We start from the raw sequence: 288,358 nt of genomic DNA on the forward strand, positions 1-288,358 counted from the left end.
TTGTAACGGGTTACTGTAACTCGCTTGTGACTACTTCTAACTATTTCATATAACTTCCGCCTTGTTCTACATGATTTCCTTACCCCACTAGTCAGCCATCCAGACCGCCTTTTACCGTTAGTACCCCATTTAGAACGTTCTACTGGAAAGAAATAGTGAAAGAGCATGAGAAATGTGTTAAGGAAAGCATTATATTTATCATCTATGTTATCTGCACTACAAACATCCTGCGACTCTTGTTCCTTTACGAGGGTTAAGAAACTCTCTATTTCTGTAGGATAAACTTTCCTACATTGTTTGTAATTATATATGACATTTGTTTGAATACAGAAGCCTTCTAGTGTAAAAATCTTTGCCTCGTGGTCTGAAAGGACATTCACCCTTTTACTAACAGTATGCCCATCTATCTCGTATCGATCACTACTGGCGTCTTTACTTGTATGTTGGCAACAGAATTATAAGTTTCCATCAGAGGCCGATATCGGTTGCGCGGGATCCGGCAGACCTAATGGAGTATGTCCACTCACCCATACCTCCAGCAGCTGTGACCCACAAACGCCCTGTACTGCTGCAACATAGGATGGCTGGTGGCAGTCGCCCAGCCCACTCGCACTTAGAGCTTCTTCGCTACGCTCCATCCTTTTTGACACTGAGAGCTGGACTCTACTCCTTGCCGTATTATTTGTAATTAGTCTTCGTGTGCTTGGAGAAATACAAGTTAACCTTCTGTTTAATGTGTTAACTTGTTCACTAATCATTTCTGCTCCTGTCCACCTTTTCTATGACGACAGTTGCCACCTCACTCTGAAGCCCACCTCTGCTTATCCTTGAGTGCACAGTAGCCTGGTTGGGTCAATGTTAATTTATTTCTCTTTGTAGCACTCTTTTAGGCCAGTGCGGTTTTCCCAGTGAATTGATAGCATACACGAAATGAACGTAAGGAAGTTCGGCCAAATCCTTATCTACGACTGCTCATAACCTCTTGAATGGTCTCAAAACGATTTTGCAGTAACAATTTCTTTTAACTGTAAGAATAGGGGCAAGTCACACAGTACCGAATCCTGTACCAATACCAAAACATCTCGGATAGCAAGTGTGTTCTCCTGATTAATGAATTTCTCTTTTTTCTTTTGTAATCTAAACCTCTTCTCCCAATTTTTCGTCAGCTCCGTCTAAAACACTTGTGTAATATTTATCAGTTAATTCTTCATCTTTTGCAAGATAACCAATAAGAAGATTTCCTTTTTTACCCTGTAAACACCAACCATTAAATAACTTGACCATTCATTTACAAACATAGTTTTGATTACAGTTAAGTTTCTGGAATGAAATTAGTGGGCACAGGTATATCTTAGAGTTCACACACTAGCAAAACACACTTGATTCTTTTTGAGATGGATAGGATAATGCGAAGAAACTGGTTTCCATGTTTGTTTTCGACGGAGATACGAAATGGTATATTACTAGGAGCACCAGAAGTACTGAGGATCAGGTCTGTCACTTGATTTTAAGTCCTGACTTTGACTTTCCCCCTTCCCTCCCCCACCACCCATCCCATCTTTTCCCCACCCCATCCTTTCGCTATCCCCTTCCCCCTCCAGACGTTCGATGGCAGGAGGAACAGAGCTTCTGGTCAGGTGATTAGAGCGTCATAAGTACAAAATCAAATAGGGATAATGCAGGAATAGGGTCAGTACTGAATAAGAAAGGAGGAATGCAGCTAAGCTACTGTGAACAGCATAGAGAACACATTATTGTTGCCAAGATAGTCACGGAGCCGACATTCGCCACAGCAATACAAATTTATATGCCAGTTAGCTCTCCAGATCAATAAGAAATTGAAGAAATATATGATGAGATTAAAGAAATTATTCAGATACTGGAGGAAGACGAATATTTAGTTGTGTTGTGGGACTGGCATTCGACAGGACGAGAAAGAGAGAAGAAAAAAATAGTAGGGGAAATAAATGAGAGAGGAAGCAGCCTGGTAGAATTCTGTGCGGAGCATACTTTGATCATTGCTTACAATTGGTTTAAGAATCATGAAGCAAGGTTGTATATGTGGAGGAAAAATGGAGACACCAGAAGGTTTCAGATAAATTATATAATGGTAAGGCAGAGAATTCGGAACCAGATTTTAAGTCTAAAATCTGGTTCCTAATTCTTTTACTTCTGATGTATAATGCTGTCTGTAGATTAATTCTTCGACGTAGAAATGTTCCTGTTGTTACAATCGAAATAATCTTGTCACGTCACAGATCATTCCCTTTCTGCATTTCACATGATTTTTTTTATTTCGTACGGGTCTGTGAACATACTTCAAGACCGAAGCGCTCGGAATAAAATATAAATGAAGTCAGCATTTACGTGCCATGTATTTTATAAAATACAAACACACTCACACGTCTCTCATTATTATGAGTTTTGACACACACAATGGAGCAACTTTTAACTCCCCTTCGCTTGTATTCTTTTTGCCTTTCTATAACAGTACATTTGTGAACAGAACACTGAATACTGTACACATTAAAAATATTTTCGTTATTTTTCTCAAATATTTTCACATGCTTCGGCTTTCTAGGAAATGAAATGTTTCCAAGGGTTAATCTGTCTAGTTAAGGAAGTTACTTAGACACACAGCTCATATTGTCATTCCCTGAGTACAAGCGAACTATAATTGATGCAATAATTATCATTGTTTGACTGAATATTTATCATGGTATGTTTGTTTGCAATCACTTTCAGTAACTTTCCGTGCGCTCCTACATACAGGGTGGCGCAAAATAAGACATATAGAGCGTTTGTCGATGAGGTTTAATTATAAGCCATAACTGAGTCTCCTTGCGATACTGTTGTACTGTACTCTGACAGTTCTATAGTTCACTCAGCAAAGTCTCAATTCACTTTTCTGAATGGAAACACGAACACTGGAACAGCATTTGTTTATCGTAAAGACATTTCACACAAGATCTGGACGAATTGTCACGGTGAGATGCCCATTGAATAGCACATTTGATCCAAAAATAGCATCATCCAGATGTTGCAGTATAGGAAAGAAGTCCAACTTTGATGACAGAATTCAGGCCTTCTCTATTGTTTCCGGTCAGCTGAAACCATGGAGAATGTGGAACGAGTATGAACCCTAGTCAGTGAGGAACCAAATACATCAAAATGACATGCAGTATAGCAATTCAGGGTGCCACGACTGCCTCTGCTGAGGATAATGATACAGAAATTAAGCTATTCCCCCTACAAAATTCAACTGTGCCAAGCTACGTAAAACAGTGATGTGGAGCATCGATATTATTTTGAAAATAAGATGACTGAGGCCTTTGAAAACGGAAAAGTCATTAGGAGGTGATTTAGTGACGAGAAACGCATTCATCTCGAAGGGGACGTCAACAAACGGAACTGGTTCTAAAGGAATACTGTGAATCCACACGTTCAAGCTGCTGGACATGGTGTGGAATGGATCCCTTATGATCTCGGTCCCAAATGTTATGTTTATTTCTTTGGGGAATATCCAAAAGACAGAGTCGTCGAAGATGCACCTATGACACTCCACGATCTTCGTCCTACAAATTCTTGAAAGACAGGTATAGTCGAAAATTGTGATCTTCAGTAATTCATCACAGAATTCAGTTCAAGGCTCAGCACACTGGTTGCTGTGGAAGGAAAGCACTTTGAAAACTGTTTCTATTTCACTTCAGATTGATAACAAGAATCTGTCACAGCACATTATGTCATAGTAGACAAAAGATTTGTAACACCTGTTCTAGGCCACCTTGTAAAAGTTTTTACTTACATTCACGTTAACGCAGAGTTTCAAAACTTATTTTAACGGCCAACTGGAACTGCGAATTTGGAAAGTTTGATGAGTAATTCTCTGATATCAAATATACATCTGGTACATAAGTAACCACAGAGTCATTGCTCTTCAAATGCTATGAGGTGCGACAATAAAGTAATGAGAGTGATTTACTTTGCAAGATATGGCAACCCTGCAGGCTTGTGTAGGCACAATATCTTTGAACTTGGTCTATAAGCTCCTTCTAGTCCAAGCGGCACATCAATGCAACTGCTCAGTCATGAGTTGTGCTGTAATAAGTGATTGTGTCTCCCATTACAGAAATGGAACGGCATAATTTTGTGCAACGGTATGCCATTTCTTTTTGCCTTAAATAGGCTGAAAACGCGACGACAACTTATGGTGTGCTTCAGAAGGCTTTTGGAGAGGAGGTTATGTCAAGTATTCAAGTTTTTTGTTGGCATAAATTGTTTAGTAAAGGCAGAACGAAAGTGGACATCCATCAAACTCACGGACGGATGTCAGCATGTCCAGGGTGCGTGAACTCGCTCGATCTGATCGAAGATTATCCATGAAAATGATTTCAAAAGAACGAGAAACGGTTTGTCTAACAATAGCTGAAGATCTTGGTATGAGAAAGATTTGTGCTAAGATGGTCCCCAAAAATCTCACAACACAACAGCGAGAAACACGGAGAAATTTGGCTGCCGATCTAAACAGAAATCATTCCAGAATTGTTGAACCACGTTATCAATGGTGATTAAAGTTGGTTTTTTCAGTACAATCCAGAGACAAAATTCGCAATGGTGCTCAAAGGGATCACCCAGACCAAAAAAGTCTCGCATGTCAAAGTCAAAAATGAAATGCATTCTTGTGTGCTTCTTTGATTTCAAAGGAATTGTTCATAAAGAGTGGGTGCCTCCTGGACAAACAGTTAACCAATATTACTACAAAGACATTTTAGTAAGACTTCATGAAAGTGTTGTTTGTGTCCGTGCCAGCATTGCTGATAATTGGATTCTGCATCACGATAATGCCCCACCCCATACTGCTCTGTCAGTACAGCAATCTTTAACATCAAAACAAATTTCAGTACTACCACAGCCACCTTAATCACCAGATATCGCTCCATAGGACTTTTTTCTATTTCCAAGAGTCAAAACGGCGGTCAAAGGACACCATTTTCAAACAACACAAGATGTCCAAAATATGTGACGAGGGTCTTGTAGGATATTACAGAAGATGAGTTCCAGAAATGTTACCATCAATAGTAGAAGCGCTGGAAAACGTTTGTGCAATGAGAAGGGAGCTACATTGAAGGAGACAACAGTAAACTTCACTAGAACGGTAAGCAACATTTTTTTCTCACATCAGTCTCATTACTTTATTGTCATACCTCGTATATCTGACCTGCTGATGATCTTGGACTGTGAAACTAAACGAAAATAAAAAAGTTTTTAGCAGCTATTAGCATTTTTAGATGCCATAAAAATTATTCATACAGCAGGAATTTGCTATTTGAAGATGTCATTCCTTCATAGTCGAGATCAGTTTCAATTCTGTAACTACACTGCTTAACCACGCAAACCTGCCTTTTTGATTAACATCAGTAAATCGTATTCCACTGTATCAAACAGCTTCAAGCATATGATTACTTAACGAATGAGTGAGAGTGTTAAATATTGCAGTTTAAGCATGTAAGCGAGAAAAGTTTACAAATGTTTGAAATTACGCTTAAAGTTTGTTGCAACTCGAGAAGTGCTGTAATTTGCACTCTATTCTAAGCAAAAGTCAGTTTTTCTTGCATGTCAATGCTTATGACGTCATATCTCCTGAACCATGTATGTCGTACATATTGCAGGCATGTACAGTAATATGTGTAGATACCGTCTACAATGTGTGTTACGAATATAGCTAGAAGCAAAGAAGTAATAAATTAAAATCAAATGCCCGATGTTGAAGTTAACTGCGTGCCATTTTAAGCAACAGTTAGTTTTTCACGCATCTAAATGTCGTAGGAGGAGGCGCAGTTAAATGAGACTGCAGACATCCTATCGCGCAGCTGAGAGAGGGAGGCTCGTATTGGAATACAGTTGACCTTGGATCTTCAAGAGCAACAACCATTTGTTTCTTCGCTCTATCTGTCATAGTTTGGCTCAAATGGTTCAAATGGTTCTCAGCACTATGGGACTTAACTTCTGAGGTCATCAGTCCCCTATAACTTAGAACTACTCAAACCTAACTAACGTAAGGACATCACACACATCCATGCCCGAGGCAGGATTCGTACCTGCGACTGTAGCGGTCGCGCGGTTCCAAGCTGTAGAGCCTAGAAACGCTCTGCCACCACGGCCGGCTGTCACAGTTTGCTTTGGAGTTTTGGTTGTAGATGACGTTAGTCTGTACTAGTGCCGCGACCATGGTGGACTCCAAAAATCGATTAGCTCCTTAACCTCAAATTCCTTGCGAAATTAAAAAAAAGTCTTCAACAGAATGTTCAAACAAATTTCGGGCTTGCAGCCTGTCGTCGTTCAATACTTCGCACGGTATTTCAACTGGGCACCTGCCAGTCATCTTCAGGTAAGCCGTCGCAGACTGGCGAAAACGTTTTTTTTTTTTCTTTATTGTATTTCAATTCCCCATCGGGGCGGGCTGGCAGCAAGATATGCGCTGCTCTTCAGCTGAAAGACATATAACAAAACAATAGAAGACATTTAAAAACAGCAAAGGAGAGAATAAGGTGAACATAGATATAAAAAAGGGGGAAGGCAATAGACAAAAAACGGGGTGATTGTAAAATGGAGATAAAAACTGTTTAAAAGTAGCACACACAAAAAGCCACACACTGCGACGATTAAAAGAACACAAGGCACAGTATGACTGGAGCATAAAGGTATCGACGGATGGCGTAGCACATAACGTAACACTGACGGCGAACCTCAAGGCAGTACACAATTAAAATCACACCTCTTGACGCACAGGAGAAACAGCACTAAACACAACACTGATGTGGCACACCGATGATGATCAATACAGAGGATCTTCCAGGCGCTAGGAGATGAGTGAGACCTGAAGAAGGGAGGGAGGGGAAGAGATGGGGGGAGAGGAGCGGGGGGTGCGCTGAAGAGGGCCAGGTAGGGAGGGATGTGGGAAGGAAAGAGGCAAGTATGGGGTGCAGGGTCTCAGGGGAGGGGGGGATGGAGGAAAATCCGCTCTAGGAGAAGGAGGGAAGAGGAAAAAGGGGGCCCTGGGGAGGGGGGGGGAACAAGGCCAGGTTACAGTTGGAAGGAAGGGTAGATGTCACGGCGAAGTACATCATCCGGGAGGGGGAGGCGTTGGAAATTGCCCTGATGAAGGAGATGCAGGGTGCGGAGGTGGAGAGATAGAGGCGCAGCAATGGGCGGGGGGTGGAGAGGAAGGAGGAAACCTGCGAACAATGTAAAGAATGTGGAGATGTTGGAGGAACAGGAGGAGGTGAGAGAAGGGGATCAGGTCATACAGGAGCCATGTGGGGGAAGGAAGGCGGATACAGAAGGCAAGGCGGAGCGCATGGCGTTCAAGGATTTGGAGGGTCTCGTAAAAGCAGGTGGGGGCGGAGATCTAGGCAATGCTGGCATAACAGAGGATAGGACGGATGAGTGATTTGTAGGTGTGGAGGATGGTAGAAGGATGCAATCCCCATGTCCGGCCAGACAGGAGTTTCAGAAGGCGGAGGTGGGAATGGGCTTTCTGCTGGATGGTCTGGAGATGAGGGGTCCAGGTGAGGTGTCGGTCGATGGTGAGGCCAAGGTATTTAAGGGGGGGGTGAGCTGGATAGGACGACCATAAAGGGTGAGATAGAAATCATGGAGGCGAAAGGAGCGAGTGGTGCGGCCTATGATGATTGCCTGGGTTTTGGAGGGGTTGAGACGGAGGAACCACTGGTCACACCAAGTGGTGAACTGGTTAAGGTGGATTTGGAGGGTGTGTTGAGACCGTTGAAGGGTAGGATAGAGAGCCAGGAAGGCAGTGTCATCAGCATACTGGAGAAGGTGGACTGGTGGGGGTGGCTTGGGCATATCAGCTGTATACAAGAGATAAAGGAGAGGGGAGAGGACAGAACCCTGGGAGACGCCTGCCGTGGGATTAAAGTTGGTGTTGTGGAGGGTGACATAGGAAGGACAGTGCGAGAGGAAGGAAGCGACCAGACGGACAAAATTGATAGGCAGGGCGTAGGTTTGGAGTTTAAAGAGGAGACCAGGATGCTATACACGGTCATAGGAATTTTGGAGGTCAAGGGAAACAAAAACGGCGGAGCGACGGGAGTTGAGCTGGAGGGACAGAAGGTAAACAAGGTTGAGGAGTTGGTCTTCAGCAGAGAAGGAGGGTCGGAAGCCACACTGGGTAAGGGGGAGGAGGTGGTGTTGAGCAAGGTGCTGATGGATACGGTGGGAGAGGATGGATTCAAAGACCTTACTAAAGATGGAGGTGAGGCAGATGGGACGATAGGAAGAGGCGGCAGAAGGGGGTTGGTTGGGTTTGAGGAATAAGAGGTCGCGGGAGGTCTTCCACAGGTCAGGGTAGAAGCCAGCAGAGAGGACGACATTATAGAGATGGGCGAGGACAGTCAGGAAGGAATAGGGGCTTTCTTGAAGGTGACGGTAGGTGACACAGTCGTGACCAGGGGCCGTGTTGCGTTTGGACTGGAGGATAAGTTTAATGTCTTGTGCTGTGATGGGAGTGTTGACGTCGGAGGGGGGCGCGAAAACGTCCTCCGTTCCGCAATATATAGCGTACTGTAACTATTCTGCGCATGCGTCGAAAACTTGATAGTTGAACCACACTGCCCGCCGGCAGCGCCCTCGCTGGTGGAATAGCGGAACTCAGTCGCCCTCTGTGTTGCTGTTTGCCACGGCCGTTGACGCACTCTGTCGTCTTCGATTTGAGCAAATCGTGGAGATGATGGGATTCCATGCACTGTCCAGCTGGTAGCCGCTGTCACGGTTTAACAGATTTTCCGCCAGTCTTATTTCTACGGATTCTTTAATAATGGAGTCCCAGAAAGACGTTGCTGTGGACAAAATCATTGTTTTTTCATACTCCATTGAATGTCTAGTAGAAATACAATGTTCAGCAATAGCATACATCAAAAGATGTATGGTCTGCTAAGTGACTCTACCTATAGGAGGATTGATTACGATTCTACAGGACGTCTGCAACGAAAAACTTCAGCACAATGAAATTCCTCCTCCTTACCGCAAGAGACCATCAAGAGGTTAAGACCACATAGTTGTGTACCTCCAAGACTGTATCGCCTTCCAAAGATTCATAAAGTCATAAAGAGGGTCTTCCTCTGCGTCCAATAGTGAGCAACACTGGAGCTCCTACATATGATTTAGCTAAACATCTCGCTTCCTTACTGAGACCTTTCGTAGGCAAGTGCTCACATCACATACGAAACTCAGCTGATTTTATCAATAGACTGGTGGCTCTTCGTCTTAGCAGTGTAGACCTTCTAGTAAGTATTAATGTGGTCTCACTTTTTACAAAAGTTCCTCTTGCAGATTCTTTGACACTGATTGGTAACATGTTTCCTGTTGATATCACTGCTTTGTTCAGGCACGCTCTTTCTTCAACTTATTTTATGTTTAATCAAGAATATTTTGAACAGACTGACGGTGTCTCCTTTGGTGGCCAACCTTTTCATGGAGGATTTTGAAGAGAGAGAGTTTGAATCAGCTGCCCTGAAGCCAACAGTTTTTTGGCGGTATGTGGATGACACTTTCATAGTGTGGACTCATGGAGAAGATAAATTAATGGAGTTTCTACATGAGTTTGCTTAAAACACTTGTTCATAGAGCTCATACTGTCTCAGATCCATTCATAGCAACATCTTGTTCACCATGGAAATAGAGAAAGATGGTTGTTTGCCTTTCTTGGATATCCTGGTTCGAAGGAAGAATGATGGTTCTCTAGGGCATTCAGTTTACCGGAAACCCACTCATACTGATTTGTACCTGCAAGCATCGAGTTGCCATCACCCATCGCAAACCATGAGTTTGCTTAAAACACTTGTGCATAGAGCTCATACTGTCTCAGATCTAGATAGCTTACCTCAACAACTCGCCAATCTAAAGACAGTATTCAGCGAAAATGGGTATTCCATTGGGCAGATTAACAGGGCACTAACAGTAAAACTTAGAAGCAGGAAGTGAATAAAGAGGAGAACATGCCGGAACGATCTTTAGCTTTTCTTCCTTTCGTTGGCCACACTTCGTTTAAAATAGCAAGAATCTTCCGAAGATTTCAGGTAAAAGTGGTTTTCCTTCCACCATAGAAGATTGCGGACCTTGTGGGATCAGTTAAGGACAATCTGTTACTACGAAAGGCCGGAATTTACAAGATACCGTGCCAATGTGGTATGGCTTACATAGGTCAAACTACACGCACCGTGAAAGAACGCTGCACTGAACATCAACGTTACACCCGCCTTTTGCAGCCAAGCAAGTCCGCTATTGCTGAACATTGTATTTCAGTGGACATTCAATGGAGTATGAGAAAACAATGATTTTGTCCACAGAAACATCTTTCTGGGACTCCATTATTAAAGAATCCGTAGAAATAAGACTGGCGGAAAATCTGTTAAACCGTGACAGCGGCTACCAGCTGGACAGTGCATGGAATCCCATCATCTCCACGATTTGCTCAAATCGAAGACGACAGAGTGCGTCGCCGGCCGTAGCAAACAGCAACACAGAGGGCGACTGAGTTCCGCTATTCCACCAGCGAGGGCGCTGCCGGCGGGCAGTGTGGTTCAACTATCAAGTTTTCGACGCAAGCGCAGAATAGTTACAGTACGCTGTATATTGCGGAACGGAGGACGTTTTCGCCAGTCTGCGACGGCTCACCTGAAGATGACTGGCAGGTGCCCAGTTGAAATATCGTGCGAAGTATTGAACGACGACCGACTGCAAGCCTGAAATATGTTTGAACAGTCAATTCCCCGGGAAAATTGTAAAATTCACATTCTTCAAGAGAATGTTTTCATATGTCAAAGGAGGTGTTTTAGTGATAATGCTACGCCACGTGCACGAGCTTTTGAATGACTGAAATGGTTTTCAGACGGTTGTGAAGAGGTTGAAGGTGATGAACGTCCCAGTCGATCTGTCAGTTAAAGTGCTGAAGAATACACTCAGAAAAACAATGGAATTGTGCTGAACGACTGACGCCTGATCATTCGGATGACTGTAGACATGGTGAACATGACCAAAGAGACAGTGAGACAAATTTTGCACAATGAATTAAACACTGCAAAAGTTTGTGTGAGAATGCTTCCGAAAAATCTCTCAGGAACAAATGAGCCATCGAAAGAATATTTGCTCTGATGCTATGGAACGACTCAGCGAAGAAACGGACTTGATCACAGACGCCACGACATATGATAAAATATGAATCTTCCAGTACAGCCTAGAAACAAAGTGTGAATCGATGCACAGGAAGACTCCCATACAGACAAGAAAGAAGAAAGCATGAATTAAAAAGTCAAAACTGAAGACAATGCTGATCTTTTTTTTGTCCCACATCATAGTTGTCATCAAGAGTGTGCCTGGAGCCATCATGCAGCAATTCTAGACGTGTGGGGTGTCGCATTGTCCTTCTGCATTCGCCCAAGTTCGTCGGAATGAACAATGGACACGAATGGTTACAGATGATCAGACAGGATGCTTAAATACGTGTTACCTGTCAGAGTCGTATCTAAACGTATCAGGGGTCCATATCACTCCAACTGCACACGTCCCACACCATTTCAAAGCTTCCACCACCTTGAACAGTCCCCTTCTAACAGGCAGGATACATGGATTCCTGATGTTGTCTTCATACGCTTACACCTCCATCCGCTCGATAAAATTTAAAACGTCCGACTAGGCAACATTTTTCCAGGCATCGACAGTGCAACGTCGGTGTTGAGGGGCCCAGCGAGGCGTAAAGCTTAATGTCGTGCAGTCATCAAGGGTACAAGAGTGGCCTTAGGCTCCGAAAGCCAATATGGATGATGTTTCGTTGAATGGTTCGCACGCTGGCACTTGCTGACAGCCCAGCATTGAAATGTGCAGCCATTTGTGGAAGGATTGCACTTCCGTCACATTGGACCATTCTTTTCAGTCGTCGTTGACCCCGTTGTTGCAGTATCTCTTTCCGTCCGCAGCGATGTCGGAGATTTGATGTTTTACCGGATTCCTGATATTCACGTTGCACTTGTGAAATGGTGGTACGGACAAATACCCACTTCATCGCTATCTCGGATGCCGACTGTAACACCACATTCCGACTCAGTTAAATCATGACAACCTGCCATCGTAGCAGCAGTAACCGATCTAACAACTGCGCCCGTCACTTGTCTCATATAAGCGTTACCGACAGCAGCGCCTGTTTATGTATCTCTGCATTTGAATACGAATCCCCATACCAGTTTCTTTGGCACTTCAGTGTACCTCTTAATGAGTATATTACGACAGAATTTTAAATTATTAAATTAGGTCATAAATCACGTTAAGTATTGAAAATCAGTTTATGCTGCCGTCGGAAGAAGGTAGATTGACAACCTGCCATTGGTATAGGGGTCCGGAATAGCGGTTTAGTAATACAAAGTTTTACACTCCGTACAATTCGATGGCGTAAAGTATGTGCAGCGAACAACCCGCAGCGGCGTGGAGCGGCCAGCTGACTGTGGTTCTTTCCCTTTGCAACGAGACAGCCGCGTTTTCTTCAGCGTAGCAGCAGCGCGAGGAGCACAAGGAGAGCGGCAGTCCGCAGGTCGTGCCCCGCGGAGTGCAGTCACGGCGCACTAATTCGACCACAAAGGTCAGGGCTGGGCGCCGCCCTGTGGCCTCAGCGGTACCACCGCACCATCCGGCAGCCGCCGCAGCCGCAGCTCCCCGCAATTTGCGAGAGGACAAAGCCAGCCGAGCTGCCTGCTGTTCCGGCTAAGGCGGTTTCACAGCCCTCACAGTTCCGCCAGTAGCTTCCATAAATCATTCCAGGCCAAAGTTGTGATTGTCCATCAGCAACGTCTGTGCTCTGCAAATCACTGTGACGTGCAAGGCGGAGGGCACTATTCATCCTAAACACTGTAAGTTCCAGTTCGTTCCATTCACTGGCAACTTGTGAAGAATCACTCCTTCTACACTACTGGCCATTAAAATTGCTACACCACGAAGACGACGTGCTACAGACGCGAAATTTAACCGACAGGAAGAAGATGCTGTGATATGCAAGTGATTAGCTTTTCAGAGCATTCACACAAGGTTGGCACCGGTGGCGACACCTACAACGTGCTGACATGAGGAAAGTTTCCATCCGATTTCTCATACACAAACAGCAGTTGACTGGCGTTGCCTGGTGAATCGTTGTTGTGATGCCTCGTGTAAGGAGCAGAAATGCGTACCATCACGTTTCCGACTTTGATAAAGGTCGGATTGTAGCCTATCGCGGTTGCGGTTTATCGTATCGCGACATTGCTGCTCACGTTGGTCGAGATCCAATGACTGTTAGCAGAATATGGAATCGGTGGGTTCAGGAGAGTAATACGGAACGCCGTACTGGATCCCAACGGCCTCGTATCACTAGCAGTCGGGATGACAGGCATCTTATCTTCATGGCTGTATCGGATCGTGCAGCCACGTTTCGATCCCTGAGTCAACAGATGGGGACGTTTGCAAGACAACAACCGACTCCACGAACAGTTTGACGAAATTTGTAGCAGCATAATCAGCTCGGAGACCATGACTGCGGTTACCCTTGACGCTCCATCCCAAACAGGAGCGCCTGCGATGGTGTACTCAACGACGAACCTGGGTGCACGAATGGCAAAACGTCATTTTTTCGGATGATCCAGGTTCTGTTTACAGCATAATGATGGTCGCATCCGTGTTTGGCGACATCGCGTTGAACGCACATTGCCCGCATCTCGTGGTCGTGCGGTAGCGTTCTCGCTTCCCACGCCCGGATTCCCGGGTTCGATTCCCGGCGGGGTCAGGGATTTTCTCTGCCTCGTGATGGATGGGTGTTGTGTGCTGTTCTTAGGTTAGTTAGGTTTAAGTAGTTCTAGGGGACTTATGACCACAGCAGTTGAGTCCCGTAGTGCTCAGAGCCATTTTTTTGAACGCACATTGGAAGCGTGTATTCGTCATCGCCATACTGGCGTATCACCCGGCGTGATGGTATGTGGTGCCATTGGTTACACGTCTGGGTCACCTTTTGTTCTCATTGATGGCACTTTGAACAGTGGACGTTACATTTAAGATGTGTTACGACCCGTGGCTCTACCCTTCATTCGATCCCTGCGAAACCCTACATTTCAGCCGAATAATGCACGACCGCATGTTGCAGGTCCTATACAGGTCCTTCTGGATACAGAAAATGTTCGACTGCTGCCCTGGCCAGCACATTCTCCTGATCTCTCCCCAATTGAAAACGTCTGGTCAATGGTGACTGAGCAACTGGCTCGTCACAATACTCCAGTCACTATTCGTGATGAATTGTGGTATCGTGTTGAAGCTGCATGGGCAGCTGTAGCCGTACACGCCATCCAAGCACAGTTTGATTCATCGCCCAAGCGTATCAAGGCCGTTATTACGGGCAGAGGTGGTTGTTCTGGGTACTGATTTCTCAGGATCTATGCACCCAAATTGCGTGAAAATGTAATCGCATGTCAGTTCTAATATAACATATTTGTCCAGTGAATACCCGTTTATCATGTGCATTTCTTCCTGTTGTAGCATTTTAATGACCAGTAGTGTACACTTGCGTCTACATCTGCATCTTCATACATACGTCGCAAGCCACTGTGTGGTAACTTGTACCTCTATCAGTAATTTCCATACCTATTGCACTAACAAACAGAGCGAGGGAGAAACGACTGTCTGTATGGCTCCACTCAAGCCCTAATTTCTCTTAACTTATCTTCGAGATCCTTATACGAAATGTGTTTGGCGGCTGTAGAACCGGTCTACCGTCAGCTTGAATCGCCGGTTTTCTAAATTTTCTGAACAGTGTTTTGCGAAATGAACGTCCTTTTCCCTCCAGGGATTTGCATTTGAGTTCACGACCGTCTCCGTGATATTCGCGTTTCGATATACTGTAACTGCCGGTAACAAATCCAACAGCCGAACTCTTAATTTCGTCGATATTTTGCCATAGTTGGCACTGTTGCGACGTATGGCTTAAGTTGGCAAGACTTTCACCGTCTGCCATTTACGAGCTCACTGCCAGAAAGAGTGTTTATCTGTGGAACAGGCAGGAGGGAGTGGATTGTGACGGTACGACGCGAAAAGAGGAGGCGGGTTGTTGTGATGGTTCTCCAAGTAAACAGACGTCCGCACTGGTTTGGCGTAAGACTGTATAGCGGACGTCAGTATCCTGCTAGGTCCGTATTATGAAAGAGTGTATGTAGCGAGCTTGGGCTGCGGTTGCTCTTCGCGCTGGGAGGTGCTGTCATATTTGCTGAGCTGCGTCTTGGATGCAGCTGTATTGAGTCCAAGGACAGAGAGTGTTCCTGTATTAAAGCCTACAGAGCGTTGCTTTCGGTCCTGACATTTCTGCTTGCTATTTTCTGAATCCGAGTATCACGCACGTGATTACCTATCAGTTATGGGTTGTATAGTGATATTTACGCCAGGCAGCAAATGGTGAAGGGAAGACGAATGAGCAGCCTTGACGTTAAAAACAGAGTTTATTGGCTAATAACTATTATGTTGCAGTTTCGATTCCATTTATATTTATTACTTGAAAGAATCGCTGTGCTAAATGCCTGTAGCATGCAATGAACAAAGGAAGCTAATGTTGTTTGTGTCGTATGTCATCATGAATGTACTACAAGTATTATAATAGCATTTTCTAATCTTAATTGGACGTGTTGAAAGATAGTTCTCCTTATGACTGCTATAACATGTTTTAAACAGCTTCATTCCCTAGGTTTGCGAGGTAATGTACCGAAGAGAACCGTATATTCAAGAATTTACCTTGGTAGTTAGGGTTGTATGTGTGTATCGCCTGGTTTAATCTTTTACAATGAAGTCGCACTTGCCGGTCTGTCTTAAATAAAGTATATTAACCTCAAGGACATTAATTCTTTCTTCAGTTAAGAATGTTTGACTTTCGCTTTAGGTACCAGCTTTTCTTTTTTCTAATATGATAAGTACTTTTTGAAGTACACAGTTGCTGGCGAACCAGTTTGAACAACTGAAAGACATTGTGGCTAAATCTGTCGTAATGATAAGTTCTTTGATGAACTGTTTTGTTAAGTGATTCATATAGGTGAAGGCTTAAGTCTTTTTAGTAATTTTGACTTGTTCTTCAATTCATATTTCTTTGAGGAGTGAGTCCATGTAAGTTGGCTGTGGAATGTTGAAGTGGATTAATGTTAAATTTGATAAAAGTTTCAATAAATGTTTTATGTAAAATGTGTGACTTAGGCTCCAGCCATTTAGTCCAGATGGCCCAGTACTCTGTTAGTCTTCCTTTAATCAGACCTGGTAAGGATCCCAAACACTCAAACAGTACTAGTGTTGTATATGCGGCTTCCTTTCTAGATAAGCTACTCTTTCCTAATATTCTCCCAATGAGACGGACTCTTCGCCTTCCCTACTACCGTCCTTACGTACTCGCTCCATTTCATACCACTTTGCAACATCACACCAAGATATTTAATCGAAGTGACTGTGTCGAGCATCACACTACTAATGCCGTGTTTGAACATTACGGGATTGGTTTTCCTACTCATGTGCATTCACTTACATTTTTCTACGTCTGGAACAAGACGCCTTTCATCATACCAACTAGAAACTTTGTCTATATCATCTTGTAACCTCCTAAAGTCAGTCAACGACTACACTTCCCTGTACACCACAGTCATTAGTAAACAGCCGCAGGCTTTTGCTCACGTTGCTTGTCACATGATTTATGTACACAAAGAATAAGAGCGGGCCTATTACACTTCCCTGGGGCACTCTGACGATACTCCTGGCTCTCATGAACATTCACCGTCGAGGATGCCGTACTGGCTTCTATCACTTCAGAAGTCTTCCAGGCACTCACATAACTGGGAACCTAGTCCGTAAGCTCTGACATTCTGTAACAGTCTGCAGTGGGGCAGCGTGTCGAACGCTTGCCGGAAATCTAGGAACATGGAAACTGTTTGTTGTCCTTCATCCACGGTTCACAGGGTATCATGTGAAAAGAGGGCAATCTGAATTTCGAACGATCGGTGCTTTCCGAATCCTTGCTGGTTTGTGGACGGAAGCTCTTTCGCTTTTACCCTTTGTGCGAGCTCTGTGGTGGGATAGAAAGAGAGATGAAGAACTTTCTTACACTAACATAGCCAGCCGTTGCGGCCGAGCGCTTCTAGGCGCTTCGGTCTGGAATCGCGCAGCTGCTACGGTATCAGGGGCGAATCCTGCTGCAAGCATGGATGTGTGTGATGTCCTTAGGTTAGTTAGGTTTAAGTAGTTCTAACTCTAGAGGACTGATGATCTCAGATGTTGTAAGGAGTATGCTTCGCCGGCGATGGGCGAAGCATGACAGAATCTCTGACCAGAGAGTAGTTTATTGTTAGTTGTTGCTTGTCGCGAGTCTGCGCTTGACTGCGCGAGTGAACAGTGCTAGTCTTCGCGAGTCGTCAGTAGTAGTCAGTCGGATACAGTAGTAGTCAGTCGAATACGGTAGTAGTCGGTCGGCTTTAGTATCGAGTGGACGGTTGTAGTGTGCGGGAGTCGGCATGCGTCGGCTGTGTGCTCTGCTCGCGACTCTGGTCAGGACTCTGGACGATGAGTATTGTTGTAGAAGGTAAAGAAGCAGCATTGCGCATATCTAATAATGTAAGTTAATTGTAATTAATTTGTTCAAAAAATCCCTCAATAATAATTTTTTTATAAAGTAACTCTTTTAAAGAAAAACATTCATTTCAATTTAAAGAATATTTCCTATGCATTCCCTCCAAGAATAATAAATATATATATATATATATATATATATATATACGGCAGCATTGCACGAAGCTGTGTCGAAGAATGTATAATTAAGAGCAGATATAGATGCAGTAAGAATTTTTGCTTTTTTTATTCAGAATACAGGGCCGAAGGTCAGCGCTGCTGCCCTTATAAAATTTACCAGATATTATTATTTCTGTTGAGATGTTACATTCAGTTCATGGTTCATTATTTAATCAATATTATTGTGAGGTTTATGGTCAATTATCTTTTTTTTAAATTTTTGTGGGGAGGTTACGCTTGGCTCCATTTTGCATTTTTATTTAACAATATTTCGTGCGGAGAGGTTACACTTGGGTCCATTTCCATTTAATCAATTTTTGCGGGGAGGTTACAATGTAAATCCCATAGTGCTTAGAGCCACTTGAACCATTTTTGAACACTAACAAAACTGAAAAGTAACACATCATTAAACACTATGGTTACCTAATTTTTGCGGAAATGATAGTCACAAAACAGCTATTAAATGACTATCCTTTCATTTCATTTGGTGATGTCCATCATCAGTATCAGCGTGAGATCCGCCGCACGAATACGCTCTGGAATTAGTCGTAGTGTGGCAGCAAACAGCATCTGAATTTCGTCTTTGTGAATTTCTTGTTATGTCTGCAAGACATGAAGATTGCTCCCTTGAGGTATGTATTAAAGTGTCCATCTTCATATCATATCTCACACATATTCTATGGGTGTCAAATCAGTCGCTCAGGTAGGCCAATCAAGGATTCGTAGTTTCCTCAAGGAGTTTTTAGCATGAACTACTACGTGGCGATCTTTGTATACTGGTCATCAAGGCTAAGAAAGCAGACTATACAATTCTTGCCGCAAACTGACGAGCATTTAACTTCCTTTAAAAAACGACCAAAGTCCTGTCGCAACGTCCGACAGTCTCCTCATGTAATCATCGAGTAGCTGGAGAGGTATCGGTCTCGAGAATCATGGCTTCTTATGATCTTTCACCAGCCCGTCTATGGACACGTCGCAGTCGATCTACCTACCAGAAACAGAAGCGAGACACGTCGTTGGACACCATAGAATGCCATTCAGTGTTCCAATTGATTCTGATTCTACACCATTCAGTTGCCATCGGTAAGATGTCTGAAGTAAGTGACGTGTGGCAAATTGCGATGTGAACCCTGCTACCAGTAATCTGTTCCCGCTGATTCGTGACGATCTACCTGTAACCTCTTCGCGAACTCCATCCGTTGTCATCAGTCTGTTGTTCAGAACCAGTCGAACAACCCTACGATCTTCCCACAGCGTTGTTCCTCTGGAACAATCCGTTTCTACTCTTCTTCTCATACTGTGGTCCTGTGTCCTCACCACTCATTCTGCATCATCGCACTGCAGCCAACTGTTCACGCTATCAGTTGGCACGCTGTTCCCATGTTCTCATACCAGTGTTTCGACCCCATGCACAGTGAGAAACATGACTGTAGCCATCATGTAGCTACACCATTCTTCATCTGTATGAATAATGTTTGTGTTTTTGTGTGTCTGTGTGTGTGCGTGTATGTGTGCATATTGATCAAACTTCATTCTAATGCGAGCTTATTCTGAAAGTGGACCAGCATAAGGATAAAATATTTTTCAAAATTTCCCATACCCATGGAAATTCTCGAGCACCAGTTAGGGAGTGTCGGTCAGAATGGTCATCGTGTAACACTTTTCGTTTGCATCAGTGTACACTGGTGTGCAAAACGTTGGGTCGAAAGTAATGTTCTCGTGATGTGTCACTACCAAGTAACATAGCTCGATAAAACTCCGACCACACGTAGAAAGAACTGCTATAGTATAGTATGCAAGTGAAAGAAATACGCAATGAGACAAACAGAAATGACTCTTTTGTTCAAAGAGAATAATTCGTTTGATGTTGCGGTGATTCATAACGGTTCTCTGATCATCAAAAAGGTGGGAAGCTGGCCGGTGGATGCACATAGATTTAAGATGGTGCTAAGAGAATAGGGACTGGATTCACGAGGGGTCGTGTTCCCTTCTCGGATGAGAGCAGATTCAGTTTGCGTAGTGATTCTGGACGTACCCGCATATGGCTAGATATGGGAACACGTAATGGTATGAGAAGATGGCTAGATATGGGAACACGTAATGGTATGAGAAGGCGCAGTGTTGCAAGTGCGTACTGACCTCTAAATCTCTGAAGACGGTACACTCATCGGTCACTATCATAGTGACTCTGTACTGATTCTCCACATGCTCTTTTCAAGGGTGCATTCACCATTGACTTTATATTTAGTGTTCCGTACCTTTTCGAGAAAAATGGAACCGTTATAGGATAACTTTGTTGTCCGTCGGTCAGTCTGTCTGTCCGTCCGTCTGTTAGGACATCCTTTTCCTCAGAGGCGGGCAGAGGTATCAAGTTGAAATTTATCTCAAGTACTGAAGTCAGTTGTTCCACAGCGGAGTAAAAAATTTAGGCTTTTAAGTTATCCAATCAAAAGATACTGCCATTTACACAACATGTTTTAATATTTGCAAACTCATTCATCACAACCTATAGGATACTTCTCGTACCCCTAGAATCATGAAACTTGTCAAGAAGCTAGGTTTCACGGTACAAGTACAGGGAGAAATCACAATCTGTTAATTTTTAATAACGTAAGTTAAAGAAATTCTTTCTGGTATCTTTTATCTGTCTGTCTCGGTTAAGATCCATTTTCCTGAGGAACGGGTAGGGGGATCAAGCTGAAATTTATGTCAACCACTGAAGTCTACAGTCCCATGGCGGTGCAATAATTTAAGTTTCTAAGTCAGTGCGATCAAAAGATACGGTCATTTATGTCACAAATTTTGATACTCGCAATCTCACTCATCGGAAACTATAGTTCTTTTTCTTTATTGTGTTTAGATTCCCCCCCCCCCCCCTCCCGAGAGGTAGGGCGGGCTGTCAGCAGCGTAATACGCTGCTCTGCAGCCTACCACCGAGCGAGGTGGCGCAGTGGTTAGCACACTGGACTCGCATTCGGGAGGACGACGGTTCAATCCCGTCTCCGGCCATCCTGATTTAGGTTTTCCGTGATTTCTCTAAATCGTTTCAAGTAAATGCCGGGATGGTTCCTCTGAAAGGCCACGGCCGATTTCCTTCCACGTCCTTCCGTACCCCGAGCTTGCGCTCCGTCTCTAATCACCTCGTTGTCGACGGGACGTTAAACACTAATCTCCTCCTCCTCCTCCTGCAGCCTACAGATAGAGTTAAAAAACATAATGAGGAGATACAACAATAAAAAGAGGTGATAAAACGGTGACTGGTTAAAACTGGTAGATGGCGAAAAAGGTGTGAAGCAAACATAAAAAGAAAAGAGGTCAGTGATGCTGATTAAAAACACAGTTAAAAAACACTGCGACAGTCTGGTTTCTGTTCGCAAGCCTTTAAATAGAGGACGCACAACACTCAACACTCACGGAAAGCACTGCACTATAGAGTATGAAGGCATATGGGTATGGGGGGGGGGGAGGGGGGAGAGGCGGGTAGCCGATGGAGGGAGAGGGCACAGGAAACGGGGAGAGCAGGGCGGAAGCGAGAAAGGATTGGGGAAGTCAGTGGAGGAGAGAGAAAAAGGACTTGGGGGAACAGAATGGAGTCAACGAGTGGGTAGGTGGAGAAAAAACAAGATGGAAGGGGGGGGGGAGAGGGAGCCCGGGAAAAGGACAGAGGGAGGGAGGGGGAGGTGAGAAACTGTAGTTGAAGTATCTATATAGATAAGTTTGTACAAAAACAACAGAACACAAGTCCTACTCGCAGGCGTCCGGCTTTTACGGTTGACACTGTGTGAGTGCATCGAACAGAGCACGTGGAGAAGCTCTTGGGTCGAGAGGATATTCGGCGAATGGACAGGCCTGCCCGTTCTCCCGACTCAAATTCCAAGGAGCACGTGTGGGATGCGTTGTGGAGACGTTTAGCAGGGCATCCACACGCACCAAAGCCCATCCAGCAGTTGTGAAGCGTGCTGGTGGAGGAATGGAACGCCGTATCACAAGAATTCGTTACCACCTTGAGGCGTAGGAGCATCTTGCAGAGCATGCATTGTGTTATGCAACCGTTCTTTGACAAACTGTTGGGTCGCAGAGGTAAGACCCGAATGAATACGTCAAATCAAATCGGAACAAGTTAATCTCGAATGACAAATGAAATGTGGATCAGTACCATTGATTGCCAGTACTTAACTATGTAGATAACTGTTTCCTATAATGAACTGCAAGTATACCTAAAGATGAACCGTCTATCAATCCAAACTGTACCTGGTTGTAGTCGGAGAGATGCGGCGTGGGTCATAAAACCAGCAGAAGAAACAGCCCCCAGCGGAATTCGTGGAAGACTCGCCTCACACGCGTGCGTGGGATCACAAAGTACTTTGAAAGAAACCGGCTTTAGCGCCAGACGTGGCAAATTCACAAAACAGTTTATATCTCCAAGCTGTGCAAGAAGAACAGAGACTGCCTTTAGGGAAATGTTTCTGGTCAGGGAGCGTGTGCCAGTTTTGACAGTCACAGAAGAGCGCCTGTTGTGCACAGAACTTCATGCAGTTAGGATACCATCACTGCGATCGGCTTCTGCACCATACAGTCTTTAACAAATGTAAAAAGAGCAACCGAAACAATTTAGAAGTGCTAGTAAGAAACAGGTTTGTGCCTACAAAGGTCCACCCTTATTGAAATGTAGGCAGATGGAGGGAGACAGCCGGCCGAAGTGGCCGTGCGGTTAAAGGCGCTGCAGTCTGGAACCGCAAGACCGCTACGGTCGCAGGTTCGAATCCTGCCTCGGGCATGGATGTTTGTGATGTCCTTAGGTTAGTTAGGTTTAACTAGTTCTAAGTTCTAGGGGACTAATGACCTCAGCAGTTGAGTCCCATAGTGCTCAGAGCCATTTGCACCATTTTTGGAGGGAGACAGTGGTACACAGCTCTGGAGTGCCAAAGTGCAAAGAATTTTGTAAGACGGTTAACCACCATGAATGAGCATAAGAGCGGGAGTCCAGCGTTTTTCAATACACGTTCTTACACGGCAAAAGAATGATTCATGAGGAAAGAGAAATTACTTTGTGGACCACTAAACAAATATCTGAGGAACAGACTTGCCAAATGTTACATCTGGACTGTATGGTGTGGAGACCTGCACATTGAGGAAGGAAGATGAAAGATTGGAGGCACTAGAGATGTGGTTATGGAGAAGAATGGAAAAAGTGAAATGGGAAGACCGAGTAAGGAATGAAGAAGTATTAAGACGAGTTCTAGAAGAAAGAAACATGTGGAAAGTTATCAGAAAAAGAAACCGGGATTAGATTGGACATTGTTTGTGGAGGGACTGTTTATTGAAGGAAGGAATAGAAAGAACGGTGGAGGGAAAAGGGAAAGAGGAAAAAGAAGATATCAAATGCTGGACAACATAAAAGAAGACAAATATTCAGAAATGAAAAGACTGGCTATGGACAGACATAGGGGAGAGAGGCTTAACCCATGACAAGACCTGCCGTACGGCAGAATACCATATTACTACTACTACTGGTTAGAACCCTCAGTGTTCATCACTTAGCTAATCAAAATTACGCGACGCTAGAAAAATGCGGAGTACCGAGTCTTTCTTGTCGGAAACACACTGTGGAAAGTTACTTGTGATTTCAGCATCTCGACGGACAAACTTCTCAGTTAGGCGACTTGATGGTCGTACTTTACTTCATAATGAGGTGGCTGTCATCTGGCTGAGTTGAAAATGGCATACGCCAGTTGTTGGTACATAGCCAATGATTAATTCAGCAACCGCTTCATTCGGCGCTTGCAGATTATGAGTACGAGAGAACCGGAACAGAAGAGAATCGAAGCATTTGAGATGTGGTGCTATAGACGAATGCTGAAAATTAGGTGGACTGATAAGGTAAGGAATGAGGAGGTTCTACGCAGAATCGGAGAGGAAAGGAATATGTGGAAAACACTGATAAGGAGAAGGGACAGGATGATAGGACATCTGCTAAGACATGAGGGAATGACTTCCATGGTACTAGAGGGAGCTGTAGAGGGCAAAAACTGTAGAGGAAGACAGAGATTGGAATACGTCAAGTAAATAATTGAGGACGTAGGTTGCAAGTGCTCCTCTGAAATGAAGAGGTTAGCACAGGAAAGGAATTCGTGGTGGGCCGCATCAAACCAGTCAGTAGACTGATGACCAAAAAAAAAAAAAAAAAGAGATCCAGTCGCAACTGTATATCGATGCACCCTGGCCGGTCTGTAAAGACGTTATTGTACCAATTTTATTTTTTTGTGTCGGAAATATCAAAGAAATAACGAGAGAGAGGAGATGGTTGACGTCGTTGCTAGCTGAAAGCCGGTGCCGTAGAGAGACCTCCGTCTGCATCGGAAGCTCCAGCAGCAGCAAGCAGCGATCGCGTGGCTTTTCTCCTATGCTCCCTACTGACTACTCTCAGAGGTGCATAGTGGCTTGTTTGTCAGCGCGTCCCAAAGGAACAGACAGTCCTTGCTAAGGCGACTACCCTATTTGACACGTTGGCCGCAGTGAATTATATTTGAATGTTGCAAAGTCTAGTTTCCCAGTATCCAATCAACGGACCGCATACTGCCCTTTATTTCAACTGAACCTATACGCACATTCATCCTCTGTAGTGTAAATTTGATATGTTTGTTAATTTCACAGCCGAGCGGTCAAAGGCGCTGCACTCATGGACTGTGCGGCTGGTCCCGGCGGAGGTTCGAGTCCTCCCTCGTGCATGGGTGTGTGTGTTTATCCTTAGGACAATTTCGGTTAAGTAGTGTGTAAGCTTAGGGAGTGATGACCTTAGCAGTTAAGTCCCATAAGATTTCACACACATTTGAACATTTTTTTTAATTTCACATTTTTTGTGTTACAGAATCTATAAACACACACGAATCTCTGCAAAGGAGAAGTTACTATGACGTTGGTTCCAACATTTGCGTTTTTACTTTTGTCTTGCAATAAATCATACATATTAAAATGTATTAAGTTAAGATATTCTTTTTCATATAATTACCTTAATTTAATGATGACAGAATCGTCTTCATGCTGTATCAATGTACTGATCACTGACGTGAGGACGCTGTTTTATGCGCCCAGCAGTAACTATCGATGTAAGAGGGGTGCTGAAAATAATGCCTCCGAATTTTTTTTAATGATAACCTTTTAAAGAAAAACAGGAAGGAAACGGACGTTATTAACAGCCCCCATCTACATTCTTAATGTCTACATATCTATTTCTCAACACAGGCACTATGGCGACGAACGTATTTGTCCCAACGACGGACAGTTTGTTGAAACTGTCACACTAGGAAGTTTGATTACGTTGACGGAGCGACAACGTCATCTCTGATTGCACCGCTTCATCAGTATCAAAGTGAAGCCCTCGAAGCTGTTCGTGAAGTTCTGAAAACAGATGAAAATCTAATTTTGCCAAATCGGGACAGTATGAAGGATGACGAATGACACTAAAACCAAGACATTGGGTTGCTGCAGATATAGTAGTGCTCGTGGGTGGCCTTGAATTATCAGGATGAAGGAGAGGGTTCTCCGTGTGTTGACGAACTCTTCCAATTCGAAACTTGATTACAGCTCGCTGTTTCTCATGCGCCGACATACGGTGAGTTCCACAAGAAAGTGTATGCTGTTATCTGTATGAAGTAAAAGACGCTATTATAAATAAATGTTTACGTGAAAATATGTGATATTACTACTCGCACAATTACCTAATACTTATTCCAACTGCCGCTATCGATTGTAGCTTGGCATCATAGACGTCTCTACAGTCAATCATCCACGTTTCCAACCTCTACACATAGTTTCACCCACTTAGCAACTAATGTCTCTGACTTTCTAAGAATTTTAGCAGCAAATCAGTATGAAAGCTATGGTTCCCTTGCATGATTTACAAGGCACGCTGTCTCGTAACGCTTCACATATTTTGCTCTCATATTAAACTGCAACCGACAAAACAAAACATTCAACTCTCACACTGTGCAAAAGCACATTGATTACAGATTCGAGAACACTACTAGAGATGTCGCTGTGGACGTTACATTTGAAATTATGGCGTGCACTTTCTTGTGGAACTGATTGTAGTTACGTTACACACCGCCATATTACACACTGCAATCCGGTGTCCTCTAGCGGCAAAGAGCTGCAGCTTGAGCCAGCGAAGCAGGAAAGTCGACACAGTAAGCTGCGTGACACGTAATATCTCTACTAATACTGAGAACACAACAAAAAATTCAGAGATTTCACTTTTCAGTACGCCCTCGTTTCTTCTCTATTGCATTATCTGTACCGATTAACGTAGTTTTATGCTTTATTCTTGTCACTACTAACGAACTGCATCTTGCAGCACTACATATGTAAAAGTTCATGAGGTATGATGTTATTCGTAGTACAATTGTCGATATTATTTACGATGTTACTCTTACGTAATTTCTATATTGTCACGTCTCATTCTTCCTCTACCCAACTTAGAGTTGAGGATCATCTGGTTGTCAGATGCAAACCGGTCACATGAATAAAGAAAAGTAGAGATCCAGACGGTGCTTTTCTGTGGTTATACATGAATGACTCTAGAAGTGACAGTGAACCTAGACAGGGTACAGCACGATGTCACGTTTCGTGAAGCACACGACTTTGCTTTTCTCTACACTAAGAGACCTTCCCAGTTGTTGCACCTGGCTGATATTCAGTCAAGACATCACTAGATGTTAGTGGATCTCATACGAGATACAATTTAGTCCAAAATAACTGCACCATCTGTGAAGAGGTTTAGATAAGAACTAATAATTTTCGGTACACTATTAATGTAAAATACTGCCACGTGCTGCGCGTCGTCCACCTGGGTGAACTAATTTGCTCGAAAATTCTAGGTCTGTAAAAATATGAGCTTTCTCTATTGAGGCAAGCAGCTTTATTTTGGTGTGCTCAGTACATGTGCTTCCCTGTTGATGCCCTGCAAAAACACCTGGTAACTGATTACGGATACTACGTGACAATAAGAATATGGATCTTATCAAACCTTCCCTAGAGTACACTAATTACTTCAGTGTCTATATATGGCACTCCACCCAGGTCATGCGTTATTTCTGTCTACGAAGAACTTTTCGATCTTGTAAACTTGCTTAGATTTACTGTAGAGCACGTCTACATGGTATTGAATAAAACGTTTTCGGAAGTGCAGTGACACCGAATCAGCTGTATTACCTTCACCCTACTCAATGAGGGTATCATTTTTCAGGTAAGAGAGATGATTTTCGAATAGTCTATATTTTTGATTACAAGCTGATTTCCGTGGTAAATATTTTCTACATTGCTCACATGGTCAACTCTAGGATTCTGCTACAAAAGGACGCAAGCGACGTAGGGTGGTAGTTCTGTGGGTCAGTTCTATTTTGTTTCCTGGAGATATTTCCCAGAGCAAAATAGTGGCGGACTCTTTCCCTCAAGACGTTTATCGACTGCTCCGCCTGTTGCAACTTATTCGTCGATTGGAATTTAAGCTATTATTTCTTCTTAGACTAAGGAGCGAGAAGTTTTCACTCTATCTTAATCTTGTCTTATCAGCTACCACTTTTCCCTTTCTTTATCAGTTTCGACACGTTCTCAGTGTTATGTGCCTATGTATATATCTCGAAAACAACACAAGAACAAGAATGTCAATATTGACAATAATTGTAAGAAATTACCTTTCTACTTCACTGCGTAGTCCATATTTATAAGTCCACAATCTCAATATCTGTAAGTTACTGCTCTTTTATTACAACTCATTAATTAAAATATACATCGTTAAGTCATCACGATCCTATCACACGTTGCCAACGTAGTAGACCTGAATAACTTTGTGGTATAGCAGGGTAACAAATCGAAATCTAACTGCCGTAAGATATAATAAGTGCTTCACACTGCTGTTTTAAGTAATTCAGTGTCAGTTAAAGTATAACATTTACTAGCACTCGACTGTCTAGCGCCTGGCGACATATCCAATAGCATTTTCATTTCGACATATGCTGTAGTCAAAATGGTGCAGAACGACCAATGTTAATCACAACATACCAGATGTGATGAATCAGTTTAATGAAGCCGTCCCATACAAGCCCTGTTACGTATCTCTATAAACGCCCTTTCAATAATTTAAAGCATGGTTTGCACATAAAACACATAACTGGCAGCCTACAATACATTCATTCGAATATATTCAGACGAGTAACAGTATTCTCATACAATTAAGCTGTTGTCTGACTGTAAGTCACGTACAGTAAAATATTAATTGAAATACTGCGTACATCTAACTTATAACGCAAATATATCAAAAATGTAGTAAATAAGTTATCGACCCTGTTCGTGTAATAGATCTCCCGTACGTGAATTTAGCGCAAAATTGGAATTACATAACAATGATTGAAATTCGTCGATGGAGCAATACGTAAAATGAAGGATGGATGCGTGGGGCATAGAAAAACATAATAGAAAACAGCTTTCACAATAACTTTCTAGCACGAGCTCTTTTTCTAGCACACCCACTCATACACACAACCACACAGACGCCTAAACGTACGAAAGACTCTTGCCATGGGCACGAAAATGTGCGTCTGTGTGCCTGTGAGGTCTTTTGTGTGTGTGTGTGTGTGTGTGTGTGTGTGTGTGTGTGTGTGTTGTGTGTGTGCGTTTGCTGCTGCTAGAAAAATAGCTTGTGTTCGAAAGCTAGCTTGAACGCTGTTTTCTGCTACGTGCTTCTGAGCTTCATGAATCGATCCACTATAGGTGAACGGTTGTTTGTCCCTTATTTTACGAATTATATAACATATTGACACTGCCAGAATTTATTATTCTATATTTACAATTATGTTTCAGGAGTTACTGTTCTGTGCGCGGTGGTATCATCAAACATCAAGGTATACTTAGGTGACGATTCCAGATATGTGGACAAATCACTATAATTCATGTAAAGAAGTTCATTTAAAACTTTTGTTTCGATCGTATGCCAGAACGTTTCAGATATTGCTGGTATCTAGAAGTCCCCTTAGAGACTCATGGAGTATTCGCCGTAATCTAGATCTAAATAGTCTGTTACCGCAACATATGTTACAAATAATACGTTTGATTATCGGTTTCCGAATGATTTACTGTAACGAAATTTGCAGATATTTCTCTGTATTGTTTCAACCTCGGTTACATGAAACTTGCACATCATTTACTAATTTAATGTGTGTAAACCATCACTCTACGTTAATTGTACCATGCACCACATCTCTTTGACTACGGTGTTCATAAAGAGACACCCTTAAACCACTAACAATATCACACATCAAACCAGAATTCCACGTTGTCGAAAGTAGCACGCCCTTGAGACTTATCTGTAATACGTTCGACAGTACGTACAATGTTCGTTCCGCCCTAAGCACCGCCATACCCTCCCCAGCCCCGCATCATCCCTTGCCCCTTCCACCCTCCTCCCCCCGACATACACCCACACTTTCATAGTACTGATGGTTCGATGAACCCTCTGCCAGGCACCTGAATGTCATTTGCAAAGTATCCATGTAGATGAATCATTTTCGCTGCACATTACGCAGAATGTAGCACAATCTTTGAGGTGACTTACATGATACGACGATGAAATAGCAAGCCAGTCTGACTAAAGATGATAGATGGAGCTTAATACTGATAATCTGACACAAGGTATTAGAAAATACTTAATGGATACTCGATTGCATCCTTTCAATTGCAGGATTCTTCAACAGCGAAACAAATTACTCCGTTTCAGGGCATTAATCAGTCTCGAGAAAGGTCAGTAAAATGTCAACAGTCGACTCCGTTCTCGTACTACTCACTTGTATGAGGCAACATCTTCGATACATGTCTGACGTACATCTACGTGAGGTTATCATTTGTCGAGTGGCTGAAATTTGATTTCGTTCGAGTCCTATAAAGAATTGTGTTTATGGCGAGAACAAACCGACAGTACTTCAAATAGCTGCAAGAAAAAGAGAAGATGTTTATACAAATTAACATCGAAACGTTTCAGAATACAATATGTGGCAGACGGGACCGAGTGATAACCGGTCGAATTACCGTTCATTTGGGATCTAATTCTGCGTATAGCAACAAAGGATTGTGCTCAGTTTGGAGCAGAGGCTAAATAAAGCAATTTAATTTTGAAGAAAAATTTTTAATAAAGTTGTAAAAACAATACGACAAATTATATTACAGTACACTGTTATGCATCGCAACAATGTGAACTGAAGTTATTGTAAGATAAAAGGGTTCATAAAATCTGACAGTGCCGTCTGATGGTCAATTTTTTTCTTCTCATACAAAATTTCCCCGAAACACCTTCATAATTTTTATTCCCCGTTTTGGAGCAGAAATACGCTGTACGGTGGAGTCTGTTTTTCCTCTAATTTGTAACACTTTTTCAACTGAACTGCGGACTTCGGCAAAGCTTGCAACCATCGTTTGATCTTCGGGTGAACTGGGTCTAAAAAATCCGGTTGATCGATGTAGTGCTCTTCCTCCGCTACGGTTACCAACTCTTTCTACTATGCTGGAACTCCCGTATTATTCTGAATTTATCAGCTAAAACCCGTGTCCCATGTTTATTTAATCCGGGAGTTTATATTTTCTGTATTTGAGAAAATGTCACAACTTAACGGTTAATTCTGACGCATCTTTTTCAAATCTCGTTCTTGGTTGATAGTTACGACACTGATTAATCGATATGATGAAGTAATATTGATAGAATGTCTACATAGATATTTAGTTAATACAAAACAATGTTTAACACGGCGTCACGTAGTGAGTCACGTTCTCATTTTCTTGTCTTGTCATGTTAGAATGCGCGCGCCTTAGTTTCCGTTCCACCTAATCAGAATAACGCTACATGAACGAATCCAAACTCTGCCTAGAAGAGAGGAAAGTGATTATGGTACTTATGTACGTATTTACAAAAAGAAAAGAAATGTAAACATTTCTGACAACGCTACAATTCAGTCCTTCCTCCCACTGTCCTTAAAGAATTCTGTTAATTTTAATGATTTTCTCAACATGCTTACTCTTATTCAGCCAGATATAAACGAGCATAACCTATAACATGGGTTTTGTACTATGAAAGATAAAATAAGTAAAAAATTTTCATGGCGGTAGTACAGTGGAAAAGTGGGTATATATGATAATTGAGAGAGGGGCTAAAAGTATTAACAGTCCAGGAGATAAGAAAGATTCTTGGCTTTTTTCTCAGTATACCGGTATCTAACGATCACATAGAAGGAAATTTGTCTTTGATGGACAGTAAATGTTTTGATGAGAGGATACGTTGTAATGTAGATTTAATGGAAGCTGAATTACCAATAAGTGTTAATTTTGATTACACACTCGAAGAATTTGTTAGATTTATGAAGAATAATCGCGGACTTCAGGCTGCTGCCAAAAATGTAAGTACTATAGACTTTTAAGTAATAAAAGCAATAGACCTTAACTTTTTAGTACTTATGAAAAAGTTTTTTCGGTTGGATGATGCAATAAACCTGTTTTAATATCTTAAAAATATACATTAGGTCTATTCATTCTGTCGGGTCAAAGTCTCCTTTATTTGACAGAAAAGTTGGCAGCCCTAGCTCATGCATATCTATAAGGTTATCAAACGTCAGCTCGTGATTGTGCGTATCTAGCAATTCTCCAATGTCATCACCATCCTAAACTTGTCTGATAATATGGACCACTTCTTCAAAACATTATCAATTTGAGCAGGATTCCTCCCCCTCCCCCTGGAGTTAAGCAAGGGAAAGAAAGGACACTATTTTTCCAAAGAGCGTTAACGTTTTTATGAAATATCATTCCTAGATTGTCTTATAATTCTCATATCATCTAAAACATTTAGTTGTTTCCAGAAGTCTTTAGCAGAAATCTCATTGTTTTGTCTCATAGCCTTATGAAGATGGGCAAACGACTGTCTCATATGATAATCTTTGTATGTTTTAATGACTCCTTGGTTCTCCGGTTGAGGCAAGCTGGTAGAATTCACTGGAAAAATTACAGGTTCCACACCTGAGTCGAAATCAGTCAGAATAACAGGAGAATAACCTGGTACCTTGGCGATTAACAGCATCACTTTAAATGCAACTCGTTTTAATTGGTAATAACGTTCGACTTCTAGTATGAAATAATGAGCAAACTAGTCCTGATAAAGGGAAGTTGCTACCAAAGCAATTAGACTTCCAAACCAAAGGCAACCAAACTTAAGATGTCTTTTTTTAAAACTCGTGGATTTTCTGAGTGATACACTAAAAAAGGTATTAATTAACAATTACCAGCTGCGTGCGTGCCAGCCATCATTGTCTATCGATTTTTGGCGGCCTCAAAACCTGGAAAGATTTTCTCTTCACTTGCGGTAAGCGTTCTTTTAGGCGTCTCCTTCCAGAACAGACCAGTTGCATCTGCGTTGAATATGGATGGTTGGTCTATCCACGTTCTATCACTGCCTTGGGTTTCTCTGAATAGAGCGACGCAGTATCTTTATCCTCGCGTGCCGTCTCACTACTTCCTGCGATGCTATGCCAATTATCTACGTCTACATCTACATGGTTACTCTGCAATTCACACTTAAGGGCCTGGCAGAGGGTTCATCGAACCATTTTCATACTACTTCTCTATCATTCCGCTCTTGAATGGCGCATGGGAAAAGGGAACAACTAAATCTTTCCGTTCGAGCTCTGATTTCTCTTATATTATTGGCTCTGAGCACTATGGGACTTAACATCTCTGGTCATCAGTCCCCTAGAACTTAGAACTACTTAAACCTAACTAACCTAAGGACATCACACACATCCATGCCCGAGGCAGGATTCGAACCTGCGACCGTAGCAGTCGCGCGGTTCGGGACTGAGCGCCTAAACCGCTAGACCACAGCGGCCGGCTCTTATATCATTATGATGATCATTTCTCCCTACGTAGATGGGTGTCAACAAAATATTTTCGCACCCGGAAGAGAAAGTTGATGATCGAAATTTCGTAAATACATCTCGCCGCAAAGAAAACCGCCTTTGTTTCAGTGACTGCCACCCCAACTCGCTTATCATATTAGTCACAATCTCACTGCTACTGCACGATAACACGATACAAGCTGCCCTTCTTTGCACTTTTTCGATGTCCTCCGTCAATCCTATCTGCTAAGCATCCCATACTGCGCAGCAATATTCCAGCAGAGGAGGAACAAGTGTAATGGAGGCTGTCTCTTTAGTGGGTTTGTCGCATCTTCTAAGTGTTCTGCCAACAAAGCGCAGTCTTTCTTTCACCTTCCTCATAATATTATCTATGTGGTCTTTCCTCTTTCCTATTTAAGTTGTTCGTAATTGTAATTCCTATGTATTTAGTCGAATTGATAGCCCCTAGATTTGTGCAATTTTTCGTATACCCTAAATTTATCGGATTCCTTTAGTACCCATGTGGATGACTTGTCTTTGTTTAGTGCCAATTGCAACTTTTCGCACCATACAGAAATTCTCTCTAGATCGCCGGCCGAAGTGGCCGCGTGGTTCTGGCGCTGCAGTCTGGAACCGCGAGACCGCTACGGTCGCAGGTTCGAATCCTGCCTCGGGCATGGATGTGTGTGATGTCTTTAGGTTAGTTAGGTTTAACTAGTTCTAAGTTCTAGGGGACTAATGACCTCAGCAGTTGAGTCCCATAGTGCTCAGAGCCATTTGAACCATTTTAGCCATTCTCTCTAGATCATTTTGTAATTGGAATTGATTTTCTGATGATTTTACTAGACGGTGAATTACAGCGTCATCTGCAAACAGTCTTAGAGGGCTGCTCAGATTATCACCTAGATTATTTATGTAAATCAGGAACAGCAGAGGGCCTATGGCACTACCTTGCGGAACGCCAGATATCACTTCTGTTCTACTCCATGATTTACCGTCTATCTCTAAGAACCGTGACCTCTCTGAGAGGAAATCACGAATCCAGTCACACAACTGAGACGATACTCCATATACACGCAATCTGATAAATAGACGTTTGTGAGGAACGGTAGCAAAAGCCTTCTGTAAGTCTAGGAATATGGAGTCATTTCTACCATACCTTGTCGACAGCACTCATTACTTCATGGGAATAAAGATCTAGCTGTGTTCCACAACAAAGATATTTTCTGAATCCGTGATGGTTATGTATCAATAAGTCATTTTCTTCAAGGTAATTCATAATGATCGAGTACAGTATATGCTCCAAAATCCTACTGCAAATTGAGTTCACTGATATGGGTCTGTAATTCAATGGGCTACTCCTATTTCCTTTCTTGAATATTATAACGACTTTTGAATCGGCTAAACCATCCCTTACTAGTTTTAAACATATCATCTTTGGACACGTACAAGCTGTCAATCTCTCAAAAATCGACTCAGCTTCAGAGTACACAGGACAATTATTTACTCTCACTTGGTTTTCGCACCATAATTTTGACCTTACTGCCATCTGAGCGATAGTAACATTACGTTTTCGAATGATACTTGAATTCAACGATTTAGCATGTTTTACGGCTTCGAGAATTTTTTCTTTACCTTTTACATTCGTTCTGACTGTTGATTCCGATAGATCAAAATTCTTAGCCGACTCACAAATTTTAATTTTTGCATCCAAATCTTCGGTAATATTGAATTTACATTCCAAAGATAATTATTTTCTTTTCTTGTTTGATGCTAATGTTCATTCTGCTTCATTAGGATGGCGTAGTAAAAATCAATTAATCAAGCCCGTTCCATGGATAAAACGATTCCTCATGAAATTCGTCCGAACCCGTTGTAAGCCGAACATTTTATGGGCAGATTGTGGAAAAGAGGCATACAGCGCTCAGACAGTGGAATAGCATAACCCCGGATTTTAGCAAAGGGTGATACCGTAAGTATGGATATTACTGTACGTTACTCTGATGTGCTTGTTGCCAATGACAGTGTCGCAGAGCTGCTGATAAGGAAGGCTTAAGATTGTCGCAGAAGTTTCACTTACGTAAGCGAGAACCATGCACGTGTTTTGAACTGAAAAATTTACTATTGCTGCAGTCATCATGTAATCTTCCCCCAGCCACTGGTAAACGCTGTAATCGACCGTAATTATGTGTACCTAAATTATTGTAGGCGCACCTATTACGTGGAAGATAAACTGAGTTAGTATCGTAAAGTGTATAACTACTGTAACAGGTTGATACACTTTCTAGTTACGAGTGAATGCAAATATATTCTAAGACAATAAATACAAAAATAAAAAGCATACCACGAAAGAATTGTCTGAAATGGGGTAGGAAAGCTGTTGATGTGATGTACATGTTCAGAGGAACAAGTGATAACAATTTAAGAGAAACTGGATGATTTATTCAAAAGAAAGAGCTTCACGAGTTGAGCAAGTCAATAACGCATTGGTCCACCTCTGGTCCTATGAAAGCTGTTGTTCGGTTTGGCATTGAGTAGTATGATTATTGGATGTCCTCGTGAGGGATATCGTGCCAAATTCTGTCCAATTGGAAAGTTAGACTTCAAAATTCCGAGCTGGTATCAAAGCTCTGCCCATAATGATAGACACGTTTTCAGCTGGGGAGAGAACAGGCGACCTTCCGGACCAAGGTATGGTTTGCAAGCATGAAGACAAGAGACAAGAAGAAAAACTGTGATCAGGTTACCTTCCATTCAGAAAGCTGTTGCACTCGGCGACTGTTACATTGACTTGTAAATTATAGATTGCAGCGATCAATCGTCCTTTTTAAATTTTATTGTGCAGATCTAGGTTTCAGCTAGAAGCTAGCCATTCTCAATGCACTATTTTTTTTGCTGAATGTGTGTAATGGCTCTTGGTCGGGCGTGGTTCATTAAATACTGCAATCTATAATTTACTAGAAAAACTCTCGCCTTTTGTGGGAGGGCATTAACTTGCCGAAATGTAAGTCCAGGATGACTTGCTATTGAGAGCCACAAAACGGGACTTCGAAAATCGTCGTGTAATAAGGCTGCAGCGGATGGCAACTAAGGGAGTCGTGCTGTGAAATGAAATGGTAAGTCAGACAATCACACCTGGTTGTCAGGCCGTATGGCGGGTAATCTCCAGACGCATTTTCGCTGGTCGTCGGGGCTCAGTGTGTCCGACATCACTGCAAATGTGCTTCTTGGTCTACAGAGCTCAATGGTAGTCCGAGCAAGAGTCACCATGAACTCATCCCCGTTTCTATGAGCTGCCTATTAATGGTCATTGTAATCACTAAACACCAGTTGCACGGCGGATCGATGACAGTGATGAATCCGGAGCTCTGAATGCGTCTTTCACAACTTCTTGTTTCTCGCGTTCTGTCGTCTCTCTAGGTCGACCGCTTCCCTCTTGACGCTGTGTTCGGCCGTGGTTCACCGATTCCTGCCAGCATTGTCGAATAGTGGCATCGCTCGAATTTAAATGTCTAGTGATTCCCCGATTATTGCAACCGACTTTTTTTACACGTCCTTTCTCAATTACTGACATCTGCGTATTCTGTTCAGGCGCCTGTCTCTGAGGCACAGTTACTGCTCAATTGAGTACATGAGATGAAATGCTCGAAGAAGTTGTGCCTTGGCATCGACGTTTTCTTTGTTTACCTATTTACTAACTTTGGCGGCTGCCCGGTGAAATTGCTCTGCAGCATCACAAATTATAACGTTGCATTTTCCGTTTATAGTACGAATAAAAGTTTGTGTCCACTTTGCATAACTCCTTCGTGATGCGTCCTCTTCTATTATCTTTGACCGTTTATTTAAATATGAAAATAAAATTTGAATGGATAGTCTAATTTGTCATTATTGGAAAAACTGATATTTGATGAAATTTTAATTTCTGTAGAAATAAGACTGTCGCCATCCGAAAGAGGACAATTTATTCCAGGGTCCAATTGGGAGCGATTGAATTTAGCCTTAGGTAACGATTAGTTATACTTGCATGCATGACAACGGTTGCTGCTCATGCGGGGATTAATTTGTACAGGCAAATGATCACAAAATTAGTTAGTAAATCCAAGGATATATTGATAACTTTAGAATTCCTTGAAGATATGGTAGCAAAAATCAAAACTAAACGAGTTATCGCATTATGTGACATGGTAATAACTACGTAGCGTAACCTCACGTCAATATTTACTGTTACAAGTGCTACTTAACCAAGCCTTCCAGACATTTATAATTCTGTCTTAATAATAATAACAGTTAATACGAATGACTGCAAAAATACAAAGTTCCAAGGCAATGCTGAAATACGGTAGGCAATACATCGATGCATAAATATACCAGCACACATAAAAGTTATTAGTTGAAATGCATCAGAGTCTAACAGTTAATAGCAAATACTCATTTTTATTTCTCGGCTATACCTGATGCTCCTGTGGCTGTAAACGAATTTTGGAATATCTGCTCGAAACTTGCTGAGTTCTTGATAGTCTGGCCCAGAGAAATTTCAAAAAATTCAGGTTGACACAATGTTTCCCCTTTCAGAATTACATGTTTCTTACATAATATGTTTACAAAACTACAAAAAACTGACTCACAGAAACCGTCGAAAAACTGAGACCGTGATTGCTGATATACCACTGCTAGTATATTCTTTTAACAATCATTGTTATGTCATCTGTTATTACAAACGGAAAATATATGGATTGCAATAAAAATCTTGTTGGTGCACACAGACTAACACGCTATTACATATTAATTCGTTCCTCTCACACTGAAACATAGAGTTTTACATGGTTTTTAACTTTTAGCATTGAAATCCGTATTTCATAAAATCAGTTCTTCAAGAATGGCTTTTGTAAAGTTGCTTATATCATGATGATTATTAGTTGGAAAATGTTCCCAACATTTACATGTGTATTTTATATAAACACTAACGAAAGGCTAATTTCACTGCTAGTGAAAGCTATTCTGGGATTACAAAATAAGAATTGTTTATGCTTTACATTCAAATATCGATTACTAATAGTCAAACGAAAGCACAACTATAATGAAATTAAGGGCAATATTATAAATTGAAGTTTAGACTCATCAGATAAATAGAATAATGTAACAACATCTATATGTGCCTGTAAATGTGGTATCCTCAATACCTGAGGTGAACATTTCATGTCATACTTATCTTAGTGATCATATACCGATATGTTTCAACACCCCCTGCCCTAAATGTGACAGAGAGCGTAATAGATCAATTACGCAATAACTGTGATTACTTGCTCAAAGCATACATTAGCAAAATGATTGAGATTTAAAAATGGTCTATTGCCACTTAATTTGAAAAAGAAACAAATGAGTCAGTTACACAGAGTTATGAAAGATGTATACAGTCTTCGTTGTTATATGCTTGTCTCAGTGCTTGAGAATATTCCAGTCCATGTGTGCTAACACCTCCTTCCACTCTATGTTCCTCTGGTCTTCCCAGGCACACAGTCTCTGTGTTCAGTAATTCCTGCAAATCCATGCGGGTGACGTTTAGTCAGTATTCACCACTCCAATATAAACAACATAGTCTGCAAAGAAACAGAACAGGAAACAATTTATGCACAGTTGATGCCCAGATACCCAGATATTATGTTGATATCAAATAGTTTCTTGTTTCATTATCATCAAACAAATATGGTTTCATAACCAGTAGCTCTCTAGCAAGATACGTTTGTCAGTTCTACCAATCCGGGTTCATGACTTCAGTAAACGGCATTCGTGGGTGATATGTAAATGCCCTCCTCCAGGAAAGTGCAAAAGTTAAACCAGATTTTGATATCATGATAATTAGTTTGTGCTCCGGCTGACATAAGTTATTTTCAATTTTTTGCATGTTTGTATACTTATTAAGAGATTACAGTTTCTGTCTCTTCAAAGTTGATCATAACACATAAAACCTCAAAATATTAAGTAATAAATTTTGTTAATGAGTAGGAAACTTCCTGTAGGCATATGCTCTTGTGCTAGTGTCCCTCTCAAGTCAGTAAAGTAATGAGTATACTCACAAAGTGATAAAATTAGCAATTAATAAGTTCCTTCCTTCACTTTTTCAGTACTATAAAACTGTGATCACTTAAGGTAACGAGCATTGTGCAGGCACATGCTTTTCTGCTAGTATTCCTCACATTGTTATCTAATAAAACTTTATATAATGACAAATCTGTATATTCAGTGTACAGATTATGTGACTAACAATTATTAATACAGTCAAATTTATTATGTCCCATCAACTCCTTTTCTGATCCAAGAAAGTTACATTACAGTAAAGCAACAACTATCTGTGGCCACAGTTCATCCAAATAGCCCCCTGTCAAATTACTTTAATGTAATGTGTTAATAATATTCATTGTGCCTGTAATGCAAATAGTTTTTAGATGTAACATAGTGAAATTGCACACAATGTGGCTCAACAGTAAACTTGCATTTCAACATATATCTGATCTCCCACATATTATTCACGCACATTTTACAATTGTACACCTGCTAAAATGGTATAATGTGTGTGTCTAAATGGCTTCACAAACTGCTGTGACTGATATCACTCAGAATTTTTTTCTGCATATTATTCAATATGTCTTTGCATATATTCTGTTCGTTTAATGTAAAACATAGATAGTTCCCGTTTTGTGAGTATATTTCCAGTAACAGAACAGATTATGTATATTCAGATCAGTTAAAATAACTTTTTATAAGTGCGTGTAGCATAAACAATGCACAGCACTTACAAGTAACGTGTTTGAGACATTTTATTGATATACCTCAGTGACTTCTTCCTAATAGTCTGCCGGGCACTCAGTGTGATGGCACAAACAACAGTGTAAAGCAATATTGATCATACTCAGTGTGTATCACAAACTGCATTTTCAATTTACTAGTAGTATAGAAATTAGGTGAAATAGTGTATTAAGACAATATATATCTATAAAGTAGCTACAAGTGAGAAATATGTGTCTTGGTCCAAAATATTACTCGTCTCCTCCTTACTTATTGCAAGTGAACCACAAAATTATCCACAATATACCTGTGAACTATATAACATGAATTTGCACCAATATTTTCATTATGAAATAGTTCTTTGTACCAGAGTGATTATTACACAACAATTATTTGAACAAAGGAGCTCTTTCATCTATCAACAATCTAAAGAGATATATCTTTCAATATCAATAGTAATTCATATGTATCGCTTTTCTCTTAAGATTGCTAGTACAACTGGTTTATTTAAAGTACAAAGTTTTGTGTGCAAAGTTAAGTATTCACTTCAAACCAACTCATAAAGTTACTTAGAATGTACATTGCAATCCTTCAACAACCCCATCCAGTACCATGCAAACGGTGCCTCACATACATACTATTACCTATGACATTGACTTTCAGTATACAGTTGTGTAGTTACAAACTCACAGAATACAACTAAGATGAAATCAATACAGAAAGAAGATGAAGTTTCAGTACACCGACTGATATTCCTTGTAAGGTTAACATTTCATCTTTTGTTACTGCATAACTCTTCTATGTAACTTAAAACCTTTTTTCAAATATGTAAAATGACTGTAATTAGACAATAATTGTTAAATAAAAAGTGGCACTCACAGCAATAGGAAGAATAGAATAAAAGAGCAGTCATAGAATAATTGCACAATCAAAAGGCTAAATTACAGAATCAAATGGTACAAAATTAGGTCACTGGAGGTTGCCGTGCTCTTAATGTTCAAATGAAACATATTTCGTGAGGGAATATTGACACTGTTGTAAAATAAAATCGTATATCATACTTTACATATCCATAAAATACTATGTAAGGTATTTCTGACTTCTCCACTTCACATCACATGACAATTTGCTGTCTGTCTCCTTGTGTGTAAGGTTTTAGTTGTACTACATTTCAGTTGTACTGCGAGATGAAGAAGCATGCACAGGATAGAGTAACATGGAGAACTGCTTCAAACCAGTCTCAGGACTGAAGACAACAACAACAACAACAACAACAACAACATTTCTTAACCCTAATTTTTTTCAAGTTTCAGGATAAACTAATCTGCAAGCATTTGTTTGAGGATTTGGTATCACTTCAAGTGTCCTAGTGCGTATGTTAAAAAACTTTTTGAGTCCTTTACTAATTGTTCTGGATCTTTCATTGGTCTTTAGAAGAACGTGCTCACCAATTCTCACATGAGTAACTTTTACTTTTCTGTCATGTCTCTCTTTTCTTAAATTTTATTGTTATTTTGTAGACCTCCTAACAATTTCTTCCCTTTCCTTATTAAAGTCCCTTTTATGATCACCCTCCCTCCCCCACACTCAATTTTCTTTGGAGTTTCCTCTCAACAACTTTCCTTATGAGCAGCAGATTATTCTATTCACTACTCTCCTTTTGTATAATCTCCCAGCTCTTCATTTTCTGTAATTCCCTCTCATTGACTGCTCTTTTTTAAATAGGAATACGGTAAGGTTTTATGAAAACTTTCTTACTAGGTTTCAATTTTAATTATACTGATGCTTCCTCACTCTTCCAGGTATGTCACTAAACATTTCTTGATATTAAAAAGATCTTTCAATTGATTTTTTGTTCTTGGTTAAGCTTACTAGCCCCAATAACTTGTAAGATTACCATTTCATAATACTCAACCTCACCTTGTTCCTCATCACAGCTGTATTCTTCAACAAGTCCATAGCCCGTATGCTCATTACAAACATTTCTTTTTATCTGATCGGCTTCACCACTGTAATTTAACATTAACAACTTCGTTTTCCCAATTATCCTACTCTTTGGTTCTGTGAAAATGAGTTCCTTAGTTCTTCAACTAAAACATAACTTTACTTTAACAATCCAATCAATCCCTAAAACGAATTACTTATTAAGCTCAGAAATGACAAGACATCCTTGTTCAAAGAGTAAACCATCCATTTCAAACTCCAGTCTTACTATAAATTTTACTGTTTTACTGTGTGTTCCAGGAACTTCCTTAATCTTGGCACCAATAACAAGTCACTGAATAAAATGCTTACTATAAGGTAAGTCAGTTATTATCTGCAGAGTAGTTATAAAATTTTATTGTAATCAAGTAAGATACTTACAAGAACATCGTTCCTCGACATAGTATCCTTGCGTTTCAACGCACTTGGTCCATCGTTGCACAAGTTTCCTGATGCCCTCATGAAAGAGTGTTCTCAATTGAGCTACGAGCGAGGAATGCACCGCTTCTTTCACTGCTTCGTCCTAGGCAAATCGACGGCCCCTTATTGCCTGTTTGAGTGGACCGAACAAGTCGGAAGGGGCAATATCTAGGCCTTATGGAGGATGATCCAGTACTTCAAATTTGCGTTTCTGGAGCGTTTCAGCAGTGTGGGCAGCAGTATGCGGACAGGCATTGTCGTGAACCAAAACACAACACCTTTTGACAGCAATCCTCGGCGTTTGCTTCGAATTGCAGGCTTTAGCCTGTGCAGTAAGCATCTCACTGCAACGTACACTGTTTATTGTTGTGCCCCTTTCCTCATAATGTTCCAGTACTGGACGCTGTACTTCCCAAAAAAACCGTAAGCATCAGTTTTCCTGAGGACGGTTGGATCTTGAACTTTTTCTTGCACGGCGAATTTGGATGTTTCCATTTCATACACAGCCGTTTACTCTCAGGCTCGTAATGATGGATCCATGTTTCGTCACCAGTAATGATCCTGTCTAAGAAGTTGTCCCCTTCGTTACCATAGCGATCCAAATGTTTTTTTGCAGATGTCCAAGCGCTTTTGTTTATGGAACTGTGAGTTGTTTTGGGATCAATCTTACACAAACTTTATGAAATCCAAGTCTGTTGTGGATGATTTAGTAGGCAGAACCGTGACTAATTTGCAGACGATGTGCCACTTCGTCAATAGTTAACCGTCTGTCTAAGAGAATCATTTAACATGAACGCTCAATGGTTTCTTCATTTGTAGCGGTGAACGGTAGTTCGGCTCTTTCATCGTGGGTAACGCTTGTGAAACCATTTCGGAGTTTTTCAGTCTATTCGTTTACAATCTGTTCTGAAAAATACTGTTCCCGTACTGTACCGAAAGTGTTCTATGAATTTCGGCCCCTAATACGCCTTCGGACCACAAAAATACGGATCCCTGAACGTTGCTCTTCTTTGGTGCAAATAGACAGCGGAGCAGCCATGATTACAGTACGGCAGCGCTAACGAAACTAACCTAGCCGCTTGAAAATTGCAAAGATATAACAACAAATAAACAAAGCATCCGTCACCAACGTGAAACGACAGTACTACCAAAATAAACAAAAATATAACTAAATTGCTGATAATAATTGACTTACCCTCGTATATTTAATACTGTCTTTCAATTTCTCAAAAATTCCACATATTTGGACTTGCACTGTTTACCAAGCAGTTCACTTCCCAGTTATCAGTTTTAACAAAGATGCAAGGACTTCCCTGTGAGTTCCGATCATCTATACCTTCTTTCTCATTTAAGAGATCATTTTTCCCTCTTCATAGCTAATGCCACCTTCATGATCATAAACTGGTTACAAAGCTCCTACAGGAATATTAGGTTTCACTAAATTACTGTCATTTTTCTCTTTCCACCAGACTGGAAGTAATTCATTGCATATCCCCTCTATTTTCTCAACAACATTAACATTATTATCCATATTTCTGTAATGATCCAAAGCAATCTCTAAAATCTCATCATCAATCCAAGTTAATCTCTCTTCATCTTTACTATCAGTGCTCCCTGCTTTTCTGACTTCCATCTACAACATTTTGCGTAAACCAACCTAAAATTAATAATTCTTTTAGCAACACCTCATTAGTAGGACAGCTGTAATCCCAGGATCCTCCACCAAAACTGAAATGGATCAGGGTGTAACAGTTACAACAAATGTTCATCTTCGTTTCTCAGCAATCTCCGTTGCTGCAGCGGATGTAAGACAATTCCCAAGTATTGTGCCATCCTTCAAATGAATCACTCCCCAGTGAATTAACATGTCGTCTCTCTCCAAAACATCATCTTCAGTCTCAACATAAATCACTCCCTCTGACCTATCATTAAGAATAATCTCACAAATCATTATCAATACCATCTATGACATAATCAGTGGCAACATCATACAATCTGATAGTATCACTTTCAGAAATCAATGAATCAACATCAGTCTCCTCAGACTAACAAATTATAGAATCACTGTCAACCTTCTCAGCCTCAGCAATGCAATGCAATTAACACTCTCTGTTTCCCCTTTTGGGACAAGATTACCAGACTCACTAGTTTGAACATCAGAACAAACAGATTCCCCTTTTTGGCACTAAATCACCAGGTCAACTAGTTTCAACATCAGAACAAACAGGGTCACCCACACTTCCCACACCAACATTACTCATCAAACTATTTATACCATAAACCTCAAAGATGTCATCTTCATTAACACTTTAACCCCCAAATTCATAATATTCTGTTGACTACATAAAAAAATTAAAAGTTTCTGCATTCTGACTACATTCATATGTTTCTTCAATTTTTAAAACACTTCCATTGTGTTTATGAAAATTCATTGCTCTCCAAAATTTTCTATCAATGTGTAACCTGTCCACCAGGTGAGCCCACTTACTACTGAAACTGCAGAATTTTGTACTGCTTCTGTAGCCCTATAAAGTTTTGCCAATGATCTCCTTTTACTCCAAACTGACAGGCAACAGATGAGGCGACCTTCAGTTTTCCTGATCATTGCCTCCGTTGTTTTGTCCCAAGTTATCATATACCCTACTCTCTCTCCCCTAGTCTATTCCTGTTATCTGTTTCTGTTTCTATCCCTATCCTTATTACTTCTTGATTATCCCTTCTATTTCCTCCCCCATAGTAGTCATTTCTGAAGGTACTCCAATCCCTCCTCATAATGTTATCCCAATTATTACTCTGATTTCACCCATTTGGTTGATGTCTGTTGTTCTTACTAAAGTTACTGTCTTCATTTGCATCTCATTTCAAGGCTCTGTCGAATTTGTCCATGTATTTCAGGAATTCATCTACAAATTCATCTGGTCCATCAACAGATCCCCACTGCACTCTACTCGAAAGTCTCCTATTCTATGTGTCATTCTCAGCGAGTTAATAAAATGGTTTGTTTAACCCTTGCATGAAGTCTGGGGTCTTTTTACACCCTAAGGCTCGTTGAACTGCAAATAAACAATTGTAATGTGGGTGTAGAGTACCCATCCTCCAGATGTGCTATTCACAGATTTTTTATTATAACTGGGTAAAATATTTACGATTGTATCACAGCTTGTAGTACAACAATTTGAAATTTTTGCAGTGGGGATCATAAAATACCCAAGGTACACAATTTGTCATTTCCGGCGTTACATGTAAGTTTTGTTACGAAAATAAATATTGGCAACAATGTACCTTATAAACTGATGTTCATTTGTACATTGTTGTAAACAATGAATAAAAGAGACATCCATATGGATTGTTAAGACAGATTCACAGTCTGGAACAGAGTTTTCTGGAATGAAGATGAGGTGTTATAGTTTATTCGTCATGTATGGTGATATGTGTTTTGCAAGAGGCTACAGTCTCGAGCAGGCTTTGGCAGATTTACGGAAGACTGATAGTCATAATAAATCAATTTGTGGGAACGAGGATGACAGTGATGCTGATGGAGATATGATAGAGGTCGGAGATGAAGATAATAAGAGTGACTGTGAAAATGATAATGGTATTCAGGTAACGAGTGTTTCTACTTATGTGGCTAATACTGGACAGATAACATGTAACACAGTACAACCTGATGTGCGCAAGCAGGTATCAAGGAATGTAATTCATGAAACTACGCGGTTTCCACGTCACGTTAGACCACAATTACAGGGAAGTGCAGATTGTTTCAGCCGTTTTATCAGCAATCACATGCAGAGTGCAATAATAATGCATACCAATAATCATGCAAAACATAATAAAATTCATTACTCAACTCTTGAACACTGGATTGAACTTGATTCTATAGAGCTGCAAGTATTCTTTGGTCTACTTATAATAGCTGTCTTGCATAAGGCACATGGGAGGCCTTTGAGTGAATTTTGGTCAGAGAATTTGAGCCACAATGAGCTTTTCAAGATTTCGTGATTTTTTATGAGCCTCCAAACCGATGATAAACTTACAATGGAAGAAAGAAAAGCTGCTTCTGGATCAAAGGCTGAACCTATAAGGGATGTGTTTGAAAGGTACTTTCAGGGGTCGGTGTCTATTCAAGGTGTACACTGCTTCGTAACCTGGGAACTTTGGGATAAAAGTGTGGGCTGCTACAGATTGTGAGAGTAGTTATGTCATAAATGCATAAGTGTATATGGGGAAATGTGGTGAAGGAATCAAAATAAATCAAGGGAATAAGTGGCACATGATTAAGTTGATAACCTGAAGGGAAGTGGTATGAGCATTACCAATGGTAACTCTTTTACAAATTTTGATTTGGGACAAGATCTTCCTACTAATAAATTGACACATGTGGGGACCCTTTGGGCCAGCTAAGAAGAGATACCAAAAGAAATGTTGCCATCAAAACAGAGGCGTCTATTATCGACCACTTACGGGTGTGCACAAAACACTGTTTTAGCTTCTTATGTTACTACAGAAAATAAATCAGTCATTTTGTTGTCTACTCTACACCAATCATTTGATGTTAGTGAGCATGATCACAGCAGAATTATAGACTTCTAATGAAATTTCTACTACACAGAAAAAAACTAATAAACAATCACAGTACGTATGTCAACAGCCCACAGCGACGCAGTTCTGTCACACACTTTTTTCTTTTTTTTCGTAAATTTTCAAGCTGTTTCTACATTTTCGTTTTGCGTCAATATGTGGTCCATTTCAGTATCCACGCCAGTGATTTCTTTTAAATTTACTATTGTATCAGCATCCATTTTGTGTAAACCAATCTGAAATTCAAAATTCTGTTAGCAAAACTTCATTAGCAGGACAGCTGTAACCCCAGGATCCTCCACCAAAACTGAAATGGATCAGGGCGTAACAGTTAACAGCAAATATTCATCTTCGTTTCTAAGCGATCTCCAATGCTGCAGCGCCTGTAAGACAATTTGCGAGTATCTGCTTAGTTCTTGACAGCGTAACTAATGATCTCCTAGTGCCGAGAAAAATTTCAAGGAATTCAGGTTGATACATGCTTCTCTTTCAGAATTACATGTTTATTGTCTAGTCCGGTTACAAAACTGTAACAAAACTGGCTCACAAAAACTATTGGTAAACTGAGACCCTGAGAGCTGATTCGTCAATGCTTGTATGTTTTAACATTTACTGGTTTTGTCATCCGTTATGCCAAACAGAAAATTTATGAATTATAATCAAAAACTTGCTTGCTGGTGCACACAAACTAAGAACACGATATTACCTATTAATTCGTTCCTCTCACACTGAAACATAGTTTCACGCGGCTTTTAGTACCGAAATTTGTAAAATCAGTTCTTCAACAATGTTTTTTATGAAGTTTCTTATACCATGAAGAATATTAGTTAAAAATATTCCTATGATGTACATGTGCTCTTTATACAGATACTAACAAAAGCTGGTTTCGTTCCTTCTGAAAGGTATTCTAGAATTACAAAATGAGAATTGTTTATGTTTCATGTTCTAGTATCGATTAAACGATCGAATGAGAACAGAGATGAAATGAAATTAATGACAGTATAATGGAGTGAACTCTAGAAAGATCAGATAAATGAAATAATGTTCCAAAATTTATTTAAGTCTGTAAATATGGCAGTCTGATACTTGACGTGAACACTTCATGTCATACATATTATATCGATCATATATTGGTAGGTTTTATAGAGTACATAATAAAAATTAAAATTCACTACCTTTTGCCAAGGAGGATATAAGATGAACATCAACAGAAGCAAAACGAGGATAATGGAATGTAGTCGAATTAAGTCGGGTGATACTGAGGGAATTAGATTAGGAAATGAGACACTTAAAGTAGTAAAGGAGTTTTGCTATTTGGGGAGCAAAGTAACTGATGATGGTTGAAGTAGAGAGGACATAAAATGTAGACTGGCAATGGCAAGGAAAGCGTTTCTGAAGAAGAGAAATTTGTTAACATAGAATATGGATTTAAGTGTCAGGAAGTCATTTCTGAAAGTATTTGTGTGGAGTGTGGCCATGTATGGAAGTGAAACATGGACGATAAATAGTTTGGACAAGAAGAGAACAGAAGCTCTCGAAATGTTGTGCTACAGAAGAATGCTGAAGATTAGATGGGTAGATCACATTACTAATGAGGGGGTATTGAATAGAATTGGGGAGAAGAGAAATTTGTGGCACAACTTGACTAGAAGAAGGGATCGGTTGGTAGGACATGTTCTGAGGCATCAAGGGATCACCAATTTAGTACTGGAAGGCAGCGGGAGGGTAAAAATCGTAGAGGGAGACCAAGAGATGAATACACTAAGCAGATTCAGAAGTACGTAGGTTGCAGTAGGTACTGGGAGATGAAGAAGTTTGCACAGGATAGAGTAGCATGGAGAGCTGCATCAAACCAGTCTCAGGACTGAAGGCCACAACAACACAAAACCTTTTGCCAGTTACAGTAATTTTGAGAACTAAAAAACATTTCTTTGAAAATTTAATTAACATTTTTATAATACAAAAATTTTGCGACGGCTTCAAGCAACCTCCAAGAAATAACTTTTCAGCTTATCGTGGAGAACACCAGGCCCTATCATTGTAAGTTGGCGAAGTGACTATAGCGTTCGTGAATTGTAGCACAGTGTGATACAAATCTCCGGTGTACATAATTATGTGGTTATCTAGATTTTTGTGCACTAGAAATTTCTTAACAGCGCATGTGGGTCTATTAAATATTCTATGAGTATTCCAGTAAAAATATTTTGTGTATTAAAATCCATGGGACGATACCACTGACGTAGAGTTATATCTCGCGTGGTACTATTCGACAGAGATGCAGAGGTTGTTTAAGGATGCCTTCTGAGTATTTTGATGTAAGGGGTCAACGGTCTCTGGCTGCTCGTTACAGACTTATTACATCTCGTTTGAGAAACAATGGAATGGTCGCGGTGGTTCTGTTCCATCACCAGCTCTGTCACCATACACGACACCAACGGACTAGTTCCTCTGGAGACATATGAAGAGCCTAGTTAACAAGACTCCGCTCGAATCTCACATGTCCCTTGTTGGTAGGACTATCGCAGTCACAAAATTGGTAGGTGGTTCCTGAACATGTGGCGCGCCATCATACGCTCTGCCGTGATAATGGTGATCTGAATTTTCAAGAATATCCGTAAGGTAACAGTTCAGCATTTGTAACGCGCCCTATTGTACGCAGGCAGACCATACTGATTACAGCGTGACAAAAGTGTACACGTTTCGACTGAGTGTTGTTGCATTATTCTGTGTAGTATGTTGTATGTTGTGGTTCTTGCGTACTAGTGGAGAAACCCAGGTATTTATTTGTAGCTTGGCGACCACGCTCGTACCAGGCAGTGTCTGGCCTTGTGCTTAACGATGACGACATCGTATGTCCTGAATTGCGTGTAGTAAAAAGATATAATTTTCTATATACACTCAGTGCTACTGTTTATGACGTCATATCTCTTGATTTACGTCTCGTAAAATGATATAACTCTGTAGGTACATTAAGCGGCATATGTGGATATTGTCTGCGAAGTGTATTGCGAATGGTTATTAGCAAAGAAATAATAAATTTAAACGTCATGCGTGATGCGGCAATTTTTCACGGATCTCGTTGCTTTGACGTCAGTCTCCTGAAGTATGTGTTGTACAATGACATAATTTTGCAGTTACATTATGTGTCGTATGTGCGTATTGTCTGTAAAATATATCGCGTACGCAGTTACCAGTAAAGAAGTAAAAGGTTATAACATCACGTCTCTTGCGGAATTATCACTACATGGACAACGGAAAAGTAGTAAGCGATAAACCTTTTTCCTCTTACGGTGTTGTTGGTGTTGTCAAGTAAGGAAAAAATCAAAAAATTGAAGAGATTTGAAATTATGTGTCTTGCAAATCGCCAAGTGCTCTGATCGCAAATAGTGGATGAATAATGTTAGAGAACGCACGAGTGGCGGGCTTTGCTTCTTTATCAGTCCCAACCCTTTGATGGGTAGGTGGTTTTTACCTGCACAGCGGCTGTCGCCCGACACTAAGTGACACGTGTGCCAAGTTTGATTGAAATCGGTCCAGTGATTTAGGAGGAGATGGGGAACACACATACAAACATACATCCATTTTTATATTATGAATGGACTACAGACTTCTTCACTCATGAGAGGTATTTTCACAGAAACTAGGGTGTCTGCTGCAACAAACGGGAAAAAGTGGTATTACGTTATTATTTTGTAACGAGCTGCCCGAGACCGTGAGTAAGTTAAAGCAAAATACTCAGATGGTCTCCCCGAACAACCTATGTAAGTTTGTCGGTGTTCTCGTTCACCCTGTATATAAAGATATGTTTCACGTACGTATTTTGTTTTTAGGGGCCCAGACGGCTGGCGTTTCCGTTTTTTAACTAATCTCTGAAACTATTCAGGTCCCTTGGAGGCTACTTCTCTAACATAGAGATTAATTGATAGTGTATTTTTATGTAGAATGGAAATATGAGGTTTGTACAGCCTCATGTGATGATTTTCTTACGCTACTTAATTTCACTTATTTATGTATTAAAATGAGTCAAATACACTGTAACGGCTACCATTGCTAGACGTAAGCTTATTTCGTGATGTGTAAGCTAAGAGTAGGCTGTAGGCTGCGAGTAGTTCAGCATTGATAGGTCATCCTTACGATTCTTTCAAGGTCTCCACGGAAAAATTATCACGGGGCGGAGGTGTCCCATCTGATGAGTGAGCTTCGTGACTGTCGAACGCTGTAACAGCGGCTGCTTAATCTGAACCTACGGCGCCATAGTTAACCATCGCCTCCCAACTTACGTAAATGGAACATGATTGCGTCCTACGTATCGCTTTTGTAGCTATATATTCTGCTATTGTTTCCTTTTGAGTCACCTGTCTTCTGTGTGGCTGGATGCCACCTTTCACGAAATCCTCTCCTGTGCCAACCTCTTCATCTCAGAGTAGCTCTTGCAATCTACGTCCTCAATTATTTGCTGAATGAATTCCAGTCTCTGTCTCCCTCTACACTTTTTGCCTTCTATAGCTTCATCCAGTGCCATGGAAGTCGTTTCCTGATGTCTTAACAGATGTCCTAACATCCCGTGCCTTCTCCTCGTCAGAGTTTTCCACATGTTCCTTTCCTCTCCGATTCAGCACCTAGATCGTGGTAGACGCCCCTTGCAGTGATGAAGTTGTGGCCTGAAAAATCACAAACTGCTTTATTTCACGAAAACAATTCAGGCTTTCATCACGGAAGTTACGTTTTTTACATCGGTATCAACAGTTTCAGTATCAGTGAGTAGCTACGGCTTAATTTGTGGAACGGTATATTTATCCCTCTGGCCCCATCTCCACTATCGGATGGACGATGTTTCTCGTAATTCAGGATTATCCTCTAGAACTCGAAAATCACCTAATTTTCAGCATTATCCTGTAGCACCACATCCGAAATGCTTCGATTCTTTTCTTTTCCGGTTTTCCCAGAGTCCACGAATCACCACCACACAACGCTGTGCTCCAAACGTACATCGGCAGAAACTCTTCCTCAAATGAAGGCGTATGTTTGATACTAGTAGACTTCTCTTGGTCACTAATGCCCTTTTTGCCAGTGCTAGTCTGCTTTTGATGTCCTCTTTGCTCTGTCCGCTATTGGTTATTTTTCTGCCTGGGTAGTAGAATTTCTTAGCTTCATATACTTCGTGATCATAAATCCTGATTTTAAGTTTCTCGCTATTGTCATTTCTACTACTTTTCATTACTTTCGTCTTTCTTCGTTTTACCCTCAATCAATATCCTGTGCTCATTAGACTGTTCATTTCATTCAGCAGATCATGTAATTCTTCTTCACTTTCATTCAGGATAGCAATATCATCAGCGAATCGTATCATTGATATCCTTTCATCTTGAATTTTTATCTCTATCGCTGAACCTCTCTTTTGTATCCATCATTGCTTCTTTTGTATGTAGATAGAACAATAGGGCTGAAAGACTACATCCCTGTCTTACACCATTTTTAATCCTAGCACTTCGTTTTTGGTCGTCCACTCTTATTACTCCCTGTTGGTTGTTGTACATATTGTATATGACCCCAGCAATATTTACAATGGCGCAGTAGAGAACCATTGGCTATCGACGAGCTCTACTGACAGAATAGTTTGCACGTTTCACATCAAGACTATTGACAGCACCTTTTGCGGAATTATAAATGGTTATAATTTCAGGTTTACCTAAGTGAGGATAAATACCTTGTGAAGAGGGCTCGCTCGAAATCAGAACAATGTTCTTTTTTAGGAACATGACATATCGAAGTAATTTTTTTGGTAAATTCGTACAGTGTTGAATTTACTTCTTCTGATCTCTGAGGAAGAAACTGAGGATAGATATTTTGCATTTGTCCTTTCTCATGGTGCCAAAGTATGTCAGGTCGCTTTTCACATCTTCCACCGCTGTAATGTTCCTATTTGACTTTTCGATAGGTCTTATAACCCTTTACTTGGTTTTGGTGTTTTCAGCAGATGAACACTCAATCCTTGTCCATCAGTATCTTTTCCTATGTAGACATAATTACTACAGAAATAGCCAGTTTTCACATTGACCATGATTATTAATTTTGGTCCATATTTTGTGGGTTTGCTCAACATACTCATTCTCATTCTCAAACAGTATCTTCCCCAGACCCCAACCAACATATCGTCAGTGCATTTGTCTGTGTCTGGAATGTATGAAGCCTAGTTGTTTTCCGCTAGTTTATTGAATATATGAAACAGCAGCAAGAAGACCTCCCTTTTTCTCATCACGGCCATGCACATTGTCAAATCTAAGATAGGTGAATAAAACACGGGGCGCTTCAGAGTCATCGAGTATCTAAATATACAGCCACAATTTCCATCGCAGACAAAGAGAGGATTCAGACCTTCGTGTCAGGATCTGAATGCACCACCAAAATACAGCAGACCTAGAAACGCTCTCACTTCAGCCATGTCTCCTTCATGAGCTACTTTTCTGCTGTTCTCCGTTTGCAAAATAAACTTCTTCGTTAGCGTATTTTATAGGTTCATTCTTCATACTATCAGAGAAAAGACAGGACCAGAATTTGGTTTCATTTGTATCATTGTCAGTATTCCTTGCAGTGCTTCGCAAGCTTGAAAGTTTCCTGACCAAATTATGCGCCAGTGTTCTCACATTGCGGGCTGTAGACTGTGATGACCACGTGAAATTATTTCCTTTGCCAAAGAAACAAAAACGAGTGTTACCTGTACCTGGCTCTTCATCTTCACTAGGATATAATTCAGAGCCCGTTCATGAGTTGTCTCATCAGCTTCACTTTCTTGTCCTCTACTAAAACTGCTTCGTTCAGTCTCAGACATTTTTTGTTATAAATATAACTTGAATAAACTTGCCTCTGCTAAACTTTTATTGCACTTCAGGTAATCAAAGACATCAGTCATCTTTCGTGTCAACAATTCTGTGCCAACTGGTATACTTTGGGCATGGTGACCAATCGGGTTTAACCCCCCTTTCTTTCAGTAATGGAATTGTGCTTATAGTTGATTTGTGAAACTTGGAGATATTCAGAAAGGCACTATAATCAAGAGATTTAGATCATAAAACGCAATTCATTATTTCACGTCGTTCCGTTCATTTTTAAAGATGTTTTTTCTTCATTCCCACAACTACCCTTTTCCCGACGGTTACACTTATTCCGAATACTGTCATTATTTAAAACTAGAAATACAGAAGTTTCGCACAGATCCCTGGTCATTAAAATAATAATCATTTTATTGTTTCAGATTTTAATTTAAGCTGAAAAGATATTAGTTGTTTTGACTTGATACTCTCACAGATAGATATTGAGTAAATTTGTAGAATGAATTACATGTGTTGAAGGGAAACGAATCAATAATGATGAACCTGCATATAATGAATAATTTGTGACTTTTGAAATTCTGGACGACTTCCCCACTGACCAGTCATTTAATTTCAGGGAATTTCATATATTTCATACACATATACACAGCTTATGACAGGATAAGTATCTACCATTGATCTAGTCTGGTACTTCTGTGGTACAGTTGTGATATTCCTGACTGTGAGCGCCAGTATTTTCTTTCGCTAGAAGATCTCCTTGTTGCTGCTTGATACGTGTGAAATACGATATTGTACGGAAGTGGTGTACCGTACAAGCGACAGATGGTACAGTATGTACCAGTCCCGTGGGAGAGTTCGTCAATTGTAGCGAACTTGCAACTGATTGGTCGGCACGTTCGGGATCTAGGCGCTAAGACGCCTAACTTCTCTTGTTAAATATTTATATACTTTTCATTGCTTTTAACCCAGTTTGTAGTATTACAATCTCTCATGGTATGTTTATTAATTTCACTAGTTTTGAGAAACATAAGAGTACGATATTGCAACCGAAGTGCTTCGGACACCTTCCCGTCGCTTTGGCGCTCCTGGGAGACGAAGCACTTGGGCTGCGCTAGTCACTCTGTTTCGAGTGTTCTGGAGGATCGGAAACGTATGTTTCGGGCGTTGTGAAGGGCAACACAAAGATGTGAATATGTAATAGTCACTCCGTTTCGGGCGTTCTTCAGAGCCGGACATGTTGTACACTATATCGGGCGTAACTTAGCTGTGAATATGTAATACTCACTGTATCTAGTGTGTACAGGAGAGCCGGACATGTGTATCATATTTCGGAAGTTGGATGGATAAGTTACCTTTCAATTAAGAAAGCTATGCCGAGTGTTGTAAAAGAGTGTAAATGTGTCAATATTTGAATAACAACCAAACAGGACAAATTAATGAGAAGTGTCACCTACCATCATAGTCAGTACTACAGATCTTGCCCTCTGTAGATCAAGAGACTAACCTGGGCTAGTGGCATCCAGCATCACAGTTTCGAATTGACAGCGTAGCAGCCTCCGTCGAAGAAGATCCCACGACCGAGGAGCTGTGTTCTGCGATGCGGACACAACTTCAGAAGACGACAGGTTGGTGGAAAGAATGGCCAGAGACCCCTTCTTCAGTCTCTCCAGATGTCTCCAGCTTCCATATCTGACTTCCAAAGGAGCACGTAATTGTACAGTTCTCACAAGCCTCGTCGGAGAGACTCTGGCGGTAATGTTCATGTAGTTTTCTAGCTGGTGACTGTTATCGAAGTATATGCACTTCCGTCGTATCTCAGACATGCTCTATCGGTGAGATATCATGAGGCAAGGCAGGCAAGTTAGGGGTTCGTACATGCCTCAAGGCATTTGTATCATGACCTATCATTATCTCGATGGAATATGCTATTTGGAACACTGGTCATGATAGGCTTACCATTCTTGACACATATTGGCGCGTATTCAGTTTCCGTTGAACACTTACCGAATCAGTTTTGTCGCCATATCCAGTAGTGTTTCCAAGAGTTGGAAAGACATGTGTCACAACAACTACAGCTACGTGTGACCATTCACTACGTTGCCTACGGAGACGTTGACGTCGAGCTGGGCGCCATAAACATAAGAAAATCCATCACGAAATTTCACAAAATGTCACCTAATGTGCCAGGTAACTCTCTCTCCACACACTGTGGTGTGGTGCCAGCAATAAATGACGTATGGGAACTTGAGATCTCAATCCTGCTACCAGTAACCTGTTCGCGACGATTCGTACTGACCTGACTGTAACCTGTTCTGGGATTCCAGCAGTTGTCATACGTTTATTGAGCAGAGCCTTTTGAATAATCCTATTATCCCTTCGTGGTGCAGTCCTATGGCAAGGACGTCTGTCTGCTCCTCGCATCACTACTCAGCATCACACAACAGACACGTGTCTGTAAGATTCTCTGGCATGATTTTCTCACGTCTTTGATGCCACTGATTCAGCCTTCCTTGAAGGCCGACTGACGGCAATAAGGTGGGAGTGCTTTGTTCGGGTCTCCGCCTGCAAATACCGCTGAAGTTAGACAAACGTAATGTGGTACAGATGCTCACAGTACTCCATATTGACTTCAGGGAGGGGTTTCCACCGTCCAGAACTTCTGGCTAGTGAAAAGAAAAAAAAAAAAAAAAAGAGCTTACCGAGTATCAAACCATTATTCCGACTGGATTCGTGACATCCTTGTAGACAGAACTCAACTCGTCGCTCTTAAAGAAACAAAACCTACTGATGTGGAGGTAAATGATGGAGTGTCCTAAGGAAGTACGATAGAACCGTTACTATTTACAACGACTAAACATGATGTAGCAGAAAGCGTCAGAAGGTCTTTTAGGCTGTTCGTATATGGTGCGGCTGTCTATAACAAACTAACAACGCCTCAAGACAGTATTGATTTGCAAAGTGATTTGAGGAAAATTGATGAATATTCAGATTTTTGCAGTTGAATCAGTGTGTAAATAAATGCAATACGTTGCACGTACATAGGAAAAGAGATCAACTACTGTACAACTACAATATCGATGACAAATGGCTGGAAACAATATCCACCGGAACATATCTAGGAGTGGCAATGCAGAGCGATCTTCAGTGGAATGACCACAGAAAACAAACAGTGGGAAAACCTGACGCCTGACAGATTCGTAATAGAATGTTAAAGAAATGTAAGTCAACGAGGAAAGAAGTGTATTGCAAGGCTCTTGTTCAACCGATTCTTGATTGTTGTTCATAAATTACGAACGCTTGCCAGGTAGCACTGACAGAAGAGACAGAGGAGGTCCAACCAAGAATGGTGCGATGGTTCAACTGCGCGAGAGAGTTACAGAGATGCTGAACCAACTCCATTTGTAGACGCTACAAGAGAGCCATTGCGCGTCACGGAGAGGTGTGCTACTGGAATTTCGAGAGAGCACTTTCCGGGAAGAGTTGTACAACATATTACTTTCTCCCACATACATCCCGCGAAATGACACGAATGAAAAAATTCCAAAAATTAGAACTAATAAAGAGGCTTACAGACAGTCATTCATGCCACGTGCCATTCGGTAGTTGAGTAGGGAAGCGGGTATCGATTAGGGGGTTCTACAAATAGCCTCCACCACACATTGTATGGTGACTTGTGGACTACTGATGTAGATCTACATGTAAGAACGGCCTTTTTTCTGTTCTGAAATGCTGGAAATAAGTTCGCATAAAGATTAAATTCAGTCGCCCAGCAGGAATATAAAGCCTGACGTATCAGTTTGGTTTCGGTCAAACTGTTCATGGCATAACACCTGTTTCCGTTAGTGTGTTATGCACTTGTTAATCGACCGCCGGCTTTTGTGACCGAGCGGCTCTAGGCGCTTCAGTCTGGAACCGCGCGACAGCTATTGTCGCAGGTTCGAATCCTGCCTCGGGCATGGATGTGTGTGATGTCCTTAGGTCAATTAGGTTAAGAGTTCTAAGTTCTTAAGGGACTGATGACCTCAGATGTTAAGTCCCATGGTGCTCAGAGCCATTTGAACCATTTTTGTTAATCGACAACAATGTTATAGTACATGGGACTGAGGGAGATTCGGGCCGCTTATAATGAGTCAGCGAGTAATCGGGTTTCATCTGAATACACTGACAGTGCGATACGTTTTCCTGGACTTCACTGTAATGTCACCGTATGTTTCCGTTAGAGGCCAAGTGCAATAAAATCGTGGCTAAGTAGTGCACACGTGCAACTGGCGCATCAAAACCTATTTTATTTGTGTCACATGTCAAACAAATGCGAATAGTTTTTGAGCCGTGGTAAAATTTGCTGTTTTGAAGAGCGCTCCGCATCGCGTTGTGTGAAGCAGTCGCCCTCCGTTTCTTGCGGTGGCGCCGCTGTGGCAATCGCAGCTTGGGTGTCTCCCTCTGGTGGGAAAGGGGGAAGGTAGCCTGTTCACGTGCATTAAGGGCCGCTATGAGTATGTCGGTCTCGGCGAGTCTGGTCAGTTAGTCAGCCGCATCAATGTGGGGCTGTCAGTGTCTGTCGTCCGCAGTGCTAGTATGTGTTAGGCCGCCAGTCTGCTCGAGTTCAGGCAATGGTCATTAGTGGTTGGATCGAGCGGTTGGTTGGTCGGCGTGAGGCTGGGTCAGCCTCGCGTCACCAGTTGCTGGTCTGTCTCCCGTTCGCATTTGTGCGGCAGTTAGTGTCTGTCTGTCGTCGGAGTGCTAGTATGTCTGTCATTTGGATCAAACTTTAAAGCCATAAAATGAGAGCCTTGCCACTTCGCCAGTAACAGAACTCAGCTAGTGGTCGCCCAGATGGGGGCTTAGTTCCTGCATATGAGTCTGCGCGTTAGGGCACCAGTCTGCTCGAGTTTGTTCAGGCAATGGTAATTGGCGGTTGGATCGATCGGTTGGTCGGTCGCGCACTGAAACACAAGATGACTTGTCCGCCTTGAGAGTCGCCGCATGTGAGGTCCCCACGTGAGTCCAGTGGGTCGCGCCGTATAGAAAGTGGTAGTGGCTTCGCGGTCGGCACGAGACATCGGTCTGGCCGGTGCGAGCGGCGACGCCGTGAGACGGGAGATCGGCGCGCCTTCCTGCGTCCGTTGAAGCGGCAGGCAGCGGACGGTTCGGGAAAGCGTTGGGGGTGCTGCGCCAGGTCTTCGCTAGACATCGCAGTTTATTAGAAGTTAAGTGATTCGTGGTATGTTGTTCAATTTACTTGTTAAATTCTACTTGTTTTCTTGGTCAGTCTCTCGTCCCCAGCTTGCTCGTCTGTCACCCGTCCACGTTTGTTAGGTAGTTAGTGTCTGTCTTTTTTTTTTTTAAAGGAAAGGGTTTTTAGGTATAAATTTTCCATTTGTTGAAAGAAATTTGTTTTCATCAGTTACCCACTGGCAACTGCTTCCACGGTCACATAGTGTGATTAAATGTGTTAACGTTCTTGATGAATCGCTAGTAAATAAAGTAAATTCTTTAAGAAAAGATTTTGAAAGTAAATCTACGGTTCAGTTTTAAATGCTCTGATAGGTTGATCAGAATTTGACGCATATAATGGTATTACTTATTATCTTAGATTGTAATTACCGTCAGTTAGTTTTACAAGCTGGGTAACAACGAATAATTCGTCTTTAAACAAAGTAGCATCAGACTGTTCACCACGAAATATATGTTGTGGCAGAAACGAGTCATTGACGTGGAGCTGTGGTGCGTCGGCGCGGTGGTCCTTGGCCGCGGCCCTCAGCTTGTCGTCTGCGGCGGCGCCACGCGGCCAGCAGCAGCTCCGCGGCAAAGACGGCGCCAGCGGCGCTGAGCCCGGCGGCAGCCAGCAGGAAGGCGCTCTGCAGGCCCAGCAGCGTCTGACGCCGCGGCGCCGCCGTCGTCTCGGGGCCCCTCAGCGCATGCGCCGTCGCTCTGCTCTGCCACAGCTCCACCAGCCCGGAGGACAGCATGCGCAGCACCAGCGAGCTGTCACAAATCGACACACACCCGCATTACTCGCCGGCGGCGGCAGAAACACAACGCACAGACTGCTCGCGTATTTGCCAGACTACACTACTGTGCCTTAAAACTGCAACAACCAGAAGGGTAGCATATAATGGAGTTTTGTTGGATGTGAGGTCCGACAGTTATGGAAAACATCGTTTTTCTCAGACTCAAACATGTTTCAGCACCACTGTGCCATCATCAGTGGGTGTTGTTTTTATTTATTCTGCAATGTGAACATTTTTGTTAAATGATAATAAAATTATGTGAATTTTTAGTTCGAGTAACAGATCGTTTCTTTTTGTAAATACCTTTAGGTTTGGTGTGCATGTATTTTCTGGGTCACTTGTGTGTTAATTACTACAGGTAGCTCGCCATCTGCAACCTAATGATGTTGTTGAGATTTTTTTTTTCTGGGAGTTAACCTATCTTCTAGAATGTAATTAAGTTTTTAGCGATGTTTTCGTGCCTATATTCGTTTTTACTTACGTTTTCGTGTGGCAAGTACTTCCATTCTCTGCATAATGCTGAGGTGTTGTGATGTACACGTAACTATGACAAGTATTATTCGCAAATAACGTAGTAAAACACTTCTCACTTCACCAGAACACAGTGTGATTGTGATTTGTTATGTGTCCCGACCCAGTCAGTGTTCATTTGTTCACCAGAGAGTTCGGCGCCTAAATTTGAAGTTTGTACAAAAAAAAAGAAAAAAATTCTCATCATTTGGTTGCAGATGACGACCTACATGTAGTAATTAACACACAAGTGATCCAGAAAATTCATGCACACCAAATCTAAAGGTATTTACAAAAAGAAACGATCTGTTGCTCGAACTAAAAGTTCACATAATTTTATAATCATTTAACAAAAATGTTCACATTGCAGAATAAATAAAAACGAAAACCCTCTGATGATGGCACAGGGGTGTCGAAACATGTTTGGGTACTGAGAAAAACGGTGTTTTGCATAACTGGTGGACCTCACATCCAACAATTTTAACTGCAAACACGGCCAATACAAGGAGCTGCAAATCAAAATGATGGATAATGGAATTTTTTCTGATGGGTGAGGGGCGTAATGAAACGCAGCAAGGAATGAGCCCCATCATGAAAATTAGACGCTTTCCGTCCAGACGCAAGTGAGTGTAGTGACGTCTAGTGACAGCTTCCGCAAGCTAGCCGTGGCTAAGTCTTGAGCTGCTTCGGTGAGAGAGATTTTCCCACTTAATAAAACAGTCAAGATCGCAAATAGTCGTTTATTTAAGAAGGAAGACCTGTTTCGGCCTTTGTGCTGGTCATCGTCACATGTACAGCACCATAAGGCCGAACTGGGCTCTGAACAGAGCACGTGCGTGATGACACGATCGCTTACTACTCGCAAGGGACACTCCGCATCGCACTCTCCTCAGATTTAGTATTAAATTGGCCCAGTGGACGGCGCCTCAAAAACTGAACACAGATCGAGCATGAAAACAGGAAGAAGGTGTAGTGAACAGTGAGCAAAGCAAAATAGAAACACAGAACGATCCACGCTCAACATGTGAAACATCGAACACCGTGCAAGAACCACGCCCTCGTGGCTGTGTGGTCACGGCGTTGGACTGCAAAATCAAGAATGTGTGTTTCAGTCTCCCTCTTGCCCCCTTTTTTCATCAGATTATGAACTTTCCGTCCGGTCATTGATGTGTCTCTTCTCCTTCTGTATTACTGCCAATTATGATACTGCACATCGGTTGTAGAACGTGAGTCACGTTGTAAGAACATATTACTACCACGAGTAAATGTGATGAACAGAGAGTGCAGGCGAGACCCGGCCGCTGTGGCCGAGCGGTTCTAGGCGTTTCAGTCCGGAACCGCGATGCTGCTACCGTCGCAGGTTCGAATCCTGCCTCGGGCATGGGTGTGTCCTTAGGTTAGTTAGGTTTAAGTAGTTCTAAGTTCTAGGGGACTGGCGTGACAGGAGAAGTACACAGCCGTTTTTATTTTAAAAGATAAAATATATGTACATGCCTTTAGCATCTTAGAATGCGTAAACTAATCTCTGCATTACAATTTCTCTACATGTTTTTCAATGATTCATGAAATAAAGAAAAATTTAAACTTATACACTCCAAGCCATCCCGACACCCCATCACATTAATTTTGAGCTGTAAATTGAGAGAAGGAGAACAAGGGAAGGAGGAAGATGAGGAGGAAGAGGAGGACGAAGAGAAGGAGGAGAAGCAGAAGGTGGAAGAGGAAGACGACGATGGCGTCGAAGAAGAGAAATAGGAAGAGAGGATGAGTAGGAAGAGAAGAAAGAGAAGGAAAAGGAGAAGAAGAAGGAGAAGGAGAAGGAAATGGAGAAGTAGAAGGAGAAGAAGAAGAAGGAGAAAAAATAGGAGAAAGAGAAAGAGAAAATGCCTGAAGAACGTTACCTGCTATCATCCGTAGTGCCAACAGTGTACAGAGGGGCAGTGTTATGGTACTAGGTTGTTTTTCGTATTTGTGGTGTCGTTCCATTTTTGCCTTTAAGGAAACTCTAAATGCGGAAAGATATGAACACTTTTTACAGCTCAGTGTACTGCGTATAGTGCAAGAACAGTCCGGAGATGATAACTGTATCAGCACAACGTACCCTTTCATAAAGCATCATCGATGCTTTTCCGTCTGACGTCTCTGTCGACAAAGCTAACGTTCAACGAATGAAGCTGTTAAAACAGCTTAGTTAAAATATCATGAGTAAGTGAATCAGAAACTAAGCTGACAGATTCTAGGGAACAGTAACCATTTACTGTTACCAACATTTATGGATTCCAACACTGGTTTCGAGCGTAAAAGATAATTTAGAGATGTTGAACCATTTTTTGCGGACGAGATGCCGCATAGGCCTCTCACACAAATGAAAACAATAAAGGGTGTGAACTATGTTACAACAAAGGAATTCAGCAGTCAAAATCTGTAGAACAAATAGGAGATACATACGTCTGGAGGCTCCTACGTTAAACATCGCTGGTCGGCTGGGTTGTCCGAGCGGTTCTAGGCGCTACACTCTGGAACCGGGCGACCGCTACGGTCGCAGGTTCGGATCCTGCCTCGGGCATGGATGTTTATAATGTCCTTTGGTTAGTTACGTTTGAGCAGTTCTAAATTCTAGGGGGTCTGATGACCTCAGTAGTTAAGTCCCATAGTGCTCAGAGCTCTTTCGACCATTTATTGAACACCTCGGTGTTGCAATCGGACGTTACATCACGATATAGACGCAAATTTGAATACAGCGAACGGACATGTTGTAAGAGGTCCATGATTAAGGAATTTGTTGCTAGCGCACTCGAGCAGATGTAATTTTGATGGATTGCTCACGCGCTGCCTGCGACATGTAAGCTATAAGAGAATCTGAGACCAAAGAGCAGTGTTGACGGCAGTAGGAACTGTGTGTTAGTAGCAGTAAGTTGTTGCTAGCGAGCAGTCGTGTGTGTGGAGTTGGCTGGACCGGTCGTGGGAGCGATGGCGGTGCCTGAGCGGTATAATATAAGGTAAAAGCAGCCTCGCGCATATGTAGTATTATTATCTCAAGTTCCATGTTTTTGTTTAAAAAAAAATCTCTTAATAATAGTCTTTCTCATAAAAAGTAACTTTTGACGATCATTCATTTCAGTTTAAAGAATTTACTAATTTCTCCAACCCTTGGTCATCCCGATTATTGAAAAGAAAAATCAGTTGTTTCCTTTTATAAATAACAAATCTATCGGCCAGCATTGCACAGGGCTGTGCCAGAATAATTTGTTATAGGAGCAGATATATATGCGTTACCCGGCGACCTAATTGAGGTAAGATTTTTTAATTTATTCAGAATGAATTTTCAGGACCATGACGCAGCACTGCTGACGTTCTAAATTTACCGGTTTAAATTCACAGTCATTATTGAAAGGTTATAAGTGAGCGACAATTTTTTATTGAGAGATTGGTCACATTGTATTATTGGTAGGTTACGGAAGTTTTCTGTTGGGAGGTTACGCTAAATGTCAACGATGTAACTAATTGTATTTTTTACTGTTGGGAGGTTTATGAATGGATATTGTGGGAAGGCTACACTTGTCGACAACCGGCCAGGATCGTATTTTTGTGAATTTCTGAGAAGTAGTCAGTTATATATCTGCTCTTATTTACCTAATATTAAATGTAGTTTACATCTGGCACACCGCATTTACTAACTTGTCACTCTTTCTTTCACAGATCATCGGCAATTTATTGCTCTTTATTGTTATTGTATTTGTTCCAATTTTGCTTTGTCTTTGTTTCATTTTGTGTTTAACTTTGATTTAGGATAATGCCGCCAAAAAGTGCTAACAGTACATCGCGATGGGCAATGAGTGAAAGAGCTGACTCGAATAATTTGACCGATCATACTAGCGACAGTCAGTGTAATAGTGATAATCCTCTAATTACAGATAATCAGTGCGTGGCGATCACTAGTAATGATTTTAATGCTAATGATGAGCAAACAAATTCAATTGTGTCCTCTGTTAATTTAACGACAACTGATGACGCGGCACGTTCCGTTACAATGAACGTTGCCCAGTTTAACACACCTGATTTGCAAAATTTACACAGTGAACAGACAAATGTTTCTAACGAAGGTGAACAATATACACAAAACGCGTCAGATTTATTTGATACCAATGTAGTGACCTACAGAGCACATCCGATTTGCAAACTTTTTCGTGAATCAGACAATGACCAAATGGTTATTCAAAACGTGTCACATGCAGATACAGCAACACACAGAGTAGAAAATAGAGTCGCTAATTTTGGCATGGATCAAGTTATGGCAGTATTGCTACAATTTAATGAAAATCTCGAACAGTCGAAGAAAGAACAAGGCGACAATTTCAAACGCCTTAATGAATCGTACAAACAACGTAATGAAAATCTCAAACAATGGAATGAAAAACTAAACAGCAGTTTCAAACAATTTAATGATAAACAAGACAACAATTTCAAACAACTTAATGAACAGATTGCAGCCGTTGCCGTGCAATGTCATGATACTAAAGAACATTTACGTGAGGAAATTAAGGCTTGTGCTAGGAATAGTAGTGAAGAAATTAGATCTGTTGCACAAGAATTAAGTAATACACATGCAGCCACAACGAAATTACTTAGAGATGAAATTAGTGCAGTCGCTAAACAATGTCCTGAAAATGCAACACAGTTACGCGACGAGTTTAAATTAATGTCAGCAGAACTTTCACGCACTCTGGAAGCGAAAGTCGATAAGAAATGTGAACAACAGAACAGCCAAATTGACGAACGTTTTAAAGTGGCAGAATTGAAAAATGTTTCAGCCTCTAACACGTCACAGCATACGCCACATTGTGAACATTTTTCACATTCACACAGCCAGAGTAATTTAGGTAATTTACAGAGTGTACGTGACTTAGATTCCGAACAGTCACAGATAAACAGATTATCATACAATGATGAACCAGTTCACACATTCAGAGACGATAACGTTGATTATAAGCAATTTTTATCCGTGAAAAAATCTAAGGTACTTAATAATGGCAGAACACAGATACACTCTTTGGACTGGATACAACGATTTACTTTCGAATTTTCACTGGCATTGCCTGTAATGCAGAAACTAAAATTTATTTGCAGCGTGTAAGTGACTTCAGGGGATTCATTGCACTTCGATGAATATGTGCCGTAGCGTGCACAGGGCCCCGAGCCGTAGTGGTGCTATTTCACCTTTAGTTTTCTGCACTGCTGCCTTCTCTTTTACCATCCTTTATATCTATCAAAACAACTCTTCAACTATCGATCTATCTAGGATTAGAAACGTATAAAGAAAACCAGATAAGACAAGTTTTAACGAAAGTGAGTTTTCAGTAGACACTCGCGAAATAAAAAGAAATACCAGCATAATTTTAATAAAAGACAAAATTTTAATCATCAGTATGTACAAAATTTTCAACAATCGCAGACACATTTTGGCTACAATAGAGGGTTTTCTCCGCAACAGTATCAAAACCAGCTGGTAGCATACCTAACCAACAATGTAGTCTGCAAGGTCAACCAAGCTTTAATGTTTCGCCGCCTACACGTATAGAGTCAGCTCCACCAAATAGTAAAGCACAGCAACAGGGAAATCACTGCGTACAGAAGACACATCATTTCAACTCGTATTGCAACGCGCCGTATAGCAATGATTATTGTGACAGACGTAAAAGTGATGAGCACAGTTTTCAGCGTAACAGTCGGTCCTATCAGCAGCAGAATCATCCGCAACAACAGATTATCATGAATGAACCAGACTGTCGGTATCATCCCGTACCTAATACGTCAGGAAGAAATAACAGAACAGTACAAATAGTTGAAATGCCACAGCATCCTCCCGCAAATAACAGCACGTCAGAAATAATTTGACTAGATATAGTACAGGTTGCATCTTCTAGCAACGTAAGCAATGCTTTTGACACACAGAATCTTGTTCACGAAAATTTTATTACTTTTGACGACATCCGAGACACACTTTTGCATGAAAAACCAGTAATTCAAAAAACCATTTCGCACCCTGTCATTGAAGTAAAGATTGGATCATCCACATTTTCAGCAGTAATTGATTCTGGATCACCTATGTCAGTTATAAATGAAGAAACCTTCAACGAATGCAACAAAGAGAACACCTATCTTACGTTACCATTAGGCAAAACTAAAGTAAAAGGAGCAGTATCTGGTAAAGGAGTAGATGTAAAATTACAGACACACTTATCATTTTGTATTGCAGGTCATACGTTTCACTCAAATTTTTGGATTGTTCCCTTATTGACAACAGACGTTATTTTAGGTACGAATTTTCTGGTACAACACGACGCAATTATTGACTTTCAAAATTCGTATTTAATGTTAAAGGATGAAAATGTACAACTGGCATTAGAATTTCAGCACGCTTTATCTGCAGACGAACAGAAAATTAATCGAACAGAGGTCATTCCTACATCGCGTAACATAGATTGTCATTCGACATTGTTCACCGATACGTACGTACACAATTATAATACACCAGATGAAGCCGACTATGACGTTATACAGACAATTTCTGATAAAGTAAAACAAAGCAGTGCAAATACAGACGACGAACGAACTCAACTACGCAATATTCTTTTACAGCAAGCTTCAGTTTTTGACAACGTCTCTGGTACTATGTCCGGTTTCATGTATGAATTGCAAGTTAAACAGCACGACACATTTAAAGCCAAACATTATCCAATTCCGTATATTCACAGAGAACAAGTTAAGAAGGAATTGCAAGCTATGCTTGACCAAGGAATTATTGAACCGGCAGTTAGTCCGTACATAAACCCGCTCCATATTGTTAAGAAAAACGATGGCTCACTTCGCCTCGTACTTGATTCGCGTCATGTCAACGACATTATTATTAATGAAACAGATCGCTTACAGACACTAGAAGAAGTTTCATGGTACTGCTGTTTATTCCACATTAGATTTGAAATCGGGATTTTGGCAAATTCAGCTCCATCCGAACTGCAGAAAGTACGCAGCATTTCTCTGTTTTGGTGACTGTTATCAATTTTGTAAATTACCGTAAGGTTTAACAATTTCTTCAGCAGCGTTTATTCGCGGTCTGAATACTATACTTCCGACAGAATTAAAAGACAGAATCACAACGTATGTAGACGACATTCTTATTGTAGAAGCTAACTGGTCTGAACACAATCTGATTCTTTAACAACTGTTGCAAACTTTTCGTGCACAAGGACTCACAATTAATCTTAGCAAATCACACTTTGGCAAGACTTCTATAAGATTTCTTGGACATGTAATTTCAGCAGAAGGCATTGCGCCTGACCCGGAAAAACTTCAAGCTTTACGTGACATTATTGTTCCAATGACAAAGAAACAACTACGCAGCTTTCTGGGATTAATTAACTTTTTCCGTAAATTTATTCATTACTCTGCTTTCGATATACCTAGATTATGCCAGTTGACGGGTAAAAACACTATTTGGTCGTGAGATAGCCAAGCACAGTCTGAATTTGCCAATCTAAAACAAGCTTTGTTGAACGCAGCACTTTTATCACACCTTGATCCTACCAGAAATTTTTCAATTGCCACCGACAGTTCTAACACAGCTTTAGGCGTACACATTTTTCAGCAAATTGAAGAAGACGGTAATACAGTATTTAAAAACATCGCCTTTGCAAGTCGCATTCTGTCGCCTGCTGAACGCAATTATTCTGTTACAGAACTTGAAACATTATGTGTTTTATGGGCATTTACCAGATTTAAGCATTTTCTTTATGGAAGACATACTACCCTTTACACACACCATAGAGCTATACAGTTTTTACTTTCCGCTAAATTTACACATGACAGATTAAGCAGATGGAAACTTTATTTACAGGAATTTAATTTTACAATTGTTCACATTCCCGGTACACAAAATATTGTAGCAGACGCACTATCCCGTTCTCTCAGCAACAATCAGCAAGACATTGCAATCAACTTCTGCCAAGCAAATTTTAGCGTCATGTATATCCAACAAGTTGCATTTGAAAATTTCATTTCGTCGTCATTACGAGACATAGCACAGGAGCAGTGAAAAGACAACGTTTGGAAAGAAATTAAACACCTTTGGCAAGATAAGAATAACGTTACCATTAGAAACCATTACACTCTACGCAATAACATTCTGTTTCGCCGCTCTCACCCTGACAGCAACAGTTGGTTATTATGCATTCCTGACGAACTTGTTAACAAATTAATTTGGTATACTCATTTAAGTTACGCACATTATGGAGCCAGAAAATTATTTCTTATACTGAGACAGAACTGTTATTTTGCTAACATGGAGAAACGTATTCGACGAATTTTAGCGTCATGTAAAATCTGCCAGAAAGCTAAATCAGACACGATTTCACATATTCCTCCGTTCCATCGCATTGTACCCATTAAATTGAGACACATGGCCGCAGTAGACATTTTTGGTCCGATTCCCAGATCTAATAGAGGTTTTTGCTACATCTTTGTCGCTGTTGAACTCACTTCGAAATTTGTTACCTTCACTCCGTTATGCAAAGCTACTGCTAAATCTATTTCGAATGCATTTGTAAAACATTTTTTATTTCATGTAGGGGATGTATTGGAAGTAATTTCTGACAATGAACCACAATTTCGATCTGCTATATGGGCACGTATGTTACGAGCAAGAAACATTTCTCCGATCTATATATCCAGGTATCACGCTTCTTCGAATCCTTGTGAACGAAGAATGAAAGAAATTGGTAAACTATGTAGAGTATACTGCCATAAAAAACATATTGATTGGGATACATACATACTCTCATTCCAGGATGTAATTTACTCCATACCAAATGAATCTACTATGCTATCTCCGTCTGTTATATTGAAAAATTTTGAACCACCTAACAAAATTAAAGAATTAGTATCCTTTCCTACATCTCGTCGACTACGCCACCATGAAATAATTGACATTGCGCTCAACAACATCACACGTGCCGCAGAGTGCCGGAGACGACAGCAGAAATAGGTTTGTACACGCCGTGACTTTCACACTGGACAGAAGATATTAGTACGCACGCATTATTTATCCAACAGAGGAAAGAGTAGATGCAGTAAATTTGAGCTTATATACGTAGGTCCATATAGAATACGAAGCATTCCTCACCCTAATGTAGTACATGTCGAAACTTTGAGAACCAGAAAAAGCAAAGGCGATCACCATATTTCCAATATTAAACCCTTTATTGAATGAACTTATTTTATTATTTATCACACTGTAATGCCATTTCCAGATATTTATATGACCACTTACTGATAATGATCGTGTTTTTTCTTGCAAGTGCCCGGCAAGGTAAGGTTAGCAGGTCGCTTTTCTTGTCGTTAGACATCAGACCGTGCACATTTTTCATTTTTTGTGTATGTATGATTGTTTTCCTGTTTTGTCTGTATGTACTACGAAATCTTTAAGATATAACAAACACCAGATGACTTTGACATTTTTCCTTCTATCTCAATATCTTGACTATTCTACATTTTTTGCTACTGCATTATGAGACTGTGTGTGCATTTTTTGCACCTGAACACTATGTTTTTGACCTAATACGTTTTCTGTCATGCTGTGCTGTATGCTTAATTATATCACTAGAAACAAGTTTTTATTTAATGAGTATATGATTTAGATACCATTTTCTTATTCACCATTTTCTGAAAGCAATACCGTGAAAAAGAAATAAATTTAACAACCACAGTAGTTTACTATGAAATGGAAATTTCACCATCGGAATGAACGAAAGAAAATGCAATACCTTGTCATGAAGAGTAAATGGATCAGAATTAACAAGCATTAACCAGAATATACTATACACATCTTATGATAGCAGTCTTGACTAATTATTTTTCTTTCAGAATACGAGGCGATTGATGCAAGCTGTCAGACAGAACTACACATGTTAATTTTAGTGATGAAATATGCTAGAAGTAAGAAACTCTATACTATGAATAGTTGTATGAAGTAAATGGTAATATGAATATGAATAATGAGGTGTCTATTTTTTTGCAGACGATAATAAATGATGGTGAATGGTTGTATGAAGAATATGGTAATGTGAATAATGAAGTTTTTCTTTGCAGATGATGATAATGATGAATTTTATATATTTTCTATTAGTTAAGGAATGCTATGTAGTTATTTAAGTATTTGTTGCAGTTCCTTTTGACAGTCTTTCTTATGTCGCATAGTATAATGACTGAATGTTTTGGGAATGACAGCTAGAGTACATACATATTAAGTACACGTTTCATTACCTGTTAATTCGAAGTTTACTACTTTTCAGAATAATATACATTTTTTCTTTCAGGGCAATAATCCACTTTGTATTTTTTCCAGGAGAAGCTTTTCATGATACTAATATGCTATAAGCACTTAATTATTAAATCTGTTCTAGTACTTGCATTTTCTTTACCCAGTCGTGTCTATCATTTATGAATGTGATCACATATACTGCCTTTGTTTCATGACCTTGCTACAGCTGAGTCATGACGAATGACGTTATTAATCCTTATTTGCAGCAATAAGTCAAAAGCATATATTTTCATGCCCCAGCAACTATCGATCCCAACGCAATGCATTGCTAGCACAAAAAAAAAAACTTATTGCCAGTCCCAGCTACTACTAGTATACAACCAAATAATGCTACCAGTTTAAGATATATTTCTAGTCCTAAATGTAACGCAAATTTTTCTGAAGTATTGATTCGCTTATGTCTATGTATTATTGGACTACAGACCTTGACTAATAGTTCCAATGGCTTATATTATATATATGTCTCATGTCATTTACAGGATATCATATATAGTCACTAGCAGCTTGTTGCTACACTCAAAAACTCCTGTTTTGAATGATGACTTGTGAATAATACTGAATAATGTTTTGTAAAACTATATGAATACTTTGTAAATGGCCAATGACTGCCAATAATTACTGCGATCAGATGAGTTATGAATAGTGTTTTGTAATGCTCAATACTTGCTACATGTTTAGTAACTGGCCTATGAATACCACTGTTTACTGTAATATGATGACGTATGCATAAATGCTATGCCATTAATTAATTCTTGCTTTGAATGATGACTTCTGAATAATGCATAAAAATGGTTTGTAATTGGCCAATGAGTGCCAATAATTATTGTAATTAGATGACTTATGAATAATGTTTGTAATAATTATTGTAACGAGATGACTTACGAATAATGTTCTGTAATACTCCATACATAGTACAGAAATGTTTAGTAACTAACCAATGAGTGCCAATAATTATTCGAATCGGTTGATTGACTAGTGTAATTCTGAATGATGACTAGCATAAGACTTAATGTCCTTCACCTTCTGACCTAATTATCAGAAATTACTGCAATATCCGTTAGTCCTGTCCATCCTCATGATCATGGAGCACTATATTTGGTTTTTGCACTAATTCTACGTTGATGTAAGAGTATGGATTCTACAAGAATGTGGTGTTGACGTACCAAGCTGTCCACCACCTTGCACGATGGAGATGTTATTATGGTCCTACTGTTTCGTGTACCTAATGTACTACCAAAATGATAACATTAAATATTAATACAATATTTCAGTGTCTTGGCTACACTGATAAATACTTCAGGGAAGAGAACTTCAGGTTGTCTCACTTGGTGTTGTGCTTCTGTAGAAAGATATGGACTTTCAGTGCAGCTAGGTGCAACCTACTGTGCTACAACCATGATGCAACCTTCCCATTCCTTTCCTAGTGCTTATAAAATGGTAAAGACTTATACAGTGCGTTTAAATTCTTGTAAAATTATAAAGACATATACAGTGCGCGTGCACTTCATTTCATTTGTTAATAAGATCAGTTGTCCCAAATATGCTAAAGACTTCTACAGTGCGTGTGCACTTTATTTCACTCCCTGATATATTTAATTGTTGTAAAAATGCTAAAGACTTTTACAGTGCGTGTGCACTTTATGTCATTTGTTAATATATTTTGTACTCACTGCATATACATTTTGTCAAGGTCTGAGCAGTGCTTGTGCATTCTATTTCATTTTTTATTATGTTCCACACTTATCAATAATGTATATATTCTGTGACTGTAGACTTAGTTAACGAAATACATTATAGAAAAATTTGTTGCTCATGGCAAGTCCAATTGACTCACCATCGCTATCTGGGTGGTCAAACCATTCGCTAGAACTGTCCAGAATGTTCTTCAAACCAAACACGAGCAACTGTGGTTCTGTGACATAGCGCATTATCAGCCACAAAAGTTCCGTCGTTGTCTGGGAACATGAAGTCGATGAACGACTTCAAATGGTCAATGATCTGTTCATTTGGACGAGAGGACCCGGTAGATTCCATGTAAACACTGCCCACATCATTGTGGATTCACCACCAGCTTGCAGAGTGGAGTTGTTGATATCTTGGACCCATGGCTTTGAGGGGTCTGCGCCATACTTGAACCCAACTTAAGCTCTTACCAGTTGATTTTGAGACTCATTTGACAAGGCCACGGCTTTTCAGTCGTCTAACGTCCAGAATATATGGTCACTAGTCGAGGAGAGGCGCTGCAGGCGATGTTGTGCTGACAGATAAAACATTTCTGGTGGTATCTGCTGCCACAGCTCTTAATGCCAAATTTCGCCACACTGTCCTAAACGATACTTTCATTGTAAGTCCCATAGTGATGCTTGTCTTTTAGCACTGACAACTCTACATAAACACCTCTGATTTCTGTCGTTAAGTGGAGGCCATCGGCCACTGTGTTGTCCGTGGTACGAGGTAATGCCTGAAATTTGGTATTATAGATACAGTCTTGACACTGTGGATCTCGGAATATTAAATTCCCTAACGATTGGCCAAATGGAATGTCCCTTGCAACCAGCTCCGACCATCAAGAGGGTTAATTCCAGTCGTGCGGCCATAATTACTTCCTAAACCTTTTCACATGAATCACTTGAGTGCAAATGACAGCTCCGACAATGCATTGTCCCTCATACCTTCTGTACGCGACACTACCGCTATTTGTGTGTGTGCATGTCGCTATCCCATGACTTGTCACCTCATTATATATACAAGTAGATAGCGATAGTGCAGCCTACATACAACTGGTGCGCCGGAATGCTATCTTCTCCATTTCCCTGCATCTTGTGTTCTTCATCCCAAATGTACTTTTGTTGCATACACTCGAGACTGTGTTGTCTGGCGTATCAGTAAACGATTGATTCTCGACCTTGAAGTGTGTACTTACTCTGTGACTAGTTTTACCAAAATAGAATAACTTTGTCGTTTCTGTGGTTGCGAGGGCGACCTGCTTGCTACATATCGTCGTGAGCTCTACTGGAATGCTCTCATCTCCTCCTCATTCCTCCCCAAAAATATTTGTTACTACAGATCATAATTTTACCTCGGGTATGTATGTTATAAGAGTCGAGGGGCATGAAAGGGAAGCAGTGGTTGGGAAAGGAGTGAGACAGAGTTGTAGCCTCTCCCCGATGTTATTCAATCTGTATATTGTGCAAGCAGTAAAGGAAACAAAAGAAAAATTCGGAGTAGGTATTAAAATTCATGGAGAAGAAGTAAAAACTTTGAGGTTCGCCGATGACATTGTAATTCTGTCAGAGACAGCAAAGGACTTGGAAGAGCAGTTAAACGGAATGGACAGTGTCTTGAAAGGAGGATATAAGATGAACATCAACAAAAGCAAAACGAGGATAATGGAATGTAGTCAAATTAAATCGGGTGATGCTGAGGGGATTAGATTAGGAAATGAGACACTTAAAGTAGTAAAGGAGTTTTGCTATTTAGGGAGTAAAATAACTGATGATGGTCGAAGTAGAGAGGATATAAAATGTAGACTGGCAATGGCAAGGAAATCGTTTCTGAAGAAGAGAAATTTGTTAACATCGAGTATAGATTTAAGTGTCAGGAAGTCGTTTCTGAAAGTATTTGTATGGAGTGTAGTCATGTATGGAAGTGAAACATGGACGATAACCAGTTTGGACAAGAAGAGAATAGAAGCTTTCGAAATGTGGTGCTACAGAAGAATGCTGAAGATAAGGTGGGTAGATCACGTAACTAATGAGGAGGTATAGAATAGGATTGGGGAGAAGAGAAGTTTGTGGCACAACTTGACTAGAAGAAGGGATCGGTTGGGACATGTTTTGAGGCTTCAAGGGATCACAAATTTAGCATTGGAGGGCAGCGTGGAGGGTAAAAATCGTAGAGGGAGACCAAGAGATGAATACACTAAGCAGATTCAGAAGGATGTAGGTTGCAGTAGGTACTGGGAGATGAAGAAGCTTGCACAGGATAGAGTAGCATGGAGAGCTGCATCAAACCAGTCTCAGGACTGAAGACCACAACAACAACAACATGTAATTTGCTTTTGTTTGGGCTTTTTGTAAGTACTTGACTTATGCGCAAACCATCACCATTATATTAATGGCTATTATGTATCCGCCGTATAGCGGTAACTTGTCTTTGCCTATACTTCAGACACCACTCCATGCTGCCGGCCCCGGTGGTCTCGCGGTTCTAGGCGCTCAGTCCGGAACCGCGCGACTGCTACGGTCGCAGGTTCGAATCCTGCCTCGGGCATGGCTGTGTGTGATGTAATTAGGTTAGTTAGGTTTAATTAGTTCTAAGTTCTAGGAGACTGATGACCACAGATGTTTAGTCCCATAGTGCTCAGAGCCATTTGAACCATTTTTTTGAACCACTCCATGCTAGTGTGCACTTAGTCTACATCATCTCACGTATTCAATTAATTTGGACTTTCTGTAATTGTTAGATTTTAGGGATGTAATTACACTCCTGGAAATTGAAATAAGAACACCGTGAATTCATTGTCCCAGGAAGGGGAAACTTTATTGACACATTCCTGGGGTCAGATACATCACATGATCACACTGACAGAACCACAGGCACATAGACACAGGCAACAGAGCATGCACAATGTCGGCACTAGTACAGTGTATATCCACCTTTCGCAGCAATGCAGGCTGCTTTTCTCCCATGGAGACGATCGTAGAGATGCTGGATGTAGTCCTGTGGAACGGCTTGCCATGCCATTTCCACCTGGCGCCTCAGTTGGACCAGCGTTCGTGCTGGACGTGCAGACCGCGTGAGACGACGCTTCATCCAGTCCCAAACACGCTCAATGGGGGACAGATCCGGAGATCTTGCTGGCCAGGGTAGTTGACTTACACCTTCTAGAGCACGTTGGGTGGCACGGGATACATGCGGACGTGCATTGTCCTGTTGGAACAGCAAGTTCCCTTGCCGGTCTAGGAATGGTAGAACGTTGGGTTCGATGACGGTTTGGATGTACCGTGCACTATTCAGTGTCCCCTCGACGATCACCAGTGGTGTACGGCCAGTGTAGGAGATCGCTCCCCACACCATGATGCCGGGTGTTGGCCCTGTGTGCCTCGGTCGTATGCAGTCCTGATTGTGGCGCTCACCTGCACGGCGCCAAACACGCATACGACCATCATTGGCACCAAGGCAGAAGCGACTCTCATCGCTGAAGACGACACGTCTCCATTCGTCCCTCCATTCACGCCTGTCGCGACACCACTGGAGGCGGGCTGCACGATGTTGGGGCGTGAGCGGAAGACGGCCTAACGGTGTGCAGGACCGTAGCCCAGCTTCATGGAGACGGTTGCGAATGGTCCTCGCCGATACCCCAGGAGCAATAGTGTCCCTAATTTGGTGGGAAGTGGCGGTGCGGTGCCCTACGGCACTGCGTAGGATCCTACGGTCTTGGCGTGCATCCGTGGATCGCTGCGGTCCGGTCCCAGGTCGACGGGCACGTGCACCTTCCGCCGACCACTGGCGACAACATCGATGTACTGTGGAGACCTCACGCCCCACGTGTTGAGCAATTCGGCGGTACGTCCACCCGGCCTCCCGCATGCCCACTATACGCCCTCGCTCAAAGTCCGTCAACTGCACATACGGTTCACGTCCACGCTGTCGCGGCATGCTACCAGTGTTAAAGACTGCGATGGAGCTCCGTATGCCACGGCAAACTGGCTGACACTGACGGCGGCGGTGCACAAATGCTGCGCAGCTAGCGCCATTCGACGGCCAACACCGCGGTTCCTGGTGTGTCCGCTGTGCCGTGCGTGTGATCATTGCTTGTACAGCCCTCTCACAGTGTCCGGAGCAAGTATGGTGGGTCTGACACACCGGTGTCAATGTGTTCTTTTTTCCATTTCCAGGAGTGTTTTTTTCTGTGTCATGTATTCATCTCTTACTAAATTTCGTATTGTATAGGACATAGTGACGCCAACGGCCTTGACACAGTCATAACCCACCGAAGTTAAACGCCGTTATGCTTCGCTAGCACTTAAATGTGTGACCGTCCAAGCCTGTTGGCAAGCGGGCTGCACTCAGCCCTTCTGAGGTCAAGTGAGGATCTATTTGACTGAGAAGTAGCGGCTCCGGTCATGAAAGCTGACAACGGCTAGGAGTGCGGTGTGCTGACCACATGCCCCTTCATGTCCGCAACCAGTGACGCGTTTCGATGAGGATGATACGGCGGTCGGTCGGTAACGTTGGGCCTTCCGAGGCATGTTCGGACGGAGTTTAGTTTAGTATTAGAATATAGTGGTGATTCATATCCTTTGATTGCACCAAGAACCTGAACTTTGTTACTAGACCACGTGAAATCTATAAAAAATAAACCATTTCTTTCAAGACATTTCTGAGTAGTATTGAGTGTTGAATGAAAGCTTTTTTGCCAGATCTCCTATAGATTTTGCAATGCAACACAAGTAAATTTCTGTAGGAAACTGCTTGTCTACTGAATTGATGGATTGGGATTAAACTGGTCATTTCATAATTTTTAGGTAGTAGGGTGACAGTGTGCTCATTTTTATTTGTTACTTTCTGATGTTTTCCTTTCTTAAATGTCAGACACGTGTTTCAGGTGTACGGTGGCGTTGACAAATCCATTTTCATGCATTCTATGTAGAAAGTGGCTCCGTTTTCTTCATTTGCTCCCGTTAAGTTTGCTTCGATTCCAATGTGCTCTCATAAGAACACATCTCACCGAATCTAACGAAGACAATTAGGACTGACGTCGAAATCTGGTGCAGGTAAGGAAGACAAACTAGAGAGACATCAGAAATCATATGATCCATCATTACTATTAGTAATGAATCCGATCCTATGGACCTATTTTGAGTCAACAGTCTTCTGATTAGTTTGATGCGGCTCGCTTTGAATTCCTCTGCTGTACCGACCTCTTCACCTCATTTAGCACTTGCACCCAAGGTCCTCGACAGTTTACTGGATATATTGCAGTCTCTATATTCGTCTACAATTTTATTCTCTACAGCTCCCCACAGCACCATGACCTTTATTCCCTGATGTCTTAACACATTTTCTATCATTTGTTCTCTTTTTTTTTTTCAATGTGTTCCACACTTTTGTCTCCTCGTTGAGTCTGCGGAAAAGCTTCACATTTCTTGTCATATCACTCCATTCTCCACAATCATTTTCACACAATGCTTTATTCCAAACACACATTCACAGAAATGTCTTCCTCAAATTTATTGACAATAGTAGACATATTTCGGCCATGAACGCCTTCTACGCCTGTACTGGTCTGCTTTTTATGTCCTCCTAGATTCGTCCATCATGTGTTATTTCGCTGCCAAGGTACCAGAATTCCTTCATTTCGATTATTTCGTTATCCCAAATTTGATGATAATTTTCTCTATAATCCCGTTATGCTACTACTCATTAGGTTCACGTTTCTTTGATTTACTGAGAACCCGTATTCTGTGCTCATCAGACTTCTCTTTCCATTCATTATGTCCTGTAATTCTTCATTTTAACTGAGGATAGCAATGTCGTCAGCGAATCTTATGATCGATATCTTTTCATCCCGAATTTTAATCCTCTTCAACATTTATTTTTTCCGTCATTGTTTTCTCCATGTGTAGACTGAAGAGTAGAAACAGAGGATTGCATCCCTGTGGTACAAACTTTTTAATCCGAGTACTTCGTTCTTGGTCATTCATTCATATTGTTCAGTCTCGGTTGTTTGGTTGTGATACATATTGCATATGATCCGTCTCTTCATATGATATGTTCATTTTTTTCTCAGAATTTAGAACATCTTACACAAGTTTACATACCGAAAGCTTCTTACAGGTCGACAGAACATATCGAGGTACCTGGTGTTTCGTAACTCTTGACACCACTGACGAGTTTTGCATCAGAACTGCGTCTCCGGTGCATTCATCTTCCCTAAAGCCAAACTGTATGTCATCTAAAAGATCCACAACTTTTTCCATTCTTCTGTACAGCACTATTCAAGACGATCCAGACTTCTTCTAGTGACTGTAAAAAATGGTTGTGTTGGGGTAACGGGTTATATGATTATATGTATGGATATAAACAAGAAGTCAAGAAGTCATTTTCTCTTTTTTTTACAGTGGTCAGCAGCTCAGCCGCATGGCTGCTAGACCAACAGAAATGCGTTTTAAGTTACAGAGTTCCGCGAGTCCGCTGCTGCAGTGTGTCGGAACTTCAGGACTATATTTAACGAGGTTCCACCCGCTACACAGTCCATTTAAAGTGAGTACAGAAGTTTAAAGAAACAGGATCTCTCCGTAAAGGCGCACGTATGAGGGCAGCAGTGACTGACGTCAGTGCGAACACTTTAGGGCGAGTGCGGGCCGAATCTAGCTTCAGACTTGACGCGTGACATGTGACAAACGGTTCACACCTTGAACATTTGTGAACATGACGCAAAAAATTAGTTGTTTCATATAATAATCATATAATACCTCACCTCAATATAAACATTTTGACAATCACTTGAAAGTATCTAAATCATTGTAAATAACCCCGCATATTGTTCTTGCCACCAACTTGTACGTATGGTATGTTAAGTTGATTGTGCGGCAAATGTCGCCCTCGTCTGCCCATGCTATCTGCTGGACTGTTTGGATGATATTTTTCTGAAAGTCTGATGACATGTCTCCAACCTCCCAGATTCTACATACGAACTTGAATAGTCGTTTGTCTGCCACTTTTGCCAACGTTTTAGGAATTTCGCCTGTGCAGCCCCGCCTTGTTTTATCGTAATTCTTCCAAAGCTACTACTGACTCTAATATTAGATCTCCGAAGTCTTCCATTACGTCTTCCATTTCGACCCCATTTACTCTAGTGCCACTTTATCAGACAGTCCTCACACTCGCGGAATCTCTCAATGCACTTTTTCCACCTATCCGCTCTCTTCTGGGGGTTTAACAGTGGAGTTTAGCTCTTGATATTGGCGGCCTTTGCTTTTAATTTCACCGAAGGTTGTTCTGACTTTTCTATATGCCTAATCGTGTCTTCCGACAGCCACTTGTTTTTCGATATCGTTACATTTTTCTCTCCAAAATTTCACCTTGGCTTCCTATTTATTTCATTCCTAAATGACTTGTATTGTTACATACCTCGCTTTTCCTGACTTTTTTTGGACATCTGCAGCTACATCTACATGTATATGGATACACTGCAAATCACATTTAAGTGCCTGGCAGAGAGTTTATCGAATCACCTTCACAATTCTCTATTATTCCAATCTCGTATAGAGCGTGCAAAGAATGAACACCTATATCTTTCCGTACGAGCTCTGATTTCCCTTATTTTATCTTGGTGGTCGTTCCTCCCTATGTAAGTCGGTGTCAAAAAAATATTTTCGCATTCGGAGGAGAAAGTTGGTGATTGGAATTTCGTGAGAAGATTCCGTCGCAACGAAAAACGCTTTTCTTTTAATGACGTCCATCCCAAATCCTGTATCATTTCTGTGACACTCTCTCCCATATTTCGCGATAATACAAAATGTGCTGCCCATCTTTGAACTTTTTCGATGTACTCCGTCAGTCCTACCTGGTAAGGCTCCCACACCGCGCAGCAGTATTCTAGAAGAGGACGGACAAGCGTAGTGTAGGCAGTCTCCGTAGTAGGTCTGTTACATTTTCTAAGTGTCCTGCCAATGAAACGCAGTCTTTGGTTAGCCTTCCCCTTAACATTTTCTATGTGTTACTTCCAATTTTGTTCGTAATTGTAATACCTACGTACTTAGTTGAATTTACGGCTTTTAGATTAGACTGATTTATTGTGTAACCGAAGTTTAACGAATTCCTTTTAGAACTCATGTGGTTGACCTCACACTTTTCGTTACTTAAGGTCAACTGCCACTTTTCTCACCATTCCGATATTTCTTCTAAGTCGTTTTGCAGTCTGTTTTGATCTTCTGATGACTTTATTAGTCGATAAACGACAGTGTCATCTGCAAACAATCGAAGACGGCTGCTCAGATTGTCTCCCAAATCGTTTATGTAGATAAGGAACAGCAAAGGGCCTATAACACTACCTTGTGGAACGCCAGAAATCATTTCTGTTTTGCTCGATGACTTTCCGTCAATTATTACGAACTGTGACCTCTCTGACAGGAAATTACTTCTTTCATATACTATGCTGTAGTTGATTTACTTGACAAGGTTCAAGGAAATAAAGGTGCTATCACGATTAATTCAAGAGCGTCATGGAAGCAGGCGAGACCAGGGCCTGCCAGGTGAAGTTACATCAGGAGCGATCTCCTGATACAAAAGTACTGTCTCAGTGGCGTCGGGCAGCTGCCATATCACCGTGCCCGCCTGGGCACCAGAGTAATGATATCATCGACGCAACAGAAAGTCCGAGCTGCTGTGGCGTTGGTGAACAATTTGCTTCACGTCCGAACATTGATTCTGTTGTGGCCTACTTGAGGGGTACCCAGACAGGGAGGAACAAAGCCCATATAAATACTGCACATTTCTATATTTAGTATGCAATCCGACAGTCACTAGCTCCAAGGAGGCGGCTCTTGTGCTGGCTTACGAATCTTCATGGGTCAACTAGCTACCACTGCTAGCTGCAGCCCTCTATAGCCACTTCATACTCTGAACATCATCGGTTGGAATAGTTGTGCAGAGTGTATATGCAATACTATGAGATCCAGTATTTCGACAAATTTTATCACATTTGATCTCGGTATTACTGCGTATAAGAAGACATGAACGATTCAAATGGTGGAGGATGGAATTCGGTCTAAAGGCAGTCGGTTGTGTGCGGTGTTATCGTGCGAGTACGTAGCTTTACTGCAGATAGGAAACAGACACCATTAGTGGCAGAGCATATTGTGTATTTCAACCACAACTCTGATATAGCCACGTGGAAAACAGTTATCATGTCATGATAAAGCAAAAAGCGGTGAGTAGATGTAAATGGGACTCTCTTATCATCAAATTGCTAATAAACTGAACTGTTCAGGTACAGTGATTTATAATTTCGTTTGATTCGGAGCACGATATGGACACAACGAAAGATATGGGCAAAACCGAAAATTATCTGAGACAACGAAATCATTACTTTTGAGCAAAGGAAGATAACAACCTGTTATTCTTTTCAACTCGTTGCTGGTACACAGTTTCCAGTAACTGCCAGATATGTACGACAAATTTTGCAAATGACAACATCTTGCACTCAAGAAACGACTGCAGAAACCTGTTCTAACAGACCAATTGTTGTTTGCTGGAAAACGTGTATTAAAGATTTGACAATGGGATAAAGTGATCTTCAGTGATGATAAGAATTTTAATTTGGATGGTTCGGATGGTTTTCAATATGATTGGCGTGATCCGAGAACAGAGCAGCAGGTAGGAATGAGCAGAAATTTCGGTGGTGGAAGTGCTACGATTTGGACAGCATTTTGCACTAAAACTGTACCACGCATTGCTTCGGTGAACACTAGATTGAATTCAGATATAGATACTGAGATGCTAGAGACAGTATGCATTAGAATGTAGGAGGACCCAGGAGACGAAACATTAAGTTTTCAACAAGATAATGCATCTCTGCAGGTATCCGCACAACAAGAAAGTGGATTAAAGATATAGTTACCGACGTATTGGCCTGGCCCGCGCGTAGCCTAGATCTGAACACCGCAGAAGACTTTTGGGGTATACCTGCGAGGCGTGTTTATTGACATGGAAGACAATCTGAGGTACTAACTACGCAATAACACAAAGGACAGTGAGTGCCTTTACACCATTGTCTATCCACGAAATGCAAACACCTTATTTTGCTACTCGTGTTATGAAGGAAACAATGTAAACCCGTCATAACTGTTTCTGTGACACGCATCTACCAGTTTCGTAATAAATTCGATGCCTGTATGCTTCAGACAATATAGGAGTGTATTATTTCAGTGGGAACCATGCCCTTATACTGATTTCGAGGAGCCTTGAAGAAAGACATCAGTGACCTTTGATTTGCTGTCGACGAAGAGTTGTACACCTGGAACGATCGTGGTTCCTTAGACAGTCGCCAACGCTGCAGATAATAGTATTAGGAAACGTTTTGTGACCAAGAATTATAACGGTTTTGAAAAATGAAAATTGTAGTGTCGGTAGCTGGACCGACACCGTGATGTGGATTGCTGAAAAGGAATGCTAAACTAACGCTGTGGCCGATAGTGCACGCACGGCAATAAGCATACGGGCGTGAAGTCTGGAACATAAAAACTTATGAATGAATAAGAAGAAAAGTATGTAGATGCTTTTTACTTAACTTTTATTGATTCCTTGGAATACATCTCTCTTGAATACTCGAAGCTATAGGCACTGATACAAATGGCTCCTTGCTAGTTCGTAGCCATTAACTTAGCTGATGGCTATTATGTCTCTCGGCTAATGAGAGAGAAAGGCTTCGTACAACTGGGCGATAGCTAGGTTCGCGTACAACTGGGCGGTAGCTTGGTTCTCGTACAACTGGGGCCGAGTCCACTCTCGTATCACGAGACCTGCCTTGGTGGTGGCGCTAGGTCTGCGATCACAGTGGCGACACGCGGGTCCGACATGTACTACATGGACCGCGGCCGATTTAAACTACCACCTAGCAAGTGTGGTGTCTGGCGGTGACACCACATTCCTCCCCCGCAAATCGGCGAACGGTCGTGTAATAAGGCTTCCGCCCGCCGTGGGGAGGACCACATGTTGACGTATGCGATGAGGTGGGGAGCCTAACAACAGGCGAGGCTGTGCCACCCGCACCCGGCCATCCGGTCCGAGGGGAGCTAGGAAACGCCTGCAAAACTAGTCCAGGGTGCACGTCAACATGCGGTGTATGCGCCCGTAAAGAGACAGGAGGTACTGAAGGGTCGACGTCCATGGCGTCGGGGTAGCCGACGCGCGATGACGGCATGTGGTCCGGAGCGGGCGGGCGTTCCATGGCGGAGGACAGCTGGTCACGGGAAGCGATCGGCGGCGCGTGACCCTGGGAGGCGCTTGGCGGCTGCAACGAAGCGTCGAATGCGGTCGGCGGCGGCGGCGGCTGCTGCAGCTGCTGCTGCTGCGGCGGCGGCGGCGCGTCGCCATGGGGCAAAATGGAAGGCATCGTCGGTAACACCTGGGGATGAGGCGAGCCAGTAGATGGGTCCCCAGGGCGCTGACCGGACGGCACCGTCGCTGAAAGCAGACGGGGAGCGGCAGAACCCGAGCGACGACAGAGGCGCAGCTGATTGAGATGCCGACGCACCTCACCAGAGGCCCCCAAAACCAAATACATCGCGCGGCCGAGGCAGCGAAGAATGCGCCCTGCGAGCCAACGCCGTGAACCTCGATAGTTGCGATAAAATACAACGTCGCCTGGAGCAAAAGCAGGAGTCTGCCGCTGCACAGGAACCTGATGCGGCGGATGCAGCAAAGACATCAAGGTGCGATGAGGACGACCGTGGAGCAACTCAGCCGGCGAGCGACCATCTCGGGGCTGAGAGCGATACGAAGACAAAAAGAGCAACAATGCGTCCTCCCGAGAATGCGACTCTTTCAATTTCAACATCTGTGACTTGAAAGTCCGGACCAATCGTTCAGCGGCACCGTTGGACTGAGGCGAAAACGGCGCGGATGTCAGATGTTGAATACCATTGGCCTGGCAGAATGACTGAAATTCTGCGGACATGAATTGTGGGCCATTGTCGGAAACAATAGTCTGCGGAAGACCTTCAATGCAAAAGATAGCAGACAACGCTTGGATGGTGGCGGAGGACGTCGTGGAAGACATCCGGACAACAAAAGGAAAATTACTGAAGGCGTCGACCAGAACCAACCATCGAGCATTCCAGAATGGACCAGCAAAATCAATGTGCAAGCGTTGCCAAGGGGAAGTGGCTTTTGGCCACGCAAAGACTTTCCGCGGCGGTGCGGACTGTTGTTCGGCACACGCCGGGCACGAAGAACACATATTCGTAATCGCAGCATCGATTCCGAACCAAGTACAGTGCTGACGAGCAAGTTGTTTCGTTCGCACTATACCCCAATGTCCTTGGTGAAGAAGCCGTAAAACAGAGGACTGTAACGAACGTGGGACCACGACTCTGGACTGATCATTATCAGAACGCAACAACAAAACACCACGTCGAACAAAAAGTCTCTCCTTGTGAGCAAAAAATCGGCGAACCAACGGATCCTCGATCCGAGACTTTGACAAAGGCCATTGCGTAGCAACAAAACGTAAAACAGTAGCAAGGACAGGGTCAGCAGCTGTGGCTGTAGCGACACGACGAAAATCAATCGGAAACGATTCGACCACTTCATCGGTTTCCGAATCAATGAACATGCAAGCAAGTTCGGAAGAATCGAATGCTTTATCCTCAGCAACAGGCAAACGGGACAACGCATCGGCGTTTCCGTGCTTAGCAGTGGACCGATACAAGATATCGTAGCGGTACTGCGAGAGGAAAATAGACCAGCGAATGAATTTCTGCGCTGTACGTGGAGGTACAGGCTTGGACGGATGAAAAAGCGATGTCAAAGGTTTGTGGTCTGTGATGATGGTAAAGTGACGACCATACAAGAAATCATGGAACTTAGTAACACCAAACACGAGAGCCAAAGCTTCTTTCTCTATCTGTGAATAATTTCTTTGCGCAGACGAGAGCAATTTGGACGCAAAGGCAATAGGGCGATCATGGGAGCCAACTTTGTGCGCAAGTACAGCACCGATCCCGAAATCCGATGCATCTACCATCAACAAAAGGGGTGTCTGGGGATCGAATGGCGTAAGGCAAGTATTAGAAAACAACGCCGATTTCAACTGGCGAAAGGCGCGGTCACATTCCGTCGTCCAGACGAACGGAACACCTGTACGGCGTACGCGATGAAGCGGAGCTGAAAGAGAATAGGCATTGCGCACATTCACTCACACCTTGTGACTCGAGATCGTGTAACGTTCTTGCGACCTCATCACGCAATGCGTGGGGAACATCGCGCGCCCTGAAAAATTTCGGTTGCGCGTTTACCTTCAGTTCTAAATGTGCTTCATAGTTTTTAGCGCAACCTAAGCCCGGTGCAAAAATGTCTGCAAATTCGTCACACAGCCGAGAAACACTGTCTGTAGGCACAGTCTGATTCACTGATAGGACCTGATTTACAATAGACATGTTAAACAACTTAAACAAGTCTAGCCCAAACAAGTTCACTGCAGAAGAAGAACGAAGAACGTAAAATGACACAAGTTTTGTTTGTCCCTTGAATGTTGCAAGAAGGCTGCACTGTCCTAACACAGGAATTTTCTGTCCGGAATATGTAGTTAGCTTAACATTTGCGGCACGCAACGGAGGTGCGCCCAGTTGTTTGTATGTGTCGTGATTGAGCAATGAAACTGCCGCTCCGGTATCGAGCTGGAATGGTATCACTTTGCCTTCAAAGTCTAAGTCCACAAAAAGTTTATTGTCCTGCTGACGACAAGAGCGACTGTTTTGTGCAATGGGAACAGACACTGGTACAGAATCACTTGCTAATTGACGTGATTTCCGGCGACGTCGACGCACAGTTTTTGTGGGACGATCACAGTCACTGTTAGAGAAAGTGTCACTGGACGAAGCGGAATTAACGACATGAATGTCCATAGGCGAAGGTCCACGAGCCTGAGCGTCCTGGGTTCGATTCCGGCGCGAAGCAAAGGGCCTGGAATGATTGTGATTGTCTGATCTGAGCTTTTTCTGGCAAACACTTTGAACATGTCCTTTCTTATTGCAGAAAAAGCAAATAGCTTGGCGTGACGGGCAATGTTCACGCGAATGTCTAGTAGCACACCGCGGGCATGATTTCACCGCATTTGTGGGCTGGCGCGGCACACCTGGCTTAGCACGCGGCGGTCGCTGTGCGGACGGCCGCGAGGGCAGTTGACCGGGCCGCGTTGCGCGAGCGCGCCCGGCGGGCCGGTTAATGTTACACACAGCTGGCGAAGTTTCAAAAGATTCCTGAGCACAGTCAAGTGTGTCCTGTCTATCCAATATGTCTATCACTTGTTGAAGGGAGGGATTAACTAGTTTCAAAATTTGCTCACGTATGCGAACATCAGAAACGTTCTGTGCAATTGCATCACGCACCATTGTATCTGAATAAGAAAGACCACAGTCACATTCAAAGGCACAGTCCCTAGTAAGTCCTTGCAATGTTGCTACCCACTCCCTATTAGTTTGACCGGCCGTACGTTTTGTACGAAAGAACGTATACCGTTTTGCAACCACATTAACCGTTTCTTTGAAATAGGCATCTAATGCAGACAAAATTTCCTCGTATGACAGAGTTGCTACGTCTCGTCGGGGAAACAATTTCACTATCACACGGTATGTGGACACACCGACACAAGAAAGCAAAAACGGCTGCCGCTCATTACCTTGAATTCTGTAGGCAGCGAGATGGAAGGCAAACTGGCGGGACCACTCTTGCCAGGTCTCTTGGTTCGGGTCGTAGTGCCTAAAAGGCGGTGCAACGGCAGGTTGTGGCTGCGGTAGCGGTGAAGCGGCTGCGGCCGCATCGGTGTGCAGCGCACGTTGACCCTGGACGAGCTGTCCAAGGGCATCCAGTAACGCCTGCGTCTGCTGATTCTGCAAGCGATAAAATTCGGACAGTACATCTGGAGAATGTGGCGAAGCCATGACACAAGTAAATGTAAGCAATCAGAACACTTGAAATCGGCCAATGGTGCAAATGAATTAATACAAACTCTTTATCTCGTCGCCAATAATTGTAGTGTCGGTAGCTGGACCGACACCGTGATGTGGATTGCTGAAAAGGAATGCTAAACTAACGCTGTGGCCGATAGTGCACGCACGGCAATAAGCATACGGGCGTGAAGTCTGGAACATAAAAACTTATGAATGAATAAGAAGAAAAGTATGTAGATGCTTTTTACTTAACTTTTATTGATTCCTTGGAATACATCTCTCTTGAATACTCGAAGCTATAGGCACTGATACAAATGGCTCCTTGCTAGTTCGTAGCCATTAACTTAGCTGATGGCTATTATGTCTCTCGGCTAATGAGAGAGAAAGGCTTCGTACAACTGGGCGATAGCTAGGTTCGCGTACAACTGGGCGGTAGCTTGGTTCTCGTACAACTGGGGCCGAGTCCACTCTCGTATCACGAGACCTGCCTTGGTGGTGGCGCTAGGTCTGCGATCACAGTGGCGACACGCGGGTCCGACATGTACTACATGGACCGCGGCCGATTTAAACTACCACCTAGCAAGTGTGGTGTCTGGCGGTGACACCACAAAAATCTCCTCTATAAAAATCAACATGGATTCCGCAAGCAGAGAACCTGCGAAACTCAGCTCGCTCTGTCCGTCCATGAGATCCACGACGCAGTGGACAACGGTGGTCAGGTTGACGCCATGTTCCTTGGTTTCGGTAAGGCATTTGACGCCGTCCCGCACTGCCGTTTAATGAAAAAAATTTACGAGCTTACGGAGTATTGGAGCACATCCGTGATTGTATTAAAAAATTTCTTGCAGGTAGATCTCAATACGCCGCTCTTAACGGATCAAAATTGACAGATGTAAAGGTAACATCCAGAGCACCACAGGAATGTGTGATAGGACCGTTGCTGTTTACAATATACATAAATGATTTAGTAGAAAACGTCGGATGCTCTTTAAGGCTATTCACTGATGATGCAGTTGTGTATACCAAAGTAGCAACGACAGAAGAAAGTAAGAACTTGCAGAACAACCTGCAGAGAATTGATGAATGGTGCAGACTGGCATCTTGACACTGAACATAAATAAATGTAACATATTGCGCATACATACGAAAAGAAATCCGCTACTGTACAGCTACACTATTGATGTCAAACAGCTGGAGACAGCGTCTACCGTATAATATCTAGGCGTAAATATCCAGAGCGACATTAAGTGGAATGACCACATGAAACATAGTGGGAAATGCACACACAGACTCACATTCATCGGAAGAATCTTAAGGGAATGTAACTCATCCACGAAAGAAGATGCTTATAAGGCGCTTGTTGGCCCGACTCTTGAGTATTATTCATCTATTTGGGATCCCTTTCAGCTAGGACTGATAAAGGAGATAGAGAAGATCCAACGAAGAGCAGCGCGTTTCATCACGGGATCGTTTAGCTGGCGAAAGAGCGTTACGGAGATGCTAAACAAACTGGAAGACGTTACAAGAGAGGCGCCGTGCATTACGGAAACATTTACTATTGAAATTTCGGGACAGCACTTTTCAGGAGGAGTCGGACAACATATTACTTCCCCCCCCCCCCCCCCCCCCACATACATCTCGCGTATTGACCACGAGGAGAAAATTCCAGAAATTGGAGCCAATACAGAGGCTTACCAACAATCATTCTTCCCACGCACTATTGGCAAGGGGAACGGGGTTGGAGGGATCAGATAGTGATACCGAAAGTACTCTCCGCCACACAGCATTAGGTGGCTTGCAGAGTATGATGTAGACGTAGATGTAGATCATAATGCGTAGAATCCAACAAATACCTGTACATCGATTAAATTTCTTTCATTCCTCCTATTTTTCAATTTATTGGAGATTAGGTGAGTCTGGGGTTCCGGGCTTTCAGCTTGCCACGTGTATCAAGTCCTGTCATTTTGGGTTGTGTCTCCAGTCAACTTACAAGGCACTTCATTACGATCAAAATGGCTACTTATTTGTACGGAAAGGTCCTTCCAGTTGCCGATTTATGTGTTTTTATCCCCTTCTTTTTTTGGTAACTGGAATAGCTCCCCAAGCCGGTGCGCACCTCAGACACTCTCAATTGCTCTCTGGTCCCTCGAATAATAGTTGATTACAGACGTTGCTGGGTTTCTACATGTGTTCATATGTGAGTGGTCTGAGTGTTATCCATTTTCTTTGCTATGCAGTTCTTATTTTCTAAAGTCGGGATGAAATAGTTTACATGTCGTCATTTGCTTTATCAATTCACTTTAGCCAAGTGGTTGATAAGGGAACATCTGTGAGAAGTTTGACCATATAATTCAGACAACTTTTAATCAATGAACTTTTCAGTCCAGTCAGTGCAAGATGGTAATGATACATAGAGGTGCTTCTAGTTTTACCATGTAGAGAAATTCGTATTCTGATTATCAAAGCTTGTTCTATTCATAACGTACACCAAGTTGCACCGCCCCACTATCTAATCCTCGTCCTATGATGCCCCAAAATATTAATATGCACGCTGTCCAATTGAGATTTCGAAACTGAGAAAGAGACAGTGATTAGGCAGCGACTGAGTATTTGAAAGCCACTCATCGCTCTTGTTCCTGCCTGTAGCAGAAAAAGTCAGTTCAGTTCTTGTTATCCGTTGCATGCAGCAGTAACAGAATTGCTTAAATTACAAAGCTGGTTCTATAAATAGAACCTAACTGATCGTGATGGACATGCAGAGGAATGAACGTGACTTAGACTAATGCGAATGCAATCCTAGACGACCCAACAGTCTAAGTATAGTCCAGGAAATAACCGCTATCAATGAAAGATTTTTGAAAGAAAGATATAGAAGACACATTCATTTTTAAGAACAAAACACCTCCTATCAACCTGTCTGCTTACTTAATATGCTTAAGGATTAATTTTGCATTAAACTCATGGACATTAAAGCAACAGCACGCGATCGCCGCCTCTGACAACAACGAGTTAAGCCTACAAATTAGGTCATGCATTGTCCACTCAGAGAGTGGCCTGAAACACTGCCGGTGCACTCGTAAGAGATTTCATCGGAAGCGAAAGTAGCGTTCAGCTTGTCTGAACACAATCATAAAAGGCAGGTAATGTATACGTTATATACAAAGAATAGCGTTGAAAACATCTGTAACCTTATGAGGCTGTTCGCAAAAGACGCAGATGTGTGCAAGAAGGTGAAATTATTACGAAGTGCAAAGACACTTGCTGATTATTAGCAGTTAATATAAAAGATTGGAGCTGACTGTCAACAAAAATAAAGTTTAATGAAACGCAAGTACATAAATGAAGATATCTCATCTCGTTGGATTTCGGCATTAGTGATCAGTCACTAACCCGAGTCCCAATCCGTTAAGTATCAAGGAATATCTATTCGGAGCCATCCGAGGCGAAACTGTAACCTTTGTGTAGCTTGTGGAAGGCAGACGCGGGGTTCTGGTATGCTGGAAAAATCCTAAGCCAGAGCAGCCTAAAAAAGATTCGTTCGGTCAGTTCTTGTGTACTGTTCATCAGGGTGAAGCCGTTGCCAGTTTGGATTAACGGGAGGAGAGAAAATATTCAAACGAGAGCAGCTGAACTCGTCACTGCTCTTTCTGTTCAGCGCGAGAGTTTCACAGAGACGTTGAGCAAACTGAGAAGGGAGACGCTCCAATAAAGGTGTTTTTCACAATCATTTGCAAGAATGAAGTTTGGTCTTCTGCGCTTCTATGTAGAATCCTTACGTTTTAGGTTGATTACGCTGCCAAAAACACATGTTGTTTGTTTATCTCCGCTTCTTTCATTGCTACGGTTGGCAGGTATCACGTACAAGAGAAGCTTTGTTACAAAATGCTTTAAAAATTGGGAAAAGACAGATCTTGTGAAAGAGGTTTTTTAAGAGAGTTAACGATGCACGGTTATGGAGCAATTTTAACAAAGAAATGCTCAAAGTAAGGAATGTAATTTTCTGTATTTGCAAATCCAACTGTGGCCGAGCAATTCTAGGCGCTTCAGTCCGGAACCGCACTGCTGCTACGGTCGCAGGTTCGAATCCTGACTCGGGCATGGATGTGTGTGATGTCCTTAGGCTTAAGTGGTTCGAAGTCTAGGGGACTGATGACCTCAGATGTTAAGTCCAATAGTGCTCAGAGCCATTTGTATTTGCAAGTGGACCACAGATGCTCACTGGCGAGCATTGTCGTCGCTCGAGGGATGTTGGAATGACTGCGGCCGCAGGCGATAAGCGGGAAAATCCGTGTTCTTGTCCCGGTCCGGCACAAATTTTCATTATCATCCCATTATACGGCTGATGGTTGTCCGTATTCATGTACAGAAATGAGACCTGTCCACAGTTACGATTACATCCATCCGTGACCGTTATGTACACTGGTGTGAGAAATTAAAGGGCGAAAGTAACTTTCGCATGATGTGTCACAACCAAATAACGTAGCTCCCTATGACTTCATGAACAGACGGTTTCCTGATGTAGCCACTTAAAACTGAAGATAATCCAGGTGATCAAAACATGTCATTTAATTACAACATTAAAAGCTAAACAATGAGCAACTGGGAACAATAAGTGAGTGTTATTTTAAATATCAATAAAGTTGCTGATTCTCTCGAGACAAATATGTCGGCTGTAGTCAACTCGATATAACCTGGACGAAACATAGAAAGAACTGCTGTAGCGTAGTACAATAGGTAACAAAGAAATATGCAGTGAGACGAACTGAAATGACACTTTCATGGTGGTCCCCTGGACATTACATGTTTCTTAATAGAGTGTGAGATTCAACATGGACAGCAGTGCATGCTCTGCAACGCGCTCAGACGCTGACCACAAGGTTGGTAAGAAGTTCCTGTAGCAGGGTGTTCCCTTCCTCCACCAGCGCACTTCACGACTACTGGCTGGTCGTTGGTTCATAAGGACGTGCTGCAATACGCCTCCCCAACGCATCTCACACGTGCTCCATGGGATTTAAATCAGGAGGAAATGGCAGACCAGTATATTTACTGAATAATCTCTCGTTGCAGGAGCTTCTCCTCCTGCACAGTTTTAGTGCTGGTTGCTCGTCGTCATTCATGAAAATGAAATGAGTGAAACATGCATCCCTAAAAAATTGGACATGGGGAAGCAGTAAAGTGCCACAACGCTGACGGTGAGCGTACAGCGTTCAGAGATCTGGAGCTCAGTTCAACCATGCAACCTTATGCCTCCCCACACCACAACCCCAGGACAACAAAAACGATCGTGTGCGAGAATGTTCCTGGGTGCATTACGTTTTCACACCTTTCGCAATATGAAGGTACATCTAGCATGGTCGAACATATTCGTTTTGGTGGTGCAGGTGTTATGGTTTGAGGAGGAATAACGTTGTAAGGATATGTTGAGCTCGAAATCGTTCAGCACGGTACTCTCACCACTCAACGTTGTTGGGACACTACTATTTCTCCGTGTGGCTCTTTTCAGAGGTGCAATCGGGCCTTACTACATTTTTATGGATCGCAATGCGTGACTGCATCGAAATGCCCAGATGGAGCGGCACTTGGACCGAGAGGATATTCGGCAAATGCACCTGTCTACCCGTTCCCTCGACTTAAATACCACAGACCTCGTGTGAGGTCCGTTGGGGTGACCCGACAATCCAGCAGTCTCCAACCTCATTGGTAGAGGAATGTAACGCCTTACTACAAGAGCTCCTTACCAACAGCGTCGCCACTTTTGGAGCACATTGCAGACAACCCACTGCAATCTGCGGTTATCACACACCTTGTTAAGAACCATGCCCAGCTTTTATAATGTTCAGGGCAACATCATGAATCACGGTGATTTTAGTGCAGTTATTGTCTTTGAATAAAAGTGTCGTTTCTGTTGGTCTCGCTGTATATTTCTTTCAGTTGCCTTCTCCAATATACTGTACCAGTTCTTTCTGTATATGGACCAAGTTATATCGGGCTGTGTTACTTGGTAGTTACACATCATGCGAAAGTTACTTTCGTCATTATGTTTGTACACCAGTGCATTTTTGACCGCAACTCTATACGAGGAGATTCTTACTCTCATAATTCTAAGAGTCAATACGTGTAAGCAGTATACAGTACTTTAATTTTCCAACATACCTATCGCGTAAGGGATACAACGCTAAGATTAAAGATACTGACTGAGGCTCATAAAGAACGAAACCGACTGACCCTCGTCCTACGTACCATCCTGGAAGGGGACAGAGAAGTGGGAGAACTATAGTTGCATTGGATACTACGAGGGCTATTCGGAAAGTAAGGAACGATACGTCGCGAAATGGAAACCACAGTGAAAATCAAAACTGTTTTATTTGCAACAGTTAGCTACAACTTCCAGCTACTTATCTCCATAGTCGCAGATCCGACTTAGTCGTTTGTCGTAGCGTTGTACCAACTTTACAATTGCCTCGTTATAGAAGACAGCCTCCAGCGCTTTCCGCTAATTTTCTACGATGGCCTACAGATCGTTGTCTGCGCCAAAATGTTGTCTTCATAGCCAGCGGTTCATGTGAGCAGAGACGGAATTCATAGGGAGAAAATTACGGGTTGTATTGTGGATAATCAAACATTTAAACATTTCCAACCGAAAACGCTGCAGGAGCATCTTCATTGCCCCTGCAGAATACGGCTGAGAATTCTCTTGAAGAAGGAAACGCACGACCGTTATGTAACGTTTGCTGCGTAGCTTCAGGCGAAAAATCTCACCAGGTCCTCGTACTTGGCTGGAGACACTATTGTTCTAGGTATCTTTACGTGCTCCCTGTGTGCCCAGAACTAAAAAGAACGACGTAACGCGATCGACGGGCATACTAGAGACACTGCCCAACACACCTGTGCGAAAGTTCATCGGATTTTCACTATGGTTTCCATTTCGCCACCGATCGTTCCTTTCTTTCCAAATAACCGTCGTACATACCTGATATGCACAGTTCAGGTATTCGTGCAGCTGTACAGTAAAACTGTCAAAATATGATACGAATTATGGAAAGGTAGGCGAAGAGCGATGTGGTCCGAGACCAAGAAACGAATTTTTAGACGACCCTACCACAGTCAACCAGATAACTAACAACAAGAGTTCAACATCAAACGCATCTGGCTATCATGGGTTATTCACAGTGTAAGAAGGAAACATGTGTAGAGAATATTAAAGGCAATGATACATCTCAGACCGAGTCATATTTTTAGAAGCCTAATCACCTTACCCGAATTTGTACAAAAATATAATGGATCAGGATACACGACGAGGCTGTAAACTGACAGCACTTTGATATCGACTACATCATAGGATAATCACAGGATAAATATGATGTTTTTCAAATTGGGCTTAAGTGAAATTTATCTGCCCTTTTCTTTTTGCGGACGACGAAAAAGCAAAAAAATGGCTCTGAGCACTATGGGACTCAACTGCTGAGGTCATTAGTCCCCTAGAACTTAGAACTAGTTAAACCTAATTAACCTAAGGACATCACACACATCCATGCCCGAGGCAGGATTCGAACCTGCGACCGTAGCGGTCTCGCGGTTCCACACTGCAGCGCCAGAACCGCGCGGCCACTTCGGCCGGCGACGAAAAAGCATTGGCAATATAGAACTCAAATAATGCTTTCTTGTCTTCCGTTTGAAACCCTCTATATATAATAATCACATTTAGAGGCCAAGAATCTATTAGTAACAGATTGGTATGGACGGAAATTTTATAGGACAAGTAGCCTTTAACGTTTCAGTTACCAGGGGAAGGAAACAGTTATGACAGATGCAATATAGCTAAAAATAAAGTACAGAAATAAAAAATACTTCTCGAAACAATAAGAAAACTTCTGTGTAAAAAATTAGAAATAGAAACATGTTTGAAGTTCTATAGAATAACGTCAGTACCAGTGATGCTATGTGTCAGTGAAGGTTAGCAATTAGTAAAGAAGGGAAAGCCATGAAAGCAAACGGCAGAAGTTTGGGTTTTCGAAAAGTCTGCTGTTGAAGAAACGTGATAAGGATCGAAAACATTCAAGAGTTGAATGGTCATACTATTAATAACAAACAACTACGATGTAAATTGCATACAGGAGTTAAATCTGCTGGAGTATTGCCGAATGTCATAGATAATGCACAACGCAGGCCACAGCAAGGAGAAAAGTTCGATAATGGCAAAGAGTAGATTAGAACTGGAACAGGTGGAATGGATAGGATCTGCAATAATACATTTCTGGGTACCTGACCAGGCCACCATGTTCTTATACAGACCAAAGTGTTGGCCTTCATCAGAGTGGAATAATAACGCGAAATACTCCATAGTAATACAGAGTACTTGCAACATTATTCAAAACGTGTTTGTTAACGTTGTCAACGTTGGAGACAAGTGATCTGTCGTAATTTTTACATTAAGGGTTCAAAATCTTCGAACGAAATATAGCAAATATTATATTTATTTTCAATATTAGTTTCCGCTACACACGAGCCATCTTTAGATCATAAAAAACATGATTGATTAGTGTAATTGCCATGACGGCTCTACACACCGTTAAAATGTGTTTTTTCTTCCTTTTTTAAACTGACAACAAATGGTTCAAATGGCTCTGAGCACTATGGGACTTAACAGCTGTGGTCACCAGTCCCCTAGAACTTAGAACTACTTAAACCTAACTAACCTAAGGACATCACACACATCCATGCCCGAGGCAGGATTCGAACCTGCGACCGTAGCAGTCGCGCGGTTCCGGACTGCGCGCCTAGAGCCGCGAGACCACCGCGGCCGGCAAACTGACAACATCCATACAGAATGCAGTGTAGGTAAAATGACTGTACATCGTTCATAACCAATCGAGTAGAGCGAAGGGCATAAAACGAAGGCGTTACGCCCTAAATCCTAGTAATTGACAGTCCCCTCTTCACTGCAGTACTGCCGAACATGTTTACGACGAGCAAGTCACATGTTCTGTTTCTCGATGGTTGTAATGGTCATCAACTGCAATACGGAGCTATACTCATATACCACGTTTAAATAACGTACTCATAATTATCTCTGCTATGAGATAATACAAATACTAATTAAGTTGGATCAGTTTCTATGTTTTGACGGCAAAACATCTCAATTTTCTGACCTGTGTTCTACTTGACTGGCTATGAACGATGTAAAGTTATTTTACGTACACGTTCTGTATGGCTGTTGTCGATTTTAAAAAAGATTTCAGCGAAGTTCTGAGCCAGCATGGCATTTACTCATTTACTCTAATCAACAATATTTTTACGATCTGAAGCCGGCTCGAGTGTAACAGAAACTAGCAATCAAAAATAAATTAATAAATACAAAAAAAGAAGAAAACTGAAAAGATTCCAGTTGAATGGAAAAAAGCATTAATCCACCCGCTACATAAAAAGGGAGACAAACAAAATATCAGTAATTACAGAGGAGTGTCACTTCTGCCAGTGGCATACAAAATATTATCAAAAATTCTCCTCAACAGAGTGGTAGATACTTTAGACAAACAATTAGGAGAATATCAGGGTGGTTTTCCAAAGGGAAGATCCTGTGCAAAACAAATTTTTAACTTCAAGTCAATAATTCGCCATAGAATGTTAACTAGCAAACCAATACTAGTGTCATTTATAGATTTCAAGAAAGCATTTGATTGTATAGACAGAGAAACGATAGATAAGGTCATTAGAAAATTTGGTGTAAAATCAAAACTAGCAAACTTAATTCGTGAAACACTAACACGTACAGTATCTAAAGTCAAATTTATGGGAGAAGTATTTCAGCCTTTTGAAATAAAAACTGGTGTTAGACAAGGTGATGGTTTATCACCTTTATTGTTTAACTGTGTTCTAGAAAAATTGTAAGGATCTGGAATTCGGAGGAAAAAATCACAAAATTGAACCAATAACTCTGGGAAGGAAAACAAATGGAATAAAGGCAAAGCGCTTGGCTTTTGCGGATGATTTTGCAATACTTTCAGAAAACCTGACAGAAGCAGTTACTCAAATAAACATTCTGGAAAAATTAGCAAACAGAACTGGTCTCAAAATTTCAGCTGAAAAAACATTTCATGACAAATATAAAAAATGCACCAAAATACACAGAAACACAAATAAGTAAAATAGAGCGAGTAAATAAATTTAAATATCTTGGAGAAAGTATACAAGAAAATGGACTAGAAAAATCTGCAATAAATGTAAGAATTAACAAAATGGAAAGAGCATATGGTTTGACCAAAAATATTTGCAACAAGAAATGTATATCTAGAAAAACAAAACTAAAACACTACACCACAGCGGTACGACCAGATTGTTTATATGGATCTGAATGCCTAACGATGAACTATAAGATGGACAAACTAGAGGTACTGGAAAGAAGGATTATTAGAAAAATTATGGGTGCAATGAAAACTGCAGATGGTTGGAAAATAAGAAGTAATGAGGAGAGTTACAAAAATATAGAGAAAATGTCTCCAGTAATGGCCAAATGAAGATTAACCTTTCTTGGACATCTCTACTGAATGGATGGAAATAGACTAACAAAACAAATACTCCTATATTTCTGGAAGAAGAAATCGACAATATCATGGATTACAGAAGTAAGAAAAGATCTTGAAAGCATCAGAGAAACAGAAATAGCAGAAAGGAACAGTTTTAAAAACAAAATACTAAATTTGCAAGGCTTTCAAAGCGGAAGAAATAAAAAATCCGGAACAACATGGACAGAAGAAAGGAAGAGAGTTCATGGGGAGAAAATGAGGGAATACTGGAAAATAGGAAACAAAAACAAAGGAAGAAGATGAACTGAAGTTGTTAGCGTGATACTTGTTGGTCAATACGACTGAAAAAAAAAAAAAAAAGCTTGCGATCTTGACTTCGCGTTGGTCAGTACAACATGCCGGCGCAGTTAATTTAGGATGTTAATAGTGCCGGATGCCTGCGCTCGCCTGAGGAGTGGAGCCGTTGCCTGCTGACCTACCTGAAGGACGCGAGCAGCGGCGAGTCCCTGGGGAAGACGTGCGCCACGTATGCGGTGCAGGTGCACTCGCGAATGCGGCGCAGGCCGGCGACAGTGGCTGCCTCCACGGACTCGCCCTCCACGAAGACGAGTGCGCCCAGCGCGCCGGCCGGCACGGCGTACCGACCTGTCTCCACCAAGCGGGCGCGCGCGCCGCGCCGCTCCTGGCGCCAGCGAGAGGCCCACTGCGCGTGCGCCGGCTTCTGCACAGTTAAACAATTGTCGTCTCGATGGTTATAATGGTCAGTTTGTAAGGGCGGGTGCCAGGTTGAGATTCAATGGGAGAGTCCTGAGAAAATGTAGTTCATCAACAAAAGGAGGTAGCTTACAAAACACTTGTTCGACCTATACTTGAGTATTGCTCATCAGTGTGGGATCCGTGCCAGGTCGGGTTGACAGAGCAGATAAGATCCAAAGAAGAGCGGCGCGTTTCGTCACAGCCGGCCGGTGTGGCCGAGTGGTTCTAGGCGCTTCAGTCTCGAACCGCGCGACCTCTACGGTCGCAGGTTCGACTCCTGCCTCGGGCATGACTGCGTGTGATGTCCTTAGGTTAGTTAGGTTTAAGTAGTTCTAAGTTCTAGGGGACTCATGACGTAAGATGTTAACTCCCATAGTGATAGTGCTCAGAGCCATTTTTTTTGTTTTTTTTTTTTTTTTTTTGTTTCGCCACAGGGTTATTTGGGAAGCGTGATAGTGTTACGGAGATGTTTAGCAAACTCAAGTGGCAGATACTGCAAGAGAGGCGCCATGTCCATATGAGAACGATGTCCATATCTATAACAGTAGAGGGAAAGATGACCTTTATTATCCATTGTTAAAGCTGTCAGTGGCTGAGAAACGAGTTCAATATGCAACAAAAATTTTTTTTCATTATTTGCCCAAAACATAAAATGTCTGATAGACAGCGAAGCAGGTTTTAAATCTGGCTTCAAATCACTTTTGCTGGATTACTACTTCTATTCTATTGACGAATTTCTACTTAAAGACTGGTAGCTAATAAAAAAACTTGTAGTGACATGACGAGGACTAAACATAATTATGTGTTTATTACTGTTAACACTAATTATGTATACATGTCTTGTAAGCTGACTTGTTCCACATTATTTGGCGAAAAGAATTGTTCAAATGACCTTGGAACTTATAACTAACTAATTCGCCATAGTGACAATGAATTGAAAGACTTGTAGCAGGCCATTGAACCCCATGGGAATTATTCTCTTAGCAGAGAAAGGTAAATTCCATCAAACGCCATATTCAACCACCTAATTCCATCAAACGTTATGTTCTCCCACCTATTTACAAATTTCTTCAATTGGACGTCATTTCGGAGACATCCACACTTCACCCATACCAGTAATCCTCCTGGGAAACAGTGGCCTACGGTTTAAAATGGAATCCGGATCACGCATCAATCGTGCGTACAGTAGCTGATCAACATCATCCGGACACCTGTTAGTGAACAATAATGTGTGGTGTGTCCAGCCGTCGCCTTCGTGCTGTCTTGACCTCTGCTGGGGACATTTTCACTGAGATATCTAAATACCTGTGGGCGAGTAGCAGCGCATGCTTCCTCAAGAGCAGAGACCAGAGAGAGTAATGACGTTGAACCCAGTGGTATGAAGCGTAGTCGACGTTCAAACCCATCCCGAAGGTGTTCCATTGGGTTCAGGTCACGGCTGGGCAGGCCAGTCCATTTCAGGAACATTACTGTCCACAAATCCACAAGCCATTGCCTCACGTATGCTGCTTTACGGAAGGGTGCACCGTCAGGCTGATACGAACAGACATCATCAGTGAACTATTTCTCTACTGTACACGGAACACAATGCCTGAAAATGTGTTCGTATTCTTCCACACCTAGCGTTTTCTAGGGTGGAAGAAGAGACGACACTCAATCACCTTACAGCAACATCTCTTCCTATGTACACCACTGTTGACATTACAAGTGGTTCAAATGGCTCTGAGCACTATGGGACTAAACAGCTGCGGTCATCAGTCCCCTAGAACTACTTAAACCTAACTAACCTAAGGACATCACACACATCCATGCCCGAGGCAGGATTCGAACCTGCGACCGTAGCAGTCGCGCGGTTCCGGACTGCGCGCCTAGAACCGCGAGACCACCGCGGCCGGCTGTTGACATTACAAATTACGGAACTTTCTACAGGCATTCGCCAAACCCACGCCCTTCCATCAAGTGTGTAACGTGATTCATCATTGCAAATCACTAGGTAAGCGGAGAAGTGGACGACGCGCACTTAACCCATGCCGTAATAAAGGGCGACGGATTGTCAACGCTAATCGTGTACGATGTGTTACACTGTTCCACTGTTGCGCCAGAGTCAAGGACGACGCAGATCTGTCCTGCAATGCCATCCGGATGAGGTGTCGATCTTCTCGGGGAGTGGTCTGGGTGGTGCGACCTGACCCATCCCGTCGTGTTCTATGACCTTCCATGAACCATCTGAACACACCCGTTGCACTGCCGAAACACGAGCAGCAATTTCCCGGGTAGTTGTATCACATTCTCTCGTGCCAATAATGCGCCCGCTTTCAGACTCACTTGTTTGACGGTACGGTTCGCGCGTGTATCTGCAAGGCATTCCGTACGTCTGCTCAAGTCACACCAATCCATTATCTTCGGCTTATAGCGGCAACAAGAGCCGCAGTCACATTTTACCGAAAGGTGGTGTCGTTATCTATTATTGCCAGTTTGTTTACGCAATATTTCGAGAAATGTGCCTTCGAGTCGGCGGCTTGAAACCTGTGTTTTGTCTCAGATACGTAGCCGATACTTGTTAGGCCTCATGGCAGTGAGAAACTGAAAGACTTTTTAGAACACCTGATTTCGTTCCAACCGAATATTCGTTGACGATGGGGATGGAAAAGGATGGCCGTCTTCCCTTCTTTGATGGTTGGTCAGGAGGAAGTTGGATGGTACGTTGGCACAAGCTGTTTATAGGAAGACAACTCAGACTGACTTGTATCTGCAGGCTGACTCAACATTAAGGGGTGATTCGTACCTTTGTTCGCAGGGTCCATATCATCTCGAACACTGAGAGTTTCTCAGCTGAGTTAGCCCATCTTGAAGTCACCTTTCATCAGAATGGTTATAGTGAAAGGAAGATTAGATGTGCGTTGCGCTGACGACCAGCTGTGCACCGGGTGAGTGGTTATAATTACCGAGGTGACACCAAAGTCTGCGGCCTTTTTGACCAATGCCCACCACGACATTGGATGCCGTCTGGTGGCGTTCCGGGCACGTGAAGCGGTAACTAAAGTATGTGTGTGAGCGGAGCAGACATGGACGGGGGGAAGGGGTTACCCTAGAGAGTGGAAGGGGGGGAAATGGGGTAATCCATTGAGATAAGCAACTTTGACAAAGGTTAGATCATTATTACGCAGTGCCTGTAAGCGAGAATCTCGAAAACGGCGGAGCTGGTAGAGTGTTCACGTGCTACTGTCGTGAGCATCTACGAAAACAGGTAGAACCGTGAAACTACCACTAGGCTTTTAATAGTTGGACGTTCTTCACAGAACGTGGTGTTCAGAGGCTTGTCTGCTCTGTAAAGTACACTCCTGGAAATTGAAATAAGAACCCCGTGAATTCATTGTCCCAGGAAGGGGAAACTTTATTGACACATTCCTGGGGTCAGATACATCACATGATCACACTGACAGAACCACAGGCACATAGACACAGGCAACAGAGCATGCACAATGTCGGCACTAGTACAATGTATATCCACCTTTCGCAGCAATGCAAGCTGCTATTCTCCCATGGAGACGATCGTAGAGATGCTGGATGTAGTCCTGTGGAACGGCTTGCCATGCCATTTCCACCTGGCGCCTCAGTTGGACCAGCGTTCGTGCTGGACGTGCTGACCGCGTGAGACGACGCTTCATCCAGTCCCAAACATGCTCAATGGGGGACAGATCCGGAGATCTTGCTAGCCAGGGTAGTTGACTTACACCTTCTAGAGCACGTTGGGTGGCACGGGATACATGCGGACGTGCATTGTCCTGTTGGAACAGCAAGTTCCCTTGCCGGTCTAGGAATGGTAGAACGATGGGTTCGATGAGGGTTTGGATGTACCGTGCACTATTCAGTGTCCCCTCGACGATCACCAGTGGTGTACGGCCAGTGTAGGAGATCGCTCCCCACACCATGATGCCGGGTGTTGGCCCTGTGTGCCTCGGTCGTATGCAGTCCTGATTGTGGCGCTCACCTGCACGGCGCCAAACACGCATACGACCATCATTGGCACCAAGGCAGAAGCGACTCTCATCGCTGAAGACGACACGTCTCCATTCGTCCCTCCATTCGCGCCTGTCGCGACACCACTGGAGGCGGGCTGCACGATGTTGGGGCGTGAGCGGAAGACGGCCTAACGGTGTGCGGGACCGTAGCCCAGCTTCATGGAGACGGTTGCGAATGGTCCTCGCCGATACCCCAGGAGCAACAGTGTCCCTAATTTGCTGGGAAGTGGCGGTGCGGTCCCCTACGGCACTGCGTAGGATCCTACGGTCTTGGCATGCATCCGTGCGTCGCTGCGGTCCGGTCCCAGGTCGACGGGCACGTGCACCTTCCGCCGACCACTGGCGACAATATCGATGTACTGTGGAGACGTCACGCCCCACGTGTTGAGCAATTCGGCGGTACGTCCACCCGGCCTCCTGCATGCCCACTATACGCCCTCGCTCAAAGTCCGTCAACTGCACATACGGTTCACGTCCACGCTGTCGCGGCATGCTACCAGTGTTACAGACTGCGATGAAGCTCCGTATGCCACGGCAAACTGGCTGACACTGACGGCGGCGGTGCACAAATGCTGCGCAGCTAGCGCCATTCGACGGCCAACACCGCGGTTCCTGGTGTGTCCGCTGTGCCGTGCGTGTGATCATTGCTTGTACAGCCCTCTCGCAGTGTCCGGAGCAAGTATGGTGGGTCTGACACACCGGTGTCAATGTGTTCTTTTTTCCACTTCCAGGAGTGTAGATTACATGATGATCTTTGGCTTCTCTGCAAAAAGAGCCCAATGCTCTTTTACGGACAAGTGTTTTGGAGCACACCGTCCATCGTACATTCTTGAACATCGAGCTCTGCAGCAAACCTCCACTAAGTTTGCACATGTTAACGTAACGACAGAGTTAATTACCATTGAAATGAGCACGGAACCATCGAGATTCGATGGTCGATCAATGGAAACGTGTCGGCTCTTTGATTGAATTACATTTTTTTCCCTAGGTCGAATGTTATCTCCACAAACACCGTCATCGAGGTGAGCGGCGGCTCTAAAACGGGCAGCGCGCCACGGTCGCAGGCTGGTGAGAGCCGTATTATGCTATGGGAGACATTCTCCTGCGCTTGCATGGGACCTGTGGTAGTAATCGAAGACACGCTGCCAACCTCGAACCACCTGCTTCCATTCATGCTTGATGTCCTCCCTGACGACACTGTCAGGGTCTAGCAGTATATGCGTCAGTGTCTCGGACCCAGAACCGTGCTACATTGATTCGAGAGCATTATAGCGAAATCACGTTGAGGTCTCGCCGACCAGATTCACCTGACGTAAATCCTATGGAGCCCATCTGGGTCGCTGTCGAGCGTCATCACCGAGTACGCAAAGAAGAGGCCAACTATTTACGCCAATTACATGACATGTGTGTAGACATTTAATGCTACATAGCTCCACAGAGGTACCAACAAACTGTAGGATCAACGATACGCAGAATCAGTGATGTATTTGGTTCCAAAGTCGATTAGACAAGCTATTAAGCAGGTGGTCTTAATGATTAGGTTCATCAGTTTACGTTCCGTAAAGGATGATCATGGTTTGCGTAAAGCGAGTGTCTTACCCCATTCCTTGCAGCTGTGGCATGTCATACATTGGTCAGACTATCAGGAGTGAGGAGTTCCAAGGTCCTGAGCATAAGCAGCACACGGGCTTAGAACAGCATAGCAAATCCGCCATTGCAGAACATACCCTACGGTATGTAACAACACGGAGATTATAGCAGCTCATGAGATAGTGTTATTAAGGAAGCTGTTGAAATTAAATTAGCAAGTATCCTTGTAACTAGCGATGTTTCAACTTCTGCATGGAATCCTTCTCTCTCACTCGTGAAAAGACCGAGGGACAGAATTTATGCAGTTTATTGTCCCCCACACCCCCCACCCTCCCAATTAATTTTTAATTTCACTGTCGACAACTTGTGACGTCGGTCATCTTCGGTTTGTGATGGCTCTAGTGTTTACAGTGCTCGTGCAAGTGTGTGTTTCTCTCTCTCTCTCTCTCTCTCTCTCTCTCTCTCTCTCTCTATGTGTGTGTGTGTGTGTGTGTGTGTGTGTGTGTGTGTGTTTTAGCGTTTATGTTTGTGTTTGTATTATCTTTACTTGAAACTGGCAGGGTGTGCTCCTTTCGAAATATCGGCGGTTGTAGACGTCGTAACCTGGTTGCAAAAAATGGTTCAAATGGCTCTGAGCACTATGGGACTCAACTGCTGAGGTCATTAGTCCCCTAGAACTTAGAACTAGTTAAACCTAACTAACCTAAGGACATCACAAACATCCATGCCCGAGGCAGGATTCGAAGCTGCGACCGTAGCGGTCTTGCGGTTCCAGACTGCAGCGCCTTTAACCGCACGGCCATTTCGGCCGGCCCTGGTTGCACTCCCGTAAATTATTTGAACATTGGATACGCCGGGAGAAACTAAGGTCTCACAGGAACAACGTTATATCAGTATACACTGGAAAACATTGGTGTAGTAATCCTCTACGGGCATGGGTAGATAAATGAGAAGCAAAAATAGACATAACAATCGAGCTTCGAACACGTACGCAGAAGTGTAAAGATCGGTACGTCAGCCACTGTGCAACCTGTTCCGCTTAACTGCTTACTCACTAAAAGGTACATGGAGTATCTCGAAAACTTCATCATTTTTGCAGAAACGGTCGAACAGCTACGAGTAATCGAGACACAGTGCTCGCCTGTGAGTATATTAGTCCCTCTTCTACTGAGCGAAGTTTCTGGGAAATCGGCTTTTGGCACTTCTCGTGTTCTCTTCGTCAGCTAAAACGGGCCAGATATCTCAAGCACAAAAACATGCAATTAATGGGAAATATTATCTTATAGGGAATATGTAACCTCTGGAGTCACCCTGTAAGATCAATTTGCATATCAAAACAAGGGCGTACCCAGGATCTGAAATAGGGGGGGGGGGGGCAGGTCATACTAGTCTCAGGAAACAAGGACTCGAGACAACATACAGTACTTCTTATTAAATAAAACAGTAAACAAGTGAAAAACTGCTTTTAATAAGCATTTTAAATACAAGAATGCACTTCTACAATCCGAGAAAACATGCAGCATTTCTTATTAAATAAAACAGTAAACTAGAGAAAAACTGTGAATATCTTCTAGGGGTGGGGTGGGGGGGCAGCTGCCCCCCCCCCTACCCCTCGCTGGGTACGCATATGTATCAAAACCTACATTGCGCTAACACAAAAACAGGGAAAAACATATCTTGACCGAGTAACTAGCACTCTCAAGATACATCAAACCGAAGCGGAGGCTCCAGCCTGATGCATTTCAGCATTTAGCTGTATTTTTAATGGGGATATGTATTATACTCGTGAATCTGATGACACATTCAGTATCATAATGAGATACTGCATACGCGATCCATGGGTAGTCAAGTAACTAGATTAAATTAAACTAATTAAAGGTGTGTATTTAAAATACACGTTAATTCCTACCATGGTGCTCAGTATTCATTCATCGGAATGATGTATTACGGCGTACAGTGCGCCGTAAATTGAGAGATTCATCCTCAGGTTATGTCATGTCTGTCAGGGGCTAAGTCTGCCTTAGCTGCATGTACGTGGCATTGGGTGATTTATGGTCGGTGTAGCGTGTCTTTATGGTTCGGAGTCTGTGTAGGCACCGCCCTTGCTAGATCTTCTGGTTTTGGGTAGCTCGGGGAGGTGGTGGCTTGTAATGGAAGTTTTGGGGCTGATCTGCTGTGGCCCTGTAGACCACCAATAACTATTTCGCCTATTGTGATTTGGGCCCCTTTACACGTGTCACTCCCTCATCGAGCTAAGGAATTTTTTTTTTGGGAACTGCCTCAATGTGAAGGTTTGTGTGCTGGCTTATTCACATTTATCTAGTAACAACTGACAGGTGTAATATAAGTTATTTAACTGGCGAGAGACAACTATTGTAGCTCTAGCACAAACAAACTACTTAAAAGGTTTTTTTTTTGGGGAATTGTTCTCTTACAGATATAACAAGTTATATATATATATATATATATATATATATATACCTGGCAATCTCCTGTTGATAAAGAAAATTTGTCAGCTATTCGAAATTATTTTTTTAAATTTTTCCTATCAAATGCCAGACTTAAAAATTTATTATTGAGAAAGCCGTTTAAAATAAAAAGATAACATTATTTCACAAGCACCTCCTGGCCTCTACTTCCACGATAACGTTTTTGGAATAACACGTGTACTTGTTGTTTGTGAATCGCCCTAATTGACGGTTCATCCATGAACATTCTGCCAGACACTTGCGTGTGATTTGCGGATTATACATACAGATGTAGATGTAGCTGTAGATCAACTCATGGCGTACAAAGAAAGTACTGACTGCACAAAAGCGAGCAGTAAGTGTGGGGTGTTCACCTTACAGACGTAGACTCCGTAGAAAAGCGTTATACAACTCAAAGTGAATTATTTCAACATGATAAATCGTGTGTAATTTTTTCTATACAACAGGTAACTCACTTATTAGGAGCCAGTGGTGTGGATAGTTTAAAGGCAGCTCAGATTACCGCTACATGTACAACGTGTTACGGTCGTGACCGAGTGCACGTACCTGCAGGTCCAGGAAGACGTCTAGCGGCTGTCGGTACACGTTGCCCCAGGAGAGGCCGTGCCGCAGCATGTCGGCCACGGAGTCGAGGGGCGCCTCGTAGGCGGGCGCGGCCAGCGACCCCACGAGGGCGCTGCAGAAGGCGGTGGACAGCAGCAACGCCGGCAGCCGCCACGCCGCCGTCAGCGCGCGCCGCGCCGCGCCCCGAGCGTGCGCCGTGGGCTGCCCCAGCAGGGCCGCCACCGACCCCAGCAGCGCCGCAGCCAGCGCCCCCGGTGAGCGCCGCACTGCGGCGTCGACCAGCCGTCTGCACTTCTCTCGCCTGGGCCGTCGCTCGTCTCCTCTCCAGCTCACAACGGGACCTTGCAGACCAGACAAGCCCTCATCGATTTCTTCAGACTTACAGCATTTGAAGGTCAGTAATCGAAAATCTCCTTCAGGACGCAGTACGACGTAATAATATACACAGACTGTCTGTAGAAAACAACGAAAATAAATATAGTGAAATGGGGTCTAAAATGCCTACTTTATAAGAGCTATGAGTACTTGTTCGCCTTTGCTTGCATGCGACACATCTCTTCTACTAAATAAGTGCTCACAGATTTTATGGTATGCATTTTAAAGCCCATGTTTACTACTTTTTTTCCCTTCCTCTTCCCAAAATATGGAACGCGCAGTACTTGCAGTATGTATGTGTGTGTGTGTGTGTGTGTGTGTGTGTGTGTGTGTGTGTGTTTCTGTGTGTGTGTGTGCTTGTGCATTTGTGTGCTGCTCTAAAATTCCAAAATATGGAACGCGCAGTCCTTGCAGTATGTGTGTGTGTGTGTGTGTGTGTGTGTGTGTGTGTGTGTGCTTGTGCATTTGTGTGCTGCTCTAAAATTCCCCCTAGTCACTTCTAGGAGTTGTTGAGTCGACTACGTAGACAATATTTTGAATAGAAAAGCATGTCTGGAAATGTACTGTGCTACTGCCGTTTGGAAACATGTTTGCTAGGTAGGTATCCAACACGATACTCATACCCGGGGGTGTTCACGTGGATTGGCTCATGTCATTTGATGTCTGTCCTACCTCTCTTGTGTGGTTCGAGTCTCATTCGTGTACCTGTGAGTGATACAGCAACATGATCGAGTACACGTTAGCACAATATATCGACATAATCCTCTGTAAAAGTTGAAACGGTACAGTAGTTTCCGCTCTATAAGCAGCAGGTTTCGCTGCTCGCTCGCACCGGGAAATACAAACAGAGGCGGCTCCGCCGCCAGTTTTATTGCACGACGCGGCCGGCCGCCGGTGTAACAGAACCCATGTGGACGAGTGGAAAGAAATGTGTCGGGCTTCATAATACGTATTTATATGTGTCGTGTATTATGCATTTCTTGTACGTGAAAGTGAATCTGCTCATGAACTTTCCTAATCCTCCTCACACCTTTCCGTAAAGCGTGGCCAAATCCAAGTTGGGAATTAGTTCTGTACTATAGTAGTGCCAACCTTACTCCTGGGCAAGGGAGCAAGAGACAGCACAGGCAGGTAAAAGTCAAAGACTTTCCAGTGTCACAAGGTTTGGGGTAGAGAGGTTGGTCACGGCCAGTTGGTTCGACCACCCCCTCCACCGGGGCCCAGGAAGACCTCCGGGTGCCCGCCATATGCTGGGAGTGTTACAGAAGACCTGTAAGTGAGCAGACGTGCCCTCAGTGCGTCTGTCTCAATATTCACGCACGGAAGAGACATATTTGAATATTTGTACTAATTCTTTAATTTCAAGCTTCGGATTGTGTAAGGAAATGAATGTGCTCGCTTAATTTCGGAAATTTCACCCACTGTGTTAATGTATCTGGTCCCCAGTTTGACTGTTATCCTCCTCACATGGTGAATGTCTTATGTAAAATATTGGGACAGTTTGGTGGTATACATTTGGGCAACGCAATTCAATCTTACCCGTAGAAATGTGCGTACAGATTAATATATAATATACCCGAGCTATAAGTTGTAAAATTGTAATATCTGTAAACTTAAACATTGCTGCAATCGCTGTAAAGTCGAGTAATAATGTTTAAAATAAATAGGTAATCAACTGCCCTCAATCTTTAATATACCTTAAAATCCACAAAGAAATCAAGTTAAGGGAATTTATTTAAAATAGAAGATGTAGAATGGAGGGACCCACACATCAGCGTGTGAGCCCTCCAGCCCCTTGCCTAGTATCGTACAAAAAGGGCACGCTCTCTAGGTAGCGCTCTCAAGCTCCCCTCCCCAGTTATCCGTTGTGCAACTTTCATTCAGGGCTTGACGACATCAACTTACATCTGGCGTCCCTAGGCAAGGAGGTTTGACGGTAATCTTTCAAAGTAGTCGCGTTAACAAGATGTTGTCAAATGGTTATAGTGCGGAAACAGCACGTTTCCCGACTTGGGTTCCAGTTCAAAAAGTAAGGCCCGACGGGGTGTGAAATAGAAACCAGACTGAAAATCGGATAAAGCTTTACACAGATGCGTTGGGCGGTAACCCCGCCGACAGCGTCACGTCGCTCCTATCAGTTTTGAGCACTCAGTGAGTACATAAAGAAGCTTAGAACAATTCTCCCGCCAGGTATGAAAGCGTGGTGTGACATTTCGCCTGATGTCATGCAGCCCACATAACAAAGCTGTCATGTGTTTCCTTCTGCATAACAATGCTCGCCGCGCTCTGCTAAGGCAATGAAAATGCTCCTGCATCGCTTTCAATGGGAAGTGTTTGATCACCCACAACATAACCCGTAATTGTCTCTCCCTGAGTTTTATTTCTGCTCACATGAACCGCTGGCTATGAAGACAATGTTCTGGTACTGACAACGACCTGTAAACGACCGTACAGAACTGGCAAGAAGCACAGGGGGCTGCCTTCTATGACGAGGGTACTGGGAAGTTGGTGTAACGCTCCGATAAATCTCTAAATCGGAGCCGCGACTATGTAGAGAAGTGGCTGGAAGGTGTAGCTCACTGTTGCAAATAAATCATTTTTGATTTTCGCAATGGTTTCCATCTTATGACCGATCGGACCTTACTTTCTGAATAGGCCTCGTAGCTACTCAGTCCTCTTCGAAGTCCTAGAAGTTTGTAAGGGGAGTTTTAGAGCACCCTAGATGTACACTGAAACGCCAAAGACACTGGTATACTGGCATATCTAAGTACAGAGATATGTAAACAGGCAGAGTACTGTGAAGCGGTCGGCAACGCCTATTTGAGACAAATAGTCTCTGGCGCAGTCGTTAGATCGATGACTACTGCTAGAGTGGCACGTTATCAAGATTTAAGTGAGTTTGAACGTGATGTTATAGCTGATGAACGAGCGATGGGACATAGCACCTCTTAGGTAGCGATGAAGTGGGGATTTTCCCATACGACCATTTCAAGTATGTACCATGAGTAACATCAATTCTCCGACATCGCTGCTGCCGGGAAAAGATCCTGCAAGAACGGGACCAACGTGATAGAAGTGTAACTCTTCCGAAAATTGCTACAGATTTCCGAGCTGGAAAATCAACAAGTGTCAGCTTGCAAACCATTCAACGAATCAGCGATATGGACTGTCTGAGCCGAAGGCCCACTTGTGTACCCTTTATGAGTGCACGACACAAGGCTTTAAGCTTTGCCTGTGCAACTCCGACATTGGACTGTTGATGACTGTAAACATGTAGCCTAGTCCGACGAGTCTCGTTTCAAATTGTATCGAGTGGATGGACGGTTAAGAAGACAACCTCATGAATCCATGGATCCCGCATTTCAGAATGGGACTGTTCAAGCTGGTGGAGGCTCTTTAGTGATGTGGGGCTTGTGCAGTTGGATTGTTATAGGAATCTTGATTCGTCCAGATACGACTCAGACGTGTGACACGTACTTGAGCATCATGTCTGATCACCTGGATCCATTCGTGTCCATTGTGAATTCCGACGGACTTGGACAATTCCAGCAGAACAAGGAGACAGCCCACACGTCCAGGATTGCCCTGAGTGGCTCCATAAACAATCTTCTGAGTTTAAACATTTCCGCTGGTCACCAAACTCTCCAGACATGAACATTATCGAACATATGTGGGATACCATGCAATGTGCTGTTAAGAAGAGATCTCCACCCCTTCGTACTCCTACGGATTTATAACAGCCCAGCAGGATTCAAGGTGTCATTACCTCCAGCATTACTTCAGACATTAATAGGGTAAATGCCAATTCGTGTTGCAGCATTCTTCATGCTCACGGGGACTCTACACGATATTAGGCAGGTGTACGAGTTTCTTTGGCTCTCCAGTGTGTATAACCTTAAGGGTTATAACCTCGTAAATAGCCGTCTTTGAGGATTAGGAGATTCCCGAGTACTGTTAAACTCAAAGCATGAACTCGGTATAGCGAAATCACTGATAGATGAATCATTAGTTTATTGGTCTAAGACCAGTAAACACTAGATTCTTTAAAGAATCAAACTCTCATGTACCAAACAGCTGTAAACGTCTGATTACGTTATGTGAGGGCTATTCAGAAAGTAAGGTCCGATCGAGCGTCAAATGGAAACCACAGTGAAAATCCGATGAAGCTTCATAGTGATGTGTTGGACAGTGTCTCTAGTGTGACCATCGACCGCATCACGTGGCTCTTTTGAATTCTGATCGCCCAGTGAGCGCCCTAGACGCCTGGAAAACTTGTGTACCGCCATGTATGAGCGCCTGTGGGAGATTTCGCCTGATTTCATGAAGCTCACACAATGTAACAGTCATGCATTTCCTTCTTCATGAAAATTCTCGGCCCCACACTGCAGGGGCAATGAGGTGGCTCCTACAGCGTTTTCAATGGGAAGTGTTTCGTCTCCCACTATCCAGACCTGACTTGGTACTCTCAGAGTTCCTATCTGCTCACATAAACTACTGTATATGAAGGCAACATTTTGGCATAGACAACAAGCTGTAGACCAACTAGACAGTTGAGGGCAAGTATGGGCGGTTACATTCTGTGACTAGGTTACTGGAAAGTTTGTACAATGCTATGACAAATGTCTCAGTCAGAGATGAGACTATGTATAAAAGTAGTTGGAAGGTGTAGCTATTGTATTGTGTGGAACTGGGGAACTAGAAACGATGGAGAGGCTTCGTCCCTGCCGTAGCCCGCAGTAGTTCACAACCTTACTACAGGCTACAGCAATCCACTCACCTCACCACCGCCTCACACTGAACCTAGGGTTATTGTGCGGTTCGCCCCAAGTGGACTCCCCGGGAACGTCTAACACCAGACGAGTCTAACCCCAATGTTTGAGTGGTAGAATAATCATGGTGTACGCGTACGTCGAGATAGTGTTTGCGCAGCAATCGCCGACGTAGTGTAGCTGAGGCGGAGTAAGGGGAACCAGCCAGCATTCGCCGAGGCAGATGGAAAACCGCCTTAAAAACCATCCACAGACTGACCGACACACCGGACCTCGACACTAATCCTCCGGGCGGATTCGTACCGGGGACCGGCACGCCTTCCCGCCCGGAAAGCAGTGCGTTAGACCGCACGGCTAACCGGGCGGGCAACGTGCAGGTAACTCTAGCAAATAAAACATTTTTGATTTTCACTGTGATTTCCATTTCGCGATCAATCGGACCTTACTTTCCTAACAGCCCTCGTAAATAAGTTATTGTTTGTAATACGCTGTCCAATCAGATTAATGTTTGACTGTTGAAAGCGAATAGGTTATCTACTATTGGCTTGCTTGGCGTATCGCGGCTCCACCAGAGACCTTGCACCTTCACTTTCCAGGGTTTCTGTAGGGCCTTTTCGGGGTTTCTGTAGGCCTTCACAGCTACCGCAGAGGTCCCTGGGCACAGATAGTCCACACTGTACTTCGCCGTTCTCCCACGACGTAGACGAGGGTTTGGACTCGCAGCAGTTAACCTAAATTGTTTTGCCACATCGGAGATCCCTACAGAGGGGGGCGGCAACCAGTGAGGTACTTCGGGCACATGTGCAATCTACATGGGACATGCGTGCCTCAGTATCGCGAGTTCTTCATGCCTCACACACGGCCTGACACCAAGCAACAGTATCAGCGTTGGCAGAGGTCGTCACTTCCGAGGGACCTATTCGTTTCCGCACACCACGTGACATTAGAATAGTATTACAAGTATTCCGCCGCTGGCAGCTATAAAGACCGGTGCAAGAACTACACTGACCTTTTCTTCCAGCCTCGAGAGGCTCTCCTGGCATCTGAGCGGGTGCTACTCACCTCATAGTCTCAGAAGCCCATCGTAGGGAACGACGCCGATGTTCTCAGAGTGCATCGTTGCTTCGGTTATGGACTTAGGCACAGAAAAGTCTGTCGTTAATGCAGTCTATGTTGGGATTAATCGGGACGGCATTTTCGAACTTCGATTGTTTCCTTGCATTTTCCTACGAAGCTCCTAGTGGTGTTACTACGTGCTAGAAACCACCGGGCAATGTTAGATAGTAGCTCTGTCGAGCCACTGCACCAGAACCCAGTGAGACGCTGTATTTTGTGCCTTTTGTTCTGCTGTCGAAGCAGACGTGTTTCATTGTCAATAAACTTGTTAAAAGTTGGTCACTGTGTTCCCTGTGTCCCCGTGAAGGACACTTCAGATCTGGTCACATTAAAAGAATGGCAACACAAAGATTCCGAACAGAATCCTAGATTGGACCGAATCTGGATGAAGACCTATTGGAAGACAACGAGCAAGATGGAGAGACCAGATGAAGGATAATGTGAACTGAAGAGGACTGTTCTGCGAGAAGATGCCAAATGATAGACTGTGGTGCAACAGAGAAGCTTGTAAGAGGCTCTGTGAACAACCTGCTTAAGGAGAAACGTTTCAGGAATAAGAAGAATGTCACCACATATGAAAACCCTGAATAACCACCTTTGGCAGTGCGGACCACATCGTGTTCTCGAATGTATAGGCAGAGATATGGAGCCATGCCGATTATAGCCCCATCGATGTGGTCCCGCAGATTCTCGATTGAGCTTAAATCCGGGAAGTATGATGGCCAAGGAAGTATGAGAAATTCATTCTGGTGCTCTTAGAACCTCGAACATACACTGTGTGCTGTGTGATACGTTGCGCTATCCTGCTCGTAGATGCGACCATACCTAGGAACAATAAATTGCGTGTAGGGATAGACATGGTCCCCGAGGACAGATTTATACTTTACTTGTCCATTGTGCCTTCCGGAATGACAAAATCACCCACGGAATGCCACGAGAATGTTACCCAGAGTGTAATGCACTCTCCTCGGACCGGGACCCTTCCGAAATTTGTTGCAGGTTATTTTCTTTCTGTTAGATGGAGCACATAGCGTAATACATCCAAAAACGCCACCTGTCGGCACTCAGCGACCTTACTCATAGCATGTTGCAACGTCTGTGTGTCCACAAAAAGTCTTACAGTGTGACTAACCATCTAAGAGGGCAGCAACCGCAGCATGCAGCAACAAACATACGGCAACGGCGGCCCAGACGGCGGGCTGCAGCGGCCTCCAGAGGGCGGAAAGCTGACCCACCAGTGGACGGGGACGCGGCACCAGGAACGTGACACACACCTGCGCCCACACCGGCGCTGGATCCGTCACATTCATCGTCATCTGAAGACAACACCAACACGAGCACATTCTACTTCAAAAATGGTTCAAATGGCTCTGAGTGCTACGGGACTTAACTTCTTAGGTCATCAGTCCCCTAGAACTTAAAACTACTTAAACTTAACTAACCTAAGGACATCAAAAACATCCATGCCCGAGGTAGGATTCGAACCCGCGACCGTAGCTGTCGCGCGGTTCCACACTGTAGCGCCTAGAACCGCAAAGCCACTCCGGCCGGCACCTGCTACTTACTGCAGTGGATGGGAACATTACTTGAAAAAAGTTTTTGCATTCCGCAGCCTTCCATCATCACAAAATCAAATGCCGAATATAGCTTCACGTCAGATGCATCCTTGAAAGTGAAGAGTGTGTTTTATTTCAGCTAGCCTTCATTTCGACCATGTATTCTTTCTACATCGATTGTGGGAGAGCTTTTTGCTTTTACTTTCTGATCGCATTTTCATCGGTTTCAATATTTTTCTCTGCTACGTGGGACGTACTTTACTTATGCACGGGACGAGAACAGTTAACGTTGACATGCATGCAGACGGGATATCAAGCGTCACGTGACACAGCGCCGTCAGCACATGGGGAACGTCATTTTGGGCCTTCAGAGCTCTCCACTGGTAACTGTCGACTTATTTGTTCACGAAAATGGACGCGCTAGATGTCCCATGTTTAAGTCTATTAAAACACAGATTTCCCCTATTGAATATAAGATAGTCGTGTTGTTCTGTCTGAGATATACATAAATAAAAACTTCAGCATCCGTGAACACATAATTAAGTGGAAAGAAAAAATTCATGCCACTTCAGCTTATAAAAGTTGGAAAAATCTAACAAACTCACTTCTGACGGGGAGCACACTTGTATTTACGTGACATGAGATGTTACAGAAATTATTCCTATTAATTTCGTAATAAAGTCCCACAAAGTTTTAGAAAAAGCGAAGGTGAAAAAAAAAAAACCAATGGTATAGAGCGGGCAGCGAAAACATTGAAAACTCATTCGTCGGTTTGGTACGTGGCGCTTCAACCAACTATGCTATGTTGGAACTCTTGTGTTAAACTAGGTTAAACTCCGTCCGAACAAGCCTTGGAACGCCCCAGGGTACCGATCGGCTGCCGTGTCACCCTCAGACCACCGGAGTCACTGCATGCGGATATGGAGGGGCACGTGGTCAGTACGCCGCTCTCCCGGCCGTATCAGCTTACGAGACCAGAGCCACTAATTCTCAGTCAAGTTGAAAGGTCTCTTTTCGATTCCTTTCATGTTAATGTCTTAAATCTGCTGTCATTTACGGCATAAATTCCTCTTGTAAATTTACTGTGGTGTTTCTGACTATCTGGGAGGAGACTGAGCAGTGAAACGTGTTACTTTTACACATAAACAAGAACGATCTGTCACACTACTACACTTTAAAACACAGTTTATATGTAATTCATGTCACACAGTCTCATACGGAACCTTGTAACCTCCCAACAAAATAAATTCCGTAACCTTCCAACAGCCAAAAACAATATAATTATTTATTTCATTCACATTCAGCGTAACCTCCCTCAGATAAATTCCGTAATCTTGCAATAATACAATGTGACTAATCTCTCAATAATAAATGTGACTCAGTTACAACCTTTGAATAATTGACTGTTAATTTAACCTGGTAAATTGTGGACGTCAGCAGTGCTGCGTCATGGCCCTGAAAGATCATTCTGAATAAAAAAGAAAAATTCTTACCTCAAAGAAGTCGCCGGATAACACACATATATCTGCTCTTACAATAAATTTTTCGGGCACAGCCCTGTGCAATGCTGGCCGATAGATTTGTCATTTATAAAAAGAAACAACTGATTTTTCTTTTGCAATAATCGGGATGATCATGGATTGGAGAAATTAGTAAATTCTTTAAATTGAAATGAATGGTTGTTAAAAGTTACTTTTTATGAGAAAGATTATTATTAGGACATTTTTAAAACATTTACATGGGACTTGAGATAACAATACTGCATATGCGCGAGGCTTCTTTTACCTTATACAATAATGCTCAGGCTCCGGCATCGCTGCACCACGACCGGCCCAGCCAACACGATACACCAGACCAGACCACACTGCTCACTAGCAACAACTTACTGCTACTGCTACACAGTTCCTACTGCAGTCAACACTGCTCTCTGGTCAGAGATTCTCTTATACCTTACATATCGAAGCAGTGCGTGAGCAATACATCAAAATTACATCTACCCGGACCTCTTACATAACCCTCCACTGGGCGGGCAAATGGTGAGTCCATTGGACTTGCCATGAGCAACAAATGTTTCTAAAATCTATTTAGTTACTAAGTCTACAGTCACAGAGTATATACATTATTGATAAGAGCAGAACATAATAAAAATGAAATAGAGTGCACACGTACTGAGTACAGAATATGTCAAGAAATGACAGAAAGTATACGCAATGAGTACAAAAGATATGAACAAGTGGCAAAGAGCACACGCACTGTGTAAGTCTTTAGCATTTTTACGTAACATATCATGAAGTGAAATAAAGTGCACACGCACTGAATACAAAATATATTAACAAATTACATAAAGTGCACACGCACTATAGAATTCTATAGCATATTTAGGAACTGGGAAAGGAATCGGAAGGATTGGAGCCGTGTGGAGGGTCTAAACCAGAGGCTCAGACGACTCTGCGACTATAATGGTTGCAAATTCATCGACCTCCGTTATTGGGTGGAGAACTGTAGGGCCCCCCTAGACAGGTCAGGCGTGCACTACACACCGGAAGCAGCTACTAGGGTAGCAGAGTACGTGTGGCGTGCACACGGGGGTTTTTTAGGTTAGAAGGACCCCCCCCCCCCCTTGGGCGAAACGATAAAATACCTGACGGCTTACCAGAGAGGACATTATCATCGTTGATAAAGAACGTCCGTCCTCAGAGACCAAAAACAGGAAAAGTTAACGTAATATTGGTAAACTGCAGGAGTATCCAGGGCAAGGTTCCTGAATTAGTATCTCTTATTGAAGGAAATAGTGCGCATATAGTATTAGGAACGGAAAGTTGGTTAAAACCGGAAGTGAACAGTAACGAAATCCTAGACACAGAATGGAATATATACCGCAAGGATAGGATAAACGCCAATGGTGGAGGAGTATTTATAGCAGTAAAGAATTCAATAACATCCTGTGAAGTTATTAGCGAATGCGAATGTGAAATAATCTGGGTTAAGTTAAGTATCAAAGGTGGGTCAGATATGATAGTCGGATGCTTCTATAGACCACCTGCATCAGCAACCGTAGTAGTTGAGCGCCTCAGAGAGAACCTGCAGAACGTCGTGAAGAAGTTTCGTGATCATACTATTGTAATAGGGGGAGACTTCAATCTACCAGGTATAGAATGGGATAGTCACACAATCAGAACTGGAGCCAGGGACAGAGACTCTTGTGACATTATCCTGACTGCCTTGTCCGAGAATTACTTCGAGCAGATAGTTAGAGAACCAACTCGTGAAGCTAACGTTTTAGACCTCATAGCAACAAATAGACCGGAACTTTTCGACTCCGTGAATGTAGAAGAGGGTATCAGCGATCATAAGTCAGTGGTTGCATCAATGACTACAAGTGTAATAAGAAATGCCAAGAAAGGAAGGAAAATATATTTGCTTAACAAGAGTGATAGGGCACAAATCGCAGAATATCTGAGTGACCACCATCAAACGTTCATTTCTGAGGAAGAGGATGTGGAACAAAAATGGAAAAAATTCAGAAACATCGTCCACTACGCCTTAGATAAGTTCGTACCGACTAAGGTCCAAAGCGAGGGGAAAGATCCACCGTGGTATAACAATCATGTACGAAAGGTACTATGGAAACAAAGAAAGCTTCATCATAGGTTTAAGAGTAGTCGAATCATAGCTGATAAGGAAAAGCTGAACGAAGCGAAAAAGAGCGTAAAGAGAGCAATGAGAGAAGCATTCAACGAATTCGAACATAAAACATTGGCAAACAATCTAAACAAGAACCCTAAAAAGTTTTGGTCATATGTAAAATCGGTAAGCGGATCTAAATCCCCTATTCTGTCACTCGTTGACCACGATGGCACCGAAACAGAGGACGACCGAAGAAAGGCAGAAATACTGAATTCAGTGTTCCGAAACTGTTTCACTGCGGAAAATCGTAACACGGTCCCTGACTTCAGCCGTCGCACGGACGCCAAAATGGAAAATATTGAAATAAACGATATCGGAATTGAAAAACAACTGCTATCACTTAGTAGCGGAAAAGCATCCGGACCAGACGAGATACCCTTAAGATTCTACAGTGATTATGCTAAAGAACTTGCCCCCTTTCTATCAGCAATTTATCGTAGATCGCTGGAAGAACGTAAAGTACCTAGCGACTGGAAGAAAGCGCAGGTCGTTCCCATTTTCAAGAAGGGTCATAAATCAGATGCGAATAATTATAGGCCTATTTCGCTTACGTCAATCTGTTGTAGAATAATGGAACATGTTTTGTGTTCTCGTATTATGACGTTCTTAGATAATACAAATCTCCTTCATCATAACCAACATGGATTCCGTAAACAGAGATCATGTGAAACTCAGCTCGCCCTATTTGCCCAAGAAATTCACAGTGCCGTAGACACTGGCGAGCAGATTGATGCCGTATTCCTGGACTTCAGGAAGGCATTTGATACGGTTCCGCACTTACGTTTAGTGAAAAAAATACGAGCTTACGGAATATCGGACCAGGTTTGTGATTGGATTCAGGATTTCCTAGAAGAAAGAACACAACATGTCATTCTTAACGGTTCAAAATCTGCAGATGTAGAGGTAATTTCGGGAGTACCGCAGGGAAGCGTGATAGGACCTTTATTGTTTACAATATACATAAATGACTTAGTTGACAACATCGGTAGCTCCGTGAGGCTATTTGCAGATGACACGGTTGTCTACAAGAAAGTAGCAACATCAGAAGACTCGTACGTACTCCAGGAGGACCTGCAGAGGATTAATGCACGGTGCAACAGCTGGCAGCTTTCCCTAAACGTAGATAAATGTAATATAATGCGCATACATAGGGGCAGAAATCCATTCCAGTACGATTATGCCATAGGTGGTAAATCATTGGAAGCGGTAACGACCGTAAAATACTTAGGAGTTACTATCCGGAGCGATCTGAAGTGGAATGATCACATAAAACAAATAGTGGGAAAAGCAGGCGCCAGGTTGAGATTCACAGGAAGAATTCTAAGAAAATGTGACTCATCGACGAAAGAAGTAGCTTACAAAACGCTTGTTCGTCCGATTCTTGAGTATTGCTCATCAGTATTGGACCCTTACCAGGTTGGATTAATAGAAGAGATAGACATGATCCAGCGAAAAGCAGCGCGATTCGTCATGGGGACATTTAGTCAGCGCGAGAGCGTTACGGAGATGCTGAACAAGCTCCAGTGGCGGACACTTCAAGAAAGGCGTTACGCAATACGGAGAGGTTTATTATCGAAATTACGAGAGAGCACATTCCGGGAAGAGATGGGCAACGTATTACTACCGCCCACATATATCTCGCGTAATGATCACAACGAAAAGATCCGAGAAATTAGAGCAAATACGGAGACTTACAAGCAGTCGTTCTTCCCACGCACAATTCGTGAATGGAACAGGGAAGGGGGGATCAGATAGTGGTACAATAAGTACCCTCCGCCACACACCGTAAGGTGGCTCGCGGAGTATAGATGTAGATGTAGATGGTTATAGCACAGTAGGTTGCACGAAGTTGCACCGAAAGTCCATATCTTTTACAGAAGCACAACACCAAGTGAGACAATCTGAAATTCTCTTCCCTGAAGTATTTATCAGTGTAGCCAGGACACTGAAATGTTGTATTAATATTGTATGTTATCATTTTGGTAGTACATTAGGTACATCAAACAGTAGGACCATAATAACATCTCCATCGTTCAAGGTGGTGGACAGCTTGATATGTCAACACCACATTCTTGTAGAATCCATACTCTCACATCAACAGAGAATTAGTGCAAAAACCAAAAATAGTACTCCATGATCATGGTATGGACAGGACAAAAGGATATTGAAGTAATTTCTGGTAATTAGGTCAGAAGGTGAAGAACATTACGTCTTATGCTAGTCATCATTGAGAATTACACTAGTCTATCAACCGATTTGAGTAATTATTGGCATTCATTGGCTATTTACACAGCATTTAAGTAGTATGTATGGAGTATTACAGAATATTATTCATAAGTCGTCTCAATATAGTAATTATTGGCACTCATTGGCCAGTTACAAAGCATTGTTTTATGCATTATTCAGAAGTCATCATTCAAAATGAGTTAGTTATTGGCATAGCATTTATACATAATTCATCTAATTATAGTAATCATTGGCATTCATTGGCCAGTTACTAAACATGTAGCAAGTATTGAATATTACAAAACACTATTCATAACTCAGCTGATTGCGGTAATTATTGGCACTCATTGGCCAGTTACAAACTATTCATATAGTTTTACAAAACATTATTCAGTATTATTCAGAAGTCATCATTCAAAACAAGAGTTAATTATTGGATTAGCATTTATAGAGTATACCAAAAATATTATTTACAGAAATTATTGGCATAGCATTTATGCATTATTACAAAACATCATTCAGTATTACTCAGAACTCATCATTCAAGTGACATAGGACATATTTAAAATGTAACACAATGTAACTATTATTCAAGGTCTGTGGTCCAATAATACATAGATATAATGGATTCAATACATATGAGAAATTTGCATTATTTAGGACTAGAAATATATCCTAAACTGGTACCATTATTTGGATGTATACTGTTAATAGTTGGGACTGGTAATATTTTTTTTTGTTAGCAATGCATTGCGTTGGGATCGATAATTGCTGTGGCATGAAAATACATGCTTTTAACTTATTGCTGGAAATAAGGATTAATAACGTCATTCGTCATGAGTCAGCTGTAGCAAGGTTATGAAACAAGTAGAGTATATGTGATCACATTCATGAATGATACACACAAATGGATTAAAAAAATGCAAGTACTAGAACAGGTTTAATGACTAACTGCTTATAGCACATTAATTTCATGGGATAGCTTGTCATGGAAAAAATACAAAATGGATTAGTGAGCTGAAAGAAGAAACGCATATTATGCTGAAAAGTAGTGAACTTCGAATTAACAGGTAATGAAACAAGTACTCAATATGTATGTACTCTAGCTGTCTTTTCCAAAACATTCAGTCATTATACCATGTGACATATGACATACTGTCAAAAGGAACTGCAACAAACACTTAAATAACTACATAGCATTTCTTAACTAATGGTAAATATATAAACATCACTATTCTCATCTGCAAAGAAAAACTTCATTATTCACATTACCATATTCTTCATATAACTATTCATCATCATTTATTATCATCTGCAAAAAAGGACACTTCATTATTCATTTTTCCATTTACTTCATACGACTATTCATACTACAGAGTTTATTTCTAGCATATTTCATCACTAAAACTAAGATGTGTAGTTCTGTCTGACAGCTTGCACCAATCGCCTCGTCTTCTGAAAGAAAAATACACTCCTGGAAATTGAAATAAGAACACCGTGAATTCATTGTCCCAGGAAGGGGAAACTTTATTGACACATTCCTGGGGTCAGATACAACACATGATCACACTGACAGAACCACAGGCACATAGACACAGGCAACAGAGCATGCACAATGTCGGCACTAGTACAGTGTATATCCACCTTTCGCAGCAATGCAGGCTGCTATTCTCCCATGGAGACGATCGTAGAGATGCTGGATGTAGTCCTGTGGAACGGCTTGCCATGCCATTTCCACCTGGCGCCTCAGTTGGACCAGCGTTCCTGCTGGACGTGCAGACCGCGTGAGACGACGCTTCATCCAGTCCCAAACATGCTCAATGGGGGACAGATCCGGAGATCTTGCTGGCCAGGGTAGTTGACTTACACCTTCTAGAGCACGTTGGGTGGCACGGGATACATGCGGACGTGCATTCTCCTGTTGAAACAGCAAGTTCCCTTGCCGGTCTAGGAATGGTAGAACGATGGGTTCGATGACGGTTTGGATGTACCGTGCACTATTCAGTGTCCCCTCGACGATCACCAGTGGTGTACGGCCAGTGTAGGAGATCGCTCCCCACACCATGATGCCGGGTGTTGGCCCTGTGTGCCTCGGTCGTATGCAGTCCTGATTGTGGCGCTCACCTGTACGGCGACAAACACGCATACGACCATCATTGGCACCAAGGCAGAAGCGACTCTCATCGTTGAAGACGACACGTCTCCATTCGTCCCTCCATTCACGCCTGTCGCGACACCACTGGAGGCGGGCTGCACGATGTTGGGGCGTGAGCGGAAGACGGCCTAACGGTGTGCGGGACCGTAGCCCAGCTTCATGGAGACGGTTGCGAATGGTCCTCGCCGATACCCCAGGAGCAACAGTGTCCCTAATTTGCTGGGAAGTGGCGGTGCGGTCCCCTACGGCACTGCGTAGGATCCTACAGTCTTGGCGTGCATCCGTGCGTCGCTGCGGTCCGGTCCCAGGTCGACGGGCACGTGCACCTTCCGCCGACCACTGGCGACAACATCGATGTACTGTGGAGACCTCACGCCCCACGTGTTGAGCAATTCGGCGGTACGTCCACCCGGCCTCCCGCATGCCCGCTATACGCCCTCGCTCAAAGTCCGTCAACTGCACATACGGTTCACGTCCACGCTGTCGCGGCATGCTACCAGTGTTAAAGACTGCGATGGAGCTCCGTATGCCACGGCAAACTGTCTGACACTGACGGCGGCGGTGCACAAATGCTGCGCAGCTAGCGCCATTCGACGGCCAACACCGCGGTTCCTGGTGTGTCCGCTGTGCCGTGCTTGTGATCATTGCTTGTACAGCCCTCTCGCAATGTCCGGAGCAAGTATGGTGGGTCTGACACACCGGTGTCAATGTGTTCTTGTCTCCATTTCCAGGAGTGTATTTAGTCAAGACTGCTATCATACGATGTGTATAGTATATTCTGGTTAATGCTTGTTAATTCTGATCCATTTACTCTTCATGACAAGTTATTGCATTTTCTTTTGTTCAATCCGAAGGTGAAATTCCCATTTCATAGTAAACCACTCTGGTTTGTTTAATTTACTTCTTTTACACGTCATTGTTTTCTGAAAATGATATATATGGATTAATATTTTGCATTTAATTCATATACCCATTAGATAAAAACATGTTTCTAGTGATACAACTAAGCATACAGCATAGAATGACAGAAAACGGATTATGTCAAAAACATACAGTTTTCAAGTGCAAAAAATGTATACACAGTATCATAATGCAGTAGCAAAAAATGTAGAATAGTCAAGATATTGAGATATCTTAAGAAAAAGATGTCGAAGTCAACTGGTGTTTGTTATATCTTAAAGATTACATACTGCATACAGACAAAAATTCTACTTTCGATAGGAAAACAATCATACATACACAAAAAATGGAGAATGTGCACGGTCTGATATATAACGACAAGAAAAGCAACCTGCTAACCTTACCTTGCCAGGCGCTTGCCAAGAAAAAATACGATAATCATCAGTAAGTGTTCATATAAATATAATTGCGTAAGTGGTCATATAAAATTCAGGAAATGGCATTACAGTGTGATAAATCATAAAGTATATTCATTCAATAAAGGGTTTAATAATGGAGACATGGTGATTGCCTTTGCTTTTTCTGGTTCTCAAAGTTTCGACGTGTACTCATTGGGATGAGGAATGCTGCGAATTCCGTATGAACCTGCGTATAGAAGCTCAAATTTACTGCATCTACTCTTTCCTCTGTTGGATAAATGGTGCGTGCGTACTAATATCTTCTGTCCTATTTGAAAGTCACGGCGTGTACAAACCTGTCTTTGCTGTCTTCTCCGGCGCTCTGCAGCACGTTTGGTGTTGTTGAGCGCAATGTCAATTACTTCATGGTGGCGTAGTCGACGAGATGTAGAAAACGATACTAAATCTTTAATTTTGTTAGGTGGTTCAACATTTTTCAATATCACAGTCGGAGATAGCATAGTAGATTCATTTGGTATGGAGTTAATTACATCCTGGAATGAGAGTATGTGTGTATCCCAATCAATATGTCTTTCATGGCAGTATATTCCACATACTTTACCAATTTCTTTCATTAGTCGTTCACAAGGGTTCGAAGAAGCGTGATACTTCGATATATAGATCGGAGAAATGTTTCTAGCTCGTAACAAACGTGTCCATATAACAGATCGAAATTGCGGTCCATTGTCGGAAATTACTTTCAATACATGCCCTACATGAAATAAAAAATCTTTTACAAATGCATTCGAAATAGTTTTAGCAGTAGCTTTGCGTAACGGAGTGAAGGTAACAAATTTCGAAGTGAGTTCAACAGCGACAAAGATGTAACAAAAACCTCTATTAGTTCTGGGAATCGGACCAAAAATGTCTACAGCGGCCATGTGTCTCAATTTAACGGGTACAATGGGATGTAACGGAGGAATATGTGAAGTCGTGTCTGATTTAACTTTCTGGCAGATTTTACATGACGCTAAAACTCGTGGAATACGTTTCTACATGTTAGCAAAATAACAGTTCTGTCTCAGTATAAGAAAACATTTTCTGGCTCCATAATGTGCGTAACTTAAATGAGTATACCAAATTAATTTGTTAACGAGCTCGTCAGGAATACATAATAACCAATTGTTGCTGTCAGGGTGAGAGTGGCGAAACAGAATGTTATTGCGTACAGTGTAGTGGTTTCTAATGGTAACATTATTCTTATCTTGCCAAAGGCGTTTAATTTCTTTACACACGTTGTCTTTGCTCTGCTCCTGTGCTATGTCTCGTAATGGTGACGAAATGAAATTTTCATATGCAACTTCTTGAATGTACATAACGCTAAAATTTGCTTGGCAGAAGTTGGTTGCGATGTCCTGCTGATTGTTGCTGAGACAACGGGATAGTGCATCTGCTACAATATTTTGTGTACCGGGAATGTGAACAATTGTAAAATTAAATTACTGTAAACAAAGTTTCCATCTGCTTAACCTGTCATGTGTAAATTTTGCGAAAAGTAAAAACTGTATCGCTCTATGATCTGTGTAAACAGTAGTATGTCTTCCATAAAGAATGTGCCTAAATCTCGTAAATGCCCAGACAACACATAATGTTTCAAGTTCTGTAACATAATAATTGCGTTCGGCAGGTGACAGAATGCGACTCGCAAAGGCAATGTTTTTAATTACTGTAATACCGTCTTTTTCAATTTCCTGAAAAATGTGTACGCCTAAAGCGGTGTTAGAACTGTCGGTGGCAATGGAAAAATTTCTAGTAAGATCTGGGTGCGATAAAAGTGGTGCATTCAACAAAGCATGTTTCAGATTGACTAATTCAGACTGTGCTTGGCTATCCCAGGACCAAATAGTGTTTTTACACGTCAACTGCCATAATCTAGGGGTGTCTAAAGCAGCGTAATAAATAAATTTACGGAAAAAGTTAATTAATCCCAGAAAGCTGCGTAGTTGTTTCTTCGTCGTTGGAACAGTAATGTCAGGTAAAGCTTGAAGTTTTTCCGGGTCAGGCGCAATACCTTCTGCTGAAATTACATGTCCAAGAAATTTTTATGGAAGTTTTACCAAAGTGCGATTTGCTAAGATTAACTGTGAGTCCTTGTGCACGAAAAGTTTGTAACAGTTGTTCAAGAATCAGATTGTGTTCAGACTAGTTAGCTTCTGCAATAAGTATGTCGTCTACATACGTTGTGATTCTGTCTTTCATGCAAAAGTGTGTATCGAATGTCGTCAAAACTAATAACATTTTTGTGAACAAGATTCTGTGTGTCAAAAGTATGGCTTACGTTGCTGGAAGATGCAACCTGTACTGTATCTAGTCAAATTCTTTCTAACGCGCTATTATTTGCGGGAGGATGCTGTGGCATTTCAACTATTTGTACTGTTCTGGTATTTCTTCCTGACGTATTACGTTCGGAATGATACCTACTGTCTGGTTCATTCATGATAATCTGTTGTTGCGGATGTTTCTGCTGTTGGGGAGACCGACTGTTACGCTGAAAACTGTGCTCATTACTCTTACGTCAGTCACGATAATCATTGCCATACAGCGCGTTGCATTAGGAATTGAAATGATGTGTTTTCTGTACGTAGTGATATCCTTTTTGCGGTGCGTTACTATTTGGTGGGGCTGACGCTATACGTGTGGGCGGCGAAACATTAAAGCTTGGTTGACCTTTCACATTACATTGTTGGTCGCCAAGTGTAACTTCCCAACAAAATAAATTCCGTAACCTTCCAACAGTAAAGAACAATATAATTATTTACTTCATTCACATTCAGCGTAACCTCCCTTAGATAAATTCCGTAATCTTGCAATAATACAATGTGACTAATCTCTCAATAATAAATGTGACTCAGTTACAACCTTTGAATAATTGACTGTTAATTTAACCTGGTAAATTGTGGACGTCAGCAGTGCTGCGTCATGGTCCTGAAAGAGCATTCTGAATAAAAAAGAAAAATTCTTACCTCAAAGAAGTCGCCGGATAACACACATATATCTTCTCTTACAATAAATTTTTCTGGCACAGCCCTGTGCAATGCTGGCCGATAGATTTGTCATTTATAAAAAGAAACAACTGATTTTTCTTTTGCAATAATCGGGATGATCATGGATTGGAGAAATTAGTAAATTCTTTAAATTGAAATGAATGGTTGTTAAAAGTTACTTTTTATGAGAAAGATTATTATTAGGACATTTTTAAAACATTTACATGGGACTTGAGATAACAATACTGCATATGCGCGAGGCTGCTTTTACCTTATACAATAATGCTCAGGCTCCGGCATCGCTGCACCACGACCGTCCCAGCAAACACGATACACCAGACCAGACCACACTGCTCGCTAGCAACAACTTACTGCTACTGCTACACAGTTCCTATTGCAGTCAACACTGCTCTCTGGTCTGAGATTCTCTTATACCTTACATATCGCTGGCAGCGCGTGAGCAATACATCGAAATTACATCTACTCGGACCTCTTACAACCTACATCCGCTTTCTTTTATATACTCTATATGATAAGATACTGTCAACCCCCTTCCCTTCTGTGTGAGAGGACGAATGAGCGAATGTATTTCTAGTTGCATGCTTGATGGTAGCAGACAAGCCTGTCTGCTAGAGAACAGTAGGACCAACGTCGGAACAGGTAGCTACGCTTTCTAGAAGCAAAGAGGTTTCTGTTCTTAGTATGGTCCTGTCCATCCCTTATGTTGGTACAGGATGCTGCCTCTCTGGTCACTTCCGTTTGTATTTGGGAGGCACCCCTCAGGTCGGACCCACGGCAGTCTGTCCGCGGCGAGCGTCTGAAGTGGTAAGATCTCCGGCTAAGCGCGTGTCTGCTAAGTCCGTAGGACAATGGATTTCTTAAGTTCAGCCTAACTGAAAATTTAATTACCTTTATTTCAGGTTTAGCTCTAAAATATCTAATGTTATCTTAAATTGCAACGCAGTGTAATTCGAGTGTGAGGTTCAGAATATCTTCCGGTAGTTGCTTTGTCACTACTTTGTGAGTAAAGTGGAACCACTTGTTGATCAGTAACTCTAGCTAAGATCATCAATCTTAAATGCGAATGTGCGTGAGATTATAATGTCTCGTCTTGACAATATTTTTCAATATAGCAACTTCTCTTTATGTTCAACCCACGTGGGGTGTACTTTATGAGACCAGTTCCACGTGCTTATACAATTGTTTGATCCATCAGGTTAATAGTAAGACGATAATAACCAGTTCGAGGTTTTTCTTTTGTAAATTGCGTTTCGATGTAATTTATTTTAATTATCAAAATTATTGTGGAGTTACACTCTTTGTGTAAACCAAGTTGACCACGTGAAGCATGTGGTGTAAGCATCAAAGTAGCCCTCAGCTATTATTTTCGGGAAGATTTGACAGACAGTTAGTATGAATTTAGTATACCAGTATGTGGTAATTACATGACAGACAGGATTGCGTTACGAACGCAACTTCTTTGGATGACAATTGAATCGGTTGGTTGTGGTTAATTTGCTCTTGCATATGTTTCAACGTTCTTCGTGTGTTTTTTATGAATGCATTGTTGTATGCAGTCTCCCAATCTTGGCTCCATATTTGATGTGTTCTGTAAGATTATAATCTCACATTTTCACAGTCCTAAATAAGGCACCAGTTTAGTTATGAATCAAGTTTAATATGCTGAAATTTCAATGATCAATGTTAAAATAAATTTCCAAATATAAACTGATTTATTTTTATTTAAATTCTCTTTATATATATATATATATATATATATCACCGGTTGTCGTATGATTATTAAAAGATTATAATTAATGTTAGTCTGGTTGGGAATTTGGTAAGCTAGACTGGATACCTGGCGAAACAATTGCTCAGTAATGCAAGGTAAACTTCCCCAGACAGCTCACAGCTTTTAACCCACTGTTATGGTCTTGAATATCAGCACCGCTTACACATCAAATTACTGCAACAACATTACAAAGTACATCCTCAGTTTGCCTCACAAGAGCTGAGTGCAACCCGCTTGCCAACAGCGCTCTACACACCAGATGGTCACCTGTCCAAGTGCTAGTCCAGCTCGACAGCGCTTAACTTTTGTGATCTGACGGGAACCGGTGTTACTACTGCACCAAGGCCCTTGACTGAACTCTGTTACTAGCCTATATTTTACGCTATAGTCTTTGAAGACTTTAATCGCCGAAATGTTATTAACTATCATTTAATTACACTCCTGGAAATTGAAATAAGAACACCGTGAATTCATTGTCCCAGGAAGGTGAAACTTTATTGACACATTCCTGGGGTCAGATACATCACATTATCAAACTGACAGAACCACAGGCACATAGACACAGGCAACAGAGCATGCACAATGTCGGCACTAGTACAGTGTATATCCACCTTTCGCAGCAATGCAGGCTGCTATTCTCCCATGGAGACGATCGTAGAGATCCTGGATGTAGTCCTGTGGAACGGCTTGCCATGCCATTTCCACCTGGCGCCTCAGTTGGACCAGCGTTCGTGCTGGACGTGCAGACCGCGTGAGACGACGCTTCATCCAGTCCCAAACATGCTCAATGGGGGACAGATCCGGAGATCTTGCTGGCCAGGGTAGTTGACTTACACCTTCTAGAGCACGTTGGGTGGCACGGGATACATGCGGACGTGCATTGTCCTGTTGAAACAGCAAGTTCCCTTGCCGGTCTCGGAATGGTAGAACGATGGGTTCGATGACGGTTTGGATGTACCGTGCACTATTCAGTGTCCCCTCGACGATCACCAGTGGTGTACGGCCAGTGTAGGAGATCGCTCCCCACACCATGATGCCGGGTGTTGGCCCTGTGTGCCTCGGTCGTATGCAGTCCTGATTGCGGCGCTCACCTGCATGGCGCCAAACACGCATACGACCATCATTGGCACCAAGGCAGAAGCGACTCTCATCGCTGAAGACGACACGTCTCCATTCGTCCCTCCATTCACGCCTGTCGCGACACCACTGGAGGCGGGCTGCACGATGTTGGGGCGTGAGCGGAAGACGGCCTAACGGTGTGCGGGACCGTAGCCCAGCTTCATGGAGACGGTTGCGAATGGTCCTCGCCGATACCCCAGGAGCAACAGTGTCCCTAATTTGCTGGGAAGTGGCGGTGCGGTCCCCTACGGCACTGCGTAGGATCCTACGGTCTTGGCATGCATCCTTGCGTCGCTGCGGTCCGGTCCCAGGTCGACGGGCACGTGCACCTTCCGCCGACCACTGGCGACAACATCGATGTACTGTGGAGACGTCACGCCCCACGTGTTGAGCAATTCGGCGGTACGTCCACACGGCCTCCCGCATGCCCACTATACGCCCTCGCTCAAAGTCCGTCAGCTGCACATACGGTTCACGTCCACGCTGTCGCGGCATGCTACCAGTGTTAAAGACTGCGATGGAGCTCCGTATGCCACGGCAAACTGGCTGACACTGACGGCGGCGGTGCACAAATGCTGCACAGCTAGCGCCATTCGACGGCCAACACCGCGGTTCCTGGTGTGTCCGCTGTGCCGTGCGTGTTATCATTGCTTGTACAGCCCTCTCGCAGTGTCCGGAGCAAGTATGGTGGGTCTGACACACCGGTGTCAATGTGTTCTTTTTTCCATTTCCAGGAGTGTATAATAAATCCTAATAAGTACGGCACGTTTTTCATTGATTTTCAACGGGCCGTTGCCTCAAAACGGCATGCTCGGCTGACTATCATAACACGCGAGTTCATAAAGTAAAAATAAATAAATACGAAATTTATTTAACCACTAATATGACGTTTCTCGTCACTTTATTACAACAAATCGTACCAATAACGATTCGTTCTCGATACACTCAATGTGCTGGTTGCTGGTGCTTAGAAACATCATGTATTCACATAGCGTGTAACGTATAACATCAGAGCTGTCGAATATGGACTTCTACTGAACACGACAAATACAATACGGCGTCTTGGTTTCTGCCTGTGACGTAGGGAGCATTCTTGGTTTCTATTGGTTCTACCTTACTGTGCTCGTTCCCGAAATATCGCAGAACCTAGTTTACGTTTTACGTGACGAAAGGGCTCCTCAACGTTAAATAGCAGGAAGCGAAGTCACAGAACTCGTAGAGAGTGAATGTTAGCTAACTCGTCCCGTGTGCCGACGGTTTAAGACGTCGTTGCGCAGTGGCAGAAGGTAGAATTTAAAAGGATGAAGGAGAGGCGGTTTGACAGCATCAGTGAGTCTGTTGTGGTCAGGCGTGGGCAGCCCCAAGTCGTTTCGCCATGTAATGCAGTATATGTTATTGAGTGTTAGTCGGCGCTGATTGGTTCAAATGGCTCTGAGCACTATGGGACTTAACAGCTGTGGTCATAAGTCCCCTAGAACTTACAACTACTTGAACCTAACTAACCTAAGGACATTACACACATCCATGCCCGAGGCAGGATTCGAACCTGCGACCGTAGCAGTCGCGTGGTTCCGGCGCTGAGAATTTTTACGTATGTAGTGCCTGTTTTTGTGAGCTTGTGCAGGCAGATCACTGACCCAAGCCGGCCGGAGTGGCCGAGCGATTCTAGGCGCTACAGTCTGGAACCGCGCGACCGCTGCGGTCGCAGGTTCGAATCCTGCCTCGGGCATGGATGTGTGTGATGTCCTTAGGTTAGTTAGGTTTAAGTAGTTCTAAGTTCTAGGGGACTGATGACCACAGCAGTTAAGTCCCATAGTGCTCAGAGACATTAGATCACTGACCCGAAAGAGGCCGTTTGAAAGATGTTTGTATAAGGCAAACAGTGGTCTGATAGTTCTGCCGTCACTCAGGTGAAGAGGAGTGCACAATACTGGAATTGGCATTGCGAGTGGCACCACTGTGATATCTTTAGAGAGCGAGCTACATTTTTTGACAAACACATGTCACTCACGTATTTTTATTGTTCTCAGCGCAAGGCGTTATTGTTTTCTTCACGGTTTGGTGCGTTATATAGAAGCAGTGTGACCGATTAGACTTTCCTACGACCCGTGTAGCAGAGATCAAAATACAGCACTTTTATTACGTTCACGTCTCATGTTTAAACCGTGATCGACAATTCGTAAGACTTTTCATTCACCAAACAGACTGGTAATGTTTCTGTCCTTTTTTTAATGATGCCCATTAGTAATAGAGGAGAATGTGACAGAAATTAACGGTAACAGATGGTCTGAGTTGTATTAATCTACGTGAAATTATAACATAGTAATTATACTAATAAACCACAACTTCATTTGAAATTTCCGTTTTTCATTATCTTAGTCACACGGATGTTCCCATCTCATGCCTTTCTGAGGTAATAACAAACAAACAATTTATAACTGACGGTAGTCCACGTTTTTAACTTTTTTCTGTCTAAGCAAAATGTCTATGACATTGTATAAGAAGATCAATTTTGAAAATGTGTGGTAAGTCACTCTGCAAAACAACAAACCTGTGCCTACCGAGCTCTTATGTTATTCTTTTCAGGAGGTGTGGCGTTGTCAGTCCCGGTCTGAGTAAACGTATCTATGATTCAGTTTCTTTATTTTGTATGTAAGGATAGGAACTGCGCGTTAGTGGGTTGCGGTGGTTGTGTATTGGTTGACCCACAGTAGAATATTTTAAAAGTTTATTATATCCTTGCGCCATAGTATCTGTTTAAACGTGCTTGGATATAGTCAAATGCGTATCGAATTGATTACTAGACGAGTGCCGGCCGGGGTGGCGGAGCGGTTCTAGGCGCTACTTGTAACGTGCGCGTGGGGCACACAATACTCATTAAAGCCTGTACTATGGTAAGTGAGCGGGGTTCACTTTACGAGACAGGATTTTCGTATAGATATTGACCGCGTGTACCTGAATGGTGGCAAATCAGACTTACACCCACTCTGTAATAACAATGATCCGTCAAGTGAGTTCAAAATGCAATTACACGTAAGTATGTACCAAAAGCAACACTGAAGATGCTACCAATTTGATAATAATACGGTCGCCAGCCTAATTAGGCATTAACTGAGTTTCTTCACTGTACAAGTTGATGTATATGCATGCAAAACAACACGTAGTAACACTGCATAGCCGGCCGAAGTGGCCGTGCGGTTAAAGGCGCTGCAGTCTGGAACCGCAAGACCGCTACGGTCGCAGCTTCGAATCCTGCCTCGGGCATGGATGTTTGTGATGTCCTTAAGTTAGTTAGGTTTAACTAGTTCTAAGTTCTAGGGGATTAATGACCTCAGCAGTTGAGTCCCATAGTGCTCAGAACCATTTGAACCATTTTTTTTTAACACTGCATAATATAGTAAAATTTTAGAACCAGAAAATCTATTGAACTGATCGTTTCACGTTCTGTACTGATATGGAAAAACCATGAATACATAACACTACACTATAATGTATACTACAAAGCTTCGTACTGTCTATTGATCTGATTAAAATCGGGCATAGGTTACCCTAGAAATAGCACTTTCGAGCCACACACAAAATGTCAATTTTGATAAAGATAGAACACTGATAAATTTTGACTTATATATTGACTTTAACTTTTGCTGGTCAAACCAATGTGGAACACTTCAGAATTCAAATGAATAAAGGGGGGGGGGGGACCTGAAACTGTTATGATCACTATATTAAAAATTTGATTACTGAAATTATCATGCGTTCAAGATTTCCAGTATATAAGTTACTACTCTTTTTATCTTATTTACTTCTCATTTAAATACCTTTATATCTGTCTAGAAATAATTAAACTTCATTACTATATCAATATTAAAGTTACCTTTCAACTTCGTTAGACCTTCGTTATTCATTTACTGGTTCATTAACAAAACAGTTCTTTAAACACCATTCTAACATAACTAGGTCTACAAGTAATTATTATTAACACAAAATTTAATTTTTCATTTCGGGATACTCGGATTGCACAATATTTGGAAAGGACCCTGTCTAGGTTAGTCGTGAGGATAATTAAATGAAGGGAAATTTCTGGTAAAATTTAGGTTATTATTGAACAGTTCACTCTATGGTCCATACGAATACAGTACTAAAAGTTTCAACCTGCTTGTATCGATGCGGCGGTTGGCAGGCGGCGAGATGGCGAGGCACAGAGCACACATACAACCACAGCTATGGCTCTTGACGTATCGGAACTTTAATTCTTCTTAGCGTCGCAATACTTTTCCATTTAGTGCCTATGGAATTTTGCCATGATGTGTGGGCGTTGGAACAGCATTCCCGAGGCTCAGTGAAACTACGTCTTCCAGGAGAACTTCCTCGCTACAGAATGTGTTGATTAGGCCAATGCCAAACTCCAACTACACTCCTGGAAATGGAAAAAAGAACACATTGACACCGGTGTGTCAGACCCACCATACTTGCTCCGGACACTGCGAGAGGGCTGTGCAAGCAATGATCGCCGGCCGGTGTGGCCGTGCGGTTAAAGGCGCTTCAGTCTGGAACCGCGTGACCGCTACGGTCGCAGGTTCGAATCCTGCCTCGGGCATGGTTGTGTGTGATGTCCTTAGGTTAGTTAGGTTTAATTAGTTCTAAGTTCTAGGCGACTGATGACCTCAGAAGTTAAGTCGCATAGTGCTCAGAGCCAGCCAAGCAATGATCACACGCACGGCACAGCGGACACACCAGGAACCGCGGTGTTGGCCGTCGAATGGCGCTAGCTGCGCAGCATTTGTGCACCGCCGCCGTCAGTGTCAGCCAGTTTGCCGTGGCTTACGGAGCTCCATCGCAGTCTTTAACACTGGTAGCATGCCGCGACAGCGTGGACGTGAACCGTATGTGCAGTTGACGGACTTTGAGCGAGGGCGTATAGTGGGCATGCGGGAGGCCGGGTGGACGTACCGCCGAATTGCTCAACACGTGGGGCGTGAGGTCTCCACAGTACATCGATGTTGTCGCCAGTGGTCGGCGGAGGTGCACGTGCCCGTCGACCTGGGACCGGACCGCAGCGACGCACGGATGCACGCCAAGACCGTAGGATCCTACGCAGTGCCGTAGGGGGCCGCACCGCCACTTCCCAGCAAATTAGGGACACTGTTGCTCCTGGGGTATCGGCGAGGACCATTCGCAACCGTCTCCATGAAGCTGGGCTACGGTCCCGCACACCGTTAGGCCGTCTTCCGCTCACGCCCCAACATCGTGCAGCCCGCCTCCAGTGGTGTCGCGACAGGCGTGAATGGAGGGACGAATGGAGACGTGTCGTCTTCAGCGATGAGAGTCGCTTCTGTCTTGGTGCCAATGATGGTCGTATGCGTGTTTGGCGCCGTGCAGGTGAGCGCCACAATCAGTACTGCATACGACCGAGGCACACAGGGCCAACACCCGGCATCATGGTGTGGGGAGCGATCTCCTACACTGGCCGTACACCACTGGTGATCGTCGAGGGGACACTGAATAGTGCACGGTACATCCAAACCGTCATCGAACCCATCGTTCTACCATTCCGAGACCGGCAAGGGAACTTGCTGTTCCAACAGGACAATGCACGTCCGCGTGTATCCCGTGCCACCCAACGTGCTCTAGAAGGTGTAAGTCAACTACCCTGGCCAGCAAGATCTCCGGATCTGTCCCCCATTGAGCATGTTTGGGACTGGATGAAGCGTCGTCTCACGCGGTCTGCACGTCCAGCACGAACGCTGGTCCAACTGAGGCGCCAGGTGGAAATGGCATGGCAAGCCGTTCCACAGGACTACATCCAGCATCTCTACGATCGTCTCCATGGGAGAATAGCAGCCTGCATTGCTGCAAAAGGTGGATATACACTGTACTAGTGCCGACATTGTGCATGCTCTGTTGCCTGTGTCTATGTGCCTGTGGTTCTGTCAGTGTGATCATGTGATGTATCTGACCCCAGGAATGTGTCAATAAAGTTTCCCCTTCCTGGGACAATGAATTCACAGTGTTCTTATTTCAATTTCCAGGAGTGTATAACTGCTGAGCCCATTGTGCCGTACAGTGCCCGTGCGCATTTTCCAGCGCTCGCCTGCCATCCACCTTTTACCGCTCCCTTACAGACAGGGTATTCACCCGAGGTTTTGCATTCTACATATCGTAACACATTTCCTACGTATGGACCAGACGCACAGTTACAATTTTCAACATCTTACAATAGTTTCAACATTTGTTACATTTCAATTCTATTACAATATTGCTTGACATTTGGCATAAACATTAATATTCACATTGAAACTTGTTTACAATTTTCTTAACACAATGGCATGAAGCAAAAACCAAAGGAAATCAGAACATCAATTACACTAGTTTATCGAAAAATCAGAAAAAAATTTAGTACAGCGTCGTTGTTCTTACATACTGTGTGGAACCGCACGACCGCTACGGTCGCAGGTTCGAATCCTGCCTCGGGCTTCAATGTGTGTGATGTCCTTAGGTTAGTTAGGTTTAAGTAGCTCTACGTTCTAGGGGACTGATGACCTCAGAAGTTAAGTCCCGTAGTCCTCAGAGCCATTTGAACCATTTTGAACTAGACGAGTACACTTGACGAATAACAGCGCCACACATGTCGATACCCAACCTTCTAGTCACCGAGTGAGGTGTCGCAATGATTAGCACACTGGACTCTCATTCGGGAAGACAACAGTTCAATCCCGCGTCCGGCCATTCTGATTTAGCTTTTCCGTGATTTCCGTAGATCACTTCAGGCAAATGCCGGAGTGGTTCCTTTGAAAGGGCACGGCCGATATCCTCCCCCGTCCTTCCCTAATCCGAGCTTGTGCTCCGTCTCTAATGTCCTCGTTGTCGACGGGACGTTAAACGTTGGGAGTATTAATACCTGTTTACAGTACTCAAAATTGCCTTTTGCAGCTTTACGTACTGCAAAAGTTGTTGACTGATATACCTTGTTATAAGTTATAGATTTCTGAGATAATTAGGAGATGATTACTTGTTTGCTTTTTGGTGAGATTTTTAATCAGTTTAAGATGAAACAAATCAAAAGTTCATCTGAATGAGACAACTGAGTTCAGTTTCAAGAACGCAGAGGAGGTTATAGATCACTCTCAGGCTTTTCCAGGAATTAACGATCAGTCAGGTGCGTTGCGACTAATGGTCATTCCAGTGAGTCACAGGCACCAGTAGCGTAGAAGAAGATAATAATCTAAGTAGTGGTGAAGTGTTTCTACCTCTGGAAATTAGAAAAAAAACTGCATTGCGATCAGTCTATATCTCATAGAGCAACTAAAAGAAGAATACAGCGCAATGACAGTCATTTTGAAAAGGTTATAGGGAACAGTTAAAAGTAATGGAAGCTTTGAGCCAGAGTAGTAGTAGAGTTTTAAGACATTGGATGAGAAACTAGGAGAGAAAATTAAGGACATGGAAATAGACTTCAGCGTAGTACACAAATGTAGAGAGTAAAATTTGATATACGTCCTACTTTTACTGTGAATAATTTTAATTACATGGAACAAAAAATGGTTCAAATGGCTCTAAGCACTATGGGACTTAACATCTGAGGTCATCAGTGCCCTAAACTTAGAACTTCTTAAACCTAATTAACCTAAGGACATCACACATATCCATGCCCGAGGCAGGATTCGAACCTGCGACCGTAGCAGTAGCGCGGATCAGGCTTGAAGCACCTAGAAACACTCGGCCACAGAGGCCGGCACGTGGAACACAAACCATATCCAGTTCGAGAAGATATACGCAAGTTTCAGTTGATGAGTTGTTAATCTAACTTTACTTCACTCCTAAAGAAACGATAATTATCTGAGTAGTGATAAACATTGTCCAAAATATTTTTACATTTCAATATACAATAATGTGCAAAACTTAAGGTCGAAAGTAACATAGCTCGATGAAAACTGGATCATGCGTAGAAAGAACTTCAGTATAACACAATGGGTAACTGAAACAAACCCACAAAGCAACAGAAATAATATTTTATTCAAAGACAATAATTGCACAGAATTCACCGTAATTTACTGCGGTTCACTGGTCATTTAAAAAGGCGGGACGTGGTTCTAAATAAGGTGTGCGATCACCATGGACTGTAATGCATACTCTGCAAGGTGTTCCCATGCTAGTCACAAGGTCCACGTGCACCAGTGATCACCCAGCAATTGTCAACTGCTGGTGTAGGACGGAACCCTCTACCACATGAACTCTTGACCAACGTTGTGGTCAGGACGGGATCACGTTGCAGAACATGGGTTACCGTCCGAGGTGACCACACACCCTGTTGATAGTCAAGTCTCTCCTTTTGTAATGTTCAAGGGGACGTTATAAATCGTGGTGACTTCAGTGTAGTTATTGGCTTTGAATAAAAGAGTCAGTGCGCATTTCTTTCAGTTACCTTCCATACTTTATTCTTAGCAGTTCCTTCTGTGTAAGGTCCAAGATGCATCGCGCTAATTCTAAAATTGTTACTTAAGCCCTTAATTTCCACAGTAGTGTACTATAGAAACACTGAAATTTCAAGTGAAACTTTACTGTTTTTGAAAGTTGTCCATGACTGTTTATTAGTCCTCATAAAGCACCAGTACTAGCTCTTAGTTTCTCAGAACCAAAAAAACTGGCACACCTGCCTAACGTAGTGTAGGGCCCCTGTGAGCAAGGAGAAGTACTGCAACATGAAGTGACATGGACTCGACTAATGTCTGAAGTAGTGCTGGAAGGAACTGACACAATGAATCCAGCAGGGCTGTCCATAAATCCGTAAGATTACGAGGAGGTGGAGATCTCTCCTGAACAGCACGTTGCAAGGCATCCCAGGTATGCTCAATAAAGTTCATGTCTGGGAGTTTGGTGGCCAGCGGGAGTGTTTAAATTCAGAAGTTTCTGGAGCCACTCTGTATCAATTCTGGACATGTGAGGTGTCGTTTTGTCGTGCTGCAATGGTCCAATCCTTCGGAATGCACAATGGACGTGAATTGATGCAGGGTTTGGCCAGGACGAGGACAAGCTTTAGAAACCCTAGCCATGTGCGGGGCGGACATTATCTCGCTGAAAATGTAAGCCTGGGATGGCTTGCCATGAATGATAAAAAGGCGGGTGCAGAATACATCGACGTATCACTTGCTGTGACAGTGCGGCAGATGACAACCAATGGGTCCTGCTATGAAATGAAATGTCATCCCACGCCGGCGGTCCTGGTGGTGAGGCTGTATGGCGGGCGGCAGTGAAGTTGGTGTCCCACCGCAGTCTTTGGCGTCGCCAGACGCGTCTTCGCTGGTCATCGAGACTCAATTCGAAGGTTCGCTGAAGACAATTCTACTTCAGTCAATGAGATTCCAGCATGAATGTGCCCGACACCACTGCAAATGGGTTTCGGCGTTCAGAGATCAATAGCAGTCGGCGCAAGAGGCGCTATGAACTCAGCCTCTTTCTCTGAACCACCTATTAATGGTTCTTGTGATCACTGAAGCACCAATTGCACGTAATATCGATGACAATGATGAATCCGGCATTCTGAGTGCCTCTGACGATTGCTCGCTGCTCGCATTCTGTCGTCTCTTTAGGTCGACTGCTCCCTTCTTAATGCTGTGTTGATACATGGTTGACCCATTCCAGCCAACATCCATCGAATAATGGCATCGCTCCTTTTCAAATGTCGAGTGATCCGCCGATTAGTCCAGCCACTTTCTAGGCGCTTCAGTCTGGAACCGCGCTACCGCTGTGGTCGCAGGTTCGAATCCTGCCTCGGGCATGTATGTGTGTGATGTCCTTAGGTTAGTTAAGTTTAAGTAGTTCTTAGTTCTAGGGGACTGATAACCTCAGATGTTAAGTCCCAAAGTGCTCAGAGCCATTTTAGTCAGCCACTTTCTTTGAGCCAACTACACGACCTGTCTCGAATACTGACATCTGCATATATTGTTCACGTGCTTGTCTGCGAAGCATAGCTACTGTCCAGCTGAGTACACGGAATGAAGATTTTGTTCCCTAATATCGACATCTCCCCTGTTTGCTATCCTTGCCACCTGCAGGGTAAAACCGCTTAGGTGCGTCACACGTTCATCCACAGGCTTTCAGAGCCTACAGTTTTGCAATTTCCGCCGATAGTTGTATGAATATCAATTTTTGATGTCCTTAGGTTAGTTAGGATTAAGTAGTTCTAAGTTCTAGGGGACTGATGACCATTGATGTTAAGTCCCATAGTGCTCAGAGCCATTTGAACCATCAATTTTTGACCATTTCTCGTAGCTCCTTCGTGGCGCGTCTGTAATTTGTTTCGTGCAGTGTATACTAAGTGTAAGGTGCTGTGAGTTTCAGCGAAGGTTCGGTACTATCGTCCGCAACTAAAAAGGCAGATGACGAATCGACAGACACAGTTGAGGATGACAGCACTATCTGCGTGTAAGATATTTAAATCCTTGGCATTTGTAGACATTTGTGTCCGAGCTACATTTGTAGGACCACTGAATTGTAAGTTATTACCACTATCCCCATGCCAGGCGAAGTCTTAACAACTTATAAGTACAAATACCTTAAGGGTACGTCGTCGAAAACCGCCGATATTTCTACGGGCGCAAGCTCTTTCATTTTCAAGAACAAAACAGTTCCTCAGCGCAAAAGGTAGTTTTGCCTATAAAATGGCGAGGTGTGCACCAGTCGAAATATCGCAGGTAATCAACGACGTCACACTGCAGCACTCCCGTATAGTATTTGAATGTTGTATACGCCGGAACAAATACGAGTCTCTGCTCATATGTATACCAACTGGCAATGGCACTGCAGCCTGCACACCTATATTCCCCAGTTACCACTCTAAATATGAGTCGGCTGATGGTTACCACTAGGTCTTCCCTAATTGAGTTGTGCTTACTTACAAGGTACTTTGAATTATTTAGTTAGTTGGTTACATGTTCCGTAGATCATTTGAATGATTCTGAGCAGTGCTCCGGCTCGCCTTCGAGCCATTGACAGGTTGGCGTCGTGTATTGGGATTGTCACCTCTCGTTTTCTTAGTCTGTTCACTGGCACCACTACGTTTGCTCGCTTTCTCTGTCTGTGAGTGGCAGCAGCGGCGTTTATCGATAGCGAGCACTGTGGTACTATCTTTGGAGCGACCTCTAGTTTTCCGTGTCGTGGTGGGTCAGGGCAGTTCAGTTGGGACGAAGCAACAGTGAGGTCTCCAGAGCGCCAGTACTCGAAGAGACAGCTGGCGATACATGCACTGCCCGATGGAAGGATGTGGTCGCGAGAGTTCACGACGACGTCCAGGTCCGGAGTCAGCGAGTTTAAGTTGAATGGATCGTTATATTCGAGTAGTGCAACCTCCACTGGTGTGTGCGTGCGTGTGTGTGTGTGTGTGTGTGTGTGTGTGTGTGTGTGTGTGTGTGTCCGTCCGTCGAATTGACCTCATGCAATAAGCTGTCAGTCGACGATTCATACTGGGACGTTTGCCTTGCCTGACTTCATCGAGAGCGACCGTTGGTTGGTCGCTCGGTCGGTCGTCTCAATGGACGACGTTTATTTGGTCTTTCGACCGCTTCTGGGTTCTCCGTGTATGTGTCGACTTGTAACTCGTCGTTGTTGCTCCACAGTGACTGGGTTTAGTACTGTTTGAGCTTTTTGTGGTATTGTTTCCGCGGATCCGTGTGTATCTAGTGCAGTTTTGAACGAACAGTCGTTTTAACGCTGTCTGCGTACTGGATTCGTGGAGGCAACTTGTTGTGATTACCTCGGATTACTCTTGCGTTTGATCATGTTCTCTTGTATAATGTTTGTCGTTTTACTATGTCAAGAGTCTGGTTCTCCGTCTGCCTGGCATGGGTTATTCCAGCATTGTATTGGGCATTGGACGTTAGGTAGATTTTGCGACGGTGTTGGTCTTGCGTTTAGTTGTGATTGCATTGAGTTGGCATCCTGTTAAGTGAATATAACACTGGGCTGCTTGTCTCACCTTACTTATACGTTTGAGGAACTTTCCCAGGTCGATCCTTGGAGCACTGTCTGTGGATCACTCCCTTCTTTATTTGGTCTGAGTGTGTGAGTTGTTTAAAAATAATATTTTGCTTAAATTATTCCTATTGCTTGTGGCCTTTAGCCGACAAATAATTTGGATTCTTCTTAATAAGGCCTTCGGCCATCATTTTACTTTGTGTTACAATCTTTTTTAAATGATTGTTTTAAAAATTGATCTTGGTATTTCCAACGTGTAATTGTCTTCCTCATTTGTAATTTAGGTTCAAATGGTTCTGAGCACTATGGGACTTAACAGCTGTGGTCATCAGTCCCCTAGAACTTAGAACTATTTAAACCTAACTAACCTAAAGACATCACACACATCCATGCCTGAGGCAGGATTCGAACCTGCGACCGTAGCAGTCGCGCGGTTCCGGACTGTGCGCCTAGAACCGCGAGACCACCGCGGCCGTCTGTAATTTAGGCCTTCAGCCGTTAATTGTTCTGAAGTACTGCTCTTGACCTTCAGCCGACAAATAATTTGAATTCTTTCTTAATAAGGCTTTCAGCCGTGAGTGTAGCTTGTGTTAGTCAATTTTTTTTAAATGGTTGTTTTTAAAAAATTATTTTCTTGAAGTGTACGTGTTTACTGCCAACCAACGGTAACTGATTAAGCGCCGTCCACACCTTTTCTTGCTTTCCCTAAGTCCCATGTCTCAGATTCTTTTATCGAAATGATATGAAAAGAGTCATGTTACAGGCTGTGTATACATGATCAATGTTAATATTAATGAACCGATTATCATTTTATTCCTACCTATGCAAATACGCGTTACAAAGCTTTTTTCTCGCTAACAGAAGTTGTCAATGGAAGGAATTGTCCAAGTCAAATGATTGAAAGTTAGATTTAAAACCTGCTTCGCTATCTATCAGACATTTTATGTTATTGGGCAAATGATCAAAACCTTGCTGCACATTGAACTCTTCCCCGAGACACTGACAGACTTAACAGTGTGTAAAAAAGGTAATTTTTCTCTCTAGTGTTGCAGGTACATCACTGTACTTCTCAAATTGCAATGGACCACTTATAAGAGCGGTTCTAGGCGCTACAGTCTGGAACCGCGCGACCGCTACGGTCGCAGGTTCGAATCCTGCCTCGGGCATGGATGTGTGTTCTGTTCTTAGGTTAGTTACGTTTAAGTACCTCTAAGTTCCAGGGGACTGATGACCTCAAAAGTTAAGTCCCATAGTGCTCAGAGCCATTTGAACCATTCTGAAATTACAAGATCGCAAAAAATACCAACAGGCGATAAATTATTTAAGGCTTGTGCTATTTGATGAGTGAATGTGTAAATAGCATTCTCAGTCGAGCAACCATTTTGTAATCCAAACTGTGCTTTGCTAAGTAAATTGTTCCCAATTGCCTATGTGACTACACTTTCACAGACACACACACACACACACACACACACACACACACACACACACACACACAAAAGAAAAAATAATCACTATCAGCTCTGAAAGATTGAAAACAACCGCCAGGAACACCTTCAACTGTTCCACTGTCAGCCATCTTGTTTTTACACCTTCAATTGTTCCACTGCCCGCCATGTTTGCTTTTACAGCTGGTAAAGCAGTGAAACAGTTACAGTGACAGTGACAACTGAATATATAGTGTTCAACAGCGATGAAGATGATAAAAAGGAAAACTTAAGTGAAACATTATGTAAATAGACACACACATAATTAAATAATTTCAGACATAGAAATAACAAGTTTTCATATCGTAATTTTGGCTTAAACAATTTGCCTACTTTAAGGTATAAGTGGTTTCAGATGACAAACTGTGCAAATAAACGGTCACTGTAGAAACCAAACACATGAGAAAAACCACACAGTGTGGTAAAAAGGTATGAATTCGTAATTTATGTTTTTTTTTCAAATATCTGTAACTGCGATTTAAATACTAATAGCTACATGTATACAAACGGTAAAGAACAGTCTTTATCTTTAACAGATGGAAAATAAAAGCCCACTGAATATGCTGCAACTGCAGTGAAACATGTTTGGGTTAAAAAACAAAAATGTGTTTTGCTAAAGGCGGACCTTATCCAAAAACATACATATTTACCTCGTCTTTTACACCTGTTATGTCAGCTGTAACGTAATGTGACAACAGTACCTCATCTTGTATGCGGTGCGTTAACACGACAGAGCTGCTACTCCGGCCGGGTCACTTTCTCGGCTAATGATGTTGTGGAACGGTAGGGCGGTACCGGTACTTACGGTGCTGAGCCAGACAGAGGCGAAGCCCACGTCGGCGGTACCGTCCATGAGGAACTGGAAGACGCCGCCGCTGACGCTGCCGTTGCCGGAGAAGTTGCCGTAGCGGTTGTCGACGTCGGGCTCCCGCACGCTAAACGTGCAGTGCAGCCTGCGCGCCGCCTCCAGCCAGATCAGCATCTCGACGCCGCCCAGCTGGCCCGTTGCTGCCATTCAGACAGAAACAAACGCCTGTAGATCAGGAACCTCCGAGGGCGTCTTCGGAGACTACACAGTCTCCAGTAAGGGAAGTGTCTCTCGAGAGCCTAGAGGGAGCAGTAAGAATGAAACACCAACAGAGAAATATTTCTTGATGCAATAATTTACCAACAGCCTTATGTATCGCTATACACGGAGTCGATTTTACGACTATGACCTGTGGGGCCTGAATATGGCATCAGTGTAATGCCGAAACAGGTAGCACATAAGAAGTTCATAAAATAAATTTCTACAATATATACGGCTGTTGGGAAATTATTGTATCAAGACATACTTGCCAGCCGTTGTCCCATGGTCCATAATGGATCAACGAAGAGCAGAGAAATAGTCGGATTAAAAAGGGAGTCCGGCGGGAATGCAGCCTTCAACCTGTGCCACAATGTAACATTGACAGAAACGGAAGAAAGGTCCTCGAGTGGGACTAAAGTTCAAGGTGAAATGATATGCGTGACATGATTCGCTGATGACACTGGATTCCTCAGTGAAACCGAGGAATTGTTGCAGGAGCTGTCGAATGGAATCAGTAGTATAATGAGTACAGAATATCGACTGAGTGTAAACCAAAAAAAGACGAAACTGATGAAGAGGATCATAAATAAGAGTAGCGATAAAATAACGTTATGGCTGTTGACTAGGTAGTAGACGAAGAGAAGAAATTCCCATATCTTGAAAGCAAAATAACGTATTGCCAGTGGAGCAAAGGCGATATAGGAAGCAGACCAATACATAGAGAACATTTCTTGCTAAAAGAAGGCTATTAGTGTCTAATACACGCTATAATTTGAGGAAGAAGTTTATGAGAATCTACGTCAGGAATTGTGACGTGTGGCAAAAACGGGAAAGAATAGAATCTAAGCACCTGAGATGCAATGTTGTAGAGAAACGTTGAAAATTAAGTTGGCTGATAGAATTCTAAATGCAGACATTCTCCACAGACTCTTCGAAGAGCGAAGTATGTGGAGAACATTGATTTGGAGAAGAGACAGGATAATAAGACATGTGGTAAAACATCAAGGAAAAACTTTCATGGTACTGAAGGAAGCAGCAGAATGTAATAACTGTAGGGAGAGACAAAGACTGGCGTACGTCCAATCAATAATTAAGGTTGTAGGATGTATATGTTACTGAGATGTGCGGGTCGCATCAAGCCACAGAATTCATGCATAAATGAAGCCTATCCCATTTGTCATTCAGGCATACAAAATCCTAAATTAGTGACAACTAGTTGTGATGTGGAGCGTGTCAGCAGGTTTATAGAATTTCTGAGCGAAAACGTGGCTACGTGCCAGAAATTTGCATTACTGTGCTCTCTATTGTTAATCTACATTAAACCTCCATAAATACTTCTATTTTCATACTGATAAGATCTACATCTATCTCTATATCTTAATTCTACAAATCACTTCTCTGTGTGTGGCGGAGTGCACATCTGAAAGTAAAATTACTTCCCCATTTCCTTTTTCAGTCGTGGGTGGTGTGTGGGAAGAATGGCTGTTGCTAAGCGTGTATGTAAGCTCGATTCTCTCTGACTCTCGTCGTGGTGATTTCGAGTGGTGTATATTGGAGGAAGTAGTATGTTGCCTGAATCTTTCTGTAGCGTTCACTCTATGATTGTTCACAGTAAATTTCTCCATAAAGCATACAACACCTCTCTTGTAGCGTATGCACTGGAGTTTGATTAGTTGCTCTGAAACGCTTTCACTGATAGCAAGCGAATTTATGACGAAACACATCGCTCTTCATTCGATCCTCTCTATTTCTTCTGTTAATTATACCTGGTAAGAATACGAGGTCTTGTGTATTCACTTAGGGTGTAGGTGAAGCTCTCAAGCAGAGATGATTTCAATTGGTGTTTGCCAAAGCTTTTGTGTAGTCAGTTGTTATGATGCCTACGCACTTCGTGCCCCTCTGTACAACAATAAAGTTAACTAGTGAAAAATAGTGGCAATTTTCGTACGTAATGTTATGGTCTGATTGCTAATATTATTTACTAGTAGTTCTTCGAACCTAACTGGAGGCTGCCAGTGGTATTACTGGCTTTTCTAGCAGTTGAACAAAGTTGAGGACTGACTCCGCACATCATCCTTGCAGCACGCTTCTCTGCAGTGATTACTCTGGATTTGGTTGTTAAGCTGAGACATCAAATTATTCAGTATGACAACTGAAGAATGAAAGTATCAAAAGTAAGACACTCTCTGATGCAGTCACACTTTGGGCAAAAATTGTTGAACTCTAAAGTTTAAGAAGATCTACAATATAAAACTTCAAGTTAAAGTTTTGATCAATACTGAAAGTTCCCTGTTTGATTAGATATAACCTAATTCTGAAATGTAGCATTATTCTTGTGGTGTCACCGCCAGACACCACACTTGCTAGGTGGTAGCCTTTAAATCGGCCGCGGTCCGTTAGTATACGTCGGACCCGCGTGTCGCCACTATCAGTGATTGCAGACCGAGCGCCGCCACACGGCAGGTCTAGAGAGACTTCGTAGCACTCGCCCCAGTTGTACAACCGACTTTGCTAGCGATGGTTCACTGCCTACTTACGTCCTCATTTGTCGAGGCGATAGTTTAGCCTAGCCTTTAGCTACGTCATTTGCTACGACCTAGCAAGGCGCCATTATCAGTTACTATTGATATTGTGAACAATGTACCGTCAAGACCGACATTCATCATTAATGGATTAAAGTTAAGTATTCCACCAGCTACGTCCGTTCTTCTAAAGTCTAATTTCCTTGTCCTGTTCCAGACCTCACGCCAGCCCAAGTGAGCTAAAACGCGTGCCTTCGGCCTCCTTTAGTAAAACGGTGTGGGCTCTCCTGCCAACCACAACAATTCTAAATACGGGATGCGCATTTTGCGATGTGTAATGGACTTGGTGGATCTATTGTGTTTCCTATCATGAGAAGGTAATGGCTCCCCATTCGTGAAAACGAAGCGGACGTTCCAACGCTTCCACAACAGACAACATCACTAAGCGAACCGTGATTAGGTTACGGGTAAAGATAACATAGGATGCTGATACGAGATAAAATGAAATAAAATCAATTAAAGTTGGTTTCTTCTGACAGGCATTGTTATATGACAAGCGAATAGCAGGAAAGCAGCCCGCTGGATTAGGTAGAGTCAAGTTAAACTTCTGTAATAATGATTTCAAGAAAGATGATGAGACAGGACACTCACAGTATGAACACCTATACATTTTAATGCATTGTTTCTCTTGTGTATGCTGGAAGAAAGGTTCATTACGAATATCAGCTGAAATAGACACTCGCTGCCAAAGAAATGTGACTGCTTGTAGCACACTGATTTATACACAGCATCAAAATGAGTAGGAACTTTTACCAAAATATGGATTATGCACTGAGGTGACAAAAGGAACGGGATAGCGATATGCACATATAAAAGCGTAGGGCATTGGCAGAGCTGCCTTTTGTAGTCGGGTGATTGATGTGAAAAGATTTCCAACGTGATTATGGCCGCACGAGAGACTCTGAACGCGGAATGGTAGTTGGAGCTAGACGCATGGGGCATTTCATTTCGGAAACCGTTAGGGAATTCAATTTTCAGAGACCCACTGTGTCGAGAATACCAAATTTCGGGCACTAGCCCTCACCATGGACAACGCAGTGGCCGATGGCCTTCACTTAACGACCGAGAGCAGCGGCGTTAGCGTAGAGCTGTCGGCGCTAACAGACAAGCAACATGGCTTGCAATAACAGCAGGAATCAGTGTGGGGTTTACGTATAATGTATGCGTTAGGACAGTGCGACTAACTTTGGCGTTAATGGGCTATGGCAGCAGAGGACCGATGCGAGTGCCTTTGCTGACACACGACATCGCCTGCAGCGCCTCTGATGGCCTCGTGGCCATATCTGTTGGACCCTAGACGACTGGCTTGATCACATCAGTCCCAATTTCAGTTGGTAAGGGCTTGGTGGAAGGGTTCTAGTGTAGCGCACACCCCATAAAGCCATGAACTCTAGTGATAAAAAAGGCACTGTGCAAGCTGGTGATGGATCGACAATGGTGTGTGTTGTATCCTTCCTACTTGTCGAGTATGGGATGCCTACGAAACCTGCTTCGCGGATCGATAAATCAAAAATTCAAGGAAATCGTATTAAAGAGTGTTTATTGCAATAAGGTAAATGACAGAACTTAACTTTGTGTTAAACAGATGTGTCACAAGCAAAGGGGTGAGAGGTAAAATAAGAAAACCCTTCAGTATAGACAATGCTACGTAGTAGAAGTGAAATGACTAAAATGATAATTAAATCAAGACCTTAAGCTGTCGACAGGCTTTGACATACATCAACCGGAACAGTTGAAAATGTGTGCCCCGACCGGGACTCGAACCCGGGATCTCCTGCTTACATGGCAGACGCTCTATCTATCTGAGACACTGAGGGCACAGAGGATATTGCGACTGCAGGGATTTATTCCTTGCACGCTCCCCGTGAGACCCACATTCCCGACTTGATGTCCACACTCTACATTCGTAGTGCCCCTGCCCATTACACTCATTACTCGCGGCAGACAATCTTACCGAGTCCCGTAAGAGTTCGGGCAATGCGTGTGCATCCAGCACAGAACAAGCAGGTCAATGGCTGGTTACCCGCAACCATATGGAGATGGTGTCTGTTAGCGAAATGACTAGTCGTGATGCTATTCCTGTACTCGCCGCTGTAGAACTCGCCGCACTCGCTGGTCTTGAACAGGGCCGCGGTTTTTTTTTTTTTACTTTATTGTTATTTTAAAACCTGTACAACAGGCAGGCTGTCAGCAGCGCACTACGCTGCTCTTCAGCCATAGAATATACAAGGAGCAAAAACAGTGAGAAGACACTTAAGTCACAGAACGGTGGGCAATAAAACAGGAGACACATAGAGACAAACACGGAGCCGTTCACACTCGTCGATAATCCACACTGCTAGCTGATGAGACGACGCACAAACACTGAAGATGACGATGGCACTGGTGAACGATGGAGTGGACGGTGAACACTGAACACTAAACACGACGGCACACACACAAAACACTGATGGCGGTCAGGGCCGCGGTCAGGCGGCGTGGCACTTATATCCTCTTAGTGTCGAGGGCGCTGCCGTCGGGTTGTCGTCTTAGAGAGGGGCCAATCGCTTGCAGTGGGCTACTGTCTTCTTCATAGCCCTCTCTGCTGTAACCTTCCTGACCGGAGTGCCAGCGGTTGACTTTATGCCGGAACTGTGTGCGCTTTATCTATATGTAATGGGTTCTCTGGTCCTACTGAATAAATCATTGACTGTGAGTAGTTACGTTCGCATACTTGGAGACCGTTTGCAGCCACTCATGGACTTCTTGTTCCAAAACAACGATGGAACTGTTGTGGATGACAGTGTCCATGCCAATGGGCAACAACTGTTCGCGATTGGTTTGAAGAAAATATGGAAAATTCGGGCGAATGATTTGGCCGCGCAGATCACTTGACATGAATTCTGTCTAACATTTATGGGACATAATCGAGAGATCACGTCGTGAGCAAAAACTCCCACCGACAACTCCTTCGCAATTACGGACGGCTATAGAGACAGCATGGCTGCATACTTCTGAACAGGACTTCCAACGACTTGTTGGGTCAGTGTCACGTCGAGCTACTGCACTGTGCCGGCCTAAAGGAAGTCCAACACTATATTAGGAGGTATCTCATGAGCTTTGTCACCTCAGTGTATAATGGTGAAATGGAAATATGAGACCATGACCACCGAATCTATTATCATATTCCATTTAAAGTGCAGTCCAAACTGTTGCACATCGCCTTGAGTGAAACACGACAATTCCCACCTTTGTAGCCGATGTAAGTAAATTATTCTTATGTACACTACTGGCCGTTAAAATTGCTCGCTGCGGTCGCAGGTTCGAATCCTGCCTCGGGCATGGATGTGAGTGATGTCCTTAGGTTAGTTGGGTTTAAGTAGTTCTAGGTTCTAGGGGACTTATGACCACAGCAGTTGAGTCCCATAGTGCTCAGAGCCATTTGAACCATTAAAATTGCTACACCAAGAAAAAATGCAGATAATAAATGGGTATTCATTGGACAAATATATTATACTAGAACTGAATGTGATTACATTTTCATGCAATTTGGGTGCACAGATCCTGAGATATCAGTACCCTGAACAACCATCTCTGACCGTAATAACGGCCTTGATACGCCTGGGCATGGAGTGAAATAGAGCTTGGATGGCGTGTACAGGTACAGCTGCCCATGCAGCTTCAACACTATACCACAGTTCATCAAGAGTAGTGACTGGCGTATTGTGACGAGCCAGTTGCTCGGACACCATTGACCAGACGTTTTCAGTTGGTGAGAGATCTGGAGAATGTGGTAGCCAGGGCAGCAGTCGAACATTTTCTGTATCCAGAAAGGCCCGTAAAGGACCTGCAACATGCGGTCGTGCATTATCCTGCTGAAATGTAGGGTTTCGCAGGGATCGAATGAAGGGTAGAGCCACGGGTCGTAACACATCTGAAATGTAGCGTCCACTGTTCAAAATGCCGTCAATGCGAACAAGAGATGATCGAGACGTGTAACCAATGGCACCCCATACCATCACGCCGGGTGATACGCCAGTATGGCGATGACAAATACACGCTTAAAATGTGCGTTCACCGCGATGTCGCCAAACACGGATGCGACCATCACGATCTTGTAAACAAACCCTGGATTCATCCGAAAAAATGACGTTTTGCCATTCGTGCACCCAGGTTCGTCGTTGAGTACACCATCGCAAGCGCTCCTGTCTGTGATGCAGCGTCGAGGGTAACCGCAGCCGTGGTCTCCGAGCTGATAGTCCATGCTGCTGCAAACGTCGTCGAACTGTTCGTGCAGATGGTTGTCGTCTTGCAAACGTCCCCATCTGTTGACTCAGGGATCGATACATGGCTGCACGATCCGTTACAGCCAGGAGGATAAGATGCCTGTCATCTCGACTGCTAGTGATACGAGGCCGTTGGGATCCAGCACGGCGTTCCGTATTATCCTCCTGAACCCACAAATTCCATATTCTGCTAACAGTCATTGGATCTCGACCAACGAGAGCGGGAATGTCGCGATACGATAAACCGCAATCGCGGTAGGCTACACTCCGATCTTTATCAAGGTCGGAAACGTGATGGTACGCATTTCTCCTCCTTACATGAGGCATCACAACAACGTTTCACCAGGCAACGCCGGTCAACTGCTGTTTCTGTATGAGAAATCGGTTGGAAACTTTTCTCATGTCAGCACGTTGTAGGTGTCGCCACTAGCGCCAACTTTGTGTGAATGCTCTGAAAAGCTAATCATTTGCATATCACAGCATCTTCTTCCTGTCGGTTAATTTTCACGTCTGTGGCACGTCATCTTCGTGGTGTAGGAATTTTAATGGCCAGTAGTGTATTAGCGTTGGTTGGAAAGTGACCAGTTCAGATCCTATCGGAGAAAATTATTTTATCTGTCTAACAAGAGACTTAAAACTGTGACACTGATTCATCGTCGTTCCACATCTGAACACTATCTAAGAGTCAAAACGTAGTACAGTAGAGCGTCGATTATCCGAACGTCGGTCAACCGAACGCCCGCTTAACCGAAGTGTGTACTCGCTCGAACCTGTTACTCTCCCACCTTACCGTCCATCATCCCCATCACTCCCAAACCAAGTTTCCCACAGTAGTCGCCGCACTGGGCCACCGCTGGCGGAATATTCCTTCTAATGGGGCCTTCACAAGGCGCCAGTCGCTGTGTTTCAACGATCTGCACACTTCTGTCGGCTTGGCACTGGCAGTAGAAGTAGCGGCAGTATCGAAGCTGTTCACAGCAACAGCTGCGCCAACTTAGAGTTGAGGCATGCCGCTCCGCGCAGTTTGAAGGATTGCTCGCCCCCAAGAAGAGCTTCTCACGGTGCAAACAGTCACCTTCTGTTCTCTGTTACGACCACTTTTGTGCTGCTGCGTGAAGAAGTGAACTTGACGATACAAAACGCTTAAACGTAAACGTTTTGTCCTTTCTATGAGGGACAAGTACGGGGATATTGCTTAGGCAGACCAAAATAAAGGATTTTTTTAAACGTTAATTTTGTATACTGTGTATATTGTTCATGCAAAATGCGTATGTAATATGTATATATTTTTGTTTAATAAACTGTGCCACATACTATATATTCCTACTGAAGTTGCCTTTGTATGTTGCTTTGTAATACTAAAAGAGATGCCCGTTTTTATGAATAAATTTACTGTACAGCACTTGTTTTTGGCAAATAAACATGTACAGTTCGATTATCCGAACAAACCAGTTTTCCGAACACCCATGTCCCCCAATTACCTCGGATAATCGACGCTCTACTGTACTTAGTATTTCGAAATGGCATTACGTTCAGTAATATAAGAATAGTAGTTGAATGCAAACTAACCGTTGTCGTAGGTGCTGAAAGGATGGTAGGGGAAAGTGGCGACGACCAAGGATGCGCCCTGCAGGTCCGGCGTGGGCGGCAGGTCCTGCGTGGGCTGAGCTCCCAGAGGGCGCTGCCAGGGCCTGGCAGCGCGCTGGCTGGGGGGCGTCGCGAGCGGCCGCCACGCCAGCGGCTGACCGCCGCACGCCACCAGCAGCACCAGCGCGGCGCCGCGGCGCCACCCCCAGCGCAGGGGCGGGCAGCTGCCTCCCACCGCCAGCAGCAGCCGCTGCTCGGCGCGGAACCTGCGCGCGTGCCGCCTGGCGTTCAACCGGTACTGCCTGGCAGCTGCGTCTCAACCTATATTAAATACACACTCGTAACGGACAAACTGACGTGTATTTATACTGTTTTTCTCCTCTCCTTGACGCCTTATACGCTGACCACCACTTTCTGCAACAAGTTGAAATCGAGCATGTTCCACAACTGATCGAAGTGTTTCCGGGGTCACGTTCAGAATGTGTTGCGCAATGCGTGCCTTCAATGCAGCTAAGTTTGCTATCGGAACACTGAACTCAACATCTTTCAGATAGCCCAACAGCCAGATGTCAGACGGATTAAGATCAGGTGATCAGGACGGCCAGACTGTAGGGAAGTAGTGGCTGATGATTCTAGCATTTCCGAAATGTCGTTTCAGCGGCTGCTTAACTGTATTTGCAACGTGCGGAGGAGCGCTATCTGGCATAAAAATGATCCCATCCACACATCCACGCTGTTGGAGAGCTGCATTGACATGGTTGCGCAAAAGACACTCGTCGCGCATACCGGTGACTGTACAGGTAACGGGACCGGAAGCACCTGACTCTTCGAAGAACTATGGCCCTATGATAAATGATGCCGCCCGGGGTGACCGAGCGGTTCTAGGCGCTACACTCTGGAATCGCGCGACCGCCACGGTCGCAGGTTCGATTCCTGCTTCGGGCATGCATGTGTGTGATGTCCTTAGGTTGGTTACGTTTAAATAGTTCCAAGTTCTGGGGGACTGATGACCTCAGATGTTAAGTCCCATAGTGCTCAGAACCATCTGATAAATGATGCCGTAAACCCGCACCACACAGTGACCTTTTCAGGATGAACTTGTACTGGTTGATTTGTGTGTGGATTTTCCGTTGCCCATATTCGACAATTCTGTGTATTGACATAACCCGTCACATGGAATCGGGCTTCGTCTGTCCACAAAATCTTCCACAGCCAATCATTGTCCACTTTCATGTGAGGAAGAGATTCTAAAGTAAAGGTATCTCTTGCTAGCAGGTCAACAGAAAGCAACTCGTGCACATGAGTAATTTTGAATGGATAGCAACTGGGGATGTTTCGTAGGATTTTAAGCAGCGTGATCGTGGGTATGTCCAGTGCTTGGGTAATTCTCCGTGCACTACACGTTTGCACACCCCCACTCGTCTCCTCCTGCAATGCTGTGGCAATTGCTTCCAGTGACGTCGAATCAATTCGTTTCCTCACTCTACCAGGTTGCACACAAAAGAACCCGTCTTTTAGAATTTTTACGAATCATTTTCTCCAGACCCACGGCTGTCATCGGACCAACACTTCAGTGTCCGGAACTTCTGCAGAGCGACATGTGCACAGCCATCATTCTTGTAACACAGCTTTAGAAGCTGAGCGCGATCCTGCATTGAGACAGTCACATACGCGAAAGGAGGAAAACCCGTGTTCCCAGCGTGTTTACACCAACTTCAGTGGGCCGTGCGCCTGACAGGTGTTTCATTTACGTATTCTGGCACATACAGCGCCATCTATTGATCAATTTCCACACTTTTTTTGTCTTCTGCCATACGCTTTACCCCCTTCTCCAATAATGTTCCGTTGCAATTTGACGTCATTCTGACCAGTGCTGTTATTTCTACAGCGTTCTGAAAGTTTAACTTTAATCGTAATCACCCCGTAAATGCTACATGCAAGCGCGATGTACCACATACTGAACCCAGCACCCATGTTTCAGTTTAATGTAGCAGAGCAGCTCTTGAAGAATACAGCTCTCCCTTTCTACACTTGTAAGAAATAAGCAGACAATGAAGAAAATCCACTAAGACTTCAAGCCAGAGACTAGAAACATTTTGTAGCGAAAATAACGCATCTGTTTGCGAATGTACAGGGTGGAAAATTTAGTCTATAATGAGGAATAACTCAAGATGGAGTGAGATACGTCAGAATGTTTTGGATAAAAGCTGTAGGAGGCAAAGAAGGTCACGCACTACAACTAATTGCCGTGACTTTGAACTTGATTTTAAGGTGATTCGGGGGGTTAAGGTGATTTTTTTAAAGAGAGCTTTAATAATTAATTCGAGTTTAAAACAGCTGCAGATTTCACGTACAAAATGATATATTAATCGAGGTCAAGGCTAACCCGTTGAAGGTCAAACAAGCAAATCCGCATTCAGTTCTAATAGGGATTAACTTAAAATGCACAAAGGATACAGCAAAATACAATGTTAGATTCAAATTGGAAGGGGCATCCCTTGGAATGAGAGGCGAGGGGACTCATTCAGCAACTTTAAATCAATGATCTACGTTTTCTTTATGTTTGCCCTGTCTTACACGTATCACAGTAACATTTACACGCTGTGATGCGTTTATTTTTGTCAATAAACACCTCAAGTAAAACTTAAAGTTCCAATCCCTGTTTGCTCTTTTCAAATCCGAAGTCAGAAATAGCGATTTTTACATTAAACAAAACTCAACATTTGAATGACCTTTGACAATTACCTTTAAGATCATGGTTATTGTTATTGATACCTGACCCTTTACACCCCTCCCAATCTGCTTCCAACATTGTATTTTGCTCTATCCGTCCTCTATTCCGAGTTAATCCCTACTAAACTAAAAACATATTTGCTTATTTGACTTTGACTTAACCTTGCCACGACCTTGAATATTGTGTCATTTTACACCCAAAATTTGTACTCTCTTCAGATCTTGAATCAAATATTAGGGTTTCCATTATAAAAATAAATAAATAAAAGAATAAAACAATAAAAAAGACAATTTAACCTCCGTATCACTTTGAAAATCACGTTCAAGATCACGGACATTAGTAACAGTGCGTGATCCTCTTTGTTATCTATAACTTTTACCCAAAACGATTTGCTGTATCTCGTCTCTATCCCGATTTATTCCCACTTATGGATTAAAATGGTCCACCCTGAATATGACCAACATGAAACGATTCTTGGTGTAACATGAACAATGGAAATGTGTGTGATTATGGTGTTGTAAGTCCTAAGTAAATTTCTCTATGTTCCGAAAATAATGAAGTATATGCGAGAAACAAAAATGTTTTTATTAAACAATCGTAGTTCTACGACAAATCTGTCCTCAAAAGATAGGTTAAGCTTTCTGGAAGCTGCAGCGTAGAGGTTTCTAGTCACTTCACGTACCCTCCTTTCACCTTAAAAAAAAGTTGTGTTGCGTAACACTGCTCCAGTATTCATTTTCCATAAACGAACTAGTATGCAACGTAATCCGCCAAGACGATGATACTCCTTCCTCTGGCTTGATAAAGAAATTTTACAATAGTAAACTTTTTAATACGAACTGAAATTACTTGTATTATAATTTAGCAGTCGACATATGAGTTTAAACTCCAAGGTAGGAAGATTACCAGTTAGCCGGCCGGGGTGGCCGTGCGTTTCTAGGCGCTACAGTCAGGAACCGCGTGGCCGCTACGGTCGCAGGTTCGACTCCTGCCTCGGGCATGGATGTGTGTGGTGTCCTTAGGTTAGTTAGGTTTAAGTAGTTCTTAGGGGACTGATGACCTTAGAAGTTAAGTCCCATAGTGCTCAGAGCCATTTGAACCATTTTTGAGATTATCAGTTATATAACATTGTTTACAGAAAGCTCTCTGGAAACGTGGACACTGTTTACTCACAATCTTACAAACACAAGAAAGAAAGACACTCGTAGTTGCGTCATCAACGTATCAATAAATGAACTGTAAAGTACTTGTGGACCTGTGAAATACGGCATATGTCCTTACGTGCTCTGATAGGAACCGTTGCGAAATCTCAGTGTCTGTAATTATGATATCTATCAAAGGAGTACGTAGTGGGAACGAATGTCTCACTTAGCGGTGCAGTACACTGATACGGTACTTCTTAACAGAATAAAACTGGTATCTGACAGTAAATGGAACCAAATGGATCGACTCCATTAGGAAATGCTCTTCAGCAATGAGATACCCAGGCACGCCTCATGGCCTGAATTAAAGCCTGAACCTCTCCTCTTTTATTTTGCCGATTTTTCACCAGGCACCTTCCAGGAGATAGAAAATGAGCAGTCGGCATTACCATAGAAGACGACGTGCAGCTGGTAGCTGAGGCTTCTATCGTATCCGAGAACATACCACCTGATGACCGATAATTTCAACAGTTGTCAGCTTGCTAATGTGTCGCTTCTAGCTATGGTCAGCACTCTTACATCTATAGATCATTAGATCCAACTCAAGCTACGTAAAAACGCACCACAGCCAGCCACGACAAGCCGAAGTATCCGCTTGTTGCAGAGAGTATCGCAATACTACCATTGGAGGGCGAATAACATCGGTTGTGGCACTCTTCGATGTGTAACTGTCTTTCGATGTCAGATTTCTACAGGTAAGGCCTGAGGTGGTAACATTGTGGCTTCGACATTGTCTTATATATACATTGACGGAACAAACTACAACACCAAAAATAATTAATGCAGAGTGATGCAATTGCAACATCACAGGTTCATGTAAGCGAAAGATAAGCCATCGCAAATGTGAAATGCTGGAAAATTAAAAACGAGTGTAACTGTTAGAGTATTGTGTGCAAGTACACAAACGTTCATGAATTGTGTTGTACAGGTGCCGTATGTTGCTTCGTCATATGGAAATGTCCGTTGCACTTGGTCGCTCAGTACAGGAACGGATAATGCTGTTTGTGGATGAACTGTAGTTGTCGTCCGATGGTGTCCCATACGTGCTCGATTGGACACAGATGTGATGATTGAGCAGGTCAAGGCAACATGCCGACGCTCTGCAGAACATGTTGCCTTACAACAGCGGTATGTGGACGAGCGTTATCCTGTTGGAAAATACCCCTGGAATGCTGTTTATGGATGGCAGCAAAACACATCGAATTACGAGACTCACATTAGGGTGCGTGGGATAACCACGAGAGTGCTTCTGCTGTCACAGGGAGTATCAAACCAGACTATAGCTCCAACTGTAGATCTAATGAGTCTAACACGCATTTAGATTTGTTGCAGGCCCTCAACTGGCCCCCTCCTAACCCACAAATCTACATCTACATTCATCTACATGTTTACTCTGCTATTCACAATGAAGTGCCTGGCACAAGCTTCATGAACCACCTTCAAGCTGTCTCTCTACCGTTCCACCCTAGAACACCGCGCGGGAAAAACAAGAGCTTAATTTTTTCTGTGCAAGCCCTGATTTCTCTTTCTCACAGAGAAAAGAGAATATAGCATTTTCAGTTGTCAAACGACATCTAAAGCCAAACTGTACATTTGACAGCAAATCGTGTGATATAAAATGATCAATTAACCTTCCATACACAGCCTTTTCGATACTTTTTGCAAACACTGATGGCATAGAAACACTACTGAGTATTTTAATCGCTCAGGAAACTGACCATTCCTAAAGGAAAAATTACAAATATGGCTAAATACATGGCTAACATGTGCAGCACAGTACTTTGATATTCTACTAGACACTCCATCATAACTGTGAGAGTCCTTAGTCTTCAGTGATTTAATTATTGACTCAATCTCCCTCTTGTCTGTATCACAGAGGAGTATTTCAGACGTCAATCTCGGAAAGGCATTTGCTAAGAAATTTACATGATTTCCTGTAGAAACTAAATTTTTATTTAATTCACCAGCAATGCTCAAAAATGGCTGTTAAATACTGTACATATATGATTTATCAGTAACAGAAATATTATTACTGCGAACTGACTTTATATCATCAACCTTGTGCTGCTGACCAGACACTTGCTTCACAACTGACCATATGGCTTTAATTTTATCCTGTGAATTAGCTATTCTGTTTGCATACCACATACTTTTTGCCTTGCTAATAACATTTTTAAGCACCTTACAATACTGTTTGTAATGGGCTACTGTAGCTTGATTGTGACTACTAACATTTTGATATAATTCCTGCTTTGTTCTACATGATATCCTTATCCCACTAGTCATCCAAACGGGCTGTCCATTACTGCTAGTACCCCGTTTAGAATGTTCTAATGGAAAGCAACTCTCAAAGAGCATGAGAAATGTGTTATGGAAAGCATTGTATTTATCACCTATATTATCGGCACTATAAACATCTTGCCACTCTTGTTCCTTGACAAGTTTTGAAAAACTCTCTATTGCTGTTGGATTAACTTTCCTACGTAGTTTGTAATTAAATACGACATTGTTTTGAGTACAAAAACCTTTTAGTGTTAAAATTTGTGCAGCATGGTCTGAAAGGCCATTTACCCTTTTACTAACAGAATGCCCATCTAGTAATGAAGAATGAATAAAAATATTGTCTATGACTGTGCTACTGTTCCCCTACACCCTAGTTGGAAAAAACACAGTTTGCATCAGATCATATGAATTTAGGAGATCTACCAACATCCTTTTTCTTGCACAATCATGTACAAAATTAATATTGAAGTCACCACATATAACTACTTTCTGGTACTTCCTACAAAGTGAATGAAGAACCCTCTCTAGCTTAAGCTAAAATGCTCTGAAGTCGGAGTTAGGGGACCTATAAACAACAGAAATTAGAAGTTTAGTTTCACTAAATTCAACTAATGCTGCACAGCTTTCAAATATCTGTTCAGTGCAGTGTCGTGACACGTCAATGGACTCAAATGAAATACTGTTTTTTACGTACAGAGCCACTCTCCCACCCCGCAAGGAACTCCTTGAGAAACAGCCAGCTAATCTGTAGCCTGGTAAAGGAAGTCTCTGAATTATCAAATTATTTAAGTGGTGCTCTGATATACCAATAATTTCAGAGTTATCATCTATTAGCAGTTCACTAAGTTTAACTCTAATACCTCTTGTAGGTGATGAAATATGCTAATTCCTTCTCTACTTGGAAACATTACATCCTCTGGAGGTGAACACTTACTTTAAGCATGTATACCTATCTGCTGACTTCAGTTTAAAAAAGGTGCAGCTCTAACACCAACTACTACAGGAATTTTTCCATGAGTGATACCACTACCACCACCACCATCACCACCCACTACACTGTCACCTATAAGCTTAGCCAGCCTCCCCTTCCCATACCTATTGAGGTGCAGGCCCCGCCTAGTGAAACCCCATCTACTGATAGACCCAACTGGCACCACTGAGATGTGATCCATGCCCTCCGCCATCAGTGCCCTCCCCAGCCCCACATTAACGCGCCTAACAGCCGCATTAAGGTGAGGCCGATCATGACGCTGAAACAGTTGCACGAAATGCACATTAGTGCCACCAGTTTGAGTAGCTATCTTAACCAAGTCACCACTGACATCATATTCCCCGTCCCTATCGAGACTGTTCCCTGCTCCACCCACTATCACTACCTGATCCTCTTTCGTAAAATTCTTACATAGTTCCCCTATGCTTTCAGTCACCTGAGCCAACCCTGCACTAGGCTTCACAATGCTGGTGACCTGGTACTCACTCCCCAACACTTCCTGCAACTGCTGGCCCACACCTCTACCGTGGGAACTACCTAGCAGCAGAACCTTCTTTCTGCTAGACTTTGGAACTAACCTAGGTCTCCTAATTGTTGAGGACTGCTGAAAGTTACCTACATCTACGGCTACACGAGGCTCCTCTCAACTCAACTCTGACAGTTGGTCGTATCTATTGCATGTATGCAAAGTAAAACTGTCTGAATACCCCCTCTTCCTAGCTACCTTCTTGCCAACTGCCAGTTCCCATTCCCCACCGCCCTTCACCCTCTTCAACCTATCTAGTTCCTCCTTTGCGCATTGTAACTGCATCTGAAGGGCACAGATCTTACGCTCCTGTTCCTCTATTAACTTGTTTCTACTACAGACTCTACATTCCCAGGAGAGGATCTCCCTAAAATGACCACTGACTTCCCCACTGCATTCCCCCCAATGAAAATACTTTGAACAAATCCCACACCGTAATCCACTACTCACAAACCTACGACAGAGCCCACACTTTTCACTCATGGTAAAATTTTACAGTTACTGAAAGAAACTATACGTCTACGTTACCAAAGTTCAGTTACACCAGTAGAACTACTTAAGAACTAACAATAATGGTCTCCAAATTCTCTGCCTAAGAAAGCAGCTACTTGTATTAAAACTACTACAGCACAGCCGATACCAATACCAGCAAAACTTCACTAAATTATTAGCTAAAATCAAAAAATTAAAACGACTACTGTAACACAGTTGAAGACTAAAGCACGAAATTTACTAAACGACTTCAACACACTGAAAACTCTATGAAACACAGCATGCGAACTATTACAAAAGTTTATTAAGTCGTTGTTTCGCCACAAACGGCACGTAACACCGCTGAAATCTATTAAATTTAATAACTGTATTACAGCGCATAAATAAGTTTGTCAGTACTTAGCTTATAACCGCTACAGCTGCAGTGCACGCCGCAAAATGTAAACACACTACCGAGGCGCAAGGCTTAGACGAACGACGAAAGCAGACTCACAAATAATGGACCACTCGAATCAATAACACAGGATGAAAGACTGAGATTAATGAAAAACCACTAATAAGTTGCTTTTACGGCAAACATTAAAACAAATAAATTTTAAAATAAGTAAATGAAGTCTAAAATTTATAAAATATTAACGAGCTATTTCAACAGCAGTGCAGCACACGTGACGTCACCCACAGCATTATCTATGTGATCGTTCCAATTTAGGTTATTTCTAATTGTAATTCCTAAGTATTTAGTTGAATTTACAGCTTTCAGATATGTGTGGCTTATCGCGTAATCGAAATTTAGTGATTTTTCTTTTTGTACTCATGGGAATAACTTCATAATTTTCTTTATTCAGGGTCAATTGCCAGTTTTCGCACCTTACAGATATCTTATCTAAATCATTTTACAGTTCTTTTTGATAATCTGATGACTTTACAAGACGGTAAATGACAGCATCATCTGCAAACAATCTAAAAGCGATACTAAGATTGTCTCCTATATCGTTTATATAGATCAGGAACAATATTTTTTGAATCCATGCTGACTATGTGTCAATAAATCGTTTTCTTCGAAGTACTTCATAATGTTCGAATATAGTACACGTTCCCGAATCCTACTGTAAATCGACGTTTGTGATATGGACCTGTAATTCAACGGATTACTTCTACTTCCTTTTTTGGGCATTGGTGTAACTTGAGCAATTTTCCAGTCTTTAGGTAAGGATTTTTCTGTGAGTGAGTGGTTGTATATAATTGCTAAATGTGGAGTATCAGCATACTCTGAAAGGGACCTGACTGGTATACCAATCTGGACCTGAAGCCTTGCCTTTATTAAGTGATTTAAGCTGCTTTGCGACACCAAGCATATCTACCTCCATGTTTATCATCTTGGCAGTTGTTCTTGATTGGAATTCAGGAATATTTACTTCGTTTTCTTCGGTGAAGGAATTTTGGAAAAACCATGAACTCTGCTTTAGTAGCACTGTCATCAGTGACTTCAGAGTTGTTATCGCGCAGCGAAGGTATTGATTACGTCTTGCCACTGGTGTGCTTTATGTATGACCGGAATGTCTTTGGGCTTTCTGGCAGATTTGGAGACAGAGTTTCGTTGTGGAAATTATTAAAAGCGTTTCGCATTGAAGTACGCGCTATATTTCGAACTTCTGTGAAATTTTGGCAGTCTTGGGGATTTTGCGCTCTTGCCATCACTGGCACTGAGGAAAACCAGCTTTCATCAGAAAACACAACTGACCTCCCTCCACCCTATCCTCCAACGAGCTCTCGCCTGACACCACTGAAGTCGTAAAAGGAGGTGGTTTGGGGTCAGCGGAGTGAACGCTATAGGGCAGGGCTTCCCAACGTGTGGTCCGCGGACTCCTTAGGGCTCCGCCGGCAATTTCCAGGGGGCCGCGGCCACCCTTCACCAAATCGTGTAAACTAATGAGTAAAATTATTGAATAAAAATGTGAAAATCAAATTCATCACTTTTTTTCGTGTGAAAAACATGTACATTTACTTCAGGTCGTATTCCCAAGCAGCCTTTGTGGTTCCTAAGTGAGAACGCATACACAGTTTAGTGCCGGAAAATGCGGCTTCTCTGATTGTTTCGTAACAATACGGGGGTCGTTTGTGCGCCGTCTCACGGCGGTAGATGCGCTGAAACCTTTTACGCATGTGCAGAGCGAGCTTTGTCGACCAATCAGAGCGCTCGCTGGTACGTATGCGCCCCCAGGCATCATTAAACGCTAAACTTGCTTTTTCAGTGCACTACCTATTTCATAAGTCGATTTTTGACCTTCAAGCTGTTTTCATTCATCTCTAAACCAAACTTGGGGGGGGGGGGGCAGGGAGGAGGGGGGGGGGGGGTTATTGGGAACATGGAACTTGCATTAAAGAAGCTTTCAGTTCCCATGGGTTTCGCTCTGAAATTTAAAGTTGCTGTGCTCTTGACTGACTTGGGGTCCACCATGGGTTTTCGACTGAAGAAGGAGTCCGCCAGCTGAAAAGGTTGGGAAGCCCTGCTATAAGGTATCTGGCTCGGAGCTGTCCTTGAAGTAATCGATTTGTAAGAGTTCGATGTGTCACAACAGAGTCGACTGCCGCTCAAACTGCAGTACGATGCGTCAGAGCCGTATGGCGAACGCGATGGTCTTACCTCTCGGTGGTGCCACGTGACCGTATGCAGCCCGGTCTTGCTGCAATCGTACATTCTCGTGACCACTCCTGCCAGCAATCACGAACAATGGCTACGTTCCTGTCAAGTCTTTCTGTAGAATTGCAGAAGGAACATCCAACTTCTCGCAGCCCTATTACACGACCTCGTTCAAACTCAGTGAGCTGTTGATAATGGCATCTTTGCCGCTTAAAGGCGTTCTTCACTAACATCAACTCACCACTTCCAGTCTCAAGGTAACTAACGCTCACCAACGGTACAGCGTGTTATTTAATGCAAAGCTGTTTTGCTTCCTTGTAGTGGCGCTACTAGCGCAATAATAACGCGTGTGGTGTGAAATTTGAATAGACGTCGTCTTTCAGAAGCAGAAATACGCCTACCGTCTTCCTGCCGTCGCACTACTTTCCAGATGGATCATATCACTTTCATTGAGGATGACATGATGTCGGTCAAGAAAGGTGATCGTCCACAAGGTGCCAGCAGTGTCAAAGGCTGCCAAGAAAGCCCTTCTGTTGCTCATCGCACTGCGAACTGTCGGTTTCGATCGCGAAATGTGTGGGAATCAATGCCCCAAAGAAAGCGATGCTTCCTTTGTCGCCCTTATGCCACTGTCGGAGGCCTTTCCTCGTCGATGCTGTGAGCGTCGTGTGTCTGAAATGTCTTCTGCGGCCACTCGTAAGGAAACAGCGTATTTCAACGCTGGGTGTCGCGATTTTGTCTTCATCGCAGAGGCTTCAAAACAAGGGATAAAATGAAACTTCCTGGCAGATTAAAACTGTATGCCGGACCGAGACTCGAAATCGGCACCTCTGCCTTTCGCGGGCAAGTGCTCTACCAACTGAGCTACCCAAGCACGACTCACGTCCCGTCCTCACAGCTTTACTTCCGCCGGTACCTCGTCTCCTACCTTCCACCTTCCAAACTTTACAGAAGCTCTCCTGCGAACCTTGCGGGACTAGCACTCCTGAAAGAAAGGATATTGCGAAGACATGGCTTAGCCACAGCCTGGGGGATGTTTCCAGAATGAGATTTTTACTCAGCAGCGGCGTGTGCGCTGATATGAAACTTCCTGGCAGATTAAAACTGTGTGCCGGACCGAGACTCGAACTCGGGATGAAATGTTTGCGTAGGAGGGATATGACGACCTTCCCATCGTGCGACATGTTAACGGAGGCGTTGAGCAGAATTGTGGTTAAATTTGGTGCGAATGTGACGTCATTAATTCACTTTCACGTCACATACACTTCTGAAAGCTGGCCTTGTTTCGCTTACTGTTTGAAGCGTTGTCGAGTGAAAACGGCGCCCTCTCAACTCGATTTTCATCTCTGAGCACAGGTAGAATCATGCGTGGTTATGTATTGTGGGAAGGGAGGCAGGGAGATCGATTCCATGCTTTTTTCTCGTGGATTCCTTCACAACCAGCGAGGCGTGCACGGTTGCGTTGTCTTGGTGTACCACCGAGGCTTTCTTTTTCAAACACACTAGCCGTTTGCCACAAACATTTTCCCTCAGTCGCCTCAAAACCTCGTAGTAAAACTGCCTGTTGACAGTCAGACCAGATGGAATAAACTCCTTAGCCACTATTCCCCGAACATCGAAAGAAATGATCAGCACTGATTTATGTTGCTGCGAACTTGTCGAGCTTTTTTCGGCCTTGGAGAAGGTGGTGTTTTCCATTGTCATGATAGTTAATCGTTTCAGAGTCATAACCGTACACCCAAGGATAAGAATTCTGGACAATCTAGAACTGATTGTTGCAGCTCAGTGCACGTCTGCACCCTCAGATTTCGTTGGTCGATGCTGAGAAGGCGAGGGACAAACTTAGCTGCTATTCATCTCATGTTCAGTTCACAGGCTAAAATTTGGTGATATGTATCTTATGACAGCCCTAGTCTGCCTTCGGTTTTCGTGAATCACGTCACGTGCTTTTATGATCATTTGTGGTATTGCGCATGTTGACTGTCGACCAGAATGTTTGTCAACAAATTCTCGGCCTTCCTTGAAGCTTTTGAACCGCTCAAACGTTCTTGTTTGACTCGGTGCACCCTGTCAGCACGTGGTGCGTTTTAGTCGCAGCTTTCTTCAGTGTGAAGCAGACCGTTGTTCCTTCACGTTACCAATTTCACAGTTCATAGTTCAGCAGTGAAATACGCCCTGACATGCACCACTGCAACTCACAAATCCATGCTCCAAAATGGCGCAACCTTTTACTGCACTGGCTAAGATGTGTAGCTCGAGACATCTAGCGGTTGAATGTTGTAGTGCTAGTGATTTGACCAGCACTATGAAGTTATCAGATATTTTGGGTAGCGTCTCATATGTACATATATATGGTGAGCATTAATGAAATCGACAAACTGTAGGGACGGGTTCCTGACTGAAAGTGGAAAAAAAAAGGTTCTATGAACATGTGTCCGAAAATGTATTGTGGCTATGGTAGATGGCGCTGACGAATTACAGGTCCTCTGACCACGTGTTGTGAGTTCCTTGTGTGTTGCAGGCTGTGTAATTGACGCATAATGCTGTAAGCAGAAGAATGGTCCGGTATTAATGTCGAGAACTAGCCGAGACGATGTTTACGTATGTGCAAGCCGATGAAAACGTCCGGGAGGCCCGGCAGTAGAAAAAAGAGTTCCTTCACAGACATCAACCGCTTCACACAACATTTCAAACCCTTCATGGGCGTTTGTTTGATCAAAGGTCCTTGCAGACAAACGAACGTGCAGGGAAGTGGCGGACTGTGCGTACACCAGACTTGGAGGACTAGATTCTACAGGATATTGAGACAAACCCTACTACAAGCTCCAGGCAAGTGGTCCACCAACGTGGTATAAGCCAAAGTACGATTATGCGTATTGTGCATGACATCCACTACTATCCCTATCACCTGCAATACCATGAAGGCCACTTGTGATGTGGATGCGATACAGTTCTGTGCTGCGTTTGGGAACGATTTATTTTCGTTGCGCGCACGCCGTCTATTTCTGGACACATGTTCATAGGACCACTTTTTCTCCATTTCCAATCAGTAATCCGTCCTTGCAGTTTGTCGGTTTTATTAATTTCCACCCTTTATATGTAAGTGCATTACCGTGTCCATTCAGCAGTAGGTTGTTCGTCTTCCTTCAACCAGCGCACAGTCATTTCTTTTCAGATTCTGCTCCGGCCATATCTCGAGTTCTTCGTACCAAAGACCGTAGTCAACCGAACGCTCTCTTCTTGCTATTTCAGTGATTTGAGAATGTGTATGAGGTAAATGAAAACTTTCGCAAAAACGTGGTTATGCGCTACCTGGTATTTCCTCTAATTATCAGTGACTTACTCCTTGATCTCGGATACCCTTAAGATGATTGGAAGCAGGATGCCATAGCTATGCATGAGAAGTTCAGTAAAAGAACTGAAGCAGATGAGAAAATGTGTCCGAGTGATGCAATAGTAGTAAGGCGTAAGATTAATCGGCACTTTCCCATCTAGAGACTCGTTGGAGACCACGTGAAGTACACTGAGATGGCAGCGATAAGCGGTGTTGCCTTCATTTTATCGTCGATGTGCAGCGTGTGTAATATTAATATGAGGACAGACGCTAAAAAATGGGTTCCCTGGCTGAAAATTATGATGTGGTCTTCGTACGAGTGTGAGTTAATTGAAATGTCAAATGCCGCTCTTTCATTTAAAGACATGGCCTAAATGTTACGAGGTCGTTCCGCTTTTGCAGACAAGATGAATGATATCTGCTAAGAACTTGTTTAGGCATGTACTTATAAATACGCGACACTAAAATATCGCGTTATTTGTTTAAAGCTTTCTACGTTTTGTGGGCCAGTCATGCACGAACGGCACTAGCTGAGTCCAGTGCGGCAAATCTATAATGGCAGCATGTTTTTACACGGATATAAAAGATGAACAGCTGCAGAAACACGAAATGTGAGTAACTCACAAAAGATTTAGCATCTTTCTAGCACACCCCGACATTTCGTGAGTAAAGAAAGCAGCGTAAAGCAACCAGATCCCGTTCACCTTGATTTGCCCTGTAATTGTATGGTAGTACGAATACATTGGAAACTGGTGCTATCTGCCACTTTTATTTTCAGTATTGTATTTCATTTCGTTAAGCATCGAAGATTCTGTGGTTGTCTAGTTTATGTAAATTACTATGCTGCTATTAACTGGAACATAACTATTTAATTACTGATTTTAAATCGCAATAAAATCTCAATAAGACATTGATTCCTTGAGGCTAACCTTTTGAAACCTGGAATAACTGACTTATCCTTGCGAGACTGACTTTTAACTACTTTGCATCAATGCAGTTTCATATTTACGGCACTTGCGCATCTTTAAGTGGGAATTCAATCCTTTCCACTGTAAAATTAGATTCCGAAGTCAGTAGTAACTTTGACTTTTCTTTACTAGAATCAAATTTTTATCTTCCATACAACTTTCAAATAAACGAGTGACATAAAAAAATATAAGCCCCACACAAATCGGGATAATACAGTAAAAACAAAAACTCAAGTAAAAATCATACGTGTCACCACAACTTTTGTACTAACTGCAATACAGCAACCAAGGCTCATCCATTTCAGGTGTTGTCAACTGCGTTCCCTCTGACAGTCCCTAAATTAAATTAGCCACCTGTTACCCTACCAAACAATGGAATTGAATATCGTCGAATAACATCAGTTGGTTCCGTTAGCGCACGAAGTCTGTCTTCAAAGATTAGGGTCATAAAATATAACGGCAACAATAACTGTTTCCTCTTTTACGTAAGTCCTGCAGATCCTTGTTCCAGGCTTTATAAAACAGGAATTGAGACTTGAACTGAATGGTATACAAGATCACAATTATTACGCCACTAACCCTATAGTGCGTACTCAATATATACACCAACATAAACCGCTCAACACTCAACTACCTTAGAGTATGAGTCCAAAATCACACAAATACCGCAACCACTCCATTACCTTAGAGCGGGCATGAATACAACATGCACCAACTTAAACCACAACAACGACTTCTAAAGTCTTGTGCCACAAGGTATACCACCAATCGCAGTCTAAGACCAGGCCAATGACTGATTACTACCTTGCCCAAATACGGAACACAATTTCAACGAAATTAGAGCGTAACGTTACAACAGCTCGCTAGCTCGCTAATTCCCACACAACGTGACCCCCAATAAAATTTATCCACGCTATTGCAGCGTCATCAACCATTTCCCCCACATATACAATAGCAGCAAAAATTCTCTCCAGCGCTACGACCCAAAATAAACTCAAATCAGTTTAATATACCCTACTTCCTCTCGCGGAACAATATAAATTGAACTCTTCTAAACACGTTTAACAACTCGATCACACAAAGTTCTGATCTACAACACCGACCGGATGCTAACTCAATAATTCAATAAAACGTGTTGACGATATTCTCAAAAGATTTATTAGTCGCGATCCCAGCTATATCCGCATTCTCTTGTTTTTTCCGGTGACTATTAGATGTGATAAAAGTGCTTGCACATACCAGCTCTAGCGTAGGCATCCCTAGCAAGACTCAAATCAGAAACTGAACATCCAAAAATCACAGTAACCATAGGGGAACCAATCTAGGCAATTTGACGATCACTTCGTAATTCCATTGCCTTTAACAATCAAATGTAAGTTCTTCGGCGGCCTTCGTTTCGTTGAATAGCGACCAGCTCGATGTGACGATATCTCTGGCTCCGACGGTCCACGTTTGCTGTTGCGGGCGTGAGGAGATCTTTGCCGCAACTTGCTCATTCTGTCAAGCGCGGTAGAAAGCTTACTTTTCTACGACAGTTGCACACGTAGAAACTTAAGTTACAGGATATACATATATTTATAGCCATTTATCACGTAACTGATACTTGCCAACCGCTAAGTTAATATCTTGAAGAGAGTCGAAATCCGTGACGACACCCAAAAAATCTCTCCCGTCACAACTTTTACCTGCACTACAAAGACGGCTGCAAATGGCGATTTTCTCTGGTAAAAAGAGTACTGAGAAAAAGTTTTCCGATCGAGAAAACAAGAACTATTGACATCATGATATCCTTGCAATGGCAAGGAAAGCTTTTCTGAAGAAGAGGAATTTGTTAATATCGAGTATAGATTTAAGTTCAGGAAGTCGTTTCTGAAAGTATTTGTATGGAGTGTAGCCATGTATGGAAGTGAAACATGGATGACAAATAGTTTGGACAAGAAACGAATAGAAGCTTTCGAAATGTGGTGCTACAGAAGAATGCTGAAGATTAGATGGGTCGATCACATAACTAATGAGGAAGTATTGAATAGAATTGGGGAGAAGAGGAGTTTGTGGCACAACTTGACAAAAAGAAGGGACCGGTTAGTAGGACATGTTCTGAGGAATCAAGGGATCACAAATTTAGCATTGGAGGGCAGCGTTGAGGGTAAAAATCGTAGAGGGAGACCAAGAGATGAATACACTAAGCAGATTCAGAAGGATGTAGGTTGCAGTAAGTACTGGGAGATGAAGAAGCTTGCACAGGATAGGGTAGCATGGAGAGCTGCATCAAACTAGTCTCAGGACTGAAGACCACAACAACAACAACGATGTTGATGTAACGGATTTTTCCTTATTAATCTATGTTGAAAGTCCGCGTGGTCGCAGTAGATGGCTAACATGTGATGGAGCCGGGTTCGATTGCCGATACTGCCAGGGTTATTTCCTTGGCGAGAGCACTGGTATGTGGTGCACTCAGCCTAGTGAAGCCAACTGAGGAGGTCCTTAAATGAAAAGTAGCTGCTCCAAGTTCTGGTAAGTCGGCAACACGGCCAGAAGAGCGGTGTGCTAACCACAAGCGCCTCCATAACGCATCCGCATGATGCCGAATGGCAGAAGACGACACGGCAGCCGGTCGACAGCTCTTGTGCCTTTAGGGCCTGGACGAGAAGCTTTGTTCATTGATAAATTCTTTGCTCCTCACATGATTTTACTTCAGTATCTCACGATCATTCACCGTCCACTGTAGCATAACCCATTCTGTAAACCTAAAGTCCTTCGATCAAATTATTCAACTGCGAAGGTATGTTGTGGGATCATATCTTCATTGTTGTGCTAGAACTCCTTCCAAACGTGTGCAAAGTCCAGGTCTACGTATTCACTATGAACTGTTTACAACATATTCTGTATAAACAAACCATGCTATGATTCATACAAGTGGTTTCTCCTCGGTGCATAGTAATTCCATGAGAAAACAGATCTGCGGAGCACCTATTTCCAGTTACGCAGGTGTATTGCGCGAAGGATCATCCATAAATATGAGCGGGGGAAGTGACTAATTCTCCAGCATATTCGCTTAAAAATGTAATAGGAACTCTGTCAGGAGATGGCGGCTCGTTCGCTTTTTGTTTTTCAATAGCAGGGTCACTTGTTCCAAAACTTCTGTCTTCGATGGTTTCCAAAAATCTTCTATAGGTTTCTCCATGTGGGAATATATTTTTGAATGAGAAATTAAATATTTCGAGTTTCTCTCTGCTCTCTCAGTCTCAGCACCAGACTGATCCAGGAGGGTAGTCCGCGCTTTTCATGACTAACCAATTAACAAGTAACACACTTTCGAACTGTACTTTCTACCGAAATAAATATATAACATTCTGATATTTTGTTTCTATTTTACGTGATTAACTATTTTCATTTGCACTCTAATTAGCTTTCCTTTTACCATAAACTTAATTAAAGTGCTATGATACAAAATTCCCCGTCGTCTGCATTCACACTGTCTTAAAAATTTCTCCCGCTAGTTCGTACAGCTTTTATCAGAAGAACAATGATCTACATATTTACTTTAGACCACATTCAGACATCATTCACCCTACTAAAAGCGTATACAAAACTATACAAACATAAATAAGGAAAAAGCCTCCAAGAAATAAACAGAACAATTCACAAAAACATTCTCTTGACCTGTTTCTTGAGGGTCTCTGAGCACTACTCTCCTCTAGCAGATGAAAATTAGAACTAGATACTGGACTGAACCCGCTTCAGAACATCTGTCACTGTGCAAGGATGAGTCATTCTCCCGATAGATAGTCTCTATACAGGGCCGATATAAGGCGCCGTGCCTCAAGGGCCACTGGCCACAATATGCGTTATGACGGAAAACAACATTCTGTGTTTCTAATTCGTTTCCAAGCAATTTCCTGTACAAGATATTACACTGTTGATGATTTATGTCGACAGGAATACAACTTCTTCATAGAAACTACCCGCCAGTAAATAGTGTTATACTTTCACAAAATTTTTGGTAGATTGATCGAGATAATCTACGAATTCTCAGAAACTGCGAATCCATGTTTGTAGAACTCATAATGTAGTACTATATCTGAAGGAGAGTAACCTGTAATGTGTTCACCGTTTAGTGGCGGATGTTAATAAACGGAGCAAAACCGTGTATTACGCTCTCTCAAAAAACTCTCAGCATTTAACTCAATCCATCATGTTCCGTAAGGCTATCTTAGTTTGAGGTACTTGGAAACGAAAACGGATCACTTCATGCTTCACAGAACTCTGGTAACTTGCCCCCCTTCTAACAGCCGTGTACCGCAAGTCTCTAGAGGAACGTTGGCTTCCAAATGATTGGAAAAGAGCACAGATAGTCCCAGTCTTCAAGAAGGGTCGTCGAGCAGATGCGCAAAACTATAGACCTATATCTCTGACGTCGATCTCTTGTAGAATTTTAGAACATGTTTTTTGCTCGCATATCATGTCATTTCTGGAAACCCAGAATCTACTAAGTAGGAATCAACATGGATTCCGGAAACAGCGATCGTGTGAGACCCAACTCGCTTTATTTGTTCATGAGACCCAGAAAATATTAGATACAGGCTCCCAGGTAGATGCTATTTTTCTTGACTTCCGAAAGGCGTTCGATACAGTTCCGCACTGTCGCCTGATAAACAAAGTAAGAGCCTACGGAATATCAGACCAGCTGTGTGGCTGGATTGAAGAGTTTTTAGCAAACAGAACACAGCATGTTGTTATCAATGGAGAGACGTCTACAGACGTTAAAGTAACCTCTGGCGTGCCACAGGGGAGTGTTATGGGACCATTGCTTTTGACAATATATATAAATGACCTAGTAGATAGTGTCGGAAGTTCCATGCGGCTTTTCGCGGATGATGCTGTAGTATACAGAGAAGTTGCAACATTAGAAAATTGTAGCGAAATGCAGGAAGATCTGCAGCGGATAGGCACTTGGTGCAGGGAGTGGCAACTGACCCTTAACATAGACAAATGTAATGTATTGCGAATACATAGAAAGAAGGATCCTTTATTGTATGATTATATGATAGCGGAACAAACACTGGTAGCAGTTACTTCTGTAAAATATCTGGGAGTATGCGTGCGGAACGATTTGAAGTGGAATGATCATATAAAATTAATTGTTGGTAAGGCGGGTACCAGGTTGAGATTCATTGGGTGAGTGCTTAGAAAATGTAGTCCATCAACAAAGGAGGTGGCTTACAAAACACTCGTTCGACCTATACTTGAGTATTGCTCATCAGTGTGGGATCCGTACCAGATCGGTCTGACGGAGGAGATAGAGAAGGTCCAAAGAAGAGCGGCGCGTTTCGTCACAGGGTTATTTGGTAACCGTGATAGCGTTACGGAGATGTTTAATAAACTCAAGTGGCAGACTCTGCAAGAGAGGCGCTCTGCATCGCGGTGTAGCTTGCTCGCCAGGTTTCGAGAGGGTGCGTTTCTGGATGAGGTATCGAATATATTGCTTCCCCCTACTTATACCTCCCGAGGAGATCACGAATGTAAAATTAGAGAGATTAGAGCGCGCACGGAGGCTTTCAGACAGTCGTTCTTCCCGCGAACCATACGCGACTGGAACAGGAAAGGGAGGTAATGACAGTGGCACGTAAAGCGCCCTCCGCCACACACCGTTGGGTGGCTTGCGGAGAATCAATGTAGATGTAGAACAAAATTTAAAAACGAAGGTTGAGGATTGAAAAAACGTAAATAATTGGAGACAGTGTTAAAATGATACGTGCATTAAATAATTCGTTACAGAGCAAGGCCCTTTAGATTTGAAAATTCGTGTTTTTCTTTAATGTTTTAGTCCAGCTGAAATCTCGTGGACCATTACTATGCTTTTTCATAGAGTACCCGTAAATTAGAGAGTAATCAATACAGATATTATACATAAATATATTACTGTTTTCAAGTTCTCTAGTTCAGATGTTCGTTGCCTCCACCAAGTTTTGGAACTAAGATGGATCCGTTAATATTCTATTTCCTACAGAACTGTGGAACGGTATGAACTAAGAATGTTGTATATTTGACTGCTACAACACATATTTTGGGTCAGAGAAGTCATCCTAGCGAGACCTTGATACCAGTGACACCGGCATTGGTGATAGCCTTCCGAAAACTGTTGTATTATTTGAGTAGGGCGAAGAGACTTCCAACTGGCCAAATTTATGAATCTATAGTGAGAATACGTGCAAGAGTTGAAAATCATGTGATTTATTCTAATGTGTTCTTTCAGTGTTTGGAGTCTTCATCAACTGAACATAGAGGAATTTTACATTCATTGATATTCATCTTATAATCTCTTTTTAAGGCTATATCCACTGCGTTCAATTCATCTTCCAGTCTATTTTCTGTCTATGACGGAATTACATGCCATTAGCAAAACCTTAAAGTGTTTATGTCAATAATTATTCTTTTGGATCTGTCTAATTATAACGGAATGAAACGAATTTTTCGTGCTACACGCGTTTGGCATTTAATATTTGAAAGGCATCTTCAGTGGCCTGAATTATATACACACTTCTTCTTTCAGTTTCCATTTTACATATAAAAATTGGACATTCAGGCTCTAAACAGTTCTAGCACTTTCTGAATTCTTGTGACGTCATAATTCTTTAAATTTCTTCTCACAAATTTCGCAGACACTGCTCTACATGTGTTTCTGTTTTGGCTTTATAGCGGTTCTTTTGCATTATGTCCGTATGAAGTTTCATTTGCGCGGCACTAGTAAATGAGCACTAATTTTCTTCGCGTTATGTTTGGATTCGGATGTTTTGACAACTACTGCATTTTATTGCCAACTATTGAGTATGTCTTTTTGAAATCTTTGAGCTGGGAGTTGTGTGTGTGTGTGTTTGTTTATAAAACAAAGACAAGAACATGTATAGATCTGAATTTACTAAGATTGTAAATAAAAATTTAAACTTTCTTTTAGTTTCAGTGTTTTGTTGATATGGAACCAGCAACTTTATTAAATTTCTTAAACCGTTTATTAATGATCCTGTAAACAGTTGCAGTATTTATACTGAACTGTTGAGAGCACGGTTGATAAACGCTTTAAGAAATATAAACTATTATGACCTCATAGAAAAACAGAATGTGCCAGAACCATTTAACCTCAAGGTACAATAAATATAATTTCAGGCCAGTGAAGATATCTTTCAATTAATAAAGGCGTAACGTGCATGGCATAAAGTATTAAGTTGTAATTAGATAGATCGAAAATGGTAATTATCAACATTTTATACGCAAATGAGGCCAACAAAAGAACCAAAGATTAAAAATGCTCGACGTGTTTGTTTCTTCTGCCTGAACTTTAATTCCCTTTCCTAATTTCTCCTTGGTTTCCTTTACTGCTTTCCGAAAGTACAGACTGAATAACATCAGCTATGGGCTACAGCCATCACTCACTCCCTTATCACCGCCTCCTTTGCACGTTCTGCGGCTTTTGTAAGTGCCGTCTGGCTTCTGTATAAGTTACAGATAACCTTATCCTCCTTATATTTCATCCTTGCTACGTTCAGAATTTCAGAAAGCGTATTCCAGTCGCAAAAGTGCATACGTATCTGAAATGAGACATCTACGTATATTCCTGCAGTCAAGGAGCAAATATGAAAGGATACCGACATTATTTCTGTTAGACATACCAAATCGGACCTTTAAGAATAGGTAAATGTGGTTTCCTAGAAGGTCAGTTTTCGTGTTTGGATTAATTGCCGGGCTGCTGCCATCAATACAGAGCTGTTGTAGGTAGTTCGTGCGGTACTGTGTGCTGAGTATAGAACTGTCAAACGGCTATTTTGCGATATCACCTATTACAGCAACAGTTATGTTTTCGATACCTGTTACAATTAACCATTGCCGGCCGAAGTGGCCGTGCGGTTAAAGGCGCTGCAGTCTGGAACCGCAAGACCGCTACGGTCGCAGGTTAGAATCCTGCCTCGGGCATGGATGTTTGTGATGTTCTTAGGTTAGTTAGGTTTAACTAGTTCTAAGTTCTAGGGGACTAATGACCTCAGCAGTTGAGTCCCATAGTGCTCAGAGCCATTTGAACAATTAACCATTATTCAAAAGGCGCAGTTATTTGTGCTCTGATTGGTTAATGAGAAAACAAGAGCAGACACCATGTTTTATTAATAATTATGAATATTGAGATTTATAACGTGAGAAAAACGAATAACTGTTGATTTTAGCCATCGGTGTGTTAAGGACGGACACAAACACTGTTTTAATAACTTTTTTTAGAATGTAGCAACCGAAAATGTGATGACAGTACGAAAAAACGTTTCTTCCGCAAGCGTCAATTAACTTGTAGGCTACTTAATGCAGGTATGTTTTGGAAGTGTAATTTATGCAGCTGTAAACCATCTCCAGAAAGAGTGCATCTTTGAATCGCCGTTTAAGGCAAGCGACGTGACTTGATAGTAGCTTCGTTTAGTCGGAAGCGTGATATTTCGTTCGAGAAAAGCTGTAAATACGGTAATAAAATTGTTAACGAACTTACAAAAACCGCACGGTTTCATGAGCTCAAGACTGAGTATTATGAGTATATTTTACACTGTGGTAATAAAGATTGATGTGTATATTATCTTCCTCAAGTCCTGCAAAGCATTGTACTTACACTATAAGGCACTATAAGATGGTAGCTTTGGTCGTCAGTCTGCCTGTAGTAGCCGTTTGAGGTTGTGCAATAGCGGTCGAGTGAGACGAACACACCACTGGAGAGTACTGTGGCTAAGTTTTTAGGCGGCAACAACTGCAACTAAGTGGCTGCGAAGTGACTGGTAGGATCGTGGAGCATTTTGTATGTTTTTCCATTACCAGTACCAATATTAATGATCAAGATTAACAGCTCGTTTCTAGTGGCTGTGATGTATCTGTCGTGCTAGAAGCTAGTGGGCATTACACATTTGCACCAACAGTTGGAGAATCCCAGGTAGACTGTGGTGCTTTCTAGACATTTCAGTGATTTCATTGAATGCTAGTGGTCAAGGGTGACGGCAGGGGTGCGGTAGAGAAGTATAGGCAACACATTAGTTTTGAAGAATCGGTAGTTCGAAAGGGGTAAGAAATACTGGAGTCATGACAGAAATAGAATGGGCAAAGGAAATAATTCTGTGAAGCTCACTGCAGAGTACCGTGAGTTAGGAGCAGCTTGAAGATAGCAGAATGAGATGCGTATCGCAGCTTTTAGCAGCACAATGCAAATTATTTTCTTTTACTGGTTACGTATAGACTTCGGCTATCGTAAGAAGAAAGATGAAAGAAACTGATTTACCCCTTTCAGTCCTGAATTTTTCCTGGAGGAATGAAAATTTTTCTTTATGCCCTAATGCTCTTAGGTCAGTCTTTACAATGATTTTAGATGCATAATTTATGCACATATATGTACCCATTTCAATACATACTTTGAACATTTGGCTTCTTTTTATCGACTACAATAAACAATCTTGAAATATTCGCTGTTGTAATAAATAAACTTATAATTTAATACTAAGCAAAATAACACTAAATATTAATGTAGACAGTTGTAGCCATAGAGACTGAAAGAGTTATGTGGCTGAGTGAGACATGTGATAAGAGAGACTGATCGGGGCCCATACACTTGCTATATGTGAAATAAAACTGTGAAATGTATGATTGACAGAACCAAGATGAAGTACGTTTTCTAGGAACGTGCGTTACTTAAAAAAAATATAAGCCCAAAAGAGTCACTACTAAAGGAATCGCAGATTTCAAGTTCTTCCGGTATATGTAGCTTTCTCCGCTTATCTTCTGTATGTAATATTTTAACTTTTCTTGTGGACATTCGACAGAGTGTTTACATTCAACCAAGTATGCACTGAAAGCTATCTTATTGCTTTGGAGATGTAAGTGCTCCTTAATTCACACACACAACATGCTGCATCCTCTAAATGCGTTGAAAGGTCGAAATGGCTCCTTAAAGAGTTCGTCTTTCAATGTTTTCGATTGGTCTGATCCTCCAGGGAAACGTACAACGACAGACCTGGAGTGAAGTAGCTGCTGGCGGTCGCAACTACAGAGCTTGCCGCATGCTACTGAAAACACGGAAGTAAAGACAGCTACGACCCAGTAGAGGACATTCCTACCCTAATTTCATTTTAATTTATTTTACTTTCATTTTGACAATTTTCAATGAAAATGTTTGTACTCTTTTCATCACAGAGATATTCTACAATTTTTTTGGTTATGACTCTTTCGCACTAACATTTTACATTTTTGTGTTAATGACACATGTTCTTATCAAATGTTTTTCATCATAGTTCTGTCACTTATTTATACGTATGTAAGGGATTTAATGTGACACGGATTCCCATTTGGCGGTTAGAACCCCTCTTCCCCTTGGGAATAACAACAGCCTGAACTGCTTTCAAGATTGGAATCTCGACAGGGAAAGGTTTCCAGCCATCGTAGTCTACATCATCACCATTTCATTAGACTTTGCTGGTCATCATCATCATCATCATCAAGACTGCTGCCACTCATCCAGTCATCACCTTTGGCGCCAATCTTCGCTGCCTGTCAAAGCGCCTTTCCTGCCAATCATCATCTTTGCTGTCAGTCCTCACTGCCCGTCATCGTCTTCATTCTAGTTCTCACTGCCTGTTACATTCGTCAAAAGACCTCGCTCCCCGCCGCTGGTCATCCCATTGACTGCCAGCCCACATTTTCGCTGCTAGTCTTTGCCCCCATCAGCCAGACACCACCGTTTAATCACCTCCTTCTTACTATTGCAGCTGACATCATTCAACGATATATGAACAACTATGACGTCTACAATCACCTACTCGCACCTGTACTCGGTACTCCATTCTATCTCCACTTAGTCCTTTACCTCCTACTCACTGTCCCCTCCTGCTCTTCCCTCTTTTTTCCTCCTTATCTACTACTCAAATGACGCCATCCGCTTTCCTGTTCACACACACTGCATCCCCAGACTCATTTGCAGATGACATCCATCCAGCATGCACTGCAGCTCCGTTGCAAACGCCAACGCAACCACCACCACCACATCCGCCACCTATGTCATAACCACATCAGGAGCGCAATCACCCCTTACTGCTGCTCTGTTCCCATCTCCATCATCACTATATCAGGGTTCACAAGCAGATGCCCACGCCCCATCCACTCCAGCAACGACCAAATCTGCTCCAACATCATATGCTGCAATTGTGATTGCATCATTAATATCTACATCAGCTCCAACCCAATCAGCCCCTTAGTCAATAATCTCAGACATCTCATTCTCCAATGGTGCGTACAGTCCCCTTGGTGCAGATACCCAACTTCTCTCTGACACGCCGCCCCTTCCCATCATCCTCCCCCATCAGTCTCTCCCACCAGAACACAAAGTCCATACCCATCTCCTCCAACACATTCCTTCACCTTATCACATCCTCAAGTCAAATTAATCAATCCAGAAACATTTTCCATATCCACCCCACCCCATACATCTCCTCCAACGCATCCTTCACCCTGTCACAGCCGGCCGCGGTGGTCTAGCGGTTCTGGCGCTGCAGTCCGGAACCGCAGGACTGCTACGGTCGCAGGTTCGAATCCTGCCTCGGGCATGGGTGTGTGTGATGTCCTTAGGTTAGTTAGGTTTAAGTAGTTCTAAGTTCTAGGGGACTTATGACCTAAGATGTTGAATCCCATAGTGCTCAGAGCCATTTGAACCATTTAGAACCACCCTGTCACATCCTGATGTCAAATGACTCAATCCAAAAACGTTTTTAACACTCATCCAATCCACACATCTCGAACATATTTCTTCACCCTATCACATCGTGATGTCAAATTATTCAATTCAGAAACATTTTCCCTAAAAAGAGTAACTTCCAAATATCAATACATTATGACTCATACTCTGCAATGACTTCAACTGATCCTGATTTTCACATGAATCTATTGAAATGCCTACCTTCTATCACAGCTACACGGGATAGCCGCGCGGTCTGGGGTGCCTTGAAATGGATCGCGTGCCTGTCCTGTAGGAGGTTCAACTCCACCCTCTGGCGTGGGTGTGTGTGTTGTCTTTAGTGTAAGTTAGTTTAAGTTAGATTAAGTAGTGTGTAAGCCTAGGGACCGATGACTCAGCGGTTTGGTCCCATAGGAACTTACCACAAATTTCCAGTTTCCTTCTATCGCCTTTGGTCCATGTGCCTTCCTCTGCCTACACAGCCACCATGACCCAGACAACCCAAACTACCCCACTGCCTGCCTGCTCTTACTGCTGTGATCAGGGGGGTGCTAAATTACAATCCTGACACCCAGATTTGAAAAGCCCTTCCAATTCACCCCTATTCTGGTCCTACATTCAATATTCGTGTATTTTGCAAAGATCTCTCATCCGTAGACCAGGTCCTTCTGAATGGAGCGATCATCTACCCATAAACACAAAATAGAATCTTCCTGATCCCAAGCCCAAGCCTGCCAATGACACAAATACCTCACCTAAAATGATAATTTAACTCCCAACTGCAAAATTTCTCCTACCTGTTCCCACTACAAAGCCAACAACCTGTATGAAAACTATCCCAACCTTCAGTACCCACCCACCTACAGCACTTGTAACCAATTCCATCCCGCTTACGCCTATAAGAGCACAACGAAACCTCCACCCACCAATTCTGAAATGACTGTCCCAATCTGCCCTATTGGCTCTCCACTTAACTCCATGAACTCCACATGTTCTACTTCTACTGCTGAAGATATCACCCCTAAGTCACCACTGTCCTTCAAAACATCCACGCATTTGATCATCCACATATCCTCTATCAGGTCACCCTGTCAGCCTAGATCCCTTCCATCACTATACTCCCCTCACAAACACAAGCAACGTTTCTCGTTCTCCACAACTTCATTGTCACCTCTCTATGCTCATCCACCTTTTAAACTCTCCTAATACCCACCATACTAAAGTGATCTCTTCCATCTACCTGTACCTGGAATTGGTCATCAAGCAGGCGCTACATCACAATCATCTTGTACAATTCATCATCTCTGAGTAGCTTGACATCAAACGCCAACTCCACTGCATCAGCATCACCTGGAAATTTCAGTACCAATGTTTTGTTCACCTTTCTAAACTGAACACTGAAGAATGAACTACATTGCTGCTGTCAGTCCGCCCCCATATGGGGGAATGAAATGAAATGACAATAAATAAATATATATATAAAGTTAATGTGAGCATTTGAGTTAGTAAACACATTTTCAGAAACTAGAACTGTGCTCAGATGGAATCACTTCAGTCGTTTCAGAACAATCGTTAAACATGTGTCTCAGTAATATGAGCCGTAGTGTGCAATATGTAAGAATACGATTACATGTAGCACTCCCTATGGTACGATGTACTGCAAATAGCCAATATTGATGAATGCCTCATTTCGAAATAAGATTTCATTGGATGTACAGGGTGTATAAAAGGTACGGCCAAACTTTCAGGAAACATTCCTCACACACAAATAAAGAAAAGATGTTATGTGGACATGTGTCCGGAAACGCTTAATTTCCATGTTAGAGCTCATTTTAGTTTCGTCAGTATGTACTGTACTTCCTCGATTCACCGCCAGTTGGCCCAATTGAAGGAAGGTAATGTTGACTTCGGTGCTTGTGTTGACATGCGACTCATTGCTCTACAGTACTAGCATCAAGCACATCAGTACGTAGCATCAACAGGTTAGTGTTCATTACGAACTTGGTATTAAAGTCAGTGCAATGTTTACAAATACGGAGTTGGCAGATGCCCATTTAATGTATGGATTAGCACGGGGCAATAGCCGTGGCGCGGTACTTTTGTATCGAGACAGATTTCCAAAACGAAGGTGTCCCGACAGGAAGACGTTCGAAGCAATTGATCGGCGTCTTAGGGAGCTCGAAACACTCCAACCTATGACTCGCGGCTGGGGAAGACCTAGAACGACGAGGACACCTGCAATGGACGAGACAATTCTTCGTGCACTTGACGATAACCCTAATGTCAGCGTCAGAGAAGTTGCTGCTGTACAAGGTAACATTGACCACGTCACTGTATGGAGAGTGCTACGGGAGAACCAGTTGTTTCCGTACCATGTACAGCGTGTGCAGGCACTATCAGCAGCTGATTGGCCTCCACGGGTACACTTCTGCGAATGGTTCATTTGGGCATTTGAAAGCTCTTGTCTACGCAACCCCGGTACCAAATGTAGAGACTCTTCGCGCTCGTATCGTGGACGGCTGTGATACACTACGCCATTCTCCAGGGCTGCATCAGCGCATCAGGGATTCCATGTGAAGGAGGGTGGATGCATGTATCCTCGCTAACGGAGGACATTTTGAACATTTCCTGTAACAAAGTGTTTGAAGTCACGCTGGTACGTTCTGTTGCTGAGTGTATCCATTCCATGATTAATGTGATTTGAAGAGAAGTAATAAAATGAGCTTTAACATGGAAAGTAAGCGTTTCCGGCCACATGTCCGCATAACATATTTTCTTTCTTTGTGTGTGAGGAATGTTTCCTGAAAGTTTGGCCGTACCTTTTTGTAACACCCTTTATATGACCTTAGTCTTGATTCTGACTGTGGTTGCTGACGTATTACCTGTTGGCTCCTGTATCAGGTTGTTCAGCCAACATTTGCTTAACGATTTTTCCTAAGTTTTGCCAGAACGAGTGGCTAACATTGTCAAAGCTTCACCCTCCTCTGTTGGCGGTCGACTGGAATCGAGCTCGAGAGCGCTTTTCTTATTCATAACCGCTGTGGTTCTCCAGTTGCTACCTACAACAACTGCTCTCTGCAACACAGGAATCCAGAATCCTTTCGGCTTGAGGGTTCCACTTTCTTCAAAAAATGGTTCAAATGGCTCTGAGCACTATGGGACTCAACTGCTGTGGTCATCAGTCCCCTAGAACTTAGAACTACTTAAACCTAACTAACCTAAGGACATCACACACATCCATGCCCGAAGCAGGATTCGAACCTGCGACCGTAGCAGTCGCACGGTTCCGGACTGCTCGCCTAGAACCGCGAGACCACCGCGGCCGGCTCCACTTTCTTGTTGGAGCTATTGTAACAGTTCTAGATTACTATGGATTCACTGAACAAGAAGGCGTGGTAGCTCTTTTCCAATGAAAGCACTTCCATGTCAGCACATTTTGCTGTGTGTTAGGTCCCACACAGCACATGCTCCACCACAATCAATTTCTCCAACTGCCTCAACTTGCTGTAGAACAGTGAAGCACTCCCCATCAGCTGTGGTAGCGTGTATTGACTTCGATTATATGAGCTGCAGTGTGATTGTCAATCAGAAGAATCGAACAGCAATAGATTCAGTGCTTACAGATAACACACTTATTAAACTCCTCTCTGTCCAACTCCAGCATCTCTTCAGGTCAGCGTATTTCCCATGAAAAAATTAAAGATAATACCTTCCTCTCCAGCCTTTCTCATTGCCGGCTCGTATGTGAAGGATTGGTTTGAGAGTGCCTGCTAGTTCCAAGTGGTATTGTCAATTTTTTTTCCCAGCAGGATAACAACAGTTGTACGGCATCGTCAATTTTTCAGCTATGTAACGACTTTAGGCATCGCTTGTGTAGTACTATGCATGTAATTGTGTAATTAGGACCGCTCTTTATGAATAATTAGGTAATTAGCACCGATCCTTACTTCAGTTTTATAACCAAAATAAATAAAGTACCTCTCCTGCATCTGGATATCTTTACTTCTGTTTTATAACCAAAATAAATAATGTACGCTAACCTAACATTCCTCTGCTGCATCTGGACAGTTTCCATGTGTTTGGGGATGCACTTGGACTTTCCATCCAGAAGGACCAGGTTTCGAGTCCTGGAAAGGTCACCACGATTTTGAATTTTCCACCAATTCCCGGGTAGAAGGTGGGGGTCGGTCGTCAGCACAGTCCTGGGCGAAAAAAATTCCCATCATTTTTTAAATTCCCACCGAAATTCGAAATTCTCGCCATAGTTCGAAATTCCCATCAAAATTCGAAATTCTTGCCAAATTCGGAATTCCAGCCAATAGGTGAGTGGAGGGAAAGGGGTGGATAGGGGAAGGTGGTGTGGGCCCACATGCAGGCGAGGAATACCCGTGACGTCATCTGGGGGTGGGGATCGATGCGGTGGAGGTGGTGGTGGGGGGGGGGGGTAATTAATTTGCATATCAATTTGAGATCAAACTTGGGTAATGCCCCCATCACCCTACCGCTATGGTGTATTTAAAACCGACACATACCGTCAAATCATAATCCGAGTCAGAAAAGAGGAATGATTAATGTGCTCGTAACCCGTGCTAGACAAATATGTGAGCCGTAGCACCTCAGAAGCGAAGTGACGCATCGAAAGAAGAAATATTGGTTATGGCCTCTCTGCCATACACCCCCAGGGTGAAGGCCTGAATCGACTATATATTGTGCAAACACTGTGCAAAGACTATATACGAGAGGTGTTCAGTAAGTAATGCCACACATTATTTTCCTGAAAGCAGGTTGATTTCATTCAGGATTCCAATATGTCATATTATTTCCCATCCTTTTGGCTACAAAAACAAGTGTTTTAAGGCAACCTTCGTTTAATGATATGGCCTGCTTGCTTGCTAAGATGTACTAGGATGGCCTGGATGCGCGCATGGTACCACTCTACGGGTCGACATCGGAGCCAACGTTTTGCTGCGTCAATAACCTCAACATCATCCAAGTACTGTTTCCCGCGGAGTACATCCTTCACTGGGCCAAACAGATGGAAGTCAGAAGGTGCGAGATCAGGGCTGTAAGGTGGATGAGGAAGAAAAGTCCAATGAACTTTTGTGAGGTCTTCTCGGATGCGCAGATTTGCGTGAGGGTTTGCATTGTCATGTAGAAGGAGAAGTTCGTTTGCATATTTGTGGCGAAGTAGTTTCTACTATATAGGAGTTGGGTTGGGATGTCATTCCGCACTCACCTTATTCAAGTGATCTTTCACACTCAATTTTTCACCTGATGTAGTTTCTTTAATTTCCTGACGGTGGCACAGTACACTACTGAACTGATCGTTGTACTATGAGGGAGGACATCAAATAGCATAAACCCTTCAGCGCTTGTTTCAGCTTTTAATCTGGAGGAGAGTTGGTGTGACGCCACCCTATGGATTGCCGTTTTCTTTCCGGTTCGAAGTGTTGGACCCATGTTTCATCGCCTATGACGATGGTCGACTAAATATTATCACTATCAGACTTATAACGTACAAGCAATTTCGCACAGATGGTTCTTCAGTGCTCTTTATGTCTTCTGATAGGCGGTGAGGAGCGTAACTGGCACACATCTTTGAGGAGCCCAAATGGTGGACGAGTGAGTCAACATTACCGACAAAAAGGTTCCATTGTGCAGCGAGGTGTTTCATTATGATCCGTCGTTCATTTCGAATTAGAGTGTCCGCGGCTTCCAACACTGCAGCGGTCAGAGCTGTATGCGGACTGCCGGCACGCGGGTAAGCGAACAGGTTGGCGCGACCTTGTTGCGATGATGACAGACGCTTCGCCCAACGACTCACCGTGCTTTAGTTCACTGGCAGGTCTGCGTAGGCATTCTGCAAGCGCCTGAAAGCGATGCTCCGGTTTTCCGCCAAAAGAAACTCAATGAGAATTGTATGCTTGGAATGCACCTCCGTTACAGACGACATGTTGAAGGCTACGTATAGTGCCGCCACCAATTGAAATTTTATGAAACTATAGAGGCCGATGCGAGAATATTCCTCAATGACCCACAACAAATTCTTATTTCTTTAACCAAAATTGGCCGAGAAAAAAATTGCGTTGCATGATTTATTGAACACGTCTCACAGAGGACGACCAAGAAGAGGAAACAATCTCACTTTGGAGAACGACAAAAGCCCGCATCTCGTGGTCGTGCGGTAGCGTTCTCGCTTCCCACGCCCGGGTTCCCGGGTTCGATTCCCGGCGGGGTCAGGGATTTTCTCTGCCTCGTGATGGCTGGGTGTTGTGTGATGTCCTTCGGTTAGTTAGGTTTAAGTAGTTCTAAGTTCTAGGGGACTGATGACCTAAGATGTTAAGTCCCATAGTGCTCAGAGCCATTTGAACCAAGAACGACAAAAGGAGCCCAACTGCAACGTCAGGAACGGACAGCGTACCCTTTACAGGTGGCGAACACTATACGAGACTGACTGGACGATCCATCAGCACCAGGGTCATCGAGCATAAACGTCATGGCCAGCTAGGACAAGTAAATAATCTGTCATGGCTCAGCACGCGCCGTGGAAGAGCCATAACGTAATGAAATTCGTCGATACGGAAGTTATTTCTGTGGAGACGAGTTATCTTGCCAGCCCGCTTTTTGAGGGTAGATACAGAAATCCAAAAACATGATAAAAGATCCAACAAGAAAGAGGAAGCCCTTGAGCTAAACGCAGCCTAGATCTCCGTTTTGCTGTGAACTACCTTGACTAGGGAAAAGACCTGAGACGTTAGCGCGACAGGTACTGTACATATGATCAGCCGATGATCGCCTCCAATCCGCCACCACCAATGGAAGGTAGATGATTTATTTATTGTATCCAAGACATCACCATTTTACAAAAAAAAATTATATTACAATGCAAGAGAAGCAGTTATAATACAATAATACATGGTTATAAGGTAAATTAACTACAATAATATAGAAAAGTATGTAACATATAATGATAAGCGCTAAGGATGCGAAACAGAGCGATTTTCATATCCCACGTGAAGCCCAATACACTGCAGCTTGAATAGCCTTGTCATTTGCTTCAAATAGGTCTTGAGTCGAACACGGGTTATTTAGTTTCCTGCAGACCAGTAGCTGTTGTGGGTCTTGCTGTTCTCCACACTCGCAGGGCTCGTCTGCACTGATGTAGCCCCATTTTTCCAAGTTTGCTCTGCATCTTGATACGCCTGTTCGTAGTCTATTCAGGGCTTTCCAGGTCGTATATGGGAGTTCAGAGCCAGCTGTGGGTTCTTCCCTGGGGTTATTCCCTGGTCTTCCTGGGTCCACATTGTACCACAGCTCTTCTCGTCGTGCTCTAGGCGATAAAAGAGTTGCCCCAGTTGTTCGTAGGAAACTCTTCCTTGATTTAAGTCGGCGAGGTTGAAGATTGTATCCGAACATTGGATGCCTGGGATCTGTCTCCTGTTTACGTTTCTCGATTTCTGCGGCAGTCCTTCTCCTGATGTCTGGCGGGGCTATGCCCATGAGGTGGTACAGCTGCTTTGTGGGGGTTGAGCGGAGGCACACTCTATCTACTTTGTTGATCAGTTGGAAGATGCGAACCATCCTTATCTAACCCGTGAGATTCTTTTTTTTTTTTAAGAAAGACTAGTTTATTAATCATTTAAAATTCTTATCTTTTAGATCTATTAATTAATTGTTTAAAGATCGTAATGTATCGTGGGTTGCAGGGGTTCCGACCCCTGGGGAGGTGGGTGCGTATTCATTCATGGCTGTGTGCGCCGCCATATTGGCGGGTGACCTTGAACGGACTTAGCCGCAGCACGAGTTGGCTGGCGGATCGCGCTAGAGTTTTAACTAAGCGCGATCCGCAGAAAAAAGATGTTTCCGGTGCCGCCATTGCGGTTTATCAGTGCGCTACTTCCTGCCGCGCCCAGCGAGCTTCTAATTATCTGCAGGAAGTGTGACGTATGGCGCTGCTCTTATCAGTACATGCAGGCAGCTACGGCTTGTTTGGAGGACTTCTAGTTCATTTATATAATGAAGCTGCTGCATTTAATTTAACACGAGGCAACTGCATGTTTTACACAGCCATGATTGACAAACGTCAAACAAACGTGGCCGAAGAACTCGAGAAAGAAGCCAACATACAATAAGTCAACATGCTGCCAGGACAGTCCCATCAGTTTTGTAATGTAGTTTCTTTTAAAGTGTACGCAGAACTAATACGAGTATATCAATGAATTACAAGAGTGGGTGACTTCGTCGTATCCTCAGGCGAAATCATTACAGCGTCAGTCTACCTGACGGGATATGGATTACACAATGTTAGAATGCACAAATTTCTTTTTTGCCAGTTGAACGTATTGAAATGAAACTGATGGATTATGCTATCATCTCAAAATCAAGCACGACCAGTGGTTATGGGATGCCCTTTACGTCTATAACAACGGATGGAGGCAAAACACCCTTTTCAATTATTATTTCCGCGTCAACTAATTTAGTTGTAAACGTTTTTCTACCAGATTTAGTTACGTTTTTTTATTTCTCTCTAGAAACTTTGGAAAGGTTAAAACAAGGGACAAGTTATGCATCATCAGTCTTAAAGAGGACTCCCTCAGTCGTTGATGTCAGTTACAGGATACCTCTATACATGGATTCATTTTCCCTTATCTAAATGTTATTGGGTCCTGGACGAGGAAGAAATTGGCCTTCGTCACCAGAACAAGGGGCGCCTGATTCTCCAGCCAGATTAGCCCATGTTCCCAGACGAGAAACAACGGTGGTATAGTTGCTTTGTGGCTCATTGCGTGCACCCTGCTCGATAACAATGGCCTCCAGACCTGTCGGACTTAGAAAAGTATCTAAAGCAACAACACCGAATCACGCAAGAAAATCGCATATGAGAATACTTTGAACTGTTCTAAGAGATTTTAGTAATTTCTTCTGGTTTGCTTCAACAGGAATGAAATCTGGACAAATAATGGCGAACTACGATCCTGATATATTAATCTCCAAGAGTGGGACTCTTGTTAAGTAAATGAATTATTTTAAAGAACTAATATATTTAACTTGAAGAACGAACGGTCATTTAGTTTGAAAGGTATATGAATTATATTTTGATTCTAGGAACACACAATTTCAGTTTTCAGAATGGTTTCGAGATAGCTTAACCTGAAGTTTTCCAGGGAATAAGCCTTAGAAGACAAGTACAGCAGCGCTAAGAACCCACGTCTATGAGCCCAGAAGCCTGGAGGGCGTGTAGTCAGGCTAAATACGTGCAATGATGTCCATCTTTAACCAAAAAATATTGTTCATTTCTTAGTATAGTGAAAGATATCGACAATACCATCCTAGCTACCGCCTCTCTCTTCTCTCTCTCTCTCTCTCTCTCTCTCTCTCTCTCTCTCTCTCTCTCTCTCTGTCTCTCCCTCACTTTCTCTTTTTTCAACTCCGTAGCCCGCCATATCGTATGAGAATGTATTGGGTTGGTGCATAAGTTCTTTGAGTTTTCTGTAAGTTTGGTAAACACAACAAATACACATAACCGAGACTTAAGTCATCAATAATATATTCCAACGGTGGGGTTACTTTTGGATTCTGTGACTGTAGAAATCAAGTAGTTTGAAGAGAGCTCAACGGATTGTTCGTCTCAAAACTACTTGATCATTTTCATACGAAATGAAAGTTCCTTGAAGGCTGTTCGATAGAGAGCGGAAAAGCTGAAAAACTGAGTGTGAAAGATCAGGTGAATAAGATGAGTGCGGAATGACATCCAAACCCAACTCCTATATAGTATTTTTTGCCAGTCTAGCAGAATGCGGGTGGCCGTTATCGTGGACTAGGTTACTTCATAGTCTTGCGAGTAGTTGTTCTTGGACTTATTCTGCAAGACGTCTCAATCATTGATAATAAATGTCGGTAGTGATGGTTACAACTCGGAGAACCAATTGGTAGTACACCACACCGTCGTTGTTCCACCAGATGCCTAACATTACCTTTCGTGGATGCAGACAGATCTTTGTACGTGAAGTTGCTGCTTTGTTTAGGCTCAACCATTCCTTTCTTTTCCTTAAGTTAGCATGAAGACACAATTTCTCCTCACCAGTAGTCATACAAGACAGGAGTGGTCGGTGCTGTTCACGAGGTAATAGATGTCGAGCAAGCTCAGATGCATGTATGCCCACCTGCTGTGCTTTGTGATTTTGGCTTAGAGCATGTGGTACCCATACACCTGATTTTTCAACCTCCCGCATTGCACGCGAATGTTGCACGATGGTGGAATGATAGCAGTTCATGACATTTACCAGTGCTCGAGTACACTGACATGGACAACTGAGGATTAATGATTTTAAAAGATCCTCATCAAACCCCGAAGGTTTTCCAGAACGTGAGGACTCACTAATGTCAAAACGATGCTCCTGCAAACAAGGAAACCATTTTCTTGACTTGGTCTGTCCAATGGAATTTTTCTTATACACAGTGTAAATGTTTCTGGCTGCCACCGTTGCTATAACTCCTCTACTGGACTCAAACAGAAGACTATGCCGGAAAAGTTCCGATTTCTCCTCTTTGAACTCCATTTTCTAGTGTCCACAGCTCCACTCACTATCTCCAAATGAGAAAATGACAATATGTAAACTCAAGCAGCAACAGTGAACTACACAGAAAATATGACAATAGATACATAAACCTGTAGCAACCAGAATACGAACAAGAAAACCAAAACGCTATGGACTTATGCACAAACTTAATATTATGTCAAAGCAGCTTCTGAATTTTTCGACAGCTACTTCCGTCGACTCAGAACTGCATCATGTTAGATTTACTAATTAACACTATATCGTTCACTCACTTAATAAACCCTTTGACTTGCCAGAACTATTAACAGAGTAATGTGACAAGGATGTGGTTATCACATTGAGGCATACGTAGCCAACAAACATTTCATGAGTCATTCACTTAAGTACCCCTTTGAATTGCCAGAACAATTAACAGAGAAAGTGACAGGGATGTCGTCATCACCTTGATGTAAACGTAACCAACGAACATTAAATTGGTCACACACTTAACAAAGACTTTGAACTAGCAGAACAATTAGCAGAGTGGTGTGACAAGAGTTTGGTCATCATCTTGATGTGAACAAAGCCAATGAACATTTAATGAGTCACACACTTAGTGTGAATTGCCAGAACAGTTAACAGAATAATGTGACAGGGGTGTAGGCATCACCATGATTCAAATGTAATCAACAAAGATAAATGAGCCGTGTGTGGCTCGCGTTCTTACCGTTCATAACTTGGCGTCTTGTAATTGCGGTAGTGGCGTCTCGTTTCCTTCTTGTGTTAATGGCGCCACTGAGTTTGTTAGTATTGTTTGTCCGCTAGTGGCAGCAGGAGCGGTTATCGATAGCCAGTTCTGTGGTACTACCTTTGGTGCGACTGCTTGTGTTTCCGGGTCGTCGTGTGTGTCTGGCAGTTCGGATGGAGCAATGAGGAGGTCCGTAGCACGCGGGCAGGCCGGGACCGCTGCCGGCGTGCAGGCACTGTCGGACCGAGGTGCTGTAGGCGACGACCGAACCCAGGATGTTTGAAGTTGAGTGAACCTTATCCAGTAGTATAACCTCCACTGTTTGAGATCTCGCTGTTGTTTGCTTACCCCAGGGTTGATGAGACCAACCGCAACAAGTGGAGTCTGTCAGGTTGGCAGAAACTATTAGCCGCCTTCTACTGCTTGATATTAGTTTGAATTTGGTGTTGTTATTGGTGAAGTGCGACCAGCGGTATCTTACTGCCTAGTGGCCGCTAACGCCCGACTTACCTGCCCTGGAGGTTAGCGTAATTTGCGGCAGTGTACTTTTCCTCGTCTTGCCGATGCTGTCCGGCATGGCATGTAATTTGACAGCTTTCTTCATTGGGGTATGGATAATTTTTTTCCTTGTCTACCTTAGTTATAGTGGCTCCTTCTGCCTTTTGGTGTTTTGAACACCGGAGTTTGGAGACACAGTGCTATCTGTCACTTTGCCCTTGCCCAAATTACTCCATCGTTGTACTGGTTATCCGGCGTTTAAACTGTCTCTAGCTTGAGTTGCCCTCCTTAGGTGAACATTACTATTGGCTGCCAGTCTCACCGCTTGCACAGCTGTAGTGACCTTCCTCAGTCGATCCGTGAAGCACTGCCTGTGGATCACTGCATCTTACTCGGTCAAGTTGTCATAATTGTTCAAAATTTACCTTAATATTTTAACATGTACTTACCGCCCTCACTTGTAATTCAGGCCTTCAACCATTAATTGTTTGTAACATTGCTTGTGGCCTTCAGCTGACAAATAATTTTGAATTCAAATGGCTCTGAGCACTATGGGACTTAACTACTGTGGTCATCAGTCCCCTAGAACTTAGAACTACTTAAACCTAACTAACCTAAGGACATCACACACATCCATGCCCGAGGCAGGATTCGAACCTGCGACCGTAGCAGTCGCGCGGTTCCGGACTGTGCGCCTAGAACCAATAATTTTGAATTATTTTTTAGTAAGGCCTTCATCCGTCACTGCAGTAAATTCCTTTAAAATGATTGTTGAAAATTATTTCCTCAACTAAAGTGTATGTGTTTACTGTAGCGAACGGTAGCCGATTACGGCCCCATCCACAATCGTTGCCTTATCCTGCCTCTCCCTGACTACCAAGTCACAATAAAATTGGTCACACACTTAATAAACCCTTTCAACTGCCATAACAAGTAGTAAAGTATTGTGACAACAGTATGGTGACACAAACATAACCGACTAACATGTAATCGGTTACACACTTATAAACCCTTTGACTTGCCAGTAGTCTAAAGAGTGGGTGCGGGCAAGCATGTCAATTTAATCAAGAGGAGGAAGTGCTGCAAGTACCATGGGGATCGGACATTACCTCCTGCCTCTCAGCATCTGCTGCAGGTCGTCGCAGGAAGCGGCAGCGTACACGGAGACGTCGCAGAAGGTGCTGCGGTGGCCGGCAGCGAGCACCACGGAGTATCCGGAGCGCTGGTGCAGTAGTCTGGAGACCTCAGCTAACGGAGGACCGCCGTCGACGGGCCCGAGCACCAGGTGCACGCACGTCGCCGGCGGTCCCAGCGCGTCCAGGGCGGCGTCCAGCGCCTCGTAGAGGTGAGCACAGCTGCCTGGCGGGCGCCGGGGCTGCGGTGGAAACAGGGCAGCGGCGGCCGCGGCCGCGGCTGCGCAGTACCACGCCATCGCCAGCAGCACCGTCATACGGCCTGCAGAACAGGTACACAACATTGTTCTGCACTAACGTGTTACAACAGTAGGCGGCTGAACCACGTCACACAGTAAACTTGTCGGCAAGGGCAACTGATGTAACATATGATGGAGGCAGAATGAGATTTTCACTCTGCAGCAGAGTGTGCGCTGATATGAAACTTCCTGGCAGATTAAAACTGTGTGCCGGACCCAGACTCGAACTCGGGACCTTTGCCTTTCGCGGGCAAGTGCTCTGCCCGCGAAAGGCAAAGGTCCCGAGTTCGAGTCTCGGTCCGGCACACAGTTTTAATCTGCCAGGAAGTATGATGGAGTCGCCTTCTCCGCTGTTGTGACACCAGAATCGGTTGAGGCGTCATGTGGAAGTTTCCTTTGCCCGTTATAGAAACGATGGGTCGCTCATTACATAAAGCGACATAGCATTTTCTCATCAGCACCTACGGGACAGTATTAATGGCTGAAGACTTTCCCATGGAGACTCATAGTTTCCAGTTCCTGTGAGAAAGGAGCATTTGATATGTCCTAAGAGGAAGTAGGAATTGATTGCGCAGTAGTTTTAACAGTGCAGCTGCGCAAAGAATCAAAGAGGGCCAGCCATAAACTGTTTCTAACACATCAAGAGGGAGAGGTACCCCTGTATCAGTGTGGTATGCTGCGCACTGATGGGTGTATGCGATTTCTGGTGGTGGCCATTATTGAGGCGTCTCGAAATGTCACGATCTGTCTGAGAATCTAATGAATGTTTCACTTAATTTGGACCAGATCCCACACAGAGAAAATCATCTTCCTGTAGGACAAGTTTCCTCTCAGCATTTTCTCCTTTTTTTAGTATTGTTTTAAATTTCTGGAAAAGTTATTTTGAGTTTGTCCTTTACAGCGACTGCCAGCCGGAGTGGCCGAGCGGTTCTAGGCGCTTCAGTCTGGAACCGCGCGACCGCTACGGCCGCAGGTTCGAATCCTGCCTCGGGCATGGATGTTTGTGATGTCCTTAGGTTAGTTAGGTTTAATTAGTTCTAAGTTCTAGGCCACTGATGACCTCAGAAGTTAAGTCGCATTGTGCTCAGAGCCATTTGAACCATTTTACAGCGACTATTGCCGATAAATATAGTTTTGTGGGAAGGTATGTGGTTCAGACAGGAGGAATTGGTTAGAATTTCTTGTACATTTATTAATTGATAGAGACACATTAGGATTATGGTTCGTTGCGTTGTTTTGGGGGAAGAGACCAAACAGCGAGGTCATCGGTCTCATCAGATAAGGGAAGGACGGGAAAGGAAGTCGGCCGTGCCCTTTCAAAGGAACCATCCCAGCATTTTCCTGGAGCGATTTAGGGAAATCACGCAAAACTTAAATCAGAACGGCCGGACGCGGGATTCAACCGTCGTCCTCCCGAACGCCAGTCCAATGTGCTAACCACTGCGCCACCTCGCTCGGTAGATTATGGTTCGCAAGTAGGTGAGATGTACAGAATCTCAAGATTAGTTCTAAGAATTTGAGCTGAAACGTGGAATTTGATGTTGAGAATTCAACAGTTTCGGATAATGAAGAGAACTGAGAATGGCAAAGATCCAAACAACACGGACAATGACAAAAATAGGACAGAAGAAACTAATGTAGGTGTGAATAGCAGTGGAATGGAGTAGTTCCCAAAGGCATTGACAATAGGTCTGAAGAAATTAATACAAATTAAGTGATGGTGGAAGGATGTAATCCCCATATTCTTTCTGTCGATATTTTTAGTCTAGTAGGGTCGTTCCGTTTGAAAGTTACTAAGTGGGGTTTCCAGATTAATTTAGATTTGACAGATAGCCTGATGTATTTTAATATTTTAGTACGTCGAACTGGATGGTTCTGTATCATGAGGTAGAAGTCTGACAAGTGGTACGCCTCATTATCCCCTATGTTTTTATGCACATGAGTTGACTGAGGATACACCTTGTCACGAAATTATGGAGGTTCAGTATAGGTGGTCTAAGGGAGACGAGTGAAGTAAGATGGTGTCGTTGGCTTTTTGAGGTAGGTTAGCTTGGGGCGTTGGTTTCAGCATGTAACCTGTGTAGATGATTGTATACTGATGGGATAGAGTGGAAGCCAGAGAATTTCTTCAGATGAATATAAGTTGTAGGCTTGGGTGTGGCTGACAATATCATAGGAAAGGCGATGAGACAAAAATTAGGTGACCAAGTATAATTTGACCGGAAGTGCGTAAATTTGGAGAATAAATTGACGACTGGACAGCCAAATTCTGTCGAAACTTACTTCAGTCTCTAGAGGAACCAATAAACTACCGGTGTTCATTCTGTTGCTTGGCTAAGATATGTGTGAGTTTGAGGACTTGGTCGCCGGTAAGATATTGTTTACAAGGAGTCCTGGGCTTCTAGTGCACATTCCTGCCTGGAGCTTGGGATGCCTCTCAGTAACCTTGCGTAAGCCCAAAGCGTGGAAGTACGACTGGGGTAGGCCTTCTGTTTTGGGTTCAGTAATCTCTAGACTTGGAGAGAACATTGCCTCATCCAAACAGGCGTATAGCAGATGACGGATTGTGAACAAATCTCAGAGATCTTACACTTTGAAGGCTAGCCATAAATGAGGATGTCTCCGATGCGGTAATAAATGATATCAGGTGACGGGGATTTATCAGTGGCGTTGATTCTTACGCTTGCCCGAAACCTCTTAGCGTCAGTGATACTGAAACAGCCTCTTTGATGAACGGTGACAGGGTAAACAATTTCACCCTCCTAGTTCTAGGTGTGGCCCACCTATTACGAACACAATAGGTAGTTAAGTGGGAGCGGTAATAAGTTCATATCCCTTCTGGACACTGGAAAACTCAGATAACCACGCTTTTATGCTCAGGTCCCAGAAGTCCTAAAAACTGGTAGTCTTGCTGTCAGTTTGGGTGTAGAAGGCTAATTCTTGACGTGGGTAAATCTGGCCTGTTTGGAACTGCAGCTGCACACAGTCTGCTTAGAGCAGGCTGTATAAAGCACCGAGAGTTGAACTCCTCGAACGGGTGCTGCAGTCGTCTCATTTACAGTAAGTGATGGCCGCGCCACCTGTGCGTGTTCCTAAGTGTACACCTACTGGCAGTTTACGAAACTCGCCGTCTAATAGCTCTCATCGAAAAGGACGACCTTTCTTTAAAAGGCTATTCATCTTAGATTTGATTCGGTGGCATTACGGAGAACTGTTCACTGTTCAGCGGATCGAAAAAGTGGAATTGACTCGATTACGTCGGTTGCAGCCCTAAATCTTCCGCCTAATCTACGTTTCTGACAACGTAAAGAGGCAATTGCAGAAGTTGCTTAACCGTTATAACGAAAAACAGCTTAATCGACATAAACTGACTTAAAAAAATACGAACATAACTCAAAATGATTTCTCAATTTTCACGCTGAATTTGACATTGCGTGATGGCGCCCATCGTTAATACATTGCCAAATTTGCCACTGTCACTGTTTCAACTCTTAGTCGAAGAAAACCAGCTCGGAAAATAAATGAGGTATGGAAAATGTGAAATTGTTTGATCATTGGGGATGTAGTGTTACAGTAGGTGGCGGAGGAGAAAAGTATGTAACGTCCAGTCAACAACGAGGTCACTAGAGACGGAGCACAAGCTCAGATTGTGGAAGGATGGGGTAGGAAATCAGCCATGTCTTTTCAAAGGAACCATTCCGACGTTTGCCTGAAGCGATTTAGGAAAATGACGGAAACGTAGATCCTGATCACCAAACACGGGTTTGAAGCATCGTCCTCTCGAATGCGAGTCCAGTGTGAGTAATAACCACTGCACCATCTGGCTCGGTGCAATTTTATTAAAAGTACCCCCTTATTACGCTTAGTGGCCGCATAAAGGAGAAAGTCTAGTGAATTTTTTATATTGGCCTTATAACTGCTATATTATTTCTGATACTCAATCTCCAATTTACTCTTCCGTTCGTTGTCTGCTTGCTATCCATTACTTTCTATTATTCATGGGTTTAGCACAGTTTCTATTGTATCTTCATCAGTAAAGTGTACTGCGAAAATAAAAACAGTTTATTGTGGTCAATCGCGAAATGAGGAAAGTCGAAAGAAAAGGAGAACGACAACCGCACGTGTCAGTCGAAAATTCCTCACATACATGGCAACTGCGGTCAACATCACGACAAAGAGGGTTTAGAGCTGTGAGGGGCGGTGGTCATATTTCGTGGGCCTGCCATAGATCAGGTATTTGTCTTATTTCGCAAAAATCGCGGTAAATATACGTCTGGATCGCCGAATCGTGATTTGAGTTCTCTTCCTGAATATTGCTCCAGTATATATTATTCTGTAACACTTAGATTGGTGAGGAAAAAATGAAGACAGAAATCACTCATCACTTATTAAAATAATTACTTGTATGTTTGGCAGAACGTTTTCAAGATTTCTATCCAAATGATGTGGAACGAGAGTGTGTTAATAGGGCATTTCAGTAGGGTTAATTTATCTATGATACCGATAACTAGTGTTGATAATGGAATGTATCGAAAAGGATGGAAGAACATTTTTTTAAGTTAACTATGCACGTATGAATCAAGGTTGGAGATCGCAATTTTCCATTAGTTCAAGATCTCCTTGTATTTCATAAACAGTTGCCTAGGAATTCACATTTTAGCCACAAAGGAAAAGAGATGTAACATATCTAATTTTGAAGTACTAGTAGATGATTGCTTGCTCACACCAACCTATGGATACACTAGAGTGCCAAAGAAACTGGTGTCGGCATGGGTATTCATATACAGGGACATGTAAACAGGCACAATACGGCGCTGCGGACGGCAACGCCTATGTAAAACAGCAAGTGTCTGGAGCAGTTGTTAGATCGGTCACTGCTGTACAATGGAAGGTTACCCAGATTTAAGTGAGTTTCAACGTGTCGGCGCACGAGCGATGAGACTCCGACGCAACGATGAAGTGGGGATTTTCTAGTGCGACCATTTCACGAGTGTTCCATGAATATCAGGAATCCGGTAAAACATCAAATCTCCGACATCGCTGCGGCCGGAAAAAGATCCTGTAACAACGGGACCAAGAACGACTGAAGAGAAACGTTCAACATGACGAAGGTGCAACCCTTCCTCAAATTGCCGCATATTTCAATGCTCGGCCATCAACAAGTGTCAATGTGTGAACCATTAAACGAAACATCGTCGATATGTCCTTACGGAGCCGAAGGCCAGCTCGTGTACCCTTGATGACTGCACGACACCAGGCTTTATGCCTCGCATGGGCCCGTGAACACCGACATTGGACTGTTGATGACTGGAAGCACGTTGCCTGGTCGGGCAAATCTCGTTTCACATTTTATCGAGATGATGGACGTGTACTGGTATGGAGACAGTCTCATGAATCCAAGGACCTGCATATTCGAATGCGTGTGAAATCTCATGGGACTTAACTGCTAAGGTGATCAGTCCCTAAGCTTACACACTACTTAACCTAAATTATCTTAAGAACAAACACACACACCCATGCCCGAGGGAGGACTCGAACCTCCGCCGGAACCAGCAGCACAGTCCATGACTGCAGCGCCTAAGACCGCTCGGCTAAACCCGCGTGGCACCCTGCATGTCAGCAGGGGACTGTGCAAACTGGTGGAGGCTCTGGATGGTGTAGGGCGTGTGCAGTTGAAATGATATGGGACTTCCGACAGGTGACACGTACGTATGCATCCATTCATGTTGTTGTGTACATAGTTCCGCATAGTCAGCGCGTACACAACTTTCCCAATAGAGCGCGCCCCGTTAAGCACAACAGCGCAGGCGCAGCGCTCGTCCGTCTCCGCTCTACGAGATGGCGCTGCTATAAAGACGGACCAAATTCTGCTTCCGCCGATCCACGTATTAATATGTAACGCAGCCAAATGAGATTGCTGCTAACGTAGAACCTTTTCTCCTCGCGGATCACACTCGCGCTGCTATAAAGACGGACCAAATTCTGCTTCCGCCGATCCACGTATTAATATGTAACGCAGCCAAATGAGATTGCTGCTAACGTAGAACCTTTTCTCCTCGCGGATCACACTCGCGCAGTGATACCTGAACGCGCGAGGTATTATAACAAGTGTACAGACCTCCGATTAGTCAGTCTGCATTTGTCTGCACCAGTGTGTACCAGTCTGCCTTAGTCTGTACCAGTCTACAGTCAAGTTTCAGTCTGCGCCTAATAAGATTATCATATTCCTGTACATAGCCATGAAGAGAATTGTATAGATACTTTGTCAAGTATCCGAGATATGTGAGAATAAGATTAACGTACCAAGACCAAAGGAACTTCAGATTGTCAATGTTAAATAGCATCCAGAATCAAGCTACGTAATGTTCATGCTTGTTATTATTTTAATAAATGTGTGTGAAAATTAATCAAGTCCTGTTTAAAGTTGGTCACCGTCAATCTGCTACTCTAGGTGTGCAAGTGGCATTTCTATCGCCTGACCTGACGGCAGAAGATAAACACGCCTCGATAAGACCAAGAGACATATTGCTGACACTCGCCTACTTCGTTAGAGCGACAAGTCAAATAATCTGATGGTGTGTGTACCGAAGGTCTTACAGTACGCACACCACACATGTCCATTGTGCATTCCGACGGACTTGGGAAATTTGAGAAGCACAATGCGACACTCCACAGGTCCAGAATTGCTAAAGAGTGGCTCCAGGAACACTTCCGCTGGCCACCAAACGCCCTAGACGTGAACGTTATTGAACATGTCTGGGATTCTCTGCAGCGTGCTGTTCAGAAGAGATCTCTACTCCCTCGTACTCTTACGGATTTAAGGAGAGCCTTGCAGGATTCATGATGTCAGTTCCCTCCAGCACTACTTCAGACATTAGTCGAGCACATGCCATGTTGAGGTACTTCTGCGTGCTCGCTGGGGCCCTACATAATATCAGACAGATGTATTAGTCTTTGGCTCTTCAGTGTATAAACGATACCATTAACAACATCACAAATGTTTGTCAGTTCCTTTGTCAGAACACATTTGTAATTATTTTCAGGCGGTACTATTTTCTGTTCTGCTCTTCAACATCGAAAACTCGAAAAAAATAGAAAGCGACTCATTACAAGTATTAGCGCTTTGTGTTTGAACGTTATAGGTTCCTAGTCCCTTCAGAAGTCCTGAAAAATGAATGTCAGACTGAAACATTAAAGTAATAATAATATCCCCCCAATAAAGTTCCTTCACGTCGAATTCACAATAAATCCAGGTAAATTGCAATTAAGACAAGCTGTTTTGTCTATTGCATTACCCAAATACTTACAACACATTGACTTAAGACCTTGCCAGTTGGATAAATGTGTTTCTTTTGATAGAGATATTACTGGCGCTGTTTGCACGTAAGGTCTCTGCTCTGTGTACGTATTACTTAACAACTGATTACAGAAAGGCCGTAGCAGCGATCATCATAGGTAGAAATGTGGTCTGTGTCAACTCTCAACTGTTCTGTCAATAGATTCTCCTTTCATATCCGTCTACACTGTAATCGATGGTCAGATGTTAAGAAATTCATGGCAACTGTAATCATCACATCAATTAGACCATGAAGGTCTTCAGAAACATTCCGAATCCTGTCAAACATTGCAATTACGTTCCCGCTTTGAAGGGGAGTTTCAGTTTCCCACAGCTCCATATTGTCAGCTAATGGGACTAACAACACAAACTATGGCTCGAATTCCTCATTGAACTGTAATTTTCCTGACTATTAACTCAATTTACTAGATTTGTACTCTGAGGTCGTATTTAGTAAAGTGTTTGGTAATGCACTACGTTGGCAAGATCTTTTGGTACTGGAATCGAACAGAAAAATTTCAGAGAAACGTGCTTGCAGACCTCACATCTCTGCTGTAAAAGAGCATACAATGATAAAAAAATTAAGAAACAGACTATAAAATCTACCACTAGCAGTACGTCAACCGAATAAAACGACACGTATATTGTGACAAAAAGACTATTTCAGCAACTGTACACACAGTGCCAGTATTAATAAACTAATAATACACCAGTCACTAATATCATGTGCATAGAAATGGACAATTTGACAGATATTATTCCAGAAGCATTAGTATGCTGAATGTGTGACAAGAACTGATATATTTACTTCTCATAAACGTCATCAAGTCAGTTCCAATTACAATATTGACGTAACTGAATTCACGAAAAATTTATAGAACAACGCTAACAGTTCAACACTACAGCGTGTCACAATGCAGAGCCGACTCGTTAATGCATTTCTGACGAGCGCTTTAATGTGAACAGTAGATAAAGCACACAGTTTATATTTTATTGTTACAAGTAAATGGACCTCAGTCATAACATATGTGAATGAACGGGTGAACGCTTTATTGTGTTGACTGTAAAGGAGACTGAATGTGTAACGCTTGTCACTTGGTAGCACCTCTGAGAGTGCTAAGATATTTCATTTAACTGAGTATAATCATTTTCATGTGCTCACAGATTTGGTCACAAATGCAAAGAAAGAAGTGGATGCTCATTTGCTGCTAACTAGACGAGGTGCGAAAATCTGTTGCAGGAGAAGAGGTGCAGATGAAATACAAGTAGTGAAGAGTACACAATCAGTCGCAAGGAATGTTCGTTGCATATCCAAGACTTCGGTCACTTCGTGGCCTCCTTCACTGGTAAATGAAGTATAAAGTTCGAGACACAACAAGATATCACAGATGCCTTGTGTTCATCCGCATAAGCTTTAAGACTTGTGAGTCAGTAATGAAATACATACCAGTAAATGTAAGTTAAAACATTAAAACCGTTTATATATACATATAGTCTCAACTAGACTGTTCATATCGAAGATTGAGTTCACAATGAGGCCACTGTTTCAAGTTAGAATAAAACTGTTTTCTGTGTCATACCTCTCTACAAAGTCGTTCTTCATGTATGAAGGATTTACAACAGTATTAACTTTATTTTGCAATTCGTAGGTCTTATCATTTTATTGTTTTATACTTCTTAAAAATTTATATAACTAAAAACAGTGACTAATGGTGATAACCGTTGAACTAATCAGTGCCATCGGCTATAATTTAAGAAATACATAAGACCTCGTGGCAAAACAAGCGCTGTATCATTGGAGAAATAAGGCGTGCGAGTGTGCCGGGATTTACCCCAGTTAACTGCTAGTAGCGCCACGTCACCTCAACGCGTCTGGGCGTAGCACGCAAGTATTGCGCCATGATTTAAGAATGGAATTAAGAGTTAAGGTTGCTTTCCAAACTTCGTTAGCATGTGCTTTGGTATATTAATTTGTAAACTGTCAAATCACAGAATCATCAGGTCAATATTTTTCCTTAAATACGTCATTTAGGGAAAAAATAACTGGCGCTAAATAATAAAGCTAGAAACCTAAAAATTGGTCATAATGTATACCAAAATTAACTGGTGCAAGTCTAAACGTGATTAAACAAATATTTTGGTCAGAATCCCTGTTTTTAAGAAAACCTGAAGGCGCTAAATATTAGACTCAGAAATATGAAAATCTGTATGAAGCTTCAGTTCAACATAAAACCTTTATTATGTAACTCCATTGAGCTGCCTCTAATGGTTTTCGAGTAATTTACAGAAAACTAAATTTGGAACCAAAACGTTCTTATTTGTAGTAGAATAAGTATCTGTTACATTAATGTTAGAAAGTTTTGGTGACAGTACATGATGGAACCTATAAAATAATAGAGCTATAGCAATTTTCAGGGCCTGGATGTAAATAATAACAAATATAAGTTGTAGTTCAGAGGTGAGGTTCTAGTGTCAGTTCTGTTCTGAATATTCTAAATGGAAAAGTTTAAATGCAGGCGAGCTAAAACTTTTTCTGTGATTTTAACCAACTTAACTACATGCATACAAAAATTACGAAGGTTCTAAATTAATACACTACAGTGTTGGAAAACATTATGTGTCCGAAAAAGCGGCCATTTAGAGGCTGCTAACGTGGGCGTAGGACGAATGACAGCAGGTGTTCCCTTGGCCGCCCGCTGCGCCATATATATAAATACAGCCCGAGAGGCAAGACGAGGCTTCACTTCGCACGCAGCCATTGTACGATCCACGTCAGTCAAACGGCAGAGTGCACGCTGTCTCGGATGACGTTATAGATAGGCTGTTAACGTATATTTTCAGTAATAATAGAAAGTGAACTCGCGAGGACTCTACACCGTCCTGCATCGCTTAGCTTTCGTGGAAGTAACTGTTAGTGAGCCGCCCGTAATGTTAACAAATCCGAGTGCCAAGTGTTGACAGTTATTTTCCACTTTTGTGGCGAGCAATTATTTTCATTAGCAGAAGTCAGGGCGAAAGACAATTAAATAGCAACTTACATCAGAGGTCGCCTCTGAACTGCTCATAGTGCTGTTTAGGATAGAGAGATTTACTGTCAGTATGAACATAACGAATATTACAATGTTGTGCATATGAAACTTTACCATATATATATATCAGTTATAACTCAAAATCTTCATTTATAATCATGGTCCTGATCCCGCTGAGTAAATAGAGAAGAGAACCATTTCTTTCTGTGGGCCGAACAAGAATATGGACTTGCAGACTAGGAACTATGGTAAGTATGTAAGTATATACTCCATCGCTTTCTGGCTGACCACAGAAATGGTTTTGAGGCCCTTTTAAAAGAAGGCAAACAATATTTACAGCAATTCAACAATAATTCTTTCCAATTTCCTAATACTGATGTAATATACATTTAATTATCATTATTAACCCACCGCCCCACAACCTTACTTAAAGCATCTAAGTTGATAGTTTTTTTTTTATTAAAACCATACTTGGTACTGAGTACAGTTGAAAGAATTGGAACAGAGGAGAGTGCCGTTGTAATGTATAGTATGTCAAAAGAATCAGAAATATTTCTGCTGTAAGATGTCCTCTCACATAAAAATATATTACACACAGTTTGGCCTTAAGAGTGTAGGGGTCATCTGTTCACTAGCTATAAAGCGCTGCTGTTTGCCAGGATGGAGGACAATGTACTTGTGTGCTATAACCAGCCTCAATAAAACGGGATTAGATATTACTTGATTTACTTCTCTGAATACCTCTCGTTGTTCACTCCAGGCAAATGCCAGGATGGTTCCTCTGAAAGGGCACGGCCGACTTCCTTCCCCATCCTTCCCTAATCCGATGAGACCGATGACCACGCTGTCTGGTCTCCTTCCCCAAACAACCAACCTACCAACCTCTCGTTGTGGTATCTCCGGCGTTAGCTTAGCAAGCAGGCAAGGAATCTACTGAACGCAGCGGCTGGCTCAGGCTGCCGTAACTCTGTTCACCAGCTCTGTGCTCAGACCAGTAGCTTCTTGTAAACTGGTTGCCGCCCGAAGTGTAGAAGGCGCGCCCCGTTGGAAACTCTGCTCCGGGATGGCGATGACAATGGCGCATTTGTATTGTGACTCACACGGTGCTCTGTGCCTCCCAGCTCACTGTTGTCCCATAAGAAGGACCACGATGTCAGATGCTGTGGGGTCGTGTTGGATGCTGATCCTGACCCTGCAGTTCGGTAAGCCTTCTGACTCAACTGATTCTCAGGTTTAGACCAATTTGTGCCCCAGGCTGGGACGATTTGGTAGGCATCTGGACTATCCACCAGTGGCGGCTGGTGCTGGACGCTGGCTTCTATCTTCCGTGGCTAGAGGTCGGTGGTCATCTTATAACGCAGAAGGGGTATGACCACTACTGGAATAATCTCATACTTAAGATGTTACAATATAATAGTCAGAGAATGTGAACGACACGAACGTCATCGATCCGACTGGTCGACCCTCTCTAGTCAAGCAAGCTGGAGTATTTATGGCGTTAAGTGGAGGCTCAGATTTTTGATGTCATTTGCCATGACCGAATCGGTTCTGCCCTTTCTGATTTGTCAGCAGTCTTTCAGTCTGCTACATATGCTTAACTAGTTTGTTTAAGGGTCTCAACTGTTTTGTCAAACCCATGATGGGTGTTGCTGCATTCTCCTTAGCTCTTCGTACATTATGTAACAAGAATAATGGAGGCAGTTTGGTCTGAACTCATCCAACACTTTTCTGCTAGCTCGGTCGCACTCAAAAACACACATTTTTTTTTATTGACTAACCATGCCGGAATGTAGCAGCTGGCTCGTGTTGATACTTCCGTGTGCCTGAGCAATGAAATTCTGTTTCGACTTAGAAACTTTCATTCTCTCATTCACTTACATTCTTAATATGTAAAACTCTACTTCACTTTAACACAATTCGTCACAAATTTTATTCCTTTTTGCCTACAAGTAGACTATCTGACAAATTTACATTTGCTCCAAACCCTTGGTTCCTTTAAAGACAAAAAATATTACCCTAGTTTAATATTACTTTCCTAGTTTGCTTCGTCATGCGTGTTATCTTCTAAAAACTCTTATTTACTATTATGGATCAATAACAATTGAATTTCGTGAAATGAGTGATTTTCCTTCTTACACGAGATAGAAAAGTGCACAAGTAAGTGGCAGTATTCGCATAAAACTAGCAGTCGATACACTGATCCTAATCAACTGAGTTCAAGCTACACTATGTGTCAAAAGTAACCGGACACCTGGATGAAAATGAATTACAAGTTCGTGGCGCCCTTCGTCGGTAATGCTGGAATTCAATATGGTGTTGACCCACCCTTAGCCTTGATGGCAGCTTACTCTCTAGCAGGCATACGTTCAATCAGGAGCTGGAAGTTTTAATGGTGAATGGCAGCCCATTCTTCACGGAGTGCTGCATTGAGGAGAGGTGTCGACGTCGGTAGGTGAGGCCAGCCACCAAGTCGGCGCTCAAAAACATCCGAAAGGTGTTCGAAAGGATTCAGGTCAGGAATCTGTGCTGGCCAGGCCATTACAGGGATGTTATTAACGTGTAAACACTCCGCCACAGGCCGTGCATTGTGAACAGGGGCTCGATCGTGTAGAAAGATGCAATCGCTATCTCCGAACTGCTCTTCAACAATGGCAAGCAAGAAGGTGCTTAAAACATCAATGCAGGCCTGTGCTGTGATAGCGCCACGCAAAACAAAAACGGGTGGAAGACCTCTCCATGAAAAACACGACCAAACCATAACACCTCCGCCTCCGAAGTTTACTGTTGGCACTACACACGCTGGCAGATGAGGATCACTGGGTATACGCTTTTGTGCTGTACGTGTCCCTTCACGTTTCCACTTCACTATCACATTGGAAACAGTGGACTTGGGTATGTTTAGGAGTGTGAGAAACTTGCGTACAGACGTACGACACCCAGTCACCTGACCACGTTCGAAGTCCGTAAGCTCCGCGGAGCTCCTCATTCTGCTCTCTCACAATACCTAATAACTACTGAGGCCGCTGATATGGAGCACCTGGCAGTAGGTGGCAGCACAATGCACCTAATATGAAAAATGTGTGTTTTTGGGGGTGTCCGGATATTTTGATCACATAGTATATCTACACGTATCAGAGGCCCATATCACGCCAACTGCACACACCTCAAACCATCAGAGAGTCTCCACCATCTTGAACAGTCCCCTGCTGACATGTAGGGTCCATAGATTAATGAATTGTCTCCATAACCGTGCACGTCCATCCGCTCAATACAATTTGAAACAAGACTCGTCCGACCCGGCAATATGTTTCCAGTCATTTTGCTGACGTGTCCAGGCGAGACGTAAAGCTATGTATCATGCAGTGATCAAGGATACAAGAGATGGCCTTCGGCTCCGAAAGCCCATATCGATGATGTTTCGTTGAATGGATCGTACGCTGACACTTGTTGATGGTCCAGCATTGAAATCTGCAGCAATTTGAGGAACGTTTGCAATTCTGTCACGTTAAACGATTCTCTTCAGTCGTCGTTGGTCCCGTTCTAGCAGGATGTTTTTCCGGCCGCACCGATGTCAGAGATTTGATATTTTACAGGATTCGTGACATTCATGGTACACTCATGAAATGGTCGTCCGCGAAAATCCCTACTTCATCGTTACCTCGGAGATGCTGTGTCCCATGGCTCGTGCACCAATTTAAACATCACGTCCAAACTCGCTTAAATCTTGATAACCAGCCATTGCAGCAACAGTAACCGACCTAACAACTGTGCCACACTTGTTGTCTCATATAGGCGTTGCCGACCACAGCGCTGTATTCTACCTGTTACATATCTGTATATTTGAATACGCGTGCCTATACCAGTTTCTTTGGCGTTTCAGTGTATGTGAGCTAGGCAAATGGTAGCTGACCCCTTGACACAAGTGCCAAGTTTTCTTACTGACATAACAACATATGCATCCATTTGTTCCGAAACAGGTAACGACCACTTTGAACCTGAATCCACTTACTTCTAAGGTTCTATTTGACATCTTAATTACATCTCTTTCACATGTGTGTAAAGACAATGTACATGTGATAATATATTTCGCCATCATCCTCGACGCCACCTAGAAGGAAAGAGTTACCATGAATCCTCTCCCTCGGGCCGGCCGAAGTGGCCGTGCGGTTCTAGGCGCTGCAGTCTGGAACCGCGAGACCACTACGGTCGCAGGTTCGAATCCTGCCTCGGGCATGGATGTGTGTGATGTCCTTAGGTTAGTTAGGTTTAACTAGTTCTAAGTTCTAGGGGACTAATGACCTCAGAAGTTGAGTCCCATAGTGCTCAGAGCCATTTGGCTAATTGTCCATTTGGACCTCTCCCTCGTTGGATTGAAGCTGCAGCTCACCGAAAACTACATCTACAACAACAAATGAATAAAATAACATTTACCTAGATAACCCAGCATAACACTAAACACTATATACTGTTACTCTTTCATTTATTCTTAGACCCAGGTCCATATGGTACATAGTGTGCTACTGTTGTTCTACAAGGTAACTTCTATTGTGTAATGGCGAAGGCACTCACGGCAATGCAAAGGAGTTTTATCCAGCTAATGTGTACTATTGATGTTTTCATTGGCAACTTAAGCTTAACATCGAATGATGAAGTCATCTCCACTACTTGATATGGGCCATGAAACTGTCAAGAATTTCTTCGTTTCACCCTTTGGGGTATAAGTATTGGCCAGTAGGAACCACTGTCGTACTCTTTACTGAGGTAACTTACTCGAACACTTTCCAATGCATTCTTGTTGAACCAATGCTTTTGTATTAGCACGTTTTACCTATTGCTATGCTTCTTTGAACGTTTTCAAGAATTGCTTTAACATATTCGCCCTTTGGCTGGACAATGTCAAAAGGTCATGTAATTTTTTCCCTGTACACTACTTTTCATGGTGAAAGTAACATTCCTGTGTGGATTTTACAGTTGTACGCCCTCATCACATAATTTAAACACATATTCCAGCCACGCGGGATTAGCCGAGTGGTCTAGGGCGCTGCAGTCATGGACTGCGCGGTTGGACCCGGCGAAGGTTCGAATCCTCCCTCGGGCATGGGTGTGTGTGTTTGTTATTAGGATAATTTAGGTTAAGTAGTGTGTAAACTTATGGACTGATGACCTTAGCAGTTAAATCCCATAAGATTTCACTCACATTTTTTGTTCACGGCTAACCCGTGATCTAGGCATAGTGTTTTTGATTAGTAATAAAAAAACGTCCCTGATATTGGGTTAGAAGAAAACCACCGATTAAATTTTGTATAATGATCAGCATTGGAGGGTTCGGATCCCACCACCGCTTAAATTTAGAATAATAATCATCACTGGCGGCTGGAGACATGCTACATAAGACGTCACCAGAAGTTTGCCAATGGCTTTGTCAAAGAGAGCGGAGGAGCGGACAGAGGTTTAGGGCAATCTCTTGTCCTTGGGGTGGGAAACTGCCCCTAAAGGCGGAAAAGTCAGTGAGGAATCAGCAAGGTTAAACGGCATGAGGATGCAGAAGCCAATGGAAACCAGTACGTTAAAGACACATAATGTGTATCAACATGACATGTGGCTTGTAATTGAAAAAGTGACATGATGATCTCTTTATTGGCAAAAGATTCCGGAATCAAGACATGTTCATAGGATCTGTCGATCTGTAGAAAGCGTGCGACATTGTCAACAATGTCAAATGGTGCAAGATGTTTGAAATTCTGACGAAAATATTGGTAAGCTATAGAAGAGACGGGTAGTATACAACGTTTACAAGAGCCAAGAGGGAATAATTAGAGTGGAAGACCAAGAACAAAGTGCTCAGTTTGAAAAGGGTGTAAGACAAGAATGTAGTCTTTCGCCTACTGTTCAATCTGTTCATCGAAGAAGGAATGACGGAAACAACAGATAGTTTTAGGAGTGGAATTAAAATTCTAGGTGAAAGGATACCAATGACAAGATCGCTCATAGTTCATGCTTGTTGCCTGCTAAACTTCTACTGATATTGAATGGTCCCAGGTTAATATCTCTTTCAAACTTTGAAATGCTGTCTGATCCATTGATGTCCAATTAAATGTGACTCCTTTTTTGAGGAACTTAGTCAATAATCGCCAAATTTCTGCAAGCCCTTTGTCGAATTTTTGGTAAATGATTTTAATTGTTTTACTGGAGGCAAACGCAAAATAACACGCAGCTGAAGTGAGATGAGGATCCGTCCTCACCCCATATTGGCTAATAATATTCCCAAGGTAATTAGTTTGTGAATGTGCAAAAATAATAACGTTTGTCAATGTTCAGCATGAGATGAACTGTCGTTAATCTATTAAGAAATTCTCTTAGGCTTTCGACATGATCATCTAAATCTTGAACAAAAATTATGATATCACCAAATAGACCATCCAGTTCTTCAGCTTTAAACCTAAAAGAACTCTTGCTGACAAGAGCTGGAATATTGCAGGCGTGTTCTTTAACGAAAGGACCTTCTGCAATACTAGTAGAGGAACGGATAATACTGTAAATGCTCCGTTATGCCTGTCTGACAGACATAATTCAATTTAGTGATAACTACTCCTCATATCTATTGTGGAATATAATTTACACTATCCCAGTTATCCAAAACTTCGCTTATATTAGGATTCAGATACACGTCGGTTACTGTAAGTTATATAAAAATTTGTACACAAGACAGGATTGATATTTCTTTGTTCTGTCAAGTGGCTTTTTCAATATAATTACAATATTTGTTAACCAAGGACTACCGCTATATTCCGTTATGTCTTCCTTGACCTGCTGATCTATGAACTGTTCTACAAACGGCTGTGAGTGTTTCGGTAACCAGCACTGGTCTTGGTGCGCTGGTGTATAGTTGCCCATTTGAATTCGATGCTGTGTAATAGGTGTGGCTGGCCAATGAACCTTCTGAACTAAATACATTAAATAAGCCGGCCGGGTGGCCGAGCGGTTCTAGGCGCTACAGTCTGGAATCTCACGATCGCTACGGTCGCAGGTTCGAATCCTGCCTCGGGCATGGATGTGTGTGGTGTCCTTAGGTTAGTTAGGTTTAAGTAGTTCTAAGTTCTATGGGACTGATGACCTCAGAAGTTAAGTCCCATAGTGCTCAGACCCATTTGAACCATTTTTGAACATTAAATAAATCTTTGTACTGAAGTAACAATGAAACATGATCGATTGATCATTACCCAGCAATTGACTGGCTTTACTATAGAACACGGATGTGTTGATGGTTTGCTTGACATTTTCTTCTTCATCAAGTACCCTTATAGCTATTACCAACGCCTTTGGGAAACTAACGTGATCCATTCCGAAATTATCCAAGCTTATTGACACCATAACCCAGTAATTTATGTCCCTAGCACTTGCATACAGCAATGCCGCTCGTCCAAAGTGTCACTACTAGACCGTGGTTCTATCAAACATAGAGTTTGCTGTGATACATCGTGATATACCGCAGCCTTGTACACCGTTTATTTGGTACTACCTTAACAACGTGTGTACCTTTTAACATAAATGCATTTGCAACTGCTATATCAATCAGAAACTAATTCCTGTTGGGTTCAATTGTTTGTTGCTAAAGGTCAGTTTTAGCACGGTGCCTAAACAGAAAGTCTATTCTAAGTAATGTAGTTTCCCCACAGTTGCAGCACTTCGATTTGCTCAAGAAAACATGTGTTTTCTATCTTAAGCTTGATTTCTATTGTCCTAGTAGATTCTGTCCCATCATCACCTATTGTGCCCAATCCGCATCCTGGAGTTTTCAGTCTCCTCCAGACTTATAATAGGTACGTGTGCCCCACTATCCACTGGAAATTGGTACTTCTTATTCGCCCAACCTATCAAGTAACCATCCGTCGTCCATTGTCTACGGATAATACAGGTGACTCCGTATCCGTGTATGACGTGTTCACCCGACCCTTGACTGATCTGATCATGATGATGATGCATAAACTGAAACACTTAATTAGCTCTGATACAACCTTCAGGTTACGTAAAAATTTGCGTATATCTCTTATCTGACTTCATGTAATACTAGTTATGATAAGCCCCACCTCCGTGGCCGGGGTCGCCAACACAGTAGCCCAGCGTGTTCGGTCAGAAGACTGGTTGCTCCCTGTATTAAAAAAGTTCGTGGAATATTCAACAATCGACCTGAAAAGGTGTCATGTATCGTCCGCCCAAACCAAATACCGAGAACTACAACGATCAAAATGAAAAGAATACAGATTGCTAACGCACTCTTGTACGGTGACGCTCCGGTGGGGTTAAGGCGGTTCGAATCTTGCTATTGGAAAAAAATTCCACAGCCAGTAGTTGGCTGCCAACGGAAGAGGTGGTGGTGGCATAAAGTTCCTGATCACCAGATCTTACGCCAGTGTTCTGTTTTACATACCATATGTCTCCAAAGTGTCTCATGAAGTGAGGTCATGTGTGACAATGGCGATCCGTATGTCTGATGGGGACATTTAGCTTGGCACATCCCATATTTGTGGGAAGTAGTCTATTTGCAAGAACTCTCATCATGAGAAAACATAAACGTTACACTTCATTACACACACACACACACACATACACACACACACACACACACACACACACACACATACACTCACACACAGACACATACAATATTCATCACGTGTTATTACAAATAGTGTAAAGGAACGTGCTATAAATAAATAAACAAAAAACTTGTTATGATTTTTGGTTATTAGCTGTCTCTTACTTTGTTTGAGGCACAGACTGGGCATATATGCACATGTCACGATACGTCGCAAGCCTCAGGAGATTCACTGTGTTACTGTTTCTTTCCTAATACGTATCTGAGTCCCGCACGGAAGCTACTTCTGACATCTGTATACAGCTACCTAAAAATGGATAGTCAGATTTCATCTACATATTATCTGTAGTTTCTATGGGCGACATTTCTTTATGCATCGGTAAATCACACAGCATATACCCATAAAATTCTCACTTTAGGTTCTTACTTAAAATAACTAAATGTAAGAGATTGTTACCAGTTGTGAAACAGGCAAACTTATGCGACTTCATATACGGTGATGCCAATTAAGTCCTCTTACTTCCTGTTCTTATGATATTCCTGTTATCTCTCTGTTAACGGGATTCTTTCTACATGCTCTGTGATGCTACATCATTTCACTGATGTGGTCTTCTGGAGGACATCGCCATCTGATGCATTTCCGTCTGCCAGGTGGTTTCAGTTCAAAATTTTTCTGTTGTCCGACGATTTGGCATTCTCAACAAGTGTCCATACCTGTTTGTTGATTTTCTTTCAATCCTGTCTATCACTGTTTCATTTTTGTTCTCATTCAAGCTCTTACTATATCATTAGCTTCTTCTTTTTGGATGCTTCATATTGCGGACCTCCTTCGAAAGCAATCCATTTCCAATACTGTCAGTGTTTTTTTGAAGTCAGCTTTTAAAATCAATACTTCTTATCCATAGTACACGAAAAACAATTACCTTACCAATTACTTTCTTATTGTTCGTCAAAATTTTCTTGTCCCGCCAACAAGAAATCATGCACCCAATTACCTTTCTGCTTCACTGTAATCCGTATTTTACTTCCGTATTACACAAGCCGTTTTTCTCCGTACATACCCCTAGATTTTTTTTTTTCAATCTGTCTCATAACTACTCCGTCTGTGATGTGTACTTCAAATGTAGTGTTTTTACTCACTATCAGATGTACTGTTTTTATTAGACTTACCTGAAGTTCCAGTTTGTCGTACTCCAAGTACAAATGTTATACAATAAACTCAATACCGCATTCAGCATGAGCAGGAATGGCTTTATCATCACTAAAACTGTACAGAATTTAGATTTATTTCCATTCCTTAACAGCTGTTCTTCCATCCTCGAAGGAAAAAATATGTTTGAAATCTTGTGGGACTCAACTGCTAAGGTCGTCAGTCCCTAAGCTTACACACTACTTAACCTAAATTATCCTAAGGACAAACACACACACCCATGCCCGAGGGAGGACTCGAACCTACGCACAGTCCATGACGAAGCGCCCCAGACCGCTTGGCTAATCCCGCACGGCCATCCTCGAAGAGCCACGTGTATGTATACAGTGAACAAGACAGATGACATTCTGCAACCTTATTGCAGCTCTTCTGTATCATTAATAGCTTCTGATAACATTGAACCTCTTTAAGTTGTACCTTACTATCTCTCTACACTTCAGTAGTAATCTGTTAACGATGGTCATCGACATCTATATCTTTCTAGGAACTCTGTCATAGACTTTGCTAATGTATAGCTTCTTCCTTACTACCGCAAATTCCACCACTACCTTTTGTAAAATAAAGAGCCTACATGCACAGGATCAGTTCTGCCTAAAACAAAACAAAAAGTAATATAGTCATCTAAATCCCAGACATACAAAATTACCCGCTCACACGTAAAGTGAATGCTGTGGACTTCGAGAATCTTTAAAATTAACAACTACATTTCAGTGGTAACGTTATTTGCGTTTTTGTACAGATATACCATTTCACGTGTTGAATTAAGTCCATCTGCACAGAATTTACAACAGGAGTAATTCTAATTACAATAACCGTCCAGTTTTTAGTTGCAATGATTCTACAGCTCGTAGTTATGCTATTTTCTACGCTCATGGATATCGGTAAATTAGAGATAATTGTTTTATTTAACTTTCATGGAAAGTTTCTTGCGAACTATATTTAAAAATTTCGCTTTTAAAATCGGATTAGATACGCAGTGAGATGCTAAGCTCTGAAGACTTGTCGATAATTACGTTAGTCGTCTCTTTTGCGTCAGTTCCATCGCAGTGGTCACAGTTTTCACTTCCGTCGGACACTCGAAGTTTCACTGTCTCTCAAAAAAGCAAATTTTAAATATTTCCTTAGTCCTGTGTCAAACCAATTCATTTTGTTTTCTCAATACTGTTTTATTTTTTATGAGCGTACATTCTTAATTTGGTTTTACAAAAAACAGAGTACGCCGAAAATTGCTTACTACTACTGAATAAAAGATCTTACGAGACGTCAGGCAAAAGTGTTGTATGACAGCACTAAAAATAGGAGTCTAGAGAAGTCAGTTTCTCAAATCGGGCGAGCGACAGCCAGACATATATCATGATTTCACATGATATATTCCTGGCTGTTGCGAAGATCTCAAAGTAGATAACCGATCCATTCCATCCTTGGCAATACTGCGCCACTGTGTCTCCTCGAATGACCTCACTATTTATCCGACGTTCAATCCTCTAATAATAAAGGAAAACATAGTTCGGTATTCCGCCCCTCTGAGCTGCAGATTACGTCATTTATGTGACCTCACTTAAGCAGACAGGCCTCCTTAATTGTAGAGTACGGAATTTACTTTAAGGTCAATAATCCCCCCGGAGGCCGCGCTCGTTTGTACTCGCTCGCACAACGCCAATTACATAAGCATCGCCGGCGGCGTCCAAGGCTCCGCTATCGATCTTCCAGCCGCATTCCAGCCGAGACCCGCGCTTCTCCTGACCTTCGGCGGCGCCACCGCCTGCAGCAAGTGCTGGAGGCTTAGCATCTTTCCAGTATCTCTCTTTCTCACGGCATCTGCGTGCACTCCTGCTCAATAAAGTTGATTAGCAAACTCAAGAACGTCTTCATCTTCTACTTCAGTTGTCTCGCAAAGACGGTCCCAAATCGTACCTACGGTAAGGTTTTCAGAAGCTGCGATCATAATAGCGAGAGACACACTTTCACCAAGGCTTGACATTTTTCTCTCGGCCGACACTATCTCAGAAACAAATATAAACACCACCAATACTTTGACCGACAGAAGTTTTCTGGAGGTTTCCAACGGTTAGGAGCCAAACGCCGAAAAAGATAATTCCCTTCGAAATACTACAAGTTACGAACATTTTGTCCACTGTAAACAACCAAGAACTCCACACTGGCATCACGGTAGAACAGAAAAATTTCAAAAAGTAAAGCGCTTAAAAGTTGCTTTTATCATTAATGATTTCAATATGACGGTTATTGAATTTTCCTCCAAAATTGCTAGATTATTTTAAAAAATTATCTTGGATTCTCGTCAAAGATTAAAAAAAAGTATTCCACAAACCGCAAATAGATTTTATGCGATTTTTGATAACCGCCATCCACAATGCTCCACGGTCTCTGTCTGCTAATACTGGGTGTTTCAAAAAATGGTTCAAATGGCTCTGAGCACTATGGGACTTAACATCTGAGGTCATCAGTCCCCTAGAACTTAGAACTACTTAAACCTAACTAACCTAAGGACATCACACACATCCACGCCCGAGACAGGATTCGAATCTGCGACCGTAGCGGTCGCGCGGTTCCAGACTGTAGCGACTAGAACCGCTCGACCACTCCGGCCGGCGCTTGGTAACCGTCATATGTTTAAAATGGCTACTCCGCCGTAGAAATCGTTTTGTGTTCTCGAGTTTGCGAATTGTAATTCCGTGATTACAGTGCAAAGACTTTTCAGATTGAGGTACCAAACAGATACTCCGAATGGATGGAACATTCGCAGATGGTATCGACAGTTTATAGATACAGGATGTGTATGTAAAGGGAAGAGACCTGGCCACCCTCGTGTTCCTGAAGAAAATGTAGCATGAATTCAAACTGCTTTCCAACGTCGTCCTCCACAATCAAAAATGGTTCAAATGGCTCTGAGCACTATGGGACTTAACATCTCAGGTCATCAGTCCCCTAGAACTTAGAACTACTTAAACCTAACTAACGTAAGGACATCACACACATCCATGCCCGAGGCAGGATTCGAACCTGCGACCGTAGCAGTCGCGTGGTTCCGGACTGAAGCGCCTAGAACCGCTCGGCCACACTGGCCGGCCTTCACAATCAACTCATCATGCCGGTCGGGAGTTACAATTGCCTACAAGAACAATTTGGTGTGTTTTGAGACGTCGGTTGGTAATGAAGCCGTACAAGTTAAAGCTGTTACAAGCTCTGCATACTGATCACAAACGAAAATGTGTGTCATTTTGTAACGAGATTCTTGATGCTATTGACAAAGATGACACTTTCACACAATGCATCGTGTTCAATGATGAAGCGACTTTCCATGTTAGTGGTCAGGTAAACAAACACAATGTTCGAATGTGAGGCCTATAGAACCCACATGCAGCCATTAAACATCTACGATATTCGCCTAAAGTTAATGTGTTTTGTGCGATATCCCGATCATCTGTTAACGGCTATTTCTTCTTTGATGGGAACACGGTTAATGGTCAGCAGTATCCCGCTATGTAACAAAATTGGTTGTTTCCGAGGCTGTACGAAGACAACTTTATTTTTTAACAAGACGGGAAACCCCGCACTGGAGTCGCCAAGTGCTTGAATATCTGAATGAAACTCTACCGAACCGTTGGATTGGTCGTCAAGGAGCTGGCAACTTTAGCGTGTCTCAGCTGGGCTCCACAGCCACCGTATTTGAAACCCTCAGGCTTCTTCCTGTGAGGTGTCGTTAAAGACAACGTTTGTGTACCACCACTCCCACAGAACCCGGAAGAGTTGAAGAACCGGTTTCGTACTGCTATAACATCAGTGACGAAGGACATGCTTGCCCGAGTATGGGAGCAAATTTGAGTATCGATGTGATATTGTTCGTGTCGCTTATGGAGGGCATATTGAACGTCTGTAATCTGAACTTGAGAGTTTCGTAAATATGTGTGTAAAGTTCCATAGCCGGCCGGTGTGGCCGAGTCGTTCTAGGTGCTTCAGTCTGCAACCACGCGACCGCTACGGTCGCAGGTTCGAATCATGCCTCGGGCCTGGATGTGTGTGATGTTCAAATGGCTCTGAGCACTATGGGACTCAACTGCTGAGGTCATTAGTCCCCTAGAACTTAGAACTAGTTAAACCTAACTAACCTAAGGACATCACAAACATCCATGCCCGAGGCGGGATTCGAACCTGTGACCGTAGCGGTCTTGCGGTTCCAGACTGCAGCGCCTTTAACCGCACGGCCACTTCGGCCGGCTGTGTGTGATGTCCTTAGGTTAGTTAGGTTTAAGCAGTTCTAAGTTCTAGGGGACTGATGACCTCAGATGTTAAGTCCCATAGTGCTCAGAGCCATTTGAACCATTTTGAAAATTGCATATTCGTATGTCTTAAAGTTTAATAAATAAATGCATTCGAAATGCGTATATTCTTTTTGAAACACCCTGTTCATTAGGTCTGCCTGGTTTTGGTTTAGGTGTAGTTGTCCCTTCGCCTTTCCGCTCTGCAGTCACATCACCAATAGACGACTTTGGCACCTTTAGAATGGTTGAAATGTCCGTGATGGATTTGTTACGCATTTGGCATCCTGACCGACCGATTTTACTGCTAACGCTTCTCTGCTGACGTCAAAATAATCCCCATCTCTCTTTATGCTGGCGGGTCCGCCTCTGGTGACATCTAGTGATCACTTCCTCAGTACATAGGGCTGCCAGGGTACTTATGATCAGATGGTGTACCTGAATATGAATGTTGGGGGAGAATCATGTAACCAACTGCACAACGAAAATTACTAGCCAGAACTGGTATCTACGATAATGCTTGAAAGTTACGGCCCTGTATTATACTCAAATTAATAGCAGAGGGAGTTAATTTAAATAATATAGTTTCGGCTCTTATCTGACATGTACGCAGCGTTATCTAAATGCACTGAACTTAATCCCTCAAAAGATTTAAATTTAACTTGAATGTGCTGAAAGAATTATGCTCTGAAGCAAAAAAGTTTCTCGTTTGACCTGCAAATGCGCACAACAGACAATTTGTGATATGTGTGTCCTACACCTCGTAAGTAGTATAGTGACAAATGTACCTCATGAAAAGCAAATTACAGTTCTATTGAAACATGTTGATCAAAGTAAATTGGCTGATACCTGAAGACGCACGATGCATGACCATCGGTAACTGAAAATACCGGGTGATCAAAAAGTCAGTATAAATTTGAAAACTTAATAAGCCACGGAGTAACGTAGATAGAGAGGTAAAAATTGACACACATGCTTGGAATGACATGGGGTTTTATTAGATCCAAAAAAAAATTATTGCTAGTCGCCTGAAAGATCTCTCGCGCGCGTCTTTTGGTGATGATCGTGTGCTCAGCCGCCACTTTCGTCATGCTTGGCCTCCCAGGACCCCAGACCTCAGTCGTTGCGATATTGGCTTTGGGGTTACCTGAAGTCGCAAGTTTATCGTGATCGACCGACATCTCTAGGGATGCTGAAAGACAACATCCGACGCCAATGCCTCACCATAACTCCGAACATGCTTTACAGTGCTGTTCACAACATTATTCCTCGACTAAAGGTATTGTTAAGGAATGACGGTGGACATATTGAATTTTCCTGTAAGGAACATCATCTTTGCTTTATCTTACTTTGTTACGCTAATTATTGCTATTCTGATCAGATGAAGCGCCATCTGTCGGACTTTTTTGAACTTTCGTATTTTTTTGATTCTTATAAAACTCCATGTCATTTCAAGCATGTGTGTCAATTTGTACCTCTCTTTCTACATTATTCCGTGATTTATTGAGTTTTCAAATTTATACTGACTTTTTGATCACCCGGTACAACCATCACCAACTTATACGCTGGTTCTAATTAATAAAGGCACGGAGAAAAAAACATCGAGAGTATTAGATGCTATGAGTAATGAAGAGGGAAGGAATGACATCTATGTGGATCACAACAAATCTTGGATTACAGATTTGCTGTTATAGACCTTAAGATTTAGGAGCAGTTTCTTTGGAAAGCAACTAATCGAAATTCTGCGAGTATAATAAGGCCAAATTGTGACCGTAATTTTGACTTTATTTAACGCAAATAAAGAATATTATGGTTCCCTGAAACATATAGTTGTGCTATATATAGTCTCACATAATTCCCCTAAAGTGGCAAATGACAAGTCTGCAGTGGTACCACAGATCGTTTAAAAACTCATCATTCGTCCACTTCAATTCAAGAGGTAGCCTGTAGTCTTGTCGAAACATATATTACGATAGGGAAATTTTTGCCTTACTAACTGCAGAGCTCTAACTAACGATATTACAAAATGTGATTCGCAAATTGTAAATCTAAATTGACTTCAGCTGTAAAATTTATCAGTGGTATACGGAAATATGTCCCGGACCAGGACTCTATCTCGTATTTACCATTTTACTCCAGGGGTTGCCGTAAGAGCTTCGGCTATCTAACCACGCATCCAGGATCGACCCAAAACTTCCATATGTCACACTTTTCAACGTTTCCCAAAACTGGGGTACACACTACGTGATTCCCACGAGAGAGGGACATTCGAAACGATATGATCCTCTTTTTAACCCGGTGACGCATGTCATACTTAATTACTTACACTGAAGTCAGCCTCCTTAGCTGGGTGGTACCGTGCTCGCATCCCATCCAAGCGGGCCCGGGCTCGATTCCCGGCAGAGTTGATGATTTTCTCCACTCTTGGACTGGCTGTTGTCCTCATTATCATTTCATCCTCACCACAGGAGCACAACTCGCCCAATGTGGCGTCGACTGAATTAATACCTGTACTTGATGGCCGAGCATCCCCGAATGGGGCCTCCCTGCCAACGATACCATACGCTCATTTCCATGTACACTGAAGCGCTAAAGAAACTGGTATAGGCATACGTGTTTAAATACAGAGATATGTAAACAGGCAGAGTACGGTGCTGCGGTCGGCAACGGCTATATAAGACAACAAGTATCTGGTGCAGTTGTTAGATCGGTTGCTGCTGCTACAATGGCCTGTTATCAAGATTTAAGTGAGTTTAAACGTGGTGCTGTAGTCGGTGTACGAGCAATGGGACGCATCATCTCCGAGGTAGCGATGAAGTACGTATTGGTACGTGGGTTCCCTTACTCATACCACATTTATCCACTATATCACGGATACCATAAAAGAGGAAGCGGCATGGAATCACGGCTGGTAGTCACAATATACACTCCTGGAAATGGAAAAAAGAACACATTGACACCGGTGTGTCAGACCCACCATACTTGCTCTGGACACTGCGAGAGGGCTGTACAAGCAATGATCACACGCACGGCACAGCGGACACACCAGGAACCGCGGTGTTGGCCGTCGAATGGCGCTAGCTGCGCAGCATTTGTGCACCGCCGCCGTCAGTGTCAGCCAGTTTGCCGTGGCATACGGAGCTCCATCGCAGTCTTTAACACTGGTAGCATGCCGCGACAGCGTGGACGTGAATCGTATGTGCAGTTGACGGACTTTGAGCGAGGGCGTATAGTGGGCATGCGGGAGGCCGGGTGGACGTACCGCCGAATTGCTCAACACGTGGGGCGTGAGGTCTCCACAGTACATCGATGTTGTCGCCAGTGGTCGGCGGAAGGTGCACGTGCCCGTCGACCTGGGACCGGACCGCAGCGACGCACGGATGCACGCCAAGACCGTAGGATCCTACGCAGTGCCGTAGGGGACCGCACCGCCACTTCCCAGCAAATTAGGGTTACTGTTGCTCCTGGGGTATCGGCGAGGACCATTCGCAACCGTCTCCATGAAGCTGGGCTACGGTCCTGCACACCGTTAGGCCGTCTTCCGCTCACGCCCCAACATAGTGCAGCCCGCCTCCAGTGGCGTCGCGACAGGCGTGAATGGAGGGACGAATGGAGACGTGTCGTCTTCAGCGATGAGAGTCGCTTCTGCCTTGGTGCCAATGATGGTCGTATGCGTGTTTGGCGCCGTGCAGGTGAGCGCCACAATCAGGACTGCATACGACCGAGGCACACAGGGCCAACACCCGGCATCATGGTGTGGGGAGCGATCTCCTACACTGGCCGTACACCACTGGTCATCGTCGAGAGGACACTGAATAGTGCACGGTACATCCAAACCGTCATCGAACCCATCGTTCTACCATTCCTAGACCGGCAAGGGAACCTGCTGTTCCAACAGGACAATGCACGTCCGCATGTATCCCGTGCCACCCAACGTGCTCTAGAAGGTGTAAGTCAACTACCCTGGCCAGCAAGATCTCCGGATCTGTCCCCCATTGAGCATGTTTGGGACTGGATGAAGCGTCGTCTCACGCGGTCTGTACGTCCAGCACGAACGCTGGTCCAACTGAGGCGCCAGGTGGAAATGGCATGGCAAGCCGTTCCACAGGACTACATCCAGCATCTCTACGATCGTCTCCATGGGAGAATAGCAGCCTGCATTGCTGTGAAAGGTGGATATACACTGTACTAGTGCCGACATTGTGCATGCTCTGTTGCCTGTGTCTATGTGCCTGTGGTTCTGTCAGTGTGATCATGTGATGTATCTGACCCCAGGAATGTGTCAATAAAGTTTCCCCTTCCTGGGACAATGAATTCACGGTGTTCTTATTTCAATTTCCAGGAGTGTATAATTAAGACAGTTTATTGACTTTATGCCTTTTCAGGAATTTGACAATTAAAAATTGTGGACGAGCTACTAGATAAAGCGTTGCAAATACACTTAGAAACACAACGTATCCGTTACTCTAAAAAACAATCCCTTAAGAGAAAGTCATAAAAAACTTTATGTGCCAGGCATTTATAGGAACCTTAAGCATAGCATTTATTACTTCACATAGCCACTTCCTCAAACACCACAAAACCAGTTATTACATTAAGATGGCCACATTTAAAACATTCTTCACTAAAATACCCTTATGAAATTACTATTTCAATCCGTTAAAGAAGCACTTGTTAAAAGGTAAATTACAAACTTAACGTTGCCGGGCACTAATATCCCTCACTTTATTTTCCCTTTTCAGGAAAACAGAATTACTGAAAAACTTCAGAAATTCAAACCTCAATATATGATTTCTCTCAAAGTACATAAAATAAAAACAGTTACTAATAAATGGTGACTTAATGACACTTCAACACTAGTGCCAAGGTAAGATCCAATTACATAAGGTGATAGAAATACTTACATAAAAAACTACAACAGAAACACTGGTCGTAAAAAATGAATGTTCACGTGCTCAGACGTGTTAATAAAAGACAACTAGAAAGAGCTGCGCAAAGAACTCAGCAGATCTGAGCAATTTAAAGTTTAGCCAGTTGTCGGTCACTAATATTTAAGGAAACAGGTTCGTATAAGAACAGGTTACACACAATACATTTTTATATATCTACCAGTTTAACTCCCCTTGGCAGAGGAAGATAAACACTAAACTCTGGAAGGCGGTATGTGAACAACTCCCGATAGTGACCATTTCTTAAACACTGCCAAATCTGGACCTCGGACGATATTTCACTCCCCGTCAAAGCGCTCGCACAATCAAAGGTTTTTGCGCAAATCACAAAGACATTCCAGTAACTTTGAAACATTAAAACACTCGGCAGAATCTTTGAATCGATATATGGGTAAGCTTGTAATGGAACACGTTACACTACTGACAAATTCGCCACTTAGACCTTAAGCATTTTACACATGGACAACTGTATTAATAGAGTGCAGGCTTTGAAATCGCCTGCATAATATTATTTGATTACAAGAAACATAAAACACTAGTAAGACTTCTGAGAAAGCTTTCTGTTATGTACATAGTTCCGCGTAGTCAGCGCGTACACAACTTTCCCACTAGAGCGCACCCCGCTAAGCACAACAGCGCAGGCGCAGCGCTCGTCCGTCTCCGCACTACGAGATGGCGCTGCCTTAGAGACCGACCAAATTCTGCTTCCGCCGATCCGCGTATTAATATGTAACGCTGCCAATGAGATTGCTGCTAACGTAGAACCTTTTCTCCTCGCGGATCACACTCGCGCAGTGATACCTGAACTTGCGAGGTATTATAACGAGTGTACAGACCTCCGATTAGTCAGTCTGCATTTGTCTGCCCCAGTGTGTACCAGTCTGCGTTAGTCTGTACCAGTCTATAGTCAAGTTTCAGTCTGCGCCTAATAACATTACCATATTCCTGTACATAGCCATGAAGATAAATGTATAGACACTTTTGTCAAGTATCAGAGATATGTGTGAGAATAAGATTAACGAACCAATAGCATAGGAACTTCAGATCGTCAATTGTAAATAGCATCCAGAACCAAGTTAAGTAATTTTATGCTTGTTATTGTTTAATAAATGTGTGTGAAAATTAATGAAGTTCTGTTTAAAGTTGGTCACCGTCAATCTGCTACTCTAAGCGTGCAAGTGGCATTTCTATCGTCTGACCTAACGGCAGAAGTTAAACACGCCACGATAAGACCACGAGACATATTGCTGACACTCGCCTACTTCGCTAGAGCGACAAGTCAAATAATCTGATGGTGTGTGTACCGAAGGTCTTACAGTACGCACACCACACTTTCAAATAACGGCCACCATTTAACTAGGCCTACTGAACTCTTCCACACCATCTTAAAGTTCGACTATGAAAGTCTCAGCACTATAATAAAATTTAAATGCCTCTGAGTGGGTTGGTCAACAAAACACAATTACGACCACTTACTCATATCACGTACACAATACGAGGGAGCGGGTTCTACAGATTCACAGCTTCACTTAAAATTTTGTCCCAAACGAAGTCACAGAACTTGTATCTCCAAGCTGCCCATGTCGCCAAAACGCCCGACCAACTTCACGCCACAACATAAAATGTTCATCACGCTCGTTCGGCAGCCGTTGACACTCATCTGCCAGCGGATGTCACGAGATCTCGAGGGTTACCGCTCGAAGGCTAGCAACCAACTCGATTCGCCCGCCAACCCGGGAGATAAGACACGCGAAAAGCAAAGCTAGCTCAGTTCAACCACAATTGATCTCCCCGAATTGAGAGTTAACCGGGCTCAAGATTTTGCACGGACGACAAGGGCCCCTATATCTCAGTTTTAATTTTCCCTTGGTATCTTGGCTAGACGGAGGTACCAAGTTACGGATAGAAACCAGGTCCTTAGTCTTTCCCGAAAATAGTCTACGACATTGTATATTGAAGCTGCTGTCGCCAGTGGGCTGCATGGATATTCTCACTGTCCCTTTGCCAGTTCTCACGGAGGCTTTGAGGGGTAATGGACGTTGGTAAGACGACACTTATATTTCACAAATTTGATAACGGAGAATTAATGGCATAGCCAAACATTAACGCAGTGTGTGTCATGTCGGTTGCCTCATGTTTGGCAGCATTAAACGCCTGTTTCAGCCAGGGCAAGATGATATCTACCGGGTACTCGGGCATGGTACATGGTAAGGGCTGTTTTCAAATTCCGATTAACTCTTTCGGCAACTGACACTGAGCCATGCGTGGCTTGTGCCCTGCCATTTCTTACTTAACATCCTGTTTTTGCCGTACTGCCACCTCGTTGTGTCTGTTTCAATTACTTGTGTCACTGAGTTGTTGCTTTGCCTGCCCGTGAGTGGCAGCAGCAGCGCTTATCGGTATAAGCTCTGTCGTATTATCTTTGCAGACTGCTATTACTTCCTGGTCATTGTGTGTCGTGATGTCAGTTGAAACGCCCCAGCAGTGGGGTTCGGACCTGGCAGTCGGGCAGTTGGTACACGGCAGAAGTTCGGTCGGGTTGGTGCGGCAGTGAGGTTCAGATAGCCACATCTCGCCCGACCGTTGCCGCCACACGTGGCATGAGTGGGGACGGTCTTGGTTGATCGTCGGTTGCTGGTCTCACCGAACGACGTGGGTTTGCTAGCCGATCGCTTATGGGTTGGCGGTGTGGGTCTCAACTCGTGGTTCGTCCTTGTGATTACACAGTCCCTGCTTTTAGCTTTCTTCGTCTAAGTGTTTGTGAAATTGTGTGCAGCCTGTGATGTCGACTGTCCAGTTATTTTAGTGTTGTCTCCGTGCTGATGTGCAGCAGTCGGTCGGTTGCCATGGAGCAGGAGGAATTGTTGGACGACCATAGTTTGGGCGGGCCCGCTGGCGGTCTCTATGCGGTGTCGCAGTGTGTGACGCTGTTGCGTCTGCCGAGGTGGCCGAGCGGTTCTAGGCGCTTCAGTCTGGAAACGCGCGACCGCTACGGTCGCAGGTTCGAATCCTGCCTCGGGCACGGAAATGTGTGATGTCTTAGGTTAGTTAGGTTCTAGGGGACTGACGACCTCAGATGTTAAGTCCCACAGTGCTCAGAGCCATTTGACGCTGTTGCCATTGCCACGAGGCCTCAGTGGCTGACCGACCCTGGACGCGAAAATTGAGTTTTGATTTAACCTACCAGCAAGTCAAGGCTGTTCACATTGTATCGTTTGGAGTTCGTTGTAGGCTCTTGGGATAGTCCCGCGAACAACAATGTGGTTTTCAAGTTGGAAAATTCTAGCCCCCCTCAGGTGGAGTTTCACTGTATTTGGTTACTTGAATTGAAGTGCACCAGCGGAATCTTCTGCCTTGTGGCCATTAACGATCCGGTTACCTGCCCTGGCCGTTGACGTAAATTTCGGGCAGTGTAGTTACCTCATCGTGTTGTTGCTGTCCAACACGGTGTGTAGTTTGACAGATCTATATATGATTGCTTGTGGGCACCAATATCTTCTACGTTATTCCGTTGAACTCCCTGTTGTGCCCTAGTCGGGTGAAGTGGAAGTTATCTTGTCGGTGGGTCTATTGACTGTCGGTTGGTTGGGTTGTCGTCAGATCGTGAATGGTTGCCCCGATTGCCTGCCTCACCTAAGCGAGCGTTAGTATTTTAATTTCAGGCCGACCCTCAAACATCTGAGTGCCCTTGAGTGTTGCCCTATTTCCTTTTAATTTGTTCCTCTTGTTTGTATTTGTATGGCTTCTAGCCAATTTCTTTTTTAAATTACAGTTGTTTTGCTGTTAAGGCCTTAAGCCTGAGCTAAAGAACTGTTTCATGTAAGGCATTTGGTGTTAAAAAAATTAATGTTATCGAGTTTTAAGTGTTAGGCTTTCAGTCGATTTGAATTTACTTTGTTTACTTCAGCCTAAGTAAAGGACTGATTCATGATATGGCTTGCCTGTTAAATTTTGGATTATGCTTGCGTTTTAAGTTATTGGCATTCAGCCGTTTTTAAATTAAAGTGGCTTTCAGTCAGTAATTAAGTCCCAAGGATTAAAGCTATGTGTTTCTAAAAAAATATTTTTTGGGGTCTTGTAATATTTGTAATGTTCGAGTGTATCTGATAGCCCTTATTTTGACCCCTTTCCACAATTTATACTATATGTCCTGTCCTGTCCTGTCTCACTGGTAGCAGAGCGTGGTTTGCGCTTGTGCTTGCCATTCTAGTTGCTGTCAGTTTCACTCTTGTTTCGTTTGTGTTCTGTGGCACCATATTATTTTGGCTGTTACTTATTTCAAGTGCTTCATCTACATCTACATCTACATTTATACTCCGCAAGCCACCCAACGGTGTGTGTCGGAGGGCACTTTACGTGCCACTGTCATTACCTCCCTTTCCTGTTCCAGTCGCGTATGGTTCGCGGGAAGATCGACTGTCTGAAAGCCTCCGTGCGCGCTCTAATCTCTCTAATTTTACATTCGTGATCTCCTCGGGAGGTATAAGTAGGGGAAAGCAATATATTCGATACCTCATCCAGAAACGCACCCTCTCGAAACCTGGCGAGCAAGCTACACCGCGATGCAGAGCGCCACTCTTGCAGAGTCTGCCACTTGGGTTTGTTAAACATCTCCGTAACGCTCTCACGGTTACCAAATAACCCTGTGCCGAAACGCGCCGCTCTTCTTTGGATCTTCTCTATCTCCTCCGTCAACCCGATCTGGTACGGATCCCACACTGATGAGCAATACTCAAGTATAGGTCGAACGAGTGTTCTGTAAGCCACCTCCTTTGTTGATGGACTAAATTTTCTAAGGACTCTCCCAATGAATCTCAACCTGGTTCCCGCCTTACCAAAAATTAATTTTATATGATCATTCCACTTCAAATCGTTCCGCATACTCCCAGATATTTTACAGAAGTAACTGCTACCAGTGTTCGTTCCGCTATCATATAATCATACAATAAAGGATCCTTCTTTCTATGTATTCGCAATACATTACATTTATCTATGTTAAGGGTCAGTTGCCACTCCCTGCGCCAAGTGCCTATCCGCTGCAGATTTTCCTGCATTTCGCTACAATTTTCTAATGCTGCAACTTCTCTGTATACTACAGCATCATCCGCGAAAAGCCGCATGGGACTTCCGACATTATCTACTAGGTCATTTATATATATTGTGAAAAGCAATGGTCCCATAACACTCCCCTGTGGCACGCCAGAGGTTACTTTAACGTCTGTAGACGTCTCTCCATTGAGAACAACATGCTGTGTTCTGTTTGCTAAGAACTCTTCAATCCAGCCACACAGCTGGTCTGATATTCCGTAGGCTCTTACTTTGTTTATCAGGCGACAGTGCGGAACTGTACCGAACGCCTTCCGGAAGTCAAGAAAAATAGCATCTACCTGGGAGCCTGTATCTAATATTTTCTGGGTCTCATGAACAAATAAAGCGAGTTGGGTCTCACACAATCGCTGTTTCCGGAATCCATGTTGATTCCTACATAGTAGATTCTGGGTTTCCAAAAACGACATGATACTCGAGCAAAAAACATGCTCTAAAATTCTACAACAGGTCGACGTCAGAGATATAGGTCTATAGTTTTGCGCATCTGCTCGACGACCCTTCTTGAAGACTGGGACTACCTGTGCTCTTTTCCACTCATTTGGAACCTTCCGTTCCTCTAGAGACTTGCGGTACACGGCTGTTAGAAGGGGGGCAAGTTCTTTCGCGTACTCTGTGTAGAATCGAATTGGTATCCCGTCAGGTCCAGTGGACTTTCCTCTGTTGAGTGATTCCAGTTGCTGTTCTATTCCTTGGACACTTATTTCGATGTCAGCCATTTTTTCGTTTGTGCGAAGATTTAGAGAAGGAACTGCAGTGCGGTCTTCCTCTGTGAAACAGCTTTGGAAAAAGGTGTTTAGTATTTCAGCTTTACGCGTGTCATCCTCTGTTTCAATGCCATCATCATCCCGGAGTGTCTGGATATGCTGTTTCGAGCCACTTACTGATTTAACGTAAGACCAGAACTTCCTAGGATTTTCTGTCAAGTCGGTACATAGAATTTTACTTTCGAATTCACTGAACGCTTCATGCATAGCCCTCCTTACGCTAACTTTGACATCGTTTAGCTTCTGTTTGTCTGAGAGGTTTTGGCTGCGTTTAAACTTTGAGTGAAGCTCTCTTTGCTTTCGCAGTAGTTTCCTAACTTTGTTGTTGTACCACGATGGGTTTTTCCCGTCCCTCACAGTTTTACTCGGCACATACCTGTCTAAAACGCATTTTACGATTGCCTTGAACTTTTTCCATAAACACTCAACATTGTCAGTGTCGGAACAGAAATTTTCGTTTTGATCTGTTAGGTAGTCTGAAATCTGCCTTCTATTACTCTTGCTAAACAGATAAATCGTCCTCCTTTTTTTTATATTCCTACTATAGTAATGGCAGTCAGACAGTGTCCGGGGATCGGCCTACTCAGAAAAGACCACCTTGTTTATGAGTTGGCTAAATGGCGCCAACCGATTGAGGGCAGGGTTCCGGAATTGGTAACCCGTTTGCGGACTGCCGTTCTTCGGCCGGTTGACTTCATGCCGACGGTGGTAGGTGAGACAGGAGCGGCAATTGAATTTTGTCTGAGGCTGTTAGAGGCCTTGAGGACACTGTTCGTGTTTTTCAAGGAACGCAACCTACTGACAGTCAATTGGATAGGGTGTAGTCACTGATAATGCATTAGTTCCGACATCACCTTCTTGTCTTAAGAATCTGGTAGCTCTTTGGTTGTGAACTTCGAATAGTTCCTTCAAGTTTGTCATCTTTTGAGGCTTGGCTCGATGCCGTCTTCAGTGTAGGGATGTCGGGTTGGCGATGGGCATGTTTCCTCTGCATTGTTGAAGTCCGAGCGGGTATCTCGCTTCTTTCGTTGCTGACTTAGCAATGGTTTTGAATTGGTCGTCTTGAGGGAATTAGGTCGGTCCCTTCCTGGTGCAGGGATATTGGGTAGCCAGTGGGCGTGTTGGCAGGGGTGGGTCCGAACGAGTGTTTCGCTTGCAGCTGTTCTCGGCCATTGTCTTTGCCTTCATTATTTCATTTCAGCATGTGACCACCAGGTTCATGTGTGAGATGGCGAGTTTGAGCTGTGTGTGGCTCGTGTTCATGCCATCTCATATTTAACATCCTGTTTTTGTCGTACAACCACCTCGTTATGTTAGTTTAAATTATTTGTGTCACTGAGCTGCTGCTTTGACTGCCTGTGAGCGGCAGCAGAAGCGCTTATCGATATAAGCCCTGCCGTATTATCTTTGCGGCACTGCTATTACTTCCCGGTCGTCGTGTGTCGTGGACGGTGCGCTGGTGAGGCACCGACAGACAGTGCTCACCGACTGCTGGCGACACACATGAACTATCCGACGGAGGGAGATTGGAGCAGGACGACCATTGGTTGGTCGTTCGGTTGGTCGTCTCATCGGCCGACGTATATTTCGATCTTTCACCATTTCCGGTCCTGCAGTCGGTTGGTTGGCATGGAGCAGCGAGGAATTCTCGGTGGGGCGTAGTTTGGCCAGGCCCGCTGGCGGTCTCTACATTGTGGTGGAGTGTGTGACGCGCTTCCCATTGCTACTAGGTCCGTGGCTCACCGACCTTGGACACGAAAGTTGAGTTTTGATTTAACCTACCAGCAAGTCAAGACTGTTCACATTGTGTCGTTTGGAGTTCGTTGTCGGCTGTTGGGATATTCCCGCGAGCAACAACGTGGTTTTCAAGCTGGAAAATTCTAGCCACCCTCCAGTGGAGTTTCACTGTATTTGGTTATTTGCATTTAAGTGCACCAGCGGAATCTTCTGCCTTGTGGCCGTTAACGTTACGGTTACCTGTCCTGGCCGTTGACGTAAATTTCAGGCAGTGCAGTTTCTTCATCGTGTTGTTGCTGTCCAGCATGGTGTGCAGTTTGACAACTCCATGTATGATTGGTGTGATTGGTTGTGGACGCCAATATCTTCTACGTTGTTCCGTTGAGCTAGCTGTTGTGCCCTGGTCGGTTGAAGTGGAAGTCATTTTGTCGGTGGATCTGTTGACTGTCCGTTGGTTGGGTTGTCGTCGGATCGTGAATGGTTGGCCTGACTGCCTGTCTCACCAAAGCAAGCATTAGAGTTTGAATTCCAAAAAAATGGTTCAAATGGCTCTGAGCACTATGGGACTTAACATCTAAGGTCGTCAGTCCCCTAGAACTTAGAACTACTTAAACCTAACTAACCTAAAGACATCACACAACACCCAGTCATCACGAGGCAGATAAAATCCCTAACCCCGCCAGCAATCGAACCCGGGAATCCGGGCGTGGGAAGAGAGAACGCTACCGCACGACCACGAGCTGCGGACGTTTGAATTCCAGGCCGACCCTCGAACATCTGTGCGCTCTTGGGCGTACTGCCCTATTTCTTTTTTGTTCTTGTTGTTTGTAGTTGTATGGCTTCTAGCCGATTTCTGTATTAAATTGGATTTCTATTGCTTTTAAGGCCTTCAGCCTAAATTAAAGAACTGTTTCACGTAAGGCTTTCCGTATTTAAAATAATTAATGTTATCGAGTTTTAAGTGTTAGGCCTTCAGCCGATTTGAATTTAACTTGTTTACTTCAGCGTAACTAAAGAACTGTTTAAAGTCAAGGCATGCCTGTTAAATTTTTGACCATGCTTGTGTTTTAAGTTATTGTCCTTCAGACTTTTTAAATTAAAGTGGCTTTCAGCTGTTAATTAAGTTCCAAAGATTAAAGCTGTGTGTTTAAATAAAATTATTTTCGGCTGTTGTAATGTATGATCAAATAATAAATTTGTATGTTCGAGTGTAACTGACAGCCTCTTCTTTTGGCCCCTTTCCACAGTTTATACTATCTGCTCTGTCCTGCAGGATTAACGGGGCGTATCAGACGCCTTAGGATAATAGGGCGTCGTCCTAATATGTCTAATAGCCTGATTGAAACAGAAGTCCTTAAACACACGAGACAAAGGCGGGTGCATCGTCGCTTACCAATGATTTCGGCGGTCTGGACCAGGATATGAGCTTATTATTACTTACCTATCGCGAATGGACCCAGAAGGATCACGCAAAGCTTTCTGACGTCGTTTCTTCCATTATGAGCTTATTATTATATACAAATTAGATTTTCAGCTCTAATTATATCATATACCGAAAATAGTGGTCAATAATTGCTGGGTGGTGATTTCAGCAGTGACCCCCCGAGTAGGAAGCAGCCATGTAAACCGGAAGAAAGCTTCCACGACAACCAAGATGTAACGGTTGCCTTCCTTTGTCCGGGGTAATGGCCCAATACAGTCTATAAAAAGTCTATAAAAACTTTATCGAGGGTATAGTGCTCCCTCTGCGAGTGTAGAAGCCTACTATAGACTCTGGAATCAGACTTCGCCCTTTTGCAGAGACCACACTGCCCAACCAGTCGCCTAATGTCGCCATAAAGAGAGGGCTTCACAAAATGTTCGTGGATCCTAGCCAAGGTCTTATACTGGCCCAAATGGCCGCCAATAACAGAATCGTGATAATCTTTGAAGACCATCGGTACTAACTCAATTGGCGAACACACCCTCCATTGTTGATCGGCACTACCCTGCTTACCCAGTACCCCTTGTTGGAGGCAACAACCCGGCACCGAAACCCCAGCCATGACCCTTTCTCGAATTGGACTACAACACGGGTCATGCACCTGTTTCTCCTTAAGCCCACCAAACAGGTTAGGAAGGTCGTACAAAATCGCCCCAACACTAATGTCGTGTTTGCCTTGCTCCTGACCTTCCTGGGAGTCGGGTGTAAACATACGACTCAGAGCATCGGCAGTTGCATTACCCGAGCGTTTAAAATGGCTGAGTTGAAAGGGATGCACGGACTGCCCAACGTGCAATTAAACCAGTCTTCCTCGGCCTAGCCGAGACCCAACTTAATACTTGGTTGCCGGTCTCTAATACAAATTCTTTATGCTCAAATAGAAACAAAACGTTTCCAAGGCAAAAACAACGGCCAGAACTTCTAATTCATGTACAGAATTGTTGGATTCAGGAGCAGTCAGTCGCCGTGAGGCATAAGCTAGAGGTCACCTCTCCCCTTAATGTTCTTGGTGTAAAACTGCCGCTAGCCCTGTATGACAGGCGTCGGTCTGTACCACAAACGTACTACTAAAGTTCGGCACAGTTAACAATGGGGGATCAGTGATTGCAGTTTTAATCTGTGCGGAGGCTCGTTCCTGATTTTCTCCCCATACGAAATCACTATTCTTCTTCTGATGATCATTAAGAGGGGCTGCAAGATGGGCGAAATTGGCAATGAATTTAGCGAAGAAATTCGCCATGCCAATGAAGCGAGCGACATCTTTCTTATTCTGGGGAGGGGGAAAATCCCGTAAGGTCTTAGTTCTATAATGGTCGATGCTTACGCCTTTTGCAAGTACCAAATGGCCTAAGAAAGAAATCTGTTGTTTACACGGGGTGATCTTAGATGGTTTGAGGTGAGGTCAGCCGAAAGCAACCGTAGGAAAACCTGCTCCAGGTGAACAATGTGTTCCTCAACAGTGCGACTGTAGATAACTACGTCAACTAAATAGTTGTAGACACAGACGAACTTCAGGTCCCCCAAGACCACATCCAACAAACGGGACAACACAGCCGCTCCAGTGCCCAACCCAAAAGGGACCCGGTTGAACTCAAATAAATTCCAATCTATGCAAAACGGTGTCATAGGCTTGGATGACTCGGCAAGGGGGATCTGGTATTATACCTGATTGAGATCTGAGATGGTGAACACATTAGCACTTGCAGACCAGGTAAAGAAATCATGCAAATTGGGCAATGGAATGACACCAACACCATTTTTTTGTTAAGCCTCCGGTAATCATCTACTACGAAAATCGCTACCCTGGTCTTTGGGCATAGAAATGCAGGCGAAACATTAAGTCAAAGTTGATGGTTTAATCACATCCTCTTGTAGCGTCTTATCGATTTTGGCTCTCAAAATCTTCTTTTTCGTTGGAGACAGCCTATAAGAGACCTGACGGATGGGCACACTATCCGTTAATTGGATGTCATACTTAAGAATTTCTGTCTCCCCCAACTTATCCGATAAGACCTCAGGATAGCGCTCCAAGACCTGGTTCAAATGGCTCTGAGCACTATGGGACTTAACTTCTTTGGTCATCAGTCCCCTAGAACTTATAAGTACCTAAACCTAACTAACCTAAGGACATCACACACATCCATGCCCAAGGCAGGATTCGAACCTGCGACCGTAGCGGTCGCTCGGTTCCTGACTGAAGCGCCTAGAAACGCTCGGCCACTCCGGCCGGCCCAAGACCTCGTTGAGAGCCTGCACTTAATGCACCGTATGACAACCCGTGTCAACCTGCACATTGCACACATGGCTCACATACCCTGCACAAGACTGCTGGCAGGAACACAAAGAGAGATGGTGGTGAGGCGAAAACTTAAAACTAATGACACTTCCGGCGTAATCGAATACCAAACCGGCATGCAGGATGAAATCACACCCGAGCAACAAAGTGACCCTCAAATTCTTAGCTATGAAAAATCTATGAGGCCATGAGAATTTATCGACGTGCAACCACCCCCGCACCTCCCCTATTAGAGGTAACTCTCGGCCATCGGCGATCCGACATCTCTGAACCCGAGACTGCGCAGACGAAAACCTGCCCAATGTCTATATTCTGTGTACCAGTCATAATCAACTAAAGATACGGAACTACCCGAATCCAGCAATGCACACACTGGTTCCTGTCCTACCCTAGCACAGACAAAAGGGAGCGCCGGAACATGCGTTGCCTGAATGGCTTTACAATTCTCTGGCCAGTTACTAAACTCATCCGCTTTTCCCATCCTCTGGCGTCAGCTATTTGAACAAGGGCTCTTAAGAACCGGACAATCCCGTGCTAAACGATCGACCGCCTGGCAACGGTAGCAACGCCGAACTACGGAATTAGAACGGGTATTAATAGAGTTTCTACACGTTGGTACCTCAGATACTACTTTCCCTTGCGCGGCGGAAGGCTGTTCATCTGCCCAAGAAATAGCATGAATAGAATCATCCAAATGTTGAAACTGTTCCATAGAGCAAGTGCGCTGTACAAGGTTCAACCTGGCGCGATCCTGTACCCGCATGCCTTCCAACATATGTTCAATAGAATCAAGGTCGGAGACACTCATATACAACGCCACTACGGCCGTGCGAACCCTCTCAATATACTGTGCTAAGGTTTCGTTACAGGACTGGACCCATCATTCCCGAGAGCATTAATAATACGCTGACGGAGCTGAACTAAGGTACATTGTTGTTCCAATTCCTCGGCTATCATGCTACTAAGCACACCCTCAGCCATCGGATATAACAATGCTAATACGACAGACTGCGGAACATGCAACCCATCAGTGTGAATCTGGAGACTGACTAACAACCACAGGAAGGATTGAATCCGGCTCAAATTTTCGATATACAAGACAGATATATCTTTCAAGACATCGATAATTTAATTAGGTAACTTGGAAAATAAACTCAAATATTCTACGTTACACATAAGCGCGTGATCTCACTCACATTTTCAGGCTCAGAATTAGTACTTAAACCTCCCCCGCTTAAATCAAGCGCAAGGGCGCGTGACTGGAAACTTCCGGCAACACCAAGCAACGTATGACGGAGAGCACCTATTGCATCACTGAGATCGATTGAAGTGATATCCGATAAACAATTACAGTAATGGGCTAAATGCGTCTGCACGCGACAGATTTGTTTATGCGTCGGCTGAGTGGCGCCAGAAATTAAATTTTCCGACATACAACACTCAAAGCTGTTTCGATATTCGACCTCACTAACGATGTCTGTCGATAGGGCAATGGGAGTGTCGACCGCTGCACGAAGCCTGGCCACCAAGTTAGACCCCTGAATGATTGATTATATTTCATTTAGTGAAGAGTTTTTCACAGTTCATTTGTGTAAAAACATTTAATATATTGGAGTCGGTTCAGGAAATATTTGAGTTGAAAGCTCAGCTGAATAAGCCTGCAAATACGAGGGGTGTTCAATAAGTAATGCAACATTTTTTTCTCAACCAGTTTAGGTTGAAATAAATGCGAGATTTGTAGTGGGACATCGTCGAATATTCCCAATTCAGCCCCTATAGCTTCATGAAGTTTCGATAGGTAGCGGCGCTATACTTCGTCTTCAAAATGGCTAACGAAGGTGCGTTCCAAGCAGACAGCTGTATTGCATTTCTTCTGACGGAAAACCGGAGCATTGCAGACATTCAAAAGCAGAACATCCTCGGAGGCCTGGCAATGAAGAAATGCAAGCTACGGCGTTGGTGGAGCCGTCTGTCACCATCGCGAAGGTCGCGCAGACATGTACGATCTCCCGCGTGCTGGCCGATCGCACACAGCCCTGACTCCTGGGATGTTGGACACGACTTCAGCGTGTTTGTCACCACAGATATGCAAACGAATCTTCGGTCTCTCCATGACAATGCAATGTCTCACACAAGTTCGTGCATCGGAAACAGGCTCAAAAAATTTCATTGGACTGTTCTTCCTCACCCTCCCTACAGCCCGGACCTCGCATCTGCCGGCCAATGAAGGATGCATTCCTCGGGAAGCAGTACAAGGCTGATATGGAGATTATTGATGCAGAAAGAAGTTAGCTGCGACGTCGACCAGTAGAATGGTACCATGCGGGCATACAAGCGCTTCCATTAAGGCGCCATAAGGCCATCGCATTGAACGGAGATTGTGTTGAAAAATATGATTATTCAGCCAATACAGTGGCAAATAATATGTTGTATTCGGATCAATAAAATCAACCTGCTTTCACAGTAAATAGTGTTCCATTACTCACTGAACGCCCCTCGTAAATCGGCCTTGGTGACGAATACTTTGTGGAATTCAGCACTGCTGGCGTCTCCCGTTTACTCCCCGTACTGAGTGGCTGAGTTACTTGGGGAAAGTGGGTCACCCATCAAACGATGTTATTGTTGTATTCTCCAACAGTTTATCGAACGTAACTTCTTCTACAATACAATAGCTGGCTGTACAATAGATGTAGACGTCCGTCGATCTAGCCGGAGATGTGGTTCCTCTCGGTCGGCTGGTACTTCGATCGGCGGTGCAGTACAGCGGCTTCGGTGATATCTTCTCGGAGACGCTGCTATAGCGGTTGGCTTTAGCAGCGGACGAAGACTGGTCTGTCTTCGACCGGCCGGGCCTATACAGGGTGTTAAAGGTACGGCCAAACTTTCAGAAAACATTCCTCACACACAAAGAAAGAAAATATGTTATGTGGACATGTGTCCGGAAACGCTTACTTTCCATGTTAGAGCTCATTTTATTACTTCTCTTCAAATCATATTAATCATGGAAGGGAAACACACAGCAACAGAACGTACCAGCGTGACTTCAAACACTTTGTTACAGGAAATGTTCAAAATGTCCTCCGCTAGCGAGGATACATGCATCCACCCTCCGTCGTATGGAATCCCTGATGCGCTGATGCAGCCCTGGAGAGTGGCGTATTGTATCTCAGCCGTCTACAATACGAGCACGGAGGTTCTCTACATTTGGTACCGGGGTTGCGAAGACAAGAGCTTTCAATTGCCCCCATAAATGAAAGTCAAGAGGGTTGAGGTCAGGAAAGCGTGGAGGCCATGGAATTGGTCCGCCTCTACCAATCCATCGGTCACCGAATATGTTGTCGAGAAGCGTACGAACACTTCGACTGAAATGTGCAGGAGCTCCATCGTGCATGAACCACATGTTGTGTCGTACTTGTAAAGGTACATGTTCTAGCAGCACAGGTAGAGTATCCCGTATGAAATCATGATAACGTGCTCCATTGAGCGTAGGTGGAAGAACATGGGGCCCAATCAAGACATCACCAACAATGGCTGCCCAAACGTTCACGGAAAATCTGTGTTGATGACGTGTTTGTACAATTGCGTGCGGATTCTCGTCAGCCCACACATGTTGATTGTGGAAATTTACAATGTGATCACGTAGTAATGAAGCCTCATCCGTAAAGAGAACATTTGCACTGAAATGAGGAATGAAACATTGTTGGATGAACCATTCGCAGAAGTGTACCCGTGGAGGCCAATCAGTTGCTGATAGTGCTTGCACAGGCTGTACATGGTACGGAAACAACTGGTTCTCCCGTAGCACTCTCCATACAGTGACGTGGTCAACGTTACCTTGTACAGCAGCAACTTCTCTGACGCTGACATTAGGGTTATCGTCAACTGCACGAAGAATTTCCTCGTCCATTTCAGGTGTCCTCGTCGTTCTAGGTCTTCCCCAGTCGCGAGTCATAGGCTGGAATGTTCTGTGCTCCCTAAGACACCGATCAATTGCTTCGAACGTCTTCCTGTCGGGACACCTTCGTTCTAGAAATCTGTCTCGATACAAACGTACCGCGCCACGGCTATTGCCCCGTGCTAATTCATACAGCAAATGGGCATCTGCCAATTCCGCATTTGTAAACATTGCACTGACTGCAAAACCACGTTCGTGATGAACACTAACCTGTTGATGTTACGTACTGAAGTGCTTGATGCTAATACTGTAGAGCAATGAGTCGCATGTCAACACAAGCACCGAAGTCAACATTACCTTCCTTCAATTGGGCCAACTGGCGGTGAATCGAAGAAGTACAGTACATACTGATGAAATTGAATAAGCTCTAACATGGAAATTAAGCTTTTCTGGACACATGTCCACATAACATCTTTTCTTTATTTGTGTGTGAGTAATGTTTCCTGAAAGTTTGGCCGTACCTTTTTGTAACACCCTGTATAGTGAGCTGGTGCCAATAGAAACCCGGCGTAGGAATCTGTGGCCGGATATATCGCGGCGACCTCTGCAAGGAAAGGTTCCTATTAATCGACTGGAATCTTCGGTGTGTTTACCTGATGTCTTCGCCTGTTTGGCTGTTGGTTTGTTTCCCTCATAGCGTGGCTGTTATGCGGTGCTGCCTGCCATTTAGGGGCACCCGATGGCAGACAGTACAGTTATGATGGTAGAGTAAGTAGTCACCGAAATGCAGATAAATCGCAAGGCTTTTGCACTAGGTTGTGAGCACTGTGAGATTATACTATCACTGCTAGTTCATGTCGTAGAAATCGGGAGCAGACTCGACAAACACATTAGTGACACACAGACGGGATTCTAATATCGTATAAAACCCGCTATAGCCTAGATAACAGCCTCAATTTGGTGAATAAGAGAGCCTACTTCTCAGAATTATCATACGCAGCTGAAATCTTAGATCTACCAAACTATGAGAATTGATTCCTACATTTCACTAGTGATCCAAATTAATCCAGACATTGTACTTGGAATTAAGCTCAGATGACTTAGCAACCCAATACAAGTGCTAGAGAATGCCTTGAAACATTTCTTTCTTCCGTAACTTGAAGCTTCCGTCGCATCATGCGACATTACATTCGTGGACGTGGCCTAAATCTACATACTCTGGCTATGTATGATGCGCGAGACAAATTTCACTCTCTGATCCGTAGGTTTCATTGTAAACGAAGAATCGCGAATCTCGTTTAGTTCTCTGCTCTGTTACACCCTCAAATCAAAGTAAATAGGGGTCGCGAGGCTCGCGTTGATCCGTGAGATAAGGTTAAACACCTCACGACTAAAATCACGATAATCAAAAACCTGTAGCAGTGTAACTACTTTGAGATAGATTCCGTGATCCCAATGGACAGGAATATGTACACCACCTACAGTTCCTGCACAACCTCCAACTGGTTCCTATGAACTTCCTCCAATGCATAATCTGAGGTTTTCCCGGCGGACGGAAATCTTGAAAATTTCTCGGGTATTCAGTAGGATGGCCTCATCCAACAGGTGCGATATTTCGGCACGACGACCTCTTACCGTATTCAGGCGTTCCTGGTGTCTTATTGATGGATGCCGACTTTATATAATCTTTACCCTCCTCCCGTAGCCTCCATCTTGGCACTTCCGTGCAGTCCGCGACCGGTGGTGGGGGAAACGCGGTGCCTCGCGACAGTCCATGGACAGTAGACCTTCCGTGTCCATGGCCGCGTGTGGGACTCTGCACCGTGGTGACAATGGGTCTTCTTTTCAGGTGTCCTGACGGGGGCGGATCTCCGTGTAGACTGCCGTTATGTTTTAATCATACTCAAGGCTGGCTCTCAGGCTTTGCTTAACTGGAAACCACTGTCCTTATTTATCAGCTCGCCATGCAGCCGGAGCTCCACTGCCTCTTTGAGGATACAGTCTCAGGAGATGTTCGACTGCTATAATCCTTTGTGCCATCGATGTCGATGTGAGATTCAGCGTCCTGCCACGGCGGACTTGGTAGGTGTGCGTTGTCCACGTGGCGTTTATGTTAACTGCATCTCTCCTGTACCGTCCGGATGGCCTGGTCTAGATACACTCCTGGAAATTGAAATAAGAACACCGTGAATTCATTGTCCCAGGAAGGGGAAACTTTATTGACACATTCCTGGGGTCAGATACATCACATGATCACACTGACAGAACCACAGGCACATAGACACAGGCAACAGAGCATGCACAATGTCGGCACTAGTACAGTGTATATCCACCTTTCGCAGCAATGCAGGTTGCTATTATCCCATGGAGACGATCGTAGAGATGCTGGATGTAGTCCTGTGGAACAGCTTGCCATGCCATTTCCACCTGGCGCCTCAGTTGGACCAGCGTTCGTGCTGGACGTGCAGACTGCGTGAGACGACGCTTCATCCAGTCCCAAACATGCTCAATGGGGGACACATCCGGAGATCTTGCTGGCCAGGGTAGTTGACTTACACCTTCTAGAGCACGTTGGGTGGCACGGGATACATGCGGACGTGCATTGTCCTGTTGGAACAGCAAGTTCCCTTGCCGGTCTAGGAATGGTAGAACGATGGGTTCGATGACGGTTTGGATGTACCGTGCACTATTCAGTCTCCCCTCGACAATCACCAGTGGTGTACGGCCAGTGTAGGAGATCGCTCCCCACACCATGATGCCGGGTGTTGGCCCTGTGTGCCTCGGTCGTATGCAGTCCTGATTGAGGCGCTCACCTGCACGGCGCCAAACACGCATACGACCATCATTGGCACCAAGGCAGAAGCGACTCTCATCGCTGAAGACGACACGTCTCCATTCGTCCCTCCATTCACGCCTGTCGCGACACCACTGGAGGCGGGCTGCACGATGTTAGGGCGTGAGCGGAAGACGGCCTAACGGTGTGCGGGACCGTAGCCCAGCTTCATGGAGACGGTTGCGAATGGTCCTCGCCGATACCGCAGGAGCAACAGTGTCCCTAATTTGCTGGGAAGTGGCGGTGCGGTCCCCTACGGCACTGCGTAGGATCCTACGGTCTTGGCGTGCATCCGTGCGTCGCTGCGGTCCGGTCCCAGGTCGACGGGCACGTGCACCTTCCGCCGACCACTGGCGACAACATCGATGTACTGTGGAGACCTCACGCCCCACGTGTTGAGCAATTCGGCGGTACGTCCACCCGGCCTCCCGCATGCCCACTATACGCCCTCGCTCAAAGTCCGTCAACTGCACATACGGTTCACGTCCACGCTGTCGCGGCATGCTACCAGTGTTAAAGACTGCGATGGAGCTCCGTATGCCACGGCAAACTGGCTGACACTGACGGCGGCGGTGCACAAATGCTACGCAGCTAGCGCCATTCGACGGCCAACACCGCGGTTCCTGGTGTGTCCGCTGTGCCGTGCGTGTGATCATTGCTTGTACAGCCCTCTCACAGTGTCCGGAGCAAGTATGGTGGGTCTGACACACCGGTGTCAATGTGTTCTTTTTACCATTTCCAGGAGTGTACATTTTCCCGCACTGGCAAGGAATGCGGTAAACTCCCTGTTGCCGGAGTTCTAAGCCGTCCTTGACTGATCCTAATAGCATCTTCGTTATGGATGGAGGCCGAAAAACGCACTTGACATTGTATTGTAGGAGTATTATGTCGATATTGCCGATGTGTTCCCGAGGTATGGTATAATCGCCGTCGCAACAGGTTTTTCTTCGTCCCCGGAAGGCTGCGGTCTCAGCTTTCTCGGTCTTGAGGTGCGATTTATCTGGCACTTGTTGTAGCCGTTCGTGCGGAACACGGCCTGTGGGTGCTGCAATTGCGCTGTTAGGGTGTCACGGTCCGAGATTTCGCGCGCACTGTGCGCCAGACTGCTCTGGACACCTTCTCGCTGAGAAGGAGCACGACAGCTGGAGGCATGCAGGTACGAATCTGTATGTTGGCTTACGGTAGATACTGCGTGTGGCAGCTGGTCCTCGTTGGACGAACACATCTAGATCAGAAAGCTGTTTGTTTTCTTCTACCTCCAGTGTGAACTTCATATTCTGTGTAGGTTAGTAGAGAGTATGTAAAGTCGGCATCCAACAGAGATCGGACTCCAGGAAAGCCTGAAGATGGCAAGAAGTCGGCTTGCCGAAATATTGCGCCTGCTGGACGCCGCCAGCAAGATTTCTATACGCAGGGAAACATCAGATCGAACCGCAAGCACCTCTAGGGGAGGAGATTCACAGCAAAATCAAGAAGTTGGACAAGCTTTGGAACAGGAAGGAGCGTCTTTTGGCCTCCCTTGTCTTTCTGCTGAGATGCCAAGAGGTCATTCATCACTTCAGAACCGCGGCCGCCAACCGGATCACGAGCAGAGTTGGCCTGGCCCTGATCAGGGATAGGATCCGGTAAACTCGATGCATACTCGACGAGATGTCTAGAGAACCCTTCTCACTACACTTCCACAGACAAATGGAAATGAGTAGATGCACTTAACTGGTATCAAGCCAACAGAGCGTGCCTGTCGGCCACCTGCAGACAAGCTGCATTATACGAACGCCTTGCAACCAAACCACCGCAAGAAGTACCACTGAGAACTGCCATCAACTGTACAGGTATAATAATTGACGTTGCTAACTTATCCGTGAAGGTGCTGAATTTCGCACCGACATCGATAAGATTACCAGCAGCACAATTCATCAGGGCGTTGGGACAAGCCATTCTTGCGCTTCCACGTGACGCTGCAGACGAAATACGACGGGAGACATGTCTTGCACTCACCAGGGCGGCTGCCCTGAAGCAAAACATCTCCAAGGAAGAGAGGAAAACACTGAAACAGGTTCGAGAAGATGCCGAGACTCTAGTCCTCCCAACAGATAATGGGAACTGCACGGTCCTACTAACACGTAATGTGGGCAAGCGAAAAATGTTCGATCTAATAGAACACGACAGTAATAGGATAGTGGGGTTACGACTCCAATTTTGGTACCAAATTAATATGCATAGTAATTAAATTGATTAATTAAGCAACCTGGGGCCTGCCCACCCCTGTCCCTACCCCGGCCCCTGGAGGACTTCACGTGTTTCTCTCAGCTTTCACATGGGCCCAGCCCCCTCCTCCGCCTCCGCCCCTGTCCACCCTCCCCATCCTCCGACTTACACTATTGGGAGGAATTTTGAATTTTGGGAATTTCGATTTTTATGGGAATTTCGAATTTAGGCAGAAATTGCTGTGTCTCAAGACTGTGCTGACGTCCCACCGCATGCCCCAGCGAGGGAGAAAAGCCCAAGTGCACCCCCCTCCCCCTTAACCCAATTTAATCACCATACGCGCTTGGAACTGACGGAAAATAGAAATTGCCAGTACCCTTTCTGGGACACAAACCCTGGTACCACTGGATGAAAGCCCAAGTGCACTCTCTAACACATGGAAACTCTCCAGATGCAGAAGAGGAAGGTTAGGTTAGTGTACTTTATTTATTTTGCTCGGGAAACTGACGCAAAGATCGATCTTAATTACACAATTTATCACAAAGATTGGGCCTAATTACACAACTACACGCATAACGCTACACAAGGACGGCAAGAAGCGCAGTATAACTCAAAAATTGGCGACACCTTACAACTGATGTTATACATACTGGAAGAAAATTTCGCAGTACCACTCGAAACTAGTGACTCTACCCATCACCTATAAGCTGGTACGAAAAAGGTAGGACTGTAAGGTACCATCTTTATTCTTTTTGGTGGGAAATACATTCAACTGAGGAGATGGTGGTGTAGGACGAAGAGGAGTTTAAAAAGTGTATTACCAGTAAGAATACAGCATCTATCGATGTTTGACGTCAGAGATCGCTACAGAGGCATGCTCAAAAACCATCCTGCAGCCCAAGTAATCTAAGGCAATACACGTTGTCACAACTGATGGAAAAAAAAATGCGTCACAGCTCTAATTAGACTTCGAAATTTTCGTGAAAAAATCAGTACTTGTAATGAAAGGGTCATAAAGCAGCACATGTACTGGAGAAAACCGTCGTTAAAAAAGACTGCAAAGGAGATGGTAGTTGAATGTGCATTCTCCTCGACGTACACTCACAAACTGCGAAAACCCGAGGCCTTCTCCCCTCCTTCTCTCCCTCTCTACGACGCTCCCCCCCCCCCCCCCCCGCCCTGCCTTCCTCAATCAGTGGAGTGGAGGGGCGGAGAACACATATTTCTTCCAACAGACAGCTGCTTGGCTGACGAACTCGTGGCAGCTGTCCACCCTCTGCTGTTTTTCTGATGAGCCCTCTACGCAAGCAGGTCTCACCAGGCCCTCCACGGTCCATCGCGATGTGCGACATGCTTCGACACGACGATCGTAGACAACATAAAACTGGAATTCAGTAGCAGATGCCTATTTCAAAAGTTGGCTGCTTGTGAAACAGGAAGCCCCTGCTGCCCAATGCGAGCGCTGCCTCACGCCAGCATCCCTCAGAGCCATAATAAGGACTGCTATCATGACCAAGGGAGAGCCACAGATTCGTAGGAAACTCGAATGCAGCAGCCCGCCATTCTGCGCTGGACTATTAAACATCAACATGACTCCAATAATAAAGCAAATACTAAAAGCAAAAACAAAATAGCGACCATAATAAATATTCTCTTTCCACAAAAATAGGCAAAGCCCATTTTCTTTTAGTTTCATAGGCACAAATGGTACAGTTATTACGTTCAACAACAATTCGCATCTAATTATTTTCTGATATCCAGCGAAGTGTACCACCACCAATTACAGATGGTCAACCGAGACATGTCCACCGTGTGTAAAATCAGGAAAAAAGATACGTCGACTGCTTTGCTGCGAAAATTACCGATCACCATAGAATGTCCTCGTTATCTCGAAACTGTCATCGGTGTAAGGAAAAACTGAGAATTTAAACTCCAAAGAAAAAAAATCTATATTAAAAAAATTCTATCAGGTTGTTGAACAAATTACACGACCTGAGAGCATCTCTCGCTTTCAGTGTCGGTAAATAAACTGTCATGCACATGTGTATTACAACCATTTCATAAAATCTTTCATGCCATTGGCACACATGTCGGAAAAAAAACACATTCATTTTACGTTTGATGACAACAAGCTACAATTCAAGAAAACGTATCTGTTTTGTACACAATGGCAGGTCCCCTTTTAGCAATGCGGTGCTATATCATACTAGCATTTACGAAACAAGTCGTGAGAGCCTGTCTCGCCCTGTGTAGGTGGGAGATCGGAAATTCGTTAAAAGATACCGCTGTAACGAAAAAAAAATCAAAAGCCTGTCAAGAAACATTCTGTGGCGCCCTAGTAATCTCTTCCGTCCACCAGGCGGCAAGTCGTTGATATCAATTTGATAGGCTAAGTAATTAAATTGATCATCAGTCAGTTTGCAAGGAGAGTAATTTTTTTAAATAGTTGGATTACACTCACCAAGTAGGTCAAATGGGAATCCATGGAGGTAATACGAGCTCTTTTAGAGGAACACTCCTGTGAAATGGCATCTAAAGCTGACAACGGATGGATTCTACAGCCCACAACATACATTTCACGTAGGGAGCGCGCTATTAAAAACACGATCATAATGCCTTTGTTAAATTAACCCTGCATAAAAAGGCGGTCTTGAGTCTATAGAGGCACACACGGGTCACAGACAGTGTTAAACGTTCTGGTAGAAATGATGCACGCGGAATGGAATCAAGTCTATCCACATATTTGTGTTGGATCGTGCGGAAATGAATTTTAAATATTACAGCCACTGGTGAATCACTTTCGCGCCACTCTCGTATCTCGAAATATCTTTTTTCGAAAGTATTTGCTAATCATCCCGTACACCAAGTCCTCAAGCGCTGTTTTTTCACAGTCCTTCTGCATCTTGTAACTGCTCCTAAGTCTATGCCACGCCCTCCCTGCTGCTTCATCCATGTGATCACCCCAATTTCAGTCTCACCTGAACGGAAGTTGTTGAGTGCTATATCTAAGACCTTCCGCAGCCTGTGGGCAAGCAGGTTGAGGTGAGCTAATGAGACACGAGCGCGTTTTGACCATTTGGTAGAAATGGGAACATGTTGTCGTAGCTCCACCAAACATGTAGAGTGTGTGAAGTCAGCGCCAAACGAAATTAGGAAGACTCCTCATACATGGCATAGAGGAAGGACGAAAATTTTGTAACTGCATTGTGGCATATCTCCAAGCTACGATCTGTCAATATCTAGCGCAAATTCACTATTTTTCTCGATGGACGGCATAGTATAGCACTATACTCGAATGTAATCAGTCTCCTCCAGCCTCATATTCTATAGTTGAAGCACATTTGCTCTGTCTTCTATATGACTGCAACTGTGCATGTGTCGCAGATGGCTTCCAGGCTACACAGTTGCTCCTAGTGAGCGTTCGACTGTGGATCCGCTGAGTGTTATATCTGGAGTGATGTTGGGATCCAGATCCACAATATATCGGGTCCGGAACAGGAGCTGAAGTTGGATCTGCCACGCGTTACATCCGGAGCTATGTTCTGATGCTGATGCACAACACTTCCCATGTGGGATAGGGCTCGAAGTTGGAACAATCACATGTTACATCGGGAGATGAGTTCTATGTTCCAAGTTGGATCCACCAGCGGGAAAAGGATATCATGGGAGCCTTAGACACACAAAGCAGAGCAAACGTGCTGCAACTGAAGAATATGCGATTGGAGATGACAGATTGCCTTTGAGTGCAGGCTATATTATGCCGCCTGATCAGAAAAACTGTGCATTTGTGCTAGGTGTTGGCAGCTGTACTACATTTATTAGCAATTTTAGAACACGGAACGGAAAGTGATGTCGTTATCGCATGGATAGAAGTGACATAAAATCTATAAAGTGAAAAAGTACGTATAAATTGAGGAAAAATGGCCGGCCGGAGTGGCCGTGCGGTTCTAGGCGCTACAGTCTGGAACCGCGTGACCGCTACGGTCACATGTTCGAATCCTTCCTCGGGCATGGATGTGTGTGATGTCCTTAGGTTAGTTAGGTTTAAGTAGTTCTATGTTCTAGGGGACTGATGACCTCAGAAGTTAAGCCCCATAGTGCTCAGAGCCATTTGAACCATTTTGAGGAAAAATACGCCAAATGGGTGGAAATCGAGGAAGTACTTGCATGACTTCTGATTGGTGCAGAACAGTTGTTGTACATGGGAACGAGTATACGACAGCAAGAGGAATACGGGAAAATGTTGAGATGGAATCACTGGGAACCGAGGAAAAAATCTTTTATTTTTCGTCGAGGCAGCATTCTAGTTTATGTCTATTGAGGTAATAGTGACACACCCGAGTTGACTGCTGTCGCTGGCTGGAGTGGCCGAGCGGTTCCAGGGGCTACAGTCTGGAATCGCGCTGCTGCTACGGTCGCAGGTTCGAATCCTGCCTCGGGCATGGATGTGTGTGATGTCCTTAGGTTAGTTAGGTTTAAGTAGTTCTATGTTCTAGGGGACTGATGACCTCAGAAGTTAAGCCCCGTAGTGCTCAGAGCCATTTGAACCAATTGACTGCTGTCTTTCATGCTTTGGAAAAAAGAGAACCATCTACCTCTAAACTTACTTGCATATGCGTTGTTGGATGACAGAGAGTGGATGGAGTGATCGGTTGAAATGGAGTTGTAACGAGGTAGGATTTAATGGTAGACCGATGATGCATTCTAGAGAGAAAGGGACATGACGCTGTAGGTCATTTGACCATCTTTTCCGTTGTTCTGTGGGCATGCATCACATGCGTTTGACTCGAAAACAGCTGCGTGTTCTGTGTGTGACTTAGAGCACTATCTACTTGCGATGGTTAACAGCAAACGTCTCGGTCATCAGAGGATTTCCATCCTGTTTCGACACTTTCCTCTAGACGAACAAAGATTTATGGGACGTACTCCACCTCCCTGCCGCATCTTGGGAATAAAATCGGGTCCTCAGTTTCACAACTGTGGTGATTCTAAGTTAGCGACAGGTGTTTGTGAAGTACTAAAATCGCTGTGTATACATCGGCTTGACAGATGTCCTGTGTATGGAGTTAGTGGCGGCGTGACGTGTAATTTCACTTGTCAGATACCGCAGATATGCTTTTGTATCTTTCATTGTAACAGGCATTCTCCATTACTAACGATCGTTTTATATAGGACTGATGCTAGTATAATTTCTGAACCGTGACTGTATTTGAATAGTGGGGACTATACACCTATGGAAAGCTGTATTGTACATGTATGACAAGGTATCAATGTTTTAAGGAAGTCTTCTTTTCTCCTTTTGCTTGGGCCTTTATCTCGCAATCTGCGCAGGGTCGGCACTGTTACAATCAGATTTGGCATGGTTAATTCGGAGGGGTGGCCCCTCCTGCCGCCACCCCATGTGCCCTGGGACAGAATCAGTGTAGCCCAGCTGCCTGCGTCTAGTGGAAATCATAAAATAATGCGAACGTGTTTCAGATGTCTGTGTGTCGTGTAACTGAGGCAGGACGAGGGGACCAGACCGGTAATCACCTAGTGGGATGTGGAAAACCGCCTAAAAACCACATCCAGGCTGGCCGACACACCAGCCGGTGTCGTTAATCCGCTGGACAGATTCGATCTGGGGCCAGCGCGCCTACCCGAGTCCAGGAAGCAGCGCATTAGCGCCCTTGTCTAACATGGGGTCCAATGTTTTAAGGAAGTAATTTTTTCATTTTACAGTTTATCACCATAGTTTATCATAGAGAAACCTGCAGTCCAGGAAACAGCGCATTAGCACTCTCAGCTAAACTGGCGGGTCCAATGTTCTAAGTAAGTTCAATAATTTTTCAATAATACGGGGCCACAGTCATAATATATTTCCTTAAAGTCAGTACCGCCATTAGACTGTTGTTTATTTACAGTGCTACATTTACACTTACACAATCATGATTTTGGCTTCCATCTTAGGCAGTTTATAACACTTAAAACACTTGATAATGGCACTTTGAAGCCGAAATCATGATTGTGTAAGTGTAAATGTAACACTGCAAATAAACAACAGTCTAATGGCGGTACTGACTGTAAAGTTATAAGGAAGTATTTTTTTTTTTATTTTACAGTTTATCACCATAGTTTATCATAGAGAAACCTGCAGTCCAGGAAGCAGCACATTAGCACTCTCGGCTAACCTAGCTGGTTCAATGTTTTAAGGAAGTATTTCTTCATTTTATAGTTTATCACCATAGTTTATCATAGAGAAACCTGCGAGAAGAATGTATGTCATGCGCTAGAAATATATTTCTTACACTGGAATAGTAACATCATTGCATTCCATATGACTAATAGGTTAGAAACCGCAACGACCTGTTATAATGATTGACTGACATCACTTGTTTGAAATGGAGAAAGAGTCTTGGTGGAGGAGGCAACTCCTTCCAGGAATGGCTGACACTGAAAGAGTGATCGCCTGCATGGCAACAATATGAGGAATCAATCAAACGGAACACAACACCATCAGCTATCCTGTCAGTGTGAATATGAGTTTAAGTGTAGAGGACGTCATTCCTCTTAAGATAGCAGTTTGGAAACGCTCCACAATGCCTCAAAACTCTTCCAGGTTACTTACGTTGTGGCTGTCTCTTATTTAAATTGCCCAATGTGTGGGTGTGTTGTGGGATCAGCAGTACCAACAAGATTTACACCGTGAGATGTCTAGTTTTCTGGGGGTACCAATGGATCAAAACGTGTTAATGTCAGTCCAGAATCTGATACACACGTTGAAGTCGTGGGTGAAAAAAGCATAATGTATTGCAATGTACAAAGCGTGTTACAGCAGAAAAAGCAGTGTGTCAAACAACGAAACAGAGACCCTCTCCTGCGACCGATAACCTGTGGGAGATGGTTCTCGTACAGCACAGATGATGAAACATTACACTGATTTGTGCAAGCGACATTGATCACTGGCCACCTGCTCCTGGTATTTAATAGGATCGTCGCACATGCTTGATGCCGTCACATAGACGGTATACGTTTTCGATATATAGCAAGAGGGAGATGTGATAAAAATCAATCAGATGAAGTTGGCGGGGCTTTTATAGTTCGAAATTTTTCACTGTTGGATGGTACAGAATAACGATGCTAGAATGTTTGGGTGATAGGCGTGGATGGACCCTAATGGATGCGGATCTGCTTCGGATAGCAATACCTGTATAATGTTGAGTCTTCCTAATTTTACCGGTAAGAAACACCGCCATAACTGTTCATATTATACCACGTCATGTCGCAGGAGCAGGTTTTGTTTGGTGCTGACATTACACATCGTTAACAGGTGGCGGAGCTACGACAACATGTTCCTATTTCCACCGAGTGGTAAAAACATGGTCCTATGGCATTAGCTCAGCTCACTCTGTTTCTACGTGGGTTGCAGAATATGGTAGAAGTAGCTCTCTCCGTCTTCTGGGCAAAATTGATCTCGCTTTGAACTGCTGTGTGTATTACAGTACATCGTTCTATATTAACGGCGTCTTTCCTATCCCTACCATCCACTGGGTACGCTGACGATTACTGCATAATGATTGACTTACACCACTCGGTTGGAGACTTGGCGGAACACCAGATATCTGCTACATGTCGCTGAGGAGCATGGGATTCAATGTAGAAGTCATCACCTCCGTACAGATGTTTGGTAGCGTTCCTCCATATGCTGCGATACCCTCCACATGATTTTTATTTTTTCTCACCAATAAGGTGGCAGTAGTTCTTTTTATTTGTACCACCCCATGCATGTTGTGAACATCACCCTGCAGCGATGGTCAACACTGGAACGGTAATCATGTACAGGACTGCAGAATGAAGTAATAATGCTTTTCAAAGTGGAACATGAGACATCCGCAACCCTGTCGATGAGGAATATGAGCTTAACTGTACAGGTCATCACCTTCTAATAGATGCTGGAAGCATTCTACAATAACGCGAACTCTTCCAGTTTCCATATGTTGTGGTGTGTTCCATATTTCTATCAATGTGAAATATCACCTCTGTGTTTTATTTCTACCAGCCTGTGTTTTAGTAGCTGTATAGTTTGTGACATGCGATGATCAGCTTTCTGTGAGAGCCAGATTACTGAAATGTGTTAATGTTGGTTTAGCAGCAGCTGACAGGGATCTTTAAGCCATGGTAGAAAAAACAAAGTATATGGCGGTGTACAATGATTAGGTGTATTACAACCGGAATAACAATGTATTAAATTGCTTATGAAGGAACGATACTGCAAACCTTTCGTGAGACTGATAGTCTGTTGGATATGGTAACCCTAAAGTACAGGTGATGAAACTTTACACCGGTCTGTGGAAGCGAGTTCGAACACGAACCACCTGCTCCAATGAACCAATACCTATATATTTAATAGGATAACCACATATGTTTGGGGGGATAAACATGAAAGCACCCTGAGGGACACAAATCTCCTTCGGACAGCAGTACCCGTATATAGCTTGGAGATGCGTCGCAATGCAGTTACAAGATTTTCGTCCTTCCTCTATGCCATGTATGAGGAGTCTTCCTAATTTTTCCAACAAGAAACACCACCGTAACCTCTCATACAATCTCTTCTACTACCTCGTGTTGCAGGGGAAAGCTTCATTTGGCGCTGGCATTACACACTGTACATGTTTGGCGGAGCTACAACAAAAATACGTGTTTGGTTGAACTACGACAACATGATCCCATGTCCACCGAGTGGTCAAAACGCGCTCGTGACGCATTAACTCAGCTCGTCCTGTTTGTCCACAGGTTGCACAAGGTTTTAGATATAGCACTCTCCAACTTCCGTTCAGGTCTGACTTAAATTTGGACGATCACATGGACGAAGCTGCTTGGAGAGTGGGGCAGAGACTTAGGAGTAGTTACAAGATGCAGAGGGACGGTCTAAAAAACAGCGCTGGAGTTCTTGGTGTATGGGATCCATAGCAGATAAAGGTTACCTATTTTGAAACAAGAGAGTGGTGCGAATATGATTCACCAGTGACTGTAATCATTAAAAGACATCTCCACAGGATCTAACACAAATATGTAGTTAAATGGATACACTTGATTCCAAACCGCGGACAGTATTTCTATTGCAAAGTGTAACACTATCAGCAACTCGTGTGTGCCTCTATAGATTCAAGACAGCCTTTTTATGCGGGTTGATGATAACATAGGCATTGTGATCGTGTTATTAATAGCGCACACCTTACGTGAAATGTATGTTGTCGGCTGTAGAATTCCTCTGTGGTCAGCTTCACATCGTCTTACCTCCACGGATTCCCATTTGACCTACCTAGTGAGTGTAATCCAACTACTGAAAAAGAATTACTCTCCATGCAAACTGACTGTGAGGAACAATTTTATTACTTACCCTATCAAGTTGATATCAACGACTTGCCGCCTCGTGGATGGAAGAGATGGCTAGGGTGCCACAGAATGTTTCTTGACAGGCTTTTGATTTTTTTCCGTTGCAGCGATATCTTTTAACGAAATTTCCATCTCCCATCTACACAGAGTGAGACAGGCTCTAACGATTTATTTCGTAAATGCAAATGCTAGTATGATATAGCCTCGCACTGTTAAAAGGGGACCTGTCATAGTGTCCAAAACATCTACGTTTTCTTGAATTGTAGCTTGTTGTCATCAAACGTAAAATGAATGTGTTTTTTTTTTTCGACATGTGTGCCAATGTCATGAAAGATTGTCTGAAATGGTTGTAATACACACGTGCATGACAGTTTATTTACAGACACTGAGCGTGAGAGATGCTCTCAGGTCGTGTAACTTATTCAAGAACCTGACAGAATTAGTTTAATATAGATTATTTTTTCTTGGAGTTTAAATTCTCAGTTTTTCTTTACACCGATGATAGTTTCGAGATAACAAGGAAATTCTGTGGTGATCGGTAATTTTCGCAGCAAAGTAGTCGAAGTATCTTTTTCCCTGATTTTACACATGGTGGACATGTATCTGTTGATCATCTGTAATTGGCGGCTGTTCACTTCGCTGGATTTCAGAAAATAATGAGATGGGAATTCTAATCTGCAGTTGAACGTAATAACTGCCGTGGAGGGCCTGGTGAGTCCTGCTTGCATTGAGGGCTCATCAGAAAAACAGCAGAAGGTGGGCAGCAGCCACGAGGTGGTCACCCAAGCAGCTGGCCTTTGGAGGAAATATGTGTTCTCCCCATAGATGGATTGATCGACAGAGGCAGAGGGGGGGGGGGGGAAGAGGGAGATAGGGAGGGAGAGAGGGGATAAGGCCCCGGTTTTTGGCAGTTTGTGATTGTACATCGAGGAGAATGCACATTCAACGACCACCTCCTTTGCAATCGTTTTGGACGACGATTTTCTCCAGTACATGCGCTGCATTATAACCCGTTCTTTACGAGTACTGATTTTTTTCACAACGATTTCGAAGTCTAATTAGAGCTGTGACGCATTTTTTTCGCATCAGTTGCAACAATGTGTGTTGCCTTCGATTATCTGGGCTGAAGTTTGGTTTCTGAGCATGCGTCTGTAGCAAACTCTGACGTCAAACAGCGATAGATGCTGTATGCTTACAGGTAATGCACTTTTTAAACTCCTCTCTTTATAACACCACCATCTCATCAACTGAACGTATTTCCCACCAAAACGAATAAAGATGGTACCTTACACCACTGCTCTTCTCCCGTCAGCTTGTATGTGAAGGGTAGAATTTGTCTGTCACTAGTTTAGAATGTTATTGCGATTTTTTTTCCCAGATGATTAACACCAGTTGCATAGTGTCAAAAATTTATCGATCTTTGCGTCAGTTTCCCGAGCATCTGGAAAGTTTGCATGTGTTAGAGGGTGCACTCGGGCTTTCCATCCCGTGGAATCAGAATTTGAGTCCCAGAAAGGGTACCGCCAATTTTAATTTGCCGTGTGTTGGTCAAATTGTGTCAGGGACGTGCACGTGCCCTTTCCACCCACAAGGACCAGGGGTTGAGTCCCATAAAGGGAACCACCAATTTTAATTTCCCGACAATTCCTCTGGGAGGGGTGGAGTGGCATGTCAGCACAGCCCTTGGACACAGCAATGCCCACCAAAATTCGAAATTCCCCCCCAAAATCGAAATTCCCGCAAAATAAAAATTTCCGCCTATAGTATTGGTTGGGGGATGGGGAAGGTGGAGAGGGGCACAATGGCAAAGGGGGAGGAGGGGGCTGGTTCCCACAATGGCTCTGTAGCAGACCTTGCCTGCCTGCACTAGTCGACTAGGTGGTGGCAGACAGCGTTCAGGACAAGCAGGTAGAGGTTCATCAGCAAACCGATGCACCTGGGCCACGGTGCCGACAGCTATAAAATCCCCCACACGAAGGCAATCTGGTCAGGGCAAACCCACTTGCCAGGAGGGGTTGGCCGACTCGTTGACCTGTTTATAGGCGTCTTAAGTGATATGCCAGTTTGATGAACTGAAGAAAAGGCGTGATCTGGTCGGAATGAATTGTTATTTATTTATTTATTTATTTACACGTCAAGTTCCATGGGACCAAATTGAGGAGCAAATCTCCAAGATCATGGAACGTGTCACTACATGAAATTACAACATAAAAGTAGTAACAGATAAAAATAAAATGTTTATGAACCAAAAAAGGTCAAGCCACTAGTTTGAGTTAACACAACCAACAAATTAACATAAGAATCAGCTTAATTTTTCAAGAAACTCCTCAACAGAATTGAAGGAATGATTTATGACAAAACTCTTCAGTTTCGTTTTGAAAGCGCATGGATTACTGCTAAGATTTTTGAATTCTTGTGGTAGCTTATTGAAAATGGATGCAACAGTAAGCTGCACACATTTCTGCACAAGAGTTAAGGAAGTCCAATCCAAATGCAGGTTGGATTTCTGCCGAGTATTAACTGAGTGAAAGCTGCTTATTCTTGGGAATAAGCTGATATTGTTAACAATAAACAACAATAAAGAGAGTACATATTGAGAGGCTAATGTCAAAATACCCAGACTCGTAAACAGGGGTCGACAAGAGATTCTCAAACTTACTCCACTTATTGCCTGAACCGCCCGTTTCTGAGCCAAAACTATCCTTTTAGAATGAGAAGAGTTACCTCAAAATATAATATGGTGCGATATAAGCGAATCAAAATAAGCAAAGTACGACGGCTATTCAGAAAGTAGGGAACGTCTCTGTCTCACGCCGCTAGGCGCGTGGCGAACGCGTATATTATGGTATGTACGTCCTCCGCAGCTCAGTCGGCATCCATACATGTCAGCGGGAACGTCTCTGCGCGTCTGGTTTTTTCGGTAGTCGAAGTTGACATGTGCGCTGCAATCGAAAACCCAGCCAAATGCGAAGTGCGGTCTGTGAATCGGTTTTTGTTGGCAAAAAACCTAAAACATAGAGAAATTTATCGAGAACTGTGCGAAGTGTACGGAAACAACGTAATGAGTAAATGTTCCGTCCGGAAATGGTGCATTCGGTTTAAAAACGGCCGAACCAACGTTCATGATAAAGAGAAGGGTGGACGCCCGAGCATTGTGACTGACGATCTTGTCGCTAAAGTTGATGAAACGGCTCGTGAAAACCGTCGCTTCACTATAACGGAGCTTTCACTTTCATTACCACACGTTTCAAGGACTTTGTTGTTTGAAATTGTCACTCAAAAGCTAGGTTACCACAAATTTTGTGCACGATGGGTGCCCAAAATGCTTAGAGAGCACCATAAAGAAAAGCGAATGGGGGCAACGTTGACATTTCCTTAGACCTACCACAAACATGGTGATTCAGTAGCTGATCGAATCGTAACTGGTGACGAGACTTGGGTGAAACACGTCAATTGCGAGACAAAATTACAGTCCATGGCGTGGGGACGTACGAGGTACCCCCAAAAACCAAGAAAATGTGTGCAAACCTTGTCAGCAAGGAAGTTGATGGAGACATTGTTTTGGGATAGGCAAGGTGTGATTCTTGTTAATTTTCTCGAACGTGGAGCGACCATAAATTCTGCCCGGTACCGTCAAACTTTGCAGAGCCTTAGAAGAGCAGTTCAAAACAAATGCCGAGGAATGCTGACATCTAAAATTTTGTTTTTGCACGATAATGTCCGACCTCACACGGCAAACCGCACTAAAGAACTCCTTAATTCATTCAAATGTGAAATTTTCGCTCATCCACCCTACAGCCCCGATCTTGCACTTGTTTCCCAAGATGAAGAACTGGCTTGCAATGCAGCGCTTTGATGACGACGCGTGACTCACTGGCTGAAGTCTCATGCGGCAGAATTTTACGACAAAGGTCTTTCAAAGCCTTTCCACCGCTATAATAAAACGCCATTGTTAAATGAAAGAAAACTTTTTTTTAACCCATCCAGTATCTCACAGAGAAAGGAGAATATATCATTTTCAGTTGTTAAACGGCTTCTAAAGCCGAACTGTGCATTTGATAGCAAATTATGTAATATAAAATTATCAGTTATCCTTGCATACACAGCCTTTTCAATAACTTTAGCAAAAATTGATAACAAAGAAATAGATCTAAAATTATCTTCATTATCTCTTTCTCCCTTTTTATAAAGCGGCTTTACTACTTAGTACTTTTGTTGTTCAAGAAACTGACCATTCCCAAAGGAAAAATTACAAATATGGCTAAATACAGGGCTCACACGTGCAGCACAGTACTTTAACATTCTGCTAGGCACTCCAACACATCCATGAGAGTCCACAGTGTTCAGTGATTTAGTTATTGACTCAATCTCCCCCTTATCAGTATCACAGATTATTATTTCAGGCATCAATCTTGGAAACGCCTTTGACAAGAATTATATGATTTCCTGCAGAAATTGAATATTTCTTTAATTGTCTTTCTACAAGCAGAGCTGTTCGCTCAAAGTTCAGTTTTTCAGAGTTTGTTGTCTTCGACAGGCAGTTTCAGCGGAAGGTAAGGGCATGAGAAGCCAGTAATGAGCGATCTCTGTACTTTCTCATGGGAAGGCACGCGACTGTGTTTGTTAAGGAATTTTTTCCTCTCTTTTTAGTTGCTTGAGATGCCAGTGCCTAATGTTTGTAGCATGTGAGGTGAACAGCTTCTGTTCGTTTAAAAAAAGGGAAGCAGGCTCGTTGACTGATTTTATAAAAATCTCATAGGCTGTGAGTCAGCAGGCCAACTTCTGAGGTTTAAAGCTGTAGGTTACAGCAGATTGGCCTTAGGAGCAACAATGTTAGGGAATGGTGATTTGATACTGAATCTCTTGAGAAATTGTAAACTATTCATAAGGGGAGAAAAACGACTGGATACAATGTAAAAATTTAACTGGGACTGTAGGCGGACAGTTTGTAATAATGTCTGTGGACAACTTTTGGCGAAGACGTCTGTCTGACTGCCAGAGAAAATTTTTCACAGACTTGTGGAGATGGAAAGAGAGCAGTTTGATCGGGAAAGCACTTAGGCCTCCGCTGGAGAAGAGAACAGTGCTGTCTAAAGTCACTTAGCCTTCAACTTTGGGAGTGAACACTTATGTTTTGGCCGTAGATGGGAAGACTTGGTCTTCAGTTTCTGACAACAGAGAACTTTTGGATTTCAGCGTAACAATATCTAGCAGCTGATCGGCAACTGTGGAAAACCAACCACGCCACTCCTCACACTCGACTCTCCAGCGTGAGAACTCGCAGCGTTGGCAATCGGAAAATGAGAGTTATTAACCGTCAGTAGGCACACTGTGTGGGTATGAGTAGCTTCCGTGATTTAACTCATCATGGGCATAACGAGTACCAGATCATTTTTGCTGTATGCGTGTGGTTGTCATACGCCTTCTGGCAATATCAGCTTTCTGGCAAAAGCATTGCAATCACTGCGTATTCATTGCGGCTTACATCTACACTCTGCAAATCACTGTGAGGTGCATGGCAGAGGGAATGTCCCATTGTGCCACCTATTAGGGTTTCTTCCCGTTCCATTCACGTATGGCGCGGGAGAAGAATGATTGTGCCTCCGTGCATGCAGCAATTATTCCAACCTTATCCTCACGATCTCTATGTGAGCGAAAAGTAGAAGGTTGTAGTGTACTAGTAGAGTGGTTCTGGAAATATTGTTAATAGACTTTCTCGGTACCACTTACGTCTGTCTTCAAGAGTCTTCCAGTTCAGTTCCTTCAGAATCTCTGTGATAGTCTCCCGCTGATTAAACGAACCTGTGACCACTCGTGCTGCCCTTCCTGTATAAGTTTAGTATCCCCTGTTAATCCTATCTGGTACGGGTCCTACACACTTAGCAGTACTCTAGAACCGGTCCCACGAATGATTTGTAAGAAATTTCCTTTGTAGACAGATTGCAATTCCCCGGTATTCTACTAATAAACCGAAGTCTACAACCTGCTTTACCGACGACTGAACCTATGTGATAAATTCTTTTCATGACCCCACCAAGTATTACACCCTGGTATTTGTGTGAGTTGGCTGATTCCCGCAATGTCTAATGACATAGGATACTACGATTTCACATTTCTGAAAGTTTAGAGCAAGTTGCCAATCTCTGCACCACGTTGAAATCTTATCAAGATCTGACTTAATATTTATGCAGAATCTCTCAGAAAGAACTTCATTATAGATAAATGCGTTATCTGCAAAGAGCCTGAGTTTGCTACTGATATTGTCTGCCGGCCACTGTAGCCAAGCGGTTCTAGGCGCTTCAGTCCGGAACCGCGCTGCTGATACGGTCGCAGGTTCGAATCCTGCCTCGGGCATGGATGTATGCGATGTCCTTAGGTTAGTTAGGTTTAAGTAGTTCTAAGTCTACGGGACTGATGACCTCAGATGTTAAGTCCCATAGCGCTTAGAGCCATTTGAATTTTGATATTGTCTGCAAGGTCATTAATATACAAGATGAACAGCAAGGGTCCCTACACACTTCCCTGAGGCACACCCTACATTACTCCTATAGCTGACAATGAGTCTCCATCGACGATAACAAGCTGTGTCCTCCCTATCAAAAAGTCGTCACTCCCGTCACACATTTCGCTTGGCAACTCACATGATTGTACTTCTGTACAAAAGCGTAGGTGCTGTACTGAGTCGAATTCTTTTCGGAAATCAAAACATACTGTAACTATCTAGTTGCCTTGACCCAAAGCTTTCAGTCTGCCGTGTGAGAAAAGTGTGAGTTTCACATGATCGATGTTTTCGAAATTCATCTATCTCACGTGGACTTTGCCAAGTCAGTTACCTGTTTTGTACTGTTAAATGCTTTTGAATGTTATTTTTCGCTTTCTCTGTGTCTTACCGATAACAATACTGTTTTGTCTTTGGTTTATCTTCACGCATGTACGCACAGAGAATATTTTAATAAACTGTGGTCGATATGAACCGATGTTTCATTTCAGTGACTAGACAATTCCTTATTTATGAGTTCCGTAATACTTTTTGAGGAAGCAACGCGCTGGATTCTCTCACGATGGCCACCCATTTAGTATCGTTATTCCGTTGCGCTACAGTTTCGTTACAGTATATGAACCATCTCGGTCGGTGCAGCCGGCACGGACCATTGTGACAGCGCAGTGGCACGTGGAGCTCGGTTGGTGTCTTTCGGGTTCGTACGCCCAGACTACTTGCCATTCAGGTGCATTAGGGAGAGACCGGGCCATTAACCCCAGGCTGGAGAAGACCCATTTACCTGGCGTACACAATAGCCACAGAAACGAATAAAATGGAGTGGTCCGGAAATGATATGTCGCAGCCTGAGTGTTCGTCAAATCATCAACTATCTGTGCTTGCACAACCGACTGCTCGACGAAAGATCCGTATCCAAAGACTGGAAAGTTGTACAGGTCACACCAATATTCTAGAAAGGTAGTAGGAGGCGTGCCAGAGATAAATCCCTGCAGTCGCGCTATCCTCTGTGTCCTCGGTGGCTCAGATGGATAGTGCGTCTGCCATGTAATCAGGAGATCCCGGGTTCGAGTCCCGGTCGGGACACACATTTTCATCTGTTCCCGTTGACGTATGTCAACGCATGTAAGCAGCTAAGGGTGTTTATTTCATTGTAATCACAGGCCCATATCATTAACGCCGATATGCAGCAGGGTTTTGGAATATATAATTTGTTCGAACATTAAGAATTACCTCGAAGAAAACGGTCTATTGTCATACAGGCAACACGGATTTACAAAACAATGTTTTTGTCAAACACAGCTAGCTCTTGACTCACACGAAGTGTTGGGGGCTATTGACAAGATATTTCAAGTTGATTCTGTATTTTTAGGTTTCCAAAAAGCTTTTCACTCTGTACCACGCAAGTAGATTGTAGTTAACTTGCCTGCTTATGGAATGTCGTCTCAGTTATGTGACTGGATTCGTGATTTCCTGTCAGAGAGGCCACAGTTTGTAGTTATTGATGGAAATTAATTGAGTAAAACAAAAGTGATTTCTGGCGTTTCCAAAGGCAATGTTATGGGCCCTCTGTTGTTTCTTATCTACATAAACGATTCAGGAGACAATCTGAGCAGCCGTCTTGCAGACGGTGCTGTCGTTTATCGTCCAGCAAACTCAGCAGAAGATCAAAACAAATTGCAAAACGATTTAGAGAAGATATCTGAATAGTGCCAAAATTGGTAATTGACAATAAATAATGAGAAGTGTGACGTCGTCCACATGAGTGTTAAAAGGAAACCGTTAAACTTTGGTTACACGATGAATCAGTCTAATCTGAAGGCCGAAAATTCAGCTAAATACCTAGGAATTACAATTAAAAACACTTTAAATTGGAAAGAACACACAGATAATATTATGGGGAAGGCAAACCAAATATTGCTTTTTATTGGTAGAACACTTACAAAATGCAACAGGCCTACTGAAGACATTGGCGACACTACGCTTGTCCGTCCTCTTTCGGAGTACTGTTGCGCGGTCTGGGATCCTTACCATGTAGGATTATCAGAGTACACCGGGAAAGTTCAAAGAAGAGCAGCACGTTTTTACTATCGCCAAATAGAGGAGAGAATGTCACTGACGTGTTACAGGATTTGGAATGGACACAATTAAAACACAGGCGTTTCTCGTTGCGGCTGAATCTTCTCACCAACTTCCTTCTCCGAATGCGAAAGTATTTTGGTGACGTCGAGATACGTTGGTAGAAACGAACATTATAGTAAAATAAGGGATATCAGAGCTCACACCGAAATATAGAGATGTTTGTTTTCTCCGCGCACTGTTCGAGAGTGGAATGATAGAGAATTAATGTGCAGGTGGTTTGATAAACTCTCTGCCAGTGTGTTTTGCAGAGTATCTACGTAGATGTAGAGCTGTCTCTAAACATGACTATTGTCGTCTTGGAAGACGGAAGTGCACACAGCATACTAGTCTTGAAGGTGTAGAGGACAGAGAATGTTGAAATAATTGTGGGTCATATTCATGGCAACCTAAATGAGTGGACCGAAGCCATGGCACGTAAAGCATGTCCCAAAATTTACAGAACCACATCCACCCTGAGCAACACTCTCCATAGACTGCAGGTTAAACGCCTATCTGGTCCGTCGGTGCTGTAGGCGTCTCACATCAATTGCAGAGAGAAAAAATCGTGACTCGCCAGACCACACTGTATGCCTCCTATCTCCAGCCCTAAATTTTCTGTGTCGTTTTTCGCACTGAAGACGAACAGTTTTAAGTGCTGGTGTAGGCACTGGCCTTTCGAGAGGTACCCGACTCCAAATTTAGACTGCATCGTAACTGACTTCGCAATGACCGTCCGAAAACCGATTTACATGGGACTGCATTTACTGACGACACTGGAGTCATGTTTGAAACCGATTGTCATTGACAAGGCGAGATACTCGTTCACTCCCCTGTCAGTAAGGGTTAAACGCCTGTCAGTAAGGGTATATTCAGGAGCATTTTCCTTAACCCGTGTTTCATGGCTGCTAGTAGTCACCATTCCTTACAGAGAACGGTGGACGGTCCGCGTTGATACACTAAAAAATCGAGGAACTTCTTTCACGGCGTGGCTATGGGTACGTCCAGACAAGACAGCTCCTCTCTTCCATTCTGTCACCTCTACATGTCGTCCGCCCCGATAGCTGAGTGGTCAGCGTGACGAATTGCCGTCCTATGGGCTCGGGTTCAATTCCCGGCGGGTCGGGGGTTTTCTCCGCTCAAGGACTGGGTGTTGTCTTCATCATCATTTCATCCCCATCCAGAGCGCAGGTCGCCCAATGTGCTGTCGAATGTAATAAGACCGACACCAAGGCGGCTGGACATGCCCCGAAGGGGCCTCCCGGCCAATGTCGCCAATCGATGGTTTCCATTTACCTCTCCATTTCGACCCATCTGACGGCAGTGACTCCACGAAAGCTGCTGACGCATACACACCACTGCCCCACGTCACATGACCGCGTGTAATCTGTTCTGCACTGTCCACAGCATTTCAAAGTGAGCGTCTCCCAAATATTTGGTCCGCTGAGATTAATTTCATCACTTGTTGTTGCAACTGAATTAGTTATTTCTAAAAGGAGACATCTCAAATTTGATAATTTTTTTCTGGAGGAAGGTAAAATACTCCACAACCTTGCCTGTTTAATGGCAAATTTCTTTCTGCTGTGTGAAATAATTCGCTTGCTGGAATGTGTAAGGCTAATATTACCTACCTCGAAAATTATTTTTAGCTGCTCTGGTGATTCTTATCATATGGAGTTGTCACCATATACTAATAAATGAGGATGGAATTATATTTTAATGTATTTATTTTAATTACATGAAAAATAAAAACTAACATTTAATGAAAGAGCATTTTGAGTGCAATAAATGTAATTTAAAGAATGTATGTATGTCTGGGACGCACTATTAAACAGAAAACTTACCATATGTAATCGTAATATGATTTTAAATGATAGCCAAATAACTTACTATTTCTCAATTATTTTTAACGTATGCCAATGATTAAATTTAACATAATGTTCATAACTCTATAGGTTGAAGCTCTTCTGTCCGTGTTTGATTACAAATAGATTTGTTTTTGGAGAGATCAGCATTGAAGAAAACACAACTTTTATATTTTATTTCCCAGATATGTTTCGCTAACGTTTCAGAATCATCAGTGGATTTTCTTTACTAAATCTCCATAAGACAGGTCAAATGCTTTTCCCTACCTGTACGTTTACAAATTTGAGTTTTTAAGGCAGTATTTGCATATTTTAGAAACAGACAAAGCTTTGTACATGTACCTTTTTACGAAATGTTGTGAATTTGCTTGATGTTACGTTATTTAATGCAATTGTTTTGTTTCCCAGTTTGTCATCTATAACCATGCAGAACACACCCAGAACACCCAGAAGAGCATTAAAACATGACGAGTGTCATTCCACACTGGCTGAACACCTTATGAGCATGAAACGCAGCGAAAGAAACGTCAACACTGACTCAAACATTCTCAAATGCAGAGACAGACAAAAACTAATAACTGAAGAAAACTATCAAATACAAAAGGCCATAACTGAAGGGAAACAAATAATAAATGAATACACAGTTCTCTGCCCTCAAAGAACAATCAGAGAACACGAACACATAAACATCCCAAGCCCCGTTTTCTAAACAAACACACACAAATACACAACAAATAAATAAATAAATTTATAGAATAAATTAATAAACGAAAAATAAAAATTGTAATTAAATAAATAAAACCCTCACCCATTCAGCTACAGGCACTCACACACAAAATGACAGATACACCCCACAAAGATTCAAGTCTCATCCCAGAAACATTCAACTGTTCAGCTGTCCGCCATCTTGTTTCTGTTTCAGAGGAAGTTACTCAGTTCAGTCCTTCACAGTGAAGGTATTGGGGAAATCAGAAAAAGTAAATGCCACATATTACAAACACTCACGCAGACACACCCACAATCTTCCACTAATATTAGTTAATGGTAGGCATAAGCATAACGTGCCCAGTCGTAAATTTTCGGAGTAAATAACTGTTCTACATTAAGTTCCATCTCGTTGCAAACGACAAACTGCGATACAAAACAACTGCATTAAATAATGTAAAATCCAGGAAATGCACATAATTTAGAAACAATTTATATATACAAATATGTAAGTACTGTCTTTAAATCACAATAGTAAAAACCATTTTTCTTGTTTAATGGAAGGATAATAAAAACCCACTGATGATATTAAAGCTTCAGCGAAACATGACTGGGAAATAAAAACAAAAAGGAAAAGTGTGTTTTGCGCAATGAGGACCCTCTCCAAAAATAAACCTATTCATAAAACTGCCCTTAGTCTATACAAAAATGAATACAAAACATGTTACAAAAAACAACTATCCACTTGATCACAAAACTGTCCTCAGTCTATACAAAAATGAATACAAATACATATTAGACACTTTTCAATCGTCAACATTAACCTGTATTATAGGATAAGTTTTCAGCTTATTACAAATACATGATTCTGTCGATCTGTCTCATACTTCAGTAATTTGCCAGTCATTGTTTCTTCTTCTTGTTTATGGGAACCTTCCCATCATATGCTTCTGTTTGAGGAAACCTAATGTTATCGCTGGTAAAATATGTGCCGCCTTTCACTTACGTAAATATATGGACTTCGAGTACTCCGATAAACGACTAAGCAATTACTTGCCTTTCCTTTTTTTTCAACCGTGCTCATAGAACAGAAGTTAACAGCGAGCAAGTCCTGTTTTCTAGTGCCTCTTCCCTTGTTTCAGTTACGATGATGATCTTTTCGTGTAAAAGAATCCATCAAACTCTAAATTTTTTCTTGATTTCGTGCATAACACTTAAAGCGAACACGGGGCTGGATTCGGTGATAAGCGACATATATTAATCTCGAATAAGTTATCGGTCTCACCTTCGTAACCTCTTTTTCTCGATACCTATCTGAGATAGTTCATGGTTAGATGGTAGATAATAGTGTCCTCCAATTGAGGAACAGTGATAGGTTTCATCACATCTTCCACTTCCTGTTAAAAACAATAAGATTATTATAACCGTATGATTGCGATTTTGTCCACCACATGCATTGCTGAACCTCAATAGAACCTTCCTTACCTTGGCCCTCATTACAAGAATAAGATGTTGCTCCATACAGTATTTTCGTGTTGTGTCTTTCAAAAATCCCATAACATGCTAAACAGTAATCAAGTTTTCTTGCTTTTTTGGTCATTATTTGAAACTTCAGATTATGAACTGATCATCTTAATATTACAAGTCTAATTATTGAAGTTTTCAACAAAAACAATGGCCTGGTTCTGCATGATTCCAGGCCAGCCACAAGTTCATTTCTAAAACGTGACAAGTGCTACAGTTGACCTCCATTAGAAACAACTGCAAATCGTCTCTCTACAAGCAGCAAGGCACTGACGGCTTCCCATTTTAATTCCGATCAATGTATTTATGTTCCAAGAAACTGAAACTGGCAAAATCCACATTTTCAGTTTTTGGGGAACTATGCCCTTTTAGTAATAAGCGATTCAATTCTTGCTGCAATTTCCCTCCCTTAATTTAAACAGCACTTTATTTATGCTTCTTGTACACAGAATTTATCGCTACTTGAGTTTTTGTTCTCCATCATAATGGATCTTCCATGTGCAACCTGGCTCAAATACCAGTATGCGTGTATTACTTGATTCTTTGTCCTATGTTCGTTAGCTTGCATAAACAAATTGTGGGCTCTCTGTGGGCTCCTTCGCAGTTTTTATTTATTCTCACAAGTCCTCAGCACAACATTTTGAATAGCATTTAAACTAATGACTGCAGCTTTCATTGAATATACTTTTGCTATGATCTGCTAAAAGATAGTCGAACCTAATCATTAACTCGGTTATTTTTCATCCGCATAGCTGTCGTTTGGTATATTCTAAGCTCTTTGGTATCTGAGTTATGCAAAACTATACACAGGACAACAAATATCCCGCACTTGCTGAAAAAAAAACCTACCGTACACGCTGTCTTGCTATTTTATAATTGACTGCTAGCTTCGAACCTGCCTTTCTATTACATGATAAACAAACTGCGGTTTAGCAATCAAAATTCCATGTATTCTTATAATTATTACATACGGTTTTAACAAGTTGTTTTCTGTGCACAAATATAGAAATCGCATTATTTCGTATGCAAACGCTGAGACAGGAACGTTCTTTGTTTAGCACTGGCCTTGCTGTCATTCTTAACTAATGTACTCCATCAGATATTCCAGTCCCTGCTGCCTCCTCCGCCAGGACACTTGATTAATCGCCGTCATTGAACGCCTTACAGAAACAATCTAAAGGTGAAGGTGTGGAAGCCGCGCTGCTTTGCGTCAATAATTATTAACCTGTAGAGTGTCCCTTATTGTGTTAAGAAATTTACCTGTCTCGGCAACACCCAATCTGACTGATGTTAAGTCGATTTTGTTCCCAAATTCTTTCTTTTAAAGAAGTTCAGATGATTAATACTACGCGATAAACCACGAAGCGAACGTCTGAGCATCTGGCATTATAGAGCACAGGTACGGGCTGATTTATAGTGTAGTTTCTGTGTCAACGAGCAAGGTCAGGAGCCAAAAAGGGAAGTGAAAGGTAGGCAACCAAAAATTGTGGCGCACAGTAAGGCAAATGCCAGGAGGATCTCGCTCTTTATTTATTTGCTCGTAAGATTTACGGCTGCTGAAAATGTATCTAGTGGACACCACCTGAATGGTCCGCATCTCAGATGTAACTGTTTCGTGCACGTGACTGCTATGAGTGTCTTCTTGTAAAATAATGGTGAAGGGGAGAGAAAGAAGAGGAAAGGGGACGAACAACTGATGTTAACTGCGTAAGAACTTTATGCGGAATCAGCAGCGACAAGTGAAATTGTCCACTGGACCCGGATTCGAACGCGTGATCTCCTGCTTACTAGGCAGTTGCGTTTACCACTGCGTCGTTTTTATTTTATTTTATTACTGCAAGTTGGTACTGTCGCTGGATACTGATATCTCTCGGTACGCGCACCACAATGTTATTACTTACTTGAATGTATGCACTGACATGCCGCTGCTCTTTACAGTTGTTTATAGTTACCTAAGAGAGTGTAATAGCTGAACCGGTAAAATCTAAAGGGTAGTGCAGTGATACATATGGTTTGTTAATGTTTTTTGCGGTAAAAGATCTAGGAAAACGACAACAATGTGACTTTCAGTAGAATAGTTCCTAAATCTACTAAGATGTAAAAGAATGCTATGCATTTTCTAGTGAGGCCCTCGGCTGAAAGGAAGTCATTGAAGCAAGTCAGAGGTGTGCAGATATTTTATTTGTAAAACATTATTGAGAAATTTGTAGGAAGCTTTTTTGCCGGTGAAATCAAGTATAGTTATTAGATAACTCGATACAACAGCTACATACACAAGCAGTAACAAAAATTCTTGTCAGACTTTTGGAAAATATTCTCACTCTTAGAGGAAAAATATTAGTAATACGTTTGGATAGGCTGAGAGCGCCACCTGCAGCGAGCCCGGCCGCCTCGAGCAAGTCTCTTTCGTTGGCGCCTCTTCGCCGACTTGCATGTCGATGTTGATGAAATGACGATGAAGACAACACAACAGCCAGGCTCCGAGTGGAGAAAATCTGCAACACGGACGGGAATCGAACCCAGGCCCCTTACAACAGTGAGCTTCAGGCTGTCCAGGCTGGGCCGAGAAAAGGTGGGCTGGCCACAATGCCTGTCCCCCTCGCCTGTCTCTCTGCTGTTCCTCACATGTACGTGGTACTAGGTTAGTTTTTTCATTTTTTACCTTTTATCTTTTTTATCTTTTATTTATTTTTTACGAAAATAGAACTAGATAGACATAAATTTCCCAATTACGGTGCTCAATAGAACAGACAGAGAGAAGGCTCCAGAACAAGGAAAAAGTAGAGAAAACAAATCTGCGCAATACCTTGACGATTAAAGACTAGCTTCAGCATATTTGCTAATAAAGCACGTAACGTGATAGCTCTATCACTTCCAATGAACGTTCACCATATATTGGCGGAAAACACTGGAGTCAGGATCGTTGTCACACCCGACTACATAGTGGGCGTGATATCCGAAGATCTATACGATCGAATTAGTCGCCGTCTGAGGGAAAACGGAGAAATTCTGACACAGAATAAATTCATCCGAGAAAGCAGTTTGTCCCGCTCAAGCTCACGCTACACCTAGCACATAACCATGCGCTAAAAGCGTACGTAAGTGATAAAAAAAACATGGGAGAGATAAGGAAATGAGATAAGGAATTTGTATTGTCTATAATAGAACATACAGTCACCAGCAATCTATATTTTAGAATTGTTGTTCCCCAAATAAACAGATACTCGTCTGCATTCAGCTTCTTCTTTCTTCTAGTAGACAAAGTATAGACAAAGTAAAGGGCTTATCTGGCACCAAAGCCCCATACGGAATCTTAGCTAGCAGTCCTGTACTCTCTGTTATACTCCATGTCTTCCGGGCCAAAATGTTTGCATCAGGGCGTTCACTGGGTGTTGGCTTGCTACGTTCACTGAGCGTTAAAGTGCCTCAGCAATGCCTTTGCGACGTGGATATCGTCGCCATTGGCGGGGCACAGCTACTGTGTATAAGTCATTGAGAGCAGTAGAGATTGACTTGGCTGGACAATTTAATAAGCAGCAGCTAATGTGTGGTCCAAACGTTTTTCCTGGACTACGAATGCAGTTCACGTGTGATGTTTCTGCTGTGTTTGGAGGCAGCACATGGCTGACCTTGGCTGTCGTATGGGGAAACCATGCCTTGGCCTTGAAGCATTCCCTTATGCAAACATTTTGGCTTGAAAGACATGGAGTATAACGGAGAGTACAGGACTGCTTGCTAAGCTTCCATATGGGACTTTGGTGCCAGAAAAGCCCTTTACTTTGTCTACAAGAAGAAAGAAGAAGCTGAATGCAGGCGAGTATCTGTTTATTTGGGCCAAAGTAGCGAACAACAATTGTAGAGATAAGCCAGTTGTCCGCGTATCGAGTGCCAGTGTTCTCGCAAGAGACAAGCCGGTGTGGTAATTTATGAGGTTTATGACATGACTCGCAAAGACCATTCGATGGAGGCGTTCGATGGTCGGGATCAGATTGTGGATGGCTCTATACCGCAATGCGGCAGCTTCCATCGGGAGGATAGGAAGATCAACACGAAACCACACTGTTTTCCAGGTTGTCAATGGCGCGGTCATTTCAGCTGTGGAGAAGGATGATTGTACTCGCCAACGAGAAAGCAAAGATCGATAAAATGTCGGCTCCCAGAAAACTTATATTATAATATGAAATTCATATATGTGTCGCAGTTTAGAGTTGATCCAGCCAACATTAGCAGGGGGAGTCACACTGACCGGTCGAAGACATATAAATATCCGAGATCTAATGGAATGAGTAGATCGAGTACACGTTAAACCGTTACAATATTCAAGCCTTAACTTTGCTATTGGGAAGTCCCGGCCCTCAAGGGGACGGGACCCCACACCCACTTCATACCGAAATATGATTTTTTCAGAGGTAATGGCCGGATAATTGCATCAATTTGAGGGCCATCCTCTCCAGAGACTGGAGTATTTCTGCAACATACTACACCTTACAGGAAATGTAGGAAACTAAGCTCCGCACTTTATGAAAAAGACTAAGGAAACGGAGATCTTGTACACAAATTGCCCCTTGAATATTCGTCACCTCCCGCCATTTGAGTGCAGTCATTTCCATCGGGCCACGATCCACGGTGAACCCTAACGATTTGTGGAGAGCAACCATCTTTACCCATTGAATAATAACAGGGTACATTTCCGTTCATTAATGTGGACCTCAGAGAGAGAACAAAAGGAATCCAATATGTCCTTGAATAAGGATATTTCATCGATATGACTCATCAAAAGGATAAAATTATCCGTGAACACTCGTACCGCGAAGAACTCTCCTAAATCTTCCAGCCACATAATTGATCAGCAATACTGCGAAGCGGAGGTTCTGGGAACAAGACAAAAAGCGACATGGAAACGGGGCTGCCCCGTCGGATGGTGGTCTTGGGAGTAAGTTGTCCATTCACTACGGCAGATGCCTCAATACCAAGAAAAAATTGGCTAATAAATGACACGCAGCATGATTGAGACCAGTCGTCTTAAGAACCTGCATCAATAAACCGTGACTGGCCCGGTCAAATGCCTTATTAAAATCAGTAAAAAGCAATGTCGCAGTAAGTAAAAAGTAAACTTACATCCATATCGACAGATAAGGTATAGTCATGGCGATACATTAAAGTGTTTTCCATCTTTTTGTCGTAGGGCCAGCACCCAGCATTATGCTAGCAATAATGAGGCAATTTCCTGAAACCATCTGAAGATGAACCTGAAAAGGTTCTAAAACCGGTTCATGGAATAAAGCATAATTATTCAAAAAAGTGACTGGTTGCAGTTTTGTATAACTTATTTACATTCAGTATACAGTCATGGTTCTAAAATATCCGTAATGGATAAGCATAATAAAAAGTAAGGTTCCAGAGACAGAAGTCGCTGCAGCCATCGAGACGACGTCCTGGCATTCAACTGTAGAAATCAGAATCGTGCTCCGAGCAAACAGCTTCGGTGGACAGCAAGAATTCTCTCTAGCAATATCGGCAAATTGCTATTAAATGCCCTGCGACAGTCTTGTAATCGAAATTAAGTAGTATTATGAGGCAGAAGATATCAATGTCTCAATGTCCAGTTATGTTCGCAATTAGAACAACCACTCTCTCACATAAAGATCCGAGCCTAAAGACTGGAAAATTGCTCCAAAAAGGGAAATAGAAGTAATCCATTTAAATACAGGCCCATATCACTAACGTCGATTTGCAGTAGGGTTTTGGAACATATAATGGGTTCGAACATTATGAATTACCTCGAAGAAAATGATTTATTGACACGTAGTAAGCACGGATTCAGAAAATATCGTTCTTGTGAAACACAAATAGCTCTTCATGAAGTAATGAGTGCTATCGACAGGGGATGTCAAATTGATTCCACATTTTTAGATTTCCAGAAGGCTTTCGACACCGTTCCTCACAAGCGTCTTCTAACCGAACTGCGTGCCTATGGAATATCGCCTGGGCTACGCTACTGGATTCGTGATTTCCTATTAGAAAGAACAGATCGCAGTAATAGACGAAAAGTCATTGAGTAAAACAGATGTAATATCGGCGTTCCCCAAGGAAGTTTTATAGGCTTTCTGTTGTTCCTGATCTATATTAACGACATAGGAGACAACCTCAGTAGCCGTCTTGGAGTGTTTGCAGATGATGCTGTCATTTACCTTCTTGTAAAGTCATCAGATGACCGAAACGAATTGCAAAATGATTTAGATAAGACAGATGTCTGTATGGTGCGAAAAATGGCAGTTGACCCTAAATAAAGAAAAGTGTAAAGTTAGTCACTTGAGTACTAAAAGAAATCCGCTAAATTTCGATTACGTGGTAAGTCACACCTACCTGAAGGCTGTAAATTCAACTAAATACTTAGGAATTACAATTACAAATAACCTAAATTGGAACGATCACATAGATAGTGTTGTGGGTAGTGCCAACCAAAAACTGCGATTCATTGGCAGAACACGTAGAGAGTGCAACAGGTCTACTAAAGAGACTGCTTACACCACGCTTGTCCGCCCTATTCTGGAGTATTGCTGTGCAGTGTTGGATCCGCATCAGGTGGGCAGCTCGTTTTGTATTATCGCGAAAAAGGGAGATAGTACCACAGACATGATATGTGAATTGAAGTGGTAGTCATTAAAATGAAGGCGTTTTTCATTGCGACGGGATATCCTCATGAAATTTCAATCACCAGTTTTCACCTCCGATTGCGAAAACATTCTGTTGGTACCACCTACATGGCGAGAAATGATCATCTTGATAAAATAAAAGAAGTCAGGCCTCGCGCAGAAAAATTTTCCCGCGTGCCGTTCGAGAGTGGAACGGTAGAGAGACAGCTTGAAGATGGTTCAGTGAACCCTCTACCAGGCACTTTATTGTGAATAGCAGAGTAATGACGTAGATGTAGATGTAGAGCGATTTTATCATCATTGAAGGGGTGAGATCACCAAATTTAGCAGTCACGTAATGGTGTCACCTATGAAACGCTAAAAATGTACATTAAATTCTTTAACAATACCGTAGAGTCCTGGCGATTTTTTGATAGTGAACCAACAATGTGGTGACATGTACCATCTCGAGTAAAGTCACCATTTAATGTGGGAGTAACCACGCAATCCGGGAGAGAAGTAAAGCCATCAGAGACAATCGTATCAGTAGCAGGGACATCATAAAGGTCGTTAAAAATCGCTCTGGATGTGTCACGTCAGTATGTGACCACTGGTGTGAGTGAGGGAGCGATACGTGCTCGTTTTCGACGCGTCCGCGAGTGGAGAAGGTGATATGAGGAGGTCACTTCTCCTGTAGGAAAGAGCTAGATTCTGATCGCAACCTGAGTCTTTCCATTTGTTGTCTCTTTAACTGAAGAAGCTCCGCCTTAACATGGTGCACATGCGTAATTCTTTCGGAAGCTTGTCGGCACCTTCATAAAGTTGTCGCAAGACGAAATAATTATAATACGTTTGTATTATCAGTAATACACAAGAGTTGATCATAAAAAATAAAATTATAAACCTAAAATCCGATCCAACAGACAGATTCCAAACGGAGTTGAGAAACACTCTGAAAGGCATTGATCATACAATAGAAAATAATGAAAAAGGAAAACTGCTACAAACAGGTAGCAGTGCACCTTCTCTCCGATGCCACCCAAAGCTACTCAAGAAAGATTTACCCGTTAGAGTTATTGTGAATTATAGAAACGCTCCCACTTACCCACTTGCGAAATACATGTTGAAAATCTTATCAGAAAACTACAAATTACAAGAAGACAGGACTATAAGAGACACCACACAATTGATTCAGTACATAAAAGATATACGACATACAAGTTCCAGACACAGTCATCCTCCTGCCATTTGATCAATAACTGAAACAATAAACATTATAAAACAAAATTTTGAAATGCACTGTAGAATTCCATATGAATACATCAAAGAAAGAGTTAGGCTTCTAGAGCTAATAACAGAATTATTTTCAGTTCAACAACGAATTCTACTTACAAAGTGAAGGATTACCAATGGGATCCTCAGTGTCTGGAACCATAGCAACCATGTTTATGAACCATGTAGAACAGACCCTATTTACCAAAATAGTAAAACGTCCTATAGTGGATTTGATATGCGGATGACATCTTATGAATTATAGATAGAATTATTGATAGAAGAACCAAATAATAAAATTGACCAAGCTACACACAGACAAAAATTCTGTCCACGATAAGATACATTTAATAGAGAAAGAGCAAAATAGACAGTTAAATTTCTTGGACATCACCCTAAAGATTCAAAACAACCAACACACATTTGACATATAACAAAAACCGACAACAAGAGACACAATTACACATGAGACATCACAACATCCTAATTCTCAAACGCAGGCAGCACTTAGGTTCATGCTCCGCAGACTAAACACAGTACCGTTAGATACAGACAATTCCAAAAAAAGAAATGAGTACCATAAAGCAAATAGCAACAAACAATGGATACAAAGAGAACTTGGTAACAAAGCTGAACAAGGAAATCAAGAAACAGAAAAGAACAAACACCCAGCTGTCACCAACACCAGCACAAAATCACACACAAACAAATAAAGAAAATAAGTAACACAAAGTGTGAAAGAAACGGAGAGTAAAAGATGGTACATAATGACATGCAACTACAAATACATACACAGAATATCGAATATTTTCAAAAAACAAGGCATAAGATAGCACACCAAAACAAGATCTCAGTTCAGAAGTACTTCCCAAAAACAATGGGAAAAACTGATCTGTACCAGAAATCAGGAATATACCAACTGAAATGCAATACATGTGATGGAAGATATATAGGTCAAACAAGGAGGACGTTTGACACCAGATACAAAGAACTTTTAAGAGCGTCGAAGTATAGGACAAATTATTCAACATTTGCAGAACACTTACACGAGTACCAACATAAAACTACAACCAGAGACACAGACATGGAAATCATAAGGATTAACAACAACAAAAAACACATCCTCATCTTACAAGAAAGCTACAGCATCCAAAAACCGTAACAGAAAAGAAACAACTCATAAATAATCAGACTAGCTTGGCAAACCACACACAATCTTTAAACTGATTGACCACTTAATATAACATTAAATGTACACATATAACCACAAGCTCCATTTACAGCTACCATCTCCTCCCAGATTCTGTCCTATAACCACACAATCCAGGCCCATCCCTGTCTCACCCCCACACACCCAGCAAAAAAAAAAAAAAAAAAAAAAAAAAGAACCCTCCACACACTTCTCTAACTACATATAACACAAATTCACTAAATCTCTCTCTCTCTCTCTCTCACTCACACACACACACACACACACACACACACACACACATACACACACACACACACACACACACACACACACACACACACACACGCAGAGAAAAAAATAAATCGTTTCACAGGCTGGCAACACTCACAACGTGAACGGAATCAAACCAACAGACATTAACACTGTGGCAGTGCAGAAATGAGAAACAGTTTAAGAAAGTGAATATTAAATAGTGCAGCGCAGGAAATGCTGCAGAACGCCAAAAACTGCCAAGTGCAGATATGAAACGAAGTCTTTCGACACTTTCGACACCAGTCGCTGCTAGCAAGGAGAGAAGGAGCAAAATATGTAAATAAACACCTTAAGTAACTTGCCAACCAACTTTATAAAGAAAACGGTTTTTTATACCCGTCTTGTGTAATTCTTCGTCATTAGGTTGCTGTCAGCTCAAGACGGATAACCTATAGTAACAGTCGAAATAATTATATTGCTGGGTCTGATGGTGATTCTCCGCCCTCTCAGCGCCGTAACGCATTAACGCTTTCCGGAGCAATGGTTTTGCATGCCCTGACCACCATTCCGTAAGAGTCAAAAATCTCCGTCCAACAGAAGTTTCTGAAGAGTTTCACGAAATAAAATAAACTACATCCCCTTAATAAAAAGGCGCACGATCTGTGGAACGGCCAGATCCTGAAAGGGCACTGAGAAGAATTAAAGTAAGGTCACAAAAAGTGCAGCCTATTCCTCGGCCGTTATCAAGAACTTCGAAATCAGTCTCTCTGCAAAATAACGCAGTTCCCGTAGACAGAACAGGAACCATGTGAAAGAAAGTAGAAAATCTGGGAGTAGAAAAATGGTCAAATAACACTTCTTGCAAAAGTAAAACGTCTGCGCTTGAATCGTAAATAAACTGTCGCTGTTCCGCAAGTCTAAACTAGGAACTAATTCTGCTCACATGCTCGCATTCAGTGTAAGAAAGAGGCTTGCATGTATTTATTTATTACCAGAAGAATTAGGTTGATTATTTGCAGGTGACGTTTTAAGTCGTGTATCAAAGTCCATGGCAGAGTCAAGGATGAATCGCAATGTAAAGAGGTGTATCCCTCTGTTCCACTCTCTCTGTTTTTTCTTTCTTCGAGAGGCCGCACGCTGACTTCGAAAACGCAGTTCATTGCGGATTTGCGGAAAGGCGGCTGCCGCAAGGGGAAACGTTGAGAGTGTCCTAGGGAAATTACTGTATCCGTTGCAGAGGATACACCCCAGTCTTCCACAGGAAGGCGGTGAAGATTCTGGGAATCAGCGGAAACTAAAACTGATGGTCCGTTGTCTACCATCATTATGTGTTCCACTGGCACACTTGTTATCAGCTGGATCTGATCAGCAGCTGTCTATGGCTTGCTTTCCCCATCGGGGGGCCCAAAACAAAGGTGGGAATACGTTACAGACCAACGGATGCCCAGCAAATCTGTCAGTATAGTATGGAGCTTCAGAACAGGTCTATTCTCATATGATTCCGAAGAGGCGGTCTCGGTCTCGAGATGCTGGACGCTTTAGAATCTTGAGTAGCAGCTGATGTTGTAATCAGTTCTGAACTCTGCAAAGGTAGAGGCCTTCTCAAACTGAATATTTTTCAGTAGAGCGGAGACGGGAAGATGAATCGTCTGAGTCCTCAACATCTTGCGTTTGTCTGCGCTTGTTTTGAAGTGGAGGCGGTAGCGACGGGGAAGATACAGTGGCAGTCCCTATGCGAGGTTAACGGAGGAAATACGCTAGAGCGATTACGCAATGGCTCGCGTTGCCCCGCAGAAACTTGTATAGACACAATGGCTGTCACTTGTGGAACTAGGTTCGCTAAAGATAGCCTTTTACGATGTTCGATTGTACGACAGTGACGTGGGCAATTTTTGCTGAGATGTGCAGTCTCGTTACAAGAAAAACAGGTCCCTTCTTCCTGTGTGTAAATTATATGTGCCAGGTATCCACATTGTGGCCGTGCGGTTCTAGGCGCTTCAGTCTGGAACCGCGTGACCGCTATGGTCGCAGGTTCGAATCCTTCCTCGGGCATGGATGTGTGTGATGTCCTTAGGTTAGTTAGGTTTAAGTAGTTCTAAGTTCTAGGAGACTGATGACCACAGATGTTAAGTCCCATGGTGCTCAGAACCATTTGAACCAGGTATCCACATATCTGCATATGAGAGAGAATATTCCGTTTGCTCACCATGTCCACGTATCGAACCCCACTATAAATTCTTAAGCGAAGTTGAATAGACCAGCGTTACCGCCGTATATTTCTTATTTCCTCAAACGAAAGCAGGACGGTCTTGAGGACACTGTTATCAAATTCGGGTGGAAGGTTAAACACCCTGACGTTAGTATAATTCAACACTGCCTTCGCCAGAATAATCATACTATTATAGCCATCGCAGTGAGTGAAAGGGACCGTTTGTCAGTGCTGCAAAAGAAGCCTGTAAACCTGAAGCGGGTCTAGAAACTTGACACAAATCTTGTATGATTCAGAATCGAATTAAGCTATGTGAGAGTTTTCTGAAGTTATGATGACTGTATCTACAAGCCAATCATGAATTTCTGATGAAGTTGGCTCCACATGCCGCGTGGACTTGTCAAAACTAAAACTGAGGGTACCTGTACGTGGAATGTTCCTGGGAGCCATCGCCATCCGTACACAGAGTTTATCGAAACTGCGCGGACTATCTCGGTAAGCACCCTAGCCTGCCGACGTTAACACTTACCTCCGCCTATCCTCAGTCCCCGTCCATGTCCTCCATGCTCGCTACTTTAAGGTTCCCACAGGTGGTCGAACGTAAGTGTGCATTCGCACTGGAGGTGGTGGATTCATTGCCCATCTAGACGAATCAATTATATGAATGTCCGAAAGGACCATGAGAAATCCGCAACTGTGATACATATTACGTAAATTGAAAGTGGTCAGAATCTCAAAGCAGTGAGCTCGGAGGACTTGAACGAGGACTACAGGTAGGTGGCTCTAGGTGGGAATGTGAGTCGGCTGGGAAGCAAGCCGAGATACTCCACGCAGTTACTATAAACACTGTGTCTGGATGGTGCAGTGGCTAACGCAGCTGCCTAGTGAGCAGCAGATCCTGGTCTAGAATCCCAATCGGGCACGCATTTTCACTTGTAGGTGCTGACGCCACGTAAAGTCCAGATGCAGCTGACATCAATGGTTCCTTCCCTTTCCCTCCCATTGCACCCCCCCCCCCCCCCGCCCCATCCACCTTCAATTTACATAATATATATGACAGCTGTGGATTCCGCATGATGTCTGAGCTTCCGGACACGTCCGAAAGAACAGGCACCATATATTCATATATGAGTATCTTGATAGTGCTCCACCATGGTTGTGATGTTGTTGTTGCTGCTGCTGCTGCTGCTGTTGACGATGATAATAACAGAACCAACAATACGAAGTGTGTAGTTTCCTCCTCTTAATAGGAGCAAGAGGGCTGGAAAGCTTAATATCTCCATCCGTCAGCTCAAAAAGTGTTCAAATGGGTGTGAATATCTAAGGGACCAAACTGCTTAGGTCATCGGTCCTTAGACTTACACACTACTTAAACTACCTAAAATAACTTACGCTAAGAACAACACGCACACCCACGCCCCAGAGAGGACTCGAAACTCCGGCGAGAGGGGCCGCGCAGTCAGTCACATGCATCCGTCAGCCAGATCATCTGCAGCAGTGTCAGATGCTCGAACTCCATGATGTCCTGTGGTATACGGTATTATGTTCAGTACATCGACTTCAGATACCAATAGAAAGCCTACTACGGATCATCTTTTATTTTTTTATAACATTTAGATGGTTCTGAGCTCTATGGGACTAAACATCTGAGGTCATCAGTCCCCTAGAACTTAGAACTACTTAAACCTAACTAACCTAAGGAAATCACACACATACACGCCCGAGGCAGGATTCGAACCTGTCACCGTAGCAGTCGCGCGGTTCCGGACTGAAGCGCCTAGAACCGCCTGGCCACAGCGGCCGGCAAAACATTTAGAGGCTGTGGATCTCCCCACAGCAAAATTTTGAGAAATGAATAGGCACTTATACCCGTTACACCCCGCATAATACGTATTCAGATTATTCAGAGAGACGAAAATTTAATAGTCATGGGGAACTGGAATTCTACAGTAGGAAAAGGAAGAGAGGGGAAAGCAATAGGTGAATATGGCGTTGCGGAGAGGGACGAAACAGGAAACCGCCTGATAGAAATTGTATAGAGCATAATTTAATCCTAGCTGACTCTTGGTTTAAGAAACATTTAAGAACGTTGTGTACGTGGAAGAGACCTGGAGACACCGGTTGGTTTCAGGTTGATTCTATAATGGTAAGACAGAGATTTCGGGACCAGGTTTTAAATTGTAAGACTTTCCATGGGCAGATGTGGACTCTCACCAAAATTTATTGGTTATGAACTGCAAAAAGACTGGAATTTAAGGAGATAGGACCTGGATAAACTGAAAGAACTAGAGGTTGAAGAGAGATTCATAGGGAGCATTAGGGAACGACTGACAAGATCAGGGGAAACGAATATAGTAGAAGAAGAAGGGGTAGCTTTGAGAGACGAAATAGTAAAGGCAGCAGAGGACCAAGTGGGTAAAAAGACGAGGGCTAATAGAAATTCTTGGGTAACACAAGAGATATTGAATTTAATCGATGAAAGGAGAAAATGTAAAAATGCAATAAATGAGGCTGGGGAAAGGGAATACAAACGTCTAAAAAATGAGAAGTGCAAAATGGCTAAATAGGAATGGCTAGAGGACAATGTAAGGGCGTAGAAGCGTATTTCAATGGTGGTAAGATAGATGCTGCATACAAGAAAATTAAAGCGACCTTTGGAGAAAAGAGAACCACCTGTATGAATATCAAGAACTCAGATGGAAAATCAGTCCTAAGCAAAGAAGGAAAAGCAGAAAGGTGGAAGGAGTATATAGAGGATCTGTACAAGGGAGATGTCCTTGAAGGCAATATTATAGAAAAGGAAGAGAACGTAGATGAAGATGAGAAGGGAGATATGATACTGCGTGAAGAATTTGACAAAGGCCCCGGGAGCAGACAACATTACGTTAGAGCTACTAATAGCCTTGGGAGAGCCAGCCATTACAAAACTCTTGTATCTTGTGAGCAAGATGTATGAGAGAGGTGAAATACCGTCAGACTATAGAAAGAATATAGTAATTCCAATTCTAAATAACGCAGGAGCTGACAGGTGTGAAAATTACCAAACTATCAGTGTAATAAGTTACAGTTGCAAAATTCTAGCACGAATTCCTTACAGTAGAATGGAATAACTGGTAGAAGCCGACTCTGGGAAAGATCAGTTTGGATTCCACAGGAATGTAGGAACACGTGAGGCAATACTGACCCTACGACTTCTCGCGGAGGATAGCTTAAGGAAAGATAAACCTACGTTTGTAGCATTTGTAGTGTTAGAGAAAGCTTTTGACGATGTTGATTGGAATATTTTTTTTCAAATTCTAAAGATGGCAGGGGTAAAATATAGGGGGTGAAAGGCTATTTACAATTTGTTCAGAAGCCAGATGTATCCTCGATGTTATTCAATCTGTATGTTGACCAAGCAGTAAAGAAAACAAAAGAAAAATTTGGTGTAGGGATTAAAATCCATGGAGAAGAAATTGCCGATGACACTGTAATTGTGTCAGAGACATCTAAGGACCTGGAAGAGCAGCTGAACGGAAAGGACATGTCTTGAAAAGAGGATATAAGATGAACATCAACAAAATCAAAACGAGGATAATGGAATGTAGTCGAATTAAATCAAGTGACGCTGATGGAATTAGATTAGGAATTGAGACAGTTAAAACAATGCATGAGTGTTGCTATTTGGTCGGCCGCGGTGGCCGTGCGGTTCTAGGCACTACAGTCTGGAACCGCGAGACCGCTACGGTCGCAGGTTCGAATCCTGCCTCGGGCATGGATGTGTGTGATGTCCTTAGGTTAGTTAGGTTTAAGTAATTCTAAGTTCTAGGGGACTGATGACCTTAGAAGTTAAGTCCCATAGTGCTCAGAGCCATTTGAACCATTTTTTGTTGCTATTTGGGAAGCAAAGTAAGTGACATTGGCCGAAGTAGGGAGAATATACAATGACAATGGCAAGAAAAGCGTTTCTGAAAAAGAGAAAAGTGGTAACATCGGGAATAGATTTAGGTGTCAGGAATTGCTTCCTGAAAGTATTTGTAAGCAGTGTAGCCATGTATTGAAGTGAAACATTGACGCCAGACAATTTAGACAGGAAGAGGTTAAAAGCTTTTGAGGCATGGTGCTGCAGAAGAATGTTGAAGATTAGGTGGGTAGATCACATAGCTAATGAGGAAGTACTGACAAGGAGAGGACGCCTACTCGTCATCACCGAATTCGTTCAGATTCAAGGTACATGTAGAGCGTGGTGAGACATGAAAGTGTCCCAAATGGGAACTTCAGTTGGTCAAGCGTTTAGGACATAAAAGGAATTTGAAACGGATCTATTACCATGTGTACCTTATCAACCGTCCCTTGTGACAATGTGTTTAACAAGCACTATTTGGCTCAGCAGTAAGAGAACGGATTCGTACTGAAGGGGCCGCAGGACTCGACTCCGCCCAGCAGCGATTATTTCTGTGCTCCTTCTTCAAAATCCGGTAAACTGACGTGATGAAGCCCTACGTGCAAGAGAATGAATGTCTTCTGTTGACTTACTCGTGGGGAGGACAGACAAATCCACAAATATGCGACGAACTGTTCCAAGATGAAGACGGATTGCCAACGTGCAGTATCAAAATACACTCCTGGAAATGGAAAAAACAACACATTGACACCGGTGTGTCAGACCCACCATACTTGCTCCGGACACTGCGAGAGGGCTGTACAAGCAATGATCACACGCACGGCACAGCGGACACACCAGGAACCGCGGTGTCGGCCGTCGAATGGCGCTAGCTGCGCAGCATTTGTGCACCGCCGCCGTCAATGTCAGCCAGTTTGCCGTGGCATACGGAGCTCCATCGCAGTCTTTAACACTGGTAGCATGCCGCGACAGCGTGGACGTGAACCGTATGTGCAGTTGACGGACTTTGAGCGAGGGCGTATAGTGTGCATGCGGGAGGCCGGGTGTACGTACCGCCGAATTGCTCAACACGTGGGGCGTGAGGTCTCCACAGTACATCGATGTTGTCGCCAGTGGTCGGCGGAAGGTGCACGTGCCCGTCGACCTGGGACCGGACCGCAGCGACGCACGGATGCACGCCAAGACCGTAGGATCCTACGCAGTGCCGTAGGGGACCGCACCGCCACTTCCCAGCAAATTAGGGACACTGTTGCTCCTGCGGTATCGGCGAGGACCATTCGCAACCGTCTCCATGAAGCTGGGCTACGGTCCCGCACACCGTTAGGCCGTCTTCCGCTCACGCCCCAACATCGTGCAGCCCGCCTCCAGTGGTGTCGCGACAGGCGTGAATGGAGGGACGAATGGAGACGTGTCGTCTTCAGCGATGAGAGTCGCTTCTGCCTTGGTGCCAATGATGGTCGTATGCGTGTTTGGCGCCGTGCAGGTGAGCGCCACAATCAGGACTGCATACGACCGAGGCACACAGGGCCAACACACGGCATCATGGTGTGGGGAGCGATCTCCTACACTGGCCGTACACCACTGGTGATCGTCGAGGGGACACTGAATAGTGCACGGTACATCCAAACCGTCATCGAACCCATCGTTCTACCATTCCTAGACCGGCAAGGGAACTTGCTGTTCCAACAGGACAATGCACGTCCGCATGTATCCCGTGCCACCCAACGTGCTCTAGAAGGTGTAAGTCAACTACCCTGGCCAGCAAGATCTCCGGATCTGTCCCCCATTGAGCATGTTTGGGACTGGATGAAGCGTCGTCTCACGCGGTCTGCACGTCCAGCACGAACGCTGGTCCAACTGAGGCGCCAGGTGGAAATGGCATGGCAAGCCGTTCCACAGGACTACATCCAGCATCTCTACGATCGTCTCCATGGGAGAATAGCAGCCTGCATTGCTGCGAAAGGTGGATATACACTGTACTAGTGCCGACATTGTGCATGCTCTGTTGCCTGTGTCTATGTGCCTGTGGTTCTGTCAGTGTGATCATGTGATGCATCTGACCCCAGGAATGTGTCAATAAAGTTTCCCCTTCCTGGGACAATGAATTCACGGTGTTCTTATTTCAATTTCCAGGAGTGTAATTCCCCCCAAATGTACGCCACTAGTGCAACCATGCGATGTATATTTTTAACGTCAGGTAAAAAATCTAACAAAAATGTCAAAACTGCACTTACCTCATCGAGAAAGAAGAAGAAATCACTTCCCGAGAAGCTTGCATCAAACTACATTCCATTAGACATCACTAGCTATCCTCGCACGTATTCAGCGACGTGCTGTGTCACGCGTGATTTGCTGCTAGACATGGAGACATTAAAAAAACCAAGTCACTGCAAAAAGGAAGCGTTTATAACGTGTGCAAGAAGCTTTCAAAATTATTGCTTCCCCTGTTTCTTTTATGAATATTACCCCGGTAAATGTAACAGATCAATTGTAAAAGAGTGAAAGTATCGATTTACATACACGACGTCCCCGTGTACGCGTTAACTGCAATCCCTTTTTAAATGTTTGCAGTCCCGCATTTCATCCTATGCCTATAACTTTTGTTCTTATAATAATTAATACAATAACCTGTATGACGTTGCGGTTAATTGTGATGTCAGTAGTGTACGCATTGCCAAGGAGCACTAAAATATTTACTACCTGACGGTGTTGAATCTGCAACGCTTTCAATGCGAATCTGATCGCTTACCGCTGAGCCAAACACCGCTTCGTAAGCACACACTCGCAGGGCAATTCATAAGATCCACATGGTGCTAGATCCGTACCAAAATTCTTTTTATTTCCTAAACGCTTGGCCATCTGGAGTTTCCACTTGAGGTACTTTCTTGTCTCACCACGCCCTACATGTAGTATAAATTTGGACGAATTCTGTGATGACGAGTAGGCGGCCCCCAGTTGTGAGTAGAACTGGTGAGGAGAGAAATTTGTGGTACAACCTGACTAGAAGAAGGGAGTGGTTGGTGGGACCACCAGTTTAGTACTGGAGGGAAGTGTGGGCGGGGGGGGGGGGGATGGGGAGGGGCGTTTAAAATCGTAGAGGGAGACCAAGAGATGTAAACAGTAAGCATATTCAGAAGAATTTAGGTTGTAGTAGTTACTCGCAGATGAAGAGGCCTGCACAGGATAGAGTAGCAGGGAGAGCTACATCAAGCGTGTGTTTGGACTGAGGACCACAACAATAATACGCCTGCGATATCATGTCATTGACTACATAGTAATTATTCAAACAAGATTCAGACTTGCTACGGGTCGTCGTTCACTTCACTGCACGATGTTGCGAGTTGACATCCGGCAGTCTTCCTCAGGCGGTACTTCGACAACTAATGCTTGCTCCCCCATCTCGTAACTTGTTAACGCGCTGTGTGTACCCCGACCAGGCACTAAGATCGAGCTGACGGCCTGACCACACCACACCGTCAGCAGCGCCCTCGCTGGAGGAACTGCGGAACTAAGCTGTCCGCAGGACTGCCGCCCGCCACTGCCATCGACGTACTTGTCTTCCATTCGAGCAACTCGTGCAAATGGTGAAGTCCCATGCATTATCCAACTGTAACCTACTAACAAGGTTCACAATATTTCCCGTCAGCTTATTTCCCAAGATTTCTTTAATAACGGATGTGGTGTCACCGCCAGACACCACACTTGCTAGGTGGTAGCTTAAATCGGCCGCGGTCCATTTAGTACATGTCGGACCCGCGTGTCGCCACTGTGTGATCGCAGACCGAGCGCCACCACAAGGCAGGTCTCGAGATATGGACGAGGACTCGCCCCGGTTGTACGACGACTTTGCTAGCGACTACACTGAAGAAGCCTTCCTCTCATTTGCCGAGAGACAGTTAGAATAGCCTTATGCTAAGTCCATGGCTACAACCTAGCAAGGCGCCATTAGCCTTACATAGTTTGATAGTTATCGTATGAAATGTCTCATCAAGAACGTTGTAAACCAACAAAGAATAAAAGTTAAGTATTCGAGGAGCTGCATACTTTTCTTATTAGAATTCACTACTTATCCTGTTCCAGAGTTCACGCCAGTCGGCGTGTGTGTACGCGTGCCTTTCTTTCGGCTACCCGTCACTGTGGACTGGCTGCCTTGTCAGTCCACTTCATTGGCGACAAGGGAAACGTGTTCTTTCTAATTGCTTACATTTACTTGTGTCATGGCTTCGCCAGATGTACTGTCCGAATTTTATCGCTTGCAGAATCAGCAGACGCAGGCGTTATTGGATGCCCCTGGACAGCTCGTCCAGGGTCAACGTGCCATTCAAACCGATGCGGCGGCCGCCGCTTCATCGCTGCCGCCGCCACAACATACAGTTGCACCGCAGTTTCGCCAGTTTGACCGAACCCACGAGACCTGGACTGAGTGGTCACGCCAGTTTGGATTTCATCTCGCCACCTACAGAATTCAAGGTAATGAGCGGCAGCCTCACTTATTGTCTTGTGTCGGCGTGCAAACGTACCGTGTGATAGTGAAATTATTTCCCCGACGCGACGTAGCAACTCTGTCCTACGAGGAAATTTTGTCGGCATTGGACGCCTATTTCAAGGAAACAGTTAATGTAGTTGCAAAACGTACAGCCGGTCAGACTAATAGGGAGTGGGTTGCAACTTTGCAAGGACTTACTAGGGACTGTGCATTTGAACGTGACTGTGGACTCCCTTATTCAGATACAATGGTACGTGATGCCATTGCACAGAACGTTTCTGATGTTCGCATACGGGAGCAAATTTTGAAACTAGCTAATCCCTCCCTTCAACAAGTGATAGTCATATTGGATAGACAAGACACACTTGACTGTGCTCAGGAATCTTTTGAAACTTCGCCAGCAGTGTGTAACATTAACCGGCCAGCCGGGCGCGATGCGCGGCCCGGTCAACTGCCCTAGCGCACGTCAGCACAGCTGCCGCCACGCTGTAAACCAGGTGTGCCGCGCCAGCATACAAATGCAGTGAAATCATGCCTGCGGTGTGCTACTAGACATTCGCGTGAACATTGCCCGTCACGCCAAGCTATTTGCTTTTTCTGCAATAAAAAAGGACATGTTCAAAGTGTTTGCCAGAAAAAGCTCGGATCAGACAATCACAATCATTCCAGGCCCTTTGCTTCGCGCCGGAATCGAACCAAGGACACTCAGGCTCGTGGACCTTCGCCCATGGACATTCATGTAGTTCATTCCGCTTCGTCCAGTGCCACTTTCTCTAACAGTGACTGTGTTCGTCCCACAAAAAGTGTGCGTCGACGTCGCCGGAAATCACGTCAATTAGCAAGTGATGCTGTACCTGTATCAGTTCAAATTGCACAAAACAGTCGCTCTTGTCGTCAGCAGGACAATAAACTTTTTGTAGATTTGGACTTTAATGGCAAGGTCATACCATTCCAGCTCGATACCGGAGCTGCAGTTTCATTGCTCAATCACGACACGTACAAACAACTGGGCAAACCTCCGTTGCGTGCCGCAAATGTTCAGTTAAAAAGTTATTCAGGACAGCAGATCCCTGTGTTAGGACAGTGCACTCTTCTTGCAACATACAAGGGACAAACAAAACTTGTGTCATTTTACGTTCTTCGTTCTTCTACTGCAGTGAACTTGTTTGGTTTAGATTTATTTCAATTGTTTAACATGTCTATAGTAAATCAGGTCCTATCAGTGAATCAGACTGTGCCTCCAGACAGTGTTTCTCGTCTGTGTGAAGAATTTGCAGACATTTTTGTACCGGGCCTTGGTTGCGCTAAGAACTATGAAGCACATTTGGCACTGAAAGTCAACGCGCAACCGAAATTTTTCAGAGCGCGCAATGTTCCTTACGCATTGCGTGATGAGGTCGCCAGAACGTTACCCGGTTTAGAATCACAAGGTATGATTGAATGTGCGCAATGCCTCTTCTCTTTCAGCTCCGCTTCATCGCTTACGCCGTACAGGTGTTCCGTTCGTCTGGACGACGGAATGCGAACGCGCCTTTCGCCGGTTGAAATCGGCGTTGCTTTCAAATACTGGCCTTACGCCATTCGATCCCCAGAAACCCCTTTTGTTGATGGTAGATGCATCGGATTTCGGGATCGGTGCTGTGCTTGCGCACAAAGTTGGCTTGCATGATCGCCCTATTGCCTTTGCGTCAAAATTGCTCTCGTCTGCGCAAAGAAATTATTCCCAGATAGAGAAAGAAGCTTTGGCTCTCGTGTTTGGTGTTACTAAGTTCCATGATTTCTTGTATGGTCGTCACTTTACCATCATCACAGACCACAAACCTTTGACGTCGCTTTTTCATCCGAACAAGCCTGTACCTCCACGTACAGCGCAGAAATTCATTCGCTGGTCTATTTTCCTCTCGCAGTACCGCTACGATATCTTGTATCGATCCACTGCTAAGCACGGAAACGCCGATGCGTTGTCCCGTTTGCCTGTTGCTGAGGATAAAGCATTCGATTCTTCTGAACTTGCTTGCATGTTCATTGATTCGGAAACCGATGAAGTGGTCGAATCGTTTCCGATTGATTTTCGTCGTGTAGCTACAGCCATCGCTGCTGACCCTGTCCTTGCTCCCGTTTTGCGTTTTGTTGCTACGCAATGGCCTTTGTCAAAGTCTCGGATCGAGGATCCGTTGGTTCGCCGATTTTTTGCTCACAGGGAGAGACTTTTTGTTCGACGTGGTGTTTTGTTGTTGCGTTCTGATAATGATCAGTCCAGAGTCGTGGTCCCACGTTCGTTACAGTCCTCTGTTTTACGGCTTCTTCACCAAGGACATTGGGGTATAGTGCGAACGAAACAACTTGCTCGTCAGCACTGTACTTTGTTCGGAATCGATGCTGCGATTACGAATATGTGTTCTTCTTGCATGGCGTGTGCCGAACAACAATCCGCACCGCCACGGAAAGTCTTTGCATGGCCAAAAGCCACTTCCCCTTGGCAACGCTTGCACATCGATTTTGCTGGTCCATTCTGGAATGCTCGATGGTTGGTTCTCGTAGATGCCTTCAGTAATTTTCCTTTTGTTGTCCGGATGTCTTCCACGACGTCCTGTGCCACCATCCAAGTGTTGTCTGCTATCTTTTGCATTGAAGGTCTTCCGCAGACTATTGTTTCCGACAATGGCCCACAATTCATGTCCGCAGAATTTCAGTCATTCTGCCAGGCCAATGGTATTCAACATCTGACATCCGCGCCGTTTTCGCCTCAGTCAAACGGTGCCGCTGAACGATTGGTCCGGACTTTCAAGTCACAGATGTTAAAGTTGAAAGTGTCGCATTCTCGGGAGGACGCGTTGTTGCTCTTTTTGTCATCGTATCGCTCTCAGCCCCGAGATGGTCGCTCGCCGGCTGAGTTGCTCCACGGTCGTCCTCATCGAACCTTGATGTCTTTGCTGCATCCGCCGCATCAGGTTCCTTTGCAGCGGCAGACTCCTGCTTTTGCTCCAGGCGACGTTGTATTCTTTCGCAATTATCGAGGTTCACGGCGTTGGCTCGCAGGGCGCATTCTTCGCTGCCTCGGCCGCGCGATGTATTTGGTTTTGGGGGCCTCTGGTGAGGTGCGTCGGCATCTCAATCAGCTGCGCCTCTGTCGTCGCCTGGGTTCTGCCACTCCCCGTCTGCTTTCAGCGACGGTGCCGTCCGGTCAGCGCCCTGGGGACCCATCTACTGGCTCGCCTCATCCCCAGGTGTTACCGACGATGCCTTCCATTTTGCCCCATGGCGACGCGCCACCGCAGCCGCCGCCGCCGCCGCCTGTTCTCCAGCCGGCGCCGCCCGCAGTGGACGCTTCGCTGCAGCCGCCAAGCGCCTCCCTGGGTCATGCGCCGCCGATCGCTTCCCGTGACCAGCCGTCCTCCGCCATGGAACTCTTGCCCGCTCCGGACCACATGGCGTCTTCGCGCGTCGGGTACCCCGACGCAATGGAGGTCGACCCTTCGGCCCCTCCTGTCTCTTTACGGGCGCATACACCGCATGTTGACGTGCGCC

The 288,358-nt window shown here is 43.3% G+C and overlaps 1 protein-coding gene across 1 annotated transcript; it reads right to left on the reverse strand.

The window, feature by feature from the left end:
• Positions 1–59,058: 59,058 nt before the first annotated feature.
• Positions 59,059–189,323, reverse strand: LOC124799078. Its single transcript, XM_047262616.1, has 7 exons — positions 189,293–189,323; positions 152,952–153,278; positions 144,272–144,474; positions 114,265–114,448; positions 106,855–107,213; positions 97,931–98,172; positions 59,059–59,338 (listed from the first exon to the last, which is right to left on the reverse strand). Exons 1-7 carry the CDS (start codon positions 189,321–189,323, stop codon positions 59,059–59,061), a joined length of 1,626 nt encoding a protein of 541 aa, XP_047118572.1.
• Positions 189,324–288,358: the final 99,035 nt, after the last annotated feature.

The sequence above is a fragment of the Schistocerca piceifrons genome, chromosome 5 (assembly GCF_021461385.2).
Source record: "Schistocerca piceifrons isolate TAMUIC-IGC-003096 chromosome 5, iqSchPice1.1, whole genome shotgun sequence".
Lineage (NCBI taxonomy): Eukaryota > Metazoa > Arthropoda > Insecta > Orthoptera > Acrididae > Schistocerca > Schistocerca piceifrons.

What these genes read in the sequence shown, in the direction of transcription:
- LOC124799078 (XM_047262616.1), bottom strand. Translation starts at nt 189,323, where the DNA reads ATGGCGGGCTACGGAGTTGAAAAAAGAGAAA. An exon ending in TTTCAGCACCTACGACAACG is followed by an intron (nt 144,475 to 152,951) that starts GTTAGTTTGCAT and finishes TCTGAATGGCAG; the next exon opens with CAACGGGCCAGCTGGGCGGC. An exon ending in ACGTCTTCCTGGACCTGCAG is followed by an intron (nt 98,173 to 106,854) that starts GTACGTGCACTC and finishes TTAACTGTGCAG; the next exon opens with AAGCCGGCGCACGCGCAGTG.